This window comes from Malaclemys terrapin, chromosome 1 (genome assembly GCF_027887155.1).
Source record: "Malaclemys terrapin pileata isolate rMalTer1 chromosome 1, rMalTer1.hap1, whole genome shotgun sequence".
Lineage (NCBI taxonomy): Eukaryota > Metazoa > Chordata > Testudines > Emydidae > Malaclemys > Malaclemys terrapin.
Genome location: NC_071505.1, coordinates 87230202 through 87512935, shown reverse-complemented (window position 1 = coordinate 87512935; position 282734 = coordinate 87230202). Strand labels below are relative to the sequence as shown.

Here is a 282734-nt window from a genome sequence, read left to right as displayed (position 1 = left end):
ACTGGCTCTCAACAGAGAACTCCCATGTCACCCTTCAGTGAATTATTATGCTTATATCTGACTTAGAGGATCCCTGTAAAACACTTTTCATTGTTTTACTTGTATGAGAAGAGATAGAGGTACAACAAACAGAGATAGTGTTGTTATCTGCTTTTCATTCCCCTGTAGGGTTAGGTTGAGGGCGGGGGCATGCATGGCAGTTTACATACCTATCCCTTGTATCCTCCTGCAAGATCTCAATGGAACTTCCATGGACATACTTTGCAATCCTCTCCTGAAGCTTTTCTAGAGATGGCTGCCTTATTTCTTCCTCCATGATCAGACACTTTCCCACATCACTCTGCAATGACTTTGGCAGGCACCATTGAAGTAAATAGGCTAGTGGCATAGAGACCTGGGCTACTTCAGAACTCCAGCAGCAGCTGTGGTCTCTGTGCCTTTGTTACCCTCAAGAGTGAGATATCAGCTCAAAATCACTACCACCTGTGGAAAATAGTGCCAATACTTGGTGCCATTGCCCTGTACTCATACCCATGGAAATAGGGGTTGACATTTTATTGTTCCATGTGACAGAAAAATTCTGTCCTCATCTTTTTCCCCTTTGCTCCTTCCCCTTTATGGGCCGTTCTGACCATGGATGGGGAGAATGGTGCTGTGCAGAAGCACACCAAAGTTGAAGTGTCAATCAATCAGCATGTCTTATTTAAAACTTTTATTGGAATAAGTCTGAAACTTGACTTTCTGTTTTCATTGTGACAATAGAGCTGTCTGTTTTATCTGTTGCTGCTGCCTTTGCGTCCTTGATGGGAGCCCCCTCTTGTGGAATGCCTGGCCCTGATGAGAAGGAGAAAGAAGTGCATCAGAGGGTGAACAGAGGGCCTGGAGGGTGAATATGGAAGACAGAATGCAGAAGGAAAGAGTGGACAGGAGAAAGGCCCAGGAATCCCAGCAGGAAGAGGAGAGGGAGATTCACCAAGACATAATGGAACTTCTCAGACAGCGAACACAAATGCTGCAGATTCTTGTTGACCTACAGGCCCAACAACCACAACCTCGCCACCCTCTGCAGTCACTGGAGTATGCCAGTTTAACAGGTCCTGATACCCCTCAACATTCCACGTGGCATCATGGGCTGCATCCCTACTCCTACCACCCTATGCTAAGAGACAGACAGAACAACCACAGCGTCTCATACACTGACTTGTGAGACCTACAGCTGATGTATGTGTAGCCAAAATGGACTGAAATAGACAGGAGTGTTTCCACCTTTCTAATTTTAAAGTTCTATTCCATTAATTTGTTGTAGAAGTTGGTATTGTATTGTTTTGTTTTTAATTGCACTTTTTCTTTGCATTGTTTTTGGTATGCAATACATTTACTTTATTTATGTATTTATTTATTTAATAAATTCAACTTTATTACGTCACAACATATGCTGCAGAATGCTTAGCACTACTCCATGCACCTATTACTTGTAATCTTACAGGACCACAGAACTCATAGGTTCAGTGCAACATGCCGTATAATAATTATAAATGTACAGCAAGCACTATACAATTCCTAACAGTCCCCCAAACCTCAGGGCCAGCTGCCATAGCACATTAATGTGGCTGACCATTAAAGCGCTCTTTCAAGGCCTCCCTCAGCCACATAGCTCCATGTTGAGCTCTTGTAATGGCCCTTGTATCTGGCTATTCCAAGTCAGCAGACAGCCTCTTCACCTCCACCCTGAAGGCAACCCTTCCCCCTCTGCCTCATAGATATCATGAAGGACACAACAGGCAGTTATAATCACTGTGATATTTTTTCTCACTGCATTCCATTCTTCTGTGTAAACACTGCCAGCATCCTTTCAGACTTCCAAAAGCAGGTTCGCCTGTCATTCTGCATCTGCTGAGCTGGTAGTTGAAGCTTTCCTTGGTGCTGGTGAGATGGCCGGTGTATGGCTTCATGAGGCAGGGGAGCAAGGGGTATGCTGAAGCCTCCAGGATCACTACTGGCAGGGCAAAGTTACCAGTGATAATAATCTGCCTGTCAGGAAAGAATGTTTCAGTATTTAGCTTTCTGAACTGTCCTGCTTGCCTGAAGATGTAAGCATCATGCATCTTCCCTGACCAACCCACACTGATGTCAATGAAATGTCCCCAGTGATCCACCAACATTTGCATAACCATAAAAAGTAGCCCTTTCTATTGATGTACTCTGTGGCGAGATGGGCCAAAATAGGGATGTATGTGCCGTACATCCGGACCACAACTAGGAGACATCTGTACACACTCATGCTCTAGCCCCTTCATGTCTTCACCCTCGCCTCCCGCCCTGACACGAAGTGGTGGGACCTCCTACCACCTCTGGAGGGTGAGGAACCCCAGTGGGCCAGCCTATATTCCACCCTGGTCCCAAAACCCTCTGGGGATATTAGTTGACGGCTCCTTCACAGAGCTGTGAGCACGGGCATGTTCTTGGCATGGTTCACCCCTGTCCCGGACACCTGCCCCTTCTGCAGTGTGAGGGAGACCCTGGCACACGTGTATCTGGAGTGTGCCAGGTTTCAGCTCCTATTCCGGCTCCTCTTAGATATCCTGTTACATTTTTGGCTGCACTTTTCCCCTCACTGCCTTACCTATGCACTCCCTATCCATGGCCCCACCAAGTCACGGGACCTCCTTGTCAACCTCCTCCTAGCATTGGCCAAAATGGCCATCTACAAAACCAGGGAGAGGAGGTTGGCCGATGGGGTTTCCTGTGACTGGGGAGCCTATTTCCGATCCTCCGTCTGCTCATGCATTCGGGCAGAGTTCCTCTGGGCGGCGTCCGCTGGCTCCCTTGACACCTTCAAGGAGCAGTGGGTGCTGTCCAGGGTTCTCTGCTCGGTGTCCCCATCAGGTTCCCTTCATTTAGCCCTGTGACCTCACTCCCATTCCTATTATATCTTTAGTTGTCCCCTGTACTTAATTGAGATCCCGGACCTTGTGGATCCTCCCCTTAGGCTGGGGGAGGTCCTTCCCACCCACTCACTTCCCGGATCCCAACAGTATCACCCCACCACAAAGCTGAACACCCTTGCCCCACCCCTTTCCCACCCTTTAATGAGCCCCACCCACTGCCTCGCCCCTTCTCCAAGGCTCCACCCCCACTCACTCCATCCCCCCTCTGTCTGTCGCTTGTTCTCTCCCACCCTCACTCACTTATTTTCACCAGGCTGGAGTAGGGGTTTGGGATGCAGGAGGGGGCTTCAGTCTGGGAGGTGGGGCAGAGAAGTTCAGAGTATGGGAGAGGGCTCCGGGATGAGGCAGGAGGTTGGGTATGGCCTCTGGCCGGGGTGGGGGGGTGAGGGATCTAGGGTGGGGCCATAAATGAGGGGTTCAGTATGAGGGAGGGGAATCTGGGCTGGGGCACGGAATTGGGGCACAGGAGGGGGTTCAGGGTGCAGGCTTTGGGAGGAAGTTTGGTTGCAGGAGGGGGCTCAGGACTGGGGGTTGGAGCGTGGGAGGGGGTTCAGGGTGCGGGCTCTGGGAGGGAGTTTGGGTGCAGGAGGGGGCTCAGGGCTGGGGCAGGGGGCTGGGGCATGGGTGGGGGTGTGGAGTGCAGGCTCCGGGCAGTGCTTACCTCAGGTGGCCCCCCAGAAGCAGTGACATGTCCCTTGGCTCTTAGGCAGAGGCGTGGCCAGGCAGCTCTGCGCACTGCCTCTGCCCACAGATGCCGCTCCTGCAGCTCCCATTGGCCGCAGTTCCTGGCCAAAGCAGGGCGGGGGCAGTGCCTGGAGCCCCCGTGGCAGTTCCTTTTCCTAGGAGCCAAGGGACAAGTTGCCATTTCTGGGGAGTCACGCGGAGCCTGCCAGCCCCACGCCAACCGGACTTTTAATGGCCCGGTCAGCAGTGCCAACCGGAGCTACTGGGGTCCCTTTTCAACTGGGTGCTCTGGTCAAAAAGCAGACACCTGGCAAGCTTACCTTACATGCTTGTGTGACAACCACTCCCCCTGTGAATTTTGCAACTCCAAAATGATTTCCCACTGATCAGTAGCAATCCTGCATTTCAAGCTTCCAGAGTGTGCTCACCATTCGCATGGGCGGCAGTTATAATAGGCCAGGTGTCCCTCCTCGCCCCTCCCTGTGGGGAGTGGAGGAGGGGAGGGATGTGGCGAGCGGCAGCGGGGAGGGGTTCAAGCGAGGAGGGGACCTAGCAGGGAGGGGCCTGGGGCAGAGTGGGGCAGGGCCTGTGTTGGAGCAGGGGTAGAGTGTGGTTGGGGCTCTGGGCAGAAGAGGAGGGAGACAGGAAGCTAGCCTCCCCCAGGGAAACTTCACCCTCCATCCATGACCATTAACATCTCCACTGAAAGTGCAGCTCTCATTCTGGTTTTCCTGCACTGGAGGGTTGTGGTGAGCTCGGCAGACTGATCCAGGAATATGGCCTTTCGCATCTGCAAGTTCTATAGCCACTACTTGTCATTCTAAATCTGCATTATGATGTGATCCTAGCCATCAGTGCTTATTTCTCAGGCCCAGAAGCGGTACTCAGCAATCTGCAGCTGCTACATGAATGCCACCAACAACCTTGAAATGGTTTTCATTATGTCTCATAGCAATCTGTCCTCAAAGAAATCATCATGTCCCCTGTTACTGCAGTTCTTGCTCTGGCCCTGCAAATACTGAAGGATTGTGCTTCCTGTATTTACAATGTTCATGACAACAGTGCAGAGCTCTTCAGGCTCCATAGGTGCCAACTCTGTGGGTGCTCTGGGGCTGGAGTACCCACAGAACAGAAATAGTGTGTGCTCAGCACCCACCAGCCAACTGCTGATCAGCTGTTCAGTGGACCCCATCAATCAGTTCCTCCCACCCCCCCAGCGCCTCCCGCCCAGTGGCGCTGGAACAGAGGATACCAGGGGGCCAAGGCCCTCCCACTTTTTGAAAGCGGATAGGCCTGGCCCATCCACTTTTTGTCAGGGTGGCCCTGCCCCCTTCCTCTCCTCTTCCCCCCAAGGTCTCATCCCCTGGCCAGGTCAGCAGCTGGTGGAGCCCGGAAGGGGAGCCTGGACAGTTGTGGAACCACACGGAACATTGCCCCCTCCCCACCGCACCTGGGGTGGGGGTGGGGGGTGGCCAAAAGCAGCCCCCTACCCATGTCCCCGCCCCCTGGGCCCTCCACCCGGCCCAGGGCAGGTGAAGATGGGGGGGTCCATGACTCCATGCCGGTTCCCTACAGCTGCCCACGTGGCGGCTCTTACCCTGACCCAGCTCCAGCCAAGGGGCAAGGGCTCGGAGCCGCAGCCTGGCCATGATAAGAAGCGCCCGGGCAGCTGTGGGGAGCCGTGGCGGACCTCCAACTGCCCTGGGTGGGGGTCCTGAGAGTAGCCTCCGGCCAGTGTCCCCACCCCCTCTGGCCTTTTGCCCAGGCCAAGTGAAGGGTCCGCGCCACGGCTCCCCACAGCTGCCCGCATGGCTCTTACCATGACCGGGCTGTGGTCGGGGTAAGAGTTGCTGACCAGCCCACTCCACTCATATATATATGCAGTTTGCTCACCATAAGTCTGAGTACTTCCGTGGTGTACATGGCTTGCTTCCCACTGGCAGCTTGGAATAAAACCTCTCTTTGCTCCTTGGGAATCTCAAGAACTGTTATGTCCTCCAAAATGTGGAATGCTGGAGTTGATAGAGGAGGCTTATGCAGAACACCATGGCAACTACCATCCCCCAAAGTCCAAACTGGCTTGCAATTTTTAGGAAAAAGTGGTTTTGATTTTTGACTTACCATTTTCTGTCTGCCTCTTTCACTGCAATTAACCTGGCTATGTCCAGGGAGATTCTGTGGTCTGAAGAGTCCCTCTAACCATATATTGAAGAATTGTTCTGTGCTCAGGAATTGTTCTGTGCTCAGGCACTGAGACATTTGAGGTATTAACCTTCAGTGTCTTGTGTTGTAGGAGCACCAGTGATCTGTATGCTATCAGAAAAGCTCCCAGGTAGACACAGGTGTCTGGGACTCTAATTAGGCAGTGCTCACACACCCAATGCATGGACACTGCATGGGCAGTGCTCGAGGTGGAGTGTGACCAACCAGACGTGGCCAAGTCATCTCTAGTCGCAGGCCATGAGGAGCAGGTCCTTAAAAGGGGAAGGAGACATGTGCTCAGGAGTGCACTCACATGCTTGTACCTCCCGTGAAGGCCCTTCGCCCAGACCGCATGGCCAGTGGTTCGCCGCATTGCATTCCATTGTGTCTTGGGAAGACTTACCTTCATCGCACCATCCATCACTGTGCTGTGGGACACTTACCTTGAAGGATCCTGACATCTCCAGTGCTGTGCCTGTCTTGGGAGCATGAGTATGCAACTGTGAGTGTGACTCCTTCCCTTCTTTTGAGCTAAGCTATCAGTATAATAAACATGCTGGTTTCTGCCAAACTCTGGTGGGTCATTAGTCCTCCCTAAGCTCACTAGCTGGCCCAATTTCGGGTAACATTACTGGTGGAGATTGCAGGCAGCTTAGTGGAGGGTTTGACTCAAGAGTAGGGGTCCCCTGGTGCCCCCCGGTAGTCTCTTGAGCGGATCCGGCTCGAGCCTAAGTGTAAAAGGTGGTAGGCTAGCAACCCACCACAGGGAGAAAAGGACGCCACTGCTAAGTATGCCACTGTGGGGCAAGGGGAAGGAAAAGGCGAAGCAGCCTGAGCGAGAAGACACCCCCCCCCCTTGGGGAGCAGCGCCACCGCCCGGGCTGTTGTTAGAATGGCTCCAAAAGAAAGGGACAGACCCCTGGATGCCAAGGGCAGTTCCACCTGGGAGTACAATTCATGAGTTGGAGAAGGAACGGGATATGTGGAAGGCACAGGTTCTGACTGCGGAAGTAGAGAAAGCCGCTCTGAGCCAGGCAGTTACCTGCCTGAAGGATCTAGCCCCAGAGGGGTCCACCCGGGAGAACAGGGTCTGGGGGACTTATTCAGCCCAAGTCGCCACCATTGGGGTGAAAGCCCAGGGGAGTGCGGGACCATATGATGACTGGGACGGGGATATCTGGTATGGTCCAGATCCCCCGGATCCGGACTGCGGATGGCCAGACCCCAGACACTGTGTTGTGGTGGTCCAGAGGGTGGTCTGAAACTATGGGCCTGCACCCACAGGGGATGGGGCAGCTCCAAGTACCGGACACATTGTGGCAGAGACCGAGTTGACTCCCGCGCAAGCAATAGTTAGCAAAACCCTGGGTGGCATAGATAATACCCTGGAGGGAAAATGGGTACACCGCGGACAACTCAAATGAGCAGGGTCTGTCACGGTGAGAGCACTGTGCTAATTTGTTTGAAAGCTTCTATCTTTCAGCCTCCGAACCAGAACATCAGGAGAGCTGGTACCAGCTGAAGAGTGTTGATGACGGACAGTGTTGATGACGCTGGAATTCAAACTGATCTGTAGAAAGCATCAGCAGGACTTTAATCTATCAAATGCACATTCGAACACCATTCTACAGCCGCTGAAAGTGTAATTCAACCTTATTTTTCCAGGGCCTCTCAAATCAGGATACAGTTTCTCAAGCCAAGACAAAAGGGGGTACAAAAGACCCCCAAGTGGAACAGTAATTCCATTTATGACAATGCCATTTGGTGGGAATGGTGTCTCAGCCTGTCCTGGTGGAAAACCCAGGCATCAAGAACTTTTCAATGCAGCTGATGTCACTCATAAATTGACCTCTGTGGTCCACAAGTGCCTGCATAACAAAAGAATAGCACCCTTTGCTGTTTATGCACTCATGTGCTCCTTAAGGAGGGCAAACTATTCGCACACGAGTCCCATAAGTGGCCTCAACGCAGTCTGGAAACCCCATACTCTCAAAGTGGGCAGCTACTTAAAGAATATATTTTATGTCCATCACTTTGTGGTAAATCACCCGCCTGATTACCTCAGAAACCTCCACCACCACTTTACTCAGAGGTAACTTTCCAACACCGAGCTGGTTGGCAATGGACCTGTAGCAGTTTGGATAGCCAGCTTCCAGATGGTTATAGCATGTGCTACTGGGCCAGTATGGCCACCCTCAGTCATATCCCTTGATGCTGGAGGGTCTGGACAAGCTGCTCACAAAGTTGCTTTCTTCATGCAAAAGTTCTGGACCTGCTGTCGGTTGGATCAGTCTGTGCTTGTGCCCCTGCTCCAGAAGTGCTGATCTACATAGGGGGCATCAGTAGCTCTACTGAATGTCATGAGCAGCATCGTCCAGTGAGAGTCTGCCGTATCTGTGTCCTCCTCCTCCATCATTAGCCTTGTCTGGTGTCTATGGTGGGTCAGAAAACACTGCTGGAGTGTCCACCAGTGTTTCATTAAAGCTTTGCCTGTTTCCTTAAACAAGAGTGAAAGCACAAGCAAGATAAGATCTGGGTATAGTGACTCTTCCATCTTGCAGGGGGAGCAACTGGTCAGGGGTGACTCCGAGGCAGGGGGCAGGAGCAGTCATGGCTGCAGACTGCGGCAGAGCGGTGGGGGGAGGGGCACTCCAGCTCCAGAGGTGCCCTGCTTATAACGGCACCCCGAGCCTTTGCCCTGTTCGCCCATATCAAACGCCAGTCCTGTCTCAGCAGGGCTGTCCCTAGCCATTTGGATGCCCTATGCAGCCCTCCCACGGGGGGGGTGGGGGGGGGTGGATGGGGCCCCAGGCCTCTCCCCCCCTCCCTCCCCAGGGTCTGGGAGGCAGGAACTGTGGGGAGCCACTTTTGGGGGCCCCACAGGCCCAGAGAGGCACAGGGTATTAGCGGAGGGCCAGGAGCATCCCGCTCCACTTCCCTCGCCCCGGCCCCAGCCGTATCGCTCGGGGGAAGGGATCCCCTCCCCCACACTCACTGGCAGCGGCAGGAAGCGGAGCAGCCCGACCCCAGCCCGCTCTACTCCGCCAGCTCCCAGCCACAGCGCTCCACTTCCCGCCGCCAGTGAGAGCCGGGGGCGGTCCTTTCCCCAACCCAAGCAACATGGCTGGGGCCGGGGCCGGGGCAAGGGAAGTGGACCGGGCTGGGGCCGTGTCTCTCCGCTTCCCGCCGCCGGTGAGTGCGGGGGCCGATCCTTTCTCCGCACTCACTGGCCCCAGGAAGCAGAGTGTCGCGGCTGGGAGCTGGTGGAGTAGGGCGGGCTGGGGCCAGGTTGCTCCGTTTCCCGCCGCTGCTGGTGAGTGCGGGGTCACTGGGGGTAGAGGTGGAATGGGGGCAGGCCGGGGGCGGAGCAGGGGGAAGGGTAAGAGGCAGGGCGGGGGGAGTTGTCCGGCCCCCCCGAGACGGCCCTGCCCCTTGCAGGGGTGGGGGGGCAGCCGAGGGATAGGGCTGGTCGCCAAGGCTGATGCTGCCACGTATGCATCACACAGCTGCCTAGGGCACCATGAGATTTGGTACAATGTAGTGTCCCAAATTTCATGGTGCCCTACGCAGCTGCCGTTGCTGCGTATGCCTAAGGACGGCCTTGTGTCTCAGTCAGATGGCATGTGACCAGGATTTGTCGCTGAATTCGGTCTGCTGGTTGGATCATTCGCTTCCCAGGCCTGGGCTGGGTGCTGACAGGGAATGCAAAGTGAATGCTGATCCATTGCTGCATTGTAGCTGTGATTTTGATTTTGATTTCCAAAGTGTAGTACATTGCACTTATCTTTATTTAATGTCATCTTATTGATTTCAGGCCAATTCTCCAATTTGTCAAGGTCATTTTGAATTATAGTCCTGTCTTTCAAATCCACCCTGGCTATTCCTTATAACCCTATACTCCTCCTGGGACTTACAAATTCATTGCTTAACAATTTGTTACAGTATCTTTTCAGGAATTGAAGTCAGGCTGAGTAGTATATAATTCCTTGAGTCTTCTTTGTTCCACTTTTTAAAGACAGGAACTGTTTGCCCTTCTCCAGTCTTCTTAACCATCCTCCATAAGTTTTCTAATTGCTTACAGTTCCGAGATTGCTTCAGCTCATTCCTTAAATACCCAAAGTGAATTTCAGCAGGCCCTTCCAACTTGAATACATCTACCTTATCTAAATATTCTTTAACCTGCTCTTTCCCTATTTTGGGTTGTGTTCTTGCCCCCTTGTTGTTAATATTAATTGTGTTGAGTGTCTGGTCACCATTAACCTTTTTTAGAGATGACAGATGCAAAATAGACATTAAATATCTCAGCCTTCTTTATGTCATCAGTTATTAGCGCTCCTTCCCTGCTAAGCAGAAAACCTATACTTCCTTCATCTTCCTCTTGTTTCTAATATAAATCATTTTTCCTGTGATTTTAAACATATGAATAAATAAAAAAACAGCTACTTAGCATCTTGTTACTGTTGTTCTTCAAGATGTGTTGCTCATGTCCATTCCAATAGGTTTGTGCGCATGTGCCGAATGCACAATCGTCAGAAGATTTTACCCTAGGTTTTATCCCTGGAGTGGCACCTTCATGGCAGTGTATATAGGCCCCTGCCAATCCACCACCTGCTCAGTTCCTTCTTCTCCGACAGAGAGGAAGCAGGCAGGATTTGGAATGGACATGAGCAACTTATTTTGAAGAACAACAATTATGAGATGGTAAGTAACCGTTATTTCTTCTTCAAGTACTTGCTCATGTCCATTCCAATAGATGACTCCCAAGCCGTTTCAACGGAGGAGGGATCGGAGTTCACTGAGTTGCTGACTGAAGTACTGCCCTGCCGAAGGCCGCATCGTCTCTCGCCTGTTGAGTGATGGCATAGTGTGACATTCAGGTGTGGATGGAAGACCATGTTGCTGCCTTGCATATGTCCTGAATAGGGACTTGTGCGAGGAATGCTGCAGAAGAAGCCTGCGCTATTGTGGAGAGCGCCATCAATGCTGGGGTTGGAATCTTAGGCAGGTCGTAGCATGTTCTGATGCAGGACGTGATCCACGCCGAAATGCACTGAGATGAGATGGGAAGCCCTTTTATCCTTTCGGCGATTGCAATAAAGAGTTGTGGTGACTTACAAAACGGCTTTGTGCATTCAGTGTAGAAGGCTAGGGCATGCCTGACATCCAGAGAATGGAGTACTCGCTCTCTGTTGCTGGCATGAGGTTTAGGAAAGAATACTGGTAGAAATATGTCCTAGTTTACATGAAAGTGTGAGACTACCTTGGGTAGGAATGCTGGGTGAGGGCATAGTTGCACTTTGTATTTATAAAAACCCTTGGGGAGGGAGCTTGGAAGTCAGTACTCTGAGTTCAGAGACTCTTCTGTCTGAACCCTAAAGCTATGGCCACCAGAAAAGCCACCATCCAGGACAGGTAGGATAGAGGGTAGGTTGCTAAGGCTCAAAGGGGGGCCCCATAAGTCTGGAGAGAACTAGGTTGAGATCCCACTGGGGAATGGGCTGCCACATCTGTGGATAAAGCCTGTCCAAGCCCTTGAAAAACCGATCAACCATGGGATTTCCAAAGACTGACCTACCTGCTACACCTGAGTGGAAGGCCAAGATGGCAGCCAGGTGCACCTTAATAGACGATATCTCCAACCTCTGTTGCTTCAGATACAGAAGGTAGTCTAGCAGAAGGAGAATAGAGGCTTTCTGCAGGGAGGTACCTTTCTGTAGGGACCAAATGGAGAAACGCTTCCACTTCACCAGGTACGTTGTACAAGTGGAGAGCTTCCTGCTCCCCAATAGGACTTTCCTAACAGGGTCTGAATACTGTAGTTCAAGCGTTAAACGTTAAAGCGAATACTGTAGTTCAAGCGGGTTCAGCCATGGAGTTTCCACGCCATGAGGTGGAGGGACTCCAGGTTGAGGTGCTGTAGTTGACCGTGGTCCTGCGTGATGAGGTCCGCGAGCATAGGAAGGGCTATTGGCCTAGCCACTGATAGGTTCAGCAACAAGGTGAACCAGAGCTGGCAGTGCCACGCTGGTGCTATGAGGATCACCAAAGCCCTGAGCAGCTGGACCTTGAGGAGGATCTTGTGTATGAGAGGGAAGGGCGGGAATGCATATAGCAAGTGACCCATCCACGGGAGGTGAAAAGCGTCTCTATGGAGACGTGGCTGTGGTTCTGAAAGGAGCAGAACAGCTGACACTTTCTGTTGCTCTGCGTCGCAAACAGGTTCATGTGGGGATAGCCCCACCTCTGGAGGATGGAAAGGGTAATGTCCGCTCTGAGTGAGCACTCGTGAGTGTTGAACAAGCAGCTGAGGTGGTCCACTAGTTCGTTTTGTGCTCCCGGCAGATATGAGGCCTGCAGCTGGATGGAGTGTGCGATGCAGAAGTCCCACAGTCGGAGAGCTTCCTAGCACAGGGGAGAAGAGCGAGCACCACTCTGTTTGTTCATATAGAACATCGCTGTGGTGTTGTCCGTCATCACTGAGACACATTTGCCCTGAAGATGGGCCTGGAACGTCTGGAAAGCCAGGCAAACAGCTCTCAGCTTTCTGATATTGATATGCAGCGATAGTTCTGGTTGTGACCACAGGCCTTGAGTTCTGATACTGCCCAGGTGCGCTCCCCAGCCCATCTCTGATGTGTCCATGATCAGCGACAGTGAGGGCTGAGGTTTGGCAAAGGGCACTCCCACACAGACCATCTGAGGTTGTAGCCACCAGCTGAGGGACTCAAGAATCGGGGGCAGGAGGGTAACCAATCTGTCCTGAGGGCCCTAGCTGGGTCTGTATACCTTCGCCAACCAAGCCTGGAGGGGGCAAAGGCGCAATCTGGTTCCTGAACTCCGGAGAAAGACTGTGGAGGACCCCTCCTGTTGTTTCTGCCCCCCGTCGATTATAGTCCTGCCTAAGGGGCCCTGAATAGAAGCATGAGTGGGGATGGGGCTTGAAGGGCTTTTTCTGGGGTGCTGGCATGTGAATTCCCAGAGGCTTGAGGGTTGCTTGTGAGTCCTTCACACTGTGCAGTCTTGAGTCCATCTTGTCAGCGAACAGCCCCGCATCGTCAAATGGAAGCTCCTGTATTGTATTCTGGACCTCCGCTGGGAGTCCCAAGACGTGTAGCCATGAGCTACATCTCATTGTAATGGCCGTAGCCATAGTCTGGGACTATATAGGAGAAGGAGAAAGGGTGCAAGATGTTATCCATTATGCATGTGGCATTCTGCCATCAGGAGTGTCTACTGAAAAGTGGATCCCAACTATCTAGACTGGACAAGCACTGAAAGGATTGACCATTACGAGAGAAATACCTTATTACATTGGACATGAATTTAATAAGCAGGCTCTAGATTGTATTTTATATTTTTTATTTTATTTGTAGCTTGGTGTTTCCAATCATTTTACTTACATCTATTTTGGATAATTTTCTTAAACTGAATTAAATAAACGTATATTTAGCTTTACTATAGACACGTCCAAGTGCCTTGCACTAAAGAGAGTGTTGAACTGAAGAGAGAGTGGTGAGCTGGGACACACAGAGACAGCAGATCGGTGTACATTGTGGGTGCCAGGAGGAAAAGGGATTGGGCACTGAAGTGTAACAAGGTGGGATGTGCTAATTGCTATCCTGCAGAGGAAAAGAGCAGGGTTCATACACAGAGCCCAGGAAGTGGAGTGCTTATGCTGCCATCTCCCCATTGAGATAGCAGAGTTGGGAGGATTTTCCCCTGTTGAGCACAGACAAGGCTCTCTCACACTGTAACTGGGTGGTAGTGATTCATCCTGTACATTTCGGTTAACCCCTGAAGTGTCACAGTGCCCAAAAGCCTGCTAATGTTTTTTTTTCTAAATATATTTTCCCACTGTGAATGTGTCATTTACAAGAATATCTCTCACTCAGATGAAAACAATCAAATCTCCTAGACCAGCAGATATTCAACAGCGACGTGGGGGGAGGGGGAAGAGCGAGTGGGAACACGTTATTCATATATTCAGAAGTGACAGGACAAACTGTCAAGACAATGGAACACCAGGCAAGCACTTTTGATTTGGATTATTTTATTTTTATTTTTCAGATTAGTCCGCTCTGATTAAACTTTAGAAATGGCGACGGTAAAACACAGAATGCAGTGAAAGGAAGATGGTGTGTCAGGAAATCTGATTGGTCCGATTTTGCTGCAGAGTTCTAATTCCTGAAACAAAGGTGCATTAAAACAAAAAAAAAAAAAAAAAAAAAAAAGTAGCAACAGCTAGTGTGAAGAAAGGTCACCAAAGATTGTTACGCTAGTAGAAATTGATCCTCCTTTTGTGTGTGTATATATATTTACTCCTAGAAATCTTCCACGGCACTTTATCAATCGGTTTGAGCACAGGGTATGTGCAGTTAAGACAAGTCCTTCGCTAAAGCTAGAGTGGGTCATAATCTCAAATAGCAACACGAATAAAATAGGCCTCATTTTTAAAAAGTGTATTTTACAGAATATAGCTAATTGTTCTACTAGAGGAAGCACGAAAATATGCTGGGAATTTCAAGTCACCACCTTGTAAAATTGGGTTCTTAGATGATCAACCGGAAATGGGGGAGGGGTATGGTGGGGGTAACAGAAAATGCATCTTGAAATCCGTTCTTGTGATGAGTCATATATTTAACGCAATCTCCAAGACTAAGGGAATATGTGAGTTTCCATTGAAATTATAACGCTGGATTTGATATTGATTTTCGAATCCTAAACGGGGCATTGTTTTCTCTGAAATCTATTTTTGAGTTATTGCATGCCTTGGGAAATCTCAACCCAGTTGCGTACAGAATGGAAGCGCGGGAGGGAATTGCGCCAAAAATTACCATCTTTACCTCGGGTCAGACTTCGGGGATACGGGTAGCGTCATGAAGCGCGACCATGATTATTTTGTATTTTCACGTCTGGTGGTCTTAGGTAAAGAGTTTGGGAAAAGACCCGGCAAAGCACCACAGCAGAGTGCAGACTGAGGGATAACATCCTGGCTCACCTTGCGGGCATGAAGCGTATCTCTTGACTGATCTAGGAAGAGATCCGTGATGGTTTTCTTGGACCTACACTGAAGCTGAACTCGCCCAGCAAAAGACTGATAGACATGGATTTGGGCTGTGCTCTGACAGGGCAGGAACGGAGGACATTTCATACGGATTCGGTGGTTAAATCCACATTACGAATAACATATTTGCAACACAAATGCTCTTTCCGGAATCACTCAAACATCCACCAGAAGAGCCGATTCTCTATTTTTAACCTATACTATTTTGCAAAAGCCACAGAGTATACTGAAATTTAGAGGGAATCGCCCAAAATAAAAAAGCTGCCAATAACTAAAATATTAGGCAAAAGATTTAGATTTTATTTTTGTCTCATTCACACAGCATGGTTTCAGATAAAAAAAATAAGCCATGTTTTTGTTTGGTTTTAATAGAATATGAAATACCCGTTACATTTTACAATTCATATACTTTTCATGAGGACAGGGCCAGTGATGTATTTCTTATAAAATATACACATATGGTCTTAAAAACAAAGTGTATCAACTTTTTGTAAGTGCTAAATTCGAAAGAGATAAAAAGCTGGAAAAGACTAATCTCACATCATTAATTATATTCTGTAGATATAGAACTGGTCAGGTAAAAAACCAGTAACCAAAAAGTATTAACATTTTTAAGGTGGGTTCTAAGACATAACAGTAATTTTTGCTCTGGGTGAAAGATATTTTCTTCATTGCGGGTCAGCGTGCGTATGGGAAACGGATAAAGTGAAAAATTCACGCTTTGAAAATTAATCATGATTTCAAGAGGGGGTCTGAAGAGGGATAGATACTGCAAGCAGCAGGTCGTTAGTACCGTCATTTTGTGCTAACTCTTGGCTTTGTGGGGCTGAACTAGCTAACTGAAATGTGGAAAGTAAAAAAAAAAATGCTGTGGGTGTTTGTTTTTATGATTATTACACTTACCAACAGAGTTCTTCCACTGAAAATGTGAGTGGCCAAAGTAACCTGCAAGTTTTAACCGATTGTTCCTTATATCATGTAAAAAGTGTTAAGTCTTTCTGGTGCAACTTAAACCAAATTAAACATGAATAAAAAATAGTCGTTTAGTACTAGGCACTTCTTTCAGTAAACGAAACATGCGTCTACTTCTTCGTAGACCGCAATCTTTTTGGCACTCTTATTTTGTATAATCCATTCAAATATTAAAGCAGAAATACAGCTCCTTTCAGTGTAAACGTGGTGGCTCTTAAAAGAGCCTTTGGGTTTTTTAGTTGGTTGCATGAACGCCCTCTATTAGGAATGTTAAGCTCTCTCTCCGCGGATACGCCGGGCTAACTGGATGTCCTTGGGCATGATGGTGACTCTCTTGGCGTGAATAGCACACAGGTTAGTATCTTCAAAGAGCCCAACCAAGTAAGCCTCACTAGCCTCCTGTAGAGCCATAACGGCCGAGCTCTGGAAGCGCAAATCGGTCTTGAAGTCCTGGGCGATTTCACGGACCAGGCGCTGGAAGGGCAGCTTGCGGATGAGCAGCTCAGTAGATTTCTGGTAACGGCGAATCTCCCGCAGAGCCACGGTGCCGGGCCGGTAGCGATGAGGTTTTTTCACTCCTCCCGTCGCAGGAGCACTTTTACGGGCAGCTTTAGTAGCCAGCTGTTTACGGGGAGCTTTACCGCCAGTAGATTTGCGAGCTGTTTGCTTGGTCCTCGCCATTCTCACTAACTACGAAAACCTGCTTTCAGACAAAGGCAAACAAGACGCGCTGTAGCAAAACCCGGAATATATAACCAAAGCCTCCCCCCTGATTGGCTGGCGGAAAAAGGCAAACTGCATTGGACAATTTTAATATTTGAAAAGCCCGCGCTCTGCCGGGAGGGAAAGAATTGACCCTTCCCGCCTTCTTTCTGTCCTCTGGTAATGCCTATACCGCCTCCGGCGCCCGCGCCCTCCATCATCTGATTCCACAGAACACGCGCTCCCTCTAGCCCACATAGCCTCGATTACGTCCTCATAGTAATTTAATAAAATCCTATTTTAATGTCTGCTGATTTTTCTTTAAATCCCTCGCCCACCGTTTGAAAGCGACAGATTTGTGATATGTGATTCTGAATACCTCCATCCTCCTTACAACATTCCCACCTCACCAGACTGCGACAGCGAAGGAAAATTATACCGCATATGCCGAGTTTGGTGGGGAATTCGATACCATTTTATATTGCACTTTGGGGTTATCTAAAGGGTGACAACCTACAATCCCTTCCTCCCAACACCCACAAAATAAGCGACTTTTTTTAATTAAGGATTTAATAGAAATAATTGAAATCTTTAATATATAGTAATAGTTACTGTCCTGTTAATGTTTTACTTTCCAGAAAACCAAGATGTATGCATCTCAACAAGGGATTGGCTAAGTAAAAACCTAGCAAGGTGCTTTGACTACTAGGCATGCAAACTGGCACATTCATGTTTTATTCGAATGCCTCCAAGCATATATGTAAGAGTTGAGGCAAGAACCTTTGATCGAACGATAAAGCTTTTAGACATCGCAAAGAATTGAGATTTAAATGTCTAGTGTACATTTCCTAGGAACAGTTAAGATATAATCTAGATTTTTAAAACATGTATTTTCTGTGAGGTAACATTTTTAGAACAATCACACTTACCCCAGTCAGGGAAAACAAAGCAGTGTTTTGAGCTCTGTTATTGAAAATGTGGGTGGCTCTTAAAAGAGCCTTTGGGTTTTATGTTCTTTGATAGAATCTACTTAGAGCTGGTGTACTTGGTAACAGCCTTAGTGCCCTCAGACACCGCGTGTTTGGCTAACTCGCCCGGCAGTAGCAGTCTTACAGCGGTCTGAATCTCCCGGGAAGTGATAGTCGAGCGCTTGTTGTAATGCGCCAGACGAGACGCCTCCCCTGCGATACGCTCGAAGATGTCGTTCACAAAGGAGTTCATGATCCCCATGGCCTTAGAAGAAATACCAGTGTCTGGGTGAACTTGCTTCAGCACTTTATACACGTAGATAGAATAACTTTCCTTCCTAGTCTTTCTACGCTTCTTGTCGCCCTTCTTCTGAGTCTTAGTGACAGCTTTCTTAGACCCTTTCTTAGGCGCTGGAGCGGATTTCGCTGGCTCAGGCATATTGAGATTTGTTGCTTTCTCTAAAAGACAGAAACAACGTAAATATAATGGCGGCCACCCCTCTTATTTATAGGGACCTTATGCAAATGAGATGCTTGTAATCTTTCATTTTTTATTGGGCCTTAGCTAAAAGTCACGTCACACACGATAAACCCTACATCCAATTGGTCAAAATAAAATCCTCATCACCATTGGTTGGAAATACAATGAAAAATTTCAACCAATCATGAATCAGTGTCTGTACCACAAGGAAGGGATAAAAAGGCAGGATGCGGGCGGGGCGTTATTAATTCCAGCTTTTGTCTTTTAAAAAGTGTTTTGATTTTGTGAACTAGCGAGTCAATGTCGGGCCGAGGAAAGCAGGGTGGTAAAGTGAGGGCGAAGGCCAAGTCTCGCTCCTCGCGGGCTGGGCTGCAGTTCCCTGTAGGTCGTGTGCACCGTCTTCTCCGCAAAGGTAACTATGCTGAGCGGGTGGGTGCTGGCGCCCCGGTCTATATGGCCGCGGTGTTGGAGTATCTGACCGCTGAAATTTTGGAGCTAGCTGGCAACGCTGCGCGAGACAACAAGAAAACCAGAATCATACCCCGTCACCTGCAGCTCGCCATCCGTAACGACGAGGAGCTCAACAAACTGTTGGGAAAAGTCACCATTGCTCAAGGGGGTGTTTTGCCCAATATCCAGGCTGTGCTGCTGCCCAAGAAAACTGAGAGCCATAAGGCGAAGAGCAAGTAAAAGTGAACATATACTAAATCAACCCAAAGGCTCTTTTCAGAGCCACCCACAGTAACAGAAAAAGAGTTGAGTTCCTAATACACTAATCTATTACATGCTTTTAAAAAAACACGTTGAGTGTTGTAAACTCTGGTTTACTTTTATTAAGTGAAAATTTTTGTAGACTGATTAGGGTTAAAGCTTAAATTACCGCCTCTTTAGTTTATTAAAAACTTAATATTTCTGTTCATTCTACCGTGTTCCTATTCTGAATAAACTGGGGTCAACATGATTCGGATTTATGTATTTTCATGAGTACTACATTTCCGCCTATAATCTAACTAAAAAGCGAGAATTAAATTTAGAAAAATTGCTGTAATTTTTAAACACCAGAATATTTAATTTGTACGGTTAAATGGAGTGGATTCACTTAATTCAAACAAACCCAAGGGTGGAAGGGAAAGAGGCGCGTCATGGACCAATCGTTGTAAAACGCGGTTTTTTCAAATTATCCAATTGCTCAAAAGCGCGGACTTTTCAAATTTTCCCCAATCCCCGCAAAACAACTATTCATACTGCTTAACCGGTGATATACTCCCAACAGCTAGGCAAAATGGACCCGGGACGAGCTCTAACAGCAAAGTCTAAATAATGGCTAGAATCCCTGTTAGCATGGATTAAAAAAAAAACCTCACCCACACACCCAACATTAGATTTTTCTAAATTGTTTTTGGCTCGGAGGTATTACAGTGGTTTCTTACACTACATAGAGTTTTTGGAATGTTGTAAAGGTAAAAAAACCAGGCCCTCTACCAAAGCAACCTTTGATGCATAGGTACACTAGGTGTTTCAGCTCCTTGGGGAAGGGGTGGGTGGCTCTTAAAAGAGCCGTTGGGTTTGTTTGCACGAGATTCGAATTTTCTCTTCAAACAGCTTCACTTCTTTTTGGGCGCTGCCTTCTTAGCCTTTCCTGCTTTAGGTTTGGTTGGCTTGGGCTTGGCAGCCTTGGGCTTCACCGCCTTGGCCTTAGCTGGGCTCTTAGCTGCCTTTTTGGGCTTGGCGGGTTTGGCCTTTTTCGGGCTCTTGGCCGCTTTCTTAGCCGCGGAAGCCGCTGGTTTCTTGGCTTTCTTCGGGCTCTTTTTCACCGCCGCAGCTTTCTTAGGCTTCTTAGCGGCGCTGGCGGGTTTCTTGGCAGCTGGTTTCTTAGGCTTTGCCGCTGGCTTTTTCTTGGGTGCCTTTTCCTTGATTTCGCCAGGCTTCTTGTTGAGTTTGAAGGAACCAGAGGCACCAGTACCTTTAGTCTGCACCAAAATGCCTTTGCTCACCAGACTCTTCAGCCCCAGCTTAATACGGCTATTGTTCTTTTCTACATCGTACCCGCCAGCTGCCAAAGCTTTCTTAAGAGCAGCCAAAGAGAGCCCTTTGCGCTCCTTAGAGGCTGATACTGCCTTAGTGATCAGCTCGGTTACGCTGGGGCCTGAAGGCTTCCGGAGTTTCGAACCCCCGGCTGCCTTCTTTGCCTTTTTAGCTGGAGCCTTAGAGGCTGGAGCAGGGGCAGCTGCTGCTGCAACTACAGGCGCAGTTTCAGACATGATCACAGACACGTAACAAAATCGGAAAAAAAAAAACATAAACTGAAGTGAACTAGGCTGATGCCTGTTATTTATAGGGAGGGGTCACTGTCTGATTGGTGCGTTAAAGAGCCCGCCCAGCTGCAAACCAGAAAGGGCTCGTCTCTCCTCTCTCATTTTGTGTTTCTTCGGAGTCAATAAAGTGTATTTTTTGCACAATATTTGCCACCAAATTATCCCTTTTCTCAGCCAAATGAATTTGAAACAGGGTATTTTCATCCATTAGTGTTTCCTTCAGAAAATAATGAAATTGCATTAAAGAAAAGATTATAAATTCTGAGTACTGAAGCTGGATGGACCTCGAGAGAGAGAACGTTTTGTTTTTCTTTGTAAATTAAAAATGTCCCTTTGTCAAAAAGATCAGAGAAATAATGTAATGCTATTCCTTTGACGGTCTTCTTCTAATTAGGAAAGAAAGCGAGTGATTTGTATCAATGAGTTCATTATAAACCTATTTCAAACAGAAAGAGGTAGCACACCCTCCCACAGAATAAACTGGAGGTCGGTTGAACAATGCGTATACTTCGAAACTTAAAGAATTATTATTATTGTCGTTTTTATCATTTAAATTATGATTTCGTGACAACACCGGAGCTGCACTTTTAAATAATAAAAGGTAACCGTAACCTGATTAGCACGAGCACGAGCTGACATGAAATGCCAGGGTTGAAACGACGTTACAACCTAATTAGCCTCAGTGACTTAATTCAGAATTCATGAGAAACAACACTTGTATGAATTCTATTTAAAGCCTTGATTGGAAATTTAATTTCTCTCTCTTTCGACATAATTTAAGGAGCACTTCGTTTTTTCGGTTTGATTGGGGGGGGGAGGATTGGTTCGTTATTTTTTGTGTTGGTTTGTTTGTTTTTCCTCGACCTTGTTAATAGTGGATGGTTCTTAAGATTTCTTGGTGATTTCAAAGGGATTGGGCTGATCTGAGACAGCGCTGAGTTTGAACTCTTAATTCTGATTGGGCAGTTTGAAAAGCCCGCGCTTTGAAATGGAGGGTCTAGAATTCCGGATTTGGGTCACATGGTAAGACTTTTCCCCCACCGACAGAAGTACTGCCAGTACCCCCTTTGAGATCTGTAAATCTACATACATCTCTGATTTTCACACTCAGTTCTTCACTGAGTTCACCATCACTTGGTGAATCTTCTCTTACTAACGGATTAAATGTACTTAACATATTTTCAGAGCCACTCATCTGTTTTTAATTAAATTTATTCAACATATTTTCTTTTTTCCCCCAAATAATAAATGGAATACTTATAGACAAAAACCTGATTTTATCCAGCACAATTTACATTACAGTTTTCAGATTAGATCATTCAGTAACAATAATACTTGTTTCCAGTGAGCTAAACACTATATACAAAAAAAGGTTCCTTTTCTTTCAGAACGACTTTTAACAGTCGACAGGTTCCCTTTGTCTTTAACCGGGAGGATCATTTTTATAGTTGATTTTCCATTTATTTCTTTATATTGATTCCAATGGTCAGATTAACCAGCACTGAATAATGAATCCTTTCAGTACTAAGCAGAAATAAGTGACTGGAATGTTTTACAGCCACTATTCAAATTGATCATTTATTTTCATAATGATTAGTTGCTTGCTCATTCTTTGGATTAAAATGACGTTTTCATCTGGTTTGTCAGTTAGAGAAAATGTACTGACTACTGAACAGGCCTTTTTATATTTATACCTTTTATTTACAATAAGAAATCTGTGTTATTTCATAGACTCATAGGTTCTAAGACCTGAAGGGAACATTGTGGTCATCTAATTCACTTCCTGTAGAACACAGGTCATTGAACTTCCCCAAAATAATCCCTAGAACATGTGTTTGGGGGGGGAGTGGGGGAAATACAATCTTGATTTTAAATTTGTCACTGATGGAGAATCCACCATTACTCTTGCTAAATTGTTCTAATGATTAATTACGCTCATGGTTTAAAATGTAACCCTTATTTCCAGACTGAATTTATCTAGCTTCAACTTCCAGTCACTGGATTGTATTACACCCTTCTCTGATAGACTAAAGAGCCCATTATTAAATATTTTTCCCATGTAGGTACTTATAGACCATAATCAAGCCACCCCTTAACTTCCTCTTTGTTAAACTAAATAGATTGAGCTTCTTGAATCTCTCACTCACTCCCTGGCATATTTTCTAAACTTTAAATGTTAAAACATGCCTAACTTAACTATAATGCAAAATAAAAATGTAACTACAGACAGTTTAAATTTGTGGTATTGGTAAGATTAGAATTTTTACCCATTTTCTTTAAAACATTTTGACTTTTAAATTCAGATATATAACTTTTGGTTAAAATGAATCTCTCTGGATAGCCTTTCCATAATTATTAAATAGAACTAGATTTTATATCTGAGCATTTATGTATAACTATAACTAAACTATATATATATATATATATATATATATATATATATATATATATATATATATATATATATATATATAGGCCCTACAACACAAAAGAGCCTTTGTGTTTGTAAATGTGGTTACCAAAATGATTTTAACCTTCAAATCCATACAGTGTGTGTCCCTGGCGCTTTAAGGCAGCCATAGACCACGTGCACGGCCGTCACCGTTTTTTTGCTTGGCACACTGAATATAGGCGACTGACTGCATCCTGAATGAAAACCTTGAGCACCGCAGGGGTCTCTTCATATATCATTCGCGTAGCTGCTCTCAGCACCTTTCTGGTGAGGCATTTAGCAGCTCCTTTCCCTACTCCCGAACTACCCCACCACGACCAAACTGTGAATCAAAATACAAAGTCAGTTTTGTACAAATTATAACTATCAAAGTACACAGAAAAACTCTTAATGCGTATAGGCCTGCAATGCCTCTCTTTATATTCCTGGAATTCAGACCTCATTAAAAACTAAAGGAAACAGGCAGGTTATTGGCACTGTTCCCTTTGCTTCTCCCCCACCCTCCAACATTCCGTTGTCTCTGGGTCAGTTTAGACTCCGCCAACGTGCAATAAACTCGCAGTTCACATTTCTAGAATAGTTTCAGAGAAAATAATGTCCAATTTAGGATATTGAAACCTATGATTATTATAATTATAACTGCAATGGAAACCCATTACCGACAATACTGTATGTCTCGGTAGCTACATTAACACAATAACTGATTTCAAACAGTTTGTGTTATTGTTGTTTCTCTCTCGTTTTCTGGTGGACTGATGAAGCTGTTTACAAGCCGACCAACTGAAAGCGAACACTTTCTCGCCCCTTCTCTCTAAAACAGTTTGTTGACCCTGCTGACGTTTCCACATAGTTTAAATGGACCAATACAGGGTACAGCGCGAAGGCAGCATTTCTCCTGAAGCGAATATTGCTTGTGATCTGATTTACATAATTGTAGCAGCCTTATTCAGCTCTTTGGAGTCTGCAGCAAATTCCGACCAATCAGCTTCTGCCACATAATATTCTACCCCTGTTTTCTCGCCAGCGTTCGCCGCCATTTTCTAAAGCTGCAACATGGAGAATTAATGTAATACATATGTATTTAAAAGAGCAGGAGCATTCACGTGTTCCAGGAGGCTATATTGTTTTCATCCGCTCAAAAATAGTCAGATTCTGAATGCCTGGTATTTTTTCTGTATTAACAATACATTTTCAGTGCTGATTTTAAGTGGTTGCAGAGTGACTGCCTGCTAAAAAAACAAGGGCTTTGTTTCTCCTCTCCTTTCCTCCCGCCCCCTGCCTGGCCTCCATATACAAGCGAAACAACTATCCCTGCTGTAGCTGATGTGGGAAAGGGTGAGACGATCCGTTGATTACATTAAAATCCGGAAAAAAACAGCATGAAATTATCAGTCAGAATGCTGACCGTGACTTTGAAGAGCAACATGTATGTCCTATCATATCAAAATCAGATGATTCTACGTTTTTTGTTTGTTTTTGTCTCAATTCTGTTTCAATTCCACCCTGCCAGTTACCAGGACAAAAAGAATGGAAAGCCACAGGACACGCATTTCCAGTTAATTGTCCCTAAATAATGTTTTATATATGGATTTTTGTTTTATTGCAGCTGATCAGTTGTTTTGAGTCAAATAAAGGTGTTTGCTTGCAGTACTGTATTTCTCTCTTTGCATTATCATTGTTCCATAATTTCTCTCACCCAAAAGCATATCAATTCATAATATTACATTCAAGATGATAAAAAGAAAGTCTTTGCATGAATCAAACCAACATCAGAAACACCTACAGTATTTCAAAGCTCAGTTTCATTCATCTCTTATATCACTGGACCTAGCAAGATTGGTGTGAAATTATCTCTGATTAGGTTTGCTTGCCTGGTGCTGACAGACTTCACAATATCCAGTGACATTTCTTGTCTATCCAGCTGTGTATATTTTGCAATGAAAATCCAAACACCACATCAATCCATAGTCTGTTAAACACCTCACCCCCTTGCTTTCACAATTGCTGGGTAAAACATTAAAGGGAAACCTCCCTGATGATGCCCTAATTTCTGAATTTCCATCATTGTAGTGTTCCAGAAACCCCACTTTACTTTAAGCTTCAGTGCATGCTCTGCCTTCCTGTGTCTTCTGAGTGTATAATTCAACTGCTGCTAGTCAGAGTCTGTGTAGTTAAGATATAGTTTCATGCCTTAGGGAAACAAGGGGTATGCAGTGTCTCAGAGAATCATGATTATGGGTACCTATTAATAATTCTGTGCCATTGAAAGTTCCTTCCTTCCTACACCTGAAAAGTCCTAAAGTTTATATACACTTTGCATGCCCCCAATACCCAGGAAACAGTCACTATGATCCACTCATGCTTGGTTCATTACTGAGTGTTAGTATTTTCTATTAATTAATTCAGCAGTTGGGAGGGTACAGAATGGACATACCTGTTCAACATATAGCTCCTACACAGTTCAAGAGACCCAACAATTCAAATCACTCACATGATCTTGAGCACATTTCACACCTTGATTATGAGCCCCTGCAACCACTGACATATTGCCTTCCAATACAAGTACATGTGCCCTGGACTAACTGACAAATTGCCCCCCAACTAACTGGGAACTATTCAGTGGTAGCCGTATTAGTCTGTATCAGCAAAAACAACGAGGAGTCCTTGTGGCACCTTAGAGACTAACAAATTTATGAAAGCTTATGCCCAAATAAATTTGTTAGTCTCTAAGGTGCCACAGGGACTCCTCATTATTTTTATTCAGGGTATGCAGCTTCCACAGGATAATCAGCAATGTCTTTTGCATAATTAGCAGAATTGTCATCTTGGTGATCTGAAGCCCTAGTGTCAAAGCCACCTCTCCAGAAAGGTAGAGAAAGGTTGTCTTCCCCATTCATCAGTTCTGCAAACCTTTTATTTTATTTAAGAACCAAAATTCCAAGTGTTCTAAATTCCACTTGCATGCTTAGGTTGTTTTGAAAATCACTGTGCCTCATGACAACCAGGGATAGAAATAATGGGGTAAATTAGGGGTTACTTCGAGGGGTGCTCTTCCTCATTTAAAAAAAAAAAAAAGAGCTGCTAACATTTTCTAGTGGTTTTAACTTCCAGTGCAGAGAGGAACCACTGAGATGGATAGAACAGCTCACATATCTCAAAGCTACTGCTTCAGGCTTCATTCATAACCATGAGGTGCTCCCATTCCTCAGAGAAAAATCCCATTGAGATAAATGGACTTCTTCACATACCTCTGAATGTTCTATGATGCAGAATGGTTATAGAGCCCCTTCCCCAAGCATTACACCCAGATTTTAAGGTAGGGATTTTGGACCTCCAGCCTCCTCCCACATCCTGCTTCCAGTTAGTACATGCATTTCTCACCCCACCACCACCACCACCTTCCCTCCTACTCATGGCCCCTTGAAGCTTACTAGGGACATTGAGGGAACAGAAGAAGGTGCAACCTGGTAGCTGAGGAATGGAAAGTCATGCCCAGGTGTGCAACGGAGATCCCGGTAGTGTTTGTGTCACAAATTCAAAATCACTTGGCCCAGGGCTTTCTGAGATACAGCCCATTCCCCCCCCCCCTCCCCAAAATAGCTCATTATAAAAGTGCCCCAAAGTGCAGAACGAAGTCTGGGTCTCCTCTCCTTATTATTGGTTACCACCATCCCTCCTCTCCTTTACCTCTCCAACTCTGTAAGGGGAATGAGGGACCAGATGGAGGCCAAAACTGATAGGTGAATGGCAGTGAAGTATTCCCAAGCACAACCTCATTCTCCTCCTCCATCACAGGTGCCCCTCAGTCATGCACCCTCACTATCACCAATTCCCCAAAAGACACAAGGAAATTTACTACCCCAAAACATTGTTAATACAAAGTAAGATTGACCAGCAGTGTTTTATACCCTTCTAGAATGTCAAATGCACTGACACTTAAACCTCTGAAAACCAGTAAATAAAGATTTAACACAATGTAACATAAATGTAACACAAATTAAACATCTGAAAACCAGTCTATTCAGAATTAAGGGCCAAACAAGCCCCACCTTGTAACCTTGACTTTACCTTCTTGAAGCTGGCAATAATCACTAGGAATCTTCTTCTTTCATATGGTAATTTGAAAAGCAACATGAAAGTTCAACATCCAAGTTTGTCATCCACTCTAAGGCGTCTGCAGAGATGGAATGAATCAAGGTTGTTCCTCTGAAGAAGGATCTTAGAGGGCAGTGGTTCATTAGCAGTTCCATGGTTTGGATGTCTTCTTCACATTCACATATTGGTCTGTCTTTCAATTTCCATTTGTGTAGTAGGTAATAGCAACACCTCATAATAATGAACCCAGACCTACCTATCTAGGAAGATCTTCAACCCTTCCTCCCCTTGTCCTCTCCCTCTTTCGTCCCCGCCGCCCCCCAAGCCATCACCTTAAGTTCAGGAACCTCTTCTGTTTAATGGCCACTAGGACTGAATAGTAAGTATGGCCAGTCAGGGCTGCACCATAATGAGAAGATTTGAGGAATAACTAAGAAAATATGCATCCGAAGAAGTGGGCTGTAGTCCACGAAAGCTTATGCTCTAATAAATTTGTTAGTCTCTAAGGTGCCACAAGTACTCCTGTTCTTTTTGCGGATACAGACTAACACGGCTGCTACTCTGAAACCTAAGAAAATATTCTTTCCTTTGACCTGGTAGTAGCCAGTGGAATTAAAATGTCAGAGTGGCTCAGCAAGGGCTGGTCCACACTAAGAAGACTTGATTGACAAATGACTAACAGGTGCCATTTTTAGTGTTGTGTGGTGGTTGTTTGTCCCACAGATTTGTATTACATCCATTATCTCCATACACCAGGGATGGCTCCAGGCACCAGCGCACCAAGCGTGTGCCTGGGGCGGCAAGCCGCGGGGGCAGCCTGCCGGTCGCTGTGGGGGCGGCAGTCAGGGAGCCTTCGGCGGCATACCTACGGGAGGTCCGCCGGTCCTGCGGTTTCGGCAGCAGGTATGCCGAAGCCGCGGGACCAGCGGACCTCCTGCAGGCATGCCGCCGAATCCACATTATCAGCAGACCTCCCGCAGGCGTGCCACCGAAAGCCTCCTGACTGCCGTGCTTGGGGTGGCAAAATACATAGTCGCCCCTGCCATACACTATAACTGTCTTTCATTGTGGTAAAGCTAGCTGTATTCAGTTCGGTGGGGATTAGTTACAGGATGTTACTACAGCTGCCACTGAGCTACAAAAAGAGGTGGATGTTTGTCTAGCGGGGATCCTTCCTCTTTGTACTGAGGCCGTTCTGTAGAGGAATCTAATGGTGTATTTTTGCTGTGGGGTTGTTGGCAGTCTGGTAATATTCATGACAGTCTGATACTGGGCTCAGTCAGATATATCTGGCAACTCTGGTTATGAAGAGAAGCTAAAGTGGTCATATAGGCCTTATCCTCAATGGTATTTAGGTTCCTAACTATTTAGGCTCCTGACTTCCATCAGAATCAATGGAAATGAAAGGTATTAGACCCCTGAGGATCTAGATCCTATAGAGAAGGGATAGGTAACTTGTGTTTGGCAAGTCCAATTTAAATATGGTGTTTGGCTTAGTGAAGAGAAGCTATAATATTTTTCCCCCCACAATACTCGTAGTCTGTCCTCAGTGGTAACAGGAAGGTTCAGTGCATGGCACAGGCACAGGCACATGATACTGAGACCACGGTGGGGAGTTGGGAATAGGCAGGCTTGATCCATGGCAGAGGCACACAGAGTTGGACAGGGTGAGGAGCTGAAAAATGTTCAGGGTCGGTGCATGCAGCAGGCACAAAATTCAGTCTGGTATCAGGCACTGGAATAGACTTGTTGGATGAGTGGAACAGAACAGTCACACAGCCCTGGACAGGTTGGGGAGTTGAGAACAGGCATGCTCATTACATGGCAGTCGCTACAAGCACTGACACTGGGGTAAAGAGAATGAGAATAGCCATTGAGATAAATGGAGCAGTTCATACCTCTCAAAGATATTGTTTCAGGCTCTGTTCTTCTCCCTGAGGAGTTTGTATTCATCTAAAAACATCCCCTTGAAATGAATGGGCCACTTCAAACGACAGCCAGCCTCCTAAACTGCAGATGGTTGTGTAAAGCCACAAGTACTCCTGTTCCCCTTCCCCAGACACTTAATCCACATGTAAGGATTCTGGGGCCATGTCTACACTATGAGAACTATAGTGGCAGAGCTAAAGTGCCATAGTTATGCTGACATAACCCCATAGTGTAAACACAGACTACAGTTATGGAAGAGGTTTTTCCATCAGTTTAGGAACTCTCCCAGGGGCAACCCCCCACAAAAAAAGTAATGGTAGGTAAAGCTGATGGAAGCATTCTTCTACAACCTAGCTACCCTAGACCAGGGGTTAAGTCAGTATAGCTAGAACACTGAGCAGTTTGGATTTTTCACAGCCCTGGGAGTTGTACCTACATTGACCTATATTTCAAGTGTAGACCATGCCTGAGTCTACACTCTCCTGCCTTCAGCTGTTACATGCACTTCTCAGAGGTCCACCACCCTCCCTCTTCCCATAGCCCCTCCAGGTTTATCAGGGGCATGGAGTGTCAAGGAGGGTGGAATTGGTGGCTGAGTTTGGGGGCGGGAGTGTAGGGGCTCAGAGCAACAAGCATGTGGAGGAGATGAGAGAAATGTGGAACAAAGGGAATAAAAGAGGGAATAAATTGGAGCAGTGGGGGGGAAGTACATGGATCGGAGACCAGGTAGATAAAAGTGGGAGAGGAGTGTTGCAGAAGGTGAGGGGGTTGCAAGAGTTCAGGGTAGGAGCACTGCCCCTTTCCTAATCTTTGCCCTTTAGATCTGTGGTCTGGCTGGCACAGCTTCTGAGCTCTGAGGGGCCAGCACCGCCCTACATGACAACTCTTATTAATAATATATTTTATTGGATCAACTACTTCTGGTAAGAGAGACAAGCTTTCGAGCCACACTGATCTTCTTCAGGTCTGGGAAATGTCACAGCTAAATACAAGATAGAACAGATTGTTTAGCATAAGCAGTTAACAGATATTTCAAGGGACCATTCAAGGTGAAGTGGCCAGTTAACGCCTTTCCAGTCATGGGGGGAAACAAGGGGGGGGGAGATGAGCAGAGAGGAGTAGTGGGTTATAGATTATTATAATAAACCATAAATCCAGTGTCTCTATTCAATCCATGATTGAAAAATTGAAAAGTGTCTAGAAAAATTATGAATGTAGGCTCCCAGGCTCATCTTTTGAAAGTGTTGTGCAGATTTCTTTTGAGGATGGGGACTGAGGTGTCAGATATAGAGTGACCTCTTTGTGAAAAGTGTTCACCCACAGGTAATATTGTATTTTTGTCTTTTACCATTTTTCTGTGTGAGCTCATTCAAGAGCATAGTGATAGTTTGATTTCACCCACACAGTTCTTATTCGGGCATTTGGTGCATAGGATAAGGTACTCCACATGTTGTGGATAGGCATGCATATGACCCAAGGATCTGGAAAGGTGTGTGTGTGTGTGTGGGGGGGGGGTGTTGATCATTGTAACAGTGGAGATATGTCTGCAGGTTTTACATCTGTTGTTCTGGCAGAGTCTGGTGCTACTTTGCGTTGCTATGTCCTGGTCTATGGAGAGCTTGTTTCTGATGATGACCATGGAGATGTTAGGGGTTGTTTGAAGGCCAGAAGAGGGGGTTCAGGAAAAATTTCTTTCAGGATGTGGTCCCTATTGAGTATGGTTTGTAACTGTTTAATGATGCCCCATATGGGTTCCAGTGTGGGGTGGTAAATGACAACCAGGGGTGTGCAGTCAAAGGGGATTTTATTTCCATATTGAGGCAATTTCTCTTGGAGGTATTCAGATGGCCCATTCCATGATGCAATCTACTTCTCTGGTAGAAGGTCCTTGTTTGGTGAAGGCAGTTTTATGGGTGTTAAGATATATATCCTGGACTTTCTCCTCAGAGCATATTCTGTGGTATCTGAGTGCCTGGCTGTAGATAACATATGTCTTGGTGTGTTTGGTGTGGTTAATCAATCTGTGATGGTAAGTGTGGTGATCCATGAGTTTCTTGTATATAGTTTATTTGTAGGATTCCATTGCTGAAGCTAATTGTGGTGTCCATGAAGTTGATGCTAGTGTGGGAGTGTTCTACAGAGAGTTAAAATGGAGAGAGAACTGTTGTGGAAGTTGTGGTGGAAATTTATGAGAAAGTTAAGGCATCTGTCTGGAGGATGAAAATAACATTGATATATCTCAAATATATCATTGGTTTTGTGGTGCATTAGAGAAGGTTTGCATATTGGGGAACCATCCTAAAACCCATGGTTGTTCCCATGGTTTGGACAAAGTGTTGAATGTAAAACTGTTATAGGTAAGGATGAAATGGGTGAGTTTGGAGATGTGTTTGGGGTGGATACCTGAGCGTTATCCATTATCTTGTAGATATTTATGACAGTCAATCATGGGGTCCTTGTGAGGGATGTTGTTGTAAAGGGAGGTGACATCCATGGTGGCAAGAATAGTGTTCTGAGGTAGGTTGTTAATGTTGCAGAGTTTCTGGAAGAAGTTGGTTGTGTCCTGGATGAAGGTAGCCTTTTGTGGGGTGAGTGCTTTGAGGATGGTTTCTATGAGTCCCAATATTCCTTCAAGTATCAGAGGGTAGCCGTGTTAGTCTGTATCTACAAAAACAAAAAGGAGTCTGGTGGCACCTTAAAGACTAACAGATTTATTTGGGCATAAGCTTTCGTGGGTAAAAACCTCACTTCTTCAGATGCATAGAGTGAAAGTTACAGTTGCAGGCATTATATACTGACACATGGAGAGAAGGGAGTTACTTCGCAAGTGGAGAACCAGTGTTGACAGGGCCAATTCAATCAGGGTGGATGTAGTCCACTCCCAATAATAGATGAGGAGGTGTCAATTCCAGGAGAAAGCTGCTTCTGTAATGAGCCAGCCACTCCCAGTCCCTATTCAAGCCCAGATTAATGGTGTTAAATTTGCAAATGAATTTTAATTCTGCTGTTTCTCTTTGAAGTCTGTTTCTGAAGTTTTTTTGTTCAATGATAGTGACTTTTAAATCTGTAATAGAATGACCAGGGAGATTGAAATGTTCACTTACTGGCTTTTGTATGTTACCATTCCTGATGTCTGATTTGTGTCCATTTATTCTTTTGCGGAGGGACTGTCTGGTCTGGCCAATGTACATGGCAGAGGGGCATTGCTGGCACATGATGGCATATATAACATTAGTAGATGTGTAGGTGAATGAGCCTTCAGTATGAGTGCCATGGCCAGATATGATGGGTCTGCCTGGGTTCCTTTGTTTGTGTATCTTGGGAAACATGTAGAAGAATGGTTCTCAACCAGGGATACATGTACCCCTGGGGGTATGCAGAGGTCTTCCAGTAGGTACATCAACTCATCTAGATATCTGCCTAGTTTCATACAATTTTCATACAAACAATGACTTGTTTATACTGCTCTATACATTATACACTGAAATTTAAGTACAGTATTTATATTCCAAGTGATTTATTTTATAATTATATGGTAAAAATGAGAAAATCAGCAATTTTTCAGTAATAGTGTGCGGTGAAACTTTCATATTTTTATGTCTGATTTTGGAATCATAGAATCACAGGACTGGAAGGGACCTCGAGAGGTCATCTGGTACAGTCCCATGCACTCATGGCAGGACGAAGTATTATCTAGACCAGGGGTCTCAAACACATGCCCCGTGCACCCCCCCGGCCTACCTACAGGCCAGGGGTGGGCAAACTACACCCGTGGGATTGCCCCCCAGCTCCGCACCGCTCCCTGAAGCGGCTGGCATGACGTCCCTGCGGCTGGGGGGAGGGGCGGGAGAGCAGAGGACTCCGTGTGTTGCCCTGGTTTCCAGGCACACCCCCCCCCCCCGCAGCTCCCATTGGCCGGGAACGGGGAACCGCGGCCAATGGGAGCTTCGGGGGAGGTACCTGGAGGAGCGGCAAGCAGTGTGCAGAGCCCTGCGTCCCCCTCCCCCAGGGGCCACAGGGACATAGTTCCAGCTGCTTCGTGGAGTGGTGCGGGGCAAGGGCAGGCAGGCAGGCTGCCATGGCCCTGGTGTGCGCTGCTGCCACCCCGGAGCCCGAAGCCCTCCTGCACCCCGCCCCCCAACCGCCTGCCTTGAGCCCCCTGCCTGAACCCCAACCCTCTGCCACACCCCGCACTCCCTCCTGCACCCTGCACCCCAACTCCCTGCCTTAAGCCCCCTGCTGCACCCCTCACCCTGGGAGCAAGGAGGGGACAGAGTTGGGATGGGGACTTCAGGGAAGGGGTTGGAATGGGGGCAGGGAAGGGGTGGGAAGAGGCAGAGCAGGGGCGGGGCCTCATGGAAGGGGTGGAGTGGTGGCAGGGCCGGGGGCAACAAAGGGAGGGGTGTTAGTGATGTAGCCCTTGGGCCAATGAACTAGTCCTCATGTGGTCCCCCTGGGGTCTCAAACTCAAATGACCCTGGAGGTAGGCCGGGGGGGTGCATGGCCTGCTTGGCAGGCCGAAGGAAATAGCCCCGCGGGCCGTGTGTTTGAAACTCCTGATCTAGACCATTCCTGACAGGTGTTTGTCTAACCTGCTCTTAAAAATCTCCAACAATAGAGATTCCACAACCTCCATAGGCAATTTATCCCAGTGCTTAACCACCTTGACAGTTAGGAAGTTTTTCCTAATGTCTAACCTAAACCTTCCTTTCTGCAATTTAAGCTCATTGCTTCTTGTCCTAGCCTCAGAGGTTAAGAAGAACAATTCTTCTCCCTCCTCCTTGTAACAACCTTTTATGTACTTGAAAACTGTTATCATGTCCCCTCTCAGTCTTCTTTTTTCCAGATTAAACAAACTCAGTTTTTTCAATCTTCCATCATAGGTCATGTTTTCTAAACCTTTAATCATTTTTGTTGCTCTTTTCTGGACCACTCAGAACTGGACACAATACTCCAGTTGAGGCCTAATCAGCGCGGAGTAGAGTGGAAGAATTATTTCTCATGTCTTGCTTACAACACTCCTGCTAATACATCTGAGAATGATGTTCGCTTTTTTTGCAACAGTGTTACACCCATGACTCATATTAGCTTAAGCTCCACTATGACCCCCAAATCCCTTTCCACAGTACTCCTTCCTAGGAAGTCATTTCCCATTTTGTATGCATGCAACTGATTGAATTTTGTAAGCAAGTAGTTTTTAAGTGAAGTGAAACTTGGGGGTACACAAGTTAAGTCAGACTCCTGAACGGGGTACAGTGGTCTGAAAAGGTTGAGAGCCACTGATGTAGAAGATTGCTGAGTTGGGTTTGTGGTGGATGAGGTTGTAGAGTGTCTCTTGGAGTTGTTTGGGGAAGTATTTGATGATATCTTTTATTTCCTGGGTAAACTGTGTGGTGTAGTCTTCTTTGAGTTCTTTATAATAGGTGGTAGTTCAGAGAGTTGTCAGTTGACCTGGTTAACATAGTCATCATGGTTGAAGACTATGATAGCACCCCCTTTGTCTGCTGGTTTAATCACTATCTGCTGATTGGATTTCAGGGACTGTATAGCTGTCCTGTCAACGGTGTAGAGATTGTGGTATACGTGATTTCACAGTCCTTTTTTTTTTTTTCTGAGCAATTAATGATCAATAGTGTGGATTTATCAACCGTGGGCTGTCCACTGTCCAGTCAGATTATTCTTTTTTCTTATGACTGTTGGTGGAAATGTGATTATTGTGGGTGGTGTCATCATTGGAGTGAAAGTATTCTTTGAGGTGGAGTTGGCAGAAGAATTCTTTTAGTTCTCCACGTTAGTATGGTGACAGTTTCTGTTGTGGGGCAGAAGTCCAGTTCCTTGGAGAGTACAGATAATTCAGCTCCAGTTAGGGATGATCTTGATAAATTGATGATGTTGGAGTGTCACATAGTGTCCATGTGGTGGGTCCTGGTGCCATGGTTTCTCCAGGAGATGGTGTTCTGTGGGTTGTGGAGTTGTTGTAGTTGGTTCCACTTTTCATTTTGGTGTTGGTTTTCAGGTATTTTTGTTTTTCTTTTTATAGTTGCTTTGGGATTTTTGCATGATTTCCAGGTTGGTTCCCAGATTGTTTTTTTCTCCAGTGCATGGGAGCCTGTGATGATTTCTTGTTTAATTATGTGAGGTGCAGTAAGTGGGATGTGTTTTTTCACACCCCTGAGCAAGAAAGTTGCAGCACTGTAAAGTGGCAGCGTAGACAAGGCCTCTGTTTTTCTGAAGTCCTTCTGCCGAGCTGTTCAGCATATTTGGAGTTTTTACGTAATGGTCAGAGGGTTACAGATGATGAAACCTCTGGGGATGATGTTTTGTTTCTTGAATTTTCTCGGGAAATAGATGTTGCTGTTAAGTTTTTCTTCCTTTTGCTTCATGTTATGGCATTTCTATTTCAAATGGCAAAATTCAATATCTTCCATTGTTGCACACAATGTTGTTGTAGCCATGTTAGTCCTAGGATATTAGAGAGACGAGAGAGACCCAACAAGAGGGGAGAATCCCAGAGCCCAGGTTCAAGCCTGAGCCAAATGTCTACACTGCAATTAAACAGCCCCATATAGACCAGCCCCCGCGAGCCTGAATAAGCTGAATGGGCCAGCAGTGGGTGTTTAATTTCTGTGTAGACATACCCTCCGTGCTCCTTTTACACCTCTGTCATCTAGTGGCCCCAGTGCCTGTTTGGCAGGCTTCCTGCTTCTGATGTACTTAAAAAAGTTCTCACTGTTAATTTTTTGCATCTTTAGCAAGTTGCTTCTCAAATTCTTTCCTGGTCTATCTTATTATACTTTCACATTTAACCTACCAGAGTTTGTGCACCTTTTTTTCTATTATCCACACTAGGATTTGACTTCCAAATTTTAAAGGATGCCTTTTTGCCTCTAATGGCCTCCATTGCTCTGTTGTTTAGCTACCGTGGCATTCTTTTGATCCTCTTGTCTTTTCTGACTTGGGGTACACATTTAGTCTGAGCCTCTGTTATGGTATATTTAAATAGTCCCGATGCTGCTTTCAGGCATTTAACACTTGTGACTGCTCCATTTAATTTATGTCTAACAAGTGTCCTCATTTTTGTGTAGTTTCCTTTTTTAAAGTTAAATGTTTCTGTGGCTGAGGTTTTTTGGTATTATCCCCACTACAAGGATGTTAAATGTAACTACATTATGGTCACTGTTACTGAGCAGTTCAGCTATAGTTACCTCTTGAACCACATCCTCTGCTCTTGGGACTACATCAAAAATTGCCTTTCCCCAAGTGGGTTCCAGAACTAGCTGCTGCAAGATGCAGTCACTTATAGTGTCTAAAAATGTTATCTCTGCATCATGGTCTGAGGTTACATTTACTCCGTCAATATGAGTATAGTTGAACTCACTCATTATTATTGTGTGTTCTGCTTTTGTAACCTCTCTTTAGCCTCCCTTTGCATTTTACAATCGCTGTGACCATCCAGGACAGTTGGCCAGTGGTATATTCCTACTGCTTTACTCTTTTTATTCAAGCATGGAATTTCTATCCATAGAGATACTATAGTACAGTTTGTATCACTTAAGATTTTTACCTTATTTGACTCATCTCTTTCTTTAACATATAATTCCACTCCCCCACCAGCGCAACCTACTCTGTTGTCATTCCTATCTATTTTATATCCTGGTATTGCTATGTCCCATTGATTATCCTTTATCCACTAGGTTTCAGTGATGCCTATGATATCAATATTCTCATTCAATGCCAGGTACTCTAGTTCACCCATGGTATTAAGACTTCTAGCATTCGTACATTTTGTCAGTATTCAGTTGCTTGCCTTCATGTGTTATATTTAAATGGGCCTCTATTACATTTGACTGTCCCTCACTGCCACCTATCTGTACTTTACCAACTTCTTTCCTATCCTCTGTACTAGGATACAGTATTCCCCTTTAATAAATTCATCCCTAAGGCACATCTCCACTCAAACCGTGTGCTCCTCTGCACCTGTTGGTGTTCTCCAGCACTTCTTTTTAAATGTATGTGCCAGCTGTCTGGTGCCTTTTGGTTAAGGGGAAGCCATTCCTCTTGTATAAGCCACTCCTTCCCCATAAGGTTCCCCAGTTTCTAATAAACCTACGTCCCTCATCCCTACACCATTGCCTCATCCACACTGCCTCATCCTGCAGTTCTGCCTGTCTTACTGGCCCTGCATGTGGAAGTGGAAGCATTTCAGAGAATGCTACCATGTACATCCTGGACTTTAATCTCTTACCTAACAGACAAAATTCCGGGACTTTTCTCCTACATTTCTTTACATCATTGGTACCCACATGTACCATGATCATCAGCTCATCCCCAGCACTACCTATAAGGCTATCTAGATGTCCTGCCTGTGGCTGCCTCACCAAGCTGGGAGGGGTATCTGGCTCCCCCTCCCACCACTGGTCTCCAAACACAGGAATAACACAAAACTGCCCTCCTGCTCCATGCCGTCTCCAGCAGTAAGAGGCTCCGGGTTAATCCTACAGCCCCCCATACTGCTGCTCTTAGAGGGAAGGGGAAGTCAGAGCAATGCAGTCAATTGTGTGCACAAAGAGAGTCTAGAGAGTCGGAGGTGTGAAGTGGGTGACACAGGGAGGTTCAACTCTGCCCTTTCCAAAATACTACAGACATGCCCCCCCAATTTCTGTCCCACTTCAAAAATTGCTGCTACTGACTTCATGTCAGCCCCTTCATTGTTCCTCTATCTCCTTCTGAACAGCTCAGCCTATTTCTATGTAGGGAGGCATGCTGGGGAGGAAAGGCTGAGCTGTGCTGGACATGTGAAAAGTCCTTGAGATGATGCATAGACAATGAAGGGATTAATGTGCAACCAGTGCCATCTCTGGCTGGGGTAACTATTGCCAAGAAACGGGAAGAAGTGGAGGGAGAGTCTGTAAAGTATGAGGATGCTGAGAAATTATGTTTTAATAAAACAAGGAAATTTACTATCCAAAAATTTTGTTAATGCAGGTTGCCCAGCACTGCCTAGTGCCCTTCCACATTGTGGAAGTTTGGTAAACTTAAACCTCTGAAAGCCGAAGTTAAAAAGTCAAGGTACACAACACAATCTTTATTGTGTACTCTTTGATTGATGTCCCAAAATGCTAATAACAAACATACTAGCACTCTACACTCATATATGCTTCAGAACACAGTGGGAACAGAGCAAAATCAGCACTATATGACAAAGTCTAACAACTTCTGTTCACTGAGGCCTTGGCTACACTTGCAGATGTACAGTGCTGTGAGTTAAACCTGACTTTGTGCAGCTGAGTAGGGAAAGCGCTGCAGTCTGTCCACACTGACAGCTGCCCAGCGCACTGTCGTGACCACATTTGCGGCAATTGCAGCGCTATTGGGAGCGGTGCATTATGGGCAGCTATCCCACAGAGCACCTTTTCCCATTCTGGCGCCATGGGTTGTGGGAAGGGGGCGTGGGTGCGGGGGATTCTGGGTCCTGTCCCAATGCCCCGTGATGCATCGCTTTGCATCCCAGAAATCTCTTTCTTTCCGTCCACCTTCGGTGCCATCTTTCAACGGTTTCTGTGTAGCGTAATCTGTCTGCGGAAAATGGAGACCAAACTGCTGAGGCGTATGCTGACGAGTCTCGCCAGCACGTCACGTTTGGCTGTTGAACTATTCCTTAAGATACAAAGTGACAGTGAGAGTGAGGGTGAGGAGTCCGACGATGCTATCGAGCCACGTAACGCGTATGACACGAAATTGCTTGTGGCATTCACGGACATGCTCAGCACCATGGAACACCGCTTTTGGGCTCGGGAAACAAGCACCGAGTGGTGGGATCACATCATCATGGAAGTCTGGGATGACAAGCAGTGGCTGCAGAACTTTCAGATGAGAAAAGCCACTTTCATGGGACTGTGTGAGGAGCTCGCCCCTACCCTGCGGTGCAAGGACACGAGATTGAGAGCTGCCCTGCCAGTGGAGAAGCAGGTGGCTATTGCAATCTGGAAGCTGGCAACTCCAGACAGCTACCGGTCGGTCGCAAACCAATTTGGAGTGGGAAAGTCGACCGCTGGAATCGTGTTGATGCAAGTTTGCAAGGCCATTAATCGCATCCTACTCAGAAGAACCGTGACTCTGTGTAACGTGCAGGAAATAGTGGATGGCTTTGCACAAATGGGGTTCCCTAACTGTGGAGGGGCGATAGATGGGACGCACATTCCTATTCTGGCACCACCCCACCTAGCATCCGAGTACGTTAATCGGAAGGGGTATTTCTCTATGGTTCTCCAGGCGCTTGTGGATCACCGTGGGCGTTTCATTGACATTAACACAGGCTGCACGCATCTTTCGGAACACTTGGCTGTTCAGGAAGACGGAGGCCAGGACTTTTTTCCCAGAGCGGAAGATCACAGTAGGGGAAGTTGAAATGCCCATTTTGATCCTTGGAGATCCTGCTTACCCGTTAATGCCATGGCTCATGAAATCCTACACAGGGAGCCTTGACAGCAGCAAGGAACGGTTCAACTACAGGCTGAGCCGTTGCCGAATGACTGTGGAGTGTGCCTTTGGCCGTTTAAAGGGCCGCTGGCGATCTCTGTATGGGAAGCTGGACTTGGCCGAAAACAGCATTCCCGCGGTTATATCCGCGTGCTGTGCCCTCCATAATATTTGTGAAGGGAAGGGTGAAAGCTTCACTCAGGCATGGACCTCCGAGGTTCAACACCTGGAGGCTGAATTTGCACAGCCAGAGAGCAGGGATATTACAGGGCCAGTGCGGGGCTGCAAGGATTAGGGATGCCTTGAGGGAGCAATTTGAGGCTGAAAACCAGCAGTGATATCTGGTGCCCTGCACGGGAGTGAAGTGCAGTAGTTCCAATCTTTAGGAATCAGTGTCTGCTTAGCAGACAAGCAGACTTTCAGTGCCTGTTTATTTCCTGGGCTAAGAAGTCTTTTACTTTATGCAATAATAAAGAATGTTTTCAAAGCCAAAGAATCCATTTATTGAAAAGAAAAAAAATATTTATTGAAAAGAAACAAGGGGGTGGAGTGGGGAACAATACAATCACAGATTCGCATATGTCCTGTCTGGTGTGCTGTGCAGTGAGTGCTGCACTTCAGGACAGCTATACTGCATGGTAATAGTGGTTGAGTGCAGAGGGTAAGGGTCGTGGTTTTCATGGCTGGGTGGTGAAGATACTGGTGTTAGAGGCAGCGGGTGGCATGAAGAACATGGAAGTTGGGGAAAGTGGGTTGGAGGTGACAGTGGGGCACAACGGAAAGAGTTTTGAGACAAGGGCTGGGGGGGGTGGCGTTTGCGGTACTGCTCCTCTTTCTGCATGGCTACCAGCTCCTGGTTAGCATCTGCTTGGCGCTCCAGGATGCTTATGTGCCTATCAGTGCTTTGCTGCCGGTGCGCGGTGCTTTGCCGCCGGTGCGCTGCGTTTTCCTGGCGGATCCTGCTTTCTCTCTCCCTCCAGTTCTGTGCTTTCTCATTCTCATTAATAGATTGCCGCATCACTTCTTGCAGCATGTCTTCTTTGCTTTTTCGCGGTCTCTTCCTGAGTCTTTGCAGTCTCTGAGCAGACGATAAGAGGGATGGCTGAGGTCTCAAGGTTGATGCAGCTGTATAGGCAAAATGCAACATTTAACCGAGGCAGCATTGTTTATACCAGACAGAGTAATGATTCCCCCCGCACTTAAGGAGTAGAAAACACACAGGGTCTACACAATAGCATAATTTTCCCGTCCGAAACAGCACACATATCCCACAGGAGCCTCAAAATGGTGAGTAAGGGGGACTGATTGTTTCAGGGCTGCACTGTCCTCTGGGTTTCTGTGCCTTAGGGAGAGCCAACAGCTTCAGGGGGCATCTACACTGAACACTGCCTCAACATTTTCCACAGGAGTTCATCCTGGACAATATTCTGCTGCTGAGGGTGACCTGGGAAGCAAGGGAGGGTCTTCTACTGCAATGCGGCTTCCGCCCTGGCCCATATGCAGCTTGCCTGTGTGCAGCAACGGTCCCCCGCCCCTCGCGGCACAGTGACGCGGACGCGTTAGCCTGGCTGGGACAAGGACCACGGTGGCTCTCCCGATGAACCTGCGCAAGCGCATTGCACACGTTTTGCATGAGACATTCGAGGAGATTACCGAGGCCGATTACTGTGATGTGATAAACCACATCAATGCACTATTCCGCATATAGGCATGCATGCCTAACACTCCTCTCCCAAAGAGCCCGCACCGAAAAAATTCCTTCCCGAAAATAAAAAAACGCTTACCAGGAACCTGCTCTTCTGTTTGTCCTCCACCAAGTACTGGCCGCTGTGACTGGCTACCTTCCTCCTGGCTCGAGAAGAGCTCCTGGCTGCATGGCTCCAGGGATTCCAGGGTGTCTCCATCCGGCCCACCACCCTCCCGTTTTCCTCCTCCTCCACTTCCTCCTCCCCCCCCCACACCGGATATGAAGTGTCCATGGTGGTGCTCGGAGTGGAGGTGGGGTTAACCCCAAGTATCGCATCCAGCTCTTTGTAGAATCGGTAGGTCGTGGGGGGAGCACCCGAGCGGCCGTTTGTGTCATGGGCTTTGCGGTAGGCACTCCGCAGCGTCTTCACTTTAATCCTGCACTGCAGGGCATCCCGGTCATGACCCCTTTCCATCATGTCCTTTGATACCTTCCCGAAGGTATCGTAATTCCTACGGCTGGAGCGCAGCTGGGACGGTACAGCTTCCTCCCCCCAAACAGTGATGAGGTCCAGCAACTCGCCATTGCTCCATGCTGGGGCTCGCTTGGCGCGTGGAGGCATGGTCACCTGGAAAGATTCGCTGATAGCACTCCACGCCACACCGGGCTGAGCAAACAGGAAGGGGATTTTTTAAATTCCTGGGGAATGTAAAGGGTGGGTCACATGGTTAGTTACCTGAGGCCAGGGCAGTAGAGTTTGAACTGATGACCAGAGTGGCTAGAACAGGCATTGTGGGATACTGCCGAATAATTCTGGAGGCCATTCACAGCGCATTGGGCGGCCACACTGGAGCGGCAGCGCAATACTCGCTATTCCTCTCGAAGAGGTGGAGTACATGCAACGCTGCAACCACGGAAATACAGTGCTGCAAATGCCTTGCCAGTGTGGACAGGGAATGAGTCACAGCACTGGGGGAGCCTTTACAGCGCTGTAACTCGCAAATGTAGCCAAGGCCTGAGGCAAAACTTTGATTTAGTTCAGGCATAGTCAACAGGAGTTACCTACATGTGACCAATACTCAAAGCCTACTCCAAACGGGCCATCCCAACCCTGTAAAATGTTACCTCCCCTTCTTTCTTGCCCTAAAAATTCCTATGACCATTATCTTCACCTAACCCCCACTAAGTCCTGGAGATCACAGTTATGTATGCCACCAGACTGCTAACAATCCCCAGGATAAGAAGACCAAACATAAACACGAGCATATTCTCGTATTCATTTTTCGTGTTTACTTTTTAAGGCATCATCATTATTGAACCATTTCCAGTGGCTAATTCAAGCTTTAGGGATGCATTAGGGGAGCAATATAAACTTTAATTTATCATTTTCTGATTTTCAGAGGTTTCAGGTTGTCCACACTCCAAATTCTGGAAAAGCAGAAGGTAATGCTTGGCAACCTTAACTCTACATTACTTAAGTTTTTAGGCATTACATTAATGAATTAATAATTATTAATGTACAGTTTTGAGAGAAAAAATATATGTATACATTCAATTTGCCTGGCCAAGAGAATGACTTGAGAAAATGGAAAGGAAAGGCATTTATAGTTAGTCGTTTAAATTTCTATTTTATTTTCATTTTATGGCTGGTTGAATTGTATTTGTTTATTTTAGCAAATCCTGATAGTTGTGAGAAAAGACCTTGTTCTTAAAAATCATTATTCTGTCATCAGAATAAGATTGTAATATTAATATTGATATTTTATAAATAAGTAATTTAATATATAAAATAAAATAAAAGTTAATCTTCTATATTATATTTTAAAAGGCAAACAGGAAACAATACACAAACAACACAACCATCAGGTGTAGCTACATGCATCTCAATTTCTCCTGTGCAGTTTAATTTCATATTGTAATCTCTGCAGCTCTGAAAGAACAAATTGAAACATCCATGCAAATAGAAACAAAAGATGAGGATGGGAAAACTGCTACTGTATTTCATGTATAATTACAAGACCAAACAATCGGTAAGTAGGGTCACAGTTTTTGGTGTTTTTCACAGCACCAAAAAACCCCCAACAAAACACCTGCCAAATATGAACCAACCAGAAACAAAACTTACTCCAAGCAGAGTCAATAAGGGAGAAAAGCCAGAGGCCTTCAAGTTCATTCCTATATTTATTGATTTTACCTGGAAGCTGGAAGTGTTGGATAGCATATACAAAATATTAGAGACTACACAGCAGTGTGTGCGTAACTGGGAGAAAAAGGTGCTATATTATATGACTGATTAAACATTTAATCATTACCAACTATGATTTGCAGAGATCAACAAAGCTAAGGTAACCCATTATTGTGTAGAACTTGCACTGTTTTGTCTTGGGGCCTGGGCAATATATATATATATGGGCTAGCTTTCCAATTAGTTGGACAAATATAAGATATATACACACAGTCTATGTGTGGTTTCCCCCCCATACATTCGACCAAGTAATTCAAAATCTAGTCCTTTCACAATCACAAACATGAAACCTTTGTTTCGACTTTATACATTAAAGCAAGGATAAGGGTCTCTTCCAGCCACCCGACTCCCAGCTTTCCCTTTGTGAAATAGGAGAGAAGACTGATTTTTTGCATGCCCTTTCTGTAACCATTCATATAAGTAGTCACACCGTGGCAGCGACATCATTCACATTAGGTGAGGAGACAGAATAAAGAACGAACATACATGCCCAGCCTCGTCACTTTTGATTAGATCTGAATGTAGCAGATTTTAAACCCTCCTCTGTTCAAGCTTTGGAAAATGGCGACGGATGTCGGGGAGGCGGAGAGGGAGGCATCTGTCAGGGAACCCGATTGGTCATATTTTGCCGCAGATTCCTACTTGAAATGGGGGAGCGGGGGGGGGGGGAGAGGGGAGAGCGTTACAAAGCCACACGATAGCAGCAACCCCCACGGGAAGCCGCGTTATCGAATGATTTATCAGAAGGGAAAATATTCAAAAGACAAGTAGAAAAGATATTGTAAAGAGAGTCCTAATTTAACCTGCAGCACGCTGAGAGGCCCAGCAGTGTCAGGAAACGTGGGCTTCTAGAGCAGTTATAATGATTAGTGCTAACCCTTAGCTCTGAGTCTCCTAATCCTAAAGCTGTTTTTCATGCACTGGTCTCCTTTAGTAAACAGGCTACAAAAAATGATGCTGGAATGTTTTGCCTGCCTAGTGCTATCCCGTCCCAACCGCCGCATGCACAGACAGCGAAGAGCGTGGGAGGAAGGAAGGTGCAAATAACCCGCCCTTTTTCCTCTGCAGTTCTCAATCAGGTCGTACACCAGGCAATATACGGAGGCGTTCACCCACTCTCGCTACACAGCTCTATCTATAACTTTAGCCAGTATGTCTGGTCGTGGTAAGGGCGGTAAGGGTCTAGGAAAAGGAGGCGCTAAGCGCCATAGGAAGGTGTTGAGGGACAACATCCAGGGCATTACAAAACCCGCTATTCGTCGTTTAGCTCGTCGTGGGGGCGTGAAGCGCATTTCGGGTCTCATTTACGAGGAGACTCGGGGGGTGTTGAAGGTCTTTTTGGAGAATGTGATCAGAGATGCCGTTACTTACACTGAGCATGCGAAGCGGAAGACTGTGACTGCCATGGACGTTGTTTATGCGTTGAAGCGCCAGGGTCGTACTCTCTACGGATTTGGAGGCTAACTTGTGCCAGTAATTGTCTTAGAAAACATCTATAACCCAAAGGCTCTTTTCAGAGCCACCCAAACTTTCATGAAAAGAGCTGTTGTGCTTGCATGTTCCTTTTTCGGTAGAGAAACCTGCTAGAGTGATATTTGTGTGGATTATATATTTAATCAAACCAATAAATCTGTTATTCTAGGTGAAAGTGAAGTTTTGTAGAACTGCACTATTCTCTGTAAATAAAATGTAAGCTAGTCCTTTCACTTTCTAGCTACGGAAGTAATTAAATCACATACACCTAGACTAGATGTCCTGATTTTTATAGAGAGGAGCAAAATAATAAATCTCCTGTCCCGATTTTTCATACTTGCTGTCTGGTCACCTACTAAACACCAAACCTCAGTGAAAGTAAGGGATTTTCAATCTGGCCAGTAACGTAGGAAGCTATGTTAGCTTGTGGGAGCTCTAATGAGGAGGAACTAACCCCACCCACGAACTGCAGGGAAAGGGGGTTTCCTGATAAGAATATAAGACTATTCGTGCATTAAGCTTACCCCCGAATATCCTAGAACAGCAGGCTGTTTTATCTTCAACAATAACTGATAGTATGTACCTTTCCAAGCCAGTTAAAAGAAAGAGACAGCTCTTTTCCGTGTAAACGTGGTGGCTCTTAAAAGAGCCTTTGGGTTTTTAGGGGGTTACAAGAGAGGTTTTAAGCTCTTTCCCCACGGATGCGCCGAGCCAACTGAATGTCTTTTGGCATAATAGTGACTCTCTTGGCATGAATAGCACACAGGTTGGTATCCTCAAAAAGACCAACCAGATATGCTTCGCTGGCCTCCTGCAGGGCCATAACCGCCGAGCTCTGGAAGCGCAAATCGGTCTTGAAATCCTGGGCGATTTCACGGACCAGGCGCTGGAAGGGCAGCTTGCGGATGAGCAGCTCAGTAGATTTCTGGTAGCGGCGGATCTCTCGCAGGGCAACAGTGCCGGGGCGATAACGATGGGGCTTTTTCACTCCCCCAGTGGCAGGCGCACTTTTCCGGGCAGCCTTAGTAGCCAATTGTTTGCGAGGGGCTTTGCCACCAGTAGATTTACGGGCAGTTTGCTTGGTCCTGGCCATTCTGTATAGCCACTTCTCCTAAGTCGAAAAACAAGAGACGAATGAATGAGTCTGAGGGCACTGACTGCTCTTTATAGACAAACTCTGTATTATGATTGGGTGAGGAGGAGACGACAACTCTCATTGGACTATTCAAAAACATTTGAAAAGCCCGCGTTATTTACAGAAAGCTCCGATTCCAGCACGCTAGTAGTACTCCCAGAAGTGTTGTGGATGGCGTGGTTGTAGGGAGATATTTCTTAAGTGACTGATCGATTATAATTCTAATATAATTAATGGATCTCATAAACTCGTGGCCACTTTTTTCTGACCGCCTCCTCAATGAACATTTGGAAGGAGAGAGGAGTAAAACGTATTTTGAATAGTCCAATGAGAGTTGCCGTCTCCTCCTCATCCAATCATGATACAGAGTTTGTCTATAAAGAGCGGTCAGCGCACTCGCTTTCATTCATTTGTTTCTTGTTTCTAGCCTTAGGACTAACCATACAGAATGGCCAGGACCAAGCAGACTGCCCGTAAATCTACTGGTGGCAAAGCCCCTCGCAAACAATTGGCTACTAAAGCTGCCAGGAAGAGCGCGCCTGCTACTGGGGGAGTGAAGAAACCTCATCGTTATCGGCCCGGCACTGTAGCCCTGCGAGAGATCCGCCGCTACCAGAAATCTACTGAGTTGCTCATCCGCAAGTTGCCCTTCCAACGCCTGGTCCGTGAAATCGCCCAGGATTTCAAGACTGACTTGCGCTTCCAGAGCTCGGCCGTTATGGCTCTACAGGAGGCCAGCGAAGCATATCTGGTTGGTCTCTTCGAGGATACCAACCTGTGTGCTATTCATGCCAAGAGAGTCACTATTATGCCTAAAGACATTCAGTTGGCTCGGCGCATCCGTGGGGAAAGAGCTTAAATACCCCCTCTTTTGTAACCACTTAAACCCAAAGGCTCTTTTAAGAGCCACCACGTTCACACGGAAAAGAGCTGTATCTATGCTTTAATGTTTTAAGAGGCTTACAAACATGGTATCCCTGAGGAAGATAAAACAGCTCGCTGTTAGTCTAGGTTTTTCGTTTTTTTTTATATATATATATATATATATATATATATATATATATATATATATATATATATAAAAAAGCTTAATGTGTGGGTGGGGGTGGCTCCTTATCTTTAGAGCTCCCGTAAAATAACATACATCGCTTCCCGCGTTACTGGCCAGGTAGTAAATCCCTTGCGTTGAAAAGGCTCATGGAGATATGCACTCAATTTTAAGCCGTGTGTGTAGCTTTCACTGAGTCTTGTTGTGTATGCCCAGTTGGAAAGTAAGGAACTAACATGTTTTATCGAGAAAGAAGAGTTGTACAGAAAACCCGATAATTTAAGCAGTTTTTCTCTAAAATTTCCCTTCGTACCCTAGAGCTAAGTAGCTCCATTAAATAAAAACAGAAGCACTGATATCACTCTACTAGGTTTCTCTACCGAAAAAGGAACATGCAAGCACAACAGCTCTTTTCATGAAAGTTTGGGTGGCTCTGAAAAGAGCCTTTGGGTTATAGATGTTTTCTAAGACAATTACTGGCACAAGTTAGCCTCCAAATCCGTAGAGAGTACGACCCTGGCGCTTCAACGCATAAACAACGTCCATGGCAGTCACAGTCTTCCGCTTCGCATGCTCAGTGTAAGTAACGGCATCTCTGATCACATTCTCCAAAAAGACCTTCAACACCCCCCGAGTCTCCTCGTAAATGAGACCCGAAATGCGCTTCACGCCCCCACGACGAGCTAAACGACGAATAGCGGGTTTTGTAATGCCCTGGATGTTGTCCCTCAACACCTTCCTATGGCGCTTAGCGCCTCCTTTTCCGAGACCCTTACCGCCCTTACCACGACCAGACATACTGGCTAAAGTTATAGATAGAGCTGTGTAGCGAGAGTGGGTGAACGCCTCCGTATATTGCCTGGTGTACGACCTGATTGAGAACTGCAGAGGAAAAAGGGCGGGTTATTTGCACCTTCCTTCCTCCCACGCTCTTCGCTGTCTGTGCATGCGGCGGTTGGGACGGGATAGCACTAGGCAGGCAAAACATTCCAGCATCATTTTTTGTAGCCTGTTTACTAAAGGAGACCAGTGCATGAAAAACAGCTTTAGGATTAGGAGACTCAGAGCTAAGGGTTAGCACTAATCATTATAACTGCTCTAGAAGCCCACGTTTCCTGACACTGCTGGGCCTCTCAGCGTGCTGCAGGTTAAATTAGGACTCTCTTTACAATATCTTTTCTACTTGTCTTTTGAATATTTTCCCTTCTGATAAATCATTCGATAACGCGGCTTCCCGTGGGGGTTGCTGCTATCGTGTGGCTTTGTAACGCTCTCCCCTCTCCCCCCTCCCCCCCCCCCCGCTCCCCCATTTCAAGTAGGAATCTGCGGCAAAATATGACCAATCGGGTTCCCTGACAGATGCCTCCCTCTCCGCCTCCCCGACATCCGTCGCCATTTTCCAAAGCTTGAACAGAGGAGGGTTTAAAATCTGCTACATTCAGATCTAATCAAAAGTGACGAGGCTGGGCACGTATGTTCGTTCTTTATTCTGTCTCCTCACCTAATGTGAATGATGTCGCTGCCACGGTGTGACTACTTATATGAATGGTTACAGAAAGGGCACTCAGAAAACCCGACTCCTCTCCTGAGTGCAGGGGACTGGAGTAGATGACCGCTCGAGGTACCTTCCTGTCCTATGAGTCTATGAAATCTATTAATCTGTTTCACAAAAGGAGTTGCGGGAGTGCGTGGGAAAGATCGGTAGCGTTTCTTTTACTTATAAAGTGGGCACAAAGGGTGTATGTGTGTGATTTAGTAGGAGCTTGGGTTTTACTTACTTGGACCAACGTACAGGGAAAAATACCCAAATCTATGGAAAATTATGCAATCTATGTATATTTGCCCAGGTACACACGGTAATTAAAGAACTACATAGTAGCAGGTTGTCTTTGGTTTGCTGATCTCTACAAATCACGAGTGATAAAGGTTTTCTCACAGTCAGTCATTAAATACAGCACTGTTTTACTTTTCTTTTTCCTTTGTTTCCATCTTGGGGAGGTGCTGGTTTTGTTTGTTGGTTGGTTTTGGTTCCCCCTCTCCCCAATTCATTCATTTGGTGTGCTTCCCACAGGGAAGAAAACAAGGACATGTGTATGAGTTTTAACCAGGCAGCACCTTTATTATTCAAATTACATTCAAGGTTTCCATGGGGAAACAGATCACCACAGTCACTCCCACTCCACTGATCCTTTGCCAGTTTTTGGGCCCCCCACTGCACAGGGAGCCAATCACACTTGAAAGCTCTCTGTGCACCTCCATTCACCCACTAGCATCCCTCTCTCTTTCAGGTGTTGAGAAGAGAAGGGACCTCAAACCCCAGCTAGCACCACATCAAGTGTATTGGCAGGGTGTTTCCTATAGGATAATGCCTAATTCCTTCCCCTCCCTGTAAAGGCTGCTGTGTCCCATGCTAGGAAGAGGAATCTCTCACTTCCACAGGGTAAAAAATGAGATAGACTAAGCCCTGGTGTCCTGCACTTAAATCTTTCCACCAAGAGGAGTTAAGTATATTCCAGTTCCTGTCAGGGATGTCAGACAAGCCTCTGGTCAGAATACAATGTGCACGTCACAAGTATGGACCATTTAGGGCAAGCAGGATTCCTTCCCGGGGTGGTTCTGCCCAGCTCCCCGTTTGAGGGCACACCAGGAGTGATATGGAAGAAATTCCAAACTTGAGCTATTTTCCCCACTGTAAAGAGCGTTCCGTTCATGCAGTGAGTGACTGGTGCTCTCACAGTGGAACCAGTCTGTGGGTACATGAAACACCCATCTCCCTGGAAGAATTGTGAACTGGCACTGACCAATGTGCTTGAACAGGACTGGTATGCAAGGACAGAGATGGACACATTTAAAAACCTTTTAAAGCATAATCTAATAATCCAGACACTGGCAGGGAAGGGGGGGGAGAAGGGGTTAAACTCCCACCTTCACTAATGCTTTGTCTTGAGGACCCAGTTAGGCCATCTGGCTCAGGGGATTCTACTTTAGATTCTCCCATTTAACAGACAAGACTACAGGCCTGCAAAGCTGAAGGCTGCACCTTATCATGCTTTGGAGACATGGCTTAGTGTCTCATGAGCACAGAGAGACAGAGGATATCAGGAGCTACCGTTTATCCATATTTCCAGCATGATAGAGATGCTAATATAGAGGTGGCTCCTTACTGGAGAGCAAAGTCACTTTAGCTCTGTAAGCAAGGAGAAGTCTCTCTTGAGACATTACATCAGAGGACGTAAACTAAAAACCAGAGTTCTGCACAGCCTCACATACAAACCCCTTCCTGCATCTCTTACCTGTGTCTGCTTAGTGTACAGTTTTCACAGGGTTTTTCAAGCACCTTTCACTAGATGATCTATTCATACCCGCATTGTCTTGGCTTTCCTTGGGAAGCATGGAGTTCAGACAGGTGTGGGAATAGTCATTTGCCTTCTAGTAGCAGATTATTGTCTTCCCCTAGCTTGTATTGTACATTAGAATGTAAAAGGCTGCATTGTCATGGACAAAGACTCCTCCCCCTGTGCTCCAGTTAGGGGTTTGCCCTAATATAGCTATAAATGTGCAAACCACTATCTAAAGTTTATAAGGCCCTGAAGCAGGGCTTCAGCTCATTAAACTGCTGTAGGAAAGGACCCTGAGTGAATATTATATTTGGAGGGGGACACTCCTCAATAGATTTCTCATTATATCAGACCACATATCAGAGGGATAAAGTTACCAGCAGCATCAACACTAGACATACCACCTATTGCCAGTGATTGAAGGTTTCCATTTTCACTTCCAAAAATGTCAGTTGCTATATTGTGCATAGTCAGGCTGCAAGAATGTCTAGTATCCCAGAGGAGATGAGGGAGAGATCACAACCGTAGGGGAATAGAAGGGGACTCTGTACTAGAAGCAAGAACCAAGCTAAGGAGTGTCAGACTGAGCTCCAGATCAGGGTGATCAGTCCAGCCACCACACTGCCCTGCTGGAGCAATGATGGGCCCAGGGCATGAACCAACTAGTTTGGCACAGCAAGGCAGTCACACAAGGTAAAACCCACCCCACAGGTGAGGGGGATGGCAAACTGGGCCCACTCCCAGAGTAGCATTTGGCTGCTGATCACCATAAATCACAGATAATGATTTTCTTAAAGGTTTCAGAGTAGCAGCCGTGTTAGTCTGTATCCGCAAAAAGAAGAACAGGAGTACTTGTGGCACCTTAGAGACTAACAAATTTATTAGAGCATAAGCTTTCGTGGACTACAGCCCACTTCTTCGGATTTTCTTAAAATCAGTCATGAAATATACAGCACTTTTACTTTTCTTTATCTCTGCTTTTTTGTTGTTGTTGTTGATTCCCCCCCCTCCCCCATTTGTTCTTTTCCAGTTGCAACAATGTGACCTAGAAGAGTAATTTAAAAAAAAGTGGAGTAGAAAGAGTTGGGGAGGGGATTTATTGCCTTATTATTATATAGTATTGGTTATATAAAGAGCCCAGGGACGTTTGTTTGCTTGCTTGCTTGGTTTTCGTGTTGGTTTTCTTTGTTAAATCCCACTTGTCTTTCATCTTTGAAAATAGTGATTTCATTAAAAAATGTATTTAATATTTACAGATCATCAAAATAGTGATGGATTATTTATATAATTCCTAAGAGTTTACAGTATAAACATAGAAGTAAATATAACCAGAGGTGGAGATGGGTGTCCCATAAATTTGTTTTTTAAAATAAAATATATTTGTCATATAATTTGTTAGCATCACATTTTCTTTGTGCATTTTCTAATTTTTAATCTTGTTGTCCCGGTTTTCCTTGCATCAGCAGAAAACTTTCACAGAAGCTTTCTCAGCCCTTAATTTAAGAGGCAGAAGTTATGTTTCTCAGCATTTCTTACAATTTTGGGTGGTATCACCACATAATGTCTTTCTCAGACACATTTATGATATATCTTTAAATTCTCTTTCAAAACAAGGCACTAAACAAAAAGCTTTATGAAGTAAATGGTATTATTTATATGAAAATTAAACACAAATGTTTTCAGGATGAAGTTCTAGAAAATCCTAATAGATGTTGTAAACTATATAAATTTAAAAAAAGAAAGGTGATGGAAACAGTAACCTCAGTTTGTAAATAGATTTTTCACTCCATATTGGTTTGATAACATCACTTAAGGATTTTAGGGTGGGATTTTCCTCACAAGCACTGAGGTGTGGCCTAACTGCAGTAACTGGTAATAAAAATTCCTTTCTATTGAGTTCAGCTGGAAATGAGTTAGGCTATAGGTGAGTGATTTTGACAAACCCCTGCTTCCTTTAAATGACTGCATCATGAACATGCTTCCCGGCTCTTTGAGCTCTGGTCAAGTGAAAAATGATCTCTAGGCAATGAGCATTTACTGTGGTTAAGGAAAAAACAGTTTTCTAGGAAACTTGGGTGGAAGAAACGAAAATGTGCATAGTCCAGTAATAATGTTAGATCACTGCAGTTTCTGTTTGCTAAATGTAAACAAATGAACCAAACAGCAGTGGGTTTTATTAAGCAATTTAAGCATAATTCATAATGTAGAGAAAGTCGATAAAATAGACTAACCTATTGCTACAGCACTTGACTGAAAATTGGAATAGCTCTAACCTTTGGATTTGAAAGTGTAGGATAACAACACCCAACTATGGTTTAGAATGACTCATTAAAGAATATATATTTGTATAAAATCAACTCCCCACAATTCCATAATAAAAATATAGATGTCCTCTTTGAAGATACTTTGATTATTGTATTAAATCATTACATTTTCTTATTCATAATAATATTATTATTCAATGTTGAATTTACGTGTTATTTTTATTATCACAGCTACCCTGGTTAGATGTCAATAAATACATTTACATTTTGATTAGTAATATATAGAGGTCCTGAAATTAACTTTGTTTTATGTGACACACACAGTTCATGTAAAACAAAAGAAAATACCAAGTGTGAGCTAACTAAGCCAGTATCCTGAAAGCACATGGGATATATTTAATTTCAATCACAAGAAGTCAATAGGAAAGCATATCATTAAGCATTTTGTCTTTGCAGGATGAGAGGTGAAATTCTGGCCCCATTGAAGTCAAAGCCAAAAACTCATTGACTTCAATAGAGCCAGATATTCCCTGGCTTGTTGGTCCTGCAATGAGTTGCACACAGGCAGACCCCTGTGGTCCTCATTATGGTATCATTTTGTAATTGTAACCTTCACCTATTGTTCTTATACAGGATGTCCATATTTATTGCATCTCAAATATTTCCACATCAGATTTGTTCAATTTACAATGTTTTTAAGCCAACTGCCACTACTTTCAATTCATCATTCATTCTGAAAAACTGTTTTTATAGTTTTGTTTTTCTTCTCAACGATCATCAACAATAATGAATACTGCACAGTCCAAATTATTTCCTTAATTGCTCTTGTGCTACCTCATCTCCAAAATCTGATCACAGTTATAACTGTGTGATTTCATGAGCTTACAAGGGGGATGTGCAGCTACAACTGAAGCCACAGATTTGGCCTGTAAGAACATATAATTACTAGTGATGACAAACAAGGAAAGAATCAAGGTGAATTTTGGATCCCACTAGCAAGTATTAAGGATAGAGTGGGGGAGGAGAGATGGAAACACAATTTTAAAAAGTAATCTGTAGACTGCATTAATTTAACCTCGATAATATTGATAAATATATATGGAACTTTATAATGACTTTTCACTATTTAGGGTGCACTTATATGATTTGTACCTTTAATAGATAAAGATCCTGATTTTTTTTTTTTTTTTTAGTTTAATTACAGTTTAGGAGTAGACTCCAATGATCCTAGGGGCCTGAGAGTAGTGTCTACAGGGATTTGTGCCCCCCCCCCCTAATATAAACAGCTATAAGCCATTACTGAATTCGACTTTGGCTATAGCTTTACAGTTTTAAAAGCTATTTGGGATTGCACCTAGAGTGAAACATTTGCAAGTACTGCTTCCAACGATTGTTGGTAAATTGCTTTTTGATTGGCTGAAAAAAAACCAACAACCAATGGTGACATGGTATCTGAAGCTGACCAATGTGCCGGTGCTGACACCATTTGTTTTTTGTATCAAATAGGAAGTCAGACAGCAAAAGCTACTCATTTGCATACGCTCCCTATAAATACTAGGGCAGCTGTGCTATCAGTATGTTATTGTTCTTGAGTTATAACGAAGGTAAACTGCTACTATGCCAGAGCCGGCAAAATCTGCCCCTGCCCCTAAAAAGGGTTCTAAGAAAGCTGTGACCAAGACTCAGAAGAAAGGGGATAAGAAAAGGAGAAAGACGAGGAAGGAGAGTTACTCTATCTACGTGTACAAGGTATTGAAGCAAGTTCATCCTGACACCGGTATCTCCTCTAAAGCCATGGGGATCATGAACTCCTTTGTAAACGACATCTTCGAACGTATCGCTGGGGAAGCGTCTCGTTTGGCACATTACAACAAGCGCTCGACCATCACTTCTCGGGAGATCCAGACCGCTGTGCGCCTGCTTTTGCCGGGGGAGCTGGCCAAACATGCGGTGTCTGAGGGCACCAAGGCCGTCACCAAGTACACTAGTTCCAAGTAAACTTTCAAAACTTCTTTTTCAGCTATAACCCAAAGGCTCTTTTAAGAGCCACCCACCTTCTCAAAGAAGGAGCTGTATTACTATTTTATTTCTATCTACACAGAATAGCTAGTGTATAGAAAAAATAGGAGTTCCTTTTCAGACAAACCCTAAATAGAACTTCACTACAAACTAAAGCTTTATTTGCTCTACTTCAGTTACTAATTTTCTTTGGTGGTTAAAATAGGATGGTTTAAATGTATTGCTTTAAAGAGTACTCCAACTTCCCTTCTAAAAGTCACCCCCACCCCTCGCCAAGGAGCACGAAGTCTAGCGCTATAGGTTTGTGTTTGATCTGAGTCTCTAGTGTGTATCGTAGTGGAAATACTGTAGAGCAGGTAAGTAAGGATACGAATAAGGTATCTGAAGTCTAAACTGACTACATTTCATTTTCCTACAGTTCCTGATATGAGGAACTCCCCAGAGCCTTGTGAGCAGGTTAAAAAAAAATTCAGGATACTTTTAATCTCTATAGCTTTGATTGGAGCTCCTAATATAGATTTACTATGTATGCCCAACAAAACATTCTATTGTCCTCCGTTTCATAACTTTCTGAAAGTTATAGCTAATGCACAGAGACTGTTTTCGCCATCTTTGAGCGTTAGAAAAATTTGGGGGGAGCTGTTCTCACTACTACTGAAAAGAATATCCTTGCAAGGCACGCTGAACAGTTGTAAATCCCGACTGAGGAAACGTGTCTAGAGTATCACAGTGAAAAGCATATGCCGTGCAGTAAATGTGTACTGTTGCCGAAAGGACGCCTGCATTGCACGTACTAGGGTACGTCATCATCTGTGTGGTGGATGTGACCTTCGATTGAGTCAGTTGTGCACTGATACGTAATTTCTGTGTTGAAAACCTTGGTATTCTAAGGTTCTTTACCCGACATGTCCTCTTAATAAATAATTTAAATTAATAAATAGCAGGATGGTTCACTACATCATTATCGGTTTTGATCTTCTAATATTAACTAGACGGGCATAGGTATTGAGCGGGAGAAGGTATAGCTAACGCACTAGGGCGGTTAGTGGTAGCGAGAGCGAATAACAAAAGATAAAGGCTAACCACGCTGTATATTAGTCAACAGTGAAAACAGAACTACGGAAGACTCACATGCACCCTCCGCCCATCAAGATACGCGTTCAGATTTTAAACGTGTATGTCAGCGCAGGATGCCCGGCTTTAAACCCGGGCGGGAGACGGACCAATCCTTGCACAGCGCGGGCTTTTCAAACCCTCCACCAATTTAGTTCTGCTTCCCGCAGCCAGTCAGGTAATTGTTTCTAAGCCAAACATTTACTCTTTGTCCCCACACTAGATCTCGTTCCTCTCTGTGTGTAGGCAGAACAAAGAATGACCTGAGCACCACTTAAAGCGTACCAGCGGAGAGGGGAAAGTATTCCAAAGAGGAACTATTAGAAACAGTATCCACAAAAACAACGAGGAGGCTGGAGGCACCTTAAACACTAACAGATTTATTTGGGCATAAGCTTTCGTGGGTAAAAACCTCACTTCTTCAGATGCATCGGAAGAAGTGAGGTTTTTACCCACGAAAGCTTATGCCCAAATAAATCTGTTAGTCTTTAAGGTGCCACCAGACTCCTTGTTGTTTTTGTAGATACAGACTAACACAGCTACCCCCGATACTTAATATCCGCAAAATATTTCCTCTTAGCTTCCCCCACCAAAACGACAAAATAACTTTTAAAAAGTTACTTTGTAATCTTTCACCATTTCGTCACAAAGGGGAAAGGATTTGTTTTTGCTGTTACGGTGAATGCACGAATGTTTCAGCTCCTTTTGGAAAAGGTGGGTGGCTCTTAAAAGAGCCGTTGGGTTTGTTTGCACGAGTTAGACTCTATTTTCCTTTTCAAGCCGCTTTACTTCTTTTTGGGCGCTGCCTTCTTAGCCTTTCCTGCTTTAGGTTTGGTTGGCTTGGGCTTGGCAGCCTTGGGCTTCACCGCCTTGGCCTTAGCTGGGCTCTTAGCTGCCTTTTTGGGCTTGGCGGGCTTGGCCTTTTTCGGGCTCTTGGCCGCTTTCTTAGCCGCGGAAGCCGCTGGTTTCTTGGCTTTCTTCGGGCTCTTTTTCACGGCCGCAGCTTTTTTGGGTTTCTTGGCGGCGCTGGCGGGCTTCTTAGCAACTGGTTTCTTAGGCTTTGCCGCTGGCTTTTTCTTAGGTACCTTTTCCTTGATCTCGCCAGGCTTCTTGTTGAGTTTGAAGGAACCAGAAGCACCAGTACCTTTGGTCTGTACCAAGGTGCCCTTGCTCACCAAGCTCTTCAGTCCTAACTTGATGCGGCTGTTGTTCTTTTCCACATCGTACCCTCCGGCGGCCAGAGCCTTCTTAAGAGCGGCCAAGGAGAGCCCTTTGCGCTCCTTGGAAGCAGACACCGCCTTAGTGATCAGCTCGGTCACGCTGGGACCCGAAGCCTTGCGGGCTTTTGAGCCTCCTGCCGCCTTCTTCGGCTTTTTAGCAGAGGTTTTTGCCCCAGGAGCGGACACAGCAGGAGTGGCAACAGGCGCCGTTTCCGACATTCTAGCAGACGTTCCCTACGAATCAGAAGAAAACAATTGGGCTAGAGCAGGTCAGATGCCTGGTATTTATAGAGAACAGCTACTCTGTGATTGGTGCGTTAAAGAGCCCGCCCAGCTGCAAGCCAGAAAGTACTCTTCTTCCCGTTCAGTTTGTGTTTCTTGGAAGTCAAAAAAGTGTGTTTTTTGCAGTATATCCGCCACCGAATCACCCCCACTTTATAGCCTGTGGAAGGGGAAAGAGGGTATTTTCATTCAGTAGAGTTTCCCGTTGGAGAAACAAAAGGTGAGTTTTAAAAGAATCAATAAACCGCGAGTCCTGGACCTGGAGAGACCTCGGGAGAGAGAAACTTTTGTTTTTCCTTCTAAATAAAAACTGCACCGTGTACAATGAAATTTCCAAAGTAATGAAATGTTATTCTTTAAAGGGTCTTCTCCCAATCAAGGCTCAAAGCCAGAAATTTGAATCAATGTTTTCATAGTAAATTGGTTTCAAAGAGAAGGAAGTAACACAAACTCGTCCCTGAGCGTTGAATATGGATTAGAAATTAGCTTCTTTGACCAAAATCTTTTACCCTCCTTAAAACATGAAATGTTAAATTAACAAACCATGGAACAATGCGAGGAGCAGATTGAAGTCCCGTGAGGGACTGTTTGTGCCCCAAAAGTGGATGACTTGTTAAAGCAGAGCAGTTCGTAGTGTGCTGCCCTGTGTACAATACAGAGCTGCTAGTTCTCTTATTCCTGTGTTACAGGAACATTCATTATCCTAATAGACAAGGTCATAGTAAATTCAGGTGGAAGAATTATTGGCGAGGTTTTATTAGATTATGAAGAAAATATTAACATTCATTAACTCAACACTGCGTTTCTGAACTGATCCAATAACCAACTTTTGAAATCCTAATCCATTGTCTAAAGGGCATGGCTATTGCTAAAGTCTTTTCATTCTTGTATATTACAAACTTGGGCAAATTGTCACTGACCTTTATCTTTGCTCTAGGTCATAGGGGTTCTCAAACTGGGGGTCGGGACCCCTCAGGGGGTCACGAGATTAGTACATGGGGGGTCGCGAGCTGTCAGCCTCCACCCCAAACCCTGCTTTGCCCCCAGCATTTATAATGGTGTTAAATATATTAAAAAGTGTTTTTAATGTATAAGGGGGGGCTCGCACTCAGAGGCTGTGTGAAAGGGGTCACCAGTACAAAAGTGTAAGAACCACTGCTTTAGGACTAGAACATTGCATATTACACATTATTGTTCAATTAGTGATGGATTTATATTAGTGAGAAACAATTTAAAATAGAAATAATCACACAAATCTCTCTTACAAGATAGAAAGGCTTGATGCAAATTTTGAGAACAAAATTATAGAACAACGCTAACACACACAGGGAAAGAAACAGAAGAAAACATTCCCTTATTATTAAATCAAATGCAGAGCTCTCCCATAATTGGCAAGGGCGCATCCCTTTAATAAATCACAGGTTTTACCTTGTGTTATTACAAGTGATTCCTAATGGTACTATATATTAGGTTAGATTTTAAATCAAGAGTAGCCATTTAAAAAAGTATTTTTCCTGTTACTTTTTCCTTCCATTTATGACATTTTTGAACCGACAGACCAGTTTCATATGCAACATCTAATCATAAATGGGAACGAAATCTCTTTTGTTATATCAAATTAACCAATCAGTACCTGGCAATATCCTCAATCTCCCACAAACCTTAATGTATCCAAACTACAGAGGAAATGGGGTTAGACAGTATGTGTTATATATATATTTGAAATTAAACGTGTTAAAAACTGTTCTGTGTAACTAAGGAATTTGAAACCCCCTTTTAAAGGAATTAGGGTTTCATTATTATTTTGGGTTCAAATGGACCAATCAATATTTGGGAGACAGTTCTTTAAATATGAGCATAAAAAAACCAAGGCAGATGAGATAACTTGGGTAAAATTATTATTTGTCACAGCAACATTAAAAAAAATGATAGTCAAACAGGATGGATTCAACATAGAATTCACCATAATCACTTATTTCTATTGAATTAGTATTTATTTTTCTCGTTGGTTTACTATATAATCTGTTTTACCCCATCGATATTTATGGAACCTGGAAAAACAAAGGCTTGATGCCTGGTTTCCCCTCCCCCGAAGGGGCTTCCATTACTCATGAAAAGTAATGGAGGAGAGGGGGAGAAGAGAATCACTAATAAATGTTTAAGGGTTTTATTTTGACGACCCATACTAAATGGGGAGTTTTCTATTTAACAAACAGGGCTACTCCTTCTGTTTGATGACATGCAACTCTTTTCATGAGACAGTAGGTGGCTCTGAAAAGAGCCTTTGGTTAGTATTGAAGTTGAAGTGTTCACCTTTCTTGGTCAGTTTCATTTGCTTTTGGCTTTATGACTTTCAGTTTTCTTGGGCAACAGCACAGCCTGGATATTGGGCAAAACACCCCCTTGAGCGATCGTGACTTTCCCAAGCAGTTTGTTGAGCTCCTCGTCGTTACGGATGGCGAGCTGCAGGTGACGGGGGATGATCCTGGTTTTCTTGTTATCACGAGCAGCGTTGCCAGCTAGCTCCAGAATTTCAGCAGTCAGATACTCCAGCACCGCGGCCATATAGACTGGGGCTCCAGCCCCCACCCGCTCAGCGTAATTGCCTTTACGGAGCAGGCGGTGCACACGGCCCACCGGGAACTGCAGCCCAGCCCGCGAGGAACGAGACTTTGCCTTAGCTCGCACCTTACCGCCCTGCTTTCCTCGGCCTGACATCGTAATCTGCTCTCTAGTAACAACTACCAAACGCACAATGTTATAAAGCTACCCAGGCAACGTAATAGCGCCCCCATTTCTGTCCTTTTATCCTGTCCGTATGACTGCTAATGTAATTTGTGATTGGCTAAAAAATTAACATGGTCTGTTCAACCAATGGTGATGCGGATCTGAATCTGACCAATGGCTAGGCAGTAGTGCCTCTAGTTTCACCTTTCCTCCCTCCACGCCCCCTTCCCTTCCTGCATTTCCCAGAGGCTGTCTTGCTCGATCCACATTTCCCTCAGTAGTGACAATTGATTAACCTGTCTTTGTAAACGTGAGGATCTTCTTTTACAGCGTGTACTTTGAATATGTATCTCCTAGAATATTTTAATGCTTTTCTGGCTGCAGAAGTAATAACTGGTCCTTCCACATCGGTGTGGTGGGATATTTAGTTAATTATAAAATTGATTCAAGCATGATTAAAAGAACAGAGTAGAATGTTTTTTCTCCCCTGCATGAATCTTGCCATAAATGAGATACTTGTATTTAGTTTGTTACTTGCCCCCACGTGAATAAAAAGGGGATAATTAATGTCTTTTTAACATCTTACCAAAAGATCCAAGTATAATTTCACACTTAGCATGTATTTTATTTTATTGGCTGAAAATATCTCTATCTAAAACTTATACAGTCAAAATACCATTGCTGTGAGGAAAGCTCAGTAGCCATTCTTTGGTAGCAAAAATGTACAGCTATTTAGAAGAAGTGTAAACAATTTGTCGTCAATAGCAATCATGTATATCATTTTAGGGATGTTTTTTTAAATAAATAACCAAATAAGAGTATGTTACTCTGGAAACAAATCATCCAGGTTAAGTTTTACACTGGTCAAGGCTAGACAACATTATCCCTTTGTATGTTCTGGAACCTAATACGGTCTACAGGACCGGCTCTAGCATTTTTGCCGCCCCAAGCAGGAAGGGGGAAAAAAAAGCCATGATTGCGATCGGCAGCAATTCGGCAGCAGCTCTACCGCCACTTCGTTCTTCGGCAGCTAGTCCTTTGCTCCGAGAGGGAGTGAGGGACCTGCCGCCGAATTGCTGCGGAAGAGTTGGACGTGCCACCCCTTGCTGTTGGCCGCTCCAAGCACCTGCTTGCTGCATTGGTGCCTGGAGCCGGCCCTTATGGTCTATCTGTCCGAGGAACAGTTTGTGATACCATTAGACAAAATGAAAAATATCTAACTATACAAGTCCAATTGACTTCAGTAGGACTTGTCCAGGTGTAAGGCTATCAAAATCTGACCCTAAAAGAGAATCATTAAACAGGTTCAGCACCTCAAGTTGGAGCAAACAGAGACCCTAACCTCAGCCCAGTTGTAATGATCTGCCCATGATAAAGATGTCATCACTGTTACCCCCTGTATTCAATATTTCCAGTCCCACCATGAATATTAGCCATCAACCAAATCTGAGTCAGAAACCACCTGGGAGAGGATCTTCATTGTTATGGAAGCTACCATATGTGGTTTAAGAGCAACATATAAGAGTTAGCAGCAGCACAGATAGTGAAATTACTGAGCACAGTAATGGTCTTTGCGAAAGAGACTGTCATTTCTGATATGTTTACCACAATGGGGACATGGCCTGACTGAGGTGTTTAGATGCTACCATAAAATGCATTTTAAACAATGATTAATAATTTGCAACTTCCTCAGACCTGTAAACAACTCAATTAGATTTGATTGAAATCCTGAGGGTCAAAAGGGGATAGTATGTAATTCTTAAATTAAATTTGTCCTGGAACACTTAAAGTACTCTCAAACACCTCAATGAATCCACCTTCAGAGTGAAACACCCCTAATCCCAAGGTCTAATTCAAATAGTAAAGCCATTCCCCTTCCCTGGCCCTTCAGCAAATTAATTTGAAGTGACTATGTTGTTGGACAGAGCTATGCCAAATCACTATTTGTTTCAGCCAGCCAGATCTCAGTAACACAAACAAGGGTGAGCATCCCATCCTATATTTGAGGTGGAAACTGATGGTTTTATTAGTAACTTTCATGAATTAAACAGTACATTGACGTCACTGCCCGTTTCCCTAGATGCCCAAGAAAAGCATTGTTAGATGTCCAGCCACATTAAGATGACCAAATAGTGGCAGTGGCCAGGAAGTTTTGGTTTGAGGTGATTTTGGCTGGTTGGTTGGCTGTTCTATTTTGTTTTCCTATCTGAATCTAGTCCATGGGTTGTTACTAGAGCAGGTTGGAAATTTTCTGATCAAACATTTTTCTATCAGAAAATGCCAATTTATTAAAATTCAACCTTTTTGGGTGAGTGTGTCAATGTTGTCAAAATTCTGATGGAAAAAAAGGCAGGTTTCTGATTAACACTGCCATGGAAACCTGCCTGATTTCCTGTCTGGCTCCTTGGCAGCTCACCTGATGAGAAGCAGAGAGCCCAGAAGCACAAGTTCCCAGGGCATCAAGGCCCTGGTTCCTCAGCAGCCTATCTGGTAGACCACAGAAAAGCCCAGATGCTCTGGGAGCCATCGTGGAGGGCAGGCAGCTGAGCAGCCATTCCATGAAAAAATCCAAAATGTGTTGATGTTTCACTACAGAAATATTTCCCCCCCCCACCCCCCCACCCCAAAAAAAAATTTTTTTTTTTCATGGAACAGAAAATCCCATTCTCATACAGCTCTAGTTGTGACCTTTTACATGCAGACCTCCCTTCCATAACCTATGCTTTTGGCACCTTTTAGATGGACTTTTCCAATGCACTCTCCATAGGGCTATGCCTTAAATCCATTTGTGAACTGAAACTTGTGCAGATTGTGGTAACTCATTTGTTAAGCAGGTTAATTCACAATGCGCACATGACACCAGTGTTCCAGTTTTGCACTGGTGGCCTATACACCTTGACGTGAAGTTTCTGTTTGTTGTAATGAAGCCTTAAAAGGACAGGCACCTCCCTTTATGAGGGATCATTTCTCTCTGATGTCATGTTGCTGCAACTGAGAACAGAGGAGGCATTCAAGCTGGAGATCTGTTGGTCTAGAAGATAAGGAGTTTGGGAGGACATTCTCCATAAGTGCTCCTCAGCTTTGTAATGCATTCCTTCCCCCCTTAGATAGCTCCAAAATGCTGACTGTTTAGGAAGATAGCAAATACTTGGTATTTTTTTTAAACAGGGACTTAGGATACACTAAAGGAGATATGGGGGAGGAGGAAATGTGATGAGTGGGAGATTTTGACTTGTAATATATTAAATAACTGGTAAATAGCATAGCTGGTAGAGAAAGGAGACATGCTACTGAGGAACCTCCTTCACTGCTCCCATACCAAGGAGCGCCTGCACCTCCTGGATAAGGAGTTGCAAGTGAGAGGGGTCCCTGAAGAGAGAGGGCAGGAGCAGAACTGGAAAGAATATCCCACTGCCACCATAAGGAGGACCCAGCCGTCTGAAGTTATTTGGGACCAAGCATGGTAGAAGTGGCACAAATGATTCAAAAGGGACAGGGAAGGATGCGGAAGTGAGGCTGGTGCACCCTCCTCGGGCACCCCTTCAAAGAGCCTGTTTGGAACCCGACGATGGTTTAGTTGAGGGGGTTAGAAGGGCCAGGCCATTCCTACCACTTCTCCTATAAAAATCCTGCCTCAGCCAAGGAGGATAGGATTGCTGCTGAGGCCTGAAATGTTTGCGTTGGGTTACCGGGCTGTGCATACCCAAGGATTTCATGGTAGCTCTAGAGTCCTTTAGGCTTTGGAGCCTAGAGTCAGTCTTCTCTGCGAACAGACCTGCCCCATCAAAAGGTAGGCCTGCATTGTCTGTTGAACCTCAGGCAGGAGTCCTGAGGCTGCAGCCATGAGCTATGCCTCATGGCGATACTGGAGGACAAGGTGGGCACCACTGAGTTTGCAGCATCCAGTGAGGCCTGTAAAAGGACCTGTGCCACTGCCTTGTCCTCCTCCACTATAGCTCCAGTTGGAACCAGCACCTTAAATTCGAGCATCGAGTTCCAGGAGTTGAAGCTGTATCTACTCAGAGTTGCCTGCTGGTTGGCAATCCTGAGTTGCACCCCCCCGTAGAGTACACTTTGACCCCAAATAAGGCCAGGCGCTTGGTGTCCTTGGACGTAGGTGCTGGGGCTTGTTGCCCTTCCTTTTCTTCTCGTTCACTGCAGCCACCACCCCCGAGTAAGGCTGTGGGTGTGTGAAGAGGTATTCGTACCGCTTAGATGGGATGAAATACTTCTCTCCACGCCCTTCACAGTGGGAGGGATGGAGGCCAGGGTCTACCAAATGGTCTTAGCATTGGCCTGTATAGTCTTAATGAGGGGTAGAACCACCCTCAATTGGCTTTCCAGGGCCAGGATGTTGACCACTCCACCACCTCCTCGGCCTGCAGGCCCATGTTTTGCACCACCCTGCAAAGGAGATCCTGGGGATGTGGCTGTCTATGGGGGGCAGTCCCGAGACAGAGCTTCTGGCAACCGCCAAATCCGGGGAGGAAGACAAGGAGGCCAATGGGGGAATAGGGTCCTCCTGACCCTCTTGCTCTCTAGGGAGCTCCCATCCTGTCTTGCTGACTGGGCCAGGCAAACCTAGATCAGGCTCAGGAACTGGGGTTGGTTCTGTGGGGGGTGAGAAACAGTACCTCCTTGGCACCCCTAGGGATGGGGTGGCTGGCTAAAGCCTCCTGCACATGCTGTTCAGAGGTTGCCAACCGGGAACCTTTAGGGTCCATGGGGTCCAAAATGGCCACTGCACTGGTCTCCGCCACTGCGCCGGCCACAGCCCAGCTCCCACCTCAGGCCTTTCCTGGCCCAACCCGTGCCAGCCCCATTCTGAGTATCTAGACCTTGTTTCCAAGCCCGAAGACAGGGACCAAGACCACGATGGCCAGGGTGGTGCTAAGCAGAGCTGGCCTGGTGAGCGGTGCCATGAGGGTGGGGAGCAGTGCCACACTCTGGATCTGTGGGGGGTTACTGATCAGTGCCGGGATGACCAGTGTCGGGAGCAGGACCTGCTACACAATGGGGATCGGAGTCACGAGCGGGAGCACTGGTGCAACCTGGAGCAGTGCTGCAAGTTCGACGGGTGCCGCGATTGTGACCAGCGCCGGGACTCTGAGTGGTGCTGGGACACCATCAGCCGAGGGATGGAGCATCACCAGTTTGCCTCGAGATGGTGCCATGTGATGCGGTAACGGAGGCTTGGCCCAAAGGGTGGGCGACCTCGGTGCTGTCATGGCAATGAGGTCCCTCATGGCCTCAAAGATGTCTGGAATGGATGGCAATTCCACCTCCTTGATGACCTGGGCCATGGAGTCCAACGGCACCGGACTCAACAGTCCCCCCTGTGAGGCCAAAGTCAACAGTGCTGTCTCCAACCACTTGGGCACTGGATGCTCCTCTGTGGGACACGCCCCACTGACCGGTGGTGTGATGGGTTTGGTCACAGAGACCCCCTTAGGACTGCCACCTGATGTGCTGAAACTACCTCTGAGCCTATTTTCTCTGGTGACTTGGGACTCCAGAACCCTGTCTTGTTGAGCCAGACATGGTAGCCTGCTCCAATACAGACCCAGGGTCCGAACCACACCCCCAAAGCTACAGACTTAACTGAAAACAGCTCAGCAAGTACTTGTGTTTCTAGCACCCAAACACCTAGCTCCCAGGGGGCTCCAACCCCCCAATAAATTCATTTTACTCTGTATAAAGCTTATACAGGGTAAACTCAAATTGTCCACCCTCTACATCACTGATAGAAAGATATGCACAGCTGTTTGCTTCCCCAGGTATTAATCACTTACTCTGAGTTTATTAATAAACAAAAGTGATGTTATTAAGTATCAAAAGTAGGATTTAAGTGGTTTAAAGTAGTAACAGATAGAAAAAAGTAAGTTACCAAGCAAAATAAAACAAAGCACGCAAGTCTAAACCTAATACATTAAGAAACTGAATACACCTAAATCTCACCCTTAGAGATGTTCCAATAAGCTTCTTTCACAGGCCCAAACTAGAAAGGAGTCTGGTCTAATCCTTTCCCCTTGTTAGTTCCAGCTCAGGTGGTAACTAGGGGATTTCTCATGACTAGCAGCCCCCTTTGTCCCATTTCACCCCCTTTTTTAGCTTTGGCACAAGGCAGGAATCTTTTCATCTCTCTAGATCCCCACCCCTCCTTCTAAATGGAAAAGCACCAGGTTTAAGATGGATTCTGGTTCAGGTGACATGATCACATGTCACTGTAAGACCTCCTTCTTCATTACCTAGTAGCTTGAAGATGCACAGAGAAAGGCTTGTAGGTAAACAAACCCATTCACAGTTCATTGATTCTGAAGCACTCTTAATAGCTTCCACTTAAGATGTTTACATTAGTAATACAAGTTTATAATTTATTCTCTTAACTCCAGACATAGACATAATACATCCAAACAAATAGGATGAACACACCACGTAGATCATAAGCTTTGTAATGATACCTTACAAGAGACCTTGTGCATAAAGCATATTCCAGTTACATCATATTTACATACAAGCATATTTCCATAAAACATATGGCATGCAACATCACAGGTGGGTCTCTGGGACAGAGATCCACTCCTCCCTTGCTTCCGGTGCTGCTTCTGTGCCAAGGAATAGGAGCAGTGCTGGGTCAATCCTGCTGGCTTTGGCACTGGGGAGCGGCTGTGTCGAGGGCCTCTGCCAGCGTCCTTCCACGGTGCTGCTTCCACCACTGCCACTGGGGCGCTGTGCACCAATGAGGTCAGTCCCAGGTCTTGCCGCACCGCTGGAGGTTGTGGTCTGAATGCAGCCTCCACAAGGAGCTGCTTGAGGTGAAAATCTTGCTCCTTTTTTGTTCCGGGGCAAAACCCTTTACAAATCCTGCACTTGTCTGCTTGGTAAGTCTCCACCTGACACTTTAAACAAGCATCGGGGGTGTCGCCCATTGGCATGGGCTTGTTGCAGGATTTGCAGGGCTTAAACCCCTGGGACTTGGGCATGTAAATTCCCCCAAGGAAATGCAGTCAGGGTAAACCCCACAGTCCAAAACTAAGAACCTATCCACATTTGTGCATATTGCCATATAGAGGGGATGGCTCCTCCTTCTGTACGAAAGGAGCCTGGGGTAGAAATGGAAGGGTGGCAGCAGCATCGTTGTTGAGGCTGGAGTGTTCTGCAGCCACATCCTTTCCATTATTGCCACCCAAGAGCTCTAATGTGGGGGTAGGAGATGAAGGAATGGAAGTTGAAGACATGGGGTCACAGAAGCCATGAGAGGGAAAGCAAAGTTGGAGAGGGTCTTTGTTTTTCCCATTTTTGTTCAGACCAGGACAGAAATAGGGGTATACATCCAGAGAGGAATTCAGGGTAAAAGTGTAGATGTGAGACATTTCTGAAACATCATAGAAATTTAATCTCTGAGCCTTACCATCCAAGAGAACCCCAACTACTTCAGACTGTTTGCCAAGTCTTAGTTTAACTGGAGGATCCACGAAGGCTATATAATCAGTATTGTTAAAAAATCGTATCCCCCAGTACCCATTCTCTGGCTTCAAATCTTGCCAGCCTTTCCTATTAGCCTTCCCGTTTGTTACCCCAAGATCCCAGTCTGTCTTATTTCCCACATACACTTCCCAGTAATATTCTCTCTCAGCTCTGAGGGTTTCAGATCCTAGCACGCAGGCCCATCCATCAAATCTCTCCGGAGTATCTGTCACCTCTTGCTTCTGGTCAGTATGGTTTACACGTAGGCAATCCGATGAAATATGAAGGTTGGGATGGGCTGTTTTAGGATCCAATCTGATTTGCACTGTACAGTTAAATGGAGACACATGGGGGTTAAAAAAAAAAAAAAAAAAAAACACACACGCATGGGTGATCTTTCACTTCCTACATCACCCAATTCATAGAAGCATCCCCTACATTCACTACCTGTCTTCCTGATTCCCTGAGGTCCCTCTACAGCCTTAAATAATTTTCAGAGTAGAAACATATTATAGTAAACATTGTTTCTTCTTACTCACCAGAGCTGTGCCCTGAGTGTATCCAAAATTATATCTGCTTACTTTACTGACTAAAATACTGCTTCTTGCTCCTGTGAGTAAAGCTCTGCGCACATACAAAATTTGTATCTACATCTGTGATCCGCAAACGTGGTTGGCAGATATAAAGCGGATACCTGCAGATTTGCAGAGTTTTACCTGTGAGTGCCACACAGATAACTCTTATCTGGATTCCATTCCTTCTTGTAGTTTATTAACAGAAGTCTTCATTAAATCTCAGTTACACCTGGCCAAATGCACTGAATGGTGGTTGCACAGGTGTCAGTGATGGCTTAAATTTGGAGACACTCAGGTTGCAGGAAAGACCCTAGCTGGACTTTCAGAGCCCAGATTGTGTTTTATAACTGGTGGCTGAAAAGGTATCTTTTTATTTGTAAATTAAGCAAAATTTCCTGTGGAAATTCTTGATAGACAATAACTATGGAATCCCACTGGACTGTCTTTACAAACAATTTTCAGGGGGGGAGGGGGAGGGGAAAAAAATCACACTGATTGGCAGAGACTCCCTTTAGGTCACTCTGGAAGGTACTGTCCAATTTCACACACATTTAGAAACAAACTCTGCTCTCAGTGACACCAATGTAAATTAAAGTAACTCCAATGATTTCGCATAACTACTAACTTTCATGTGGATTTATCCCTCTGCAATGAGGTCTAGTCAGGTCCCCAAGAAACCCAATAATAAGAAAGGAATTTGACGCATGGTGACAGAGACTGGGACTGTGAGCTACAGTTTTCAGGAAGGCTCACCAGTTCCTCTCCTTTTTATAGTTCCCTCCCACCCATTCTTTGAATAATCATTCCTCTCCAGCAAGATGGCAAGACACTGGATTTAGTTTGTCCACCTCCATTACTGAGGTAAGTTCTTCAAGTACACGGAGCAGAGGACAGACCTTCAGAATGTGATGCTGGACTAAAAAGGAGGTAATTTCACTGAGATCCCGAAGTAACTTTTTTTGGTTACTCACCAGCTGAGTTTCGGGCCTTCAATAGCTCTGAAATGTGAAACAAGGGAAGTTAGGAAAGAATACCAAAGTTAACGGAGTTTGCACTATAAACCAGATTGGGACACTCCTCTTACAATCCACAGAAAAAGAACTAGCAGTCTCAAAACTGGTAAGTTAGTTGGTCACTGAGATAGAATTCTTCTGCCAGATTTGAAATGAACCAGACAAGGAGTTCATTGGTTGTGACACCTTAAAAAAAAAAAAAAAAAAAAAAAGGGGCCAACTCCAAAAGTTCATACTTACACTTAGACTCCACCTATATACACACTGAAATACCTAAAATAAATTACCTGACTTTCTAAAGTATCAGAGGGGTAGCTGTGTTAGTCTGGATCTGTAAAAAGCAGAGAGAGTCCTGTGGCACCTTTAAGGCTAACAGAAGTATTGGAGCATAAGCTTTCGTGGGTAAATACCCACTTTGTCAGATGCATGTCTGACGAAGTGGGTATTCACCCACGAAAGCTTATGCTCCAATACTTCTGTTAGCCTTAAAGGTGCCACAGGACTCTGACTTTCTAAAGTGATTTATACCCAGCAGCTTCAGTGAAATCAATGGGAGCTGCTGGGTGGTCAGTACTTTTGAAAAATTGGGCCTCTTATTTTGCTATTTAAATATGAGCTTAGAAACTTAACTTTAAATACTCACTTAAAAAAAAAGTCCATAGGTGTTTAGAGTTTAATATAGACAGAAATATCTATACCTGTGTATTATCTAGCAAGAAAACAGAACAAGGCAGGAAGATAAAACAGTTTACTGAATTCAGTTAGTTGAGATCTAGTGCACAGGACCAAAGATTAATTTGATATTTTAAATAAGTTTTCCAGAATGGAATGTTCACATCTGTCAAGCTGATAGGAAGTTCTAGAGACCAAACCAGGGAGCAGCAGGAAGCAACCAGAGAAGGAATCCTTCACTTCCCATGTCTCTTCCATGGAACTCAGGTACCAGGTTGGAAGAAATGCCTTTTTCCAGCATGCTGCCATTCCCCCTGCCCTCAAAAGTCCTCCCCCCTCCCTTTATCCAGCATGCACTTTGCCCACTATTACCGAGCACTTTGACATATGCCAGAAGGAGGCCCCCCATTTTTGAGCAACTCCTATGGAGGAGTATTTAGGAGCACGAAGAACAGAGAAGTCAAGACAGCATGGGGAGAAGTACATATCCTCCCCTTGCACACGCACCCTCCTGAGTGGGCTTTCTAAGGTCTGATAGAGGTCACTAAAAACTAGAGCATAAGAAATCTGCTGTTTCTAGATCACAGTGAGATACATAAACAGCAGTCATCACTCAAATCAAAGTCTCAGATTCCCCAAACTGCCTTCTCAGATTAATCTCAAACTTTCAAAAATATAAATAAAAAACACCTCTTCGTGCTATGAGATCACACATGCCAAATTTCAAGAAGAAAGTAAGTTTGGGTTTTGTTTGTTTTAAGGAAATTATAGACAAAGGTCAAAAATTGGCTTATAATGACAACTGTCTTAGAACCTTAACTATGGAGTCACTAAAGCAGCTCCAAAAATCTAACATCAGAAAGACAGGATCATAGAAATCCAGTCACAGCCAGCAATACCCAGGATACCTGTGTGTTACCATGTGTGGTTGGGGCGTGTGCCAGCAGGGCATGTGTAAAACATTAGTGAACTTGAACATGTTACAAGTTATAACTGTTATCCCACACTGAAAAGGAGAATCACCAACTGTCTCACTCAACAACCCAAGAGGGGGGTGCACACCCATCAGTGAAGAGACAGACAATTATCCTTCTGAATGAATCCTCAGGTTCCTGAGAGAGAAACACAGACTAACATGATAGAACAGCAGGGACTGGGAGAGACAGACAATAATGAAAAGAGGAAGATGCAGAGAGAGATCAAAGGAGTCCATTCTAGAAAAACAAATTACATACCTTTTGCAATTTGAAGCTTTCCTGAGGGAAGAAAAGAGAAGAGATGAATGTGCAAAGAGACCATCAACTGGTATTATACCTACATCAATGTGTCCATCCTGAGCCAACCTATGCAATACCTCATCCTGAGTTGATGCTACATTCCCAATGTCAAAGGGTCTCCTTCCCACAGAGATCTACTTCAGCAAAATAGGATAAAATGTTGGTAAAAATAAGAGCCTGGGAAAGCTAAATGGCCCTGAGAATTTCCTCTGTTACAAGAGGCAGAACCAATCAGTCACAGGAGCTGAAAATAGTAACATTTGTATCTTATTGATGTTTCTGTCCCATCACACATTCCCTACCTATTTCTTGCTTTTAATCTCTATCCCAGGATGCATTTGTCTATGGAGAATATTCTACCCTGAGAAAGGACCAGGAACGTACCTTTGGATTCTCTCTCTGTTTTGAATATGAAGCCTGTAATCACACCCAATATAACGAGCGATAGACATAATATTACTGTGGTGACTACATATGGATGTTTATCATATGGGAATAAATCACCTGAAATGAAAGGAGTGGGTTGTTAGTTCAGGAAGAAAATAACTTTAAAATTGGAAGGAGTCTCAGGGTGTCTCACTGATATTCTTCATGCCATGTGTCCACATTTAAGACACTCCATTCCAGAGGTGGGCAAACTACGGGCCACGAGCCACATCCGGCTCACGGGACCGTCCTGCCCGGCCCTTGAGCTCCCAGCCAGGAAGGCTAGCCCCCGGCCCCTCCCCCTCTGTCTCCCCTCACCCGCAGCCACACCACCGCGCAGGCAGAGCTCTGGGCGAGGGGTTGCACGCTCCTGCCGAGCAGAGCTGCAGAGTGTTTGGCTCCAACTGGGAGGCGAGGCTGCCAGACATGCTTATCTGAGCGTCATGGTAAGGTGGTCGGGGGGTTGGATAAGGGGCAGGGATCCCAGGGGGCAGTCAGGGGACAGGGAGCAGTTGGATGGGGCAGAGATTCTGGGGGGGCAGGCAGGGGACGGGGTGTGTGGATAGGGGTCAGGGGATGGGGAACAGTGGGGGTTGGATAGGCGTGTGGTCCCGGGGGGCCTGTCAAGGAGCAGGGGTGTGGATAGGGGTCGGGGCAGTCAGGGGAGAGGTAGCAGGGGGGCTGGATGGGGTGGGGTCCTGGGTGCGGTTAGGGGACAAGGAGCAGGGTGGGGTTAGGATGGGTCAGGGGTTCTGAGGGGGACAGTCAGGGGGCGGGAAGTGGGAGGCTTCGGATGGGGGCGAGGGCCAGGTTGTTTGGGGGAGGCACAGCCTTTCCTACCCGGCCCTCCATATACTTTTGCAACCCCAATGTGGCCCTCGGACCAAAAAGTTTGCCACCCCTGCTCCACAAGCAGCTCTAAAGCCCCCATCCTCCATGAATCCTACTGGGATCCTCCAAACTACAAGCATCTCATCTAGATTCCCTCATCCACCATAAGCCCCAGCTACAACATACGATACTATGCATTTTTAAATGCTATATAGAAAATAAAGAAGAGATGTTCAGAGGGACTAGAAGTTCCAAGAAGGCACACTGTAAAGCTCCTGCTTTCTGTGGTTCTGTCCTGCCCTAACCATTTATGTCCAACCATTTATGTCTGGCAAACCATTACCCGGTCTTCTACTGCCCAGACAAACTCTTTGGAACAGGATAGCCTTACTGGAAAGTTGCAGCGCCGACTGTCTTGTCTGGTCCCAGAAGTTGCTTTGGAGCTGACACACCAAGACCTGGTTCTTGTTATCTTTCACATCCATGTGACTGTGAATATTGTGTAGACCTTGAACATCTTTTACAGATGACATAGTTGAGTTCTGTCTTTGACCATGCCTGTTGGTCCAAAGTATTGCTGGTTCCGGATACCACCCTTCTGAACTGCAAGTGAGTGTCACTGCCTGGTCCTGGGAACGGTGCACAGAGATTGTGGGGCCTGTGCCAACAGCTGTGTCAAAGCAAACAAAGCAATATTAGCTTACTCGACATGGAAACACCATTACTTTGTTCCCATTGGGAGGGAAAGGATTCATCATGTTGGTATCATTAACATGTGCATTGATGCTCTATGATAATGTGTATCCATCAGAGGAATATCATGGCCCTCTGTAGCCACAGCCAGTCACCAAGGCCTCTCAGTAACTGCTGCCAGCTGCCATGGCATCTGGGTGACTAGAGGTGGATAGTAACTGCTTAGGTATCTGGCAGAGATTTGAAATGAAACAAAAGAATGCCAGAGGAAAATGTGTGTTTTGCGGGGGATACATGTAAGTGAAGGACATGTCACCTGCTAAAACAGAAAAGCAATTCACTGACAACAAGAGCCTACTTTACCTCCAACCTTTAACTCCACAAGGCCTTCCAAATAATTCAATTTGTTGCCAACAAAGCAGACATAGCTGCCTCCATCTGCCACCTGAACCTTCTTTAACAGTAGAGAGACATTGCCATTGGGAAGCTCCTCCTTGAACAGCTCTGTCCTTCCCCGGTAGTGTGAGTTCTGCTTCGGCGGGGCATCCTGCCCATTCACATAATGATGGGTTAGGCCAGGAATCTCACTGCTATGCCATCTCACTTCCATCTGTTTGGCATCGGTCCTAGGTGAAAGTTGGCATGGAAGGATGACATCTGTGCCAACTGTGGCAATCACTGGAGAATCTGATCCTTTCAGGGTAAAGCTTTCTGAAAGGGATATCATGAAAGGTATTAATTACACCAGCACCTTATTGTCTATTCAGTTCCAACATCACCAAACCCCACCTCCACCACATTCTGGATTATAACCATCTGCATTCCCATCACTGTAGTTCTCCTCGCTATTACTACCAACCATCTTCATCACCAAAAACCAAAACTCCAACAGAGTGACAAAGGAGACTATGACCACCATTACAAGGGGGAAATCATGCAGAGGAGCATCCTGGGCAACCCAAGCATCCAACAGGTAAAGTGGGAGCTACTCCTTTTAAATCTGATAGCACTGGGAAAGAACACGGCATAATAACCTGAAAATACTAGAATTGCTTACCACCAGCCCTACCCAGCATCACTCAGCAGCACTGTCAACAGCCCATACATCACCACTCACAACTCTCACCATCTTTGTTACCACTACCATGGTCCAGGCAGATTTCCTGCTCACTAACGTGTCTCTCCCACCCAGCCACACTAACCAGTATGCCCCAATCCTAAAATGGGGAGCCAAGAACACTGGACAATCCCCCAGCAAGTTCACATAGCACTTCTCAGGATCGAGCCCTGTATTTGCAAACATTTCCTAGAGACTCCATTCAGCACCTGTCTTGATTTAAGAGACTCACAATGACAGGTGAACAGGGAAATGTCCTCTCTGTCCCATTTAGGAGATACATGGAGTAAAATTATTGGGTGATCCTCTGTCAAATTCACTCCCACCTCCTCATCCCAATTTGGAACTAATGTCCTAGGAGTAAAAGGCTCCATAGCCCAAATCCAACAATACTATAAACCATGTGATTCCTGAGCCAGGTGTGTTTATGATCTATGTCCAGGTGCAAGATGAATGGGTGATTGGTAAAGAATTAAGGTTCTTGATAAAGATGGAGAAATATTGAGAAAATTCATTCACTACTGATTTTCAGGAATAAAAGCACAGAGTTTGGGCCATTTATATTCATGGGGTAAAATTCAGTCAATCACGAGTACTCAAACAAGTGCCAGGCATTTGCGAAAATGTTTGTGAAGCCTGAAGCGTCATGAATTTTAACATAAGTGAGCACTCATCGGAAAATTCACAGTAGAGGTGTTACTGGTTATTTACCAGCCATTTATTATTCTCCCGTGTAAAGAGTTCATTCGCAACATCAGTAGGCAATAACAATAGCACGTGAGTTAAGCGACCAATCACACAACAAATTGTCAAAAGTTTGTTTGCATGTATGTTATTTGCTTCAACCTTACTACAGAACAGGATTGATGCATGGATCTGATCAGAAAGGGACCTACATTAGGGACAAACAATTTGATCAGCTTTAGTTCTTGATATCTTACACCACCACTTGGGCCTAACATAGTACACCTCTAGCCCAATATAACGCTGTCCTCGGGAGCCAAAAAAAAAAATCTTACTGCGTTATAGGTGAAACCGCGTTATATTGAACTTGCTTTGATCCGCCGGAGCACGCAGCCCCGCCCCGCCCCCCCCACCCCCGGAGCGCTGCTTTACCACGTTATATCCAAATTCGTGTTATATCGGGTCACGTTATATCGGGGTAGAAGTGTATATTGTTTTATGTTTTTGTGGGTTTTGTTTACTTATTTGTTTCACCTAAATAAATATATGCAAGGAAAATTATCCCTTCCACTCCCATTCTGGTAGAAATACATTTTAAAAAAATCACCTCCCACCCCCCGGATCTCTTGTTTACAACCTCTCTTTCTCCTACAGCTCCTTTCTTCTTTGCTCTCCATAGCCCTAAGAAACCTTCCTTCTATTTCACCAACCAAGAAATAATGGAGATATCCCATCTCCTAGAACTGGAAGGGACCTTGAAAGGTCATCAAGTCCAGCTCCCTGCCTTCACTAGCACGACCAAGTACTGATTTTTGCCCCAGATCCCTAAGTGGCCCCCTCAAAGATTGAACTCACAACCCTGGGTTTAGCAGGCCAATGCTCAAACCACTGAGCTATCCCTACTTCATCTCCTTTTTCCCCTTTGTCTCTAAATTGCCTGAGCAAGTGGCCTTGATTTCCTATCCTCCAGCTCTCTTTAATTGCTTTAATCCCACCCCAACAAATTTCACTATTAGCCTCCTCCTTAACCCAAAGGGCTTGTGTTCTATAATTATTCACTTCCATTCTTCTACTGCCCTTCATGATGTGGATCGAATTATTTTCCTCTTTTCCTTTCTTCCCTGGACTTCTGCTCTTATGCAGTGCCGCCATTCAAACTGTACACCAGTGCAAGAGCTGTCTCATGAACAACCCCTATTTCTATGTGAATTCACTCCTCTTGTTCCCTCCCACCTGCCTTGGTGGCACTGTTGTGATTCTGTCCACATGGTTCGTGGGTAGAAGTGGCCCCTTCTCCCACCACGTGGCTAAGGTAAAGATCAGAGAGAAGTTTGTGACTTGGGATTCAGGTCAAGATCCTGCTTACCTGAGGAGACCAGGATTCCTACATGGCAGAAGAAGGCAAAGGCCCAGAGCCCACTCCTGGCAGACAGTTCCATAACCCCTAAAACACAAAACAGAAGAGTTCACACCAATGTCCAGAAAATTCTGGGGGACGGGTCTGGAGAGCATTCACAAATCAAACCACACTTTCTGCCAGGTGAAAATAATATGAGGTTCAAACTAAATTTTTCAGGCTATAGTGGGAGGATTAGGAGTTTATAGTCTAGTCCAGGGATGGGCAAACTTTCTGGCCCGAGGGCCACGTTGGAGTTGCAAAACTGTATGGAGGACCGGGTAGGGAAGGCTGTGCCTCCCCAAACAGTCTGGCCCTCACCCCCTATTTGCCCCCTCCCACTTCCCAACTGCCCCCCTCAGAACCTCTGACCCATCCAACCGCCCCATCCCAGGACTCCCCACCCCCTATCCACCCCCCAGGACATACCCCTTATCCACACCCCCACTCCCAGTCCCCTAACAGCCCTCCAACCCCTATACACACCCTCACCCCCCAACAGGCCCTGTGGGACCGCACCCCATCCAACCCCCCTGCTCCCAGTCCCATGACTGCCCCCCGACCTCTATCCACACACCCCGACAGGCTGTGGTGTTCTGTCCCATCTAGTGGCACCAAGACCACTTAGAGAAAGATGAAATGAGTTTGCACTACAGCCTTAGCTAAGAGCCACTGGCTGTTAGCTAAGGCTGTAGAGCAAACTCATTCATCTCTCTCCATGTAACTAGATGGGACAGAACACAGCCAGGAGCTGTGCGCGTTACATCAGCACCCCCACTATACAAACTGTCCCAGCACCCCTGGCTCCTGGCCCATGATGGGATTGTAACAAGTAATAGTCACCTACAAAGGGCTGGTGCTGCAGCATAGACAGGTGCTGCCCGCAGTGACGCTGAAGTGCCTTGCCACAGGCGCACAGCAGAAGGCCCAGCGGGATGGGAGGGAGCAGGGCACGCCCAGCCCTTACAGGCCTGAGCTCACCGCTGCCACGGCCAAGAAGGAGCCACCTGCCCGATGACTCCCGGTCCCGCCCCTCTTCAGCTCACCCCGCAGCGCGCTCCCCATTCCCTCCCACCCTCCGCGCTGCGCTCCCGGGGCTGCAACCCCGCCCTTCTCCGAGCCGGTCCGGTCCCGCCCCGCCCCCTTCCCTGCTGCGGTGGTGTCCGCTACAGGGAGCCGCCCCGCGAAGCCCCCTCACACCTGCAGTTCCTCTTCCAAGCCCAGCCAAGTCTGCGTGGGCCGCGGCTGCAGCGCCCCGCTTCTCCCCTCGCTCCGGGGACCGAGGCGCCCCACACCATGGAGGAGGGAAGCAGGAGTGAAAGCAAGTCAGGACACTAGGCGGGGCCTCGGGCGCAAGGGGTGGGGCTGGAGGGGATCAGCATCCCCCATCCAGCCCTTCCGAGCCGCCCAGGGCTCCCGTGTTGATATAAAGGGCCTGGGGCTCCGGACGCTGCTGCTGCGCTAGCCCTTTTAAATCACAGGTGTAGTGTATTAAACTGCTCCGCGTAGGAATGTGCTACCGATACGTAATGGATTGTAAGAAACTGCTATTGTAGTAAACTGCTACCCGATGTAGCAAAGGCCTACAGCCAGGTAGCAGTTTCTTGCACTATAATATATGTGGAATTGCTACATGTAGAAATGTGCTATATGTAGCAGTTATTTATACGTATAGATTGTAAGAAACAGCTTTTGTAAAAAGATGCTACTTCCCTCATAGGTCATGTTTTCTAGACCTTACTTTTTTTTTCTTTTCTCTGGACTCTCTCCAATTTGTCCACATCTTTCCTGGTATGTGATGCCCATAACTGGACACAATACTCCAGTTGAGGCCTAATCAGCGCAGAGTAGAGCAGATATCCCAGAGTGATGTTCTGGTTTTTTGCATAGATCCCTTTTCAGAGTACTCGTATTCAGCTTGTGGTCCAGATCCCTTTCTGCAGTACTCCTTCCTAGGCAGTCATTTCCCATTTTGTGTACGTGCAGCTTGTTATCATTCACAAACTTTATAATTGTACTCTGTATGCCATTATCTCAATCATTGATTAAGATTTGGTATAGAAACTTATCCAGAACTGATCCCTGGAGAATCCCACTCATTATGCCCTTTCAACCTGGTGAATCACTGATAACTACTGTCCGAACTGTTTTCCAACTAGTTTTGCACCCATCTTATTTTAGCTCCATCTAGGTTGTATTTCCATAGTTTGTTTATGAGAAGATCATGGGAGACAGTATCAAAAGCCTTACTAAAGGCAAGATAGACCAGTCCTACAGATAGCATTTTCACACATACACGTGTAAGAAACTGCAATCTGTAGGGATATGCTACCTGTAACTGCCATATATGTGATGAAGCTAATTCCTACAGATAGAAACTGCAATCTGTAGGGATGTGCTGTCTGTAACACTGCAATCGGATGAAGCTAATTCCGACAGATAGCAGTTTCTCACACTGTAGGTATGTGAGACTGCTATCTGCTTGAATTAGCTACATCAGATGGCCTTTTTTAGCAAAGTAGGACCTGTCGCTGCTGCAGGTAGTACAGTCCTAAAGATAGCAGTTTCTGACACATACATGTAAGAAACTGCAATTTGTAGGGATGTGCTACCTGTAACACTGCTATATATGTGATGAAGCGAATTCCTACAGATAGCATTCTCTCACACTATAGGCATGTGAGACTGCTATCTGTAGCAATTTGCAACCTGTAGCAGATAAGGTGCCACCAGACTCCTTGTTGTTTTTGTGGATACAGATTAACACGGCTACCTCCTGATACTTGACATAGTAACCGTAGTGACTCTATGCTGACATAACTTGAGTTAACCCACACTTAAAGTGTAGATATGGCCTTAGGTATATTAAATGTTTGGGAGTATGAGGGTAGACTAAGATTCATTCAGGTGTTTAGGCTCAAGGCATTGGAACTGGCCTTACTGCACCCTACAGGCTCAGGAACAAAGAGGCACATAAAACAAAGATATCATTTATTTATTAAAATTTCTTGATTCAATCAGCTGTTTGGTGCCACAAGCCTGGGAGGGGAGGAGAATTAGAGTGGGGGCGGAGTGCTCGGAGAGGAGGCAGAGCAGAGGTGAGCTGGGGTGGGGAGCTGCCGTGGGGGGGAATTGGGGGCACTGGTTTCTGGCGCCCCCAAATCTTGGCGCCCTAGGCAACCGCCTAGTTCGCCTTAATGGTAGCACCGGCCCTGGGTTCACTGAGTCATTGCCTGGTCTGATCATTCCTTTAGAAGCACCTGGCATTGGCCACTGTCACAAGACAGGATACTAGATTAGGCAGACTACTGGTCTGACCCATGATGGCAGTTTTTGTCTGGGACACCGAATTAAGACTCAGTGCTTCAATTCAGGTGGTCATTTGTATAGAAATGACTACCTGAATTGAAGCACTGAGTCTTAATTCGGTGTCCCAGACAAAAACTAAGATGTAGTTAAGTTTAAAAATGTTGTCTATTAAAAAAGTATATATGTATCCACACCAGCTGGAAAGCTCAAGGGGATAAGTAGTAGCCCTTTGAATCTGACCCAGCCAGTGTGAGTTTAAGGCCTACCTTGAGCAGAAATCTGGAAAAAATTGGGAGGTATATTTAAAAGAATAGAAAACTTGCCTTATGGTGATACTTAGTTAACTAAGCGAAGCTTAAAGGATGACTTGAACTCCTCCGTAGCCCATCCCAAGCCTGTTTGAAAAAGACAGAAGGATGGTGTCAGGGTAGCAGCTGACCCTAAAACTTTGCCAAAGTCATCCATAAAATGAGTCCTGTGAGCTAATTCCATATAGATGGGACGAAGGCAAGGAGGAGGAGAAAGGGTGATTTGATTACAATCTGTAGGTTCCTACATGGCAAACAAATATTCAATAATGGACTCTTCAACCCCTAGCAGAGAAAGGTATAACAGTCCAATAGCTGGAAGTTGAAGTTAGACAAATTCAAACTGGAATGACAAAATTTTAACATTGAAAATAATTGACCATTAAAACAATTTATCAAGGGTCATGGTGGATTCACCACCACTGAGTTTTTAAATCCAGATTGGATTTTTTTCTAAAAGATCTGCTCTGGGAATTAAGAGATTAGACTAGATGATCATAATGGTCTCTTCTGGCCTATCAACTATATCATAGTTAACACCAAATACTAGAAAGTCAAGGAAGTCAGAATTAAGTCCCAATCTCAATGCTGCCCAGGTCTCTACTCAACCTCCCCCTACTGACTAAAAGCCCACCTACTTGTCAGGTGAAATTTCAGTTTCCCCAACTAAATTATAGAATTTAGTATGGATTTTAGTTTTATGATTAGCTCACAACCTTCCTACCTATACCAGAGAGAGGGAGTCTGTCTACAGATGAGGAAAATGTAAGCACAAGTTAAGGGCAGATTTTCATAACCTCAGGATCAAAGCTTAAAAAGCCTCAGTAGAGGTCCCATGACAGCTGAGTGCTAGTGTCTTATAGATTGTGCAGCATAGAACATAGAGAATGGAAAAACAGGAAAACACTGCATTTTTCCACCTCTTCTCTTCATATTACTTGACTTGGGTATTGCCCTGAGGGAAGAGGAACAGGCAGTAACCAGCAGGAAGCATAAGGAGGTAGCCCCCCAAGCATATATACTAGCTCCCCTTTCCCTCAGTGAGTATGAGAGATATTGGTCTCTACACCAGATACTTAGAAGAGAAGGAGTCTCCAACCTATTGCTAAAGAGCAGGTGTCTGAATAATATCAGGAAGATGAGTGGGTTTAGTACACTGTGATATCCAATCCATATTAAAAGGGTGGATAAGGTGAACTGGATCCAATGCAATGGTACACTGTCTTTGGACCAAAGGTTGTGGTGGATTCTCTGTCACTGGAAATTTTTAAATCAAGATTGGACTTTTTTTTTTTTTTTTGGGGGGGGGGGGGGACTATAAAATTCACACACACTGCAGTTCGACCACAGGTATTGGATTTGAAATAGGATTTAATTCAGGCAAGTCCAATGGTCTGTGTTATGCAGGTCACCCTAGATCACTGATACTCAAACCTGTGTTTCAAGAGCCAAATTAGTGATCATTGTTACCCAAAAGAGCCACAGTAGTGTGAATTCATTGTTTCATTTACTATTTTTATATATATATTATTCTCACAGTGAAATGACTGACCAAGTATTATTTTATCAACTACAATTGGTTAATAACATAGTAAAAGCATCCTGATTAATAATTACATCACACAGTGTTTGAATATCATGTGCTGCAAAGAGCCACTTGCAGCTTATGAGCCTCAGCCTGAGTATCACTGCCCTAGATGATCACAGCTGGTCTTCTGGCCTTAAAATCGATGAGATGCTGTGGGGTTTAGTCCCCATTTGGTGCAGAGAAATTAAGGTACTGTGATCTCTTGAACACAAGCAGGTTAAAGGAGCAGGAGGTTTGTGTTCTACATGTGGTGAGAGTGTAACAATACATGTGGTTAGTATGTAGATGTGTGCTAGCGGTAGTCTGTAGTTCACACTGGAAAAGGAGATGGAGGAGTATGGTGAATGGAACTAGCAGGGTTTTATGGCGTATAGCTGGAAGGAGAGTTGGCTTATGAAGAAAGGTTAAATTTAGAATCTCAATTTGTTAAAAAGTGAGGAAACACTAATGTTTAACATTTTTTAGTGCAATATTCTCAATTTTTACGTAATTTAACAGAATTTTTGCATAGAAGTTTCCTTGTCAGTGAAACTATTATTTATAATCGTAAATTTGTAAGGGTATGTCTACACTACAAAATTAGGTTGATTTTATAGAAGTTGACTTTTAGAAATTGATTTTATACAGTCGATTGTGTATGTCCACACTAAGTGCATTAAGTTGGCGGAGTGTGTCCTCACTACCGTGGCTAGCATCAACTTACGGAGTGGTGCACAGTGGGTAGCTACCCCACAGTTCCCGCAGTCTCCGCCACCCATTTGAATTCTGGGGTAAGCTCCCAATGCCCGATGGGGCAAAAACATTGTCGAGGGTGGTTTTGGGTACATGTCGTCCGTCAACCCTCCCTCTGTGAAAGCAACATCAGACAATCATTTCGCGCCTTTTTCCCGTGCAGATGCCATACCACGACAAGCATGGAGCCCGCTCAGCTCAGCTCACCGTCACCGCTACTGTTGTGTCCTGGGTGCTGCTGTCAGCAGATGGTGCAGTAGGACTGCTAACCGTAATCATCCACAGCTTCCACTGCAACTCTGCTCTTGTAAATGAGCTGAGTCTCAATAGCAAATTTCTACAAGTTGTCAGAAATCTGTGCGGTACTAACCGTTGTCATCCACCGCTTCCGCTGCAACTCTGCTCTCCTGCAGACGCCACACCACGGCAAGCATGGAGCCCGCTCAGCTCACCGTCACTGCTGCTGTTGCAAGCATTGTAAACACCTCGCGCATTATCCTTGAGTATATGCAGAACGGGGCTAAGAAACACCAGCACGAGGAAGATTTTGATGAGGACATGGACACAGACATTCCTGAAAGCACTGGCTGTGGCAATTGGGACATCATGGTGGCACTGGGGCTGGTTGGTACAGGGGAATGCCAATTCTGGGCAAGGGAAACAAGCACAGACTGGTGGGACCACATAGTGTTGCAGGTATGGGATGATTCACAGTGGCTGCAAAACTTTCGCATGCGTAAGGCCACTTTCCTGGAACTCTGTGAGTTGCTTTCCCCCACCCTGAAGCGCCAGAATACCAAGGGGAGAGCTGCCCTGACAGTTGGGAAGCGAGTAGCAATAGCTCTGTGGAAGCTTGCAAGGCCTGACTGCTACCATATCAATTTGGAGTGGCCAAGTCTACTGTGGGGGCTGCTGTGATCCAAGTAGCCAATGCAATCGTTGACGTTCTGTTATCAAGGGTAGTGACTCTGGGAGATGTGCAGGCCATAGTGGATGGCTTTGCTGCAATGGGGTTCCCTAACTGTGGTGAGGCGATAGACTGAATACATATCCCCATCTTGGCACCGGACCACCTGCCAACCAGTACATAAACTGCAAGGGGTACTTCTCAATGGTGCTGCAAGCACTAGTGGATCACAAGGGACGTTTCACCGACATCAACGTGGGATGGCCGGGAAAGGTGCATGACGCTCGTATCTTAGGAACTCCAGGCTGTTCGAGCAGCTGCAAGAAGGGACTTACCTCCCAGACCAGAAAATTACCATTGGGGATGTTGAAATGCCAATAGTTATCCTTGGGGACCCAGCCAACCTTTGCTCCCATGGCTCATGAAATCTTACACAGGCAGCCCGGACAGTAGTAAGGAGCAGTTCAACTATAGGCTGAGCAAGTGCAGAATGGTGGTAGAATGTGCCTTTGAACATTTAAAAGCTCACTGGCGCTGTTTGCTGAGTAGGTCAGACCTCAGCACAACCAACATTCCCATTGTTATTACTGTTTGCTGTGTGCTCCATAATATCTGAGAGAGTAAGGAGGAGACGTTTATAGTGGGGTGGTAGGTTGAGGCAAATCGCCTGGCACCCGATTATAAGCAGCCAGACACCAAGGAGATTAGAAGAGCACAGCTAGGCGTGCGGTGCATCAGAGAGGCTTTGAAAACCAGTTTCATGACTGGACAGGCTTCAGGGTGACAGTTGTGTGTGTTTCTCCTGTAAGCCAACCACCCTCCCCCCTTCGAAATAAAGTAGCTACTGTTTTGAAACCATGCATTCTTTCTTTAATAATTAAAAAAAAATTAGATAACGGACAAGGTAGCCCAGGTGGGGTGGGGGAGGAGAGAAGGGCAAGGCTACATTGTAGCCACACTACAAATCCACCTGCTTGAATGACAGCCTTCTGTTACTTGGGCCATCCTCTGGAGTGGAGTGGCTGGGTGCCCGGAGCCTCCCTCCCCGCGTTTTTGGGTATCTGGGTGAGGAGGCTATGGAACATGGAGAGAAGGGTAGGTGGTTATACAGCGGATGCAGCGGGGATCTGTGCTCTTGTTGGCTTTCCTGCAGCTCCAACAGCCGCTTCAGCATGTCCATTTGCTCCCTCAACAGCCGCTTCAGCATGTCCGTTTGCTCCCCCATTAGCCTCAGCATTGCGTCCTGGCTCCGCTCTTCGCGCTCCCTCAATTCTTTCCTGGCCTCTCTGCCACTGAATGCCTCCATGCATTGAGCTGTGTCCTATCAATGCGGAAAGCTTGCATCAGCTCGAAAAACATGTCATCGCAAGTGCGTTTTGCCTTCTAATCTGCGATAACCAGAGACGGAGATTATAGGAGCATAGAAACATTTGCACCTGTGGGGAGATAATAAGGGAAAGTAAAATTGGGTTGGCTTCTTATGCCTTCATAATATATGGGAATGTTTTCAAACTGCAGCGCCCCCCCTTTTCCAGAGCAAGCAATGGGTTGGGTTTCACATTTAGGAGGGGCTGCAGTATTCAGGTAAATGTGCAGCACACACCTACCCCCACCCCACCACGTGGCTATTCTCTGGGATGATCCCTTCCCCCCTCCTCCCACGACGTGGCTATTCCCCAGGATGATCCCTTTTAGCCGAGCGCAAACAGCCCAGCATGAACAGGGTCCTTTTACTGTTCCTTTACAAAAATTCCCCTAATTCAACCAGGTGACCATGAACACTATTGCTTTTAAATTCTGTACTGTAGTTACATACGTGCACTCACCAGAGGTGCATTCTCTGGCTTCAGGGTCGGGGATCCTGCCTTGGGAGGGTATTGGCTCCAGGGTGATTAAAAGTTCTTGGCTGCCAGGGAGAACGGATTCACCGCTTGCCTGCTGTGCATTCTCCTCCTCTTCCTCATCCACAATATCCTCCTCCGTGTTCCGTGAGACTCCCCATTGCAGGTGTCCACAGACAGTGGTGGGATAGTGATAGAGTCCCCCTCTAGAATGGCATGCAGCTGTTCATAGAAGCGGCATGTGTGGGGCTCTGATCTAGAGCGACCATTTGCCTCCTTTGTCTTTTTGTAGGCTTGCCTGAGCTCCTTAACTTTCACGAGGCACCGCTGTGTGTCCCTGATGTAGCCTCTATCCAACATGCCCTGTGAGATTTTGGCAAATATATTAGCATTTCTTCTTTTGGATCAGAGTTCTGCCTGCACAGATTCTTCTCCCCATACAGCAATCAGATCCAGTGTCTCCCTTTCAGTCCATGCTGGAGCTCGTTTGCAATTCTGGGACTGCATGGTCACCTGTGCTGCTGAGCTCGCCACGCTGACCAAACAGGAAATGAAATTCAAAAGTTCCCGGGGCTTTTCCTGTGTACCTCGCTAGTGCAGCGGAGTTCAAAGTGCTGTCCAGAACGGTCACAATGGAGCACTCTGGGTCAGCTCCCAAAGGCCAATACCATCAATTTGCGTCCGCACTACCCCAAATTCGACCCAGCAAGGTCGATTTTAGCACTACTCCCCTCGAGGGGGAGGAGTACATAAGTCAATTTTAAGAGCCTTTAGGTTGACGGAACAGGGTTGGTTGTGTGGACGCGGTCATTTTTAAATCGACCTAACACTGCTAAATTCGACCCTAACCCTGTAGTGTAGACCAGGCCTAAGTTGTTTCTACTTCTAACTTGATATGCTTTCTCATCAGTCCAAGGGACATCCAGTGTAATCAAGTATTTTAGGCTTGATGTAAGTTAAAGCTTTGCCTGCATAAACAGAGGAGCTTGTTAACTGTTGCGAGCTCCACATTTCAGTTCTCAAAATGACATGGTCCACCAGCAAAAGCTGGTGGGCAAAGGGGGATTATAAATTACAAGTGAGGGTTATGAATGATACAGCAAAGTACAGGTGTTCTGACACACAGTTTCAGTAGGTTTGCTCACAACTTCATAAAGCATTTTTTAAAAGATTTTGAATTAAGTACAATCTAGCCAGGTAGTTCTTCCATGAGGTTCAGTGCAATAGTCCCTTCCCAGGAGCTACGCACAGCCTTTCCCCTAACTGTATTAATACAAATACCAGATCACAAAAAGACAGGTGTTTTACTACATCAAACATTTATTGTTTTCATGAGACACATTGAAGTTTTCCCTGTCAGCAGGAACCCAACAAGTTGACTCTGGAGGGGACAGAGTGCAAAACTCCCATAAAGTATATGCAGCAAAATACCTTTTTGATTACCCCTTTGCAGGGAATGATCGATCAATCTCACTGCAACTAAAAACACAGTATTACAAAATATTTACAAAAGACAACCAAAATGGAACATAAAAACTTAATGACCAGGTGTGTGTATGAAATGTTGCCAACGCATTTCCAGTACCTCAGGAGTTTATTCTAGCATCCGACCCAAAGCATTTGGAGGGTGAAAAGGTTCCAGTGGGAGTGCCAGACATACTCGTCTTTCAGTACCAGTGTCCCGCAAAATAGAAGAAAGACCCAAGAAAGGTTCCATCATAGTGTCACTTCTGGATTTTAGTCTCCTCCCGCAAAGGAGACAGAAGTGGCAATTCTGGCTCTGAAAGGAAGGCCCCCACCAGAACCTGTCTGCAGTGGTCTCTATTCTGAACCTGTTGGTAAGTTAACCTGTGGGTAGGTGGAATATTCCATCACGCAACCCCCCTCCCCACACACACTGAAAATGGGGCAGGGGTGGTCTCCTTCAGTGACTGGGTCTATTACAGGAAATACACCTCCCCCCCCACCCCAAAACAGTAGTCTGATTTGATCTGAGCAGGTAGGAGGGTTGACCAGGATGAGGGTACGTCACAGTAGCCCCTCCATTTCCTTCATGAAGGCTTCATACACATCATCCTTAGTCTGCACAGAGACAGGGGCAGAGGAGCCAACCTTAGGGGTTGCTTTGGTTAATTGGAGAGCTGGTTCATCATCATGTTTTCTCTGGGAGACAGCAGAAGCCCCCTTATTCTCACGTCGCACTCGCAGGGCAGTGGGTACAAAGCGGGTGATCTCTGCTTTGGGGTTGGTAATTTGCGGCTTGGCACTGATTGTGGCTGTGGCTTTCTTCTCAATGGTAGCTCCACTGGTGTCATCCGCTTTGGGGCGCTGGATCAGACTGGGTGGGGCACTCAGCACCCCTGGGTTTGGAATGGGAGCCGGCGGGAAAAGGCCTGGTGGAGGCCCCAGAGGTGGACGCAACATGCCCGGACGAGGAGGAGGGATACCTGTGGACGGGGGGACAGAAAGTCTGAGCAAGTGGAAACAGCACTTGGAAACAATCCAGAGAAAGCTCGTAAATTGGAGGCAGGGCCCCTGAGTTAGAGTAGCAGTAGGTAATCTTACAAATTGTTTTCAAGCCCCTCAGCATCAGATTGTTCTCCATCAGGAAGAACGTGCACACACATTTAGGAAATTCTAGATATTGGCCTTGTATGGAGGTTAAGGCCCCAGTGTATTCCCCTACCTTGAATTCCTATACATACATACATACATATACATATATATATCCAGTGCTAGAACACAAGGAACAACCTCCCATCATGTGTATGAGAATTTCAGAACTATCAGCAGCATTGACCAGTGGGGTGTAAATAGTCCCTGCTTCAGGAGTGGACAGCTGCAGGGACTGTCCTTTTGTTCTGTTTGTAGAGTGTCTAGCACAATGGGGTCCTGGTCTATGGCTGGAGCTCCTTGGCCCCAAGAAAATACAAATAATAATGTGAATTCTAACAGGGAAGTCAATGAAGAGGCAATCTGGACCAGTTCTATGATATAGTACAATAAAAACAAACTTTGACATAACGGGAATTCAGACCTCCAGGTACAAGTCTGCACAGAACAGCAGGGACTTAGCCATTGATATTAAATGGAAAGTAACAACTCCAAGAGACCTGCAATGGAGGGAAACTGGTTACACCGCCCAATGCCGTGCTTGTAGTAATGTAGCCTGAATGTAGGCACATAAATAGCATGGGATTGTCTGAGGCCAGAGCACTGGGAAAGAACGTTTCCCCATACCACATGTACTAACTCAGACACCAGTGGGAAGGTTTAAAATAAAATACACATAATAAGGAAGTAGAAAGATTTACCTGGTGGTGCTGGAGGTGGCAAACGAGGTGGAGGTCCACGTGGGGGAGGGCCGGGTGGCAGTCCTGGAGGTGGGCCTGGTGGAGGGCCAGGGGGCCGGCCAGGTGGAGGCCCTGGTGGTAAGAGTCGTGGTAAAGGCCCACGCAGACCTGGCAATCCTGGAGGTCTCAGGAATGGAGGAGCCCCTGAAAATATACACACACAAAACAAAAGCTACTGAACTCATGGGCATAAAAACATGGCATGTAATATCAAACAGCACCAATATCAGCCAACCCTCTACATAACTGATCTTCTAGTCTTATGGTTTCTTAACCCCTTAGACAAAGGCTATGTCTATGCTGTGTGTACAGATATTCATGCTTGCTCGCATTGAGCTAGTGAAAGTATAAACAGTAGTGCAGCCAGGGTAGCATGAGTAGGAGAGGCATGTCTGAGCCATGCTGAGTACATATCTACCAGTTTCAGGCAGGTTTATACTCAGCACAGTTCACCCCTGCCTCCACCTTTCCATAGGTACGCTATTATTTTCTACTAGCTCGATGAGCGCTAGCACAAATACGTATTTATGAGCAAGAGAATCACACCCCTATCTTGTAGCGTAGGCACAGCCCCAGACAATGTGGTGTCTTGACTGGTCAAACCAAGTCAGTTCTCTCTCTTCTCACCACAATTGTCCCTTCTGTTATCTTATAGCAGAGGCTCCAGCGCTGAGCTGTATTCCCAAGAACACAACATTCTGATGTGATCCTTCCAGTGGGCAGGTATTTGAAAGAATCACTTTGACAAGCTGGTCCCTGAACTAGAGTCATCAGAGATTTCCCATTTGAAAAATATGTCAAGATTACATTAAAGCCTATAATCCTGTCATAATGACATTACCAGATTTTACCAATGTTTTATCCATTCTGGTAGTACCTCTTTGGCAACTGTGAAAGCCAGTTACTTGTGGGGATTTTATGCTTTCTTCTTGATGTAGCTGACTGTGCAATATATTATGATGGAGGGTATTTTCTTCCTGATCCCAAGTGGTCACCAGCTTTTGGCTTGAAGCATAAGAACTAAACCTGGGCAGCCCCATGAATCTTAGGGACTGTCACTGAAGAGATCACTGCTCATATAAAATAAATAACTTTTGGGAAATTTAATGAGTTAATATACTGCAGTATCAAATTCCACAGTTGCGTAAAAAAAGTGTCCTTTCCTCTATTGTGGCAACATCACAGATTGGCAAAAGGGGAAATCCTATTTCTCCTATACAGACAGCTTTTACAGAGACATTCAAGTGCTCCATATCACACCACATTCCCAAGCCATTGTATTCTAGTACCAGCACTTCCGTTTCTTGAGGAATTGGCAGTCCCACCTAGTAGCTGTCTGGGAGACTCTCTCCCCACCATGTACTGAAGTGACTCATTAGCTGTTCTCTCAAATGTCAACAATGCCTGAATTTAAATAACTGAAGATAAGGACTTCAATGTAAGACCTTTCACTCTGGAATCTGCTTCCCCCACTGTCCTGGTAGAGTCAGACTTTGATGATTTCATGGAAACAGTAAAGGTGGAGGGCTGTTGTGGGTTTGAGGTTTTTGTTTTGTTTTAGGGAGGGTGAGAGGAGCAGAACTGAAGGACATGCCTTATGTTTACTTATTAAAATCATGTTTGTTATTCATTGTATGTGTGCACAGGAATAGCACTGGACTCATGTTATATATTGTTCTAGATGTCCTAACTCTATCAAAGCTAATATTCTATTTAATGAAATTAGATGGCTAGAGAACGGGTTACAGAGATTTTCATTTTTAGGCTAATTTCTGCAATCCAGTTCAGATAGGTAGTGACCAAATCACTCCCCACTGAGCTATGTGAAATAAGTTGCTGTCTCCCTCCAGTTCCTGTTAAAATAGGTGCTTACATTGCAAAACCACCATCAGAACAGGCACCAATTGGCCATCTGGCTCACTAGGGAGGCCCTCTACTGAATAAGAATGGTATTAAATTTCCATCACCTAAGTATGTTTCCCCTTCCTGGGAAGGGTTGAAAACACATTCACAAGACAGTTTAAGAGAAGCCTGCACTGCTACTATAGCTGGTCGGGGAATAGGACTGGGATTGGAACCTAACGCCTTTCAGCAGCAGCAAGTTAATTTAAACAAAAATAAGCTAAGTGTTCACCTGGTGGAGGTCCAGGAGGAAGACCAGTAGGTGGTCCTGGAGGCCTCAGGGGAGGGGCAGGAGGTGGTCCCAGAGGGGGAGGCCCAGGCATGGGCGGTGCCTGTATCTGAGTTGGAGGAACAGGCTGTGGTGGTGGTTGCTGCTGTTGCTGTGGCTGAGAGGGTGTAGTAGATGACCCAGTCTCTGTACGCGAATCCTCCTTGTGTTGCTGCTGTGGTGTCTCTTCAGACTCAGAATCATCTTCTTCCTCCTCTTCCTCCTCTTCTGAATATTCCTCCACTTCTCGCCCCTCCTCAGGGATTTCCTGACCTGAAGACACAGAAGAGAAGATACATTTATAAGCACTACAGAAAAACCTGAGATGGAGGATCATCTCCGCCCCCACAAAATGGTGATGGGGAGGAGGGAAGAAACTGGCCTCAGTTAGCTATTATACAAAATAGGTAACAGGAAAACAGTACAGCTCTCGCTGGTAGCACTACCATGGAGCATGGAAGGCTGTCTCATTATAACCCCATATTTTCAGGAGTTAACAATTCCTTTTGGGCTGAAATGTCTCTTGCATAACTTCACATAGCTACGGTTTGGGGATTTTTAGGGGGAAACACGTGGAAAATTGATTTAGCCCTTTGAATTATACAAAAGTAAAAAACTTTCACTTTTTTTTTTTTTTTTTTTTTTTAAAAAGGTGATTTTATATGAGCAGAGAAGTGAAACAGCTGACACTTCCAAGTGGACACAAGTGCAGTTCTGAATGAGGAAGGAAAAATGAACCAAAATTTGGAGAAAGACAGTATCGATGAAGTTATGAAGTTGCCTTTATACATCTTTTATGGGCATCTTAATCCTGAAAGGCTTTAGAATATTGAGAACATAGTAAAGTTGCCTCAAGAGATAAATTACTTAAACAGCAACTCAGTTTTAAGTTCTCCCCAGCTCTTTCCTCTTCTTAAAAACAGAAATATTAATGTTTCATTAGTCTAAATTATCTTCATTAGGGTTGAGAAATGAAACAAGCAACAGTATTTTTTTTAAAAAGCTAAATATTTTGTTCACCAGATAGGGAACCTATGTTCTCACCTGCCATTCGCAACATCATGGCCTGAAGTGGAGTCAGTTCCTTCATGTTCTTTTTCTTTTTCCGTGACTTCCCAGGCATGTCAGCAAACCGCACACTAAGCCCTGCAGAGATAAGCACAGAGAAAAGAGAGAGATTAAATATATACAAGTTATCATTTGATGTGGATAGCAAATTAAATATCTCGTGACTCTTTTCAAAATAGTAAGAATGTTAACATCGGTGTTATTTGCCTTATTACATCCTGCTGACCTAAAATTTCCATCAGTTTCAAATAAATACATTGTTCCTGACTATCACTTATATAGTTGAATAGATGGTTGATGCTCTTCTACACTGAGTGAAGTAGTCTCTGTATATGACTAGCCTGAAATTCAATTATGTATCTTGTACAGTTCTTTTGAAAAGTCTCAAGTCATTAAAGTGTGGTTCTACTCTGACATGGAACTAAAAATTGCATTGTGGAGATCCTTGTTTCTGACTCAATGCTCCAGGTCAAGTGTGTATATATTTTAACAAGACAGCTAAATTTGAATACTAATGTTGCAACCTCAGCCTGGGATCTCAAATTTCAGCTGGGTGCTTTCTGACTCATTTATCAGCAGTAATGAAAATTCTGTAATAGGAACTTAGGTAATAATTTAGTTAGTTGAGCCAGAACAGAATTCAGTTTGCTCTTCTTTCAGCCTCATGACTACAGAACAAACAGAAATAAGAGTGTCACTTTTCAGGCTATAATGCAGTTCTATTTTCAGTCACTTTTCAGACTATAATGAAGTGGAGTTCCCACCGCACAAACCTGATTTCTTGTCTTCACCCTCCCTTTCATTGTCATTATCACGATGCAGGAATTCATCGCCTTCGCTGTCTGCATCCGATCTGTCACTATCACTGTCATCACTACTGTCATCATGCCTGTCTTGATCCATGTCCTCAGGATACCCTTCATCTTCACTGGTACTGGAGGCATCATCATCATGCCCTCGCTGACCTGAGAATGAGAGAGGAGAATATCAGGAAGCAAAGCACACCAGCATGGAAGAATGAGAATATACGTCATCTTAGGTTTATTTCTATAGTTACAGAACCCCCATCTCAGATAAACTCCATTCCAGTGAGGAAAGGACATACATTGTCTAGCATTTATCCTTTCAGCTCCCTCTCCAAGTGGAGAGTTAATCAGTTCTATTTCTGATAGAAGACAGTAATTTCATTTCACTATCTAGGAATGGGGAGAGGGGAACAAAAGGAGGGTTAAAAAAAACCTCTAGGATGGAGATCTTATTTGAGGTTGTTTTGTTACTAATCCAATCAGCTATCACCATTGCTTGTTTTTTGGCTACTGAACAATATCTGCACCCTAAAATTCACCAGTTCATTTCTATTTATCCATTTCTACCTTTCTGAATTTCTCTGGTCACTCTACTTTGTGCCTTTTCTAGTTCCCCAAGTCCTAATGTTATGTCTACATAGCACTCCATTATGTGCATAAGCTGATAAACTTAGTTTCACTATGCAATATATGGAGGTCCTGCAGGAATTAAATGAAATAGGAGGGTCTAATTAGTTTCCCTTTTGGTGCTACTAATCCTACAGGTGCTAATGAGAATCGCTTTCGGTGGGAATGAAAGAATATGCACAACTTTTCTGAATGATGCCAGCTGGGGAGATTTTAAAATGCGGGATCCCACAATCTTGTAGCCATGAACCCTGGGGGGAGATTTCTCTCCCATTCAACAATGTACTAGTGTAAAACCAAGTATTTGAAAGTTATAATTTGAAGCTTTGACATTTGATAAGTAAATGTAATTAATATTAAATTAACTGACTTTAAATTACGCAGCATACCAGCACCTCCCAAGCGGTTTACGAGCGTAACTATTTAAATGAAGGACGCTATCTCCAAAACTAAAGAGGCATGCAGCTGAGACTTTTGCTCACAGAAGTCTGAAATGGAAAATTATCTGTCTCCCAGTAGGATAGTTTTTCAGATGGTTTTGTTCAATCAAATGATAGGGTTTTCTACCATTTCCCTTAGTTAAATCTCAGACTAGAGAATAATTTCCTATCAGCAGCAAAGGCTTATTGATATCCAGTCTCATTTCCCCCCTTTATTCAATTTCATTCCATTCCACTTAACTATAACCATCTAGACAGGTTCTTCATCTCAAAGGATTCAACACCCTTCAAACACTTGCAAATGTATCTTATCTTAGTTATCATTTGACCAAGCTATATAGTTATTTCAATCTTTCATATAGTAAAAAAATTCTCTGTGAACCTACAGAAACCAGTCTGCACATTCCCTCCCAGTTAAGTCATAATGGCAATGCCAGTGCACACCTCATTCACTGTAGCACTATCAGTGGAAGAGCAGACAGAAGTCAAGGTAAATCTCCAGTACAAGGAGAACATGAGGTCTGGGACAAAGGAGGATCAACTTATTACCTATGTCAGGACTGTAAGAAATCTCTTCCTCTCGCCTCCAAGGGGCCATCTCTAAAGTGAAGCCTACTTTACGGCCATACATCTGTAGGACTTGAGGTGGGGGAGGCCCTGGAGGAGGTCCAGGGGGCTTCCGACCTGGGGGTAACCGTGGAACACCAAGTCCAGGAGGTGGAAGTACAGAAATGGGCCGGACTGGAGGGCTGGAAATTAACAAAAAAATCATAAAGGGGATACACACGAAAATCTGTCCCAATTCCTCACAATAACCTTCACAGCAACCATTTAGACAATGATCCAGCTGTCCCTGTCCTAAATGCTATGAAAATACATTAGAAATGTACAAAAACAGAGTAAGGCATTATCCTTGCCCAACGAATTTATGAACTGACTCAAAAAAAAAGGTCATCAATTAAACGTGGGAGGGTTTGGAGACCCTGCTGATGGATATTAGAGATAAGAAAGCTTTATGGAAGAAACAGGCTTAAAGGAAGACAGAAGGAGAAGAGTAAGGACACATGGGAACTGGTGCAAACATAGGGAGCAAAATGAAGACACCATGAAGCTGACAGAAATAAAAGGATGCTAAGTAATCAGTAAGAGGAAAGGGAGAGCAGGAGGATGTGAGAGAGAGGCCAGATTAAGGGTATGTCTACACAACGGGATTATTCCGAATTTACAGAATTCAATTTTTGGCAACAGATTGTATAAAGTCGAGTGCATGCGGCCACACTAAGCATATTAATTCGGTGGTATGCATCCATGTACCCAGGCTAGCTTTGACTTCCTGAGTGTTGCACTCTGGCTAGCTATCCCATAGCTCCCGCAATCTCCCCCGCCCATTGGAATTCTGGGTTGAGGTCCCAATGCCTGATGGGGCAAAAAACATTGTCGCTGGTGGTTCTGGGTACAGCCTCCCCCATCCCTCCGTGAAAGCAATGGTAGACAACCGTGAAATAGAAGCTTGAATTTAACACAGCAGCAGACAAGAAGCCTATGAAAGTATTTAAGACAAAAGAAATATCACAGTGAGAACAGTGGGAGAAGAACTCTAGCAGTGGAGCTTAAGGTGGACTAATGTGCAAAACGAGATATGCAGGAAGACCAGAGACACTTATCAGAGTCAGTATGAGAGATGACCAAGGCACAAAGAAGGATTTTAACTGCAAAAACAGAGGGGAAATACATATAGAACTTAGGATTCATCACTCCCTCAGGACTTCCAATTCCCCTCTCCCAAACATCACTTCTATCAACAACCCATTACACCCACCTGCAACACATGGGTGTTCAGCATTTATTACCCCTCCATGACACTTCCCTCTTACCCATAGGCTGATGTTTTCTTGAGGATAGAAGGTGGTTGAGCCCCCGGTAGGGGGATGTCCTGTATAAGGATGTTGGAGGGGGCATGAGGCATGTCTGGCAGGGGTATACTCTCCACTTCAACATGTTGTGCATTCTGCAAGAAATACAAAAAGCAAGCAGGTTAATCTCTTAGGAGGCAAAGGGAAGAGGATCATGTGCACACTCCTCACTTTATTGAATACTGAGGGTATCGAGTCAGTTCCTTCCCTCTCATAAAAATGGTTATTCAGAAGGTTGCCTGTCCAACTGGTACATCACTCTCTGTGTTAGACCCCTGAATGAACATTTGGAGAAACAGATCACGAGCATAAAATAATTAAGGCCTCTTTGGTCAACGGTAACACACAGAGCTCAGCTAGCTGAAAACATTTCCCCATTCAAATAATCAAAACCTGATCAGGCTTATATTCCTCTTAAGATACTTAGCCCCGGTATACACAACAGTTAGGTCAACATAAGGCAGCTTATGTCGACCTATGTCAGTGTACACACTACCATCTTGCTCCATCCAATGTAAGTGCCCTACTACACAGACAACTCCACCTCCACGAGAAGCATAAGGCTTATACAGGAGCAGTTAGGGCAAGCAGTGTCCTCCTAGATACTGCCTTATTTACATCAGCTGTTGGCTGTCATTCTTGTCAATTTCTGGCGCCATGCTGGAGCCATGAAATTGACAAAATAGTCATCCCTGCTCCCAGCCCAGGAGAGGGCTCCCCGCTTGGAGCTGGGCTGCTGCCAGGGTCCGGGCTCCCCCATCCCAGCTGAGCTGCTACCCAGGCTCCCTGTCAGGCTGCTCCCGGGGTCCTGACTCTCCGCTCGGAGCCCAGGCAGCCACCCTGCTTCCAGCAGAGAGCTGATGGCTGAGAGCCAGGGGTAGCCAGGCTCCCAGCAGGGAACGTAGAGGCAGGGAGGGGAGCCTGTGGGGCAGCCAGGCACCTGGTGGGGAGCCACAAGTGGAGCTCAAAGCCCGGCTCTGCCTTAGGTTGGTGGAAGCGCTCCTGGTGAAGACGCACACCACTGACTGAAGGAGGGTACAGTGGACATGAACCACCACAGTAATTACAACCTTAATAGAGGTCGACTTAAGTTTTTAGTGTAGACATGCCCTTAGTTCCCAAACAAAGATATACTGCAGGCAAGAACACCATGTCCTTCAGAGTATCTGGGAAGCACCCATTATAGGAAGGATTTATAGTTGAGTGGGACAGAGCTTAGGGACTCAGATACTACAGCAGAACAACAGAAACACTTGTAAATAAATGCTGAGACACACTCATTACATGCATACACACTTAGGAGGGTTTTAAAACAAAATTAGCTTAATTCACGTTACAAAAGACATATCTCACAAGCCAGGGTATGCAAGATAGTTAGGGCTTCCATTGTAAAACCATTCCAAAACCATCCTTCCCTGTAACCTTCCAAGAAATAAAATACAGTACATCACAGAAACACTGAGGACATACTGATGGTTCATCATGTTGTCCCTGCTAAAGTACTATGACTGAGGAGGTGGCCAAGGTGCACGGTGCACAGCTTGGTGAAAATACTCAACGTGGCAGGGACTGAGGGCCAAGTCTGGAACAATGTTACCTTGACAGCATCGAAGTATTGGCTGAGCTGCGATCTCTTCTGCTCATACTCCACTTCCAGCTTGCGCAGTTCTTTGTAGATGTCAGGATTCTCCTTCTCGTACAGCCGCAGAATTCGCTCAAAGGTCTCACGCAGCTTCTTACGCTTGTCCTTCAGCACCTTCTCATTAAGTTGTGGCTGCTGTACTGGGTTAAACTCTGATCCGGGAGAGTAGGACCAAGGCAACAAACAATTCCAAAAAGAAAATTATAGGGGAGACTTGCAACAGAAGCCATGATTACCCAATTGCATATACTGCACACATGTTCAATATAGCAACCTCTGGAGACAATGACAGTGACTATCTGGAGACCTGATGGAAAGCTGATTCAGACCCTTAAGGGGGTTGTCTCCTTTTACACAGCCATTAGAGACAATATGCACCACTCCTATCCTTTTGTCTTCCATAGGAACGTCTAGTCATCCAAAATTCTCCAATATCCAATTACCTTGAAAAAGTTCACCATCTATTCCCATTCCACAAACCATTTACCCCCTTTTCTTCTCCAATCCTTCTAACAAGCAAAAGCCAGTACTTGGCAAAGTTTCCACAGTACAACCCACATAGTCACTCCATTAACCCCTAAACCCATCTTGTCCCATCTCTCAATTCTCACCTCCCATCTTATCTGATCCTTCCATCTCCCCTCTCATCCTAAATGCAAGTCCCTCCAGATGGTACCCACTCACCCATCTCATCCAATTTTTCCATGTCCCGAATGATCTGTTTGGGATCTTTCATCTTAAGTACAGCTGCTCGGACCATCATCCGCTGCTTCTTGTTCTGAGAAGGTCAGAGAATAAAAAATCAGGAATAGTGTTGTTGTTCTAGGATAAATAGGGGAACAGATATAATCTATGACATCACATTTCTCTTTGTAATTCAGGTTTCCGGGACTCCTAAATGTGCTCAAAGAACTCCCTCAGGAAAGAGAAATAAATTCATCCATTCTTTTCAAAGTGCTTTACGAATGTTAATCACTCCACACCACCCTGTAAGGTCCATTTTAAAAGTGACTTAAGCAGTGGCTCTGAACCTTTCCAGACTACTGTATCCCTTTCTGATTTGTTTTGCGTACCCCCAAGTTTCACCTCACTTAAAAACTACTTGCTTAGAAAATCAGACATAAAAATACAAGTATCACAGCACACTATTACTGAAAAATTGCTTACTTTCCCATTTTTACCATATAATTATAAATCAATTGGAATATAAATACTGTAATTACATTTCAATGTATAGTATACAGAGCAATATAAAGTTATTGTCTGTTATGAAATTTTAGTTTGTACTGGCTTTGCTAGTACTTTTTCTGTAGCCTGTTGTAAAACTAAGCAAATATCTAGATGAGTTGCTGTACCCCCGGAAGACCTCGGTGTACCCCCAGGGGTATGTATACCCCTGGTTGAGAACCACTGAGTTAAAGTACTTTCGGGTATTCCATATACACTGTGTCCCTGAACTGCCAACTGCTGTAATATTAGTCTTTTTCCTCCTCACATTTAAAAATGTTTCTCCCGCCCCAGTTGCTTTGGAAAAGACCCACAGAAACAACAGGGGAACACAAAGTGCTATAAAATGAACAAAGTAAACAGAGAAAAAAATCTTTTTTTTTTCCCTTCTATTTTAGGTATTACAAGTAGAATTTGTAGGTTAATAAAATTCAGACAAATGTGATTTAAGTTGACAACATTCCTTTAAATTACTTGGTCAGACAACATTTTCCACAGAAAGAAAGTGACTCCTGAGAAGCCAACCAGAAAGGCTGGATTCTACCTATTGTCTCAAGCCCATAACAGTTGGGAACGTGATGCATATTAGAATGGTGCTGGCCAGGTGTTCTTAGGGATGGTAATAGTGTCTTACCTTCTTCAGCTCCCTCTTCCGGGCCTCCTTTCCTGCAGAGGAGAGAAATGACTAATTGAAAAAGAAGCAAATATAGTCATAACTCTTCCCTTGTGACTAGTGAAGTTCTGTTTCTTAACAGCTTGTGATTTAAAAGCCAAATGTTACCCATCCCCACTTTCATAGTCTCAGATATTTTATTAGAAACAATCATATTTCATACCCATTATAGAAGAAGGAAGGCGATAGATGGCCATACTGGCAACCCCACTCCTCCAAAAGCAGAAATATTTCTATACACACCCACCTAATTAATGTAACAAGTTCTGGAGTAAGGAGTCTTTTTGAAACAAGACTATATGAATTTAATGCTAATTAAATGATTAACACCCTAGAAACTGAAATATTCTATGCTTAGAATAGAAAAAACTTTTTTTTTTAAATCTACATTTTGGACAAACTTAAAACATTGCTAATCATGACCATCTGAATTATTTGGTAGCGAGAGTTGATCTTTGTGCTTGTTTCTAGATGCTTATTTGACCGTCAGAATCTTAGTAGTTACACTAATGCAGGAGGAATAGATGTGTGTAGTCTTGTTTCCTCCTCTAAGTACACAATGCTTGTGGAATCTCACCTGACTCCCAACCATCTTTCATTCCCATTTTTATCTCAGATGAATTAACCATTCTTACAACAAGAAATTTAGTGACTACTTACGGGCCTGGTCTGTAGGGTTCATGAACTTCCCACTCTTGGTGGAGGATGTTGATCTCCGCCCCATTTTGACCAATTTTTTTACTGCTTCAATAAAATGGGGAAAAAAAAAAGACACCTGAAAAAGAAAAAGCCACGTCACATGCTGTATGTAGTAGTCAGAATACTCCAGTTCCTCCTCTTCCCCCCGCCCCCCCCCCTGCATTAGTACTTGTTTTCCCAGAAACTCAAATGTCTGTCGCCTCCCTAAATCCCAGCTCTCACGAATGTGCAGAATGCCACTGCAGACTCAGGCAAACATACAAAGCCGCACAACCACACCATTTCGTCAGCAAATGACTATTGCATCTCATTCATTTCAATAATCAAATGAAAAGTATCATGTTTGTATTTACTAGGGTTTTGCACACTTTGTTGTTTCTGTAATTAGAGTAGAGCCCTGCTACTCAACCTAAGCCCAACTACAAGTGTCGGGCCCTGGTCGGGTGTGAAAACAACCAGACCCTCTTGGGCTCATGTCGGCCTGGCGATGGGGTCAGCACCGCAACAGCTGCATGCTCTGCTCCTGGTGGCCACCACCACCTTGCTGCGCGAGCTGCAGAGTGAGCATGCTGAAGAGTTCAAGTACCTCTCACTCTACAGCTCACACAGCGCAGCAGGAGTTGCTGGACAGCAGGAGCATGGCCCACAGCTGCTGCAATTCCAACAGCAGGGGCAGGAGGAGAACAGCAGCGCTGATTCAGGTTTGGGGACAAATGTCAGGGTTGGGTTGGAAAATGACTCAATCCTCTAGGGCTGGTCAGCTGGGTTTAGGTCTGGTTCAGGCATTAGGCCTGAGCTGACTTGTAGGGCAGAGCTCATTGCAAACACCAGGGGCTCCTTGCATTCCTCCCTCTCCCCCTGCAACAACTCCCTGTATGCCATCATCTCATCCCTCTCTCTTTCTGGGACTCCCTGAAACACTCCCAACCTCATGACAGGATTTCTGAGTGCCATCCAATCCTCCCACTGCAGGGTCCTCCATTCTCCCCCTCACCTGGGGTTCAGTGTGATCTCCCATTTCACTCCCATGCCAGGGGTTGTCCCACATTCCCCCTTCCCTCATAACAGGGTTCCCCCTTCTTTCCACACTTCTCCACTAGCATACATGCCATTGCTCTGTGTCCCCCTACTCTCCCCCTTTTTATTACTTCTCTTCTTTCTGTCTGGGAGATAAACCATTCAGGATGTGAACATCACACTATTGGGAGGATAGACAGAGAAGAGACAGTATTGCTATGTTGCAAGGTGTTGGCTTCATCAACGAGTTATTTAATCTGTAAACAACTACAGAGGTACTTGAAGATGTGGGCAGCTCTACTAAATCAATGGCAGGAGCTCTGCACGTCCCCCACTTTCCCCTTCTCAACTTCCTCAAAATCAATAGTGTTCTTCTGCCCACTGATATCTAGAACATTCTTTGAAATTTTAGAATTAATCCAATGCAGTGTTCAAAAGTTAGTGTGTTCCATTAAACAACCATCCAAATGGAAACATGACATCCAGTTGAATCTGAGGCCTGGTCTACACTAGGCGTTTATGTCAAAGTTAGCGCCGTTACATCGAATTAACCCTGCACCCGTCCACACCGCGAAGGTATTTAGTTCGACATAGAGGTCTCTTTAATTCGACTTCTGTACTCCTCCCCGACGAGGGGAGTAGCGCTAAATTCGACATGGCCATGTCGAATTAGGCTAGGTGTGGATGGAAATCGACGCTAATAGCTCCGGGAGCTATCCCACAGTGCACCACTCTGTTGACGCTCTGGACAGCAGTACGAGCTCGGATGCTCTGAACTGCCACACAGGAAAAGCCCCGGGAAAATTTGAATTTGAATTCCTTTTCCTGTCTGGCCAGTTTGAATCTCATTTCCTGTCTGGACATCGTGGCGAGCTCAGCAGCACTGGCAACGATGCAGAGCTCTCCAGCAGTGATGGCCGTGCAATCTCAGAATAGAAAGAGGGCCCCAGCATGGACTGATCGGGAAGTCTTGGATCTCATCGCTGTGTGGGGCGATGAGTCCGTGCTTTCCGAGCTGCGATCCAAAAGACGGAATGCAAAGATCTACGAGAAGATCTCTAAAGACATGGCAGAGAGAGGATACAGCCGGGATGTAACGCAGTGCCGCGTGAAAATCAAGGAGCTGAGACAAGGCTACCAGAAGACCAAAGAGGCAAACGGACGCTCCGGATCCCATCCCCAGACATCCCGTTTCTACGAGGCACTGCATTCCATCCTCGGTGCGGCCGCCACCACTACCCCACCAGTGACCGTGGACTCTGAGGATGGGATAGTGTCCACGGCTGGATCCTCGGACATGTTAGCGGACGGGGAAGATGAGGAAGGAGATGAGGAGGACGAGGCAGTCGACAGCGCTCACAACGCTGATTTCCCCGACAGCCAGGATCTCTTCATCACCCTTACAGAGATCCCCTACCAACCCTCCCCAGCCGTTACCCCGGACACAGAATCTGGGGAAGGATCAGCCAGTAAGTGTTGTAAAAATCTAAACATTTATTTGTAACAGAACAGGAATATTAACAATTTAAAAAATGGGTTTCTCATGATTAGTTTGATTAGCTTAACGGTTCAGTCATGGGCAGTGCAACTATTGAAAAAAAATCTAGCAATGTCCGGTTTTGCATGATTGTCCTGCCCAAGCCGCTCTACTGGTTAGTCACTGCTACAGCAGCTACAGTAAAATGCGGTCTATATGTCCGGGGATGGAGCAGAAATCCTCCTGTGACATCTCGAGGAAGCTCTCCTGGAGGTAATTGGAAATCCGCTGCATTAGGTTCTTGGGGAGAGCGGCCTTATTGGGTCCTCCGTAGTAGGACACGTTGCCACGCCACGAGACAAGCAAGTACTCTGGAATCATTGCTCTGCACAGCATGGCGGCATACGGCCCTGGTCTTTGGAGGCTTTCCCGGAGCATTCGCTCTTTCTCGCTGTCAGAGATCCTCATGAGGGTGATGTCGCTCATGATGACCTGCTTTGAATGAGGTAGGGGAATGTTAGTGTTGGGACTGCTTTGCCCTTCCTTTACAGAACTGTAACCGCTGGTTTGCAGCCACGCGGTGGAGGCGGGAGAGGGGCAGCCGAAAGGGATCGTTCCCGGGGACAGCCGCGAGGGTGTGGGACAGGAGCAGACTTCCTGCTTGCCGAATTGCTGGCAGCAGGGACCGACATTGATTTCAATGTGAAATGAGGCCATTGCTAATATTAAAGTTTTAAGCTGCCACAAGTCTACGGCTTACCATGTCTGCCTGCAACAGAAATTCCGTTCTCCTGAGAGGCTTCTCAAATGTGCTGTAGAAGACCCCAGGCACTGAATGCGAAGGCCGAGAATTCGACCTTGTGCTGAGTGCGCATGTGATAGGTGCTGTGCATGGTCTTGTTCACAGAGAAAGACTATGTTCTTTGTTCACAACTACATTTATCTTTCTGAGGAATTCACTCCCTTTTTCCCATTCCCACAGCCCCATCTGCGACTGTCTCACAACCTAGCCTGTCATCACACTCCCAGAGGCTAGCGCGGATTAGGCATAAGAAGAAGAGGACACGGGAGGACATGTTCTCGGAGCTTATAGCCTGCTCCAGAGCCCAGGCAGCACAGCAGACCCAGTGGCGGGAGAACTTGACCCGAATGCACCAAGCCAACATGGATCGGGAGGAGAGGTGGCGTCAGGAAGACCAGCAGGCGACTCAAACCCTGCTTGGACTAATGAGGGAGCAAACGGACACGCTCCGGCGCCTTGTGGATGTTCTGCAGGAACGGAGGCAGGAGGACAGAGCCCCGCTGCAGTCCATCTCTAACCGCCCTCCCCCGCCACCAAGTCCCATACTCCCCTCACCCAAAGTGCACAGAAGGAGAGGCGGCAGAGTCCCTGCTAACTCTCACTCCACCCCTGCAGAGAGCTCGAGCAGCAGAAGGCTCTCATTCCCCAAAATTTGACAAGTTCTTTCCTTCCCGCCTGACACAAGCCCCCGTCCAAGTTTCACTTTCCCAGTTCCATGTTTGGTTGATAATAAAAAATACGTTTCTGTTAACTACTGTTTCCATCATGTTCTTTTGGAGGAGGGGGGGATAGGGGGTTGGTAATTCGACAGGACAGTCACCTTTGGCAGGGTACATAGTCGGGGGCAGGCACAGCAGCAGGGCACATACATAGTGCAGTGATGCAGTGACTAGTTACCCTGGTTAGTCTGGGAGGTTGTTTTCATGTTATGTGGTGGGGGGTGGGTTGCTCTGTGACTTTGTGGCAGGGGAGGGCAGTTACAGATCTTAAGCGGCGGTCCTTAGGCAGGATCACAGAGCCACACAGCAGGGGATCTGTAACCGTCCTCCCCCTGCCACAAAGTCACATAGACCCCCCCATACACACAGTCCCTATCAGGAGGGGTGACAGGCTCCGTTGAAACAACCATCCCACCGCAGCAGAGCCTGTCAATCCTTGAGTTTAGAAGCTGCATTCGCGCCACTACAGTACACCCGCTCCGCACCACAGTCTGCGTCCCAGTTTTAAAAAATTCCCGCGAATACAGTATTAAAGAAAACGGTGTGCTTTAACAAAGTAGAACTATTTTTATTTTGAAACGTGTGTTGGAAGTGGGGTGAAGGGGGTATGTAACTGGATAGGATAGTCAACATTAACTGGGTAAAGAAACGGGGGCAGGTTTAGCTTCTCAATACACAAACTTTAAAGTCACAGGTTACCCTGCTCACTCAGGAACTTTGCTTTCAAAGCCTTCCGGATGCACAGCGCTTCCCGCTGGTCTCTTCTAATCGCCCGGCTGTCTGGCTGTGAGTAATCAGCAGCCAGGCTATTTTCCTCAACCTCCCACCCCGCCATAAAGGTCTCCCCCTTGCTCTCACAGAGATTGTGGAGCACACAGCAAGCTGCAATAACAATGGGGATATTGGTTTCGCTGAGATCACAGCGAGTCAGTAAGCTTCTCCATCTCCCCTTGAGACGGCCAAAAGCACACTCCACCACCATTCTGCACTTGCTCAGCCGGTAGTTGAAGAGTTCTTTTTCAGTGTCCAGGGCGCCAGTATAGGGCTTCATGAGCCAGGGCATTAGCGGGTAGGCTGGGTCCCCGAGGATGACTATAGGCATCTCCACATCCCCAAGAGTTATTTTGTGGTCCGGGAAGTAAATACCTTGCTGCAGCCGTCTAAACAGACCAGAGTTCCTGAAAACACGAGCGTCATGAACCTTGCCCGGCCATCCCACGTAGATGTTGGTAAAACGTCCCCTGTGGTCCACCAGTGCTTGCAGCACCATGGAAAAGTAGCCCTTTCTGTTAATGTACTGGCTGGCCTGGTGTTCCGGTGCCAGGATAGGGATGTGAGTTCCATCTATGGCCCCACCGCAGTTTGGGAATCCCATCGCTGCGAAGCCATCTATGATGGCCTCCACGTTTCCCAGGGTCACTACCTTTGGCAGCAGTACATCAACGATTGCCTTGGCTACTTGCATCACAACAACCCCCACGGTAGATTTGCCCACCCCAAACTGGTTCGCGACTGACCGGTAGCTGTCTGGCGTTGCAAGCTTCCACAGGGCTATGGCCACTCGCTTCTGGACAGTCAGGGCTGCTCGCATCCGGGTGTCATTGCGCTTCAGGGCAGGGGACAGCAACTCACAAAGTTCCAGGAAAGTTCCCTTCCGCATGCGAAAGTTTCGCAGCCACTGGGATTCATCCCAGACCTGCAGCACTATGCGGTCCCACCACTCAGTGCTTGTTTCCCGTGCCCAGAATCTCCTTTCCACGGCATCAACATGACCCATTGCCACCGTGATGTTCTCGGCGCTGGGTCCCCTGCTTTCTGAGAGGTCTGTGCTACTCTCAGACTTCAGGCCATCACCGCGTTGACGTAGCCTCCTCGCCTGACTTTTCTGCATCTGCCTCAGGGAAAGGTGTATGATAAGTTGCGAGGCGTTGAGAGCGGCCACAACTGCAGTGATGGTTGCAGCAGGCTCCATGCTCGCAGTGCTGTGGCGTCCGCGCTGTCACTGACTAGAAAAGTGCGCGAACTGATTTCCCGCCGGCGCTTTCAGGGAGGGAGGGCGGGAGTGATGGACGGATGACGACAGTTACCCAAAAGCACCCTGGACACATTTTTTTTACCCAGAAGGCATTTGCGGCTCCACCCAGAATTCCAATGGGCAGCGGGGACTCCGGGAACTGTGGGATAGCTGACCACAGTGCACCACTTCCAATGTCGACGCTTTCCCCGTTAGTGTGGACTCACAAAGTCGAATTACTGTCCTTAGTGTGGACACACACGTTCGACTTTGCAATATCGATTCCAAAAATTCGATTTAAGTAAAATCGAACTACTCTCGTAGTGTAGACAAGGCCTAAGGCTGCACAAGATCTGTGGTCCTGCTGCAGCCTACAATGTATACCTCTCTGTACACTGTTTCCATACATCCCGTACCAATCACCTCTGTATCACAGGGATACCAGTTTATCATCTGCCCTCCTTTATGTGAAGTCTCAAAAATGTGCATTGTTGAACATCTGGATTTAGAATTTTTCTTCATAAATTGTGTCTCTAGTACAAAGTGTGAAGATCTGTCACCACACTAACCTTTCCTCTTTTTATGCAAGTGCTCTAATTTCATTACCTGTAGTTAGAAAGTTTGGATATGAAGACAGGCTAGTTTATGTGTAATTAAACTTTTAATCTTCTGCCACATAATGAGCATTATAATCACATGATTACCTTTAAGATACTGAGCATTGCACTAAGGTGGTATTAGGTGCCCTCAGTATGTGAGCAGACTGGGCCCTTACTGAAGAGATAGAAATGATTGTATTCAATATACTGTTTAATTCAGCATTTGTAAAATGCTTTTATCTGTACTGTCTGGTTATAAAGCGTCATAACAGCCATGCGTACAACTAAACCAGTCTAGCTTTTGAGTTCACCGATAAAATAAGCCATCTCTTATGGATAGTTAAGGCAACACAAGTTTGATTTCTCAGATCATTATTTCTCTAGCCAGGAATACTATGAGGTGGGGAGTTAACAGATTTATACCTCTCACATAAGGGTCCCAAACTCTGCATTTTTCGGGTATGTAATACTGAAGTCACCTCCCGCACCATCCCGCTCCGAACACCCTGAGGACACCAGACCCTCGGGTCATTAACGTGTTCGCAGCCTTAACTTCACCTTGTCTCTGTGCAGGACAGTCAGGTACAAGCCCCCTCCCTGTACAGACTCCAGGCCTGCAGGACACGAGGTCCGAGCCAACAGTGAGCCTGAGACACAGATACGGTTGGGAACAAGCCCTTGCTCTGCTGACCACAACCGGCCTGATACCGATACCTGCCCCCCGTTACCCCGCCCCCTGAGAACTGCCCCGGCATCGCGGCTCCTTCCCCGCAGAGCCGCCGGCCTGGGCGCGCCGGCAGGCGGGGGGAGAAGAGACCTGGGGAACCCCCTCCCTCTCCTGCAGTTCCGCGATACCCCCGGGGCCCTGCAGGTCCCTGGGCTCCTCCACTCCCCCTACCGGGGGGATGGGGGGTGGCGATGCCGCGCGCAGGGAAGCAGCCCAGGACGCGCAGGAGCACAGCGAGCGGTCGGTCTGTCTCCCAGCCTGCTCTGCTCCTCTCACCCCTCTGAAGGGCGGGAGCTGAGCTCCTCTGCCTCGCTGCGGGGCGGCGGTTTCTACGCTGTCCCCTCGGCTCCTCGCCTCCTCGGCCTCGCCGCCATCTTCAATGGTCGCGGGCGGGACGCGCGCGCCACTTCCGCCCTGGAACCTCCGGTTGGGCCCGAGAGCCTTAGAGGTGCCGGAAATCGGCAGCCAGAGCGTCGCCCGCCTCGGGCCGGTCTGAAACAGACCTCCTCGGGCTCTATGGTGCGGCGGCGGGAGGGAAGCGGGCTCTGCCGACCATTAGCCCAGTCACCCGAGAGGAGGTCACGTGACGCTGCAGCGGGCGGGGCGGTAACAGCGGAGAGGGGGCGTGTCCCGGCTCTGTCGACACCGCGATGCTGCGCGGGCCAAGAGGGTCCGACGGGCTGGGGGCGGGACTGCCCATGGCCCCCCCCCCTCCCGGGGTCACCAAGCTGCGTCACCCTCTCTGAGCTCCCCCCACCCTCAACCCCTTCGCCCCCTGCCCCGCCCCCTTATTACGTCACCCGCCCGGCTCCCCGCCTCGGCTCTCGCGCGGCTTCTGCCCCCGGGCTGTGCTCGGAGCCCCTGGAGCCCTGTTGGGAGCTTTGCCCTGCACCGCCCCCGTTTTCCCAGCCGGCGTTCCCGGGCTTCGCTGAGCCCCTGGTTCTTGGGCCCTTCGCCCCAGGGGAAGGGGCTTTTGGTTTGATCCATCCAGGCCCGAGGGGCAGCCATGGCAGGGCTTGTCCACACCTGAAAGGCTACAGCGTCGCTGCAGCGCGGCGGTGTAGTCACGGCCTGCGCCGATAGGAGGCGTTCTCCTGCCAGCGTAGTTAATCCACCTCCTGTCCCTAGGCGCCAGGTCTACGGAAGAATTCTTCCATCGTCCTAGCACTGTCTACACTGGGCGGTGGATTTTCACTCCCCCAAGTCACGCAGCTGGGTAAACCTAACTTTTTCGTGCAGACCAGGCCTAAATTGCAGGCACCAAATAGGCTTCCTGCACTTTCAATCCCTCTCTTCTCTGCTCTTACTGCCTAATATGTCCTGCCCATTTCAGACCAGCACTTCCAGCGTCTACATGTGCTGGTTTTCCTCTCTTGTACCTGGTCCAGGCTAAATGTAGCTACATGTAATATTACCAACTCCACACAGTCAAGAATCATGAGTCAGTTCTCCCCCACCCCCAAAAAAATCTTGAGATTGGTTTAAAATATAAAATCTTAGGTTCTTTTTATTTGCATTAAGAAGAACAGGAGTACTTGTGGCACCTTAGAGACTAACAAATTTATTAGAGCATAAGCTTTCGTGGACTACAGCCCACTTCTTCGGATGCATATAGAATGGAACATATAATGAGGAGATATATATACACACATACAGAGAGCATAAACAGGTGGGAGTTGTCTTACCAACTCTGAGAGGCCAATTAATTTTGCGGATACAGACTAACACGGCTGTTACTCTGAAACTTTATTTGCATTATAATTTTTGAACTTTATTCTGCACTTAAATAACTTTTTCATCCTTTCCTCCAAAGTCATGAGCACTAGAGCCTTCTTTGTTTTAAAGCTGAAATTCTTACATAATTATACATTTAAGGAGCAGGGACTTTAAGAAAAACACCAAATGTTACAAGTCTTGGCAGTACTGTTATATGGCAGGGTGCTTTAAATACCAGTAGCCACTTGTACCCTGATCTGCACGAGGGTTCTCATCTTTGCTGCCAAGAGGGAAGCTGAACTAGTAGTAACATGGGGAAATTTTTTACCAAAAAATAAAGTTCCTAGTGGTTACAACTGTAATCTCTATCCTTTTTTTTTTTTTTTTTAAGTCCTCCCTCAGGTACTTCTAATTTCTGCCATACGCCCTTTCACTCCTTCTTCATTCTCTCCAAATGACTTTTCCTTCCATCCTCTCCATCCAGAATTAGGTTGACCTAACTACTGTGATCAGTGCACAAATTTTTTCACAGCCCTGAGCATCATAGCTAAATTAATCTCAATTTTTAAGTGTAGACCAGGCCTAAAAGGTGACTTGATTATGGTGAATTAGAACCTTCATGGGGAGAAAATACCAGGTACCAATGCTCTTTAATCTAGCAGAGAAAAGGATAACAGGAACCAATGGCTGGAAGTTAAACCCAGAGAAATTCAAATTAGAAATAAGATGCATGTTTTAAACAATGAGGCTGATAAATTATTGGAAGAACCTACCAAGGGAACTGGTGGATTCTCCATCTCGTTATGTCTTCTGATCAAGACTGGATGCAAACACAAGCATTAGGACTCTATGCAGGTGAAACTATGTGAAATTCTATAGCCTGTGTTATACAGGAATGCAAATGATGATTTAATTGTCCCTTCTAGCCTTGAAATCTGTGAATACATTAATCAAACTTCTGGTTAAGCATCTACAAGTCCATAAACTTTTTCCAAGCTCTTTGGTCTGGGGTTGTTATGAAAACAGAAATTCTAATTTCAGTTAAGTTGGACAATAAGTATAGCATTTTCTCTCAGTTATTTTGATATTTCAGGTCTCTGGAAGTCACTTAAGTGCATAGGTAGGTGACAATTATAGATACACGGAAAATATTAATCAAGATTTCTCCACTTCTTCCCTGAACCTCAGGAAATATTTCGGAGGGATTGCGTTAATTTTGGAGTGAAGTTTCAGGTCTTTTACGTTATCAGAACCAGTCTGACCTATAACCTAATCAAATATATATTTAGCTAAAATGAAGCTGTGTGGTCAGAAGTGACAAAGTCTGATGGCTGTTTAGTTGCCTGTGTGAAATGAGGTGGTGATCACTCAGTCACATTCCTGCTGCACAGGTGCCCACGACACAAAAGTTGCCATACATTTGGGGCACTAACTGACCCTTGGCAGTTTCACCAGGCAAGCTAAGGACTAAATGAGCCCTGTGAACAAACACCTCTATAACCCTTAGAAGTGGTCCTGGTGGTCATGTGACACTTCCCCTTGGCAGATGATGACCCACTAAGTAGCCAGAAGAACACATGGTACTGGCAAGAGGACTAGGGAAAGCAGATATTCTTTCCTATTTCAAGAAACATTGTTTCACTTGCAGATGACACTTAGAAGGAGAAACAGCTAGGCTGCTTCTACTCTGCCTTCTCTTTATTGACTCTGATGATTTGCAGTGCATTTTTTTAAAATAAATAAAAACATAACTGTAAATAATATGTAAGTGGGGGATTGGTCCCACTATTGTGAGGAACTTTCCTGGCTTATACATTACCTCAGTGGCATTGGCTAGTGAAAGGCTGAGTCCTTGTTCCCACTCCCTTTACCCAGAGGCCCGCCTGACCTTGAGGACTCCCCTGCCACTCTCCTGTGTGGCAGAGTCCTCGTAACCGCAATAAGGTTGGGCCCAGGATTCCTGGGGGGCTTAACCCCCAATCTTGTCATAGTCACTTAGGACAGGGGCTAGGGTGTCCCCACTCCAGGGTGGTCTCTCTCCGCTGGATGCTTTCCCAACCCACTGATCATTACATATAGTTCAAGCAAATACAATGTATTAAACAGAAATCAATTTAAAAAATAAGGAAAAATGGGCAAGGTTAAAGGAAAACACATAACCCCGCTCTGTGGCACAGGGACATCACAAACAGCAGTCTCTAGAATATAAGGGAAGTTCACAGTCTGTTCCTCACATGTGCCGGGCCCCCTGGCTAGGTGCTGGCTGTGCTGCAGGGATGCTATGGGTCGGACACTTGTTCTGGCAGTGACCACATGCCCTCAGGCTCTAAATGGCAGGCCCTTTCTTCCCAGCATCGCCCCTCCCCCATGCCTTCGGGGTTATGATCCCCCTCCAAGTCTGGCCTGTCTCCAGCTCCCTGGGCTGCTTTTCTGGCTCCTCTGGCTCTGATTGCTGCAGCTCTCCTCCCAGCACAGGTTAGGGTTGCCAGGCATCCGGTTTTGGATCGGAACGCCCGGTCGAAAAGGGACCCTGGTGGCTCCAGTCGGTGGTGTTAAAAGTCCAGTAGGCAGCGCAGTGGGGGCCTAGGGCTAAGGGAGGCTCCCTGCCTGCCCTAGCTCCACACAGCTCTCAGAAGTGGCTGCCAGGTTCCTGCAGCCCCTAGACCAGTGGTTCTCACACTTTTTTTTCCACGGACCACTTGAAAATTGCTTAGGGTCTCAGCAGATCACTTAATGATCCTTCCAAATGTTGTTTGTACTGTTAGCTAACTATTGAAAAGCACTTTGGATAAAAACGCTATATAAAAAAAACCTTAATAATAATTAACATTTTTTTGTTCTACAAATAAAAGCACACAACTCAGATTTTAGTATCAATAGTCTTACCTTTCTAATGCGACAGCAACAGCCCCCGAGCTGAGGCTGGAAAGGAGGGGGCTCTCTCCACAGCAGCCGCAGCCCTAGAGCTGGGAAAAGTTATCTCTTTCTCTGCACCACAGCCCTGCACGTCCCAAATTCCCCCCACACCGTCTTCTAACCCCACTGCCCCCTCCCACCTACTCCCTATTTCCCCAAGACCACCACCTCACCTTACATGTGCATCTTCTCCATGGTCCAGGCACCTAATTAGTGGAGCCTCGCCTGCGCGGCTCCACTAATTAGGTGGGTGGCCCTTCATTCTCTCGTGTGCAGCCTCCCAGGCGCGCACCTTAGAACTATCTGCCGACCACAGTTTGAGAACCTCTGCCCTAGACACATGGGCGGCCAGGGAGGCTCCGTGGCGCACTGCCCCCGCCCCAAGGACAGGCTCCACAGCTCCCATTGGCTGGGAACCACGACCATTGGAAACTGCGGGGGCGGCACCTGTGGCTGCAAGGGCAGCGCGCAGAGCCTCCCCGGCCACCCATGCGTTTAGGGGCTGCAGGGAACGGGACCCTGCACCTGAACCCCCTCCCGCACCTCAACCCCCTACCCCATCCCAGAGTCCCCTCCTGCACCCCAAACCCTTCATCCTTGGTCCCACCCCAGAGACCACATCCCCAGCCACCTGCCCCAGCTCAGAGCACCCTCTTGCATCCCAAACCCCTCATCCCTGGCCCCACCCCAGAGCCTGCACCCCCAGCCGGAGTCCTCACCCCCCCACTCCCTAACCCCCTGCCTCAGCCTGGAGCCCTCTCCCACACCCTGAACCCCTCATTTCTGGCCCTACTTGGAGCCTGTTCCCCCCTGCCCCAGCCCAGTGAAAGTGAGTGAGGGTGGGGGAGAGCAAGTGGGGCCTCGGAGAAGGGGAGGAGGTGGGGCAGGGGCCTTGGGGGAGGTGTTGGGGCAGGGGTGTTCGGTTTTGTGCCATTAGAAACTTGACAACTCTAGGAAAGGTCTTCTCCCTGGGCTGCTTTTCTGGTTTTCTTTGGCTCTGGCCAGCACAGCTAGGCTCCCCAGGTCCTGCTCAGTCCTTAGCTCAGCTCCACTGTGGCCCAGGGGCAAGTCCAGCTCACACAGAGGATGGGATCCCCCTGTCTCCTGACTCCCTCATTAGCCTGCCCTTGCTGTCAATCACTCTGATCTGGAGCACTGACCTCTCCCCATTGCCCCTGAGGACTGTCAGTCTCCTGATTTCCCCATTGACCCTTCCCCTTTCTTTTGGTACTGGAAGCTAGTTAACCAAAAAAAAAAACCCACTAAGTTTTAGTAAGGAGCCAACAGTCCACTTACAAATAAAAATAACCACCCAAATTATACTTTTAGAAAGAAGAATTTGGTAAATGTCTGGGCTAATTTACAGTTGACTTTAGCCTGTTTCAAGGTAAAGCACAAGGTTCCTCCTGTCTGGTTTATCTGCATATACCTCTCTGTGAGGTAGCTGCCTCCTCTGGATCATGCAGGACTGCTGACCTGCCACAAGCCTCTGTGAGGTCACTGCCCCAATGCTCTGTATTCTGTGGGACAGCTTGCCTCTGATAGGAGCAGTTCACAGAGATGAGCACCTTCTTCTCCCTTCTCTTTCCCCAGTGGATTTGTCTTTCCTTCTTTCCCACCGTTGTCAAGGAAATGTAGAAAGGTGAATGAAAATTTTTTGTCTTTACATGTTAATAATTTTTACTGGGGATTTCCTAATGGTTTATGGTGGTTTGTCCCCTCCGGATATAGATTGCTAGGTGTGTGTCTGCAGGTCCTCCCAATGCCCTTTTGCTGAATGGATCAGACAAACTGAAGTGTACACAACTGCATTGTCTTCTAGTGCTGCAGCCTACAGAGACCTAGGAAAGGGAAGGGCAAGGGGGAAAGGGAAAGAGGAATATAAAGAGAAGGAAGGGAGATAGAAGGAGAAGAAAAGATTAAAAAATGGAAAAAGAGAATGGGAAGGGGATGAAAAGAGGAGAAGGAGCTACTCTGTTATCTCCCCAATATAGTAGTTTTTCACAGATATGAGGTAGTTATTACTATTATAGAAAACCACTGCTAAGTATTAATGAATGTTTCTGAATTGTTTAGTCACAATATCATATTTGTGGAGTATGAAAAGATGGACTTGTGTACAGCCCTGGAATCTTCTTCTTAGCATATGCACAATGTGCCTCAGGTGGCATGTGACCAGATTTCATCACCAAATTTGGTCTGCTGTTTGGATCATTAACTTCCCTGGCCCAAGCCAGGTAATGATGGGGAGCATGAGATGAACACTGATCTATGAATGATAATCTATATATGCAGAGTAATTTATATATGGCATCCTATAATAGAGTTTGTAATCTTTCTCTTAGTAAGCACTGTGAATTATATAGATCTGGTTTGATTTTTGAGATGGAAGGAACACATACATATGGACTAAATCAGCCACACACAGGGAGGAGAACTCTCAAAACCTATAATGTATATTTCTAATTCATTTTAAATTACAATTTTTCTGCAAAAAACAAAGCAGAGAATCAAATCACAGCATGTCAGAGAGAGAGAGAGAGAGAGAATACAAAACATTTTTTTTACTCTAGCCTTTTGTTTACGAAGTATGTGAGTTAAGGACATTTAATTTTGTGCTATTCCTATAATGATGTATGAAACTCAGAATTGTATTGAACAAGCCCTCTGTATGCTCACATCACTAGCACTTTAAAGGAAAATAAAATAAAATAGCATAACAAGTCCTATGATTTATAGGCCAACAATCCTGCAAACACTTTTGCATGTAGTCCCAATGACCCTAATGGGACTACATATGTACACAAGGTTAATTACATGTGTGTTTATAGGAGCAGGGCCATAATGAGGATACAAAAAGTTATTAAGAGATACTGTAAATAAAGCCCCTGAATACTAGAGACAACTTCTCTTAACTATAGTGTTTAGGGAATTTTCCAAACCACAAATCTGTCAGGATTAGAATTTATTTTAAGATGGGCACTGGATGGTTCCACCAATTTGGTACAATAGTTACAGGAAATAGCAGATCAATTCCTTGATCTTCCGCTATAAAGGTTACTGAAATAAGATGCATCTACATTAGAAAAGATTTGCCAATATAGTTACAGCAGCAAACCCTCCTACTGTAGATGCATCTTATTTCAGCAAAAACATTTATTTTATTTTATTTTATTTTATTTCATTTTATTGCCAGTATAACTACATCTCCACTAGGGTTCTTGTGGTATAGAAATGTCATTTAAAAATCATGTCCCTAACTGACATTACTAATCCAGCAAAAGTGTCTAATGTAAACCTGGCCTTCTTCCAAACTGTAGAAATTATTGATAGTTATGATGGTGATTTTTGTACTTCAAGCATTTGGAAGTGGATTGGAAATAACCAACTTGGTTCACATAAGCTACCAGACCTCTGGAACAGGTACTGTCATACACTACCTACTTGGAGTGGGCTTGAACCAATTACCTATTGGTATATTTCTGTGCTAATCTCCTGAGCCATCAAGGCCCCCATTTCCATGGCTATCTTATGTGCTGCTAAAAAAGAAGTAAGAGCACTCACTCTACCATAAAGAATCAGAAAAGTTAGTATAAGCATAATTAGTGTGGTCATTGTGACAGCCAGAGAGAACATTAAAAGCCATTCATTTAATTTTACATTTCACCATAGAAGTTACTTCAGTTATGGCATGCTGATATTTTTCTGAGGCTGCCTTAAATTCGGCCAGATGCTCCTCATAACTTTTAACAATTGCCAGAAGTTGATCCCTCTCGACTGCTCCCAGGATGGCCTGGAGGATCACGTCAATACCCAGCCCAAGAATGGCAATGCCAATACCTCCAAGAACAGAAGCACCAATCTGGGCTAGCAGAGTGACCAACTTGTTAACAGCAACAATTATAACATTTGAGCCGACTAGTTTTACAGCTACCATACCAGCAATGGAAGTAGCTTCTCCTAGAACAATCGAAAAAACTTTGTGTGCTATTGCAATTTTCTCCACCTCTGGCTCTTTGATATCATAAAGCTTTTGGTACAGCATTGGCTCCAGCATTTCCTTCATTTCTTTGTCAATCTTCCATACTTCCCGTTGGATCTCACTCATGGCTTGGATGATAATGTCACAGTTTTCCTTGATGGTGCCACCCTTTTCCATCTTAATCTGGGCAATTGTGCACCCCAAGTGTGCATTCAGTACTGCAATCAGTTCGTCTGTGGCATGGAAATTAACCAACATGCAGTCCAGCAGCTCCTGGTGCAGACGGATCACTTCTTGACGTCTCTTCGGGTTATCTGGGTAGAGGAGGTCACTCAGAGCCATTCTTCAGAGAAGAGCAGCAGAGAGAGGAAAAATAAGGTTTGTTACCCATCTTTAAAACCCAGAACACTGAAAGGGGACTGGATTGCATTGGGAACTGGGATACAGAGCCTCTAGGTCAGTGATTCACTTTAGACCCAACAAGTCAAATCCAGAGGTGTGACTCAGTATGTCTTGAAGTAGTCTTAAGACGACATCATTTGCAACTTCTGTATCTGTCCAACATATACATTACACCAGCATAGACTTCCTAAAACTTGTACCTGCTTAGCATTGTGAACTGACATCACCCTTGAATTTAGTCCAATAAATGAATCTGAGTGACTGCAAGGGAATTTGAGTAGGTGTAAATCATTCCACCAATGGTCTAGAAGAGAGGGGAGTAGCAAGAAAAGCAGCTCACAGATCAGTGTTGGCACATGTTTAAGGTAAAGTAGACTAGTCCCTCCTGTAGCATATACCTTCTTCTGGTTCTTTAGTCCATAAATTAAACTGACTTGACCCCCTTACACTTACTCACATATTAGCAAGTTGGTATAAAATAAGTCTAAGGGAATTTGAGAAAGTCAAAGTCAAAAGCATGTTCTACACACAGTTTTTGTAACAATATAATAATTTCACATTACCAAAATAGTTATGACAGTAAAACCACTAGTGTGGACACAATTATACCAGTATAGTTAGGCTTGGCAGGATTGGATAACAATGAATAGATGGGTGCTAAACATTTATTTCAGCTGACACACTGAAATCAACGAAAAAATAGCCATTGGTAACAGCACAAGTGCAGCCTTCCCTCCCCCCACCCTATGGCCCCAGGGATCAGGTGTAATTGGCTCTGTGGCAGTGAAGAGAGCCCTTTGCAGTCCCGCTGTCACAGCCCTGCTATCACACCAGCTGGAAGTGCTGGGTCTGGGGGTCTCTTCTCTGTCCCAACAGGCCTGCAGCCTTTCCTGCACCTAGCCTTTCCAGGATTCGGGTGTCACGGGTCCTGTAGCAGCAAAGGGAGCCCTCTGCAGCCCTGCTATCAGGGTTCCCTGCATGGCTTCGGGGCAGGTGTCAGTAACACCCAATCCATGCAGTCACACACTGTGAAAAAGACTGCGGTTCTGGCGGGACAGAGCAGAGAGTCCCAGCCAGACCTGCAAGGAGGAGGAGGAGGAGTTGCCCCCCAAGTTCCCATCCCATGTAGGAGCCATTCAGCAGCAGGTGGCCTCCCCCACACAGCTGAGAGCTCATCCTCCTCTTTGCAGCCCTGGCCAACGGTCTCTGCTCTGCCCTGCCAGGACTACAGCCTTCCCCGCACTTTGCGCCTACAGCGATCAGGTGTCACCGGCCTCACAGCCGGTCATAGAGGGAGCGCTCTGCAGCCCTGCTGTCATGGCCCCACTCACTCACCAGCCAGGAGTGCAGAGGTTATCCGGGCAGGAACTGTCCTGCAGCACCCTGTGGCTTGGGCCTCATCCTCCTTGCAGGGCCAGGAATCTCTGCTCTGGCTGGCCAGGACCACAGCATCCCCCACACCATATGCACAGGTGTATTGGGCCCCTCGACTGCGCAGGGAGCCCCCTGCTGTCAGCACTGCCCTAATCCCAACCCTATCCCCCCTTAATTCCTGTAACTAAGAATAAACATTTTTTGGAAAAAGAAAAGTCATTATTGTTGAAATTGAAAAAAAAAATTGAATCTTGCAGAGCCTAAGTATTCCTGTTCCCATAGGGGAATAAGTAATCCTGGAATAAGCACCTTTATACCAGTATTAGCCACAGTAGGGGGATGTATGGCTTTAACTATACCAGAATATTTAATATGGTGTGTGTAGCCAAGGCCTAATTTATACCACCTTACACATCACCTAATATATCTCACTGTATTTTTGTCCTGATATTTAACCTAAATGTTCACTTTCTTAATTTGATCTCAGTATTCCTGTTTATTTCCCTATCACCACAGAAATTTTCTCCATCCATCAAATATCTGAAGATGGTTATCTTGTCCCAAATTTATAGTTAGTGCATGCCATTTAGGTACTGTCCATATTAAAGGGTGATGCTTAACTGCACTGCCCTAGTTGGAGCACCAGGAGGCATCCTGCCTCAGAGATAAAATCTCTCTCTGAACAACCCTGGGCACACAGAGAGAACACATCCACTTCCACACCCTTTTGTGGTAGTGACCTTGTCCCTATTGTGTGTCAGTCCTGCTCCAGTGTAATTGGTGGGAATACTATAGCCCCATCTCCTCTCACACTTCTTTTGGGAATGCTGTGTGCCTGGGAAAGTAGGAACTGAGCAGACACTGCTCCCCTGACTGCAAGGTCTGCAATTCTACCTGAGTGCACAGGCTGCTTACATTGGCCTAACCACTGTAAAGGCTAGGCAGAATCTGGCTCTTAGTTATCACTTAACCAAGCTGTAATATATCATTTTAGCTCTTTCAATCTTTCCCTACAGACTCCCCCCTAATAATTTGTGTTGTTCTTGTCCAAACAGTCTCCGGTTTGTCACTATTTTTCTAGCACTGAAGCATGGAGAAGGGAGTATTATTCCCCTGCTCCAGGACATGTTGCCTTTTTATATGCAGCCTAACATTTCTTGGCCTTTTTTGCTTCTGTGTTACATTAACAAATCATCCCTAGTGTGCTATTCACCTTCATCCCTGGGTGTAGAGGTTTTCTGGTTTGTGTGTTTGTATTATCCTCCTTCTCATTGACAATCTGGGTTTGGGGTTATTTTTGTGTACTAGCCTGCCTTTTTCCAAGATAAGTCTCATTTTGTTATTGGTGCTTAGGTAATACAACGATAGGCACCTCAGAAATATCTAAGATATGGTAGATCAGATAGCTATTTCTACTACTAGGATCCTTCATATCATTTGTCTGTCCTTACTAGTTTTTGCAACACTTGCCAATTTAGAATCAGCTATCACCTACCTGGTGGTAATCCACTAGACACCACTCCCTTCCACAGCAGATGCATTGCTATATATAATTTTTTGAGTCGTCCTTCAACCAGCCTTCAATCCAAGTGACCGTGCTCAGCCACAAGCCAATTGGAATTTATATAATTAGTAACAAATTGTGTGGAAAATGTACATTGATTTATGAAAATCCAAATATATTACATCTACTGCATTTCCTTCACATGCTTCTTTTGAAGTTCTCAAAAAAAAAATAGGGCAATCACTTCAACTCATGCTTCTTTTTCCTTTCAGGATGGAGGAGGTATTGTTCATGTACACTAAGAGTTTATGATTTTGATGAAAAGCCGTGAACTGAACTGAAACAAAGCCTTGTGAAAGCAGGTATGATTCCTTATCAATTCTACCTAAGGAAAATAGAGAGCAGGCTTCTTTCTGACTCAGAGTGGTATTTGGGTCCTTTCCCTCTAATGAGTTCTTTGTTAAATGTTGTTGGTTAGTACTGTATTGTGGAAATTTAGAGAGGATGAAATGTGCTGAATGGAGTACCACTTTTCTGAATGTCATTAGTATAATAGAAATGTAAGAGATGGAAGAGGCCTATTAGTTCATATTCTTTATCGCTGGCCAATCTAGGATTATTTCAGTTTATCCTATTATACCTCCTCTGAACATCATAAGCCTCTCTCTCTTTGGCATTGACACTTTTCAGATGATGTTATATTACTTCTATAGTCAAGTAGCCAAGCTGTCCATATATATTTATTTAAATCTTTGTGCATACTGTAAGTCAGCCTCTGCAGCCCAACAGAAATATTTTTAAGGGATTCTACACAGTAAATCATAAAGGCTACCTACCTGCTTTTTAGTCAGAGCTCTGTAATCAGCTGTAGGTGTGCAGGACAGTGAATTCTCTTTTCACTGGATTTCTCTGGCTGTTTCTGATGGAATGTGATGACTTAGGTCAGCAGGGATTGTTGCTTCAGTTGGGTCCTGTTGCCTGCCTGGTTTGTAGATTATTTTAGTGTAACGCTGCTCTCTGGACTCTATACCCAGCCTCAGCTCATTGTTTCTCCATCCCCCTTTCAATTTTAAAATTGTTTAGTTTATTTCATGTTGGTAAAATAATTTGATTCACAACCCTAGAACCTGTAGCCTTCTGTTTATGGAAGGAACAGGTACAGTATAAATCCATATGCGTCTAACGCTTGTTCCATCAAAAATATTTCTAAAAATATATACTTCATAAACTTGAGTGCCCGCCAAACATAATCACAAACAGCCAAATGTTGCTATAGCTGTAAATTTGTGAATTCCAAAAGAAAAGTCATGGGCAGTCCAACACAAATAGAAGAGTATATACCACAACATATCTGCTTGGTAGTACAAGCTTCTGTCACAGCAGGGCAGTCTGTACTCCAACACTAATCCCATTTAAACTCCATGCTGGGAGTCACACAAAAAGACAGACTCAGTCCCGTGCATCACACTTGGGGTAGGAGGACCTCTGGCATGTCAGATGCAATCACCAGGGCCACACCAACTGATAGACCCTTCCTCAAATCAAGATGGATACATTCTGAGAATGACAGGAAAAGCTCTGTTCTACTGCCAGGTGGGGAAAGGTTAATCCATAATTTCCAGTTTGGTTTTCTTCTGAATGATGAGACATTGGTTCAATACAGAATCAGGGCACAACATTCCTCTTGACTTTAGACTTTTGGGTGTGCAAGAAATGGGCACAGAGAGAAAATTCTAACTACATAAGCACTAATTTTGTGCAACATTCTGATTTTTGTTTTATTTTAAAATCTCCCTTTCAAGTACTGACCAGGGTCATCTAGTTTAGATTGCAAGACCCTAGTGGATAGGAGTGCAGGAATGTGCCTTTTTGTCTTTCACTGATATGGAGATACCATCACCTAAGCTTTGTTCCCTTTAAGCATTCATTCAGTTTGTGCAGGGCTTCCTGCCAAATTCAACTCCTTGATACTACATCCATAAGGCTTCTGGTCAGTGCTAATCCTTTTGTTCTGGAGTCTTCATTTTCATAGAATCATAGGGTTGGAAGGGACCTCAGGAGGTCATCTAGTCCAACCCTCTGCTCAAAGCAGGATTAATCCCCAGACAGATTTTTGCCCTAGATCCCTAAATGACCTCCTCAAGGATTGAACTCACAACCCTGCATTTAGCAGGCCAATGCTCAAACCATTGAACTATCCTTCCCCCCTGTTATAGGTTGGAATGTGATTGGCAATCATTTAACAAGAAACGAACAGTTATTCCTCCATGTACACTAGGAAATACCATATTTGTAAATATTTTAAAATTTAATATTTAAAAATATTTTCTTTCTTATAAATCCCACATGCCAGCCACTGATGCAGTGCTTGGAATTCTTCTTGGTTTCCATTTTATTACCATTAGTTCTTTAGTCATTATTAGAACTTATATTATCTTACAGAAGTACATAACACATTTCAGGCCTGATTCTGCTCCTACTGAAGTCAAAAGGAAATTTGCAACTGATTTAAAAGGAAGCAGAGTTGAGCCCTTCTTGAGCAGGAAATACACATCCAACAATCCTTCTGGCCTTTTGAGATAGATCAAAATTAGTGCTGGAGAAACCTCATAAAATTGTCATTTCTTTTCAATTTAGATGCTTATCTGAACTGTATTAGTCTAAAAATCAGACTGGGAATGTGAAGAGAACACAGAGTTTCTTGGGAGATAACTGGTGGTTTCTACTGGGATACAGAACACACAAATTGTCTTTCTCATGGTTTTTCAGAACTTCCACTTTCAGCCCAAACCAGGAAATTCAGGGATGCCTGACTTTTTTGTTTAAAGAATGTTAATCACAACTCTTTCAGAACACTTGAGTTTGGGGGAAAGATTTAGTCTGGCTTGCCCATCACTAATCTTTTTTGTTGACATCTCAATGCACCGGGGGGGGGGGGGGGGGGTGTGATCTAGCACTTGAAAATGAGCTAACAGAGGTAGAGAAACTCTTACTCTTCACCACCCCTGTGCAAGAAGTAGGGCAGAGTTTCTCCCTAGCAGTCAAAAGAATGATAAAATGAAAGCCCAAGCAGTGAGTTTGCTTGTGCGTCAACCTACCAAGAGCTGTGGAATGCTGGCTAAGCGATGTGTATATAACCTTAGTTGGATATCAGGATTACAGCATGCAGCAACACATGCATGCTGAGAAGATGCTCACTGCTCCAGAATAAGGAAGAAATAGTGTACCTGACTCCCAGTCCTGAGTCATTCTGGCCTGTAACTGAAGAATGGCCCTTATGGACCGAGTACCCTTCTGCTTCCTCCACAGAGGACCGTGCTTTAATTTTGTGTGGCACACACAGTATATACATATGGGAAAAAATATTAGATTTAGCCAAAACAATTACATCTAGTAAGGGTGAAGACAGGTATATTAGTTCCCAAAGACTAATAGTAAATCTAACAATAAATAGCTAAGCTGTCCTTCCTCAAGAGGAATGTTCTCATTCCTACTCTTAATTCCACTTTTCTGCTTACACTGAAAGGGTCAGATTCATTCCAAGTGTAAGCATCAAAATCAGTGGCGTTGCACCTGCTTACATCAGTTCTACATTTGACCCAGAAAATAAGACACATGAACTGTAGAGGCTAATGAAGGATACACTATTTAGGAGGAGTTGCACTATAGTTCTGGTTTGGAAAAAAAAACTGTATGTTATTATTACTGGAGATTTACAGCTCAGGATACAAGTACTGTACCTCTTAGATTCCTCACCTGTGTCTTTTGATTTGTTTTTCAGTGTCAAAGCTCTTCTCTGGAAATGTTGTCCGTCTTTGGTGCAGAGAGAGATAAACAAAGGGTGCTCGCAGCCAGCCAGACTCTGTATGATTTCATATACATATATGTCTCTTCCACCAATACAATATTTCGAATCCTCAATCAGCACCTTGGCACCAGCTTCCCCATCATTACCGTGAAGGAAAACCTCAGCATTAAGGAGAACCTTCAGCTCCTGATCAGTACTCTGAAAGAGATGCAGGCTGTTGTGGAAATGAAAGACAAAGATGTGCAGCAGAGCATCAGCCAGCGTTTATATGCTAAGATTGCTGGGCCCATCACTTCTCTGCAAGAGAAGATTACTGTTGTGAAGGACCTTTATGAAAATTATAAGGGAATCCTAGGAAGTATCAGTGGTCCAATCGCTGCTGTGCTACTGAAACACAGCAATCTCCCTGAGTCTGTAGAGTCTGCTATTCATCATCTAGTGACTTCCCCTGCCCTGTCCCTCCAAGTGGCTGACCTTCTCCTGGGCCACAATGAAATTGTCAAAATATTCCCAACTGTCACTGAGAACAGCCCTTCAGGGAGTAGGATTCAAGAAGCTAGACCCCGCAGTCCATCAATTGCCTTCTCCATTTCCAATTTCTTGCAGGCTGTTCTTTGGGGACAGGCTTCTACAAACACCCTGAAAATAGCTGCAGACTATCTCGAGGAGGCTGTCAGAGTGCTGAGACCATCTTGTGAATCTTTCCAGTGCATTGTTAAACTAGCTGAGGTCTATATCTCACTGATAACAGACAAGTTGCAATGATCAATACGGCAATTGTTCGTGTGTTAGAAATATGCTTCTGTTCCTTCTTTTCTTACAACAAGGGAAGTTGCACAAAGGAACAAGAGAACAGCGGCTAATTGCTGATTCCACAATAACTTCTGCAATCACTTTTAGTGTCTAGATTTGAGCATTGCACTAAGGCGGCAAGGTGAAGTCTTCTCGCTTTGTTAATTTAAAAACTTGATAAATAAAAATCAACAGGAAACTAATGTAAACAGGAAAAAAGTCTAAGAATCAAAATGCTGAAACAGTATCTGTTTTAATAAGTGTGTTTAAACTTTCTGGGCAAGCTTTTTAGATTATTCTGATAGCAACAATTCATTTTGACAGGTCAGGTTATAGTGGCTAGCTAACAGGAATTAGCTCATTCAAAATAAGCTATGATAGTATTGGTCATTGGGAGGTTAACCATCATGGTTGGATTTTCATCTGATTGACCAACTGGGAATAGTAAATCACTGTGATTTGAGATGAGAAGTAACTAGATAATCTGTAGTAGAGTGAAAGATAATCTTGTACTCTGCCAGAGGCTTTGTGTGCAACTTTTGGGCAATTCGCTTAATCTCTCTTTGCTTCAGGTTCTCTGTGAAATTGGCATATTTTCTCCCTATCATAAAGAAATATTGTGAGGCTACATTCATGAATGAATGTTTACCACTCTGAGATTCTTGCATGGAAGGTGCTGTATAAGTGCAAGTATTATGGGGACTAAACCTTTGTGATGGGGCAAGTAAACCAGAGAAACATATTTGATGAAAGGGGGTTGTGGAAGCTCTTCCATATTTCATGCCTACGTATGACGTCAGCAACTAATTTGTTTTCTGTAACTCTTTTCTGAAGTCAAAATAAAACCTAAAAGAGACTTTGCTGCCTTTGAAGTGTGTAATGCCTGGGCTCAGGAAATACGTGGTGGCCAGGTTTAGGAAGAGTCTAGTAAAGCAGACCTTATGAGGAGTTAGTTCATTGAGCAAACTGAAGGAGGAACCTGGTGAGGTGATTTGGGGAGAGATTGAACAGGGTGAGCTAAAGAAGGGGTACAGCTGATGGTCTGGAGGAAAGGCATATTGAGCAGATTACTGGAAGAACACATCACCTGAGATGCAAAAGGAAAATTTAAAGGAAGAGAAAAGGTGATGCACAGCTGTTAAAATGGAGGAAGGGTATAGCAAGTGAGCTGAAACAGAAGTGAGTCACCTAGACAGTTTGGGGAGAATCCCAGCTGCTGTGCTGGGGAAGATCTGTGATAGGAAAGGACACTGCAGGGTAGATTGGAGGAGGGATTTGAATGCATAGTCTAGGAACAAAAATAATTAGTGGTTCAGTTGAACAGGAGATAGAGTGAGGTAGGCTGGGGGAGGATTTACTTACTGAACTGCTGAAAGACCCAACATGTTGGGCTAGAAAAGGAGCAAAGTTACTAGACTGGGCATGGGCATAGTGGTGTGGGCTGGAGAAGGCACTAGATGTGGGGGCCTGCATGAAAACTTCTAAGCTTAACTACCAGCTTAGATCTGGTCCGCTGCCACCACTCCCAATGTGCTAATTCCCTTCCCTGGGTAGCCTTGAGAGACTCTTCACCAATTCCCTGGTGAATACAGATCCAAACCCCCTGGATCTTAAAACAAGGAGAAATTAACCATCCCCCCTCCTTTCTCTCACCAACTCCTGGTGGATCAAGATCCAACCCCCTTGGATCTAAAAACAAGGAAAATCAATCAGGTTCTTAAAAAGAAGGCTTTTAATTAAATAAAAAGGTAAATATCATCTCTGTAAAATCAGGATGGAAAATAACTTTACAGGGTAATCAAACTTAAAGAGCCCAGAGGACCCCCCTCTAGCCTTAGGTTCAAAGTTACAGCAAACAGAGGTAAACACCCTAGTAAAAGGTACATTTACAAGTTGAGAAAACAAAGATAAAACTAACACGCCTTGCCTGGCTGTTTACTTAAAAGTTTGAAATATGAGAGACTTGTTCAGAAAGATTTGGAGAGCCTGGATTGATGTCTGGTCCCTCTTAGTCCCAAGAGCGAACTCCCCCCAAAAACAAAGAGCACAAACAAAAGCCTCCCCCCCCCACCAAGATTTGAAAGTATCTTGTCCCTTTATTGGTCCTTTGGATCAGGTGTCAGCCAGGTTACCTGAGCTTCTCAACTCTTTACAGGTAAAAGGATTTTGGAGTCTCTGGCCAGGAGAGACTTTATAGTATTGTACACAGGAGGGCTGTTACCCTTCCCTTTATAGTTATGACAGCCCTTTTAAGTTCAAGTCTATAATATAGACAACTAGCTCTGTGCATACTGAATAGGTCAGGGGGATGGCGCATAGAATATGGAACTTCTTGTCTTTTGATCACCAGTTCCATGCCAGCTCAGGTTGATAGTTACTGGCTGAAAATTGTTGCCACCTGATGGCTATTTGTAGCCTATCTAGAATGTGTTAGTGAATCTCAATTCAGTACTTGGTGGTCAGATGCCTACATTACAAAACTAAATTATCATAATTTATCATCTGGTTGGTAGTCTGAGCTCAGTCCAAGGACAAAATGGGACAGAAGCTAAAAAACAATCTCATCTCCAAGATGTGGTCCCTCCAGGCATATTGGAGGGAGGCAGTATGAGAGGGAAATTTGCATTAACATGCTACAGCTGTTGTGGGATTAGAGGATTTCAGAATTATTGCCTTGGTGCCTTGCAGGAATGTTAAATTAACCTTTAAAAGTTATGAAAGAACATAGTTAAACTGGGAAGGAGAATTCAGAATGGGATGTGAATTCTATCACTGATATTACAAATTAAAAAACAGAGCAATATAAATATATATGTATTTAATAACATCAACCTCTCTTTAAAATGGACACAGCCCAATAGGCTCTACAATTTCTAATTAACCTTCGTAAGAATTTGCTGGTGTTTTCTTATTGGCCACCGGAGGGTGCTATTACTACTACAAATGCTAATACAAATAGTGGTTCAAGAGTTCCTACTGTATGGTTGTATCCAAAGCCTTGCAGACTAGGTACCTAAATTGACTGGAGTCTCTGCCATGCTCTTCAGTAAGCACACAGACCCATTATCTTCCTACTTTGAATTAGGGATGTAAAAGTTTAACTGGTTAACCGGTTAACCAATAAGTACAGTCTTATTGGTTTCAGTTAACGATTAAACTCCTCTGCCCTCCATGCCTAGGGTCCCGGCTCCCGGCAATGTGCCCAAGGTCCTGGGATCCCAGGCACAGAGCCAGCAGCTGGGACCCTGGGCATGGGGAGGCAGCGGAGTATCAGGCATGGGGCAGCAGCTGGGACCCCAGGTGCTGGGCAGGCGGCAACGGCATGCTGGTCCCGAGGCCGGCATGCCGGCAGCCAGGATGCCGGGCCCAGGGAGGCGGCCAGGACCCCAAGCCTGGGGCCAGGACCCTGGGCACGGGGAGGCAGCAGAGCTCCGCGCCCAGGCCTGCAGCCAGGATCCCGGGTGCAGTCGGCAGTGGAGCCCCGCATAAAACGTGGGGGTGCTGCAGCACTCTCAACCCCACCCCTAGTTCCCTGCCTATATGAACTGCTTAACGGTTAACAGTATAACCAATAGAATTTTAATAGATTAAACTATTACTATTTTTAAACCCTATTTACATCCCTATTTTGAATGTACACCTAGGGGGCTGATTTTGCTAGGGATTAAACACCTCCTTTGAAATTCTGAGCACCCTTAACTCATTGAAGTCAGGGGGAGTTAGAGGTAAAATCACAGGAGGTGTTCAGCACCTCTGTGGCTGGTTAGCTGTAAATCCCTCGCACCCATCACTCATTCCTTTTTACGCAGCACATGAATCCTTCTGTGATCAGGGAAAGAGTCATTGCCTGGTGGAGTAGAAGAAAGCACTGATCACACAAGAAAGAAAGGCAGTGACTTGAGGACTGTGGATACAGTTCTTGCTGCTTGAAGCTGCAAAAGAATCAAAAGAGATGTTCTTTAGAAATTCAGCCTAGAACTTCAATGCACAATTTATTCCTTCCTCAGGTTTGACTGTATTGGTAGTTGGAATAATAGCACAACATAAACCTCAGCTCAGACTTGGCTGTTTCTAAGATTTCCCTGCAGAGACCTCTCTGTCCAAGATTCTAATTCTGTCCAGAGAATCTCTTCCACCTCCTTTATATCCTGGTGGAATTAAACCTCACCTGACACAATGAGTAAGTAGATTTTACTCATCAGATTTATGCAGGTTTCTAACACAGTTAATAAAAATCTGCCACCTTGTTACCGAGCCATATTAAAGTAAAAAAATCTCAAAACCCACTTAATCAGCATTTCCAGAATATATTCTAATTGACAATAAGATTTAGCCCTAAAATGTGAAAGATTTTTGGTTTTGTTGGCGTTTCAATGGGAATCAAAATCAGACTTACAATGGGCACTGTGAATGCAACTTTAACTACTGAGAAACCTTCGCCTTGCCATTCTACACTACATGTGCCTGCTGAGCTGGGACTAAAATTCTGGTCCCATACCTCCAGAAACACAGGCCTTTATCATTGCAGCTAAACAATGACTGGTTTTACATGCCAATTACAGAAGGCAACATACATACAGGGCCCAGAATATATAGAATGGAAGCTGATTGCAACTTGAACTATGAAAAGGTCACTCTCTCTGTGGATTGCTGCCTTTTTTGGTGTCTGTCCTACCACAGTCCTGAAAGGACTTAGCAAGGAATGTTTAGGTCCCTTCTTATTGACTGAGATCTGCACTGGAGCAGCAACTTGCTACTGTGCTGTCAACTTCATGAACAGAATCAGTCCATGCTTCAAGTCTACCTACTATTTTGTCTTAGTACTAGGCAGTTGCTTTCATTTTCTGAATGGTGTTCTGTGCTTAAAGGTTGCATTGACCATTATTGTCCTGGGACAAAAACTAAGAGCCCCGTGTCCGTGATGTGCAACGTACTTATTCCTTCTCTCCAATAAGGTAGGGAACCACAGCCTGCTCCAGCCAGGACTTCTGATCCACATGCAAGTTTTCTGGCTGTTTGTCAATTAAATGTCGTACAGACTGTAATTCTTACAACCCCCCCAAAACCTCTGACTGTTGCTAACTCTGTTTAATCTGCACCACTGTTAGCAACATTTGGGACCCTTGTTGTAGGTGGCTCTGCAGCTCTGGCAGCTATTTCCAGCATCATGCTGGGATTTTGCCAAGGGAATGTAGGTGGGAGTAATGGAAGCATGGAAGGAATGGCACCTGGTTAGACCCAGGTTCCTTTGCCACAGTCTGTGTTAGAACTTTAGCCTATACACAACACAATGTCTACTTTCTCCCCTGCCCTCCCCCCACACCTTTCATAGCAGCCAGAAAACACATGACAGTGCACACTCAGTCAAAGGACACTCCTGGCTTCCTCTGCCCCAGGGAAGATATTAGGCCTGAAACATGAGATGCGGTGCAGCAGGGTGAGCTCTCAGGGTGCCTGTCAAGACCACCCTGGGTCTCCATTATGAGAGTTCCTATATACAGTACCTTTCAGGAGCTGGCAGTTGTATTGGCTGTAATTTCCCACGGAGAGCAGATACAGCCAGTTACCACTTGGTGTTCGGCTGAAGTTTCTGACCTGAAATATCTCATAGGGTGGGATGAGGACCTCCCTCTCGGAGAGGTAGTGGGAGAAGCGTTGCACAACTGCCCCTAAGCAAGTCTTCAGGGTGAATATTGTTTCATTCCCAAATCTCCGGGCTTCCTTCCGGAGGAGTGAAGTGGAGGTGAAGCGGCCAAACCGCACTTTGGTGCCCAACTCAGCCTCAAAATATAGGCCTTTTACCCCCCGGTGCACCTGGTAGCACTTTTTTCTTGTGGTGCCACTCTTCCATCTCCTCACCAGTTGAATGGCTGTAGTCAGGTAGAAGTGGAGGTATTTGAAGGGGAAGCTGTGTCTGTAGTGTTCTGGGGATGTCCCAGCTCTGGACACAGCCCAGTTCAAATCAGAGTGCAGCGAGGTGTTCATGGTGTAAGCCAGGAGGGCTACAGCGTGATTCTCCTGCATCTCCCTTAGCAGAGCCACTGGCTTTTTTGACCAGACCAGCTTTGCTTTCTCCCAGATGCTGGAATAGTTCTTATTATTACCCAATTCCTTTTGGAAATAGTCTCCTCGGTCCAGTTCTTCCATTACCTGCTCACGGCAACCCTGGTACTGGTCATCAAAGGAATCTGGTGCCATATCCATGAGAATGTGGGACACGGCCTGCAACATAAAGAATGGGACCCTATTAGTTTGTGTTTATGTGTATGTCAATAAATCAGATTGTCTCTACTGTTTTTGTCCTGCTACAGAGATCCTAGAGTGCACGGTGGAGCATTAGAAGCTCACAGCACAGTGTGTGGCAGACAAATATTGCAGTCATTTTGAGCTTGTCAACAGCACATTTGTAACCTTGCACATTTTGTACCAGTTTCCCTGTGAGTTAATATTGACCAGGATTCTACCATTATTTCACTTCATGAAGCTCAGTATTGGAGCCTGAGGAGAGTTATTAGGTAGGCTGGGAATACAATAGCCAGAGGAGATGAGGTTAGGACACATTAACAGGCTGGAGAAAGGAACATTCACTTGGTCTCCTATAGATTTGGGGTCTGGGATGTGGTAGAACACTCCACCTAGGTTCTAGACAGACTCAGAAACTTGAAGTGAGGGGCTAGTCAGCTCAGAGCTATGGCTCTGAGGTTGCGTTTGACATGGTGTTCTCTGCATTGGGTGCAGTGAGGACATTACTTGTGAGGCTTTCTGCATGTTGCCAGTTCAAATGCACAAATACCCATGTGCAGCAATTCATCTCAGCTCTAACAAGTGGAAGAAGCCCCCTTAATGAATGAAAGTAGTATATCTCCAGTGTCTCCACTCCCTTTTAATGAGAAAGTAGGTAGGTGGACCGAGGTAGTCAGGTGGACCATTGGTAGCCTAATTCTGCCTGGCAAGTGCTTCAGCGGCAAGTGAAGGAACCCATAATGCAATATGTTAATTGTGCAATGCTGTGGGAGTGCACTAGAGAACAGGGCCAGCTCCAGGTTTTTTGCCGCCCCAAGCGAAAAAAAAAAAATCCAGAGTGCCGCCGCTGAAGCGAAAAACCAAAACCAAAAAGGGCCGGAGTGCCACCGCTTGACAAGTGCTGCCCCAAGCACATACTTGGGATGCTGGTGCCTAGAGCTGGCTCTGCTAGAGAAGTGAATTTCTTCCTGGTGCCCTGCTTACAGCTAGCTGCACTTTTTTTTTTTTTGGTCCAGTTGTCTATTGGAAAATGCCCTTTCACCCAAACTGACATTTTTCAAAAACTCATATTGATTTCAATGACATTTTGTTGAGGGGAAAAACTGGGGGGAAAAGTATTGAAAATATCAAAATGGAACATTTTGACATTTTCAGAATGATACGTTTTGATTTTTCATTTCAAAATGTACTTTATTTTGAATTTTAAATGTTAAAAAGGGTTGAAATGGAAACAAAATGCTTTGATTGAATTGAAATAATTTTTTTCTTTGTTTTGGAATTGCATGATGCGAAAAATGTTGAAATTTTGCCTTTTTGTCCTGATTCAGGACAAAAAAAAAGTATCAAAATTTCATGATTTTTCATAGCATGGAAAATCAATTTTTCAGCCAGCTCTAGCCCTGTTGAATCAAAGTAGATGTTCTATCTGCAGGGCTTTTTACATAATGTGGGATAAAAACAGTCCCATAGCAAATTATTAACAAAATATCTTCCAGATCTGACAAATCCTAAATCACATGAATAGTCTGTACTCATATCATTCATCCTAATGGAGCCGGTTGGACTAATCATGCAAGCTAACACTTGGCAATGGTTAGGTTGCTGGTGTGCTGAGATCACTGCCTATCATGCTGATCAATATTAGAATCATAGAATCATAGATGATTAGGGTTGGAAAAGACCTCAGGAAGTCATCTAGTCCAACCCCCTGCTCAAAGCAGGACCAACCCCCACTAAATCATTCCAGCCAGGGCTTTGTCAAGCCAGTCCTTAAAAACCTCTAAGGATGGAGATTCCACCACCTCCCTAGGTAACCCAGTCCAGTGCTTCACCACCCTCCTAGTGAAATAGTTTTTCCTAATATCCAACCGAGACTTCTCCCACGCAACTTGAGACCATTGTTCCTTGTTCTGTCATCTGCCACCACTGAGAACAGCCTAGCTCCATCCTCTTTGGAACCCCCCTTCAGGGAGTTGAAGGCTGCTGTCAAATCCCCCCTCACTCTTCTCTTCTGCAGACTCAATAAGCCCAGTTCCCTCAGCCTCTCCTCATAAGTCATGTGCCCCAGCCCCCTAATCATTTTAGTTGCCCTCTGCTGGACTCTCTCCAATTTGTCCACATCCTTTCTGTAGTGCGGGGGCCCAAAACTGGACGCAATACTCCAGATGTGGCCTCATCAGTGTTGAATAAAGAGGAATAATCACTTCCCTCAATCTGCTGGCAATACGCCTACTAATACAGCCCTATATGCCATTAGCCTTCTTGGCAAGAAGGACACACTGAAGAATCATATCCAGCTTCTTGTCCACTGTAATCCCCAGGTCCTTTTCTGCAGAACTGCCACTTAGCCAATCGGTCCCCAGCCTGTAGCAGTACATGGGATTCTTCTGTCCTAAGTGCAGGACTCTGCACTTGTCCTTGTTCAACCGCATCTGATTTCTTTTGGCCCAATCCTCCAATTTATCTAGGTCACTCTGTAGCCTATCCTTACCCTCCAGAGTATCTATCTCTCCTCCCCAGTTTAGTGTCATCCGTGAACTTGCTGAGGGTGCAATCCATCCCATCATCCAGAACATTAATGAAGAAGTTGAACAAAACAGGCCCCAGGACCAACCCCTGGGGCACAATGCTTGATACCGGCTGTCAACTAGACATTGAGCCGTTGATCACTACCCGTTGAGCCCGACGATCTAGCCAGCTTTCTATCCACCTTATAGTCCATTCATCCAGCCCATACTTCTTTAACTTGCTGGCAAGAATACTGTGGGAGACCGTATCAAAAGCTTTGCTAAAGTCAAGGAATAACACGTCCACTGCTTTCCCCTCATCCACAGCGCCAGTTATCTCATCATAGAAGGCAATTGGGTTAGTCAGGCATGACTTGCCCTTGGTGAATCCATGTTGACTGTTCCTATCACCTTCCTCTCCTCCAAGTGCTTCAAAATGGTTTCCTTGAGGACCTACTCCATTATTTTTCCAGGGCCTGAGGTGAGGCTGACTAGTCTGTAGTTCCCCAGATTCTCCTTCTTCCCTTTTTTAAAGATGGGCACTATATTTGCCTTTTTACAATCATCCAGGACCTCCTCCAATCACCACGAGTTTTCAAAGATAATGGCCAATGGCTCTGCAATCATATCAGCCAAGTCCCTCAGTACCCTTGGATGCATTGTATCTGGCCCCATGGACTTGTGCATGTGCAGTTTTTCTAAATAATCCTTAAGTCTTTCACCTCTGAGGGCTACTCATCTCCTTCCCATACTGTGCTGCCCAGTGCAGCAGTCTGGGAGCTGACCTTGTCTGTGAAGACCGAGGCAAAAAAGCATTGAGTACTTCAACTTTTTCCACATCATCTGTCACTAGGTTGCCTCCCCCATTCAGTAAGGCACCCACACTTTCTCTGACCTTCTTCTTGTTGCTAACATACCTGAAGAAACCCTTCTTGTTACCCTTCAGATCCCCTGCTAGCTTCAACTCCAATTGTGCTTTGGCCTTCATGATTACACCCTTGCATGCTCAAGCAATATTTTTATACTCCTCCCTAGTCATCTGTCCAAGTTTCCACTTCTTGTAAGCTTCCTTTTTGTGTTTAAGCTCACTGAAGATTTCTCTGTTAAGCTGGTCACCTGCCATATTTTGCTATTCTTTTTGCACATTGGGATGGTTTGTTCCTGTACCCTCAATAAGGCTTCTTTAAAATACAGCCAGCTCTCCTGGACTCCTTTCCCCCTCATATTAACCTCCCAGGGGATTCTGCCCACCAGTTCCCTGAGGGAGTCAAAGTCTGCTTTTCTGAAGTCCAGGGTCCTTATTCTGCTGCTCTCCTTTCTTTCTTTTGTCAGGATCCTGAACTTGACCATCTCATGGTTTCTGCCACCCACTTTTACTTCCCCTACCAATTCTTCCCTGCTTGTGAGCAGCAGGTCAAGAGGAGCATGGCCCCTAGTTGGTTCTTCTAGCACTTGCACTAGGAAGTTGTCCCCAACACTCTCCAAAAACTTCCTGGATTGTCTGTGAACTTCTGTATTGCTCTCCCAGCAGATGTCAGGGTGATTGAAGTTCCCCATGAGAGCCAGGGTCTGTGATCTGGAAACTTCTATTAGTTGTCTGAAGAAAGCCTCATCCACCTCATCCTTCTGGTCTGGTGGTTCATAGCAGACACCCACCCGACATCACCCTTGTTGCTCTCACCTCTAAACTTAACCCAAAGACTCTCAACAGGCTTTTCTGCAGTTTCATACTGGAGCTCAGAGCAATCATGCTGCTCTCTTACATACAGTGCAACTCCTACACGTTTTCTCCCCTGCCTGTCCTTCCTGAACAGTTTATAACCATCCATGACAGTGCTCCAGTCATGTGAGTTACCCCACCGAGTCTCTGTTATTCCAATCACATCATAATTCCTTGACTGTGCCAGGACTTCCAATTCTTCCTGCTTATTTCCCAGGCTTCTTGCGTTCATGTACAGGCACCTCAGATAACTAGTGGATTGCCCTGCTTTCTCAGTAGTAATCAGGAGGCTTCCCCTGCTGCATCCTTCTCCTTGTGTTTCCTCCTGGTATCCCACTTCCCCAGTTCAGACAGCGTCTAGCACAATGGGGTCTTGGTCTGTGGCTGGGGCGCCTAGGCTCTACGATATAAAATATACTATATACAATATAACTGGGCCCTATAACAGGAAAATAATATCTAGTGTATTCTGTTTGTGTGGTTGTGCAGCTGATTAACTGTTGATAATGTTTCTTATCCCTGAAAACCTTCTGTAATCAAACATCAATATAATGCATGTGATAATATCATTGATTGCTCTTTTCACTGTTCGGTTTTTAAGTGGGCTTTGGCCAAACACTATATCCAGTTATTTGATATTTGGCTGACTACAAGTAGACATTCAGTTCACCATGAACATTCATCCTCACCCCTCACTTGGAAAAGGGCCCCTAAGTTAATGTACTGACTGGGCCCGTGGAATTAATAGCATGGACCTCACTGTTTTGGGATACAACTTCTCTACCAATAGTATCTTAAATATTTTTTGGGAGAATCCCAAACACAGTCACATGGAATGGAGAAATTACCAAGAACATCTCTGTACCATCTAAGAAAGATTGTACTGATTGGTTTCAGAGTGGTAGCCGTGTTAGTCTGTATCAGCAAAAAGAATGAGGAGTACTTGTGGCACCTTAGAGACTAACAAATTTATTTGGGCATAAGCTTTCATGGGCTAAAACCCACTTCATCAGATGCATGGAGTAGAAAATACAGTAGGAATATATATATATATATATATATAGAGAGAGAGAGAGAGAACATGAAAAGATGGGGGTTGCCATACTAACTCTAATGAGACTAATCAATTAAGGTGGGCTATTATCAGCAGGAGAAAAAAAACTTTATTAGTGATAATCAGGATGGCCCATTTCAAACAGTTGACAAGAAGGTGTGAGTAACAGTAGGGGGAAAATTAGCATGGGGAAATAGTTTTTAGTTTGTGTAATGACCCATCCACTCTCAGTCCTTATTCAAAGCGTAATTTAATGGTGTCCAGTTTGCAAATTAATTCCAGTTCTGCAGTTTCTCGTTGGAGTCTGTTTTTGAACTTTTTTTTGTTGAAGAATTGCGACTTTTAGGTCTGTAATTGAGTGTCCAGGGAGGTTGAAGTGTTTTCCGACTGTTTTTTTAATGTTATAGTTCTTGACGTCTGATTTGTGTCCATTTATTCTTTTGTGTAGTGACAGATAATAGCCCACCTTAATTGATTAATCTAATTAGAGTTGGTATGGCAAATCCCCATCTTTTCATGTTTTCTGTATATATATATATATCTCTTCCTACTGTATTTTCTACTCCACGCATGAATAAATTTGTTAGTCTCTAAGGTGCCGCAAATACTCCTCGTTATTTGTACTGATTGGGGCATTTCCTTGATGCCCAACCACAAACATTCTCTGGGAAAACATGTGACTTGAAAATGGAGTGCATTTCTAACAATGCAATCAGAAGGGTTAGAGAAGGTGAGAAATGGAACAAAGCAAGTGAAAGCAAAGTAGTTCTCATGCTAAGCTTGATTCAAAGCCCATTGAAGAGAATGGAAATACAGCCATCATCCTCAATGGGCTTCGGAGCAGCCACACTCTGAACAACTTCACAGTTTCAAATAAAGCACAACCTTGTCACCTCTCATCAGCCTCAGCAGGGAGAGGATCAGCAACAGCAGGATGCTCAGTAGATCAGCTGTCATCCCAGAGTCCACCAGGAGATCTGCTACAGGATGTTGAACTCCCACAGAACCAGAAGATGGGGCTACCCTGTCTTTCTTATGGATGTTTTGCTCTTTTCTCTTTTAGTGTCATAAATTGAATTCCAACAAATCTGCTGTGTGAAATTTACACTCGGATATGAGTCAATATTCTTTCTTTGCCTTTCCCAGAGTTGGGATCACTCATCGGACACAGGCTGCAGTTTGGAGGACAGTAATTTAGAACCAAGGCGAGGACATATCGGAAGTAATAGCTCCGATGTCCAAAAGATGTCCAAAAGAAATGGTCTGGGTCCTTTAAATGACAGTTTCTCCTCCACTCCAGTCCCAGTTGCTATGCATTCACCTGGTCTTTATCAGTTCACTTAATGTTGAGATTTCCTATGGTCTTTTCTCTTTTCTTTCTGGGTCATGAAGGTTCCTTATGCCAGGCCCTGTTCAAATCCCGTTGTTAGTCTCAAGTGAGAGGAGACTCAGACCTTTGAGGCACCCAAGACAGCTCTCTTCTGTGGATTTACATGACAAGATGAGGTTGAGTGAAGCAAACTATCTCCAGCCAAAAGTTTAATGAACAACATTAAAGGAATGTAGGGTTCTGATAAAGGCAGAACTGAGATGCCTCTCTGGTTCAGAACCCATCTGGCACGACAGATAACACAGCTGCCTATTCCCTTCTTGCCCCACCCTGTCCTAGCCTCTTAAACAACACTGCTGCCCATCCCACTCTAATCCTTTTTATATATTTTTAAATGAATATATTGCTTGTGAAATGTGCCTGACTCAGCCACACAACCAAGCTCTGCTTGCCAGCTGCTCCTCACCAAACAAAAGACCACCATTCTTGACCTCCCTGGATGAGACTGCCAACAAAGGAGCCAAACAGTGGCCAAAGTTGCAGGTGATATGCGCATTTGTCCCATAAATGCACTACACTGAGACCCAACAGCTAGTTTTACACATCACAGAACAGGGACAGAAGGTAGCAACTTTCAGTCCCTACTGACTGGCTGTATTCCAACTAGTGCCTTGCTTGTGAGAGGCTATATGTCCCATTCCTATTTAGGGCTTCCACATGAGCTCATTTTGAGGAGCAGTCCTGGTTTGGGGGAGAGAGGCTGCCCCATGCCCTGTAAGAAGCAGCTTGCATAACACTGAAACAGACCTGAACAGGGATGGCCCTAAGTTTTTGAGAGCCCTTTGCAAAGCTGCATATGCTGGGCCCCATTCAGCAATCTACACTAATCCTCCCCATCAGCAGCTTCCCACCTCTTTGTGACCTCCCACCCATTAGGCTGTGGTGAGCCCTCCCATTCGGTTACCATGCTTTGTGGGCTTTCATGATTGCTCTACATAGAACAAGAGCCAAAGAACAGTTCTCTCTATGTGTTGCAGGAGAAGGGAGACAGGAGATTCAATCACTAGCACAGTTTGATAGCACTGGGGTCAGATGGGATTATGGATGGAAAGTCAAGGATGATGCTCTGACTAGCAGGTCAGGTTTGTGGTTTGGTTCATCTGAAAGAACAGGTCCCTATGCCACCACATAGATGACATAGGCATCATTGGTGCTGAAATATAATCAGGGGCTGGCATAAAATCCTTATATCGTGACACCACCTCAGAATGTTATAACACTGGGTCATGACATGTCAGTGATGTAAAGGCATTTGCACCCTTGTGCTGATGTCACTTTGTGCCACGGGGGCAAGGTAATAAAGGCAGCCAAACTCCTTCTAATTCTTTGAACCGTCCAGTTAAAGCATGAGGTCTCATCCTTCGGATCATGTCCCCTTTGGAGGGATCACAAGCATATGTCAAGGCCCTGGCCCTTCCCAAATTGCTAATTAGATTAGATTAACTAATCCTGACTAGATCCCAGCTAGAATGAAAAGAGTCCTGGTATAAAAACGGTTGAGAACCACTGTTGTCGGGTATTTGAATTTTGGCAGAGCTAGCCCATTTGGGGGATGTAAGCAGGAATATTTTTGCCCCCTCCCACACACAACGCATACTAAAAAAGGGAAGATCCCCCGCTCCCTCCCCCAGTTTGAGCTGCTTGGAGCCCTAAGCAATTGCTTACTCTGTTTATGCCTAGTGCAGACACCGTTTAACTAATCAAGAGATAAATCCCACATGTATCTAGGTTATAATTTCAGAGTTGGTGTCAGTTCACAAATCTGACTGTGCATATCATGCCCACTAGCCATTTATCCCTTCCCACTGAACCCTTAGGCCTTTGCTTCTATGTATATTTTAGTGTGACGATAATGGGAGATTAGCCTGCGTTTGGAGTGCAGGGTTCATGCAGAGCTCTGAAAATGTAAAATGCTTTAGTGGTGCCACATGCTCTTTCACTGAGTGAAATGAAATGTTCGTTAGGTGGCAGCAGAGGATATGGAATGATGAGACAGGGCTGCAAAACTATACGCAGCTTGTGTCACTGTGAGTCCCCTCTGTGCAGACTTTACCCTCCACACTCAACAATGCATTCCTGCCCTAAACAAAGCCCATCCCAAACCATACAAGCGCCATAAGGTTCACACTGTCTATGAGCCCGCTAGGATGCCCATATCAGCAATACGTCATTATTTCAGTTTGTTACAGGTGTATCCCACAAACACACGCTGTCCCAAAGTGGGGTGGGGCTCCACTTGTAGAGGGAACAATTGGCCTGTGTCTTTGAAGGAGCTCCAGTCACCCAGCTCAGATATATACCTATACTGTGCAGACTGAAAGGCCTAGTACCTTCTGACCCACATGGTATGGTACAAGGTAGTTATCTGGGCCTAGAAATTCCTGTAGCCCTTCTCTCCACTGCAGAGCCAAGAGGGGCAGGCGTTTCATTCAGACCCACATCTCTTTCTCTTTACAGCTGGAGTGAGACTCTCGTAGAAGGAAAAACGTTCCTTTCTCGGCCCAAAAGAGGACATTCCTCCAGGGGAGAGTTGGGATTCCCATTCGAGTCAGTGGGAACTAAGTCTATTTCTACATGACCATGGAGACTGGGTTCACCTCTTATCCCAGTACGAAGAAGGTCTCTCCAGGGGAAGGAAGAATTCAGCTGATGGTGGAGTAGGATCCACCTCTCACTTACACAGTCTTATGCAGGTATCACTTCATTGATTTCAATGTAATTACTCCTGATTAACACTGGGATAAGGGAGAGGAGAATCAGGCCAATGTTGTCGTTTCCTGTTCAGTATCCATCTTAGCGACTGAGAGAGAGAGCTTTATCTTCCAGACCTCTCTTTCACCCCAGTTGAATCCCACCACCTCTCACTCCCCACTAGATGCTGGACACATGAACAAAAAGAAGCAAAACACACACCTACTTTACATAACCAGCATTTATTATAGCCAACAGCTGGGGATGATTTCACCAGCCAACATGCAAATTTTGCTGCTGAGCAGACACCTGCCCCTCTGGAGAACCTGACATCTCCCTTACAGAACAGAATATATGATGGCACAGGTGAAATTTCAGAAAGTTGCTAATGCATAACACTCATAAAAAGATACCTGCATGAATTTGCAAAGAGGGAAGATACATATTGGGGATAGGCAAACCAATTTGGATAAACCTGGCATTGACCCAACTTCAACCCAACCCAATCCTGAACTGACCACCCTCTTTTTTTTTTTTTTGAAGATTCATAAAAGTTCAATTAACTTTTTGTTTTATTTTACAGTTGCCTCTGCATTTTTTGTTTGTTTGTTTATTTCAGCCAGGACCAGAAACATAAGTGCCAAAATAATTATGAGGAAGAGCTTTTTGTTCAGGTATTTTCAGCCTGACCAGAAACAGGGTGTATCAGAAGCATCAGAGATTTCCACCCCAATTTTGCAGGTCCAAGAAGCTCAGTGAAGTATATGAAATCAAGGTGCTTAGTTGAATGGACCCACCAAACCTTTAGGGGCTCATGCATTGTCACTAATATACACTTGGGCTGATCACCCCACACTGGAACCTGGTAGTAGCAATCTGCTGAACCTTCCCCAACAGGACCCCTCCCTTTCCAGTGCATGCATGAGGATCACTGCTCTCCACAGCACACACACACACACACACACACACACACACACACACACACTGTTGCATTTCTCATATTAGTCACCCCTCACCTTGTACTTTTTTGGGAGGGGAGGGAGCACAAAAGATCTTGCTGCCTCCCTTTGTCATATTTTGAGTTTCTTCAGAAGAATCTCTTCTTCCTATACTTGCTCTGGAACTTCCATGGCAAGCAGATAAGACGGATTCTCCTCACCTTCCTTTCTCTGAAGAAACTCAAAATACTATGGGAGGCCACAGGTGGGAATGCCTCTGGTAGAAGGATCACAACTAGTGTTCAGCTGTCTTGGACTGGAAAATGGATACATGGGGTAAATTTTACCATTGTGCTCTCATCAGTGCTGAGCAGAATTGAAGTGGGCCCAATCTACCTCTCCCTTTTCCTTCCTTCCCTTCCTCACACTACCCCAGTCTTTATGGAGGACAGACTGGACCCTAGCCAGGTGAGGGAAGGGACAGTCTCTTCCTCAGAACCTCCCAAAGTAACGCTGATATGCAGCATGAAACCCCACGTGATCGGACAGGTAGTCACAGGGGGCGTAGTTTTCACACTGTTCCTTCCTCAGCTCCATTGGGGACTTGTACATTTCATAGTACCTGCAGTAGACAAAGAGAAAGATGCCACTCATGACTCATCAGGCTCCTATGCCACCTGCTGAACTCAGGGAGAGTGATTACCAGCATTCCCTAGAGATGGACTCCCTTATAGTGAATACAATATTTACCTACAAAGGGTTAGAACCTAGCCCCTTTGATTAATGTCCAGGGGTGGGAGGGAGCTCTATCAGTTAGGGATTGAAGCCAGTTCCCCATCTCATTCACAAGGCTCTAACAGCTAAAGATAGAACCCAGGCTCCCTGGTTATTGTTCCTGGGGAGTGGGTCAGGTCTATCAGCTGGGACTTTACCCAGGAACCTTAGTTATCCTTTCAGAAGCTTTACTAACTGGGGATTAAACCCAGGCCTTTAACTACTGTCCAAGGATGCTCAACTAGAAATGTCTTATCCCTCAGGGCCTCTGTGAGATGCAGCTTGGTGACCTCTCCCAGGAGGTATGTGAAGCATGTTCTTGTGTCAATCTGTCAAAGCTGAAGTTCTCTGAGTCCCTGTCTCCAGGAGTGTTGTAAAAAAAGTTCTGCTTGCTGTAGTGTCTGGGCATAGTCAGAATGAAGAGCCTGTCTGATCTGACCTCATCCCTGCTGCAGAGCTGAGCTCAGTGCAGGAACTGAAGGCAAAGATGAAACCTCCTCACTGCACCCTGAGCAGCGGGTTGCTTCGGTCCCTGATGCAGGCTAGTGCAGCCTCTAACTTGCACCCCACTCTCCCTGGCCCCTAAGGACAGTTCAAGTAGCCAGAAGTACCAGCAAGCTAGGAATGCTGGCCAAGTACCCCCCTTCCTGAAATACTCCCAGCAATGCATCTGGCATGCCCCTGTGCTGGGGGCTCTTACAGGAGGTGATGTAAAGCTGACTATGGTCACTCTATGTCTGTCAAAGACTCCTCAGGGGATATTTATGGCCCTTTAAGGAAGAACAGGCCACTTGTCTCCAGTAAGTATCTCCGGCATCCTCTTTTTTCTACTTCTGTGTGTGAGGATGTTATCCCAGACATTAATCAAATTCCTTGCCACATCCCACTGCCTTCCTATCCCCCTCTGAAATAATCAGTACAGAGTTCAGTCCTGAGCCCAACTGGTGAAGCAGGGAAGATTTTACCTTTCATAATAGGGGTAGGACCTCTTCTGCCTCCTCACAAAGGCATTGGCCGTTTCTCTTTTTACCTTAACACCTGCCATGAGAGAATAGAAGAGTACGTTAGAGCTTTGGGGCTGCCCTCCTATAGTCCAAATACTGGAGTGTCCTCTGGAGATGGAACATCTGCTATCCCTTATCACAGTCCCTCCCCACCTTACTTCCCAATGCACATCTACCCACCCCAGCCTCCACAGTTCTGCCTCCCTATCTCCCACAGCTTCAGGGACCTATCTCCCCGTCCACTCCAACCTGCTTGGTCTCAGGGGCCAAGTACCCCCTTGGTCATGAACTCCAGGAGCATGATTCTCTTGTCACTTATCCTGATGTAAATCTGGAACAAAGCTACTGCAGTTAGTGGAGTCACAGCAGTAGGAGAAGAGACTCAAGCCCCAAATTTGCAGGGACATGATTCCCTCTCTCTCCAGTCCTGATGACCTTAGAGTCTTGCCTTCTGACCCAACCTAATATGGACTGTCGCACTGGCCATTTCACAGTGAAGCCTTGGTACCAATGTCCGCAGAGCACCCCAAGGTGACTGAAAGCAATAGAGGTTGGGTCACTGACTGTTGCCTGTTGAGACACTGGTGTCCATACAGCCAGAATACCTTTAAGGGACTGTAAGAAGGCTGTGCTTAAGAATATTGGTGCCCATGTGTGCAGTGCTAGGAAAGATTTAAAAGGGGTAGTCGTGTTAGTCTGTATCAGCAAAAACAACGAGGAGTCCTTATGGCACCTTAGAGACTAACACATTTATTTGGGCATAAACTTTCATGGGCTATAACTCACTTCATCAGATGCATGGAATGAAAAAAAGTAGGCAGGTATAAATATCACAGCACAAGAAAAGATGGGAGTTGCCTTACCAAGTGAGGGGGGTCAGTGCTAATGAAGCTAATTCAATTAGGGTGAATGTGGCCCATTCCCAATAGTTGATAAGAAGGTGTGAGTATCAACAGAGGGAAAATTATTTTTTGTAGTGACCCAGCCACTCCCAGTCTTTATTCAGACCTAATTTGATGGTGTCAAGTTTGCAAATTAATTCCAGTTCTGCAGTTTCTCATTGAAGTCTGTTTTTGAAGGTGTTTTTGTTGAAGAATGACCACTTTTAAGTCTGTTATTGAGTGTCCAGGGAGATTGAAGTGCTCTCCTACTGGTTTTTGAATGTTACAATTCTTGATGTCTGATTTGTGTGCATTTATTCTTTTGCGTAGAGACTATCCAGTTTGGTCAATGTACATGGCAGAGGGGCATTGCTGGCACACGATGGCATATATTACATTGAGAGTATTGCCAATGGGGAAATACACCGGTAATCTCTTCACAGAGAGATCCTGGTGCTCATGTGTGGAGAGTCTTGAGAGGGCAGAGGACCCTGCACCCCTTGCCCCAGCACACTGAGCACGGCATGGAGAGGTTTGGATACCTGTGTTTGTGGAATGCTATGAGAGGGCTGCCAAGCTCTTCCCCCATAGAGGTTGTACCATTCCCAGTTCATCTCATCTCCCTAACCCAGACTTTCAACTGCCAGCAAAATGTTCTTTCCAATGCCAGATTAGTTGGCCAGTGAGAGAGCCCAGCTGTTTATCTCACGGGGAGGGAAGGTGTTATCTCTGGGGACCAACTGGCAAGCTGAGCTCAGGTCATGTCTGGTATTTCAAATAAACCTTCACTGTAAGAAGTGCCAGCAATTACAACCTCCCTTGTAAAGATGTTTCTCTCTCTCTCTCTCGCTCCCCACAACCCCCTGTGTTTTGATTGGTTCTCTGGGAAAATCCAGTTTTAATGATCCCCAGCGGCAATTTATCCCTTGACCTATGGGACAAAAGAGGGGATAGAGGGGTCCAAGAGAGCCAGGGGATAGTTTTCCTAATGGATTTCTGTGAGCCAGGCTGCAGAGCCAAGTGAGAGACAGGGGAACATTTCAGACCCTAAACTCAGGTCCCACCCCAAACTGAACAGAATATGCACAGTCAGTACATAGTCCAAACTTACCCTTTTCCTGCTAGTTGAAATTGCAGTAATACAACATAAAGCTCAGCCTAAACTTTTTCCCAACACTTGGCTGTTCTTAGGTTTTCCCTGAAGGGACCTCTCTGTCCCAAACCCTAGCTCTCTTTGTCACTCCACCTCCCTTATATCCTAGTGGAGCTAATAAGCCTCTCTTGCCCCAGCAAGTCAGCAGAACTACCAACTGAGCAGCTCGGTGCAGGTTTCTAATTCCTGCTGTGATGAGCCAATAGAGGAGCCCTGACGTCCTGTGACACCCATTATGGGTATCTGTCCGTTCTGCTACTACTTCAGCTAGCTCACACCCTAATCCCCATGTAGCTCCCAGAGCAACTTGATTGTTGACCGGACCTGCCTCATGTCCTGGTTTATCTAACAATTGAAAACCTCAGCCTGCTCATGTCACTGCTGCCTGTTTCCTACTGTTTGCAGGGTTCCACCTGTTCCACCAGGTCATGTGAAAATTGGACCTTTAGTTGTCACGGGTGCTCTGCTGAGACGAGAGGACTCATGATGATACCTGCTGTAGATCTCAGTGTTGGTCAAGGAAGGAGAAACAAATTAGAGGATTCTGTAAGCATCTCACTCATTCCCTAATCCTGATAAAGGGAAAGATGGAGGCAGATGCAGGACTTGAGACATGTGCAGAGATGTGGGAAAGTCATAGCAAGATACTCACCTTCAACACCGTGTGATTCCAAGGTGTCCTTTGAATCTGGAAAACAAAGAATAGGAGTCAGGGGATACCACACAGGAACCAAGCATGTGACTCCAGTCCTTGGCCCCCGTTGGATGACTGTATCTCCCTCCCTTATTGGGCAACACCATTTCCCTTCCTGCATCAGGAATTTTTATCTCTCTGCCCCCACTAGGGCCTTGTCTGCATTAGAAGTTTGGGGCAAAAATTTCCCACCATTGCTAATAGTGGTTCAGTTCTATCAATGTCACCAGAGTCTATAGGGTATCTCTACATTAGAGCTGGAAGGTGCAAATTCCAGCTCACAATGATATACTTGAACTAACTCTGATTGAGCCAGTACACTAAAAACAGAAGTGTGGCTGCAGCAGTGTGAGCAGCTGGAGGGGCTATACATCCAAGTATGAGCCTGTCCAAGACCATAGGTACATACTCAGGATGGCTAGCCACTCCTGCCAATCAGCGTTAGCACAGGTATGTCCACCGGTGCTGGAATCATATCTCCAGCTCTAGTGTAGACATACACGTAGTGTCATTTCAGCTTGCTTGGAGCAAGATGACATAGTGATAAAAATACCAAGATGGGAAGCCTGTCTACATTAGGGCTACTATCAAAAGTGATGCAGTGGTGGTAGAAATCATGGGAAATTTTGCTCAAAATGCCTAGTGTAGACACAGCCTGGATGGCACCATCTCTCCTCCTTCTCCACTGGAAAGATGTGTTCTAACCTTCGATGGTCCCTGCAATCACCCAAGGGGAATTCCCTCTGATTTTACTGGGGGCCCATGGGACCCATACTCTGCTTGCCACTCCAAACCACCCAGGCTCTTCTCTAGTTCTTCACCTATCGCTTTTTCACCCATGGCAAATCCCATCTGCTATTGTCTTAGAAGTGTATTTAAAGGGACAAAGAAGATTTAGGAAAATAAATGTGTTGATTAATTGCTAGATTGTAAACTCTTTGAGGGAAGGGTTGTGTTTTTTTGTTGTTGTTTTTTCCAAAGCACCGTGTGCATTTACATCAGCAAGACACATTTGTTGTCTGATCAGACCCTGCAGACTATTTGTGGAGAAAGGTGCTATTCAGCATGAGTCTGGGTATCTGAGTTTGACCCTAAGTCACTTAGGTTCAGCTTGTGACCCTCAGGCTCATGTTAAATACACCTTACTTAAGTAGTACCATTGACTTCAATGGGTCTGATTTGCAGAGTAAGGTCTTACTCAGCTTGAGCAAGGGCATCAGAATCTGGCCTTTACCTAGCAGCTTCTGAGAGCTAAACGGCAGTTTTGCTGTGTCACATTCACCACAGTGAAGAGAAAGGGGAAACTGATAGATGTCTCATTCACTATGTTCCAAGTGAACTCTACCCCCAAGCAGTCCCCAGTTCCTGTTCTCGGCTATGCAAACAACCTGCCACCAGAGGCAGGAGGGGGAAGCTAGCATGGCTGATTTTCTTCTGCCCCATCCCCTTCCCTCTGCCCCTAGAGAAGATGAGCAGTCTTCACATCCACCCCGTGAACCACCACCCCAATCTTTAATCAGAGATCTCCAGGCAGCCTCTTCACTGTCATCCTGCCCCAGTACTCCCCATTCACCTGTCCCCCAGTGCTGCTGCTCATTTGAAGTTCATGTCCTCTAGAGCGCTGTCTGCCACACTGCATTGAATCCCCCAGCTCTTAGCCATAGAGAACCCAGCAGAGCAGCAACCCTCATCAGAGTCTTAGTAATAATGTAATTAATAATAGTTCCAGTGTTTTTCATCTGAGGATCTCCAGGTGATCTCCAAACACTAACTAGTTAATTCTCCCCATGACCTTGTGACTTAGGAAAGCACTATAATCCCCATATTACAGCTGGAAAAACTGAGGCACAGAGCAGTAAGTGATTTGCTTAAGGTAACACAGCAGAAAATAGACACTAGGACATTTGACCCCCAGCCTCCTGTACTGGACACTGCCAGCAGATGAGGCAGGCAGATTAAGGATTGTAGTAAGGGAGGTAAAAAGTAGCAACCAAGTTGATACCCCCTTCACCTTCTCCTCTGAGGAGAAGGCTGCAGATGAGAGGGAATGGGGAGTCTTTAACTTAATGCTTTTTAACCTTAGAAAGATTCAGTGTGCTTTGGCAAAGGCACTGGCCAGTTCCTGTTTTATCCAAACTGTGCCACCTATGCCAGGAGACAATGGCTCCTTACGAAATGTCAGAGGGCAACATGCTGTCTGCTGTAGAATGGATCCTTCTGGAAATCTCTAGACTTGAGGAGCCAATCTGCATTTTGCACTCCACATGGAAACTGATAAAGGATTAGACCAAGACTAATGAACAGACTGGAATACAATAGCTTTTAGAGCAGACTGACCAGGAATGAAGGAGAGAAGCTCTCTGAGGGGAAAACAATCAAAGATTAAAAACTGTATTGCAAAATATTAACTGATTTCTCACCAATCTGATGCCCGTGAGAGTGTATTTAATTTACAGGGTCATCTTTAACACTGAGGAATTTAACGCTGACAAGAACTGGCGTAGTACAGGCAAGTACAGGGCAAGCTTTCTACCCTTCCTGTCTCAGCATCCCTGTCCATTCTGCCAAAGCAGAGAGAGGCTGAACACCTGCTATTTCAGATCTAGATCTCCCACCCCTTTCCAGCTGTGCAGCTCACTCCTCTATGGCTATTTCTTATTTAAGAGGGCTCTGGAGCTGGCCTCCCAGCTGCAGTTTATATCCTATGACCATATTTTTTTAACAGTATCACTGCCATTTTTTCCATTGTGCCTTCAAAAACTCTCCCAGTCCAACATATTTCAATGGAATTAAAAGGTGTAGCTTTATTTTTCTCCTCAGATGTCTCCGGGTACTGTACAACTTTCCAGTGTTGGCAGATATAACATAGCCTTCCCCACAGTCCATGTAGTTTAGTTAATTCCCCTCAATTCTGACCTGCAGCGCAGTCCATTTGTCCAAAACTGGGCTTTGCTAATTCACCTAAATCCTAAACTGGATTCCTGAGATTGCCAGTCATGCCCATTTGTGCAATAATTTGTGTCCTAGTGGAGGCAAATGTCTATTAGGGATTAGGCTGGAGACCCCCAAACCCATTCTTATTTGTGACCTATATAATATAACACCTTGCCAGTGCAATAGCCCATACAGGGCCGGTTCCAGGCACCAGCCTGGCAAGCAGGTGCTTGGGGCGGCTGCTCCGGACAGGGGCGGCACATCCAGCTATTCGGCGGCAATTCGGCAGATGGTCCCTCACTCCCGCTCGGAGCGAAGGACCTCCCGCCGAATTGCCACTGCAGATCACGATCGCAGCTTTTTTTTTTTTTTTTGGCTGCTTGGGGCAGCCAAAACCCTGGAGCCGGCCCTGAGCCCATAGTATACTGCCTAGCCCCAAAGCAGGTCTTCTCCTGAGCAAGCAGTCTTCTCAGGTTTTAAGTGTTCAATAATACACCCAGTGAACACTCCAGGTGAGATTAATGCTGTGTCCCCTTACCTCTTTCACAATAGCAGGAGGCTGCCAGGGCCAGGGTCAGGAGTAGCAGCACCAGAAGTTTCCTCATCTCCTCCTTTTTGTCTAATGCAATTCTGCAGCCTCAGAGCTTCTCTAGGAGGGTTCTGGTGCTTGCCTCCCAGCTGCACTTTATATCCTGTGACCATCTGGAGAGATCAGGACTCTGGCCAGAGTCTCTCAAACTTTGACATTCCTGTGTCCCGGCTCCAACACAAAGCTTCGCATTTGGGCCAATAGATATCCGGTCCTGGCAGCCATGTGCACATCCATCTCAGTCCAAAGGCTCATGGCACTTCCAGATGACTTTCTGGAGCTCCAAATGCTACTTTTAAAGGGGGGGGAAAAAAAGCTTAATTACAAACATAGTTTAGTGTTGAGTGAGAAAGTGATTCCAGCTGCATGGAGGAGAGACAATGGGAGAGAACCATCATGTCATGATGTGGTGCAGCCGATGAAGGGGGTTTCATATGACCCATTTTTGCTAATGAAACAATCTTACACCTCTGACAATCTGAGTTTAATCAAATCCTACCTCGGCTCAAATAAGATGATCTCAGTCTAGTCTCTGGCATGCTGAGGTGCCCACAGAGGCAGTTTTCTTCGAGAGAAGTGAAAAATGGTAAAACTGGATATGGCAAGCTCAGCACATTGGCTTGCGTGGAAGGAACTCACCACATCACTCTTCACCTATTCCTCTGACCCGCTCAGGAACTCCTTCCGGACCAAATCATATGGAAGGATCCACTGTGCAATGCTGGGCAAGGGGGAGCTAAGCAGAGAAGACAGAAGGGGGAAATGAAGGTTAGTAATCTGAGCTGTTCCAATCTCAAAACTAAGCAGCACTGTGCCCAGTTGTTTCAGGATATGGTCTTGGTGACACATTAGGGGATTGCTTTCATCCAAATCAAGATTGATTTGAACTAATGCTCCAGAATGAAGCTAGGGGCACATTGCTGCAGGAGGTGGCATCATTCAGATAAGGTATAAAACCAAAGCTAAATTTCTGGGGTCAGACAGTGCAGCTAGGCCTATATATGCCACTTGAAAATCCCACAATGCTTTTTGAAAGAGAATTAGCCCCAGTATCCTTGCCAAATTGCAATTTGGGCAGTTACATTCTGTCTGCCTAAATTCCCCCTGTAGTGTCAAATAGATACGACATTTGATAGTTCCTGTCCCAAGATGTTGTTTGTACACTATTAAATGCCTGCCAAAGAGACCGCTGCATGGCAAGGGGAAGAGGAAGTGATCCCTCCAGAGCCCAGTTTTCAAAAATGGGCACTTCACTCTGTGTTTGGTGATTTTAGACGCCCCAAAGCATGCGTATACATAGGAAATGGGGAGGATGTGGCAGCAACAGGGGGCAGAAGGAACAGTGAGTTGAAGATTAGGAAGAAGGAACAAGGGGCAACTACATAGGTTTGGGCTGAAACCCAGTAGGATGAAAAAAAGAGGAGATGCACAGCATTGAAGGATGAAAGGGAAATGCACAAAAGATGAGGTAATATCTTTTATTAGACCAACAGAATCCAGTATCCTGGGTTATCTAATATCCTGGGACTGACACAGCTACAACAATACTTCATATGAAAGATGACCCTGTAAGACAAGGCGGTGAGGTAATTGGACCAACTTCCAGGAAAAGATATTACCTCACCCACCTTGTCTCTCTAACGTCCTGGGACTGACATGGCTTCAACAACACTGCAAATGACCCTGTAAGAGTCAGAAGAGTATCTAAGATGGAGTCCTGCCCCTCTAGGGAGTCTAGGTGAAACAAAAATGCTTTCAAGAGGGGTCCGGAGCTCTGGGTAGAATGACAGTTGGGTGGTCAGCTGAGCTTGGGCTGAGGTAGAAAAAGGTACTGAATGTAAGGGAGGGAAGGAAGGAGAAGGAGAAACAAAGAGAGATGAAGAGAAACAGAAGAAAGACTGAGAAACAGGTGAAGGACAGAAGCAGAAGTAATTTCACTGGAGTAGAGGAAGGCATAAGACAGGAAATAGAGTGCACAGATTTAGTTTAAGGATAGTAGTTAAATAAAACACAGAGGAAGAGAGAAGATGGAAATCTGCCTATAGGATAAACCCCGTGATTTATTGAGGTTAAATTAAGATTAAAGTTAAGTAAGGAGAATTCTAGGCAGTACAGTAATACAAATAAATAATAATAATAACCATTATTTCCTGGAAACACAGCAGCAGCCACCCATCAGCAATGAAAACTGCCATCTGGTTTCATCAGGCAGCACTGGATATGTTCAGTTTGCTTTGGGAGGTTTTTAACATTCATTCCCCTGAACTTTTGGATTTTGGACCCTCTTGTGGTAGAGAACGGCACTGTATATTATCTTGGCAGCCAGAAGGTGTGTTCAGGACCAGAGGCAAAAAAGAACAAACCAGTTTTGAATTCCTCTGGACATAAGCTGCATGGCGACATCAAATCCCAGGGCTCCCTGCAGCAAATCTAGAGGTAAGAGGATATTAACTAGTTCCTAGAAACTGACTCTGTTAGTGCTGTCAGGTGTAAATAATGGTTGTTAAGCTTTATGGAGATGGAGTCTTGTCTGGTCCTGGCCTCTCCCACCCTTAGTTAATTTTTCCCTGTGTGTTAATGGTGGGATTGGCATACATCTCTATCATTCCCCTAGCTCTTGCTGCACTATTCAAGGGTCCATTATGTATCTGTGTGTGTATGTGTGCTATACAGCTAGCTCTCTGTGTATGGGTATGAGAAAGTACAGTGCATATGTGTGGAAAACATTTATTAAATCTTAACTCTGCCAAATCAAATGTAATTTTCACAAGACCAATCAAAGACACATCTGCAACGTAGGGGCCATGTTTCTGCCAAATGTTTTAAGATTCCATCAGCTCTGAAGCTGTTCAGAGAAAGGGCATAACATTTTTCTTAGCAGAATAACTGCAGTTTTCACCCTTTCATACTTGAAAATGGCTCACTTGATTTGGAAGGACTGTTAGAAAAAATGTGTTCCTTGACTGAGAGCAAACATATCAAATTTCAGCTGAAAATAAAAAAGCATTGAAAAAACAACGGAAAAATGTCCTTTAAAATGGAAACCCTTAGGCAGCCTTAAGTATAGACCTTGCTATGATTCCTATCTATAATATCTATGTGTGTAAGTGTTTAATAATAGATTTACTTGGAGAGCATTATTCAGCCACTAGATTCCTCTGGGCTCTGTACACATTTTCAGAAAACATATGCTTCCTGGTAAATAAAGGAGACATAGTTGAAACTCAAGCTGTGTGGAAGTCTTCTTATTTGTGTCTATATTTATTTAGTTTAATAAGTGCTTCCAGCTTAAGATGGAATGTGATCCCATGTATAATGGCAATGTTTATGTATGGAATACATGAAGATGAGGGGTGCTATAAAGGATTTAAAACATGAGTTTTAGATGGCTGCATTGCTCATAATTGGTGCAGCCATGAGTAAATTATGCAGGTGCTCTCAAATGAGCACTGCTAAAACCTTTATATCATACCACATTATGCTTTATTCTCTACATGCCATGTATTGTACATGGGAAAAAGATTTTACAAACATATCAGAACTCTTTTTTTATTGCATTGTGACTGTTTCTTACATCTCTACACATGTAACTCCATGTGCCTTAATTGGCATTTGTTCATCTGTTCAGAGCTCAGACATAAAAATGTTACAACTTTAAGGTCTGATATCTTGGGATTTTCACGATCTATAAGTAAATTCTGCTTTGAGTCCCATTGGAAAGTTGGGAATTTCTCCTTTCAAGTTGTGAAGCGAACCCATTTCTAAGCTTGCTGCATAATGAGATCAGACCAAATATTGCCTGTCCTACAGTCTCAAACTTGGGTAAATTTGTGATCTGGCGTGTGGGGAAATTGCACATTTGGGGGAAAGAAGCAGGGTGTTTTTAAGCATCTGTTTAGAATGTTAGAATCAGTCTCAGAGGACATGGACTATCTGGCAGAATTCAGATGAGGGTCAATAAAACCTCAGCAACGTGCACTCCCCCTTCCCTCCCACAGATGTTACCAGAACTCCCTATGGGCTCATTTCAACGCTTCCCATTAAAAAAAAAATAAAAATCTACTATTAAAATTTTTTCAACTTCTAAAAACCTGTTTCACCTTTTGAAACTAGCTCACTTTCCCCAGGCTGCACTGCTGACTTGGCTGGAAGTCCTCCTGAGTAATGTAAATGAGAGAAGAACTAACCCAAGAAGATTAAACTAAACTGGGCCAGATTCTCAACTGATATAAATCAATTTTAGTTCATAAAGTTTGGCTGTGCCACTTCCCACCAGCTGGGAATCTGGCTGTCTCTAGGATGTTTGCTTTCTGTATGATTTTGTATGTACTTGTGGTTGATAGATGTGGTTTATATTTCTTTTGTTTGTTTCCCTGACTGCTTGAACCAGATAGTGAGAAGATTTGTTCCTTCCTTCTCTGCACATTTCCCCCTATATTATTTCCATGCTTTTCTGTGAGTTAGTAAGTTTAAGGAAACAATAGACCATTGATTAAGGCACAAAAGGCTCCTGAATTCTCAAAACAACTTTCTGCAGCTTTAAAATAACCACTCTTTGTCAGGGCCAGTGATCATCTGTTGTTTACAACATGCAATTCAGCATTTCTGATGCTAAGTATATAGTGATGTGCACCCACACACACCCCCTGCTGGAACCCTATCCCCTGATCCCTAAACCCACCAAACCTAGCTGAATCCCGCCACGTGAGGGTCACCCCATCCCCATTACCCAGCCCGCTTGCTTATACCCATGACTGTCCCTGCCTCCCGTATGGGTGGTGGACCCTCACCGTTTATCGACTGTCTCCTGACCCCGCCCACCGGTTACCCACCCCCCATTGGGGACATTACAGTGTGTATATACTATGTGTGCTGCCCAGCCCCAAAACACCAACATACCCCCATACTCTGCATGTTACCCCCAATGACCAATGACTAACGCTTCAAATTTTCTGTATCGTTTATTTCTTTAAATATTCTCTAATAAAATTTAAATCTGTTAAAAAAAAAAAAAAGAAGTGAGGCAGATTCTGCTTGCCCAGGGTTAAGTCTTTATTTTGGAGCTGTGGTAGAGTCTCCAAAGATAAGATTGAAGCCTGATTATGAACTTGACACTGTCCTGCTGAAATAAACCAACCAACCCATCTGAAATGCTTCCTGTGTGAAGTGATTGCAGAACAGACTTTTGTTGGTGAAAGTGTAAGGCAATTTATACAAGGCACTGTGGAGTGATGAATGTTTTAAAGAAATTAGATATTTTTTTGCTTCCTGGGAAGTTTCCTAATTTGTATTTATTTATTTATTTTGCTTGTTATATCTCAAAAAGACTTGAACTACAGATTCTACATTCATTTCATCCTGTTGGGCTCAATAACTATTAGTTCCTTTGGCTAGTTTAGAAGAGTTAAGAATTTAGGGTCAGTTGGTGACTAAGCCCTGACAAAGCCCTGGCTGGGATGATTTAGCTGGGAATTGGTCCTGCTTTGAGCAGGGGGTTGGACTAGATGACCTCTTGAGGTCCCTTCCAACTCTGATATTCTATGATTCTATGATAAGCAGAGGTGAAAGTAAGCCGGTACACCCCGGTATGCCTCTTGGCCACTGCTGCCACCCAGGGCCCTTTAAACTGCTGCCGGAGCCCTCAGCTACCGCTGCTACCCCAGGGCTCTGGCAGCAGGGCTCTGGGGGTTATTTAAAGGGTCCGGGGCTCTCCTGCCTCTACCCCCCCGGGGCCTTTAAATAGCCGCTGGAGCCTCGCCAGGGCCGTAGAGGCAGTGGGAGCCCCGGGCCCTTTAAACTGCTGCCGGAGCCCCCAGCTGCTGCTGCTACACTAGCAGGGGAGGGCACTTACCAGTACAGGGCGGGCCAGGGCTGGCTCTGACCCCCTCCATCCCCCCCCTTCTGCCCGAGGCCCCGCCCCTTAGGGGCCAGAGCCGGCCCCAACCCAGTCCCGTACTGGTAAGTCCCTATTTCTACTTTCACCCCTATGGCTGAGCCATATACATGTGCTGAGGGAGGGAGGGAGGGATGAAAGGAGCTATATCCCCTCTTATACAGGCCACAAGAGGCCCAGGTACAAATACAGTTTCTGTGCTCCCTTTGCATTCCCTAAAGACAGTGGCAGGGAGCTGGGGCCAGGCACATGGAGGAGAGTAGGCCTCACTCCTAGTAGAGGCGCTCTCTGTCTGCACTCCCCCAGGCAGGGGGCAGACCCACAGTACCCCCAACACTGGGTTGTTACAACTGGTTGAAAAAAACAGTTTAAAAATACAACGCTTTCTGTAAGATTTTTGAAATGTTTTCCAAGTTCAAGGAAATGTTTAGAAAGTCTAACCATCTCGGTCAGCCTCGAAAGGCACAATTGAGCCCTCAGTTATTCCATGCAGTTTTGATAATGTTTGAGCTTCCTGCGATTGCATGTCGGACACTGTAACCCTCGCCTGATGCAATGCAGATACTCCAGTGCCTGCATGGTCTTTTGTTGGCAGACCATGGTCCTCTTGATCTGCAGGCTTCATGTTTCCTAAAGCTCAGATCGGAACAGATTCTCCATATACTAGGGGAGGTTGGAGGGCACAGGCGTCCGAGAGCCACTTGTGGGAAGGAGGGGGAATCTGAGGGCAGTGGGGAGAGAAACAATTTAGGATGAAGGAAGTGGGCGCATGTGACCATTGCTGTAGAGCCTCAAAAACCTGTAAGGAGCAGGAAACAGTGCACGGGAAGTGTCTGTGCAGTAGGGGCAGCAGAATTTCCATGCGGACTTTCTATGCCTCATATAGAGGCTTGATGTGGGAATATTCACTGCCCAGGGTTTCTATCACAGATCCATTCTTAGAAACATTGACTTTTAATTTAAGAAAATAAAAATAAAAAGTCATTGAGCAAAGATTGAAAACGCATATAACTTCAGGGAAAAGTGCCGTCAAAGAACAATGATAAATAAGAAAAGATTGAAAGCATATACATGCAAAATTCAGGGCACCCGAACAACCTGAAATCAGTTCCACCCTTTGCCACCCTTTGTGATTATCATATAATCTAAGAAATAAATACTGATGTCATGTGCAGTGAGCTAAATCCAGAGTAACTCCACTGAAGTCTATGGAGCTACTCTGGATTTACACCTGTGAAACTGAGATTGGCATTTGACCAGGAGGATGCTAAATCATGCATAGCTGCACTGTGGCATAGCTGGGTAGTAATCTTGGGCTACTTCTGCACTGCAATAAAAAACCCACAGCACCAAATCTCAGAGCCCATGTCAACTGACTTGGGCTTGGGCTGCAGGGCTAAAAATTATGGTATAGGCCAGGGATCAGCAACCTCTGGCACGCGGCTCGCCAGGGTAAGCCCCCTGGCGGGCCGGGCCGGTTTTTTTACCTGCCGTGTCCGCAGGTTCAGCTGATCGCGGCTCCCACTGGCCGCAGTTCGCCGCTCCAGGCCAATGGAGGTGGCGGGAAGTAGCAGCCAGCACATCCCTCGGCCCGTGCCGCTTCCCGCAGCCCCCATTGGCCTGGAGCGGCGAACCGCGGCCAGCGGGAGCCGCGATCAGCCGAACCTGTAGATGCAGCACGTAAACAAACCAGCCTGGCCCGCCAAGGGGCTTACCCTGGCAAGCTGCATGCCAAAGGTTGCCAATCCCTGGTGTAGGCATTCAGGAAGCCTGGACTCTGACTCCCTCCCCACTCTCAGGACCTCAGATCCTGGGTTCCAGCCTGAGCCCAAACATCTACACTGCAATTTTTAGCCCTGCAGCCCAAGCCCCACGAGTCCAAGTCAGCTGAGTCGGACCAGCTGCAGCCATGCCACAGGTCTTTTATTGCAACATGGACGTGCCCTTAGAAATGTTTTGATTAGGGTTTCATATATAGAAGAATTTTAAATGTTTCTGTGGTGTGTATGTCCCAAGTTTGCCTGTTAATTTGACAAAGGCTGAAGTTTGTTTATGGGAAGATCTGTGTTTATAATATGTAAAGTAGATGAGGGTCTATGCTTAATTTCACAGTGTATCAACAAATTGGCATCTTATACCTCATAGCGCTTGGTGGTTTTCCACTTCTATATTTGGGTATTTGCATATGAATCTGAGGAAGCCTGGAGCCTTGAATACTGAAGCAAGGTATATTTAGCAGATAGAGAAGACTTTATGTGTTTTAAGATCCCCATAGCTGCAGATATCCAAACAGCTCTGGTTGCTAATGGACTGGGAGTATTTACATGCTCGTGTATGGCAGCACTGGCGTCCATTGACAACGTCAGAAGGGCTTTGCCCACCTCTTTGGTGTTGATATAAGTTACAGTGTCTCAGATGTTTGTGTTCTTCTCTTGTGACTGAGACGTGACTCCTTGGGTGGTCTGGGCATGGTGTTCAGAGATCAAGCTGCATCTTGATTTCCGATGAGGTGTGGGCAGAGATGGGGACAAAGTTAAATCTGTTTGGGTGAATTTCGCTGTGCACTTCCAAACATTGGTGGTTTTAAGTATAACCTTAACTTTGAATTTCCAGGCTTTCTAAAGATTGGGGTTATTTATTTATTTTTAGCTGCCATGCTCTTTTAAGACATTCTCCCCAGCAGTCACCAACTTTCAATCTTAACACATTATTTTAACTTAAAATTAATATACAAGCTCCTTGTCAGACTATATAATGGATTTTCAGCCAAAGATACACATAGACTCCGTGACACAAGGTGTACCAGGTACATATCTACCGTTGAAATAATTTCTGAGGACACACAGATTACAGAAAGCCCTTCCCTGCTGTCCTGTGTTCCCTCTAAGCTGTGCAGCCGCATGGCCACCCAAGAGCCAATCAAATGCCATGCACTTGATTAGCAGATCCGCACATATCCCGCGACATGTGTTCAGGTGCTTCTCCCCATGGGTGGCAGGTGAACAAGTTGTTGGGGGAAGCTAGTCCCCAACTCCTCCCCCTCTGCCCGAGGCCCCGCCCCTCCCCTTCCCCACCGGAGCCCGGAGCGCACACATGCCCCACAGCCCCACCATGCACCCCCAACCCCAGAGCACTGGGTGGGCGGCGTGGTCCTAGCACCAGGCAGGCGGATGGATGGGCAGCACGACGTGGCCCCAGCACCACCAGCCCTGGGCCTTGTGTGCACCAGCCCCAGCCTGTCTGCCCCAGCCTCTTGGTCACAGAAGAGCAGGAAGGGAACTGGAAGCAGGCAGGTCGGGGTGTGGGGGCAGAGTGTGGGCAGGGCCATGCAAGGCTGTTTGGGGAGGTACAGCCTTCCCCTGCCTATGCTACCTGCTGCCCATGCTCCTCCCCCTGCTGCTCTGCAGCTGCATTGTTCCTGCCCTCTGCCTTGGAGCCCCTGGCCAGCTGCTCCTGGGACCCTCCTGCTTGCTATGCAGAGCAGGGGGAGGGGGGGAAGTTGATGTCAGGGTGTCCCCCTCCCCCCGCCTCCCCCCGCCCATGTACCCATCTCTGCAGAGCAGGGGAGGGAGGACAGGGCTCAGGAGCAAGATGGAGATGCTGGTGGCTGCTGCTGTCTGAATGAGCCTACTGGTGAATGCCGCTGTGCTTAAAGAGACAGTGCACGGTCTCTCATAGACTTCCCCAGCAGCCAGCACACACACACTCTGTGTCTGTCTCTCTCACACAAACATATACACACACTCTGTCTGTTTCACACACATATATACAAACACTGTCCCTGTGTGTGTGTGTGTCTCTCTCTCTCTCACTCAAACACACACACACACACACACACACACACACTCTGTCTCTTTCACACTCACCTCCCAATACATACATGTGTTGTTATTGTTCTTGGTACTTCTTGGTACTTCTTGCAATGCACATATAGCCTCTGTAATTTTATTCTTTCAAAGTGCGGTTGTTTTAGTTTTTTGACTGGTCTTTGCCTTTCATAATTTTATTTCTCACTTATGCTTAAATTTAATTCTTTGAGTAGTGAGTTCTAAAACGCCTAACCTGTCCTGGCTGGAGTAATTATCCCTATGGTAACTTTTAAAAAATACAGTATACATTATATCTAGGTTTTTTGCTTCTACTGGTGGCACACATCCGCACATTACCTCGATATTGGTGCACATAACAAAATTCATTCTGCACATGGATGGAAATAATTAGAGGGACATTGCTGCTGTCCCCTAAAACAGTGGCTCTCAACCTTTCCAGACTACCGTATCCCTTTCAGGAGTCTGATTGGTTTTGCATACCCCAAATTTCACCTCATTTAAAAACTACTTGCTTACAAAATCAGATATAATAATACAAAAGTATCTCAGCACATTATTACTGGAAAATTGCTGACTTTCTCATTTTTATCATATAATTATTATTTATAATTATAAAATAAACCGACTGGAATATAAATATTGTACTTACATTTCAGTGTATAGTGTAGACCGCAGTATAAACAACTCATTGTCTGTATGAAATTTTAGTTTGTACTAGCTTCGCTAGTGCTTTTTATGGAGCCTGTTGTCAAACTAGGCAAATATCTAGATGAGTCGATGTACCCCATGGAAGACCTCTGAGTATCCCCAGGGGTATGCGTACCTCTGATTGAGAACCACTTCCCTAAAAAGTACAGTGAAGAATACAGTATGTTTACTCCTAAGCATCTACCACAATATACCTGCACATATATGCAAAATGTGTACACTGTGCCCTAAGGCTCGGGTCTTTTTCTATCCCCTGGGGCCTACAGATTCCAGAGGAGGCAGCAAGAGAAAGGAGGGATATATTATATGGGTGGTATTTTGCCCTGTGAGCTCTGTCTGATTTCCCAGCACAGCAAGAAAGAGGAGCAGAGCAAGAAAGAACAGGGTCTGTTTCATACAATAGTTTCTCATTTTATCATTTCAGAGAAAAGGTGAGATGATTAAGTACAATGGAAGTGGTGGAAGTTCCATCACTTGAGAATAAACTTTGGGCTGTAGATCGCTTCTCGGCTCTCTGTGAGCTGAGGGGTGAAAACATTATTCTGTAGCATACAGAACAGACCTTCATCATCACAAATGGGGAAGTTGTATGGACATGGTGTTATTCAGCAGGTCTTTTTCATCATTAACTTCTCTGCCTACATTTTCACAAGTGATTAGTAACTTTGGGTCCCACTTGAGACATCTTGAAGGGGCTTGATTTTCAGAAAGTATTGAGAACCCATTCACTGAAAATCAGGCCTCTTAAAGATGTCTCAAGTTAGGCACCCCAAATCACTAGTCACTTGTGAAAATTTAAGCCGATTTCAGATCCCAGAGCAGTGGTGGACAACCTGTGGCCCGTGGGCTGCACATAGCCCTTCAGGGTAATCCGCTGGCGGGCTGCCAGACAGTTTGTTTACATTTGCATGACTGCCTGCAGCTCCCAGTGGTCGCGGTTCGCCATTCCCAGCCAATGTTCATTGCGGGCAGCCATGCAAATGTAAACAAACTGTCTGGCGGCCCACCAGCGGATTACCCTGACGGGCCACAGGTTGCCCACCACTGCCCCAGAGAATAGAGGTCAGAGTCCTGATTGTGTTACAGCCTTTAAAACACATCTGATTCATAGATGTTCAAATTTACCACAATACTGTTGTTGAGTATAGAGAGAAAAACTAACCTTCCCCTGTAGAAGATCCCCAAAGAAAAACACAAGGAAATACAGAGTCATAAAGAAATAGTATCAAACCAGCAGTTTATTTTCTAATAAACACCCACATCCTGGCTCCTGTCCAACCTCCTCTATAGCGGCATTGGGCTAATTAACACAAAATCTAGGAATCCCTGGTTACCGGGGAGTGAAGCAGAGGGCAGGCAGGATAACATACAGTTAACAAGCAACTTAATAGATTTCAGAGACGTCGCTCTTTCTAGGTACAGAACCCAGGCTCCAGGCACCGGGGATGAGAACTTGTTACTCGAACTTGCCCCTCTGCTGCCCAAAGTAGCGCTTATAGGCAGCGATGTAGCCATGGCGCATGGCATAGCGCTCACAGGGGTTGTAGTCCTCGCAGATCTCTCGCTGGCGTTCCTGGGGGGTCTTATTGCGTTCTCTGATCCTGCATATGCAAGGAAGGGGAAGGGGAGGAGAGAGCAAGTTGTCATTTTAAACTTTGCTGTTTGTGGCCAGGTCCTCCTGCCCCACCTTCCCACACATGCCTCTACAGTTCTTTCAGCTCTCCTTGGCTCTGCCAATGCAACAACCTTGCACTGAGCCCTTTCCCAAGTGCCATTCACAGCAGATGGGGCCTGTAGAGGCTTATATTGGCGGAGGAGTGGGTCTCACTTCCCCAGTAGCTCAAACCTGCTGCCATAAGCTCCTAGGATCTTTCATGTTGCCAGGATAGGGAAGGGAGCTGGAACATCCCATGAAGGGACCATCTAGCCCTCTCATAGGGGGTCAGGTGAACTCATCACCTTCTTTAGAAGAGTACGTTCACAGGGCTAACGTAATTACAGTGAACTTTCTTTCTCTTATTCATTTGACATAGCCACATGGAAATCTCATAACAAGGGTGCCTTCTTCCTGTCCGATACAGGGGCAGATACACCCAGAGTCAGGGAGGCCATTCCCTTTCTGGTGCCAACACAAACTATTAGAGAAGAGTTTTGTCTTGGGAAAATGCTGTACGTAGAACCTGGACCTGATTCTGATCTCTGTTCACCTCTGTGTTCCAGAGTACCTACACTGAAATCAGTGGAGTTATTCTAGGTTGACAGCAGTGTAAGAGATCAGCAGTGTAAGAGATCGGAGCTGCCTTTGAGTCCCTCTTACAAAGAACTGTGCATTTCAGCTCTGGTTCCTCTCTTCTTCTCTTTCAGGCCTCATCCCCAATCCCTGTTTCTGTCTATTTTAGGGATTCGTATGGCCCCCAGCACAGCACTGTAGTATCTGAGCACCTCCTAATCTGTAAAGTGTTTATTCTCTCCACACTCCTGAGAGGTAGGGCAGTTCTGTTATGGGGAACTGAAGCACACAGAGACTAATTGACTTGACCCAAAGGAAGTCTGTGGTAGAGCAGGAAACTAACTCGGGTCTCCCCAAGGCCTAGACTGGTGTCTAACTGTTGGACCATCCTTCCTTTCAGGATTTATACCAGTGATTTCCCCACCCTCCTCTAGCGCTTTCTTCAGACTGATTAGTTAATGCCCTGTGGGCACTGAGAAGAGTTCTCATACTCAATAACACTCCAAGTTAATCTTCCTCTATCTTCAATCAGTTTTAGGTTCCCCAGTGGGACCCCCAGGCTGAGTGGGAAATTCTGTCTCCAAGCTAATAGCACTGACCTTCCTCAATGGCAACAACTTAAACTTGCTTAGGAGAGATCTTCATCTCTCCAAGCCCCCTCTATCCATGTCCTAAGACCCTATGAAAACATACCTCTCCTGCACTATGAAGTTTCGTCTCGGCTGAGCTCTCATGAAGTCGTTGGCATTTCGTCTGTTAATGAAGGGATCTGATGAGGTGAAAGAATATTTATTTTTAATCAATGTATAGTTGAAGTGAAGATCATCAGCTACTTACAACAAATCCTGCTCCGACAACGTCCCATTCTCACCTGTCCTCCCATTCACAATGGATTCCTGGACCCCATCAACCTTCTATTTTCATTAGCCTCTGGTACTCCAAAGTCCTGTAAACTACCAGCCTCTCATTGTCATGGGCACCCCATGTTCCTCTAGCCTGCCATTCTCACCAGCCTCCTATTCTTCATGACTTCATGTTCGCTACCAACCTGCTAATCTTGTTCCATAAATTAATGATGGAAAGAGTCCACTGGATCACCCTGTTCATCCAGCCTCAGCTGCTTGTTTCTTAGAGTGCATTCTCCAGATCAATTTTAAATACCCAATCAATGGGTCTTCCCTCATTTCTCTAGGGAGATTATTCCACACTCTAATAGATCACATAACTTGATCTTTTTCCTTAAAATTCAGCCTAAATTGTCTATTGTCTAGTATCATCTCTTTGAACCACACTAAACAGGTTCTTCTCATCTCCCTTTATGGGGTTTACATTTGTCAAATACTTATCCATGATTATCCTGTTTCCCTTGGCTGTCATTTGGCCAAGGTACCCAGATCTAGTTCTGGTAGGGAACTCACCCCCCACTGCCTCCCCCTTGTTACTACAAGCAGCAGCTAAGATTGGCAGGCATGAGAGCATGGAGCTATTACTCATCTGGAAAAAGGAGTAAGCAGCATGTTGATTCAATTTGAAGAGGATGATAAATTTGGGGAAGGACCAATAATAGAGAGCAACCTAAGCAGGTTTAGAATATAGATGGGTTGATGCCTCTATAGATACAGCCCAAAGTCATAGTGGCGCTCTCTTTTTTTTTTGCTGCCACTTCATATTACAGGATTATGCCCAGTTTTTGGATCACTGTGAACCTAAGATCTCCTTTGTAATTTACTGCCTTCCACGCGTCCCCTTGCCACTGAAGATCTATAATTTGAATTATTTTTCCCCAAATGTACTAACTTGCATTTGTCCAAGTTAAATCCCTTACAAAAATAAAAAATAAAAATTCTACTCATCTATATTCTAAACTTGCTTAGGTTGCTCTCTATTATTGGTCCTTCCCCAAATTTATCATCCTCCTCAAATTGAATCAACATGCTGCTTACTCCTTTTTCCAGATGAGTAATAGCTCCATGCTCTCATGCCTGCCAATCTTAGCTGTTCCTTGTAGTGACAAGGGGAAGGCAGTGAGGGTGAGTTCCCTTACCGCATCTAATTAATGGTTTAATATCAGATGTGGCATTGATCTCTGCTGCACCTCTTAGGCAGCTCTTCCCAAACTCAGTACATTGCTATTTAGCAATAGCATTTTTTAAGACCCTTTTCAGGGAATATGTCAGTGGTCAAAGCTAATTCCAGTTCGTTTTCAGGTAAGATTTTGTAAGACATTATGTCACATGCTTTCCTGGAGTCAACATGTATTTTATCTTTTTTGTTCCCCCTTCCACTCATCCGGAAATTCTGTCACCAAAGAAATCCAATTTGTCTGGAGTGGTTTATTCTCCCCTTTCTAATTTCCACCAGTCCCCCACTCTCATGCCTGCCAGGCTCAGCTGAACTCCTAGCAGAGTGGTGAAGACAGTGGAGTACGGGAGCCCCTTAGTTCCCCTCTAGTTTAAACAAAGTAGTAAAATTGTCTCTTACTGACAAACTCATGGGATTCCATACTCTCATGGGACTCTGGAGAAAGAAGAGAAAAACATTCAGTGAGGCACTGTAGTTATGGAACACAGAATTTTTCACTCACCATTAATAAACCGAAGGGAAGAGAGACTGAGAAGTCTCATTCACTGATTAAAAGGAAAAGCAAGGAAAGGAATAAGGCAACCTAGTGGTCAGAACAGAGGACTGAACCACTGGGTTCTATCCATGGCTGTGCCACTGATTTACTATGTTATCCTTGGGAGCATCACTGACCCTCTGTTCCTTTATGTATCCCTCTATATAACAGGTATGACACCTATTTACTTCACAGTGGGGGCAGGCTGCTTAATTAATTAATTCATATTTGTAAAGCCCTTTGAGATCTTTAGATGGAAAATGCTATAGAAATACAAATCACCACTAAATATGCATATTTCAGTGCAAGGTCAGATCGGTCCATTAATATGCAAGTGTATGCATTTTAGAGAAAATGGGAGAGACATTCAAAAGGAGAAAGGGAAGGTGGGTGGAAAAATCTCGCTCGCCATTAACAAAGGAAAGGCAAGCAGCTGAGGATGCAACAGAATGGCAAACCAGGGACAGTTCAGAGAGTCACCTTCTTATAGGAAATAGGGCCTGGGATCTATATAAGGAATTTCCCTTACCAGACCCTGCATCACTTTGATATGTAAACAGCACCTGGGATCTCCCCTCCAGTGCATCCACAAGTTGTGTTGACTAAGGAAGGACTAATTTAGGTTTCTTCCATCTCCTCTTTCTATGATCCACACAGATTGGGATTGTCGAGGATGTGGGGATAGTTTGCAGTGGTCACAGAATGGTCTGTGGTAAAGAGGAAGGGTCTGAAGTGCAGGCAGCTCTAGACTGGAGGCAAAAGCATCTAGGTGATTGAGCTCTGGAGTAGAGGCAGAGTGGTCTGACACAGTGGTTACGGGAGTGGATGGGCAAGAGGACAGCAACAGATAAGGGGAGATAAACATCAAAGCAAAACATCTGAACAGACCAAGAGGTGTCTGTGACTGTCTGCCACTCCAAACAAGTTCTAATAAAAGAGGTCACCTACCATAGCAGAAAGCTGCCACCATCAAAACAGCCAGGAGCGTGAGGAGGATGAGGGTCCGCATTGTGTGGGAGTCACTCTCTCTTGCACTCTGTCACTCTCTGTCTTGCTCTCTTTCCACTGAAGGCAGCGGGAAATTCTGGACAGGCTGCAAAGTTAGCAGTGGAGTGTTTATTATGAAAGCAGCAGCTGGGAGGGGAGGAATCAGATGAAGGAGCCAGCGGAAGGTAGGGCCTGGCTGGCACTCACCTTCTATGGGACTGTTACAAAATACCCTCTATAAACAGGTCTAATCAGGCTTTGGTGGTGGGGTAGGCACACTCCCTTCCCTGCCCTTGCTGCAGGGGGAGGGTGCCAGAGTTCAAAAGGAGGTGAGCTGTTAACACTGCATGTCCAGAAATGTTGAACTATATGAGTGTAATTCCAGACACCGAGGAGGACCACACGCTTGCTTCCCTAATTCCTTCTCTGATCTCCCCTCCTTGCCGTTACCACCCTTGGTCCAGACTCACAGAGCCCGCACTGTCTGTCAGCTCCACGGCTGGAAGGAATGGGACCAACCCCCTGCTTCCTGGAGAGATGGGGAAATTTGATCTCAAATGTTCCATCCTTGGTTTCCCCTCAGACTGGTCCCTAATGTACCCCAGTACTGCTCTGATTGAACTCCATCTACCAGGGGAAAGATAGAAGTTCAATCCTGTTGTTTTCCCCCATACACACCCTACTGTGCCCTTCATGGTACTCAAACCCTGATGGGATCCCCGTCGTCTGCTGGGATTATTGTTAGTTCACATGTATATTGCAGTAGCCCCTAGAAACCTATCTCTACATTTATTCTCTGGGGTCCCACACAAACACTGCTCCCTTAGTAGAATGGGGCCACCTCTTCTTTGGGTGAAGGATGGATCCTTCGCTCTGAGCTGCTGACTCTTGGAACATGATTTGGTGCTAACACCCTTCCCTGCCATACAGGGGACCCAAGTTCAAACCAAATCTATTGCTCTGCAGGCTAGCAGGAGCCAGAGGTACTTCACAGTCTGCTCCAGTGGTTCAGGAAACGAACTCTGACTTGCTATGTGGGAAACTCTAGTCCAGTTTCCAGCACCAGGTTAGCTGGCCCTGGAGGGGAATGTGCGCTGCCGTCTGTAGCCTCATGGCTGCCAACTCAAAGAGAAGAGAGATGGGATCAGTGGTTTCACTTAAACCACATGTGAAGCCACGGCCAGAGCAGCGTGTGTGAGGACAGGGTGCACTGGGCAATGGCTGCAGCTGAGCTGGGCAGTGGTAAGAGGCCACTGCAACTAAATGAAGCTCACTGAGGAGCTCTGACGTAGCTCCCCTTGCACCAGGCCAGCCTGTGGGATTGCATGCAGTTTTCCAGGAGTCTGGAGCTGTCACACAGCCTGGGCAGTGGGCACAAATCCAGCTCAGTTCATTCCCCGAGGCCACTGAGACAGTTGCTCAGTTGTCGCTGTTACTCCTTGCCATTGGGGTTACGTGTCCAGTCCTTTCCTGGAGGATTCACACTCTGCATGTGCCTGCATGGAACAGGGACCCTATAATGCACCAGAATTTTGCCAGGAACCAAATGATTCCCTACTGGGCTGAGCCTTGGACCTGTGAAAGGACCAGATTACTCTGGGCTTTGCCAATCACCCTACCAATGCCAAGAAACAGTTAACTCCAAACTCACAACTCTTGTCCAGATCCTCTGATCCTCAGTGGGAGAAAAAGACCTGAAATCAGTAGCGCTTGTAACCAGGGGCCCCCAGTGTGAATAAGGTGCTTTTCTTCCTCCTTTTGCCCAACACAGGAGAGGGTGACCACACATCGCACCTTCCCCCTTTCTACCACCAGCTCCATTCCAGCTCACACCCATGCACCGATTCCTCATATACAGTGTTCAGCCTGGGATGATGAGGAGCCCCCAGTTACTCTGTGGTAAAGAGCAGAAATGGGGTCTGATATGCCCTGCTCCTGTTTCCCTCTGATCCCTTTTCCCCAGCTCCCTTTCCTCTCCCTGAACCCCAGCACCTCCTGGATTTGAGAGCAGTGGTCGCTCCTTTTTAAGGGAGCCTCTGGGCCTGGGTAAGGATTTGTTGCATTCCATGTGGTTCAGAGGTTTTTACAGAGTGTGGGCTTAAATCATGGCCCATCCTGCAGCCTGTGGGAAGGCTGAAGTGAAAGGGATAAGGAGTGAGCCTGGAGAGACAGTGACTGGCACACAGAGAGGGAGATGCTGGAAGGACATGCAGAGAGAGGTGATGGTGATGAGGTCGCACAGTGATAAATGCCATAACCAACCTCACCCCATGTACCTGTCCTGTCCTTCAGTGCTGAGTCCAGGGTCACTGCCCCAGCCTCTGCTTTCTTCCCGAGTCACTCAGCGCTCCCAGAATGCCTGTGGCATCACACACACCGCCACCACAGAAGTGAGGGCATGTCATAAACGGGCGTTAGCCCAAACACTTTGCTTTTATCCACAAACAGACCTTATTGGAAGTCAAATTAACCACCCTTCTGCGCTGTCCCAGGGTGAGCGCCTCCGTTGTTGCTGTGGGAACTGCATTCACTTGGCTCCTTACACACACAGATCCCTCCCCAGGGGCTACACCTCCTATCTCACCAGGTGAAGCCACAAATGCTCACACCCCATGGTGGAACACACCCAGCCCAACATCCGACTCCTAGCCCTTGCTATCTAACAGCATCCTCTGGTGTGCAGTAGTCACAGAACAGGAACTAATATTAACTGCCTGCAAACTTTGTGGAAATTTCTGCAGTCCCTTGGTAAGGGGTAGCGCTGCAAAGGCAGCCCTGGGGCCCTTGTCATGGTGGATGAGATAATAATACATTCCATAGCATCTCTCTAACATTTTCCTGCTGCAAAGCACTGCACAGACATTAATAACTAACTAACTACAGGGAGGTCTCTGCATACTCACTCTGGACTTGCTTCCTCTTCAGTCTGCAGCTCTTGTCTAAGGGGGAGTTCTCCCAGCGTCCTGTAGCATTAACTGGAGAAGAGGGGGCCTTTTTATTTATCAGTGATCAGTGACTCCTCCTCTTCTGTCTCCCCCGCTGGATCCACCCTCCACCCCCAGGCTCCCACCTTCTCTGCCAAAAACACCTTCTGCCCTCACTCAGGAAACCAGAAACCTCAGGAAATTGAGCAGGAGAGAGGGGGGAGTCAGAGCGGATGCCAGTGGCTAATGGGGTCGAGGCCGCGTCTAGAGCAAGCTATCTGGGTCCAAGCCATTAACCAGCAGTGTGGGCAGAGGCTCCCTAAATGGAGGTCTAGTCTCTTTCCTTGATGACTGAATTTACCTCCTCCTCACTAACTCTTCCAATAATCATGCACTGAGTCAGAACCACTCTCGGCAGAGCTGGTCAGCAGGAACACCTGCAATACACTGTGGGATAAGGTCAGAGGCTGCCCCCTCCCTCATCCCGTCCCCTCACACCTCCCTCACTGTTGGTTGGAGTCCCTTCTTAGTGGCACAGTAAAGTAGGAGAGAAAAGCCTAGGTGATGTGAGCTCTCTGCCTTGGAGGGGCCTCCAACAATGATTTTCTTTTCCCTCCATTAACAAATAGATGCCTCAGATGAAGTGAGAAGTACCACACTGACAGAGTGAGTTCAGAGAAGTTGGAACCGGGTGGGAGCTTGTCAGGGTGGCAGCTTCTAAATGAGCTGTTAGTGAGATTAAAGTAAAGAAAATCTATTACACGCACTAAGCAAACAACTAAAAATCTTAGCTTCCCATTTACAAAGAAAGATCAAACTTAGTCCAATTTAGTCACAGAATAAAAACTGCAGGGTAACTATTGACTTAGAGGACCAGCAATAGATTAATTTATATGGGGGCGCTCCAGTTTATTGTAGAACCTATGACTACTTGCTGGCTTGCCAAGTGGCATGACCCATTGCTCAGTGTGTGTTCCATGTCTCCCCTGCCCAGTACACAGAGGAGGTGAGACAGTTACAACCCATACAAAGACTGGCTCGTTAGCTCAAGATGTAGTGAGTGACTCGTGCTTTTAGCTTGGGAGGCCTCCGGTGTGTTGGCCAAGATAGCAGCTGTCGCACATGTTCCTGGTGCAAGCACCTTCATGGCCCTCACAGCCCAGGCACAGCATCTTGAGGCCAGAATTTCCAAGCTGGAGAATGAGGGGATGATGCAGTTATTCACAGAGCCAGCTTGGGGCTGGAGCAAGGACCCAGGATCTGGCCCACTTATTCTTCTAGGGCTGTTCCTTGCATAATAGAGCTGAATGATGTGCTCCCCTCCCCCCACCCCAGTGCACTGTGACTGGCCCCATTCCACAGGCCAGCGCAGAAGGAAGGAGGGCATGGCCTCACCTGCTCCCTGGGGTCGGGATCGAGGGGCAGAGCCTCACCTTCTCCAATGCCATTTATCAGATAGTAATTTTCTGTGTTATTCTGAGGCTTTAGAACAGGGCACAGTTCATAGACTCCACTTTTTGTGCTAGTGGATGGTGGAGGACTTCCTCCTGTCCATAGACAAGAGAAACACATCCATAGTCATCCTGCTGGGTGCCTCTTTGAGGCATAGATCGTGAAACACGCCTGTTCCAACTCCAAGAGGCTGCGAAGGTGAAATGAAACATCCTGAGATGGCTCAACTTTTCCTCTTTGACCAAACCTAGTGGATGGTTATGGGCAACTGTTCCTCCAGGTGCAGAGTCTCCTGCCATGTTCAGTCCACTCCCCATGTTAGTCAACATCAAAAAGAAACGAGGGACAGCTAGTGGGATGACCGAACTACCCGGACAGCTCCCAGCTCAGCATCTCCTCTACATGAAACATAAACAGCGCCATCTCTCTTGAAGTCAAACTGAAATCAGCACCTGGGTGAAGAACAACTGGCTAAAGCTGAAACCAGGGTAAGACCAAGTGATGCTGGTAGGATGAGGGAAGTGCTCTGAGGAACTGCCTTCAGTTCATTAAGTTGTTCTGCAGCCATGGGATTCGTTTGGACTACTTCCTGCTGTTGGATGCCCAAATAGCATGTGGTTGGTACCAAACACAGCAGTCCTTTTGTTTAGTAATACAGGTCATCAGGAACACATTACCCCATTGTTTCGTTCCTGCACCATCTCTCCATTGAATACAGAGGCCAGTTTATGCTTTTTATCCTAATATTAAAAGCTCTCCATGAGATTGGCCCTAGCTACATGATAGATCAACTCTCTGTCTATGACCATGACTTCCCACAACAGCTTCCTTAAATTGAAACAATAAAGCTGTTACCAATGGGGAGGGGAGAGGGTCGTGAGCAGAGGAAACAGACCTTTCACAAGAGCTGGACCTAGGTTGGGGAGCTCACTCCATAAACTGATATGAATGCCCATGGGCCTCACCATATTCAGAACTAAGTGCAAACTTCATCTCTGTACTTGGCTTTCCCTCAATGAGCTCTTCACCACACACACCCAGGCAAACTGATCAAGCTATTTCTCCTTCAGCTTGGGAAGGAGGGAAGGAAGAGAAGATTGCTAATGTTATTTTTGTTTTACTAATTGGCTGGAGCTCACACACTATGGCATAGGCATCCCTATGAGTAACTAGACTGAACTTGTACATCAAGCAACACATAAAAATTAGGTTAAAAAAAACAAAATCAAGACTCTCACTGTAAAAACACAGGATGCTGCTGAGCTGAGCTCCTGTGGAATGGCAAAACAGAATTCCTCCCTCCTCTGCACTTTCCTTCCCACCTCCTGCCCCTCAAGTTGCGCAATGTCATGATCTGACTCATTCTCTGGAGCCAGATGAGTTTAATCCAACCTCGTTTCCTGTCCAGACTTGCAGAGAGATAAGAAAGTGATTGTGACCTCACTCTGTTCAAAGCCAGCATCTTTCACTCATCTGCTGGATAAAGAGAATCATACTGGTTGTTTTGGACCAAAGAACCTAGATAGGTTTTTAGATCCAAAATTTGCAGTTGTTTTGAGATGCAAAATTGGATTGAATCTATTATTATAAGAAACACCCTATTTTGTCCATCTGGAATGGAAATACCAGAGCCTATACATGCTTTTTACCCTCAAGGTCTGAGGTGCAGGACCGACTCAGGTCTATGCTACCTCTGAAAAGCCCTCACCCTAGATTTCCTCTTTCATAAGGAAATGAAATTTGCTGTATCAGATCAGACCAAGTCTGTTTTTTATCTGTTTGCAGCCAGTGCCTTCAGGGGAAGCTGTGGGCGAAGAGGGGAGGCATAATATACCCAGCCTATTGTGCAATGCTCTGGGGGGAGTAGGAAAAAAAATCCCTATGTCCTGAAGCATGAGATTGGATTACTCTTATCTTCATATGCATAACTAGACATGGTATTAATGCCCATAACATTAAGTTCCAGCAAAAGTATTTGACCTGATGACCTCCGATGATAGTGAATTCCACAGGCTAACTACATGCTCTTTGAAGAAGTATTTTCATTATTATTATTATTATTATTATTTGTAGTAAATTTACCAGCTGTTAATTTTTATCAAGAGATTCCTTGTTCTCGTAAAATGGGAGAGGATGAAAAAAGATGAGGGTCTGATCAGTTTTCCCTATACTGCTATTTCTCCCTCCTGCCTTGGGACTGGGGCCCAGCGCTAAATATGCCACAGTCCTGATTTTGTTTGAATAGGAAACAGAAAGGCTGCCAATGGTTTAATTTTACTCCAAGCCCCTGGTGTATAATAATTCTCATCCCAAAACTAGCTCACACAGTTCTGCAGAGTTTGTAGTTGCTCATGTAGTGGGAAAATGCTTTAATCTTGGAGACCAAGCTCTGTCCGGCTTTAGCTTGGAGTCCATTGGTAGGACATGGAGAGAAAACCCATGAGAGAATAAGCATGGAGAGTGGAGGAATGGGTGCTGCTCTATGTGCAGAGATTGGTGACACTCTCAGGACTCTCTGGTTTTGGGGTACATGGATGACTGGTAGGGTTGCCATACGTCCGGATTTTCCTGGACATGTCCGGCTTTTTGGTCCTCAAATCCCCGTCCGGGAGGAATTTCCAAAAAGCAGGACATGTCCAGGAAAATAGGGAGACATGGTAAGGGGACCGCCTCCTCCCCGGGCTCCAACTTTCCTGGCTCCCACCGCTCTCCACTGCATCGGGGGCCAAAGCAACGTCCCCACAGGGGCCAGGCGGTGACTGTTTGTTCTCCCCACCTGGGCAGCTGGACTCGGGAGCAGCCGCTGCTGCAGCTCCCACTGCCGCGGGGGGAAGCGGCCAAGCATGTGGCGCTCGGCGGCTGCGGTTCTGGCGCCCGGGGCATGAACCCCCTGAGCCCAGGCCTGCTGCGGGGACCCAGCTGGTGCAATCCTGCGGGCGGCCCCAGAGTGGGGTCAGCAGGCCCCAGCCCCCCCGTCCCACTCGGGTCCCGCAGGGGAACGAACGGGGCTGCCGAGTCCTCCGCCCCAGGGCCGCCCGCGGGATTGCACCAGTTGGGCAGCGAGCCCAGACCCGACTGGCCAGGGGCTGGGCACAGCGTGTGCACTGCTGGGTCCCCGCAGCAGGCCCAGGCTCGGAGGGTTCGGGCCCAGGCACCAGAGCCACAGCCGCCGAGCGCCACGTGCTTGGCCGCTTCCTCCCCCCGCGGCAGTGGGAGCTGCAGCAGCGGCTGCTCCCGAGTTCGGCTGCCCAGGTGGAGAGAACAGCCGCCGCCTGGCACCGCGGGCCCCCCCCACTCTCCCTCCAGGTACCGCGCCCAAGTCCTGCCTGCGCTTGGGGCCAGGCCGGACTTACTCATCCTGGCCCCGTGCTCCCCCTGCGTCTCCTGGGCCTCCCTCCAGCGCTTGTGGAGGGAGGAGGAATGTGGGGGGGGGGTTGTTGGTTTTTTTGGGCTCTGCCACTGTTTTTTTTTTTTTTCTCTGCCCCCCCACGTCCCGATATTTGACCTGGGTGATCTGGTCACCCTAGGGGGCGGAGTTGGGGCAGGGACTGTGGGGAAGGGGTGGAATTGGGGCGGGGCCGGGCGGGAAGGGGCGGAGTTGGGGCAGGGCTGGGGTCCCGTGGAGTGTCTCTTTTTGCAGTATTGAAATATGGTAACCCTACTGTCTGGAATCCATAAGGCTGCAATACTTATCTTCTCATTCTCATATATACTTATCAACCACCTAAGGCCATGTCTACACTGGGAAAGTGTGCTGGATTAGAAAAATGTGTTAGCTAACTCGCTACTAAACAGGATTAGCACCTAGAGCACACAAGCACAAATTGAATTTACAAATGTGTTAGCTGGTCATTGTTAACCCAAGGTTAATTAACACATTTTCTAGTACAGTGCATTTTCCCAGTACAGACAAGGCCTTAGAAATCAGTGCATTATATTTATAGCATTTTTCTACTCTTTTTAAAGCACATCTATACCCCCCAGAGTCTTTTATCTTCTGCTTGTTGCCTGGAGTATTTTCTGTCTCACTTAGACTGTAAACTCCTTGAGACAGCTGTCATTTGAGGCATTCTGTGTGGTGTTCATTGTTGAACCTGCTCAAGGCATTCCGTAAATAATAAATAAGTCATATTTATTAGATTTTTAAAAGGCACCCATCAGGCAGTCACTGAGCATGTCTACCTTGGATACAGTCCCTATAGATCCCACACTTACCCTGCTCATGGGAAGAGCTGCCTAAAACATCCACAGACTCTGTTGGTCCAACAGGAGAACATGTTCCAGAGTCAAGGGACCTCCAATGAGGTATCTGAGTTGTATACGTAATGATGTCTGAACTCTCTGAATCTTTAGGATGGAGTCTGTGGATCTTTAGGGCTAGAGTCTGTGACTGACACTGTCTGGAAGCCTAGAGGCTCTGGGTTCAAGTTATTGTATAGGTGACACTTGGAATCTCTGAGACCTTTTCAAAGCACTGACACTATTCTGAGTTAAGGCCCCAAGCCTAGTGAAGGCTTTATTTTGGTGGCTCCTGGGATGGGAGAACAGGACAGGCCCGGTCCTATGAAATTTCCAGACCCCACAGGACCGACTTCCGTGGTAGGCTTGAGGTCTCACAAGATTTGGCCTGAAATTTGGAGCTATAAGACCCATATGCTCAGAGCCACTTCCTGTTTGTTGGTTTCCAGTAGTAAACCTCCCCCACCCCTCCCTTATCTTGGTCACTGCGGGCTGTGCTAGTTGCTACTTTGGGGCTGGGAAGGAATTTTTTCCTATGCCACCAAATTGGCCAAGGCTGGTTGTTTTTTTTCACCTTCTTCATGGTGAAACATAGGGGTTGGATTTTGGGCGACCAGAGGACTGGAATTCTCCCCCTCCCAGAGGTGACAGTTTGGACCTACATGTGAGTCATTTAGTTGCCACAACTTTTGGCTGGTGCCCAGTGCAGGAACTTGCTGATATCGACTCCAGATCCAAAAAGGTAAAATAATGGGCAACCCAAGGGCATCTCCTTACAAGGTGGGGGCATCGTGTCTAACCCCATAGGGGCAAATGCAAAGCTGGGGCTGGGGCACTACCCCAGAGGGACCACCAGACTAATGCACTTGATGGCAGTGCTGGCTGGGGGTCAAGGTCCCCTCTCATCTCAACCCCCAAAAGGGTGAGGGATGCTAGTGTGTGAGTGGAGGAGCTCAGAGACTCTCCTAATGTCATGACTGGATTCCTCTGCAGTGGGAGCCCCTAAGAATTGGCAAAGAATCCACAGGCACCGACTTTTCAAACAGCCTCAGTAAATAGTCTGCACTAGTGTTGCACCCACTGGGAGCTGCACCCATACTATAGCAACAATGGGAGATTTTACAAAAGGCTCAGAGAAGACACAGCAAAATTAGAAGAGAGAAGGGAGTGACTCACACAGACAGAGAAACAGCTAGGAGGTCTACTTCAGCTCCTTCTCACCTAACTGAAAATAAACATCAGTGTTTTTGTTATTGCCTTTATCACTCTTCTGTCTCCTCCTTGGCACATTGAAATTGACTTTAAACCACTCCTGACATACATGTCCCAGCTGGCCGTGGGATTGATGCCATTTCCCATCTCGTACTGCCTGGCTGATTGCACACCCTCATACCTGGACCCTCCTGTGATTGTTGGTGCCTCTGAGAATGCCCCAGGGCTGAGCCAGCATTCCTCCTGTACTGCCTAATAGAGGCGTTGGCTGCTTCTCTTGAGACATGCAACAACAACATATGGGGCTGTTCTCATTGATCCCAGCAGAGATAAGAGGCTTTATGCTGCTCAGGGCTAGGAGGGAAGAGAATTCAACAGGCTCTCAAGACAGGCTGGCAGCTTGGGGCAATCAAAAGAAGAGATCTAATTTCCTAGGTAGCTAAGAAAAGGGATCCATTCCAGCTAGCTTCAAACCCCTACAGGGCCGCCCAGAGGACTCAGGGGGCCTGGGGCAAAGCAGGGGAGCTGCGGCGCTTGTACTCACCTGGTGGCGGTCTGGGTCTTTGGTGGCATTTTGGCGGTGGGGGGCCCTTCAGTCGCTCCGCATCTTCGGCAGCACTGAAGGACCCGCCGCCAAAGACCCGGAGTGACTGAAGGGCCCCCCCGCCACCGAAATGCCGCCAAAGACCCGGACTGCCACCAGGCCAGGGCTCACGGGGCCCCTGCGGGGCCCAGGGCAAATTGCCCCACTTGCCCCCCCCTCTGGGCGGCCCTGAACCCTATATTAAAGGTCCCAACTAAGGCTGTGTCTACACTGCCACTTTCAGCGCTAAAACTTCATTCATTCACACACACACCCCCCCCCCCAAACAACAAAAGTTTTAGCGCTGAAAAGCGTCAGTATAGACAGCGCTTTATCGCCGGGAACCAGGCTCCCAGCGATAAAGCTTACCACCCCTCGTTCTGGGTGCATTTTTTTTAATCGCTGGGAGAGCTCTTCACTGCCTATGTCTATACTGCCCATGTCACAGCGCTGCCGCAGTCACGCTGTAAGGTGGGCAGTGTAGACATACCCTAAGGCTATGTCTACACAACAGCTTATGTCGACATAACTGATATCACTCAGGCGGGTACATAAACCACCTCCTGAGGGCTAATCTACACTACCCGCCTGGATCGGCGGGTAGAAATCGATCTCTCAGGGATCAATTTATCGCATCTCATCTAGATGGATAAATCGATCCCCGAATTGACGCGCGTACTCCCACCTCGTCAGGAGGAGTAAGCACCGTCGACGGGGGAGCCGTGGCGGTCGATTTGCCGCCGTCCTCACAACGGGGTAAGTCGAACAGGGTACGTCAAATTCAGCTACGCTATTCACCTAGCTGAATTTGCGTATCTTAAATCAATCTCCCCCCTCCCCCAGTGTAGACCTAGCCTGAGTGACATATGTTACACTGACATAAGCACCAGGGTGGACAGCGCTCTGTTGGTGGGAAACCTTCTCCCACTCACATAGCTACTGCGTCTGGTGGAGGTGGTTTTATGATGCCGGCAGGAGAGCTCTCTCCCATTGGCACAGACTGAGCGTCTTCACCACACGCGCTGCATCGGTGCAGCTGTGCTGCTGTATGTGTAGACAAGCCCTTAGGGGGAAAGACACTGAAGTAAAAGTCCTGTTGCTGTGCGTCTGCTCTGCTATATGACTATCCCAGGCAGAGGTGTCGACTCCTGTTTCCTATTCAAATGTTGCCATTAATCCTTATTTTGTCTCATTGCTATTGTTTGAACATTCCCGACAGGGCTGGTGCTACCATTTAGGCAAACTAGGCGGTTGCCTAGGGCACCAAGATTTGGGGGCGCCAAAAAGCGGTGCCCCCAATTTTTTTTTACAGCGTTCCTACACCCCCGCCCTGACAATGCAGTCACCACTCCAATTCTCCCGCCTCCCAGGCTTGCAGTGCCAATCAGCTGTTTGGTGCCGCAAACTTGGGAGGGGAGGAGAATTAGACCAGGGGCGGCGTGCTCGGGGAGGAGGCAGAGCAGAGGTGAGCTGGGGTGGGGAGCTGCTGCACGGCTCCTGGGGCAGGGAGCTGCTGCGGGGGGGGGGGCGCCTCAGGGCAGGGGGGGGAGCGGGGAGCTGCCACAGGGCGGGGGAGAGAGGCGCAAGGTGGAAGTTCGCCTAGGGCGTGAAACTTCCTTGCAGCAGCCCTGATTCCCGATCGACTAAATGTTAGAGTCTTTCATTACTGCATGTCCCATTCATCAACGACCCACTGCCTCTTGTGAGCTGGGCAGGGGGTTGAGTGGGACTCACTCCCTCCTAAGCAGCTAAGAGCAGGGGAATGAGGGATGTATACCTGGAAGCAGCTGGGGCCCATTCTCCATGATAATGTTAATCTAGCTGTGTACTCTTTGGAGGGAGGCGAAGGCTGGCAGCCAGTTCATGTTTACATGGAATAAAAAACAAGTTGAATGTCTGGTTTGGCAGCACCCTGGACGACAGCAGGAACACTAATATCAGTCACGGGGAGAAGTGGCTCAAAAACCCAATCTGTCCCATCTGACATGTGTATTTTGGATGGCAGGTCTTGGCTTGCCGTCAGACAGAAGAGAGACAAGGACCCTTCCCCTCCTCATTGCTTTCCCTGCCTCCTCCACCTCTTTCCACTCACAAATGCAATCTGTTTTGGTACACAGCTAAACAAATCTTTCCAGCTTGCCTTAGTGACTATATTTTATTTTGATGGTTAGTTTCCTTTAGCCACTGTGCCCCTCCCCCTTACCCCCTGCCACATCCCTCTTAACACACCACTCCCCTCTTCCTGCCAGTCTGGGGTTAGATTGAGTGGCTACTTGGTGATAGGCCATACCAGCACTCTTCTGGAGCCCTCATCCATTTCTGCAGACTGAACATTTCACTTGACAAAGCTGGCATATCTCAACATAACCCCACTGAAGTCAAGGCAGCTATGCTGATTTACACTAGCTGAGGCTCTAGCCCAGGGATCGGCAACCTTTGGCACGCGGCTCGCCAGGGTAAGCACCCTGGTGGGCCGGGCTGGTTTGCTTACCTGCCGCTTCTGCAGGTTTCGTCAATGCTGCTCCCATTGGCCTGGAGCAGCGAATCGCGGCCAGTGGGAGCTGTGTTGGCCGAACCTGCGGACGCGGCGGGTAAACAAACGGGCCCGGCCCGCCAGGGGGCTTACCCTGGTGAGCCGTGTGCCAAAGGTTGCCAATCTCTGCTCTAGCCTCAAGTTCCTAGCCCTTTCAGTTGTGGAGAAGCCCTGCTGAATTTGACTCGATGCAGCAATGTCTGCAAACAGCCTGAAACAATAGCTCTATGAGCGGTATGAAGCTCTCAGGTGTTGACGCTGAGCCCCAACGATGACCATTCACATGTCACTAACAGTTTCACCACTGATCATTTTAGCAAAATCATCTAATTTAAGATGGGTGTCTGTTCTTGAGCAAAGTACCATCATATTTGCCTCTTAATCTGACCTTTCCTAACCCATCCCTCCCTTCCAATCCCCTCAAACTGCCCTTCAGACACTAAAGCAGACAGATTAGGGCTCCTTTGCCCACAACAGGAGTGGATTAAAGGTTAAACGTGTTCTAGATCGATCAAAAATGCAGGATCCAATGTTCTCTGGACAGCAGGGAGCAAAACAAAATTCACAAGCAGGGAAGAGGGATCACCGAGAAGAAATAGTTTGTAGATGGCAGCTCCCTGCAGCAAGGAAAGGTTGGAGCATGAGAGAGGCGGCAGGACACTACATTGTCAAAAATAACAGTGCAGATGTGGGAGGCACTGCCTGGGCATGTAAAAAGCCATGTGGGGGCACATTCCCATAGGTTCTGGTATGTCTTTACTCGCCTAAGCAGTGCCTCACCATCTACACCACTATTTATACCCGTGCTGGAGGTGGGGGTGGGAGTGCATTAGTATACTTGACACCTGGATGAAAGTGTAGACGTAGCCCCAGAGTTTTTCCCCACTGCAGGGAAAGACTCCAGCAGCAGAGAAAGGTTCTGGTGGGGGGAGGCAATGGGGAAAGGCTCCGGCAGCACCTTTCCCCACTGCCTCTCCCTGCCAGAGCCTTTCACTGCTGCATGTAGCTGCACACCACAGCGTGGACACAGCCTGCTTTTCATTGTGGAGTATAGCTACATCTATCCTACATGCCACTGCAAGTGTATGCAAAGCCTTAGCGTGTGAGTCCTGAATGTGATCAGTCATCAGTCCACTGCTGCTCCTCCCCCCGCTGGTTCACTGGGAAGAGTTTCCATATTATGTCATCCCCTTGTTTTCCGCATCTAACTACCAAAAAATACCCACTTTGTAAAAAACCCCATGTTAGTTTCTTCCTGTCCCTTAATCTGCTGTGGTTTCCTCTTCCATCCCAGCCTCCCTTGGCTTCCTCACATTCCCTATGTCCCTTGTTTTCAAGATTGCCAACTCTCACGATTTCATCACGAGAAACATGATTCTGGCGCCTGCTGGAGCCAGTCTCACAATGCTGCGGGGAGCTTCAGCTGGCAGGCATGTAATTTCTAAGCCCAGCCTTCACGCCTCCTGGGAAAGATTCAGCTAAGCAGGGCTGCAGCAGAAGCCAGCAGAGAATTGAGATGGAGGCTTGGGGGCGCATAATTAATTACTAAGGTGGGGTACGGGCCCATGTGGGGCAGAGAAGGGCACAGAATTAATTAATTAGAATTTGGGGTTTGGGGAAAGCTGGAAGCTCCATGCTATCAGGCAGCCAGAGAGAGCTCCAGCAGTGGGGCCAGAATCACCTTCTTCTTCGAGAGATGTCCCTGTGGGTGCTCCACTCCAGGTGTTGGTGCGTCCCTGCACCTTCGCTCGGAGATTTTTGTAGCAGTACTCGTACCGGCCACGCATGCGCAGAGGCTCCTCCCCCCACCCCCCGCTGTGAGTCTAGATTAATAGTACGCATGCGTGGCCGGTCTCCTCAGTTCCTTCTCTACCGTCCCCGGCCTGAGACAGAGCACAGCAGACTCGTTAGGAAATTCCTTTCTCATGTTACAATTACCCTTCTAGTTAGTTAGTTTGTTGTTAGTTATAGTTAGTTACCATTTTTATCTAAAAAAAAAAAAAAAAAAAAAAAAAAGATCCTGTCAGTTGCAGCCTCTTCAGACATGCCTGGCTCCACAGGCTTTAAACGCTGCTCAAACTGCAAGGAAGCCATCCCGCTGTCAGATGGCCACTCACACTGTATAAAATGTCTGGGGGAGACCCACATTCCTCAAAAATGTGCCCACTGCAGAAAACTCAGCTCCAGGGCACGGAAGGACAGGGAGCTTAGACTGAAACTGCTCCTCCTCCAGAAATCCCTAGGAGCGGCTACAGACCCAGGTGCTGATTCCGACTCCGCTGCCCACCACAGCCCCCCCCCCCCCCCCCCCGCCTCAAACAAACACAAGAAAGCGGCTAAGAAAGGGCACCTTTTGTCATCTTCAAAGGAAACCCTGAGACACAAGCCCTCCCCGGGCAGATCTACCGCTTCCCTGCCTGTGCTCCCCCGCTTGAGTACATTTGACAAGCCGGGCTCCTCCGGCACCGCGCAAAAACCGCGTGAGGCTGCGGCGGCGGCGCGAAGCTCCGGTGCCGAGGCTTCAGGCTTTCAGCTGCCTGCCTCTCTTCTGGCACCATTCGGCACCGCGACGGACGCGGTGCCGACATTCCGCACCCTGCAGGCTGATGCTGCCCTCCTGGCACCAACCACGGCACTGGCACCCGTGGAACTGATTGGCAGTGAGCCAAGAAACAAAACCCCGGCTCAGAGGCATGTTCCCTCATTGCAACTCCCTCCTGCGCAGCCTTCACCTCATGCAGGAGCCTCACCACTTCAATTTACTTAGGCAAGAGATCTGCTGGTGTCACCTATCCTGCAGTCTCCCCTGCTGAATGCCTGTTTCTCTTCCATGGCAGAGTCAGGGTCTGAACAGCCTTCCTCCAGTGAGGAGGAAACTGGAACACAGGAGGACCTTGAGGTTAATGGCAAATGCGATAAATTACAGCATGGTTTTACGAAGGGCAGATCATGCCAAACGAATCTGATCTCCTTCTTTGAGAAAGTAACGGACTTATTAGATAAGGGAAATGCGGTGGACCTAATATACCTGGATTTCAGTAAAGCGTTTGATACAGTACCCCATGAGGAATTATTGGTTAAAATGAAAAACATGGGGATCGATATGAAAATCCAGAGGTGGATAAGGAATTGGTTAATGGGGAGAATGCAGCGGGTCGTATTAAAGGGTGAATTGTCGGGTTGGAGGGAGGTTACTAGTGGAGTGCCTCAAGGTTCGGTTTTGGGACCCATTTTATTTAATCTATTTATAACTGACCTCGGGACCGATTGCAAGAGTGGGCTGATAAAGTTTGCGGATGATACGAAGGTGGGAGGAGTTGCAAACTCGGAGGAGGATAGGGATATTCTGCAGGGAGACTTGAATGAGCTTGTGAATTGGAGTATCAGAAATAGGATGAAATTTAATAGTGAAAAGTGTAAGGTGATGCACTTGGGGATGAATAATAACAATTTTAGTTACAAGATGGGGACGCATTGGTTAGAAGTAACGGAAGAGGAGAAGGACCTAGGGGTCCTTGTGGACCGCAGGATGACTATGAGTCGACAATGTGACGTGGCGGTGAAAAAAGCCAATGCGGTCTTGGGATGTATTAGGCGAGGTATATCTAGTAGGGATAGGGAGGTCCTGCTTCCATTGTATAAGGCGCTGGTGAGACCTCATTTGGAGTACTGTGTGCAGTTCTGGTCTCCCATGTTTAAAAAAGATGAACTCAAACTGGAACGGGTGCAGAGAAGGGCGACTAAGATGATCAGAGGAATGGAAAACCTGTCGTATGAAAAGAGATTAGAGGAGCTTGGGTTGTTTAGTCTGACAAAGCGAAGGCTGAGGGGGGATATGATTGCTATCTTCAAATATATCAGAGGGGTTAATACAAGGGAGGGAGAGGAATTATTCCAGCTTAGTACTAATGTGGACACGAGAACGAATGGATATAAACTGGCCGGGGGGAAGTTCAGGCTTGAAATTAGACGAAGGTTTCTGACCGTCAGAGGGGTGAAATATTGGAACGGCCTTCCGAGGGAAACGGTGGGGGCGACGGACCTGTCTGGTTTTAAGATTAAGTTGGATAAGTTTATGGAGGGAATGGTTTAATGGTAAAACATAGTAGCCAAGGAAAACCAAGCAATGGTACATGAATAGCATAATGGCCAATAAGGGTCAGGCTAGAGACTCTTGCCTATATGCTCGGGGTATTACTGATCGCCATATTTGGGGTCGGGAAGGAATTTTCCTCCAGGGTAGATTGGCTCAGCCTCTGGAGGTTTTTCGCCTTCCTCCGCAGCATGGGGCAGGGATCACTAGCAGGAGGGTCTCAGCCGATTGAAGTCACTAAAACACAGGATTGGGGACTTCAACGGAGAGTCCAGGGAAGGGTCTTGCGGCCTGCAGCATGCAGGGGGTCAGACCAGATGATCATAATGGTCCCTTCTGACCTTAAAGTCTATGAGTCTATGAATCCCCAGAGCCCTGTCAACAGAGGTTTTAGGAAAATTACCTCAGCCTATTCTCAGGATCCTGCCCCCTGGGGGGTGAACCCCTGGATGGCACCACCTATGCCCTACCCACCACCATGGCAATATTGGGCACTGTGGGCATCGTACCCTCGAGAACACACGCGCTACGCCACCTCAACCAGGCGCAACACCGGTCTAGCACCACCACCTGACGAATCTGCCAATGACACCAGACAGCACCATCACACTTGCAGGATCCACCAAGTCCTGATCCTATTCCAGTAGAGCCGGAAGTAATGCCTGAAGAAGCCTTACTTCCCCCTACTCCAACACCGTCGGATGACTACGCAAAATTCCAAGACCTCTTTAAAAGAGTTGCCAGTGATTTGAGAATTAACTTGGAGGAAGTCCCTGAACAACAACATGAGTTAACGGACATCAGCCCTCTTCTTCCTCTAGGGTTGCATTACCAATCAACGTAGCCCTTTTAGAACCTGCTAAGTCCATCTGGCAGACTCCAGCTACATGCCTACCGACCTGTAAATAAGCGGACCGGAAGTACTTCATCCCTTCTAAAGGCTCTGAATTTCTTTTTACCCATCCGGCACCAAACTCCTTAGTAGTAGATGCAGCGAACCAAAGGGCCAAACAACAGTATTCCCGCTCCATCCCAGCTAACAAGGAAAGTAAACGCTTGGACCTCTTTGGTCGTAAAGTATATGCATCCTCCACGCTACAATTTCGTATAGCTAATTATACTGCAGTTCTTGCAAAATATGACCACAGAAACTATAATAAGTTCATGGACTTTATTGATGACATCCCAGAACAGAAAAAACAACAATTCACAGCTCTGGTTTCCGAGGGACAAATCATATCACATACTGCTCTTCAAGCGGCCCTCGATGTAGCCAACACTGCAGCACGATTGACCGTCACAGCAGTGGTCATGCGCCGAGGTTCATGGTTCTCATCCTCTTTATTTTCTCGAGAGGTCCAGGGCACCATTGAAGATCTTCCCTTTGATGGTGAAAAACTTTTTGCTTCCGCCACGAACGACGTGCTTCACTCAATGAAGGACTCAAGGGCAACCCTCCAGTCCTTAGGTCTCCAGAAACCTATGACCAGAAGACGGCAATATAGATACCAACCTTACCAACGTCAATGCTATCCCACATTTACACAACACTCCCATAGACCACAGGAGCAACAACAACAACGCCAGAGACCAAGATTCCAGCGTCGCCGTCCCAACTCTGCGGGGGCGCCTCAACCCCCTCCAACTAATAGGCAGATTTGAAGCCTTTGTCGAGGGTTTCGAAAACAGCATTCCCACTTCAGTCAGCACACATATCTTTGGACACCGCCTACGACCATTCTCCCACCAATGGCAGAACATTACCTCCGACAAGTGGGTTATAGAGGTGGTTACAATTGGATATGGCATCCCCTTCCTCTCCTTGCTTCCCACCCACCCACCCTTCCCGTCCCTCTTCAGGGACCCTTCTCACAAGCGACTACTCCTCCAAGAAGTGCAACATCTCCTTCAACCGGAAGCAATAGAAATTGTGCCAGAACAACACAAAGGGAAGGGGTTTTACTCCCATTATTTCTTAACAGAAAAGAAAACTGGGGGATGGCGACCAATCCTCGACCTCAGGTGGCTCAACAAATTTGTCAAAAAGCAAAAGTTTAAGATGGTTACTCTCACCACCATAATCCCAGTGCTGGAGCAGGGCGATTGGTTTTCAGCCCTCGACCTACAGGATGCCTATTTTCATGTGATTATACACCCAGCCCACAGACGCTTCCTACATTTTACTCTTGGCTCAACACATTTTCAATACAGGGTTCTTCCCTTCGGACTGTCCACGGCCCCCCGTGTTTTTTCCAAGATCCTAACTGTAGTTACTGCCTACCTCAGAAAACAAGGGGTCGTAATATTTCCTTACCTCGACGATTGCCTCCTCAAAGCCTCAACGTTCGACGAAGCTCTCCTATCCATGTGGCTTACCGTCGATTGTTTCCTATCTCTAGGCCTGCAAATAAACAAAAACAAATCCACATTATGCCCCACCCAACATCTGGAGTTCATAGGGGCATACCTCGACTCCCGGACGGGATTGGCATCTCTTCCACTCGACCGCTTCAACTCCATAAGCCGACTGGTCACAAAAATTCACAACAATCCCCAGGTGACTGTCCGAGACTGTCTACAAATACTAGGTCACATGGCCTCGTGCACTTTCATCGTCCGAAATGCACGCCTCTACATGAGGTGTTTCCAAGCGTGGTTGGCCACGGTTTACAGACCAAATGTGCACTCTCTAAACAAGACTCTTTCCATACCTTTCCAAGTCAAAGATTCTCTACTGTGGTGGACAGTTCACTCCAACCTCTGTTCTGGAGTACCCTTTCTTCAGGAGGCTCCATCCCTCATACTGACTACCGATGCATCTCTGACAGGCTGGGGGCACACATGTCTCACCACACAGTCCAGGGGCTATGGTCTTCAACCAAGACCTCTCTGCACATAAATGTCCTAGAACTTCGAGTCATGCGCAATGCGTGCCGTCACTTTCTGCCATAATCAGGAATTACCATGTACGCATAATGACAGATAACATTGCATACATGTTCTATGTAAACAGGCAGGGAGGAGCTCGATCCCACTCGCTTTGCACAGAGGCTATGAAGCTCTGGAACTGGTGCATTGCGAACAACATCCGGGTATCAGTTGCCTATCTTCCTGGAGTGATGAACACCACAGCGGACGAACTAAGCAGACGCTTTCCCTGAGATCATGAATGGGAGATAGACGAGAAAACCATTCACAACATATTCCGCATTTGGGGTCACCCAACCATAGACCTTTTTGCAACTGCACAAAGCAAAAAATGTTCCGACTTTTGCTCCAGAGTGGGCCTGGGCAAACATTCCCTGGGAGATGCACTCATGATCCCATGGCACCGAAACTTACTCTATGCATTTCCTCCGATACCGGTTCTCAACAGGGTCCTGATAAAAATACGAACAGACTGTGCCAAGGTGATCCTAATTGCCCCGTCGTGGCCCAGACAACCATGGTTTCTGTTCCTCACCAGAATGTCAATTCGACCACCAATCTCGTTGCCTCTCCTCCCAAACCTCCTATCACAACAACACGGCCGATTTCTCCACCCCAACCTGTCCATGCTTCACCTCAAAGCCTGGTTCCTACATGGTTCTCCCAAAGCGAACTAGATTGCTCTGAACAAGTTCAAAGAGTGCTCCTACATAGCAGAACACAATCTACTCGCACCACCTATCTACGAAAGTGGAAACGATTCACACATTGGTGTTCAGCTAAACAACTTTGTCCCACGTCGGTATCTCTCTCGCTCATACTTGATTATCTATTGGACCTTAAGCGATCCGGCCGTTCTTTCAGCTCCATCAGAGTCCACTTAGCTGCTATTACAACTTTTCATGACAAAATTGATGATATCTCTGTTTTTGCTCATCCAATCACCAAGCGTTTCCTCAAGGGACTCCAAGCCCTATACCCAGACATTAAACCACCTACCACCCCGTGGGACCTTCATTTAGTACTATCTTGCCTAACTCAACAACCATTTGAACCTCTAGCCACGTGCTCCCTTTTACACCTTTCGATGAAAACAGCATTTTTAGTGGCAATTACTTCCGCCAGATGGGTAGGAGAAATAGCAGCTCTTATGGCAGACCCACCATATACGCTATTTTTCAAAGACAAGGTTACCCTCAGATTTCACCCCAAATTTCTTCCTAAGGTGCATTCGCCATTCCACATTAATGAGCCGATACACCTACCAACCCTTTTTCCGAAACCACATGCGAACTCGTTCGAAGCTACAATGCATACCTTGGATGTACGCAGGGCCCTGTCCTTCTATTTGGATAGAACCAAACCTTTTAGAAACTCTTCTAGACTTTTTGTCTCCATGGCGGAACGTTCCAAAGGTTCTCCTATTTCTACCCAGAGACTTTCAAACTGGATTTCTCAGTGCATCCGGTTGTGCTATCAGATGAAGAAGGTTACACCTCCAGACGGCATTAGAACGCACTCCACTAGATCTCTGGCTGCCTCTGTAGCATTCTTACGCAAAGTTCCCCTGGCTGATATATGTAAAGCAGCCACTTGGTCCTCTGAACACACATTTGTTAAACACTATGCCCTTACTCAAGGCCCCCTTTCTGATATACGTTTGGGCAGGGCTGTACTATCTAGGGCATTCCTATCAGATCCGAAGTCCCTACCTCCTTGAGACACACTGCTTTTAAGTCACCTGGAGTGGAGCACCCACAGGGACATCTCTCTCGAAGAAGAGGAGGTTACTCACCCTGTGCAGTAACTGATGTTCTTCGAGATGAGTGTCCCTGTGGGTGCTCCACTACCCACCCTCCTCCCCTCTACTTCGGAGTTGGGGTAGCCTCCGTTGTAGAGAAGGAACTGAGGAGACTGGCCACACGCATGCGTACTATTAAGCTAGACTTACAGCGGGGGGAAGAGGGGGGCAGCCTCTGCACATGCGTGGCTGGTACGAGTACTGCTACAAAAATCTCCGAGCGAAGGCGCAGGGACGCACCAACACCTGGAGTGGAGCACCCACAGGGACACTCATCTCGAAGAACGTCAGTTACTGCACAGGGTGAGTAACCTCCTCTTCCTCTCTCCATCTGGGAGAGTTGGCAATACTGTAAACTGCCCCCCCTCCCCCCTCCCCCATGCACTGCAAATGGGTTCCAAAATCAAAAGGCAGACTAAAAACACAATCTAATCTTTTTAAAAAATCATGATTTGAGGATCAATTTCATGATTTTGGGAGAGGGTCTGATTTGTGATTTTTTGGGGGTTGGCAATGCTGTGGTTTCTCTTCTTACCTCCTCCCCCAACCCCCTTTGCTGCTTCAAAGCGACTGCTTGCACCTTGTGTCAGTAACCAGGCTCCTTTGGGGTTTTTTAGGAAGGGAGTGGGGGTGGGTGTTTATCATGAAATAAACCCTCTTCCCCCACACACACACCTTCCCAAACATAATATAAATGGTCTGGAACTTGTTTGCCAGTTGCAGACAAATTCTTACAGACAAATTTAATTTATTAAACAAAAATAAACTGGAGGCTGAGTCAACTAGAAATAGAACGAGCCACTTCAGGGGTTGGATTTTGGATGCCCTGATTTGTCATGCAGGGATGGACTGAAGCCAAGTTAAGTTAAACACCCACTCATATATGTCCAGGGAAGCGTTGCAAAAGAGGGGGACTCCTTCAGTGCACAGGTCTTGAAACAACTGGTTCATTTGCTCTGGGTTTTATTTTCTTTCAAAGTTTGCCTTAGAGTATTTTCTGGGTAAAGGGTTCTAATGAGGAGTAGTGAGTGTACTGAACAGGAACACAGTATCCATGGCAATAGACCATCCAGACATCATGTGCAACTGCTCACCCTGTATAGATCCAACCTCTGAAACAGCCCCAGATGTCTGTCTAGTCTTTCTTTTTATGCCTCAGTTTCCCCCGCTGCTGAATGAGAATAATACTTCACTACAACAAAGGTTGTGTCATGTGTCTTTAGTTAATGTTGGCAAAGTGATCTTTAAGTGCCAATTAGTATGATTATTTTTTATTATTAAAAGAGTAGTCAAGCATCTAGGTTTCTCTGCTTCCTGGGGCTCACAGGACAGGGCCCACTGACAATAGCCCTACTCAAATATCAGAGCCACGTGTCAGTAGATTTTGCAGATTTTGCTTAAATCTATTTACCTTCCTGTTCTTCCTTTGGTGACCCCTAGCGAGAATGTTTGGCCCTTGTCCTCTCTATAACATCCCTTCCTATAGACACACAGAATTATCATGCCTCCCCCAACTCTCTGCCACAGTTGACTCAACATACCCAGTTCTTTCAAGTTTTCTTTTTTGGTCCTATTCTCCAGAACTTTTCTGCTTTTCATTGCCCTCCTCTCAACTCTTTCCCTGTCTTTTCTGAAATGTGATCTCCAGAACTAAACTCAATCCTGCAGAACCAAGTAGAATGGAATAGTTACCTCACTTGTTTTGAAGATGATACATAAAATTATAGAAGTGCAGGACTGGAAGGGGCCTCAATAGGTCATCTAGTCCAGACCCTGGCACTCAAGGCAGGACTAAATAATAAGTAGACTATTCCTGACAGGTGTTTGTCTAACGTTCTCTTAAAACCTCCAGTGATGGAGTTTCGACAACCTCCCTAGACAATTTGTATCAGTGCTTTACGACCCTGACAGTTAGGAAGTTTTTCCTAATGTCCAACCTAAACCTCCCTTGCTGCAATTTAAACCCATTACTTCTTGTCCTATAATAGGTTAACGAGAACAATTTTTTATCCTCCTCTTTATAACAACCTTTTATGTACTTGAAAACTGTTATCACTTCCCTGCTCAGTCTCTTATTCTCCAGACTAAACAAACCCAGTTTTTCCAGTCTTTCCTCTTATGTCATGTTTTCTAAACATTTAATCCTTTTTGTTTCTCCTGTGGACTTTCTCCAATTTGTTCACATCTTTCCTGAAATGCAGGGCCCAGAATGGAACACAATACTCCAGCTGAAACCTATCAGAACAATTACTTCTCTTGTCTTGCTTACAACACTGCTAATACATCCCAGAATGATAGTTGCTTTTTTGCAACAGTGTTACACTGTTCACTCATCTTTAACTTGTGATCCACTATAACTCCCAATCACTTTGAACAGTACTCCTTCCTAGGCAGTCATTTCCCATGTTGTATGTGTGCCATTGACTCTTCCTCCTAAGTGCAGTACTTTGCATTTGTCCATGTTTACTTTCATCCAATTTACTTCTGACCATTTCTCCAGTTTGTCCAGATCATTTTGAATTTTAATCCTATCCTCCAAAGGACTTGCAACCCCCTACCACCAGCTGGGTATTGTCCACAAACTTTATAAGAATACTCCCTATGCCATTATCTAAATTGTTTTTTGAAAATATTGAACAGAACTGGACCAAGAATTGATCCCCGTGGCACCCCGCTCAATATACCCTTCCAGCTTGTGAACTACTACTTGCTGGGAATAGTTTTCCAACCAAGTTATGCAACTACCATATAGTAGCTTCATATAGGCCAGTGGTTCTCAAACTTTTTGTATTGGTGACACCTTTCACACAGCAAGCCTCTGAGTGCAACCCCTCTATAATTTACAAACATTTTAAAATATTTAACACTATTTTAAATGCTGGAGGCAAAGTGGGGTTGGGAGAGGAGCTGGGCTCTCAGCCCAAGCCCCAGCCGCTCAGAGCTCACAGCCCAAGCCCTGCCATGCACGGGGCTGGCAGCTCACAACTCCCATGTAATAACCTCACAACCCCCAGTTTGAGAAGACCTGATCTAGGCTATATTTCCCTAGTTTGTTTATGAGAAAGTCATGCAAGACAGTATCAAAAGCCTTACTAAAGTCAAGATATACCACATCTACTGCTTGCCCCCTATCCCCAAGGCTTGTTACCTTTCAAAGAAAGATATGGGGTTGGTTTGACATGATTTGTTCTTGACAAATCCATGTTGACTGTTACTTATCACCTTATTATCTTCTAGGTGTTTGCAAATTGATTGCTTGATTATTTGCTCCATTATTTTTCTGGGTTCTGAAGTTAAGCTGACTGGTCTGTAATTCTCAGGGTTGACCTTATTTACCTTTTTATAGATTGGCACTATATTTGGCCTCTTCCCGTCCTCTGGAATCTCTCCCTCTTCCGTGAGTTTTCAAAGATAATTGCTAATGGCTCAGATATCTTCTCAGTCGGCTCCTTGAGTATTCCAGAATGTATTTCATCTGGTCCTGCTGTATTGAAAACATCTAACTTGTCTAAATATTTTGTAATTTGATCTTTCTCTATTTTAGCTTCAGATCCTGCCTCATTTTTCACTGGTGTTTGCTATGTCAGACATGTGATCGCTACTAACCTTTTTGGTAAAAACTGAAACAAAAAAGTCATTTAGCACTTCTGCCATTTCCACATTTTCTGTCATTGTCTCTCCTTCCTCACTGAGTAATGGGTCTACCCTGTCCTTGGTCTTCCTCTTGCTTCTAATGTATTTGTGGAATATTTTCTTTTTACCCTTTTTGTTTCTCGCTAGTTTAATCTCATTTTGTGAATTGGCCTTTCTAATTTTGTCCCTACTTCCTTGTGCTGTTTGTTTATATTAATCCTTCATAATTTGACCTAGTTTCCACTTTTTGTAGGACTCTTTTTTGAGTTTCAGATAATTGAAGATCTCCGGGTTAAGCCAGGGTGGTCTCTTGCCATACTTCCTATCTTTCTTATGCAGTGGGATAGTTTGCTCTTGTGCCCTTAATATGTCTCCTTGCCAACTCTCAAACTGTTTTTCCCCTTAGACTTGCTTCCCATGGGATCTTACCTACCAACTTCCTGAGTTCGCTAAAGTCTGCCTTCTTGAAATCTATTGTCTTTGTTCTGCTGTTTTCCCTCGACCTCTCCTTAGAATCATGAGCTCTACCATTTCATGATCACTTTCACCCAAGCTGCCTTCCACTTTCAAATTCTCAAACAGTTCCTCCTTATTTGTCAAAATCAAATCTGGAACAGCCTTTCCCCTAGTTGCTTTCTCCACCTTTTGAAATAAAAAATAGTCTCCAAAGCATTCCAAGAACTTGATGGATAATTTGTGCCTTGCGGTACTAACATCTGTTAGTACAACCCAACATGTCATTGACATGGCTTTTTTGCAACAGCATTGCATTGTTGATTCAATTGGGCAGGGCCAGCTTTTATATTCTGAGGGCATCCCTGACAAGGTTAGTCTTAGGGAGTCCAGATCCAGACAACAGCTATATGGGATGTTTGTGTCTTTGCACCATGCCCTTGCATCACTGCATGACCAGGTTGCACCATCACGTTGTGATTAACTCAGCTTGAACACGTTAGTTCAGTACCACCATACCTCAAGGCCTGAAATGAATTTGAGACTCGTCAGATGTGATATTACCAAGGATTACAAACGACAGGATGCACCTGTGAAAATAAGATTGTCACATTCATTTCAAAATGGTCGAATCACTGTCCTATTAAATCACTCTTTCTGTCATTGCCCTAAAACTTTAAACCCAAAATTTTGGTCCATCTAGCTATATTGTTCAGTGGTGAAAAATTCACACTCCGGACAGATGTAGTTAAGCCAACCTGAGGACCAGTATAGATACTGCTAGGTCGATGGAAGAATTCTTCTGTCAACCTAGCTACTGCCTCTCCAGGGAGTAGGTTTAGTACAGCGAGGGGAAAAAGCCCTGCCGCTGCTGTAACAAGTGTGTACACTACAGCGATGTCGCTGCAGTGCCACAGCTGTGCCGCTGTAGTGTGGACATACCTTTTGTATATTTATCAACCACTTTGGTGCTCTCCAAATTTCTTTGCTGTACTGCTTCCTCAACAAAGGCTTTACTGTATCAATCCATGGCTGATTTATGTGTTCCTTTGACTTCTCATAGATTTTATCTCCTAACTTGCAATCGACATATTTTCTCTCTTGCCAAAATCTCTGATTAGAGAAGGACTGAGTAATTGCCACAAGGCAGGTTGGAAATCCGAGCTTCCCAGAAACCCGGGAGAGCACTACAGTTATTACCTGAGAAACCCTAAATGGGAAAGTAATATGATGGAGGCATATGTTCCCCTCCAGGACTCAAGAGAACAAAATTGTTACTTGTAAAGGAATGTTCCCATTGGCAGGGGAGCAGCGAAGTCCAGTGAGGCTAGCCTGGTTAACTTGATTGTCTCCAAACCCAATCTATTAGGCAGGCATCCCTTTTGCAGATTTGATCCAGGGCAAAATTTTGCAAATGGCTTGTGGCAGCACAATGAAGGGCAGAGATTTTGCAGGTTAAAGAGGAAGGATGGTCATGTGGCTAAGGTCCTGACCTAGCACTCAGGAGATCTGGCTTCCATTCACAGCTTTGCCCCAGACTTCCTGTGTAGCCTGGGACAAATCAATTAACCTCTCTATGCCTCAGGCCACCAGCTGTAAAATGATGGCTGAGCAGAGCACCGTCCTACACTCAACTTGATGGTGTTTCTGTGTTTGGATGTAATGCAATAATATTTGAATGCCACACCCAAGCAATTCCAAAATTTCAGGGAATGTTCTAGGCTTCAGTGGACAGGAAACCCTTTTGATCTTGGTGAAAATTGGAAAAGCTGGAAGGGATAAATGGGGGACACATGGAGCTCCTGGAATCTGGCTATATCTGTAATTGGCTATAGATCAAAGAACTGGTTGATGACAGCCATTTACACCTTCCAGTATAACAATACCCCACCCCCCATCTCAGCTCTGTCCAATAAAGTTTAACATGTTGACACCCCGAAAGACTTATATCCCAAACAAAAAGAAAAGAAATAATGGTGGGGAGAATGGGGGGGCACATAGAACCCCTGGCAAAGGGAACAACATACAGAGGTACTGGCATGGCAAGGAAGGGTGGGGGGTGACACATAGAGCTTCTGGCATGGGGAGAGAAAATGGGGGACAGTGATATGGGAGTAGTGAGACATGAGGGGAGAATAGCGGACCCTGGTATGGGGGGAGGGCAAATGAGGGCACATAGAATCCCTAGGATGGGAAGAAGGCGGACTGGGGCAACCAGAGCCCCTGGCATGGGACAAAGGGGAAATATAGGTCAAAAAGTATCTCTGGCATGGGGGAAAGAATGAGAGACCCTAGTTTGGGGGTAGGGAGACATGGGGGACACACAGACCTTGCTATGTGGGGGACAATGAAGGATCCTAGTATGGGGGATGGAGGAATGGGGGCCACACAGACTCTGGCATGCAGGTAAAAATAGGGGGGCATAGAAGGAAGGGAGGAATGGGGAGGCAAACAGACCCCTCTGGCATGGGGGGCGGGGGAGATTGTGAGCCACTGGTATAGGGGAAATGGGGGACACACAGAACTCTGGCATAAGGGTGTGGGTGAGGGAGTTGCAAAAAGAGGGGGATGGGAGGGTGGTATACAGGTAGCTTCTGGGGGGGAGAATAGAAGAATGCAAGGAACCCCTGGTGAGAGCAGCATTCAGAAGCAACAAAGTGAGCACTCCTCCAGTGTTACTTCCTGTCTCCAGTGAGTCCTTTCTTGTCTTGGCTGGTTAGATTGTAAGCCCATCGGGATAGGGATTGCCATTTACTATGAGCTAAGTACTGCACAAGAAGAACTGATCTCTGTTGGGGCCTTTAGGTGCTATTACAATATTAGTTCTGGTGCCCACATTCCAGAAGGATGTTGATAAATTTGAGAGGGTTCAGAGAAGACCCCATGAGAATGATTAAAGGGTTAGAAAACCTGTACCATGGTGATCAGCTCAAGGAACTCAATTTATTTAGGTTAACAAAGAAAAGGTTATGGGGTGACTTGATTACAGTCTGTATGGGGTGAGCAAATATTTGGTAATATGACCTTCAGTCTAGCAGAGAAAAAGTAAAACATGATCCAATGGCCAGAAGCTGAGGCTGGGCAAATTCAGACTGGAAATAAGGGGTAAATTTTTAACAGTGAGAGTTATTAACAATTGGCTGGCGGAGGTGGGGGGGCGGGAAGCAAGGGATCACTGTTCACATTGTGTTCCCAGTCAGTACCCACCCTGGGCCAGGGAAGCTAATGATCCAACCAGAGGACCAAATTTGGCAATGAATCCTGGTCACATGCCATCTGACTGCGACTCTAATGTATTGCCATCCTTCTACTTTTGAGCCATTGGACCGGCATTTTGAATTCTTCAGCTTAATGTTGAGGGTCTGTCAGCAGCCAAGCACGGTGTCATTATGCCTTAGCCACTCGTCACAGTATCCAGTGGTGAGCTGGAGCCGGTTCGCGCTGGTTCGCACCGGTTTGCGGGAACTGGGTGTTAAATTTAGAAGCTGGTTTAGAACCGGTTGTAAAGGGTGAGCAAACTGTGGCCTGCGGGACCGTCCTGTGCGGCCCGCCTGAGCTCCCGGCTGGGGAGGCTCCCCGGCCCCTCCCCCGCCTTCCCCCATCTCGCAGAGCCTCAGCCTGCCTCCTGCCACTTTGAGTGGCATGGTAAGGGGGTGGGGCTGCGAGCTCCAGTGGGCCGCGCGGCATCTATACACGCTGCCCTGAGCAGCATGGTAAGGGGGCCGGGCCGGGGCTGGGAGGAGGGGTTGGATAAGGGGCAGGGAGCGGTTGGAGGGGGCAGATGTTCTGGGGGGGGGGCGTTCAGGGGACGGGGAACGGGGGGGGTTGGGTAGGTGTGGGAGTTCCGGGGGTCTGTCGGGGTGGTGGTGGATGGGGTCGGGGCAGTCAGGGGACAGGGAGCAGGGCAAGTTGGGTAGGGGTTGGGGCAGTCAGGGGCAGGACATGGGTGGGGGTCAGATGCGGGGGGAGAGGCATGTGGGGCTTGTACTCACCGGACAGTTCCCTACCGGGTCTTTCAGTGGCAGGTCCTTCACTCTGGGTCTGAAGGACCTGCTGCCGAAGTGCCGCTGAAAACCCGGAGCGAAGACAAACACACACACCCTGCCGCTGCCGAAGTGCAGCTGCGGACCCGGTAGGGAACTGGCTATTAGGATTTGGGGAGCTCATCACTGATAGTATCAACGTAATCTATGTGCAAGAAACTCATGTTGCTATCACCGTAGCAGGACATTATGGTATTGATGGCTTTGACCTCATCTCACACTCCCCAGATGTTAAACATGGCCCTGCCACATACATGCGTTCCAACATATCTGATGCTGTTCCACTCTCTTCCTTTTTTTACGATGTGATCCAGGTTGGCGGCTTTAGGATTTCCAATGTATATAAGCCGGCAAGTGTGCACTGGGATCAGAATATCCTCCCAACACTTGATCATCCAGCAATCTTTGTTGGAGATTCCAACAGCCATCACTTTGAGTGGGGGATTCGGATGATGATGGTGAGTGGTTGATGGACTGGGCAATTAAAAACAACTTTGTGTTGATTCACAATGCAAAACAACGTGGCACATTTCTCTCAGCTAGATGATCGAAAGAGTATTCACCCGATCTGTGTTGGGTGAGTTCACTAAATGGCCATCCACAACCAGTGAGTTGTAGAGTACTACTTAACTTCTCTCAAAGACAACATAGACCATTACTCATCCACATTGGGCTCCAGCTATCCATCATTCAAAGTTCAATCAAGCGTCAGTGGAATTTTCATAAGGCAGATTGGGAAAAGTTCTGCAATGCTCTGGAACGTAGTGTCGTTACCATCCTGTCTCATTGTATCCCAGTCAATGAAGCCTACTGCTGATTTCTAGGAGCCACTTACAAAGCTGCATGTTCAGCTATACCACAGGGATGTCGACCAGTTTACACTCCCTGCCTGAGTGCTGATTACCAAGTCTTGCTCCAGACATTTGAATTATCTGGCAACTCGGACATTTCAGACCATCTGATTGAGTCTCTGGATGCTGCTAGATTCACTCAGTGAAAGGAATTTATGGAGAAACTTGACTTCATTTATTCCAGCCAGAAATGCAGGAATCTGATCCGCCGGCTGTTGCTGCCCAACGACCTCAAGGCCAAAATCTCCCACTGGTTAAGCCCAGTGAGGTTGCACGCCATCAACTGAGGGTAGCCAAGGTTCAGCTGGAGAAGCAATGTAAAGCAAAGTATATTATGAATGGTGTCATCTTCAACATCAGAATGTGGGCAGGAGTCAACCAGAGTCATTCACGGTCAGTGAGCTAGATAAGGCCTTTACCTCCATCAAAACAGGCACAGCAGCAGGGTATGATAACATCTTGCCAGAATTCCTTAAGCACCTTTGACCAAAGGTGTCACAGTGCCTCACTAATTTCTACATACAGGTCATTAATGAGAAGCTACCATATTTTTGACGTCAAGCAAAGATTATTGCCATTCTAAAGCTGGGCAAGGACACCCGCAACATGGTTACTGTCCAATATTCTTGTTGTCAGTGTGTTTTAAGGTGTTTGAGTGCTTGATCCTCCAGTGAATCTCTCCAGAGGTGGATGATATCTTGCAGGTTGAACAGGCAGGATTCAGGAAAGGACGTAGCACCTGTGATCAAGTCTTGGCCTTGACCACCTTTATTGTAAATGGTTTTCAACAAAATCTAAAGACAGAAGCCAACTTCCTGGATGTGACAGCTGCTTATGACACAGTTCGGCACAGAGACCTTCTGTGTAAACTCTCTCGAGTTGCTGTGCATTGGGTGGTCGACGTAATAGAGTTCTTCCTCCAAAATAAGTGGTTCAGAGTATACATGAGTGACCGTTGCAGTTCCTGGATGTGTCAGATTAACGGTCTTCCTCAAGGTTCTGTTCTTTCACCAATACAGTTCAATGTGTACATCAACGACTTGCCAGCAACACTCTTGTACAAGTTTATTTACGCCGATGACATCTGCTGCAGCTATCAATCTCAGTCCTTCTCAGAAATTGACAAGGTCCTGTATGATATGAAGCTCATGGCAGACTACTGTAGTCAATGGCGCTTGCAATGAGCTTTTCCAAGACAGTTTCTAGTGTATTTCATCTGCATAAGGCAAGCACAAGCCACAAGTTAAATATTTTCTTAAATGGCCAATGCCTGCAGAACGACCCAAAGCTGGTTTACCTTCTTGTGACATTGGATAGGTGATTGACATACCGCAACCACTTGAAGAAGACAGCAGCCAAAGTTAGCACTATTTCATTTACCCAGATTATTGATATTGTGCCAAGTACCATAGTATCTAGGCTCCATATACAGGTTTTTTTAAAGCTTCCATATTGTCCTGGTTGGGCCTATGTCTCTGCTCTACCTTTGGGGGTTGTAGATTCATTATAGGTGCGGCAGGTAACACTCCCTATTATTAAGATTGTCCAGAAGCTTAGTACTGTTAAGCTAGCGAACAGGAGCAGCAAATAGGGGAGTTTTGTGGGAGAGTTCTCCAGTTACTCATACAAAATGATGGGGGTCTAAATTAGCTGTTACCACTTAAGACATAGATCTTGGGAGTCAGGGGATGGATCATTCAATAATTGCCCTGTTCTGTTTATTCCCTCTGAAGCATCTGGCACCAGCCACTGTCAGAAGACAGGATACTGGGCTAGATGGACCATTGGTCTGATACAGTATGGATGTTCTTATGTTCTTAACATTTCCCATTATAATAAGGGATTTTTTATGTTTGTACGTGTGTCCGTCCAATTCTACTGAGAAAAAGAGTAATCCAGAGGCAACGCTTACTTTATATTTTTGAACAGAGCTAGAAATCCAGCCTTGAAAGTCCAATTGTTTATATGCAGTATTTATGAGGACCTGACATGGCTTATCCAAGACCTCACGTGACACTGAAAATATGGGCATGAAGAAGGCACAAGCTTTTGCTTAGTGCTCCCGCTGCAGCTACATGAATCAAACCCAGATCTCTTGACTCCCAGGCCAATGACTTAATCACAAGACCTTCCTTCCTCTCTAGTACACACTCTGGTATATGTACAGTGGGACTCTTCACATCTTCCAATTGGTCTGAGGAACAATTGTCAATGATTTGAAGTGTTCTATCACTTTGTTTACTGATTTACAGCCTATAGTCTATCTATTTAGATTGCAGGATCCTGGGGGAAGGGACTGTGACTTCCTTTTTGTCCATACAGGACTGAGAATACAGTTGGCACTTATAATATATAATACATAATAATGATATTCCCACGGTGAATTCTTTATGCACTCCCAGATGAGTTTCCTCTGCCTTGGCTACCTGAACTAAGAAGTGAATTGAGGCTGGTTGGGTCCTTATTCAGCAAGGTACTGTAACACTTGGCTAACTTTAAGAACAGGAATAGTCCTTCTGAAGTCAGTGGTTCTACTCAGTTACTTAAAGTTAGGTATGTGCTTACTTGTTTTGCTGACTCAGGCACAATGCTCCAGAAATGTCCTACTGCCCATTCTCTTCTGTATTTCAACTCTCATAATGGTACTTACCCTCTCAACTGCCCATCACCTTCCACTACTGTTCCAATGTTACTGACTGATTGAGCCCAAACCCTCTAGCTACAGCCCAGAGATTGGGAGCAGGGTATTAAACGCTAACTGAAGTTATTGTTCAGGTATTATAGCTCCTGAGAAGTGAGTCTGCCTCTCTCCTGTTCATGTCTATGAGGTCACAATCACAGTAGCTAGAAGCCTTGGGCCCATACCTCAAAGCTGCATGTCAAAGGCTTTTGAGGAAAAGGATCGAAGACAGACCCCTTCGTTCAGCAGCACCACCACAACCCAATGCCCCTAGTCCAGGGTCTGTTGCGGGCAGCACACTGTGGCTTTCTGTATTGTCACAGTATTGGACTAGGGCAAGGTCGGGGAGGAATGGGAAGCAGCCTTGCCTGCATTGTGGTTCAAGGATTTGTAAGTTTACATTTAGCCCTCCGGAAGACACAGAAGGAATTAAACTCACCAGTGTACATAACAAGACTCTTTAAAAATTGTCCCTATAATTAGCTGTGTACACTGATGGGACAGTCACTGGGGTGGCTTCTTCTGCTCAGGAACATGTTTCCATAAACACAGCTCCATCTCACTTCCTGTTTTGTTTTTCTCCAGCCAGTGTGGCTGAGGAGTAGTCACGTTACACTGTGAAAGGCACAGCAGTGCAGCTGCTCTCCCCCCACTAACAGCAGTGGTCTAGCCTCCTCTGCAGTGTTCTTGCTGGGCCACTTCCCCATTTATTATTATTTATGCAGTACCACAGGTGTGTGTGACATTTATAGCATATACCAAGACAAGGCCCCTGCCATGAAGAGTTTACAATCTAAGGCCCTGATCTTGCCATGGGCTCTGCCCTGCAATGAGCCCCTGCAATGAACAGAATCTTGCACCCATGTGGAGCTCAATCGAAGTAAACGAGTCCCCGCACATGGGACAAGCTGCAGAATCAGAGTCTAGAGTGTTAGATAGCACATAATTAAAATAGCACCTCATGTAAAGAGAGGGAATAGAGAGAAGAGAGGTTCAGTGGATCTCTCTGCTTGCTGTGAGTTACTCTGCCTTTCCTTGCACCATGACTTTCACAGTGTTCTTACAAGATGCTGGCTTCGGTCTCTGAGCTGGGGAACTGTGTTTACCGCACGAAGGAGAACAAACCATGCTTTCTATTCCAGTTCTTCCCTCTGGGCCAATCTCTGAGGAGGGTCTGTGGTTTCTCAGCTCTGCAGTACTTAGGCACTTCTCTTCAAAGCCACGTCCCATCTTGAGAAATAATGTAGCGACTGTTTGATGGGAGCAGGAGCATTTCAGGCCAAGAATGCTGAGCCAATTGCAAGGCAAGCTTGCTGCGTAGATGTGAAGGAGCAAAGCAATGAGAAGGATTATAGAATCACAGAAATGTAGGGCTGGAACGGATCTCAAAAGGTCATCAAGTCCAGCCCTGTGCAGAGGCAGGACCAAGTAAACCTAGACCATTCCTGACGGGTGTTTGTCCAACTTGTTCTTAAAAACCTCCAGTGATGGTAATTCCACAGCCTCCCTTGGAAGCCTATTCCAGAGCTTAACTACCCTTATAGTCAGAAAGCTTTTCCTAATACCTACCCTCAATTTCCCTTGCTGCAGACTAAGTCCATTACTTCTTGACTTACCTTCAGTGGACATGGAGAAGAATCGATCACAGTCCTCTTTATAACAGCTCTTAATTTGATTTGAAGGCTGTTGTTAGGGCCCCCGATCACTCTTCTTTTCTCAAGACTAAAGATGCCCATTTTTTTTAACCTGACCTTATAGGTCATCGATTTCACCTGCAGAATCCCCTACTATTCTAGTCTTGGGACTCAGCACACTTTAAGAACATAAAAATGGCCATACCTGGTCAGACCAATGGTCCATCTAGCCCAGTATCCTGTCCTCCCACAGTGGCCAGTGCCAGATTCTTCAAAGGCAATGAACAGAACAGGGCAATTATTGAATGATCCATCTCCTATCCTCCAGTCCCAGCTCCTGGCAATCAGTGGTTCAGGGACACCCAGAGCGTAGGGTTGCATCCCTGACCATCTTGGCTAATAGCCATTGATGACCTATCTTCACAAAAGAGGGTCCTGTGGCACCTTTGAGACTAACAGAAGTACTGGGAGCATAAGCTTTCGTGGGTAAGAACCTCACTTCTTGCATCTGAAGAAGTGAGGTTCTTACCCACGAAAGCTTATGCTCCCAGTACTTCTGTTAGTCTCAAAGGTGCCACAGGACCCTCTGTTGCTTTTTACAGATTCAGACTAACACGGCTACCCCTCTGATACTTGATATCTTCACAAAGTTATATAATTCTTTTTTTAACCCAGTTATACTTTTAGCCTTCACAACATCCCCTGGCAACAAGTTCCACAGGTTGACTGGGCATAGTGTGAAGAAGTACTTCCTTATGCTAGTATTAAATCTACTGCCTATTAATTTAATGGGGTGACCCCTGGCTCCTGTGTCAAATGAAGGGGTAAATAAACACTTCCTTATTCACTTTCTCGAAATCACTCATGATTTTATAGACCTCTATCAGATTCCCCCCCCCCCCCAGTCATCTCTTTTCTAAGCTGAACAGTCCCAGTCTTTAAACTCGTCTCATATGGAAGCTGTTCCATGCCTTTAATCAGTTTTGTTACCCTTCTCTGTACCTTTTCCAATTCTAATATAACTTTTTTGAGATGGGGCAACCAGAACTGTATTCAAGATGTGGGCATACCATGTATTTATATGGTGGCATTATATTTTCTGTCTTATTATGTATCCCTTTCTTAATGGTTCCTAACATTCTGTTAGCTTTTTTGACTACTGCTACATATTGAGCAGATATTTTCAGAGAACTACCCATGATGACTAACTTTTTGTCTACATTGCCATTAAAAACCTGCAGCTGGCCCATGCCAGCTGACTTGAGCTTGCAGGGCTCAGACTAAAGGGCTGTTTAATTGTGGTGCAGACATTCAGGCTCGGGCTGGAGTCTGGGCTCTAGGCTTGTGAGGATCCCAGAAGTGGGGCTTCATCCCAAGCCTGAACATCTAAACCACAATTAAACAGAACTGCAATAGGTGGCTTAGAGGGCTGGGCTGCCTAGTGGTTAGCGCACATGGCTCTCAGCCCCCCGCTCCTCCTCCCTCTTCATCTGGCCCCAGCCCAGGGCCATTTGTACGTCAACCCCTGAATGGGGCAGGGGGTCTCCCAGCAAGGAGTCAAAATCTAGTGCCCCTGGCTACTTCCCACCAATCTATTCAGTTTGGGATGTGGCCCCTTTAGTCCAATTTGCTGGGCAATTTGCCTCCTGTAGGGTCCTCTCTTGGGTGGCGTCTTGACAGGGTCCTAGGCTCCTTCAGGTGAGGCAGCTGCAGTTTAGTGAGTGCGAATCCCACAATGTTTCTGCAATTCGCTCACTCAGTTACCTAAGGTGCTAGAGGCTCCTAGGTCCCCTTTGCAGTCTCCCCAAGCTGGGAAGACAGTGCTTCCTCCCTATTGGCTGCCTTGGCTGGCAGGCTAGCACTCCTTCCCCTCAGGGAGGGAGACAGCTAGCTCCTGCCTCTTTTCCAGTCAGCCCCAAACTGAGCCAGGCTCTCTCCTTTTCTCCCCCCTCCAGGCCTGGCATTGGCTGCAGGTATAAGGAGGCTGGGCTAGCTGGGCCCAAAGGCTCCCTTTACCCTCTGCCATGCTGGCTAGCAGTTCCTCTGCTTCATCATAAAAAAAACTTAGCCCAAGCTCTGAGAACCTGAGTCAGCTGGCAAGGACAAGCCATGCTTGTCTAATCTGCAGTGTAGGCATATCCTGTGATCTCTTTCTTGAGTGGTAACAGCTAATTCAGACCCTATCATTGTGTATGTATAGTTTGGATCATGTTTTCCACTGTGCCTTACTTCGCATTTATCAACATTTAATTTCACCTGCCATTTTGTTGCCCAGCCACCCAACTTGGAGTGATCCCTTTGTAAATTTTTGCAGTAAGCTTTGGACTTAACTATATCGAGTACCGTAATTTTGTATCACCTGCAAATTTTACCACCTCATTGTTCACCTCCTTTTCCAGATCATTTATGAATATGTTGAACAGCACTGGTCCCAGTACAGATTCCTGGGGAAAGAATTATTCCTGTTCTTAACGTTAGCTGTGTGCTTCAGTACCTTGCTGAATCAGGACTCAACCAGACTCAATTCATTTCTTAGTTCAGGTAGCCAGGGCAGAGGAAACTCCTCTGGGAGTGCATAAAGAATTCACTGTGGGAACACCATTATTATTTATTATATATTATAAGTGCCAACTGTATTCTCGGTCCTGTACGGACAGAAAGGAAGTCACAGTCCCTTCCCCCAGGATCCTGCAATCTAAATAGATAGACAACAGGCTGTAAATCAGTAAGCAGAGCAATAGAACACTTCAAATCATTAACAATTCTGTGACACATCTCCTTCATATAGGTGCACATAACAAAATTCATGTGGTGGTGGTGGAGCTGAGGGGTTCGGAGTGTGGGGCTCGGGGCTGGGGCAGAGGGTTGAGGTGTATAGGTGTGAGGGCTCTGGCTGGGGGTGGAAGCTCTGGGGTAGGGCTAGGGATGAGGGGCTTAGGGTTGGGGCATGGGGTGGGAAAGGGTTCTGGCTGGGGGTGCAGGCTCTGGGGTGGGGCCAAGGATGAGGGGTTTGCGGTGCAGGAGGGTGCTCCGGGTCTACGGCGGAGAGAGAAGACTCCCCCCAGCTCTCTCTCCCTGCATCAGCACCTGGGCTGGTGGGGAGAGGCAGCTCTCCCCACCACTGTAGGTCCAGGGCTGGGTTCGAGCTGGGGGAGGAGCACCCCGGCCGCAGCAAGTCTGGCCCGGGGGAAGGGCGCCCCAGCCACAGCAGGTTCGGGGCTGAGTTGGGGCTGGAGGAGGGGCCCCACCATGGCCACAGCAGATCCAGGCCAGGGCTGGGTCTGGGCCACCCCTCCCCCAGCTGCGGCAGGTCCGGGCTGGGTTTGGGCCACCTCTCCCCAAGCCATGGCTGGTCCGGGCCTGGGTTCAGGCTGGGGGAGGAGGGCCTTGGCCACGGCAGGTCCGGGGTTGAGTTGGGGCCGGAGGAGGGGAGCCCCTCTCCCGGTCCCAACTCAACCCTGGACCTGCCGTGGCCGAGGCGCCCCTCACTGTTAGAACCCCGCTATTTACCTCTCTCTACTGTGAAAACTGAGCATTTATTCCTACCCTTTGTTTCCTGTCAGTTCCTGTCAGGTTTTGATCCATGAGAAATTTATCTTTTCCCACGGCTGCTTATTTTGCTTAAGAGTCTTTGGTGAGGGTCCTTGTCAAAGGTTTCTGAAAGCCCAAATACACAAAATCCTTGTTGACTTTTCCCCAACATATCGTGTTCATCTATGTGTCTGATAATTTTGTTCTTTACTATAATTTTAATCGGTTTGCCAGATACTGAAGTTAGGCTTGCTGGCCTATAATTGCCAAGTTTGCCTCTGGAGCCTTTTTAAAAAATCAGCATTACATAAGATATCCTCCAGTCATCTAGTACAGAGGATGATTTAAGCAATAGGTTACATATGGCACAGTTAGTAGTTCTGGAATTTCATATTTGATTTCCTTCAGAACTCTTGGGTGAATACCCATCTGGTCCTGGTGACTTGTTACTGTTTAATTTGCCAATTTGTTCCGAAACCTCCTCTACTGACAACTCAGTCTTCTCAGTCCTGACTAGAGGTAGGAAGGAAATGATTTTCCATCCTTTGGAAATATTTGGGATATCAAAACAATCTTCTGTCCCAAACTAGGATGAAGTTTAAAAATGGTTCAGCTCAATTTAGACCATTTTAATTTTTTTTATTTTACTATAATCAGTTTAAATTTCAAAACCAAAAGTCATTTCAAACCAGAGAAACAAAACTTTTCATTTAAAAAATTGTCAAAACAAAACATTTTGCCAGTTTTTTCCCCAACATTTTTTCAAGTAAAAAATGTAGCTAAAGCTGACCCTTGCCCAGAAAAAGTTTAGGTTTTGATAATTCAGCATTTCCCAGTGATAAGAAGTTTCACTCAGAAATTTCCAACTAGTTGTATACTTGACCCACTGCACTTCTTACTATTCCATTCCTCAGAAACCCACCACCCGGCAGCACTTCATTCCATTATAGTCTTTGGTTCCCACACAGTTCTGCCTATGTACCTTAATCCAAACTAGCAGCACTTCTTGCTTTTCCAATTCTGCACCCCCTGGCAGCTGTGCCAACATACGTCAATCCCACTGCTGTAGTACCAAGTGCAATTCCAGCCCTAGACCTCCATATAGAAGCCCTCAGTCTAACAGTAAAACAGAAATATCTAAGTCAAACATAGGGCACTCCCAATATAGGTTGTGGAACATTATTTACTGAGTAATCTGACTAGTTAGATGCAGCAAGATTATTTAAATTCAGCCAAAAGAGACTTGGACCTACTCTTTTAGAGATATTTAGGCTTATTACTTAAATTAAGAAAAAATAGTCACACAAATTCAGGGAATTCACTTTCTGCTTTATTTATTAAAACGTAATGTTATAGGTCATGTGACCTCAGGCAACAAATAAGCTCCTAGACCCAGAGAGATGTGTAAGGGAATCCCAACACAGTACCGGTGCCAGATGGGGGGTGGGAGGGAACCACGTATTAAGGGGGCAGAGACAGAGTCATCAGGGAAACAGACCTGCCAATCTCTGCATAAACTTTCTGCAAGGCACGTTTTTGACACTGCAGTTTCATCATATTGCCTCTTGCTCTCATATATGGCAACAGGCAGTGGGAGCTCCGAAGGACCAGTGCAGTACAGGGCCATGGCTCCTGGAGCATTAAGATGAGAGGGGGATGGAACTGGCAAGTGAGAAGGAGAGAGAGAGATACCTAGAGAGGAGAAAGAACATATATGTATATGTATGTGGAATGGAGAAGGGTTGATCATGGTTGACTTGGCCTCATATTTCTATTGTCTCAGGGTCTCCAGAGATGTTGGACACAGTGAACTCTTCTTATACAGAGTGCAGGTGGCACTGGGCAGAGCCACAGTGTTTTATCTGGTGATTGAGATGGGAGTCAAAGCTCTGTCTTCTCCTCTGGGCTGGGATCTTCTTTCTAAAATACAGTAGGGGCAGGAAAGCTGGGTTGATACCATCATGGTTTTCATGGTTTTCCGCACGGAGATTAAGGGGGAAGAATATTTAAATTCCAGCTTCAACAGCCCGTGTTGCCTAATTTCCCCATCCCATTTCAGTAGCCCCTGAGTTACTTTCAGGGGGCATCACAGGCCATGGGGCCTCTGGCACACAAGGGCTCTTAGTACAGCAAGCTAAGCCATTATAAAAGCAATAGAAGCTCAGGACTGAATGAAAATGGAGGTTAATTTTCCCCTCCCTCTGCAAAGGGGTGGTGATTAATCTCAGGTAGATTTGGCCCAACTTTGAGTCCTCTGAGCTGAAAGGTTCTTGGTGAATTTTCATTCTAAAACCACCCTCTGTCTCCCTGATCCCCTTATAGCTATATTCAGCGTCCAAACACATTCACCTCTGCTCCTAATCCCTGCATCTTGATGCAGCCCTACTCTCCATCTCCCCAGGCACTGCTCTGAGGAAGGGAAATGGCTTCCTTAAATGAGACTCTCACACCAGTCCTGAAGTCAGGGAACAGGACACCTTATTGCTCTAGGCGAAAAGGTAAAAGTTGGGTCAGACAGGGGCTCTTCAAACCCAGTCAGCTGTACTATCGCTGAGATCTGATGCCCAAGAGCAGTGGAAGAAATTACACAGGTGAGGTTGCAGAGAGCTAAGATTGTCCTGCTCAGAAGTATGTAAGCAGCAATGCTCTCCCACGTACTGTATACTCACCCTTTGCTTTCTCTCTAAGAAGCCATTGCAGAAGTCTTGCACACGCTCCACTGTGACCTCACCCAGGGGCAGCACATCCTTCTCCTCATCTGGCGTGTGGAATATAGCTAGAGATGGCAACTGGGACTTCTTCAGGTTGAAGAATGACATCACACGTTCATTGCCCTTCACATTGCTGTCCACCAGGACAAAAAGAATCTGCATTGGAGAGAGAGCAAACTAGAGACCCTGAGGGACAGCAGACACACATGATCACACAAAGACTTAGTGGGATACCATTGTAATGAACTGTAGATGCTAGACCTCTACAGCCACATTCCTGCCCCTCCAGGGCTTGAGAGTGCTACTACAATCCTGCCTGTGTCTCAGAGAATGTAGCTTTTCCTCCAGTTGCCACAGAAACAACAACCATCTTGCCTCTTTATACAGCCCTGCATGGAGCAGACTGATGGCAGCACTACAACTTCAAGACAAACCTGGAGCTAGCATCAGGGCCGGCTCCGGGCACCAGCCCACCAAGCTTGTGCTTGGGGCGGCACCTGGAGGGGGGCGGCGCGGCGTGGCGCTCTGGCCCCTGGGGAGAGCGGGGCCACGGCTGGGCTCGCCGCCCTCCCCCCTGGCGCCCTCCCCCCGGCTGCTGGGGGGAGAGCGGAGCCCCCGCCGGGGCTCGCCGCCCTCCCCCCAGGGCTCCGGCCGCCCTCCCCCCCCCCCGTGGGGGGGAGGGGGGCGGCCGGCGGCTTTTTTGCCTGGGGCGGCAAAAAAGCCAGAGCCGGCCCTGGCTAGCGTAGTCTGTTCTGTACACCAGATTTATGGCACTTAGACCCGTCACAATGTCTATTATACTGCATGTAATAAATCCTCTTTGTCCTTGGTGTTTTCATATTTGCTTTCTGTAAACGTTTGAGCATTCAAGCTTTACTAGCCTGACTACTCTTGAAAAGTGCGTTTTTAGCTCAAATAGGCACTCAAAAGCTAATTTCAAATTGTGGGCCAAACCTTCAGCTGGTATAAATTAGCACAGCTCCATTGAAATCAATACCAGTTTATACCAGCTGTATAGTCAATTATAAAACTCAAAAATAATGCTCTGCTGGTTAGTTAGAGTATATAACTCGTGTATTGTTATGCTTCCATTCCCTGAACACCTCTCAACTTTCAAACCTGCCTATGTGTGAGACAAGATATCACTATTGACACAAATGGCCAAAATATATAATGGCTGTGTTTTGTTGAGTGCTGCAACAGAGCTGACACATCATATTTATTATTAATTATTATTATCATCATAAAATGTGTTTTTAAGATTGTTTTCTCACTGTGTGAATCAAAGGAAGCAGTTTTGCAATCGCGTCCAGTATGTTTCCACACACCAGACATGCCAAACCCGCGAAAAAAAAGCAGAAATTGGGCTTGTTTTTGGCTTAATTGGCTTGTGAGTTGCTTATTGGCTAGTTTTTGGCTTGTAACTTGTTGCTTGTTGTAGATTGTTGCTTCTTTTTTTTTGATCGGCTCCAGGCAACCAGGGGCAAGGGGCGGGGGAGAGAGTCAGGGGTGCAAAGTGGGCCCACCACAGTCCCAGACTGCACGCTGGGGGGATCTAGTCTCATAGCATGTTGGGGCTCTTAGGGATTGGCTTGTTTTGACCTTGTTTTGAAATGGGATTAGCTTGATTTTTGCCTTATTGTGAAAGTCGGGGTGCTTATTTACCATGCGAAAATTGGCAACTGTGCCACCCTCTTGTGCAATAACTACAGAAATATGTGTTCAAATGAGACCAACTTATGTTGCATGGGAAGAACTTGTCTTTTACACTTAACTCCTTACACCTCGATCTTTGTGGAATGGCAAAGCTGAGTTTTCACTATTCTAACCATACTGAAACCGCTTTCAGGGTCAGCATTTGAATGGAGGAGGCAAAGTAAAATGATGAGATGTCTTTTGAAATGAGGCAGTCTTTCAGATGCACATAGCTACTTCAGCAGTTCCCTCCAGTATTTTGACATACAGGAAAATGATCCACTCACTGGTCCAGTGAATTTGTCAATAACCTCAAACTGATATGCTGTTAAATCATCCAATAATTGGTCACAACCTTTTCAGAAATTACAGACACCCAGGCATCAGGCCAAATCTGTTACCAGGGCCCCTAGATCTGAAACTGCCCTTGCATTTTTCAACAAGTGATCCTCAGGGAAAACATTCCTCAGCATCTGCACAAGGCAGCCATTTAAAACATCAGTCTGTGTCCATAAAAATCCATCTCCTCACTCTCTTTCAAGTGCTTTTTCACATGATGTCCAACTTTGAAGTCACTGCTGGGAAAATATGTTGTTAGAGTCATCCAAAACTGAAAGATCATTCTCCTATAGAGCATTATGCTGTCGAGTAGCCGCACGTTTCAGTTTCCCAGCATACTGCTGAAGAAGCCTGTGGATATCCCCATGCAGTGTCACCGGTTAGGTTGGGTATCTGTACTTGGAGGTCTGGTATTAAATGCAGAGGTGGATCCAGTGCATAGTTGAGGAAGATGAAAATTAGTTGTATATGGTCCTGTAAGGGTAGAAATCAACTCCACTTTTGCTGGTCTTTTCTCTAAGGAAAGAAAATAGGAAAAGAGGGCAGGCCTTTTATGCAATGTTTGACTGAATACTTTGTGGAATTTCAGCTCCCTGATGGGAACATGTTTTATGATTCTGAGTGGGATTTCATTGGCAAAGAGGGCAAATTCTTTCAGCTTGTGTTGGCTCTGGTAATTTGGAGCAAAATGACAAGACCAAAATCAGTCATCAGCTCTTCAACAGACAGTGAAAAAGCTTTGCTGCAGCTATCTGCCAAGTGAAGTATCTGCAGCCCATATTTACAATATTTGTGTTTGCTTCTTTTAGCCATGAATAACACAGAGTTGTGTTTCCCAGTCATAGAGCCATAGATTCTGATGAGAAAGATAAAGGGGTTATAGATGGGTATGCTAAACTTCTGAAGTGTTCCCATTAGATAGTCAGATGTTCCTGTTCATGTTCCTGACTTACAGTGTATCATGTCTAGGAAATAAAGGACATTGAAGCCTTTGTTTTCATACAAGACTCCCACAAGGATAACCAGCAGGGTCTCATGTCCCAGGTCTGTATTCTGATCCATACACACACCAAAAGAGACATTGTGACCAACAGCCACCACATCACTTTGGTACCACACTCCAATCTTATCCCTTGCAGTGGGGATATCCTTTGTTGCTCCATGTGTCATCTTCTTGAGAACATCTGCATCCACGCAGTATTTCTTTATGAACTTCACCAGTCGTTCTCCAGCTGTAAATGGCATATTCTATTCACCTAACATGGAAACAAAACCATTCTGCCTCCAAGACATTTATGTTCACTTGGTTTGGTGATGAAAAATCTGACACTGTCACCTGCTTGACATTTTGACAGTGCTTCTGCGAATTGACATGGAGTTGACACCTTATGGCTTTCTCCATGATTAATGGTAAAATCACCATTAAATCTCATATAGAAAGTATATCCTTGCCCTGTCTGCTCTCTGTCACTACTCAAAAGTGCATTTCCAGGTTTGTGGATAAGTAACACACCTCCTCTCTTTTCTCTGGTGACTTATCACTGGTTGAAAATCTGGGCTTCCTCTTCCAGCATTTTACAATCTTCAGATTCCACTCTAAAGCAAAAAGAAATATGTACTGGAACAATAACCCAGCAGCTGTATCAGGTATCCGCCCAAAGCAATTCAAGGTACTGCCTCAGACTGTCTCCATTGGGTGGGGGGCACTTCAGGCCCTCTCCACTGGGGGATCCCAGCCAACCCCCAAATGGGTTCCCCAGATGAGGCTTGAGTTTCCTCTCAATTGAACAAGAAAGGAGCTCACATTGGAGATGACAGGAATGTTTCTCACATGCTAGCAGTGATGGCTGAGTGGATCCTTCTCTTCCAGTCAGTGGTGTCCTCTTCAGCCTCTGGTAGGTCCAGTCAGCACCAGGGTCTTGTTCTCTTCCTTCTCCAGCCGTTCTGGCTGATGGCAGGATCTTCTTCCTGGACTGTCTGGGCATCAGCAATGGAATGCAGGATCTCCTTTCTTCCTTAGCTGGCAGGCTCAGTTGGCAGCGGTGGATGACAACAGGTGTTGATGCAGTGCTATAGAGGGACTGAAATCTGATACTCTTAACAGCGATGGTTCTCTGACTGAATTACTAATGTGACTCACCACCACAGTGCAAAATATGAATATTTACAACAAATGCTTTGCCACCAATCACAGACCAAGATTTATTCACTAATAATTGTGAATAAAAAATAAATCCAAGAATTTTGCAATCTAGTCACAGACAATTTATGAGGTGAATAAAATACAACATTAATTTAACATATTCCTAGTTGTAAGAAGAAGGAGGGTCCAGTTGTTAGGGTACTGACTTAGGACTTTGAACACCCACGTTCACTTCCCTGCTCTGACACAGGTGTCCTCTGTGCTCTTGGCCAAGTCACCAGATCCTCAAAGATAGTAGAAGTTAGGTGCCGATGTACTTTTGAGGATTTGGGCTTTAGCCTCTTTGTGCCTCATCTCCCCATCTGTAAAATGGGGATAATAGCACTGTTGTACCTCACTTGATCTCATGTTTGTACATTACAAACATTTGTATGCTGTCATCATGAATGTGTATTCCTCCCCTACCTTTGTTGTCTCTGAGCTGACTTACACATAGCCCTCTTAATCTTTCCTCATTGATAATTTCCTCCGGATCCCTGATTTTTGTTACTCGTCTCTGAATTCCCTTCAGTGTCTCTCTCCTTCTGGTAATGTGGCGCCCAGAAATAAACAGCAAATTCCAGGTGTGGTGGCACCAGTCATATAAAGCCCAGTTCTGCCACCCTTATAGTCAGAAGAACCTTACTCCACAAAGGGTCCCATTGGCTTCAATGGGCAGAGAGACTATGGCTTCCCTGCTTCATTATATGATGTCTTTGCATGTGCAGCAAGGTTCCTACTGGCCATTTTGGAAAATCATGTCCAATTTGCTGTCAGCTAGCACCTCTACTTCTCATTCAGCGTTATTGCTTTCCAAAATTCTCCCTCCCGTTGTCCACAAATGCTACTATGGATTACTTTTCTCCAGATGCACTAGGATCAAATCCTTTATTATTTTCTGCCCATGTTTCCTGCCCATCTGTCCTGACTAGTGTTTGCAACTTCTTCCAATTTAGTATCCTTCAGAAACCTCATTATATGTTGTTTATTTCTGCTTTCAGATCATGAATGAAGATGCTAATCTGGCCAGAGTTAACACAGTATCCCACTAGAAATCTCCACTCCCACCGTGGCGTTGTATATCTTCACACTTCCAAATATTCCATTACCTGTTCTCTATCAAAAGTTATTTTTACTGGGTCTTCTTTCCATATTCATTGTTCAAACTTCTAGCTATATGATTTTCATTTAAGACAGATTTTCAAAAGAAAGTTCAGTATCTCAGCAATTTCTGAGTCATGATTAACTTCATCCCTCTCTTCAGGAAGGTTGCTCAGTTCAGTAAAGCTCTTAAATGCAGGCTGGACTTTAAGCATGTGTTTAAGTCACACAAAAGTCAATAGGATTTAAGCAGGCGATTAAAGGTAAACATTTGCTTAAGTGCATTGCTGAATAAGGATGCTTGGTCAAATTAGGGCCTAATGAGCCTACTTTCTCCCTAGTACTTTTCCCTAATACATTTGTAGAACCCGTTCCTTCTTACTCTTAACCCTTCTGACTAGCATTAACTCCTTTTGATTTTTTGCTGCCCTTTCCTCCCCAGTACCCTTACATGACTGTGTATTCTTTTTTGATTTGCTCCCTCTTTTTCCATTTCCAGCCATACTAATCTAACCCCAGGCTTTTGAGCAGTCATTCATGAAGCCACATTGGCCACTCCTTATCTATCATACTCTGACATTGCACAGGCATAAATAACTACACCAGGTGCAAGGTAACGGAGATCATCTGTCCTCCCTCCCAAGCTTTCTCTTCCATCTCTCTTCTTTAATACTGTTGACATCAGCAGCAGCCTTCCCATTATCAAGGCTTACAGCCTTGGAGCCATCTTCATTCCCCATCAGCAGTCCAGTATCATAGTGATGGGACATGTTAGAAAGTGGTAGATAAATGAGATCAGATAGACCGGACAGACTCTTCTCTCTCCTCTGAGCCAGGATCTCATCAAAACCTGCCATGACTTCTTGTACACCCAGCTAAAATTCCTCCCTTCCTCTTTCCCAAATGATAAGACAATCACCTATGCCCTAGTTAGTGCTCTCATGGATTACTGCAACCTCCTTCTGTCTGACCTCCCATCTCTTCCTGCTTTAATCCATTCAAAATGCTGCCAGCGGAACAAGTTTTTTCAGCCATTTTTTATCATATCTCTCTTCTTGATACCCTTTCTTGGGTTCCTGTTTACTTCCACATCAAAGTTATGCTTTTCCTCTTCCTCTTCAGCCCCTGCCTATATTACCCCCACCCCTTCTTCCTCCCTCTCTTCCTCCTGAGCTTCATTTAAAATTGTTAGAAGGTTCCCATTTTCTGCCATTTTTTGTCCCACCCATATGTCTGGAACAGCTTCCCAGCTAACATAGCCAAAGCTCCCACACCCTTGAGGGAGCCAGTCACTGCTCTGCTTAAATTGGGTTTGGTCAATGTTCTGCTGAGGTCTGTTTTATTTCTCTGGGATTGTTCTGTTTGTTTTGTTCCAGTTTGCGTTCTTAGGGGTCCATTGTGACTTCAGATACCCCTCCAAGTCACAGTTCTTTCCCTACTTCCTGCTTGCGACTCAGGGCTTGTAATTTACTGCTGGTCTGTAGCAATAATAAATAACTTACACTCCCCCCACCACCACCCAATGCTGGCTCAGCTTCTCTGGCAAACAGGTAAGGGGTGGAACCTAGGCTCCACTCATGCTCCCATCCAATCCACCACCACTCCTTGTTCATCTGCTCTCCTTACTCCTTTGTGCCCAGACCCAAAGCCCAGGTAGCCCCAGTAGGGATGTAAGCAGCGGTTCTTACTCGCTCTCAGGCCTTTTTGTGGGCATGTCAGCCAAGTCACCATCTAGCCTTTTGGGGCAGGGAACTTGGTATTGGTCTGGCACAGTTCTAGTGTTATGCAGAATTACGTACATCTCTGGCGCTACATACATAAAATAAAATAACAATAACAACAATAAATAATGGGTCAGCTCCTGAAATCTTCCCTCTCTTTTCACTCAGGTAAACTCCCATTGAGTCCTGCTTGAGTCAAAACTAACTAAAAACTGAGTGAGGATGTCAGGACTTGGCTGGCTAATAATTTATAAATTATCTGGATCTCAGAACACCATTTGGAAAAGTGCCGTGTGAAGTCTTTCTTGGAAAGTGAATTCATATTAGTTTGGAGCTGGGCATGTCACATGAATGGAAAACTGGCTGTGAGACCCTATTCCAAGGCTAATGATGGTAAAGAGCAGTGCACTGAATTAGAAGAGATGTGCTGCAGGGATCAGTGTTAGGGCCATGCAGTTTGGAGCTGCATATAAAGAGACATCATATAATTGAGGAAAGAGGTAACAGTCTCTCGTTATACAGGACACTGGTGAGACCACACCTACTGCACAGTAGTATTCACTGAGTGTCTCACTGCTAAACAAATATAGACATACAGGAGGGGATTCAATGGAAAACAAGTTGGGGAAGGGGGTTGTTTGAGATCTATGTAAAGTAACTTTATGACTAGAGCTTAACCTTTAAAACATTGACGATTAGTATATTTGCTCTTCAACCCACCCTCTCCCCCACTAATAGGTGCTTCAGCCCTCTGCCAGCAGCTGATCCATCCCTGTGCTCTAACGCAACAGCCCCAATTCTTTCCAGCTTCCAGACCCTCCCACAAAAACGCCTTCCAAAGGGCTTCAGCTCAACCCCCTTCCCCACTGCTGGTTTCTTCCCGCAACTTGTGTGCCACACCCAGGACTCCCTACTGCTGCCAGGTCTGCCTCCCAACTAGTTCCGTCCCCATGCACTCGTGTCCAGCCCAACTGCAAGCTGAGAACCAACCCTGGGTGGGTGGGTATTTGAGAAGTGCTTGTCTGCAGTCAGGGAGGGCAGTTGGCAGTGGGGCAGCGGGGAAAATCTGTCGGTGGAGTCCCCACCGTGGGAAATCTGTTCTGCACCTCCAGGGGACCCACCTGTAAATCCCTTCAAACAGCAAATTCACAGGTCTTTTTTACCTGGGAACTAATGAGGGCTAAAGAATCGTGGCATTCATGCTATCTGGCCATTTCAATAGCACTTTTCAGCATCCAACAGGGAGTTCCAGCTGTATAGCCAGAGATTACTTGGCCACCAGTGGAATGTAACCATTGCTGGGATGAAAGGCAACAGCTGTTTGTTGTCTCACAACAAAACATGCCAGCTATTTAGGACAAGTCGCAAAGAAGAGCACAATATCCAGCTTAAACCACAGGGCAGATTTTAGAGAGGCAGCGTGTACTGGGCACCTTCCCTGTTAGATCATGAACCGGAGAGGGGTGAGCAGATCAGCTCCTTTTCTCTTGGACTATCACCTATCTTCACTTGCTTCTCCTCTTCCCCACTCACCTGGCTTCTGTTCTACCTGGGCATGTGGAGTGTCTTCCTCCATCCCCCTGGGGAAGTCACTGTTCTTCCCTCTCAAATAATCCTCTCTTATGGCTTCTCCTCCCCTCCTTTTGGCCTCACCTTTCCTCGGAAGAGTTCCGCTGCTTCCCGGTACCTGTGCACTCGCTCCGTATGCTCCTTGGAGGTCTTGTCTGTGAAGAGGAGGAGGTGGGTCTGGACTGTACTGTTGAACAGACCTATTGCTGTCTGCCAAAGACAAACATGACACCAACAAACAGACACGGCGATTAGGAATAATAAATCTGCTGCATTATTGGAGTCCTAAATCCCAATGGCACAGCTGAATTCTCTACAAATCACAGCTCAGGCCATGTTCTCAGATTGAAGTCAAACTCTGGAGGAACTGAAGCTGGGTCCCTGAAGGCTCCTAAAGTCATGGTTTGGGGGACACCCGAGCCAGGGGTCTGAAGGTACTGGGGCTGAGGCTTTGAGGGAAGACAGGATGTTCAGGGAGAAGGCAGGGAGACAGAGTCTGGGGTCAGCAAGCTGAAGCCCAGAGGGGCAAGACTCTGGAATTGGGAGCTCTTGAGGTGCCTGGGTAACAGGGACCACAGGGAACTAGAGGTTGCAGGGGACTCGGGACTGGGATCTGGAGGGGATGGGAGCAAGGATCTTGGGGAGTTCATGGAGTTAACCAGGAAGGCTTCTCCAGCACCTCGTTTCCTTTCTTTAACATTAGCTGTGAGTGGTGGGGATGCGTCTTAAAATAGAAACTGTTGACTAAGCAACGTGTGAGCTGGGCAGGTGGGAGTGCAGAGGGTTAAGTCTCCATCTGCAGCTCTTCAGGAAGAAATGGGTTGGACACAACCCACCCCCCGGGGAAGGGGGAAAGCAGGCAGCACACACTGGCCCTCTGTGAAGACACTCTGGGCTGGCGCTGCCAATGGTGTTTTTGCACAGTCTCTGGTTGGTGGGCAAATTGTCATCTGACTTTTCCCCCCACCCACTTCCTGAAGTGCCGCAGCCGCTCCCTCAAACCAAACAGAAGTCTGGCCAGGCTGCCTCTGACCCGCTGCCTCCCCATGTGCCACTCCAGACCACAGAGGCAGCCTGTGGAAATGCCTGCCAGCATTTCTATGAAGGAGAGGAAAGAGTGAGCCAACTAACAGGGATGGGGTCAGGGAGTGCATTTCTGTAACAGCCTTCCATCAGGGAGCACCAGCTCTCAGGTAGTGTGGGAGGGCCTAAGTACCAGGAGTTTCACCTTAGCCTAATTGCTAGTGGACTTTCATCCACCCCTGTAACACCCCTGCATAATGTGGCTTGGGGGTGGGAGCAGTCAGGACTGGAATGGCAGGGGGCTGTAAGTCAAGAGTGAGGAGTGCTGGAAGACCCTGTGGGAATGGACAGGCCTGGAGAAGCAGGAAGTGAGGTGAGTCAGGACTGAGGTGCATTGGAAGTGCTGCTTGAGAGGGCACAGGCCTGGGAAAGCAGGAGGTGTTGCAGCAAGCCAGGGTTCAGGCATCTGGGGGAAGCTGTGAGGGTCCAAAGAATGGAAGGTAGGGAGTTCTGCAGGGCTTGCTTTGACCCACATGGCCTAATATTGCTGGGGCCTATAATATATTTAAAAGAAACTAGTTTATTTAAACATTTGTGAGCCTTTCTTTATTAAACTAAAGAAAGGCAGGTATATTAGCAGAGCTGGGTGGGTCCCAGGACTGGGCCAGCAGGAGGCCGGCCAGGTCAGGACTGTGGTGCACAGCTAGAGCTGTGCTGTGGCCTAATGAATGAAACAACATGGGTGCTCCAAGTCAGACTTGAGATGGGTGAGCTAAGTAGTTTGAGAGGGGAAGGCAGGAAGAGGGGCTGGGGATTGAATTGAAGGAATAATGCTGCCAGTCAGGACTGAAGTGCTTTTGCAGAGCTGTGAGATGGAGGGCAGGACTCAAATAATAGATAATTAGCTGGCAGAACTCACCGCCACAGGATACCTTTGAGGCCAAGAGCTTAGTAGGATTCAAAAAAGGGCTCGACATTTATATGGATAATGAGAATATCCACAGCTACATTAGATTGTATGTGGATGTTTGACAAGGGATAAAAGCCTTCATGCTTCAGGGCTTAAGCCAGTGGGTCTCAGACTTTTGTACTGCTGACCTCTTTCACATAGCAAGTCTCTGAGTGCGACCCCCCTGATACATTAAAAACACTTTTTTATATATTTAACACCATTATAAATGCTGGAGGTAAAGCGGGGTTTGGGGTGGAGATTGACAGCTCGCAACCCCCCATGTAATAACCTCACAACCCCCTGAGGGGTCCCGACCCCCAGTTTGAGAACCCCTGGCTTAAGCCAACTACTAATAGATCGGGGTTAGAAAGAAATTTCCCCCAGGGGAAATCCTCTGCAGGGTTTCTTGAGACTTCTCTGAAGCAACTGTTACTGTCCACTTTTGGAGACAGCATACTGGTTTAGATGGACCACAGGTCTGATTCAGTCTGGTGATCCCTTTGCTCCTGTGAACAGAAGGGGGCATTGCCCATCAGGAATGAGAGGCAGTGGTAGAGGTGTGTGCACAGACACCTGCATGGCTTCTTGCTGCTCTTTGCCCACCAACAGTCGCTGCCAGGCAGGATCCTATCATCCCCCAAAATGAAAAACCAGCCAACTAGACAGAGCCTAAGAGAAGGCAGGGGTGGGGGAGAGGGTTATGGGGATCCTTAGTTACCACAGGGTTGTACTCTGTCACCATTCGCAGCTCATTGATCTGAATGAAACGGCTCATCTTGGTGGCATCAATTTTTTTGCCATCGGTGAGTTCCAAATCTTGACGTTTGTTGTCCACCTACGATGTTGCAAAGAAGCCTTAAATCACTGCTGTTCTCCATTCAGTACCCCTTCCCTGCCCTCTGTCCAGAGACATGGGCAGACACACACAAATGGTCCAGTGCACATAGACACCTGTGGATGCCTTCACACACACACCTTTCACCACCTGAAACTCTCTTGGGGACCATTGGGCCTACAAATCTGCCATCTTGCTCTTTCTCCCAGTCTCTTCCTCAAGCTCCCCACGACAGGACAAACTCATGAAATAGCAGAAAACACTAAGGGTGCCAGACATCCCTGTATTGTCAACTCAAACTCCACTGGAGCCAGGGGGGATTAGCTGACAATCCTGGGCCTTCTGGGGAGACAGCATTAAACAAACCCAACTCCCTCCACCGCTCTCGCCCTCTCCTTTAAAAAAAGTTCATCTGCTTATTTCAGTCTTTCTAAAAGTAATAAACACTGGCACAGGCCTGTGTGGATTTCCTGGAAACATTGTGCAAGCAGGAAATCTCTCCAATAAAGAGAGGAATTTTTCCAGTACAGCTGAGATAAAATCAGGCCTTGCAAGGACCATCTTTAGGGAACAATCCCATCCCATCCCTCCTTTCCTCCCCCTCATCAGTATCTGGAAGTGGTTTTATTGAGAGTCTCTTCTGCTCTCTTCCCCATAAACAGGGAGAAAGGGAAAACATCAAACAACAGCTAACCCCCAAAGTATAACAGCTACACGTGCAGTTACATTACAGGAGATGGCTAGATCAAGGGATTGGGCTGTTGAGCTATAGAACAGTAAAGTACAGCTGATTCCTTTGGGATTTAATTGCCTTTTCCAAACATGCTGTGCTAGGCTCATGGAACTTGTATCCACACAGATGTCCTATATTTTATTAAATATGTCTGCCCACCCTCTGAATGTATGTTAGCTTTTCCAGAGGTGCGCAGGCATGCAACCCTTTTTTCCATCCCATGGTCACTGTCACTGTGTCTTTGATCCAATGTGTCTCTACGCTGCTTTAAGCCACTGAACTAGTTGCTCCTGAAATCATAGGGGATGATTCTTCTCTCACTTACACTGATGTAAATCAAGGGTAATGCCACTGAAATCAGTGGAGTCCTACTAGTGCAATGCAAAACCAGTGCAAGGAAAATCAAACAGGCCCTTGGGGCTGATCCAAGGTCTATCACCACCAAAGGCAAAGGCTCCCATTTACTTCAATGGGCTTTGGATTGCAACCCATTGATTCCCATTCCTGAGAAATCATATTCAGACATACTCTTGGATTATGCAAAGGCTGCATCTCAAAAAAAAAAAAGGGTTGCATTTAACAGTTTAGCTCAGACCCAAATGGCTCTGTCACACCCTACCTCGATTAATTATGTCCTTTTTCCGTTGATCAAGCCAGATCCTCAGCTGGCAAAGATCAGCATAGCTCTACTGACTTCAACAAAGCAACACCAATTTATACCAGCTGAAGATCTGGCCCAAGAGTATAGTCACTGTGGTTTAAGTTTAGTACCCTTTATGGTGTTTCCGTGCTATGCAAAAATAAAGGAACATTATTTTATGTCTTTGATTAATTGCTGTCCTTTTGATTTGTCTGCCTGCCTTTCCATTCCTTCCTCCCATGAATATTTTATTCCAAGTTCCTTTTCCAATTGCTTTTTTAGGAAAGATCTGATCCTACTCCTACACACTTATTCAGAAAAAAAAAATCTAATTTAAACTTATTTTTGTGAGGGGAAATTTTACAAGCAAATTGCCAGTCAAAATTAATTCTGGCTTGGGGATTCGATCTGTTGGGGTTTTTCTTCTTCTTCCATTAAATGATGTTTCAGTTGCAAAAGTGGAAGAAGCATGAATTGGGAAGATTGTATTTAATGTGAATTGTTTCAAATGTCATGCAATTTCCTCTATCCTCCCACCTTAATTATCCTTAATCTCTCCCACATTGCAAAAACAAAAGATCCTTAAATATCTTTGGAAGAAAATGATTATGACTAAGAGCCCATAGTAGAAATAAGTGTTGTTTTAAGTTTGTAGCACCTGCTGACAGTAAATCTAGTGTCAACTGCTAGGTTTTATGTGATATTAACTCATTCTCTTTTACACAGAAGGGAGAGAGATCTAGCTACATTATATGAACTAGACTATCCATAAAATGCCTGAGCTTAGCTCAGGAAGTGATTAGAGCAGGCAGAGAAGACAAAGGTGGCTTACACCATCTTTGCACCTCCTGAATTCTGAGGCCAGATGGGGACAGGAATAGTCCCTGGGGCATCTCTAATTTATGCTCTTCTTAAAGACCCCTCTGTGGGCCATTAAAGCAGCCCAGATTAGCCAGAGCAAACTGTACTCTGGCCACTCTCCTGCCTGCCCCAAATATACCTTGCTTTTCCCCCCAGCCACTTCGCTGTCATGCCCCTACATCAGGGACTTCAAGGGGATGGGCACCACAGGGAACTCCCATATGCCACAGGCATTCCTGAGTGAGAAAATCTGCCAGCCCTGAGGCCCCTATATACTGGCAGAGCTAGTGTACAGGGACAGCAGGGAACCCCAGAATCAGGGCCTTTCTAAAGATGCCTCAGATCAGGACATTCTTTACTAGTGAACATGAACAATGTTTATACAATAACACTATCCATCTTAGATATTTATAGGACACCAAGGCAACATTTAGGCACAACACTAATAAACTTATATGTTCAAAGCACTGTACAAACATTCACTAATTTATCATCACAGCATACCTGGCCTTGTCTCCACTAGCCTTTTCTCCTAATTTTTTCCACCACTGCTAACCCCGGTGGAGCTCCACCAGTGGTAGAAACAGCGGGAGCTCTAGGGAACAGAAGGCACCAGTGGCTGCCACTGTTGCATTTTTACTACCATGTCATCTACTAGACTTGTTCTGACCAGGGCTAGATAATACAATAGTAAAAATGCTGGTGCCATATCCTTACTGGATCTCCTACCATTGCTATCTCCAATGAAACTGCATCGGAATTAGTAATAGTGGGAAATAGGCAAGTGTAGACACAGTCTATTGTGAGGCAGGTAGCTAGATAACTCTTATTATCTCCACTTTATACATAGGGAAACAGCAGCACAGAGAGGTGTGTGATTTGCCCACTACCTCACAGTGAGTTAGGGAAGGAGCTGGGATTCAAACCCAAATTTCCCGGCTGTGTCTACAGTCCAACTGTTCCCCAACTAAAGTGGCTCAACACTACCACTAACCTTTGAAGGTTTTTCCACCACTGTTTTAATTCATCCTTTGAACAGTTAGGATCCTACTCAACATGCAAAAATGAATTGTTCTCCAGGAGCCCCCATCCCTCCTCCTTTGGTCTGGCCTTCTCCATGCTAACAGAAACCTTCGTCCATATCGCCCTAAACATGTTCTCTGATACCCAGGCAGGGATGAAGGGGGAACAGTTCTAGATCTCACCATTACAGGACTATTTTCAGTGCCCTGAGCAACGCGGGAAGAAGGGGCAGAAGCATGAGGCAGACATACCATGCGAAAGATGGAGATGGTATTGCTCGTGATGTTATAATGAGACAGGACCTCAGGGTTGGTACTGAGTCCAAACGGCACCTCCTGGATTTTTCCTACAACAATGTGGAAGTTCGAAACTTCTGGCCTCTCTAATTCCTGAAGGAGTGGGAGAGAGAGTGGAAAAGGAGAAGGAAGACGGAGACATGGAGGGAAGGAGAAATGGACAAGAAGAGAGAGAAAGGGCATGGTAAAAGGAGAGAGAAGGAGAAAGAGAAGAGAGGCAGTAGGTGGGGGGAAAGGAGGAGAGGTAAAGAAAGAGAAAATAATATTAGAAGCAGCTGAAGTTACTCACCCAGGTTTTCTTCTCCCTCTTGACATTGGCCAGACAGCTGCTTTGGCAGCAGCTGAGATTTGGAGGGGCTAACAGTGACATCTGGTGGCTGCTCAGAGTAGACCGGGTGTAAGCACTCTTTTCAGAGTAGCAGCCGTGTTAGTCTGTATCCGCAAAAAGAACAGGAGTACTTGTGGCACCTTAGAGACTAACAAATTTATTAGAGCATAAGCTTTCGTGGACTACAGCCCACTTCTTCGGATGCATAACACTTCGGATGCATCCGAAGAAGTGGGCTGTAGTCCACGAAAGCTTATGCTCTAATAAATTTGTTAGTCTCTAAGGTGCCACAAGTACTCCTGTTCTTTTTGTAAGCACTCTGCCACTCTAACCTCCAAGTCTAAGGCGAAGAGGGGCTTCCTTACCAGGCATAGCTCAAGTCTCCCCACCAGAACATGTGTTCCCAATCCACTTCCCCGCATCCCACTCACATCCTGCCTGGGTATTTCCAGCTGTGTGCACATCAGTGTGGGGAAGGCGAAAGCTTGAGGGTTAAGAAGTGACTGAGGGTCAGGGGCAGGGAATTGGGGAGAAGTCAGGGAACCTGTACTGAACGTCAGGGAGGGGCAGGTGAGCTGATGTGGTTCAGGGAGAGAGAAGTGGGAGTCAGGGAGACTGTTGGGTATCAGAGGGAGCTGAAGGGTGAAGGGACTGCAGAGGGCTTGAAAGTGTGTTGTATCTGAATCTAAAATCTGACTGTCTGAGGAGTGGGCACTGGGAGAAAATTGGCGGGGGCCGGATCTTTTAGCACCATCCATTTCCTCCTCCTTAGTAATCAGCATAATCATTCTCCTTCATGTTTATTCTCTGTTCACCCCCTGCACAGCTGTATGACTGTGTGTGTATGAGTGTAAAAACAGGTCCTGCAACCTAATCCCCTTTACCCCATACTCTTCCTCCTCATCAGCTTCTTCCTTCCCTTGTTTCCACGACATTGTAGGGAAAGTCTCCCTCTTTCCCTACCTCAAGCTTCCTGGGCAACAACTCAAAAGGATTGGAAGGAAACAAATCACAGAGTCTGTGTGGCCAACTCTCGCAGTTTTTTCACAAGTCTAGCAATATTTGGTGTTTTTCTCAAAACACCAGCTCCTGGAGTCCTGTGATGATATGAGAATCTCAGCTTCCTTTAAAAAAAAAAAACATTTCTAGCCCTCATGGTTGCAAAGAAAATCTTGAAACGTGAACCCTAAAGGCTCAAAAACTGCAAAGTAGATTAAAAGAACCTTAATGTATTTTTTTAATTTTGTGATTTTTTAAGCTGATCTCATGATTTTTGAGGCCTGACTCACGATTTTTGAATACTTGGGGGTGGCAATACTTAATATCTTTATTTTTTCCCCTAATGGAAATATTTCACATACTTCCACTAAAAAGTGACCAATAAGTGTGGGTTAAAATACCCAAACTTTGAAGAAGTCCGGACATGTGCAACTTCTGAGCAATGTTGGATTAATCAAATTTCCGTTTCTTCTTCTTACAGCTGAGCAGTAGGGACAGTCATAGCCTCAACTTAAGCTTGTACAGCCATTTCCATTCCAACCCCGCCTTTTGAGTGCCTGACATCTAATACCTTTCACTGATGATTGGACAGAAATTCTCAAGGCCTGGTCTCTGCCTGAAGGTGATTCTGTTCTTTCTTTAATTAAGAAAAATTTTGAGCAAAGTTGGTTCATTTGTTTGGGATTCTGAGGAGAACAGGAAAAAAAATCCTTCCCACATTTAAAGAAAAACTATTCTTATGACCTGTTTTGGAACAGATATAGTCAGAACCATCCCTTGGGTAGGGCGAATCGGGGCAACTGCCCTGGACCCTGTGCTTTGGGGGCCCCGTGCTTCGATAAAATTGTCCTGATATTTAGCCCTTTGTCCTGCGTCCCAACAGATGTACGAGTGGGACACCATTTGTCCTGATATTCAGGTGAGGAGGCAGGGGGGAGGTGAGGCGGGAGGTGGGCGGGTGAGAGGGGTGAGGGGAAGGCGAGCGGCAGTCAGGTGAACGGGAGGACGCCGGGCGGATGGTGAGGAGACTAGCGGGGAAGTGAGCGGTGGGGCAGGTGGGAGGACAGTTAGGAGGAGAGCGGCAGCCATGCACGCTGGGCAGACAGTGAGGAGACTAGCAGGGAGGCTGATTTGTCTGAGGTCCCGCAGTCCCCTAGGGACGGCCCTGGATATAGGATCGAAATGGCTAGCTAAAACAAGGCATGGAACTAGCCTCACTGAGAGAGAGTTTGGGAGGATTCCGGTGAAAAATTGGGTTTGATTTGGGTCTGTGGCCATCACATTTCTCACACCTCCTGGGCATGTGCAGTGATAGTACTCTTTTCCCCAAGGACAGCATAATGTTCTGAGAGAAGGCAGGGTGTGTGCTGCATTTGTGTGATGCTAGTTCAGCTGCAAGCTCAAAACCAGACTGAAGGTTTGTAGAGAAGAAATATGTCTTACTGTGTGCAGTGAAGCCCAGCCTCACTCAGGGTGAAATTAACCTCTGTGTGCAGCTGGTCAATGCAAGCCCTAGGCCCCACTTAAGAACTAGTCTGAGAGCTGAGCCAGGACGTAAGTGGTGCTTAGGCCTCCCGCTGGCCCTCCGCACAGGAATCACTTTCACCGTGTGTGCACCCCTTGTACTAGGAGTGCCGAAAGAGAAGACCCCAAGAAAATTCTGCGACACTATAGTCTGAGAAGGTAGCGCTTGTGTGGTAGACACTCAAACAGCAGAAATCATCAGTTCCGTTTACACACCCAACCGTAACTCTGCCCCCTTGTGAATCACCTTTCGTTACATGGGCATGTATTATTTCTGAAATTAGTGAGTCTTCCCAATGAACCAGTCATGGGGAGTCCTTTCTAGCCCCCCACCTCCTCCAACCAGAGGAACATGTGGGCTAGAGGAGGTAGAAGCTCCTGGGAAGCAGCCTGTTTGGAGAGCACAACGCTTCTCTCCCTGACAAAAGCCATGAGCCAAGGAAGCAACAGCAAATTAGTGGGGCTGGCAGGAGGAACCTTTGGAACCTTAGACACCAGTGATATCATTGGGTTCTACTTCCTTCTGTTCTTACTCTGGGTGTTTTGTTGTCCTTCTTGCTCATTGGTTGCTTGCTTAAGTCTCCTCCCTCACTGTCATAGAATCGTAGATATGTAGGGCTGAAAGGAACTTCGAGAAGTCATCAAGTCCAGCCTCCTGCATTGTGGCAGGACCAAGTAAACCTAGACCATCCCTGACAGGTGTTTGTCCAACTTGTTTTTAAACACTCCAGTAATGGGGACTCCATGACCTCCCTTGGAAGCCTATTTCAGAGCTTAACTATCCTTATAGTTAGAAAGTTTTTCCTAATATCAAACCTAAATCTCCCCTGCTGCAGATTAAGCCTATTACTTCTTCTCCTACCGCCTGTGGGCATGGAGAACAATTGATCACCATCCTCTTTATAACAGCTCTTAACATATTGGAAGACTGTTATCAGATTGGCACTCGGTCTTCTTTTCTCAAAACTATACAAGCCCAGTTTTTTCACCCTTTCCTCATAGGTCAGGTTTTCTAAACCTTTGATCATTTTTGTTGCTCTCCTCGGGACTCTTTCCAATTTTTCCACATCCTTCCGAAATTGTGGTGCCAAGAACTAGACACAGAACTCCAGCTGGGGTCTCACCAGTGCCAAGTAGAGCGGGACAATTACCTCCTGTGTCTTACATACAACACTCCTGTTAATACACCCAAGAATCATATTAGCCTTTTTTGCAGCTGCATCACATCGATGACTCATATTCATTTTGTGGTCCACTATAACCCCGAGCTCCTTCTCAGCGGTACTACCACCTAGACAGTTAGTCCCCATTTTATAGTCATGCATTTGACTTTTTCTTCTTAAGTGAAGTACTTTCCACTTGTCTTTATTGAATTTCATCAGTGCAGTGAGGGTCCTGCAGAGGGTCCCTCCACTGCAGTCTTGATCCCCCTGCCTGCCATTCTCCATTATTCTCCTGCCTTCCATTCTCCATTATTCCCCTGCCTTCCATTCTCCATTAAGGTCCTTTCTGGCCTTAAATTCTGTGACCTATGCTCCCCTCCATCCTTCCCTCCATTCCACCTCAATATTTCCCTTCTTCCACTTCATACTCCTGTACTCCTTAGCTCACCCCTCCATGTCCCCCCCTTACTACATCCCCCACTATGGAGTTCACAGGATGTTTACCCCTTCGCCCTGATCACTCTGCTTGTTTGTTATGTCCCCTCCCATTCTGCCCAGGTCTGTCTTTTCTATTTAGATTGTAAGCAGTTTGAGTTGAGAACTATCTTTACTCTGTGTTTGTACAGCACCCAGCACAATGGGACACCAACCCCGGTGGAATACAAGTAATCAATAGCAACGTAACCAGGGAATTGAGAGATTATCTGAACAGACCTGGAAGAATCCAATGACGGCCACCTCAGCAGCACTGATGAAGGCTGTTGTGGCTGCAATATCTCTCAAAAGCACAGGTTTCTTTGCGTCTCCAGTGACGTCTGGAGAGAGCATGAGGAGGAAATGTCAGAATCATATCAGACATGGAGAGCAGCCCAGAGCTAAGAACCCCACCACCACCACTACCACACACATGCACACCCCACCTTCCTTCCTCTGTGCATGCTGATCTTGGCAGATCTCTTCCCCCTCTGGATACTGATAGACCTCTGTGAGAGGATTTGCAGCTCTCATCCCTTCATCCACTGTACACGCTGACCCCAGTGGTTCTCTCACCCTTAGAGAGCCTTGGATTTCTCTCACCCACCCCATTCGTTTTCTGGCCTGACCACAGTGTCATTTTCTTACCATGGGGCGCAGGGCTCTCCTCAGCACATCCTGATGGGCAGCCCCAAGTGAGGAGGGAAAAAAAGAGACACCACAGGGCAGAGATAGCCATTGACCTGACGTCTCCTCTCCTTGCCATGGGCTCTGCGTTGGACTCTGCCTGGAAAGGTGACACGTCAGTGGTTTCTTGGTCAGGTGTGGTTCTCCCAACAGTGTGGGAACTGAGCACCTGGCACTGGTGAAACCTTCAACTTCAGTGATAAAAGTCTGGCAGAAAGACAGAGTCCCAGTGCCTCACTGTTCTGCACAGGTCATGGGGCTGATACCGAACAATCTGTCCCTGACACCTTGGCACTGAGAGACCACCTGGAGACAGCAGCGACCCCTGCTCGTCCCACAGAGACATTTCCATGCTGCACACTCTGGAGGGGCACAGGCTGGTGAGAGTACCCCAGGCTGGCACCAGGGAGCAGCTCCAGATGCCCCTTTCCTTTCTTTTCGTCCTGGGCACTCCTCCTCAGTACTCTGCACCTCAACCTAATGAGACTGCCCCCTGCTTATACCAGGGAAGCTGTTTCCCTTTTCTGTGCACTAAGTCCCAGGGGGTCTCCTCCTCCCACTGCACCAGGGCCAATCAGACAGTCTGGCCCCAGCATGGACCACTCCTGGGACAGCTGGTTGTATGGGTGGCATGAGAGACCCATGTCTCTGCTATGGGAGATGAGGAGCTGATGCCTAAAAATTCCATGGAGGCCACATTAAAACAGACTAGCCACATAACATAGGAACACACAAATTCTAGACTGGATCAGACCAGTGGGCCACCTAGTCTGGTATCTTCTCTAATAGTGGCCAATACAAGAGGCTTTGAAGGAAGCTGCATAAGGGAGCTATGATATAATTTGCCCACAGGAAAAATTTCTCCCTAAACCCCATTAGGGTGAGGCTGGTTTATGCGCTGATGTATGAGCGTTATAGCCCTTATGAGACACTTGGGATTTTTTCAGTCCTTTCTCTAACCCTGGATACTGTTTAGCCACATACGATATTGCAATACTATACATGTGTGAAAGACGGAGTGAGGAGACATGTTCCACAAAAGAATGAGAGCCTCACTCAGAAGGGAAGAAAGAAACTGACTTTATTCTTGGGACACTGACGTCTTTACATATCATGGCAGCTAACTGAATCTCCTTGACTGGTTTTGTCTTTAAAGGCAGGACTATGATTTGGGCACCAGACAAGGATAAGAGGACCATAATGGGATCAGCCTTTTACAGTGAGCACAAGGCAGAAATAACACCGTGGAGGACCATTTAGGGGGGCAATTCGTCCTGCCATGAGAGTTGTAGAGCTGGCAAGATGATTGCGTTCCCTCAAAAAGGCACTTCAGAGACCTGATTTGGAGCAAAAGAGGGACCAGCAGGGAGAGGGATTTTTCCCAATTTAACCCCTCATGTGTCACGACAGCTCTGGGTGGGTTATTTTCAGTGTAGCAGCGGGAAATGCAGAGGCTGTCCGTGGGCCTGTGCAAAGACCTGCTTTTAACAGAATCTCCTGTGGCAGGAAGGAACAAGGGTTAGGAGGGTTCTGGAATCCCTTTGTGGCAGTAGGGGGCAGCATGGTGTGCGGGTCCAGGGCATGGCACTCCTGGTGACTAGTGCGGTAGGCAGGGGAAGGAGGGAGAAGGCAGCTTGCGTGACCTCACTCTGTCCACTCCTTCTTAATGGACAGATTCCACTCCCAGGTGAGATGGTCATGCTTGTCATCATCAGTGAAGAAGGACTTGTTGTGATAGGTGCCCCGAGCCAGCATGCCCTTGGGTGCTTCCTCAATAGGTGTCAGGAATTCGTACTCCTCCGGCCGTGGCCCATAGCTGCCAACCATGAACGTAGCTTTATCCACTAGGAGTAAACAATCCACAGGGGAAGAGCCCATGAGGAGGGAAGTACACAAGAAGAGGAAAAGCTGGGTTCATGAGTACGGATCACACAAGAACTGAGGCAGGCATGAGGGGGAGAGGGCAGAGGCAGGGAGCAGACAGACTCACTGAATGAAACGATGCGAGATTTTGTGCAGAGGTCTATATATAGAATCTATGTGTGGAATGAGGATCTCCCCTGGGACAGCCTGAGCAGGGCTGTGTGTGTACAAAAGAAAGAGGGCTCTTTATACGATTGGAAGCTCTGTGGGGTAGCGCAGAAAAAGGCTGGTTTTGTCTGTGTCCGTTGAATGCTCTGTATAGAATGGGAAATTCTGAGAGGGTGGGGAGGGCAGGCTATGTATATAATGGAAACCTGTGTGATGAGTGGTGTACCCATGACTGTTTCTGTATCTGTGGAAGGCTCAGTGTGGGATGAGAGCCTTTGGAAGGGGCTCTTTGATCTGGGGGAATCTCTCTATAGGATGGGAGAATCTGTGTGCAGGGTTGGGAGTGCATGTGAGGGATGGTGTGTTTGGGAGGAGAGGGGGTTCTCTCTTACTCACCCTTCACCCCTGTCCGGTAGGTATGCTGCACATATTTCAATCCAGACACAATGTCCCTATTTACCTGCAAGAGGAAGTGATCATGGATGAGTCTAATAAGGAGGGTCTCAGTGCAATCTCTGCTGCTCTCCTCCTCTCAACCACACACAGACATTCTTGTCCCAGCTCCTCCATGCCACTACTCTCCTCCTTCCCTGTGCTGGACAGGGCGGGACAGGCCTCAGGGCCCAACATGGAGCAGACTTTGCTGAGGGAAGCCCTGGCATTTCTCAATAGCCAGAGATGAGTTTTCACGCAACCTGGATACTTCTGTTTCTCTAATGTGCATCAGAACTCCTCTTCTCCTTGCCCAAGCCCCACAGGTTAATCAGTCTCTCAGGAGGCACTGCAGAGAGGATTGGGGGAAGGCTGAATGCAGGAGAAGTGCAAGGTTCACAGTTGAACATTCCCATGTTAAACCCCAGAGCCAGCTGACTGGAGTCATGCATTCTGCACAAAGAGATGGGGAAAGTCTAGGGTAAGACTAACTGAGCTCACTCCTTCACCTCTAGGGCTGAAGGAGACTGGGATCACTGAAGGGGTGGCAAGCTCATTCCCAGGATATGGAGGGAGATGGTTGGACTAGTTAGTTAGCTAGTGTAGACACAGCCTCAGTAATCTCAATATTCCCCAGTAGAGTCACAGCCTGGCTCCATCCCTTGCTTCTCACAGTCTGGACACACTGTGCATTATTAAATCTGAAAACAACACAGCATGCTCCTTCACATCCCAGGGTTCAGTTTGCTGTGCCTACAGTGATCCCAATCCTGGCCAGCCCTGGGAGCCGGAGAGAGAGTTAAGATAACTAGTCTGGCCCTATCCCATCAGCAAGGGTGGGAAATTTAAGGAAACATTTCCTAGCATAAAGAAGGCTTGGGTGTCACTCTGGGGGTGCCTTTATCTCTAGGCCTGTGTGCAATAAAGCTGCGTGAAAATGGTGGAAAATTTGTCCACATTAACATTTTCACTCTTTCAGTTCAGGTGATTGAACATCTCTCAAATTTTGCTTTTCTGCAAAATGCAGCTAATTTTGTAACAAAAACTTGTAAAGATTAATGTGTCTGCTTTGCATGCCACCTTGCTCTTTGAACGCACCCCACTTTCAACAGGAAACAGGTGAAAATGGCATGAAATGCTGTTGACATTTTTGGCAATGTGAAGCCATTTGGGAGGGCATAACACAATGCAGAAAATCTCAGATTCTGTGTAGTTTTGTCTTTTGCTGCAACTATTTTACCCACCGCTAGGTGTTTGGGAAGTCCAGCAACACTCAGCAGATCAGCTTCACAGGGCTTCATGGGAAGCTTTTTTTTCCAGCTTTGGTTTGTGTGGAATCAAATTTTGCTTTGAGTCCCAAAAACTGAAAGCAAAACTCAATCACGGCTACTGAGTTTCACATAATGACACGTATGAACCATTTCCAAGCATGAATTTTGACTGGTTTCCATGCAACCTCCAGTTCACCACCTGCTTCATAGGTTCACACAACAGGCTTACAAAGGTTAGTAAACCTTTAGGTGCACCTTTAGGTGGTTTGTAACAATACCCAAAAACAGTTAAGTTTTACATGGTTCAGAGCATCATTTCCAACATTTTGCTCAGCTCTAGTTATCTGTGATGACTGGCTGGTAACTGGAGTGAGCACTGAGCAACCTATGGGAAGCGACCAGAGGGGAAGTGACTCACTTTGAAGTGGATCTTAACTCTGTATTCAACTCCTTCCTTTAGTACAAATGTCTCTTTCTTCAGCGCCGCAACGTCCCCTGTAGAGAGAGAATCAGACTGCCACAAAGAGAAGAAACCAGACTCTCTTCCAGGGAATGGATGTGCCCTCCCATCATCTTTTTCTATAGCACACCTGTGAAATGTGTATGCAGGTGTGTATATGCAAGCTTCTTTATGAGTGTGTGTAATACATACAGGTGTGTGTATATGCAAGCTTCTTTATGAGTGTGCGTAATACATACAGGTGCGTGCATATCCGTGTGTGTACGCAGGTATGTGCATGCATACACATACATGCTCCTCTTCTTACACAAAAACAGAGCATGCTTGTGTATATACATTCATGTGCACGCTTGTGTGTGTGTGCACATGCATTCTCAAGAGGCATGTGTGTGTGTGCAGATACACTAATGAGAGGCACACATGTGTGTGCAGTTGTGTTTTGCCCTTCTGTTACTCCAGTGAGCCAGGTGCATAGCATGGCCCCCTATGCACGTTAGCTGTTTCACTCATGTGGAGTCCCTGGTTCCAGTGAGAGGGAGTGGAGGCTGGGCATGTCTCAGCTGGAAACTCAGTTGGACTGCACAGTGTGTGAAGATGAATGGCTTTGCAATGCTGTACGTGCGTGCTGGGGATTTCAGTTGAACAGGAAGTATCAATGCCTTGCCAGTCCTGACTTCCTCTCTCTGATTAGAAGCCCATATAAGGTGAAGCATGACTCTCTCACCATGTCCCCTGAAGCCGGAAGAGCAAGGTTGCTTGACACTGCAGTTTCAACATGGCCTGTTACTCTAACATGTACCTATATCTTGTGCTGGTAGGAGCTAGCTAGGTAGAAATCAGAGCACGTGCCTTTCCCTTTGTACAGGGAACTCTAAGACCTGCAATTCTTAGAGATTTCCAAGATCTTCTGCAGAGGAGTTGAAGATGGAGACCACAGACATATGTTTTTATTACTTCTAACCTTCTTTTTACTATAATTATACTTTAAATAAGAAACTAGGCCCAAGATCTCCATAGCGAATATTCCCCTAGGGTTTACCTCACTTTACACAGCACCAACTTCAAATAGGAAACAGGGCTCTGGAATTATCCCTAGACTTGAAATTTGGGCTGGACCACTGATCATTCCCATATGTGACAAAGGAAGGAGTCTTCACCTACCAGTAAGGTCCATGGTGATTGGTCCTGGAGCAGTATCACATACCAGGGTGAGCCGTGTGACTACCACGTTGGGAGCTGTTGGGTCTGTAGGATTGGAAAGAGGAGGTCAATTGGCTTGCAAAATCAAAGTGGAGGGAGGGAGAGGCATCTCCCTCCTCATCTCCCTGTTTAAAGATTGCTCTGTCATCTAACGTGGAATAATGACTGGGTCCTCTTAGGAAGACAGAACCATGCACCCCGCCCAATGGGAAACATTCCATAAGCCACATCCCACTACCCCTCTAGAAGAGACCATCAGGAACATACCTTCCACCACATGACGCTGCCCTAGCAAGAACTAACCCAGGCATAGCTGCCACCTTGGGTCCCTCCAAGCAGGATTCCCGCTTGGGCACATACCTGAGACCACAAACCTCTTTCTCAGTAGGAACTCTCTCAGGCATGCATGCATGCCTCCCCAAGCCTTGGCCCCATCCCAGACACCCCTAACCACAGACCTGACACTATAGACCCTATCTCCATTTGAGTCCACCCACCCCAGTCAGGCATATATCTGGTAGCTTGCTCCTATACCGCAGCAAGACCAATGCATATATCTACTGGACCCTCCCCATTGGGGACAACTTCAATCCTTCCCCACAATGTATGCCACCATAGTGTCCTCCCACAACCAGGATTGGACACACACTGTATTTCTCTATAAGCCTTTTCCATCAGAGATCCATACCTGCCACCACAGGCCCATCCCCCAGCAGGGATTTCTTGTACTTAGCAAGGCTTTCATCATCCTTGTCCAGCTCCTGCAGCTCCTGAAGCGATTTCTGGGGTGGGGGCTTGTAGTTGAGTTTGCCGTCCACTTCATCGTCCTCTTCCTCTACATGTAGGTCTGGGGTTTTCTCAGTCATGGTCTCTTGGCCTGAAGAGGGCAATACAGCCAGTCAGTGGCAGGACAAAGCAGGTGAGTACAGCCTGGCTGGTATTTGTTCTCTGGAGAAAGCAACTTAGTCTCCAGGTTTGTCAGTCAGACACCTGGCACCATAGGTGCTGGAACTAGGGGTGCTCACGGTGCTGCAGCTCCCACTGGCTTGCAGTGGTTTCTATCATATACAGGGTTTACAGTTTGGTTCCATGGCTCTCAGCACCCCCACTATACAAATTGTCCCAGCACTGCTGCCTTGCACCTAGGGTGACCAGACCACAAGTGTGAAAAATCAGGACAGGGGGTGGGGGGTAAGAGGAGCCTATATAAGAAAAAGACCCAAAAATCGGGACTGCCCCTATAAAATCGGGACATCTGGTCACCCTACTTGCACCAGCACTACATTCAATGTAGTAACCTAATGCCAAAGCAAAATGCTCAGAAATCTGTTGCTTGAGGGTTGAATTAGTCTGTTGCTGTGTTTCTGTATTTTCAGTTAGATATGCTTCCCCCCTTGTCTTTCTCTCTTGTCCCACACCTTTTGTGGGGCCTCCGGGAGTGAGAAAACAACTTAGACGTAAACTATGACATTTTGCAACAAGCCACCTTGTGCAATCCCAGCACAGCCCTACAATAACTAGGGCAAGCAGCCCCAGCACTGATCAATGATTTCACATTAAAAGCCACTGTCACATATAGAAGCATGGAGGGAAATAAGGAAAAGGTTTAATTTTCCTGCTTCTAATGGGTTATAAATAACACTTAGAAACACAGAATGTACAAGGAGATAAAATACCTGATAATGACTCTCTTAACTGAACAGATTAAATAAACCTTCTTTCCTCAAGAAAATGAATCCTACTAAATCCAGCCGCACATGCCCCAGGCTTTCTCTGCTGCACACCCTTGAAAATAGCTCACTTCATGCAATGACGGGGTCTACTTCCTGTGCAGGAAGGAAATGTGTGGTCTGTTCCTATGACAACACTTGTCCCAGCTGCAGATCTGCTCTGAGCAGTAGCATTTCAACCATAAGACATCGCAGAGGCAAGAGGAAGTGAGAACTAAAGTCAATGAGCAGTTGTCTCAGCACGGGCTTAGACAGGAGCTGCTCACTGGATTTCCTCTTCCATGAGGACAATGGCAGGTTCTTTCCCCATGGAATCCTGGGATTATCACAGATTTCCAGAGCCACTTCTTCAGTTGGTATAAATCAGTGCAGCTGCACTGAAGTCACCTGTTGGAAGAATGAACCTGCTCTGGTGGCTGCACAGAAAGAAGTAAAGAGAGAGAAAAAGTGGATGGAGGATGAGGAGATAGGTGGATGGATGGAGAATGGATGGCCAAAAGGAGAGAATGAGGTAGAGAAGGGGATGAATGGCCGGAATAAGGAAGGAAAGGTTGAACGGTTGAGTAGATAGGACTGTAGGTTCTGCCTTAATGAATCAGATGACTGGTCCATCTAGTCTGGTATATGGTAGTGGTCAATTTTTGATGCTTCTGAGAAAGGTTTAAAAAAACCAGCCACAATCCCATTGGCAATGGTGGATACTGCACATCGACCCAATCATTCTTTGCTGTGTGACGATTTTGTTTGATTTGTTCTATGTATAGTGGTCATTCATTTTAGTGACTGACCATTTATTCTTGTGTCATGGGATAATATGAAAGGCGGAATTGATACACTTCCACTTTACCCTTAGTTATTTTAAATTTCTCTATCAATTTCCCTCTAATTCTTCTCTCTAGGTAGGTAACCCTAGTGTTTGCCCACTCACTCAATGGATATGTTGATGATAATGACATATTTCACTCATTAAATTAAAATGACTCTCCCGGGATGAGTTTGTGAGTAGAACTGCGCAAGGCTGAATCACACCCAGCTTGGCAGCTTCAGACATTATCCCAGTCCTGGTGAGACTGATGGAAAAACTCCAGGAGGAGCATGTTGGCAGATGCCTTTGGTGGCATAAAGGTGATAGATACATAGACTGACTAAAGAGCCCAGGAACAGACAGATTTGGTCATGCCTTCCAATGGATAATACATATTCTATGATACTGCATTACAATTAAACCTTTGCGTGAGTCTGGAACTAATGTGGAGAAGCCAGTGGGGAGAAAAGGAAATCTGAGACAGCTCTACAGATGAGGAGAGAGGTCAAATCTTCCCATTGGTGCCTTCATTGCAACTGTCCTGATTTACACCAACTGAAAAATTGGTTCTGGGAGTCTGCATTCCATGGTGAAAGAACCTGAGATTGTCCTCATAGAAGAGGAAAACCAGGCCTGTTCCAGGATCCTATGGGAAAAAATCTGATTGATCCCCCAGCTTCAGCATGAAGAATGCATGATGAAGCCCTGAAACTTTTGATCATTCCCCCACCATCTTGTCCGCTTGACCTCTCCACTCCTCACTCCCTCCATGAGGGTCTTTATGGTCTATCAGAGAGGGAGAAGGAGAAGAAGACACTGATATCGGGAAAGGGAGGGAGGTGGAGAACAGAGATTTTGTCCTGGAATGTCTGGTTACTTCCCTGGTTACTCCCTCAGATCTTCCTCCTGCTTTGCCCAGGACTGAGGCACTTTCCATCAGAACTAGTGCAGAGGGCTCCCCTTCTCAGGAATTCTTCTGGGTGCCCTAAACCTCCCAGAGATCTTAGCAACCCATTGGGCAAGCTGGAATGGCAGACTACCCAATTACCTAGTGAACCAAAGGGATAGGGCTCTGGCTAGTCCCCCCTGGTATGGATACCGTCCTGGCTCATTCGTATGCCTACGCTGCTGCTCCCTACTATGTGGAGTAGGTTAGACCCATGCCTGAGTTTTACTTCTAGGGTTCAAGGTCCCAGTCCTGCTCTCTGCAAAACTCCCATTAATTTCAGTAGGAAAGGAAGGGCCTTCTATGCACGTGCGTGCTCACTCACTACAGTCATCTACAAAATGGAATACATCAGAGCTTCTCCTGGACACCTCAGCTTCCTCCACCTTGTTTGTTAGTGCATACGGATGTGGTTTGCCTCACTGGCCCAGCAGGAAGGGTAATGCTCCTGTGGCTCTTCAGATATATTGTCTATACACTGAATGGCCACTTTTACAATGAAAAAATAAAATTAACCCTTAAAACACTTTTGGAAAGAAATTAAAGATTTGTTTCCTACCATGAACGCTTTCTCTGGCCCTACCCACTCGCATAGATTCTTAGGCCGTCCCTGTGCCCCTGCCCTGCCCCTTGACACCTCCCTCTTCTCACGCACTAGATTTCAAATTGTGTCTTTGAGGACCGGGGTCTTGTCTCTGGCCATGGGGGAGAAACAACGAGCCAGGGAGCCCCTGCCAGAAAGTGAAAGCTTCAAAAGGCAAAGAGCAAAAACACCATAATCATTGGTACCAGCCACCCACTTTGGCAGAGTCCCAGGGCTGAACGGGCAGGGGAGGTTGAAGCTTCAGAAGCGCTCGCTGTAGGTCAGAGGGAGCCATGCTGACAGGAGGCAGCAGGCAGAGAAAGACCTTACTGCCGCTCCCTGTGCTGTATGGTATCTGTCCTGGGCATAAATGGGGGACATCAGCCATTTAACAAGTGCTTCTTAAGAGCATCAAACTCACATAAAACGTAACCCCCAAATATAGGGCTTATCTACGCAAGAACGAGGATCTGGCAGAGGGAATGCATTGGAATTTTCCATGATGCAGGGTAAACTACTTCCTCTCCCAGCCCCACCCCCTAGGGATGAAAGGTAAAATACCCCATTGCCTGAGCAGGCCTCTTGGGAAAGCAAAGCAAAGCATTGTTTACCAAGGAGCCTGGGCAGGAGACAACTCCCACCCCCCCTCCAATCCTTCACAAGCATTTCCCAGGCTCACTGACAGCGCAGTGCACAAGCATCTCCCCTTTCTCCTCCTCACAGCTGTCTAACTTCCCTTTCTGGTGCAGCCAGGACCATCCTCTTTGCATTTCAGACCCTTTCCTATTGTAAAGCTGTGCAAATCAATCCCCCCTGCGCCGCAGGGAACAGCTCAAATTGTGGTCGCACAGTGAGAAGGCTCTTTTCCATCTCCCCCTCCCCCGAGTTATCTGCATTTATACTCACTGGCTGGCGTCTGCGTCCGGGGTCCCTCTCTGCTCTCTGCGCTCAGTTTTGAGTTTTGGCAGTTAGAGCAGGAAGGAAGTTGAAGAAAAAAAAAAAAAAAAAGCGCCCACACTTCAAGAGGAAGCCCTGAGCTAGCTGCAGAGTCACTGCTCATGCTGCAGTGCTCACTTTATCTGGATCCTCCTACATCTTGATCAACTGGGTCTGAGCAGCATCCTTTCCCACAAACAGCCTGTATGTGTGTGTGTGTGTGTGCGCGCGTGCATGTCACTGTGTGCTTGTATGTGTTCGAAGATGGGTGTTTTGTATATTACTGTGTACCTCCGGGTAAATCTGTTGGATATGGGAATATATTTTTGCATGCATTTGTGTTCATATGTGGGAGCATGTACTCCAGTCCTGATTCTTATCTCACGTTAGTTTTCCGCCGGTGTAGCTCCATTGATTTCAACAGGGTTATTTCTGGTGTGTGTGTGTGTGGGGGGGGGGTAGATATGGGTGTGCATTACAGAGGCACCCCCATCTTCCCCAAACTTAAGGATGTGTTTAGTTTTCCACTTAAAGCAGGGTGTGAATCCCTAAATTAAGCATGGTCTCTCACAGGAATCAATTATCCTCAAACATGAACAACCTCAAGAAGGAGAAACTGATTTTCTAGGTGCTTTTCACACTCTTTAGAGCCTGCTTTTCAGACATATAGCAGTTTTTAAACCATTTCCTCTTTGAAACGTCAATAGAGATTCTGTCTTTCTATTCCAACCCAGAACATCCTCACCAAGTGCACATTTAATGACTCACACGTAAAACTTTCCTCTGACCTCATACTTTTCCAGATACAAATACAGTAACACATTAAAGACTTAACCCCTCCAGGTATATTTCCAGGTACACACCTTAGAATGCTCAAGAACCGATGGGGGAGGGATGGGTGTGTGGGCACCGCTAGGTAGGTTTTATAGTCCATTAAGATAAGATTAGAGTTATTGTTTCTGTCTGAGTGTGATTGTGAAGAATTGGATGTGTGCGTTGGGTGATTCTGTGTGTTGGAACTGAAAGCATGTTTTTGTATAACCACTATCTGAGGGCCAAATTCTTCTCTCAGTTACACTGGTGCAAATCTGGAGTAAATCCTCTGATTTTGATGGATTTACTCCAGATTGACCTGGGAGCAGCAAAACAGAATTAGGACTTGTGAGAAGGAGATCATGCAAAAACATGTGAGTTGAGGCTGTTGTGAAAGCAAATGTCACAGGTGGAGATTTCCTTGATTTTTAATGATTGTGTGGATAGGAGATGTACCTGAGCAACTTTAAGTGAATGGAGTTTTGTTGTTGCTTTTTGGGGGGGGGGGGGGGGGAGGCATACAAATCTGTGTGTGTATGCATGTTTGTGTATTTAAGTATGTGAATGTGTGTAGATATCAAGATGTACATATGTGTGTGTATATAGCTATAGAAGTGTGCACGGGTGCATGTAGGAAGGGATGTGTGTAGCTGTGTGTTTTATAGGTATGTGTGTTTAATGTAGGTATGATATTGTATGTGAAAGAATGTGTTTGTGTATAGCCATAGATGTAGGAGTATGTATGATGTGGCCTATTGGATAGAATACTGAAATGGGATTCAGACGACCTGTAGAGGCACAGAGAGGTGAAGTGACCTGTGACTTCGGGACAGTCACGTCACCTCTCTGTGCCTCAGTTTCCCCAAATGTAAAATGGGAGATGATAAATCTTAGCTCCTTTGTAGATCCTTTAGGATGCAGCAGCCATGTGCAGCTCAGACAATGGAACCTACCTAGCAGTGCCCACACACCCACCCTTCCCCCATCTGTTCTTGAACATTCTAGAGTGTGCCACACCCAGATCACCTCAGTTCTGACAGAAATTGTGATGGGGATGGTCATGCCTACTGGTCAGAGTCAGAATCAAGAGTCCAGGGTAGAGTTAGAGTGAGAGCATGGTTGGAGCAAGAGCAGGCTAAGGCTTGCGGAGTCTTGCCACTGTCAGTCAAGAATGAGTTCCAAGCCCTACCGTGACACTGAGCAGATGGAGTGGCTATTTCTCTTTGTGAGGCTTATATACCTGGTCTGGGAATCACATGGCCAGTTCCTAGCTTGTGGATTGGCTGGAGCCTAGCACAGGAGTGACTCATCACCTTACAAGTTCCTTCCAACCGCCAGCTGCGACAGACCAGGAACAGATCTGGACAGAAGATCCCGAAGCTCTTTAGACAGAGCCTCTAGTTGTTGGTTTAGTAGTTTAGCTAGTCAGTTTAGGTATCGTAATTTAGGTTTGTTACTTGACTTAAAAAGTTAAAGGTTTTCATGCTAGTTAGCTTTGGCCCAGGGCCAAGAGCCAAGAGACCAGGTTTGAAAAGAGGCGTGTCATGTCTGACGGTATTCCCGGCATTGAATGCACACAATCACTGCCTCACTTGTCATGACTATAAAGAAGCACTGAAATATTAAGCACATCAACAGGAGGGGGTGGTCAAACTTCAACATGTCAGCATCTGAGTTTGGTTCAGAGAAGTATCCAGAAGTTTGACGGTTTCTTACTAGTTTAGCCAAATCTTTAAAGGCACCTCCCTAAACCACACGACCTTTGCTCCCTAAGGCCAGCCTCAAGTCTTCTAAAATCATGAGTCAAGCAGCAAAAATCATGAGATTGGGCTAAAAATCATAAGAGTTTTTTTTAAAAAATCATAAATGTGGGGTTCTTTCTAGTTGCCATCTGGTACTGGAGCCTTTAGAGTTCATATTTTCAAACTAGAAACTTAGCAATTAAGAAAAATGCTGAGGTTCTCACATCGTCACAGGAATCCAGGAGCTTTAAGGGGGGGGAATAAAACCCTAATATTGTGATAAAAGCAGGAGAGTCAGCAACGCTGCTCTTCCAAACCTCTTACAGTCCTGGGCTTCCCCCTCTTTGAGGGGGTTTTTTCAAGAGGGTCAGGGTGAACTTCTGAGCATTTCACACACTTTTAACATCTTCAGGAGGCTCTCATGATGTTTGGAAGAGCTGGGAAGTAAACGCATGCACTCCTTCTAACATCATCCTGCTTTATCTTTCTGGGGGAGGCAGCCTTCCTACCCACCCCTTTAGTTAGCTGCAGGATTGGAAACACTCATTTGAATCTCACTGAAGTTGCACATTAGCCTTTCAGTGCATGCAAAGCTGTCTCATCCCCAAAGTACACACAGGATGCAACAATCCCTGTTCTCTAAAATTGTGGAGGAGGGCAGGAGGGGTAAAAGGTCAATCAAACTCTCCCCAGTACACCACCCATCATATTAAGAGAGAACCTAGAACATAATTAAGGATTGACTAGCCCTCTTTGGAGGAAGAGATTTCTGTGACTGTAATGGAGGGTGTAGGGTCCTATGATGGTTAGATCTACCAGCGACCACTGGGTTATTTCTCCCACTGCAACCAGGAAGGCTAAACCCTTATCAATACATTTCAGAATCTCACAAGGAAAAAAAAAGAGAGAGAGAGAGAGAGAATCCAGGTGGTGTGGTGGTTTATATTCAGGGTTTGTCTCTGGAGTTCTTAATTTTCTGAATCAATGTATTCACTTCTAATCAACAGGCAATTGACAACATATTGTAGGTAACTACATTCTGCTGTCCTGAGTTCAGTTGGATATAGTCTCTTCATTTTGTGTCTCAAATTTTGCAGAATGTTGCTGTATGCTGTTTAATGCCTTCGGTATGTTCCACCCCAGAGGTAGCTGCATTACAGCAAGGGCTGAAGTGATCTTTATATTCTGCCAGTTGCAACTAGTGACCATCAGAAGTAGTTGACACTGTAAACCAATTTCTGTCATAACCTTTTGTTTTCACATGCTCGTAAGTTTCCAAAACATTCATCTTTGAGGCTGAAATTTTCCAGTTATGGGCTCTGACACAAGGTGATTGAAGTTTGAGCAGAGATTCCAGCATTTTTTAATGATGAGAAGATATAAAGCCTATGTTTTTCCTAGTGCAAACAATGGTTCATGTAGAGATGTTTTGGTGAGGGGTATAAATGTGCACTTGATAGAACTTTATAAGTATTATTATTTTTATTCGACTTCACACTACTCTGTATAATTTCCTCTGGTCCTGCACCTATATCATTAGCTGTGCCAGCCGTACAAGTTACTGATCTTTTCTGGGAGGAATTCACAGTTGTGTTGCAGCAACCTTACGCCAGTAGAGCTGATGCAAAGTGGTTGTAAGTCTCACCCCGAGGCTTCCCCAGAAAGATAAGACAGTTGTCATTTATTCATACTATAGAAACTTAATTTCAATGGTGTCACGCTCTGCAGTGTGGCGGGGGGGACTCACTGCCTCCCTCCCCAGGCACCCAGCTCGAGGTCCTCTGGTTGGTGGAAATTTTGATAATACAGTGTCGTCAAAAATGGGCATCATTCAAAGGCCCTTTCTCCCACAAACGCAATGGTACCAAACATGACAAACCTAGAACACTTACATAGAGAACTATTCAAGAAAATGTTGAAAAATCAACTTTTTAAAATTATACTTTAACACAGGCATGTCAAACATGCAGCCCTCACCAAGTTACATTGTAGCCCTCAGTTGACAGTGCTGTGTTACCGGCTAATGCTCAGAACATGATACCTGGTTACATAGGCACTGACTCCGTGGTTGCTCATCTCCTGGTCATGCCCCGATCTCAGCATGATGTTGATCTACATGAGACTTTGGGAAAGTCCTAGTTCTCCAAGGTATCATGATTGATGTTCGACTGCTATGGAATGGTATGACTCAGATACAAGTTCTCGGCAAACCAGAACCTTTTAACACCTGCTGAGATTGGGCCGAATACTTCATTATGAGGTCACAGAGAAAATACTGGACCTATGATGAAGTCCACCTAGTGTTTGACATGTATGCAGAAAAATCAATTAAAAATATTACCAGAAAGAAGAGCCTCCATGCTATTGCACCTGTCTAATACAAATTCATTAACTCCATGAACATCTCCAGTGTCACAATGAAGTAGCTACTATCTCATACTCACACAAAGGATGAGTTAAATGCATACCTTGCAGGAAAAATACTCCAGCATGTGAAGAATTGCTTGAAGAATTTAGTTGTCACATGGCATAATCAAGCTGCTGTCTCACACTATTCAGGGGAGTTTTTTTGTAGTTCCTATGAGGAGGCTGACTCTAATATTATTTTGCATGCCATCAGTTCCACAAATGCTACTAAACTTTGGATATTTGCACAAGACGCAGATGTTCTAGTGCTCTCTGTGAGACGCTACGCAAGACTTCAGCAAAATTTTGTTTTTGTACCTCCTGCTGGGGAACAGAATTGCTCTATATCTATCAGAGATGTGTTCCTATCATTTGAACCATTAAAAGACGCCATCCTGAAAGATTTCCATGCCGTTTCCGAATGTGACACTACTGGACAGTTGTCTGGAAACATCAAATTATCTTACTGGAAGGCATTTGATTCAGTCACCAAAGACTCCTTCCTCGCTCTGAAGATGCTCGGAACAGCTGGAGGCATTCATATGCCAAGTTTAGTATTTGAAGACCATAATTGGGACACTTGCTGAGCTACATTGGTGGATGTTTTCCAAGAAGCAGACAAAAATTGCCACTGACAAAGGATGCATTTACATCTGCTATCACGAAGGCAAATTACCAGGCAATGGAATGGCCTCAGATTGATTAAATGCATCCAAAACTACTCTCCCCTATTGGGCATAGATGGATCTTGGAGGATGGACTGATCACACCAGTTATGTTTGAAATACCACGCGCTCTGGAATCAATCCTTCAGCTAATCGAATGGTTATGTACAAAGACCAGATGCTCACCGCCCTGCAAATGTTTGGCCAGCAGCCTGCCATGTATGGAGATGTGTGAGTGTGGAACAGATGACGATTAGTGTGACAATGCATCTAGCCGTGGTGCCCTAGACAGAGACAACACTGATGACTTGGATGAATGAATGTTTTAAGTCTTTTTTTATGTAAGCAATGCATCCCGGTGTTAAAGTGTAATTACCACAACATTGACTTTTAAACATTTTCTCTAATATATATCTACATAATTGTTCTAGGTTTGCCATGTTTGGTACCACTGAGTTTGGGGGGTGGGGGGAAGGGCTTTCGAATGATACCCAACTCACCCCATTTCCAATGACATTATATTATCAAAATTTCCACCAACCAGAGGCACGGGAGTTGGGAGCCAAGGACAGTGAGTCCCTCCTGTGACGCTACCAAGGGTGACACCACTGAAATGATGATTCTGTAGATTTTTATGAATCAGATGACACCTCCCTGGCTTTTCCATCACTGACTTGCCCTCACAATGATTTTTGACTATATTAGGCTCCCAGGCTAGAGTAGGAAGCCTCCTGTGACGTTGTGCAGTCTATATGGTTTTATAAAAACTTGATAATAAGTTAATATAATATAACTGAGATAGTTTTAGAGAAAATACGGTAATAAGTGAATGTAACGTAACTGGGATATGCTTCATGCAAAAGGTCTCTTGTAAGGTATCATTACAAAGCTTATAATCTACTGAGTATGATCATCTGATTTGTATAAATGTACCACTCTTGTATCTAAAACTAGAAATATAAAATGCAACTCTGAGGGCCTATTGTAATTGTGTAAAGTGTGGACCATTAATGATGGTTTGGAATCTTGATGACTCCCATTGTCTGCAGATGGCTGTATTTACCTGTGAGTCTTCCTGTATATGTGTGTGCTGGCAAGTGAGTAATGAAGTCTTGCAGTGACATGTGATCATGTCACCTGAACTGGAATCCATCTTTAACCTGGTGCTTTTCCAGTGAGGGGGGGGGGTGGAAACCCAGAGGGACAAAGAGTTCCTGCCTTATGCAAAAGATATATAAAGGGGGAAAGAGAACAGAGAGAGGGAGGAGCCATCATGAAGAATCCCCTAGCTACCACCTGAGCTGCAACAAGAGCTGTACCAGGGGAAAGAATTGTGCCCAGGCTTGGAAGGTGTCCAGTCTGAGAAAAAACGTACTGAAGCATCTCTGAGTGTGAGATTATCTGTATTCAGTTTGATTAGGCATAGATTTGCGCATTTTATTTTATTTTGCTTGGTGACTCACTTTGTTCTGTCTGTTACTACTTTGAACCACTTAAATCCTACTGTCTGTATTTAATAAAAATCACTTTCTATTTAGTAATTCACTCAGAGTATGTATTAATACCTGGGGGAGCAAACAACTGTGCATATCTCTCTATCAGTGTTACAGAGGGCGAACAATTTATGAGTTTGCCCTGCATAAGCTTTATGCAGGGTAAAACGGATTTATCTGGGTTTAGACCCCATTGGGAGTTGGGCATCTGAGTGCTAAAGACAAGCACACTACTGTGAACTGTTTTCAGGTAAACTTGCAGCTTTGGGACAAGTGATTCAGACCCTGGGTCTGTGTTGGAGCAGATGAGTGTCTGGCTCAGCAAGACAGGGTGCTGGAGTCCTGAGCTGGCAGGGAAAACAGGAGCAGGGGTAGTCTTGGCACATCGGGTGGCAGCTCCCAAGGGGGTTTCTGTGATCCAACCCATCATACCTCCCTTCTAAATGCAGAAATCCCCCCTGCCCCAATGAAATATACTGTATCTCTTGGACAGTGTTTCTATGGTAAGCCTCTATATGCATCCGAAGAAGTGGGCTGTAGTCCACGAAAGCTTATGCTCTAATAAATTTGTTAGTCTCTAAGGTGCCACAAGTACTCCTGTTCTTTTTGCGGATACAGACTAACACGGCTGCTACTCTGAAACCTATGGTAAGCTAGTGACATACTTTGGAATTCTGTGGGAAGAAAGTTGCAAAATAAATGTAGAGCAACTTCAGTGGGATTGAAAGGAGAATTTGGCCCAGTAAGTGAAATTATATAAATGCATATATGCTCTACAAGTACAAGTCCCCAGCCTGTCTGAGGAATCATTTTAGAAGTATAAATCCTGTTGAAGTTATTGCTACTCACAGGAACTTACCATATATTTTCCCCATTGTAACAATACTTCATTCTTCTAGTACACTAGTTTATGTGGCAAGTGAAAGTGACAGAGATGTGAATACATACCTTGATATGGGCGCAGATGTGCACAGTGTGAGGACCTTGTGTATAGATAGGAATGGGTGTGTGTTTAACATGCCTCAGCACTGCATGTGGTAGGCTGAAGTTCACACAGAGCATGTGTTTAGCAAAGATGGGAGGGGACACACATGGAATGGTTCAGACACACAGCACACAGTAGGGGCCTTCATGGGTTACTGTAATTCCTGACCCATATCACTGTAGAAGGTTTCCTGTGGAAGTAGGTTCCTGAAATTCATTCAGAGGGCTGAGGCTTCTGGTGTTTTCCAGGTTGGGTGCCACGGAGTCGGTCAGGTGGGAACCTGAACCAGGGGAACGGAACGTGATGAAGTGCTCCATCTCTCCTTCATGTTCCCAGGCATTTCAAGGAGAGATTTGCCGGAGGCACGGGGAGAAGATTGGAGACTTAACGTCTAATTAAGCAGCTTTTAGGCCAGCTAAAGCGCTAATCCCATAACTCCAGTCCCCAGCTCAAAGGTGAGGAAGGAAGACACAGGAACCCTGGGCAACTGCTGCTGCCTCTCCCACCCATCAAACACACAGAGGGGGCCAAGCTGGGGGAGAGGGTGTTGGTGAAATGAGAGGGTGGTTCAGGCAAGGAGAAAGAGACTGGAAGGTAGAAAGTCGGGGGAGGGGGCAGCTGGAAGAAAGGGAAAAATAGGGAGCTGGGTGGGGACACAGAGGGGGCAGAGTGGAGTGAGCCAGAAGGAGAGAAAGACAGTCTGGTAAAGGAAAGAGGGGTCAAAGACTGCAGGTATATTTACACTGCAAAAAGGGTGTGCTCTTAATGCAGGTTAGCTAACTCAGGTTCAAATGGCAGTGAAGACACAGCAGCTCAGCTTTTAGTACAGGTTAGCAGCTGGAGCTCAAGCCTATAAGGGTACAGCTGGGAGCAAACCCCCCAGTCCAGAGAGATAGACTTGTGCTAGTGGGGCTGGAGCTAGAAATAGCCAGGGCTGGCTCCAGGCACCAGCCCACCAAGCTTGTGCTTGGGGCGGCACCTGGAGGGGAGCGGCGCGGTGCGGTGCTCCGGCTCCCGCCTCCGGGGAGAGCGGAGCCCCAGCCGGGCACTCCGCCCTCCTCCCAGGGCTCCGGCCGCCCTCCCCCTCCGGCACCCTGCCCCCGGCCGCCGGGGAGAGCGGAGCTCCGGCCGGGACTCGCCGCCCTCCCCCCAGCGCTCTGGCCGCCGGGGAGAGCGGAGCCCTGGCCGGGCACTCCGCCCTCCTCCCAGGACTCCGGCTGCCCTCCCCCCCCCACGCCCTCCCCTGCCACGCTGGGGCGGGGGGGCGGGGGGGGGGGGCGCGGCCGGAGGCTTTTTTGCCTGGGGCAGCAAAAAAGCCAGAGCCGGCCCTGGAAATAGCAGTATGGATGTTCCAGCACAGGCAGAAGTTCAGGCTCTCAAACCGACCCAACCCCCTATGCTTCCAGCCCGAGCCTGGACATCTACACTGCTGTTGTTAGCATGCAGGCACAAGCCCCACAAGACACATCTGTCTACCTGGGCTGAGAGGCTCACTCCCAGTTGCAGTGTAGACATACTTTAGGGGAGCCTGGGCTTGTCATGAGCTGCTAACCTGAGTTATGCCGACTTGGCATGTCGTCACTACTACTTTAACCTGAGTTTGCTAACATGGGTTAGCTGACCAGAGTTAAGAACGCACCTCTTTTTGCAATGTAGACATACCCTGAAAGAGAGATCCAGGAAGGGAGAGGGCACTTGAACTCGCAGATGGGGCTAGGAAAGTAGGGTTGCCACTAGTCTGGTTTTCACCTGGACAATCTGGGTTTTGGCTTGTGTGTCTGGGTGCCATTTGGCAAGCTCTGATGTCCGTTTTTTTTATCTGGGGGGAAGAGGCAGAGCAGGCACAGGGCCTGTGGAAGAGGGGGAGAACGGGGAATGGCCTCAAGAGAAGAGGTGGAGCAGGGGCAGGGCCTTCTGGGTCCAGTTATCAGCCATTAGAAAGGTGGCAACCCTAAGGAAGAGAGTGAATACAGGAAAGGAGATAGGTTTCTGGATAGGGAGAGAAGGATTCTACAGGTCCCCCTAGGTGCAAAGTAGAGAACAGCAAGTGAATTTCTCAGGCCTGGTCTACACTAGAGTTAGATCAACGCAAGGCAGCTTACGTCGAACTAACTCTGTAAGTGTCTACACTAAAATGTTGCTCTTGCGGATGTAACTCGCCTGCTATGCTGACTTAATAGCACCACCTCCATGAGAGGCATAGCACTTAGCTCAATGTAGTTAGTGTCAGTGTAGACACTGCATTACTTACATCAACTTTAGTGGCCGTAAATGCCCCAGCATGACTGCTTTGGTCACCGTTTTGAACTCCACTGCCTGGTGGCCAGGTACACAGGTACACGCCTCTCCCCTGACTCCATTTCCTGTTTGCTCCGTGTGGAGAGCTCACCCAGCTACTGCCTAGCTAACCATGCCAACTCCACGCTGCAGACACACTCCTGCCTGGAGCACACAGGAGGTGGAGGATCTCCTGCGTTTGTGGGGAGAAGAGGCTACAAAAAGGATCCGGAGCAGTGCCATGTGAAAGCTGTACCAGAAGGCAAGGGAGGCTAACAGTTACTCTGGTGCAGAGCCGCAGACATGCTGCTATTAAAAAGAGCTGCATGCCATCGTCAGCAGAGACCTCTCCCCCCAAGAGTCCCCTGGATACTTCGGAGGAGCTGGAGTCATAGGCCCCCAGAGTGAACTCTGAGGAGGAGGTGTTGGGCGAAGAAGAGGAGGAGGCGGCGTATGGGAGGAGTGTTGTACGTTCGACACAGGAGGTAACTGTCCCACTCTACTGGGCACTGGTGAGGCCTCAGCTGGAGTACTGTGTCCAATTCCAGGTGTCACACTTTAGGAAAGATGTGGACAAACTGGAGAGAGTCCTGAGCAACAAAAATGATAAAAGGTTTAGAAAACCTGACCTATGAGGAAAGGTTGACACAACTGGGCATCTTTAGTCTTGAGAAGAGAAGATTGTGAGGAGACCTGACAAAATCTTCAAATCTGTTAAGGACTGTTATAAAGAGGACAGTGATCGACTGTTGTCCATGTCCCCTGAAGGGAGGACAAGAAGTAATGGGCTTAATCTGCTGCAAGAGACATTCAGGTTAGACATTAGGAAAAACTTTCTAACTCTAAGGGTGGTTAAATACTGGAATAGATTACAAAGGGAGATTGTGGAATCCCCATCACTGGAGGTTTTAAAGAACAGATTAGACAAACATCTGTCAGGGATGGTCTAGGTTTACTTTGACTTGATAACTTTTTGAGGAGTCCCTTCCAGCCCTGCATTTCTATGACTCTAGAATATAAGTGAGATCAGAATCAGGGTGTAAGTATTTTTATTATTTGTTGCAGTTCATTTCTGGCCTAGGTGGGATTTAGAAGGACAGAGGGTTTTGTGGAAAGGACAGTGACAAGTTAGTCCAAATAACAAATACTGTACATGTTTTATATCAGCTGTTTTAGATCCTCAGCTGGTGTAAATTAATGAGTACAGATCCATTGATTCCAGTAGAACCACCAATCAAGGATCCGGCCCACTATATTTCAGCCTCAGGTCAGATATATTTTCACAGCAAGACAAACTCATCCATGGAATTGTGAGTGTATTTTAAATTGTGTGTTTCCTGTATCATTAAAGTTTGCCAAATTAGTTGTTATTTCTGGTATAGTTATGGTTGCCATAGTTACCATAGAAAGAACAGGAGTACTTGTGGCATCTTAGAGACATATATATGATATATGCATCCGAAGAAGTGGGCTGTAGTCCACGAAAGCTTATGCTCTAATAAATTTGTTAGTCTCTAAGGTGCCACAAGTACTCCTGTTCTTTCTGCGGATACAGACTAACACGGCTGCTACTCTGAAACCTATAGTTACCATAGGGTTTGAGATCTTGCGGGAGGGGTTGCAAAAGATTTCTTAGAATGGAAGTGGGGAAAAATCTGGCCTACAGCAGCATTGAGAGTGTTGGTTCTCCCTTCCTGGGCCATAGAGACAGGATTACTGTTATTGTTTGACCCCAGTTTCTGGCCCTGTTCTGGTCTAAATTGTGTCACACAGGAGCTGAAAAAAAGCAGGAAACTCAATTTCTCACTGTGTTAGTCAATCACAAGAGGGGATGGAAGCCAGAGCGTGAAGCAGCAATGTGGGAGGCCATAGCCATGGACACACAGGGGGAACTGATCAAACTTGACTCCTGGTCAAGACCCAGCAAATCCCATCATCCAGCTGGGATGCACCTTAAAATTACAACTGAGTCACTCCTGCATGTCTGTTAGTGCCATGCAAAGGGAGCATCTAAGTGCATGCTTGCGCGCGTGTGCGCACACACACACACACACACACTGCAAAGCAGAGTCCAGCACCTTCAGGAGGGAAAGAGAAGCGAAAGGGCAGGGTGAGAGAATAGATGGAATGAGAGAGGTAGAAAAGGGGAAGGCAACAGTGGGAAAGAGTGAGAAATGGATGAAAAAGAGCCAAGAGAAGAACATAAATGGAGCTGATTGAGTATTTTCTGTCAAAATGTCTTTTTCACTGGAAAATGGCTTTCTGAACAAAATGGAAATGTTCATAAAAGTGTCAAATTTTGTCAAACATTTTCAGGTTTTTCTCGGGGAAAAAAATTGACTTTTTTTAAACTGCAAAACAGGGAATTTTGTTTGCTGAAAACCTACATAATTTAGTTTTTCATAACAAAAGCCTGAAAAAGTTTCAAAGAAAAATTTCGACCAAAAAAAAAAAAGTTTCATTTTCATCAACATTTTTCACAGGGGAAGACAAAACAGTTGTTTCCCAGCACGCTCTCAATATAAGAGAAAGGAACAAGGAGAGAAAACAGACGTCTGGGCCAGTTGGAGGCAGACAGAGAACTGGGAATGAGCAGTGGGTGTGGGAGGAGAGTCTGGTGCCAACATACTGCAGCTGCTTATATCCCCCCAAGCCTGCAGGAAGCTGCTGACCATGTTTAACCTCAGAGCGCTTGTGTGCAGGAGCCAGTCCCTGCAGGGAGGAGGAGATGCCAACCCAAATATTCAAAAATCATTAGTCCAGTCTCAAAAAAATCATGAGATTGGCTTAAAAATCATGAGGATATTAAAAAAATATATTTCAGCTTCTTTTTCTTTGTCTTCTGGTTTCAGATCCTTTAGGTTACACCCAGGTCACATTTTCAAGCTTTTCTCCACAACCGTGAGAGTAGGGACTTCCTGACATTTTTTAAAGTACGCTGAGATTCTCACATAGAGTATGTCTACACTGCAATTAGACACCTGCAGCTGGCTCATGCTGACTGACACAGGTTCACAGGGCTCAGACCAAGGTAGCGTGACCAGACAGCAAGTGTGAAAAATCTGGACGGGGGTGGGGGGTAATAGGAGCCTATATAAGAAAAAGACCCAAAAATCAGGATAGTTCCTATAAAATCAGGACATCTGGTCACCATAGGCCAAGGGGCAGTTTAATTGCAGTGTAAATATTCTGGTTTGGGCTGCAGCTTGAGCTCTGGGATCCTCCCAGCTTGCAGGGTCCTAGAACCCAGGCTGCAGCCCGATCCCAGACATCTACCCAGCAGCCCCTTAGCCCGAGCCCCACAAGCTCAAGTCAGCTGTTGCAGGCTTTTTAATTGCAGTGTAGACATGCCCGTAATGGCCAACCTGCAAAATGTGATGTTTCAAGGAAAACACCAAGGCACAGATCTTCAGAGTATTTAAGTCAATCTTTGTGAATCTGGGCTTAGTTATGGTGAGACCTGTGACACTTGCTAGAGTTGGCAATACTGCAATATTTAATGCACCTCTGACATTGCATTCAGGCCAGGCAGAGGGGGTCTCAGCCCAACACCGCACTCCCTGAATGGTATTTGACATAATGCAGTATGACCGAGCAATGCAGTCATACATGAGGTGGCCACAGGCCTGAACTAAGTGATAGTTGCCTAGGCTGCCACACTTAATAGGGCACTGGAATCGCACTGTGCTACTATGGTAACTCATCAACAGTCCAGCCTTGAACTGTTCTTCTGCACCAGGAGTTTCTGCTCAGTTGCTCTATCCTCTCAGAGAAGTCCCTGTTCTTGTTCAGCCGGCCGCCATTTAGGTCCCAGATGTGCCCCAGAATCCTTTCTATCAATAGCTGCAGCATCACCTTTTAAACACCACTGTAGCTACTTCAAAGGATACTGGGTAAGTTTGGAAGGTAGAGATACCTGCTACAGAAATACGACATCCTCTCTTCCACTCTTCTCTCTCTAATGTTGTGTTTGTGTCCTTCTCCTCTTGCAATTTCTGTGTCTCTTTTCATCCCACTCCCAGGTCTCAGAACAATATCCCCCTTCCTCTGCGCCTTGACCTCATTCCCTGGGCCAGATCCTTAGGTGGTGTAAATAAGCATAGTCCCACTGAAGTCAATGGAGTTACATCAGCTGAAGATCTGGCCTTCTTCAAAATCATCTTCAGAATCACTGCTTTCATCTAGGTCTCTGTCACTGCTCTCCTCTCAGGCTCCTGCACCTGATCATTAAAAGACATCACAAATAAAAAACAAAGGTCTTTAAAACAAAAGTGTGTTACAATCAGTGGAGTTATTCCAGAGATTAATTTGGACCAATGTATGTTGTACTTAAAGTACTGCAGAGGATCTTTTCAGGGGGAATAAGGCAAAGCGCCACATTTATTGGTAATACATGTATCAATCAACGCTGTATCATATGCATATGATATATATTACACTCATGCACTCACATACAAACCCACAAGCACACTCCGTCTTGTTGTTACCAATTAGTTGCTCCCCTTAACTTCACTGGCCAGGGGAGTTAGATGGGGGGGGGGGTGGAGCCGATCTGGATCGATGCTCCCATGTTGACAAGACGAGACCCAGGATCATCTGCAAGACACCTCACATTTATAGCAGCTTCCCTATCATGCAAAGCTATACCAGATGCAAAATCTGTGTCTGGGCTGGTCTACACTGAGGGGGGGGATCAATCCAAGATACACAACTTCATCTACGTGAGTAGCATAGCTGAAGTCAAAGTATCTTGGATCGAATTACCTGGGGTCCACACGGCGCGGGATCGACGGCCGCTGCTCCCCCGTCAACTGCGCTACCGCTGCTCACTCTGGTGGAGTTCCGGAGTCGACGGTGAGCGCGTTCGGGGATCAATATATCGCGTCTTAACGAGACGCAATATATCGATCCCAGATAAATCGATTGCTACCCGCCGATACGGCGGGTAGTGAAGACGTACCCTGTGTCCGTTGGTCCTTTGTGCTGCTTCTTTCTGGGTGTTGTCCCAATGCTGTTCAAAGAGGGTGTCTTCAAAAGAAGGTGCTCTTTTCTAACCCCCAAGGCTGTCAATATGTCTGCTCTTCTTTAGTGAGCCCACTTGACAAGTTTTAATGTTCTTGGGTCTGGCTTCCATCCCCTCTCCAACTGTTGCAGCTGTCTGGAGATGCTTGCCTTCCACGCCTGACTCATTCACACCTCGCTCATTCAACAGGGCAACTGATTAAAAAGCGGGGGGGCGGGGGGGTAGGAGGGGGAGAGATCTTATTCTACTTCTAGCAAAAAGACATTTTTTTTAACATTATACCAAGGCTCAGTACAAAGTTTTCTATATAAGTATCTGATACAAAGTTGTATGAAAATAGAGGCATAATACAAAGTCATATGAAAGTTATGTGAAGATGCTTAATACAGAGATTTATCTACATGTATGATCTGCTTCCCTTGTAAAATGTCCTCACAAAATGTTGTATTCCCCTTGTCTTCTCTATCACACCCCTACCTGCCACTTCTGTCACTGCATTCATCCACAGGCCTAACCTCTCTACTCCAGTGCAGGGGCACCTAGCTGTTACCTTAGCCCATGAGCTGTAATAGTGGCAGTGGGCTACTCAACTACTTTGCCCCAAGCTGCTAGATTGTTGGAGATGGGGGAGGCGTCCTTTTCCCCACCTCCCCTTCCCAACTCAGAAAATGGACTTGGGCCTTCTCTTAGGAGCATGTCATGCTTATGACATTTCTTTAATCCTTCCCCTAGATGCACCCTCAGTAAAGCCAGGATCAGAGGTCTTGGAGACACGGTTGCCCTCCTCCAAGGATGAATGCCTCATGATTGGTGCCTTGAGTCTGTGACATCACCTGCGGGCAGACTATTTCTGGACAATGAGTTGCGTCTTTGAGAGATTTTTCTAATCAGGCTGGAGGAAGGTAATTTAATGATTTCCAAGAGGAGCTCTCAGCACTGTAAGTATTCCCTACAACTTCTGTGTATCCCAGACTGATACTGGGGAGAGAGAGTGGGAAGAAAGAGAGAAACTGAGCTGAGAAAAGTCCAATGAAAACCCTGGGGAATTGTTTGGCGTTTGTGTCTGGAAGAGACAGATTTTCATTTCTTAGGTAACGTTTTGCTCTGTCTCTTACCTTAGTGTAGGGATCCATTGACTGAAGTAAATGGGAATCTTTCATGAATAGTCAGCCTACCTATAAGAGGCTGGTTAGTTTGGAAGCAGCTTCTTCCTTAGTGTTTTTCTTGGTGACCATTTGGTTTGGACCGTTGCTTGGCTGTTGTGGAATTCATCTGAGTCTTTGTATGGCTGGCACTGGCAGGGCATTGCTGTAAAATGTGTACAGGGCACTATGGTAAAGACACTACTGGAGTCCAGGACTCAGCTGCTGTTTACAAGGTACTGCTGAAACCCCAGGAGGTATTTGAAGGGTTCTGCTCACACAGCTAGATACCCTCTTCCCCAGTCTGATAATAAACCCTTTCTCTCTGTAACAGTCTGTCTTCCAAGCTCACCATTTCACCTTAGCAGAATGGGATGGAATTTCCTAGGATTCCCATCAAGGAGTGGGCTGCAGGACTTCAGTTCTACTTAAAACTAGCTTAAAAACTGACTCTCTTTTTAAGTGTATCCTTTTTTGTTTCTGTTTGGTCTTGAAACCATTGCTAGAGAAAAGAGTCTGAGAGCTCAGAGCAGTAGGATACAGGCATCAGCAGTGGCCGAGGCTAGAGATATTCATTACATCCCCAGTTCAAACAGCTGGCCCTGAAGCTATGGGACTTCTTTCCATTCAGCAGCAGTTATGTCTGATACTGGATACAAAGTTCTCTAGCTAGAGCACTACTGCAAGGAAGATCACTGCTGCAGTACACAAGGCCCATAGCTGAGATGGTGAGGATATCACCACGTGGAATAAAATAGCTGAGAGCATTTCTACCTGGAGACAATATGTATTTTCAGAGCATTGTTGCGAGGAAGATCCCAACCCACCTGGGCCTTGTGTCTCAGATTTTTGGGGCCGCACTGCAGATCCCAGCACTCATGCAGTAGTGCGTGTCTGACCTTCCCAGGGCACGGACCCAAGGAAGGTCACAGCCCACGTGGGGAATCTGATGCTGCTATAAAGAAGATCATGTCAGATGTCTATTTCGCTTGTCAGGGAAATTTTCCATAGAGGATCAGAGACTAAAGCTGTGAAGGGGGTGGATTAAAGAGCAGCTATTTGTCACTAGTACTCAAGCCTCCTTAAGTGCATTGGAATCAGAAGGTAGCGGGGAAGGAGATTAACCTGGAAGCCAACCCAGAGGTGGGATGTCATCTGCCAGCACTGGGATAAGAACATCACCGTGGACAGATTGTATTAGGTAAAATTAGTGTTCAGACGCAAGCAAGGCCATTACGCAAATGGATTAAATCCTGGGCCAAGTAAAGAGCCTGTCAGAGCTAATTAGATAACACTGTGTGAGTGAGAGCAGAGGATGTGAAGGAACATTCAGTTGTCCAGCAACCTTCATTGGGAAAGGACAAGAATCCACAGCTACTGGCTCTGTCAGTTCTCTCACCCTGGGACTATCTTTCACCGTCTTCCAGTGACATTAGTGGCAGGGGAGCTGTGGCAAAGACTCTGGAACGTATTCAGAGGTAAGGCGCCAGAGAACTCAAAGAGGTGCCATAGAAAAAGATCAAATCTAGGTGAAGTAGGAGATTGTCAGGCACCTAAGTATTGGGGTGACAGGGACCATCCGAGTACCTAGATAAATGGATAGACAGGGTTGCAGAACACAAATGGAAGGCTGTGCTGTGTGTTTCTCCTACTTCTGTGAGTCCTGGACTGCAGCCCCCACTCAGTGGTCCTGCATGGTTCCGGAGGAACTGATCACAGAGACACAAGAATTGGTGCAGCTCTTGTGTCAATGAGAATTGGCCTCCACTGCAAGAACAAAGACATCTTTGCCTGTGTGTGAATGGAAATTAACTCTCACTGGCCTGTCAGTGTAATAGCAGCACAGTGACTTTGTGCTGTCTGGTGCTGAGCTTGAGATGAAGGAAGTATGAACTCTCCCAGCGCTTCCTACCCAAAAGCTCTGTGCTCCTTCCCAAGGTGCCGTCAAGCTGTGGAGATGGGTAGGGAGAACAGGAGTAATGAAGGTGCTGCGGGGAAGAGAGAACTGTAATTCTTTAACCCTGTTGATTCCCATTTCTTTCCCTCTCTCTTACATTAGTGCAGATGAGAAATAGGATGTAGTATGGTTTGGTCTGAAGCTTTCTCCCACCATATACCAGGTGGAAGTGGCTGAAACCTCACATGGTGGTGGGGTGGAGGAAAGGCTCTGAATCCCACAGACGGAGCCCTCCTATTATCTGCTTCTCTTCCTGAGTAAAGCTCGGGGCCAAGGGGGCTTTGAGGGATGGGAGGCAGCTGCCTCTCAAAGGCATTATGATCTGGATGGAGTGTTGTGCTAGCACCAGCCTGGTGTCTGCTAAAACAGGGAGCGATCTCACTGACAGATGTTAGCCCAGCTGCCTCTCCGGTTTCTTGATGTCAGTATCCAGGGTTAAAAATCTCAGTCAGCCATTTTTACTATTATGTCACATTTCATTCTCTCATGGGTGGCCAGGATAATATCTGGGTCTGTCCAAGTGGATCAAAGCTGGTTAGAGATGTTCTTTGGATACTGATTACACATTTCTATCACCCTGTGCCTCTAGTACTCCAGGAGAGTGTCTACCTCATTGTAACTGTGTACCCCATTGATTATTATTGTTCTTGAGACTAGTGCACAATGCTTTAACCACAAGTGTAGGCAGGTATAGCCCACGCACACCACGATGCTTAATTGTTATGCTTAAAGCTCTACATTTCTTAGAGCAAAGCAGCAGGGTTTTAAATTTTTTTGTCAATTCTTTAAATAACACATCCTCAGGAAGGAAAGATGGTCTTGTGGCTAAGAAAATAGGGACCAAACTCCCTGCTAGTGTAAATTAGCACAATTCCATTTACTTTATCAGAGAATTTGGCCCTAAACTGAGATTCAGGAGATCTAGGTATAATTCTTGGTTCTGACACAGATTTACTCTGTGACCTTGGACAAATCACTTAATCTCTATATTGCAGTTTCTCTTCTATAAAATATAGTTTCCCCACTCTGCAAGGTTGTTGTGAGGATAAATCCATAAAATCCTGGGAGATGCTGAGATACTATGGTGACAGGGACCATATAGGTAACAAGACAGATACATAATTGGGGGAGGGATAGCTCAGTGGTTTGAGCATTGGCCTCCTAAACCCAGGGTTGTGAGTTCAATCCTTGAGGGGGCCACTTAGGAATCTGGGGCAAAATCAGTACTTGGTCCTGCTAGTGAAGTCAGGAGGGGGCTGGACTCAATGACCTTTCAAGGTCCCTTCCAGTTCTAGGAGATAGGATATCTCCATTAATTTAATTTATATAACTAGATTTACTATGACTAGGTTTGTGATCAAATTGAGTGTATAGCAAGTGTGCCTTGGAAGACTGTGGATATACTGTGAGCAGCAGGGCTAGTGTATATACATTTCAAACTATTCCTGGCTGTCACTGCAAACTCTACTGTCTGTTATTTCACTTAGGATGGCTTTAACCATCCAGTCTCTAGTGTATTAGATATGAAAAGATGCAGCTATTGAGGTATTTATAGAGTGTTGATCACTTTGGTATCTGAGCACCTTGTATGGAACACCCTTATTTCAAAGTAGGTGGCCTATCAACACGCATGTACACGTTAAAATGGAATTGCTAAGAATATATTCTTTGCTCCTCAGGCTGTCCCCCCGACCTTTCTAGATTTTGTTTAAAGGAAAGAATTACAGCAATTGCAGGCACTGATGGGGGGCAAGAAGCCCTCTCATTCCGTGGTTGTCAATGATCTAAAAATACTCTCAGCTCTTTGGTGGCTTTTATAGGCTGGTGATTAGAAAGATCTCATCTCTGCAGTCTGTAGCATGGTAACAGAGGGGTGGGGGAGGGAAAGAGGATATTTGGAGGATTATACTAAAGTTACTGTGGTGACATAAAGGGATTTGACGTCAGTACTGAGATTGTGAAGCTAATTCCAACACTTGTTAGCATGAACATTCAGTAAGTGAACCAACAGAAATGCTTTAGGACAGGACTTACATGATGAATGCAGAGAAGGGAAGCATGTGACTTCAGGAAGGGAGAAAGATGGAAACCCCCCCTTTCCATAGGTGCACACAGGAGTGGAGTTGAGGGTAAAATGAGTAAACAAATTTTACTCACGTCTCCTTTGGAGAATATGGAATGTATTGTAGGCTAGTTTATCCACTTTTCTTTTTTTTACCACTATACCACTGGGTGCTCTTGAACAGTGTGCACTGAGCTGCATCCGACTTAATGAAGGGATGGATGACCCCATGGGACACAGGTGTCAGGGATGTATGTCCTGTGGGGTGTAGAACCACAGGACCCTCAGATACCAATGCAGCAGCTCTACCACCTGAGACAAAAGAAAATGTATGTCCTCTATGTGCCAGCAATTGAATTTATGTCCACTAGGGGATGACAGTGACCAAATGGTTCCTTGGCCACTTTTACAATCTGCTGAGCAGATGTACAGATTTGGGAACCACACGTATTAATTAGTTAGCCTTGTTCCTTGATTTCCTTTTTACATATGGAATTATGGCATGATCCATATGCAGCAATGGAGTATGCAAAGTTATTGTTCATGACACTTAAAATCGTCAAAAATGGAGATGGACAATGTCTATTGGGTCATCTCACCCATTCACACTCTCCCACATCCTAGTCAATGTTTAGAACATCTTGGGGAAAACTATTTCCATAGGAGGCTAATATTCCGTATTGCCCAGATATTCTGTAATGATTATAAACATTTTCTTATGGTGATGTGGCACCAAGTAGGTATATACTAAATCTGCAAATAAAAATATAGGCCTTACCAGACTAGGACAAACTGGTTATCTAGCTCCATTGGTACTAGTCCTCCTGCTCCACCAGAACAGATTACTGGGCCATCTGGTCTAGCAACCTGTCTCCAACATTAACCTTCAGAAGCAGGTGTAACCATCTGTCTGCAGCTCGCTGTGCAATATCCTGCTAAGGGGATAAAAGTCTCCCTGCCCCCAGCTGGTGTCCCCATGGCTTGGAGACTGAGAACTTGCCATTTTTATCCTAGCAAGTGTGACTGCAGATGCTGTTCTGATTCTTATACTGTACATAAGAACGACCATACTGGCTCAGTCTAAAAGTCCATCTAACCCAGTATCCTGTCTTCTGACAGTGGCCAATGCCAGGTGCCCCAGAGGGAATGAACAGAACAAGTAATCATCAAGTGATCCATCTCCTGTCGTCCATTCCCCAGCTTCTGGTAAACAGGGGGTAGGGACACCATCCCTGCCCATCCTGGCTGTTGAATCCCCATCCCTAGGCTCTGGTCAAAGTTATAGTCCTTTCTCCCTCCTCTGGCTGATGGCATCTAGAAGTCATAAGTTCAGCACCCTCCTTCCATTTCATTATCTGCATTTGTCTTACAGACAGGAAGATTTGAAAGAGGAGTACCTCGTGTATACAGCAATTCAAAAATGAGCGACGCCAATACCCTCAACACCACAGAAGTGGCAACTGGTCCCACCACACCACGCAAGGGACCTCCCAAGTTCAAGCAAAGGCAGACAAGACAGTTCAAAAGCAAGCCCCCAAAGAAAGGAGTAAAAGGGTAAGAGCACTAATGAGAGCTCCAGGGAGTGGTACTTCCCTTCACATACATTAGGTGAGGCAGTGAGGTGATCTGATACACCTTCTCATATCTGGGATCTTTCAGATGAACTCTGCATGAATAGAACATGAGAAGGCAGGATACATTCTCATAGGGAGGATATCATGCCAGAAGTAACACTTCCCCCTTATGAGTCCAACAAGAGAGTTGCACCAAATTCTCTATGGAACCCATTAGGCCAAACCAGGAAACACTTGTATTATACTCTTGTGTCACTCCCTTTTAGGGTTGCCAATCCAGTAATTAAAGATTAATCTTTAATTAAAGATTATATCATGTGATGAAATCTACAGGAATTCATCCAACCAAAACTGGCAACCCTACGTCCCCTTGGCAGTGAGGAACTCCTTGTGAACTGTTCCCCTCCTCTGCTGCTGATCTTATGTCCTTTGTCCCTGTAATTTAGCAAAATCCTTGAACTATTCCCTTTTCTCGGGTGCTGATCCAATCTTCCTTCAGTTAGGAAAGACCCTGTGGGAGGTAATCCTTCTCTTTTGGTTCTGTTCCAGTCTCACCTTCCTCTGTTGTCCTTTCTCACAGGTTTGGAGATGACATTCCAGGTATGGAGGGACTTGGAACAGGTAAGTCATATGTAATATTGCTCTTCAGATGCCTTTAAAGTATTTCTGTTACAAAAACATAGAATCATGGGGCTAGAAGGGACAGCAAGGGTCATCTAGTCTAACCCCCTGCCAAGATGCAGGATTTGTTGTGTCTAAACCATACAAGACCGATGGACAATCAGCCTTCATGCTTCAGGGCTTAAGATGATTGCCTGCTATGGTCAGGTATAAATTTCGTTTTTGCCCCTCCATAATGTAGCACTGCACAAGTGGCCAAGGTACCTTGTGGGTGCTCTAACCTCCCTCCGTGTAATCTTCTATCAGATGTGGAATTAGGCAAATACTATGAAAAATTCATGTCTGTTTGAATTTTTAAATGGATTCACTTGGCTGTGAATGGGCTCACTTGTGTTTGTTTGCTTTCTGCAAATATTCTAGCAAATGACTTCATCAGCAGGAAAGTTCACAGAAACGGTTACTTTAAGACCAATAATGCAAGAAAAATCACAGAAAATGAATTTTAAATTGCTAATTGTCAGCATTCTCACCAGAATCCTGATTCCAAGCGTTACACTCGTCCAACCAGTGACCAGAAATGTGTCATATGATCTGTGTCCAATCAAAAGAGCTCAGATTTCAAACATCAGACACACCCCAATAACCTACACACTAAGAACTTTGTTCCAAGATTATTCAGCAAATAATGTCAGATAACAAAAGTATTCAAGAAAATCACAATCTGGTTATAAAAACAAACTAATGGGGAAGCAAAATTAATCAAAAGATTTTAAGTGAGCTGTTCACATAGCTCTAGATATCAGTTGCTGGAGATGAGGTACAAGACTACATGGACTATGTTTTTTTTCTAGTGCAGCAAATGGTGAGATGCCACATGAGAACCATTGATCTAGTTCAGTGTAGCAGGAGGCAGGAGGCTGCCCACTCTTACACTGATGGGGTGGGGAAATATTGTCCCTCATCTCTGCCTAGTCTTTGAATAGAGGCCCATTTTCCTTTCTCTTTCACCTAGCACTATTTCTTTAATAAATCAGCCTGCCCATCTCTCTAGGATAGAAGAAACAATGGGGAATACTGAGCTTGTACTGAACTTATCCAGTTTCTCTCTCTATCTTGCAGATATTACTGTGATCTGTCCCTGGGAGGCTTTCAGCCATCTGGAACTGCATGAGCTGGCACAATTTGGTATCATCTAAGTCACCAGAATCACTGCTGGTGTCTTCCAAGGTTCCAGAATGGTCTTCTTCACCATTGACACTTATTTTCGGCCCTTCCATCCACCTGCTGACATTCTGTTGAGCACATGCAGGGTGGCTTCATGAGATTCACCTAGTTCTAAACAATTCCTTCTCAGATTAACTCGGCAAGAAGTTATCAGGGACCCTGAATATTCACCAGGCCTCATCTGATGAAACTATTGGAAATGTTTAAACATCTCTGTAAAATATCCTGTCTTCCCCCTGGAGTGTTCATGTGTGTGAAGTCTCACCTGTATCCCCTGACTCCTGGGATGCTGTATGTATGAATTTTCACCATATATCCCCCGCTCTGAGTTACCTGAGATACTGTCTGTATGTGCCTATTTGATGTCTTATCCTATCCACCCTTGACCCTATAAAATCTAACTCTGAATTAAACCCATCGCCCACTCTCAGGCTTTCCATGTATATGTGAAGTCCAACAGATGTGGATGAGATTCCCATGATATCTGAGCCAGCAATCAATTGCTCGGTGTATATTCATAGGGAACAGAGTCCTGAGAGTCACCTATCCACCTTTCATTAGGAAGGAGAACCTGGAGTCTCTCACATGAGCTCCCTGTAGGGAATCTGCCACTAAAATTCACCTCTCAGCCATAGAACAGAAGGGCTTGGGAATACTACATCTTCCCTATATTATCCACAGGTTAGTGGAGTAGTTATTAGATTTCTATTGCTGCAATAAGGACAGCTGACAGCCTGAATGTTCAAGTTCACTAGCTAAATCTATCACAGCACTCACCCCTTTGCTATCCTGAGGGTTTGCCAGTCTAATCAAGTGACTCTCAGGGTGATATAAACTTTCATATCCTATAAGTAGAAATCCCTTCCTGTTCCTGGTACCATATTTACATGAGGAATAGCTTGTATCTGCCAGTTGTTGGTTAAGAAAATGGAGAAGCATTGCAATTGTCACTTGACAGTGACATATAGCACATTAAGAGTATGTCTACACTGTAATGTAGGCCTGTGTGTGAGCCTTGGCTCAAGCCTAACCCCCCCTTGCATGTACACTGCAATTGCGCTGACCTAGGGCTCGGACCCAGGGTTCCAGGACCCTGCAGGGCTGGAGGAGTTAAGCTGGTACCCAGGGTGCAAGCCCTATTACTTTGCAATGTAGACGGAGCCCCGATTGACTCGGGTCCTGGGAGTCAGCTGGAAGTATCCCACAATTCCATGGGACAACTTCCTTGGTCTTCTCTATCCCAAGAATCTGCAATCTACTCTAGTGAAAATGGCAAATAGCAGCAGCTCAGGTCAGTGTTAACCCATTCTCTTCTGATCACTGATCTGCAAGCACGCTGTCAGAGACCCTCCTGGGCTTGCAATGGAAAACAAACTGATCAAGCCTTTTGCAAAGTGACCGGCTTCCTGGTAACATGCAGGGTAGACAGTAAAGTTCTCCCAAAGTGCACCATGGTCCTTGGGCTAGAGCAGCCACATTTCAGAGGGTGGAGGTGCTAGGGATTCTGGGATATGGTTACTAAGACTTCGGTCTGCGCGCTGCAGTGTGGATGCCAGAGCCCTACGCTCGAGCCTGGGTTAGAAAAGTCTTAATAGAAGGTAAAAATACAGTGTAGCCACTCAAGCCCAGGGTTCCCTAGCACAGGCAACTGACTCAAGTCCCACTGACGCTGGGCTTACATTGCAGTGTAGACATATCCTAAAGCATGGGCTGCGTACCAGCCAGATTTAGATGAGTCTTCTAGCACACTGCAGGTTTAGCACAAGCTGGAGTCCTACCTACCTTCTTCTCCCTCACATTTAGCAAACAGTAGCCCTCCCCCCCCCCCGCCCACATCACTCCCCATCCCTATCAACCATGGAATGTGAAGCATTTTCCTTTCATGCCCTTCCCCAGTTCCAGATTTGCAGATTGCATGTGTTGAAGTTGAGCACCTGACCTCAGAGGTTGGTGCAGCAAGGTGGGGTATAGGTGAAAGAGAACAACTGGGAGTAGGCAGAAGGAGAATAGTTCCACTGAACCTTATGGATCTATCTCTTGGTCTCTGGCAGCCTTAGTCCTTGTTGGGCTGGTGAATGGTGATTCATTTAGCAACACTCGAAATTGTGCAGAGAAGGGGCAAGAATATTCCCTTCCTCTCTTGCATTAAGAAAGGATTTTAATTTTTTCAGAATCAAGGGGCAAATGGTTTTTATTATCTGATACTCATAGAAGAGGATGTCATTCTTCTAATCATTGTGGTGAGCTTCATTCAAATTTACCTTTCCCTGGTTTACACTGCATGTGTCAAACTAATAATTTATATATATATCTCCATTTTTACTTGAAATTTTTTAGCAAATATGTGTAAGCCAAAAGTTTAAAATCAATTTACGCAAAGAATTGTTACAAATACATGGCTGCATCATGATCACCACCTATTCCAGTGTGAGGGCCTTTAATCCAAAAAAACAAGACTCACCACTTAAAGATAAAGGGATATGCTCATTAGCTGTCAGTAATACTGCTTTTATTTTCAATAGGCCAGTCACTAGAAGGCAGTAGTACACAAACAAGAAACACATTACAGCAATGTAACCATTACAAGTACAAATTGTGTGTCAACTGGCGAACTACATCACAGGACTACTTCATAGTGGGTTCTGGGAAGTCGGCGGATGCAAGCCTGCCCACTGCTAAAGCACCCTCCCGCAGCCTGTGGGAAGGATCCACTGGGCCCGGGACTCAAATAATTACATGGGACAACAGAAAAATAACAGGGATAAGTGTGAGGGTCAAAGGGTCAAATGTAGGAAACCTGTAGGGGACACCGAGCAGAGAACCCTGGACAGCGCCCACTGCTCCTCAAAGGTGTCAAGGGAGCCAGTGGACGCCACCCGAGGAACTCTGCCCAGGTGTGTGAATGGAGGGAAGATTGGAAGTAGGCTCCACAGTCACAGGAAACCCCCTCAGCCAATCACAGGACTACTTGTTAGGCAGATACCATCTATAACCTTTGTTTTTCATGCATTGTTGCTTCTCATTTCTTGCACCCTTCTCTCATTTTACAGCTCTTCCTCTTCCTCAACATCTTCTCTGTGCAGGTGTGATTTTTATTTAGTTTTTAAATATGAGTGACTTATTTCATTTATCTTCAGTTTTACTTAATAGCCTTTGGTTTTTTGATTAAATAAGGATGTCAGTTTTCTTGTGCTTTCTCTCACCTTAAATTGCTCTATTTATATGACCCTTATCTCTCCCCCTCAGATTCTGACCCTCTTATAATTTGTCTGGAAAAAAGGCTTATTGGTTCCAGTTTCTGGATCACACAAAGAAGTGTGGTCATTGCCTCTCTCATTAGTGTGCTTAATTAGGAACATAACACGAGGACTGAACATTAGAGTAGCCCTTGAGCTCCCATTTTTGTCCCAGGTTGAGACATGGCCTTCTGGCATTGGGACTGTTCTCTGCCACAAAGTTCCCTCTTTCTAAAGGCGTCCAGAGATTGGGACATTCTAGTGAACATCAAGGTATTGATAAAGTTTCTCCTCTGAACCCTGTGTTAGTACATTCCCTTCCACCACAAGAGTATTGCTAGGTTTCCCCTTCAAAGGAGTCCAAAATCAATACATTCCCTGCTAGCTCCCATACCTGGCTGAAGACCTGTTTTGCAGGGGTTTGGGGGCAGCTGCTGTTGGTCTTAGGTTTTGGGGGATTCTTTTAAGATGATAGTTATTTCTTTCATTTTAAGGAGTTTTAAGATTTATGAAAGGAATTTTAAAACAAGTTCTCTTTTGGTCTTTAAAAAAAGAGAGAATGAGAGAGCCCCTGGAATCTTAATTTTCAGAGGAAGCTGTGAGAGTTGGCAATGTTGCAAGGAAAAAATATATTTAAAAAAACCTTATGAAATACTGCAGCATGTTCACATTGTACCAGGTTATTCTTTGTTCTTTTACTATTAAAAATTGTTTTTAAAATCCTGAAGAGATGGTCTGAAATTACTTTTAACAAATAATGTGTTCACTCAAAGCATTTCATGCTATTTCCTTCACCTCTGGCGAGAGTGGACTGGGACAGAAGGAGCCTTTTAGAACCACTCCATCACCGTCCCGCCTTGAAAGAAGGCTAGTTATTTTCTGAGCTATTGCTGCCATGTGGCCAATAAGCGACAGAGTTCAGTTATGACATCATTTGAGAAGCAAATCTACATTCTCCTCTGTTCGTGCTGCTACCAGGGAGATAATACTTACTCACTGATTCCTGTGACAGGCCACTGTCAGTGGAATGGATAACAAGCAGGGGCGGAATTTAGCCCACATTTTCTGGAACTTCATAGCCTACATTTTCTGTAACTTATGGGCCAGGACCTCAGGTGGAGTAGCTCCAGCATAACTCCATGGATACAGCCTTGAAGCTGTTCACAAACTCTATATGTTTCCCAACTCACTAACCCAAAATGTATTTAAATAGCCCTTTTACTTCCAAATTCAAGAACTCTAGAAGCTCAACACTAAATAGCCCCATGATAACAAAGCAACGTGTGAACAACCTAGTGCATAAGAGTCACCCTATAAGAACAACCCAGTCTGGATAGGCCATCTCTCATGAATCACCCTATAATAATACACTAGGGTACATACATGTGATGGGGGAGAACATGTTGAATAAATGAGCAGATTTCCATATTATCAACACAAGTATTCATAAATCATGAGCCAGACCCTCCCCCCCAAAAAAATCATGAGATGGGCTTAAAAATCCAAATATTTTTTAAAATAATAAATGTTGGGCTCTTTTTCTTTGCCTTCTGCTTTCTGAGCCTTTAGGGTGCCTTTGCTAAAACACTTTACACTTTTTCGCCCCAACCTTCAAGGCTGGAAACTTACACACACACACACACACACACACACACACATACAAATTAAATGAAACTGAGATTGTCTAGTAATCACCTGACTCCAGCAGCTGGGACTTTAAGAAAATCACCAAATGTCACAAGAGTTGGCAACACTAACAAACTTTCAATCATTCATCTTATGTAATAGTAAAAAAAAAAAAGGGTTTAGAAAATATGAAATGTAATACCCTCTTTCTGAAGACTGCCTCCTTTCCCAGCTTCTTACCTGCAAGTAGGTTCCTGATACACTGATTACATGCACCGCCCTCTCGGAACATGATCTCCTCTCCCGACTGTGCCCCTGCTCTAAGCAGTAATAGAAGCTTTCCTTTCTAATGGTTCTGATCACAGAGTTGAGGTACTTATTGCCAAGCTTCCCCCTTCAGGGTAAATTAGGTGTTTGGTTCTTTGTGTAGGTTACGTGATAAGGCCTACAGTGAATCCCAGGTAAACCAGAATAAATCAATTAAGTTATATCTCAAAGGGTCATACACATCTCACTATAATCTCTCTCAATAACAAAGGTGTGTTCACAGGAAACAATTAGAAGAAATATGGAAAATGAAGTGAGAGGATTTAGTGATAAGTCTGAAGCATTACTCCCTTGGTTAAAAATACCCAATTGTATAGCTTTTTTGGTATTATTTTATTATGGTAGCAGCTGTGCTGTAGTTGGGGTGGATCACGCCTGAACAGCATACTGGCACTTTTGCTGAATGGAGGGATGCCATTTTGTTCTCAAAATGGCGTCTCTGCATAGCATGACCTTGCATGCACTGTACGTGGGTGAGATCACACCACATGGAGGACACTATTTTATACAGAAACAAAATGGTGTCCTCATGCAGCTGCATGGAGGCATCCATTGTAAAGAACAAAACAGCATCCTCCATACAGCGTGAGCTCACACACCTTGTACATGCCTTGCCATGCTGGCAAGGGTAGAGTATCTATCATTTAAATAGCAGGATTGCACCACTGAGTAGCAGCTAGTGGTCCCAACTGAGATGGGGATCTATTGAATGTCTAGGTGCTGTACGAACACATAGTGAGACAGACAAAAGGTAGGAGGGGAAACAGATTCAGTAACTTGGAAATTAACCTCATTCCAAAACCAATTCTCCCCTTGTTGTGTGAAAGGATCTCTTCTTTCAGAAAGAATGGGAAATATTACTAAAGATAGGCAGGCTCCATATAGTAAGAGGAAGTAGAGATTAAGAGATGTATAGACAAAGAGATTAAGAGATGAATAGACAAAGATATTTTCAGACAAGATTTAAAGGAAGTGGAAAGTGAACAAAGCCAAAAGATACCCAAAGCCTGCTTCATTGGCAGCAGCTGCAGAGGAGAAGGCTCCTGGATTACCTGTGGGAGGAATGTTATGAGAAGGGACACAGAAAAGGCTGCTGATAGGCACCAAGCAAGTGAAAAGTTCAGCATACCACCACTTTACTTTTATAGCCTCTTTCTTTTAAACTGTACCCCAAAATGCTTCAGAGAGTCAAGCAATACAGTGACCAGGTTATAGAAAGGAAGGAATAATAGTGGAACTGAAAGAACCTAAAGTCAAAGAGATGGAAATAACAGGAAGGCAGTTCTGCCTGGGCAATGTGCCACAGGAGAAGGCCCTCATACCAACAGCTACTAGATTGTGTGAAGGACGAAGAGGAGGCCTCTGCTAGATATGCAAAGAGAGTTGGGGGGTGGGAGGAGCAGAGAGAGGATATGTCTATGAGAATATTTCATTTGTGGCAAGCTGTGGTGCTCTAGTGCCTCACTCTAATAATTATCTGTGTGGACCCCACTGCTGAGCACTAAAAGTTCCCTAGTGCACGCTGATGTACTGCGATTTGAAACAGAGATACAAGGATTCTGAGGTATGAGGAGGAGATTTTAGTGGACATTCACTGTCCTCATTTCCTTGGAGTCACATTTTTCTCCCAGTATTTTTCTCACTGCTCCTTTCTCCTCCACGTTCCTGAGGCTGTAAATGGGCATGAGTGTCACTGCCATATATAGCACAGACACCAGCCTGTCCGGCCTGCTAAACAAGCTGGAGGTGGGGCGCGTGTATATGAAGCTCACCCTCCCATAGAAGATAGCAATCACAGTCAGATGGGAGGAGCAGGTGGAGAAGGCCTTTACTCTCCTGTGGCACACAGAGTGCTTTGTCAAGATGATGGGGAGGATGTAAACATAGGAGATGCAAGTCAGGATGAAAGCACTCACCAGACTCAGCCTGCTCCGACGGCAAAGATCAGGACATCATTCAGGAAGGTGTCAGCACAAGGCAGCTCCAAGAGCGTCTGGATGTCACAGTGAAATGGTGAATGACAATGGAGCCTCAGAAAGGCAACCAGGACATAGGGAGAATGTGTAACAAGGATGTTGTGAAGCCACCTGTCCATGAGCTGGCCATGAAGGCAACGCACACTGCTCTGCTCATAACAGTGTAGTGTGGGGGTGGCAGATTGCCACCTAACAGTCATATGCCATGGCAGAGCTCTGTGCCCACTATGGTGATGAAAAATAACCACAGCTGCATAATGCAGCCACTGAAGGAAATGCACTTCTTCTCCAACAAGAGATTTACCAGCAGCTTGGGGGTGGTGATGAAGGAAAAACAGCTGTCTAAAAAGGAAAGGTGGCTGAACAAGAAGTACATGGGGTGTGGAGGTGATGGTCCAACCAAATCACCATCATTATGATCACATTCCCCAAAGGGGTGACAACTGGGAAGATAATTAGGAATATCCCAAACAGTAACATCTGTAGCTCACAGAGGCCAGAAAAGCCCAAAAAGTGGAACTCAGGGACCTGAGTTTGGTTTCCATTCCTCAAGACATTGAAAATAGCAAAGGATAAAGCTGGAAATCCCCATGTTTGTTAATACAAGATCAAACACATGCAGTTATTACAAGCATTCATACAACACTGTTATTTATAGAGCACCCTGGAGATGCTAATGGCTTACAGACAGCAAAGAGACATAGGGCCACTACAGCTGCTTTGCAGACCTCCTGCATAATATGTTACCAAATACCGTATTATTCAAAACTGATTCAAATTGCTTTGATAGCTTCACATTTTGAGAATTGTTAACAAAGGAGAATGATTAACATCAAGGTATCAGGATGGAACAAGGTGACTAGTGGGGTCCCCCAAGGATCAGTATCAGGTCTGGGCTTATTTAACAAGTATCCCCGGAGGCCCTAGGCACGACTGGGGCCTATTGTGCTAAGCACTGTGTCTATAGAAAGGTAAACAGCAGTGGCCCGATTTTCAGAAGTGCTCATCACCCACCAACTCCCATTTTTCTCACTGGGAGGTGTTGAGCTAGGAACACTTATGAAGATCAGGCCATTTGTTAATTAAATTTTTGGGTGATGTTAAACCAGGAAGTTTTGTGAAAACCACTGAAAACAGTGATGTAACACGCTGGGGTCTGGAGATGTCAGATAGATGGACAGGATATCCACTGATATTCAGCATGGAAAAAAATGCAAGCTAAAACACCCAAGAATGCCCCACTGGGAACAATTTTGAATGGGTCGGAGAAGAGAGGAGAGGAGTGGAAACTAGATGACCATGCTAAGTCTTTTCCATCTCTACTTTTCTATGTATCTATGAAATAGTAAAGTACATAAAATGAAAAGCTTGTAAAATTCAGAATCACTCATTACAACAGCAACTTTAAACAGAAATCAATTCAGTTCTTTGGGGGTCTGCAAACTTTAAATTCAATAGCAAGACAGAAAAGGTGGTAAAAAATTAAGATGTTTTAAGCAATAGAAACAGCAGCCTGTGAAATGATAACTCTTCATTTGCCATCCTTTTCATAACTGAAGCAAAACCTTTTAAGTCAAGATTTCATTCATCTCCCTCCCTGTTATCTGCCAGGATCAGTTATCTCTCAAGATTTCCAAAAAAGCAAGCGTAGAGAATGAGTGTGGACACAGCTGATGAGGGATTGTTCCTTGTGGGCTTCTAATATCACATGGATAGTTGCTAAGTACCTTTAATTCCTAGACCTAGAGCATTGCCTGGTGCCCTAAGGAAGGTGTTGGATAAGGGTTAGCTAGCAGGAAGGTACCAGCAACTAGGAAGCAGGTTAGTTCCCATGGAGTTTTTTGGAGAATGGGGGCAAGTTAGGCAGCTGCATCATTTATACTTTCTCAGCCAGCTCGCTAGCTTTATTCCCTCCCTTGTTCCCTCCATTCTCACTCCCACTCTCTTCCTCCTTTTTGCCCTCCTTTCCCTCCCTTTCTATCATCTGTTCTGTACATAAGAACATAAGAACGGCCATACTGGGTGTAACCGTGCCTCTGTGGGTCACAAATGAGAATACCAAATTCAGGACAAACTGCTGAGAAATAAGGCAGATACACCTCAAAACTGGAGGTTATTCTCCCATGAGATATACCAAACCAGCAAGAAAAATAAACTTCTGTTTCACCACACTGGCTAACAAGAAGTCGGAACAGCAGTTTCCTTAGGCATTCCAGTCCTTGTATCGCCACCAAAAACACTAGACTTAGAGATGAGTGGTTCTTTAAAACCAATCTCCTCAAATAAAAGGTTCTTCTGATCCCAAAGGACCAGCCACACACCCAGGTCAATATACAAATCAGATCTTACCCAAAAATCACGCTGTTGCCAAACCTTTAGTATCTAAAATCTAAAGGTTTATTCTAAAAAGAAAGAAAGGTGAGAGTTAAAATTGGTTAAAGGAATCAAATACATACAGTAATTGCAAAGTTCTTGGTTCAGGTTTGTAGCAGTGATGGAATAAACTGCTGGCTTGATAAGTCTCTGGTTGCACCCAAATCATTGGAAGGACCTCAGTCTCTTGGTTAGAATGCTCCCATTAGTATAAGTCCATAGTCCAGAGGCTGGAACAGGAAAGAGGCAAAAATGGAGGTGTTTCTAGTGCCTTTTATAGCTTCTGTCATGTGGAGGGAAAACCATTGTTTCAAACAAAGCCCTCAGCACAGCTAGTGGAAAATCACAGGTGACAAGATAGTGTTTGGAGTCACATGGGCGAGTCACATGTCCATGCATGATTCCGCTTAGACATAGTAAGAAATCATTACCTATACCTCAAACAGCACGTTTACAGGAAAGTCCCTTCAGGGTAGGTAGGCGTCTTCCTTTGTGAGTTAAATGTTCTTTTGATGGGCCACTCAATTTGAATAGTTCCTCCAAGATGTGCTGGCTAGCTACCTTGTGGGAGTTACCCCAGAAGCAAACATTTGAAATCCAGCTATAGAGCCAATACTCATAACTTCAATTACAAAAATGATACAAGCATACAAATAGCAGAATTATATTCAGCGAGTCATAAACTTTCCATAGACACCTTACTTGACAACCTTTGTATAAGATTTGTTGCAAATATATAACAGTGGTTGCAACAATGATCTATATAGTCATATTTTAATCAGATAACATCACACTGGGTCAGACCAAAGGTCCATCTAGCCCAATATCCTGTCTTCCAACAGTGGCCAGTGCCAGATGCTTCAGAGGGAATGAACAGAACAGGTAATCCTTAAGTTATCCATCCCCTGTCACCCATTCCCAGCTTCCGGCAAACAGAGGCGAGGGACAATGTACCTCTTTCTATCCTCCCATCTAAGCTCTGCTTTTTGCTTCTTCTTCTTCTTCTTTTTTTTTTTTTTTTACCATCTCCCCATTTTCAACTCATCTCTGCTTCCTCCTGGCACTAACAACTGTCCTAGTTCTGGCACACCCCATCTACCCACCTCTTTTCCTCTCTCTCCTTTCCCAGAGTGTTTTCCACTCATTTTGCACAAGTATAAGTAACTACACAAGACAGTGGACAATCAGGACCAAAATTTCTACCAAAACAAGCTTCAAAGGAAACAGTCCTGGGAAAGGTGAAATATTTCCAATTTTCTGACCAATAAGAACATTTTCTTAGCAACATAAGAATTGGAGTAAATTAATGATCCTTCTAGCGCAGTGTCCTCTCTCCAATGAGAGCCAGTGCCAGATTTTTCAGCTTCAGAGGAATACATACTGCACCTGATTGTGCAATGCTATGCTATGGGAGGCAATTTCTTCCTCACCTCCAGCCTGTGATCAATTTATGCCTGAAACATTCATTCATATTAAAGTCTAATCCCATTTTTAATCTTACTGAGCGATTTAGGTCAATAATATGATGTGGCAGCCAAGGTCTACAGTTCAATTATAAGGGACCTGATCCAACAGCAGCTGAAGTTCAAAGGAACCCTTCCTTCAACTCCGGTGGGCTCTGGAACAGGCCCATGCTGCATAAGAACTACTTCCTTTTATCCACTTTAAATGATCTGCCTTTCAAATTCAAGATACCCTTGTCCTTAGATTACTAACAGGCACACTCAAAAGGCCTTCTCAATGCCATCCCTTCTTTTATATACCTTGATCTTATTTCCTCTTGCTCCTCTCTGCCCTGAAGCTCTGAACTGCCTGAAGAATGAGGTGCTTTGACGTTACATCCTTCTGACATAGACTTTGTCTGCTGTTCCTATATATTCAAAAACATTTACAGCTATTTCATGCATTGTTTAGCTTGAATAACTCTGGCTGCACTAAACCCCAACATGGTCTAACTTACCTTTGCAACAAGCAATGATTTCCTTGTGATATTATGCCGCCCACTGACTAAGGTGCTGGTCCAACATAAGTGTTTAAGTTAAGTTCTTCTTGGAGCTGGTCCATGAAGAACCTTATCTCACAGTCATTGATTAAAAATAAGACTTCTAACATTGTACACCAGGATATAATGGAGCCGAAGTGTAATTTATAGCACTGGCAATTTTGTTCATGTTGCTGCCAGATACAGAAGTTTATTTTCATAATATTTTTTCCTTCTTTCAAAGAAGTGTGAGTGAACTGAGCACTGGTGAAACGTTTCAGACAGTTGCTAGAGAATGAAATCTTCTATTTTTCTACCAAACTGATACAGCAACTAGTGATTACAGTGCAAACATCACCATACTGCCCCCTCATTGATGTGTCTTAACCTTGACCTCATCTAGAGAGGAGAAAGGGAGGTCAATCTCCATGGCCCATTCAGTCCTTTACCTCTCTGATGAGACTGCCAGATGTGTTTTTGTGATGTGTTTAGCTGTTCACTACTGTCCAGGACCCCAGACCAGATATTACTATGATCATTACTGGAATTATATGTTTAGTTCTGGTGTCCACTCCTTAACAAAAGATGTTGACAAATTGGAAAGGGTTCAGAAGAGAGCTACAAGAATGATTCAAGGTCTGGACAGAGACTCAGTGAACTCAGTCTATTTATCTTATCAAAGAAAAGGCTAAGTGATTTTATCATGGACTAAAGTACCTACATGGGGATAGATTTCTAATAGTAGAGTGGTCTTTAATCTAGCAAACAAAGGCAAAACAAGGTCCAATCGTTGGAAACTAAAGCTAGACAAATTCAGGTTTTTAATGGTGAGGGATAATTAACCACTGGAACAACTTATCTAGGATTGTGGTGGATTCTCTGTCACCTGAAATCAAGATTGGAACATCTGCATAGGTGGCGGATATAATAGTCCAGGGGAGGCTAAGCCGCCACTAAGGAAACAATGTCACTTCTTTCTGACAGAGGTGCAGTTAGGTATATTCAGAAGACAACTTCATGGACAAATGGGCAAAATCACAGCTTTTGAAACCTGAAGGCATCCTCTACTACTGGTCATGTATCTGGTACCATGAAGGCACATTCCATGGCACCATTTGTATGAGGCCCCACTTGTTTATGCTGTGCAGACTCCAAGTGTTACTTACCCTTGTTGAAAGCCTGAGCTGGAGGGGGCCTTTTGGAGGCTCCATTACAACATTAACTCTCTTAAAGTATTGACTCCGAGATCTCTACAATTATAAACAAACAACAGGGTGATGCACGGGGTACGTTTTGGTCCTGTTCAGGTCAGTGACATCTCAGTAATGGGTTTGTTTACAGCCCACACACAGCGCAGAGATACAAATAGCTTCTTTTTCGTTATTTTGCTTTATAATCTATATAAAAAGCACCTATCCAAGGCTCTCGGTGCCTTTGCCAAAAGTTAAAAATACAGTCAAATCAAAAGTAGAGCCAGGAGCTGCTCCTAACCTCAAATCAAAAAATAACCAACCACAATAGAAAAAACCCAACCAGCATGTTCCCCCACCTGCCCTAAACAAGAACCCTTATACTGACGCTTATGCTTCTCTTCACCCCACACCAACCTCCTGAAAAAGAATGTCTCAAATACCAAAGAATATTTCCATGCCATAGCTTCCTAGTGTTATTCATTATATTTGTTCTATAACATGTTCTTCCATGCGCGCTCTCCCAATATCTTGACCTCCCAAATGTTTCTTGCAAACTTTGCTTCATATAATGTGCAATTGTTTAATTGGATGTGCAATCAGTCCACACTGACACCACCACTGAATTATATTCAGTGTCACTGTAGCTGGCAGATGCCAGGAAAAAAGCAGCTATTAAGTTCATAGGTTGGAGGTGGGCCATGGAAACCCTGTACCTATGCAAAGAGCAGCAGCCTGCTTCAAACATCTCATAGAATAATAGAACTGGAAGGGACCTCGAGAGGTCACCTAGTCCAGTCCCCTGCATTCAAGGCAGGATTAAGTATTATCTAGACCGGGGTGGGCAAACTTTTTGGCCCGAGGGCCACATCTGGGTATGGAAATTGTATGGCGCGCCATGAATGCTCATGAAATTGGGGGGTTGGGTGTGGGAGGGTTTGAGAGCTCTGGCTGGGGGTGCAGGCTCTGGGGTGGGGCTCGTGATGCAGGGTGGAGGTGCAGGAGGGTACTCTGGGCTGGGACCAAGGGGTTCAGAGGGCAGAAGGGGGATCAGGGCACAGGCAGGGGGTTGGGGCACGGGAAGGGGTTAAGGTTACAGTCTCCAAGTGGCGCTTACCTCAAGCAGTTCCCGGAAGCAGCGGCATGTCCCCCTCTCCGGCTCCTACACAGAGGCGCAACCAGGCGGCTTGCCGCACTGCACTGTACGCAGGCGCCACCCCTGCAACTCCCATTGGCCATGGTTCGCAACCAATGGAAACTGCGGAGCCCCTTGGCTGACCCCAGGCATAGGAGCCAGAGGGAGGACATGCCACTGCTTCCGGGAGCTGCACAGAGTCACAGCATGCACGGAGCGGGGCAAGCCCGCAGCTCGAGTGCCGGAGCAGGGCAAGCCCCAGACCCCGCTCACCAGCAGGAGCTTGAGGGCTGGATTAAAACATCTGAAGGGCCGGATGTGGCTCCTGGGCCGTAGTTTGTCCACCCCGATCTAGACCATCCCTGACAGGTGTTTGTCCAACCTGCTCTTAAAAATCCCCAATGATGGAGATTCCACAATCTCCCCTCATAGAATACAAATGCTCTATATGTAGGGTACATTCAGGCAGGGCCGGCTCCAGGCACCAGCCCACCAAGCTTGTGCTTGGGGCGGCACCTGGAGGGGGGTGGCGCGGCGCTCCGGCCCCCGGGAGAGCGGGGCCACGGCAGGGCTCGCCGCCCTCCCTCCGGCGCTCTGGCCGCCCTCCCCCCTGGCGCCCTCCCCCCGGCTGCCGGGGGGAGAGCGGCGAGCCATGGCTGGGGCTCGCCGCCCTCTCGCCGCCCTGCCCCCTGCGCTCTGGCCGCCGGGGGGAGAGCGGAGCCCCGGCCGGGGCTCGCCGCCCTCCTCCCAGGGCTCCGGCCGCCCTCCCCCCAGCCCCCCCCCATGGGGGGGGGGGGCGGCCGGCGGCTTTTTTGCCTGGGGCAGCAAAAAAGCCAGAGCCGGCCCTGCATTCAGGCACTGGGTAGCTGGGGTAGAATATCTCTTCTGCTGTTTGTGATAGCTGTGTGCAGCAGGAAATGCTATGGTCACATGTTTTAGAGAAGATAGTGAATTCAAATGAAAAAATGCTGGGTATTTAGTCATTGCCACCTTTGTTTCATGGGCTCAGTGGTTGTCATTTCCAAGTAGCAGACACAGAACTTCTCTCATTTAACCACTTATTTTAAATTTTTCTGCAACACAGATTTGTTTTGTAGAGGAACTGGGTATCAGTTCGTAATATTCACTTTCTCTTTAGGCATCGCATTATCCATTCTGTAGCATTCCCCCCAAGCTAGATGCAGGTCCCTTCGAACTGGAAAAAAAATGAGGGTACAGCTCAGTTGCCTGATATCCTTTCTGTTTACAAGTATCTTAAAGCGCTGCTCCAAAAACTAGCAAACCAAGTACAGCAAGTATGTTATACAAACCACATCACTTCTACAATGTTTGCTCATCGAAATAAGGTACCTTACCGCACATATTCCATATGCTATAGTGCCATAGCACAACTCAGTCCATGTTAATGACAGAAGTGACAGACTGTGTTTCAAAAGATTTGCTGGTTAGCTGTCAAGCTATTTGCAGAGGCAGCTGAGGAAATGCTTGCATGAACAAAAAACCCCCAAAAAACCAACTCACGCGCCCCGCCCATACACAAAGGAAATTAGATAAAGAGGGAGACAGAGAGATCACAGTTTGCTCTGAAATTGGTTCTTCAACCCTGTCTATATTACAGCTGTGATTGAGTAGGTTACAACAGGTTTGTAGTGTAGTGTAGCGTCCCTATAATCGGGCTCAAGCCTTGGGCTGTTGGTCCAGGGTTCTAACTCTTTTATGAAGGCATGGTTAGGCCTCAATAACATTGCAACTTTTAACCCCTGATTTGATTATCGCTATAGCATCGAGTTTTAAAAAATGAGCTAATTGCAGAAATCAGTTCACAGCAATATTGTCATGGCAATGACAAGGATAACCATCAGGACCGGCTCCAGGGTTTTTGCTGCCCCAAGCTGCAGGTGGGGGGGGGGGAGGAAGCAGCGATCGCGATCTGCTTTCTTCTTTGGCGGCAGGTCCTTCCCTCCGAGAGGGACCGAGGGACCCACCGCTGAATTGCCACCGAAGAGCCAGACATGCCACCCCTTCCCCTTGGCCGCCCCAAGAACCTGCTTGCTGTGCTGGTGCCTGGAGCCGGCCCTGACAACCACTGATAGAAGCAGTTAGATACTGAGTATGAAAGCAAACCTTGTGGATACATATCACATTTCAAGAAGAGTTATAGCAGCCATTGGTTAAATAACACAATTATTATTTGTATTCCAGCAGCACTCAGGGGCACCAATCAGGGATCAAAGCCCCATTGTGCTAGGTGCTGTACAAACACAGAACAAAAAGATGGTCTCTGCCCCCAGTTAATTTATAAACCAAATGGCAATGGAATCAGCTAGAGCTGTACAAAACTGTAAGTTTGCATAGATTTCTTCCTTCCATTTCATTTCACGTTGGTCCACTCCACCTCTCATTCCCCCTCCTAGTTTTGTGCTGGAACAAATCCAACATCATGGGTTTGGAAAGAAACCATGAAACGCCAGGGTTCAGCTCAAAACTGGAACAATATTTATGAACCTTTTGACAAACCAGGGCCAAGTTTATAATACTAAAAAACAATTTCCCCTTTATGTCATTTCAAGTTGTTGCTAAAATGTCACAAAGCTGTAGCCAAGACTTTAAAATGGAAGGAGACAGAAAAGAAAGAAGCCAAGAATACGGAAAATTCCTTGAGGTGCTGGGGGAGATATTTTTTTTTTTGTACAAAAGTCAAAGAGTTAGTCGGAAAATATGAACAAAGTACATTCCCATCCCACTAATGATAATATTTATAGAATTCCTTATCCCACAATAAATATGGGAAGGGGTTTAGACATTTAGACGATTTCCGAAAGAATGATTTTTTAATGACGGTAGAGATCTTTAAACATTCACTTATTTTGTTCCAGGGCTATAAAAATTATCTCAGGCCTTTCTAGGCACTCATCACCATACAGTCTGAGAATCTCATTGTTAAACCCTTAAAATAAAACTGAAAAATGTCTCACTAAATTCTTGATCCAAATAGTAACATAAAATATAAATATTTTTCCTTTAGACTTACCTTTCAAATAAAGATCAAGAGACCTAATAAAACTGCACAAGGACAAGAAAAACAAATGTAGAAACACAATTAATACTGGTTGTTAGGGATGTGAATCTTGCTAGACTAGCTGAGGAAAGAAAAGTGGCTGAAAAGATCAGGAGTGGCAAACAAAGAAGAAATATTTCAAAGAATATGCTTGATCAAGAACTTCACAAATACTGTAACGATCCAAAGAAATCTGCAGAACTCTTTCAGTGAGATGGTCCTAACAGCATCTAGGAAAATCACTGATTTTAAGGGCAAGGTTAACAAATTAGTGAAAAATGATTAGCTGGAATATATATGTTTAAACAGTTAATTAGTAGGTTAAGTGAAATAATGTATCTTTGAAAGGTTTGGGGTAAGAGGATAAGTTTTATATTTTGATATCTGTTTTATAATATATATAAATTAAGTCTCATGGGACTAGAAAAAAATTATTGGGAGATGAGCATAGGGCATAATATCTAGACAGCTGTCTTCATTTTCGTGTCTTACCTCCAAGAGGTATCGGATTATCCCCAAATCATTAATGGGAGGAGAGGGAGTAGGAGTAAAGAGATTTAAGTTAATTTGGGGCATGCTGAAGTGATCTTTTAATTTAGGTCCACATCCTGAAAACATTTGTACTCATGCTTAGCTTTACTACTATCAGTTCTGTTGAAATCAATGGTAAAGATAAGCATGTGCTAAAGTGTTTGCAGGTTTGGAGACTTAATGAGCAACGAACCAGTTTTAAAATAATTCAACATTAAAGGAAGAATTATATATGAAAAATAAAAATGGACTATATGAAGGGAGCAAGAGTGGAACTAGTTTATGGACCCAATTCAGCAAAGCACTTAACCACATGTGTAGATCCTACTGAATTCAAGTACTTAATGCTTTGCTGAACTCATAGACTCATAGACTTTAAGGTCAGAAGGGACCATTATGATCATCTGGTCTGACCCCCTGCATGCTGCAGGCCACATGACCCTTCCCTGGACTCTGCCATTGAAGTCCCCAATCCTGTGTTTTAGTGACCTCAATCGGCAGAGACCCTCCTGCTAGTGATCCCTGCCCCATGCTGCGGGGGAAGGTGAAAAACCTCCAGAGGCTCAGCCAATCTACCCTGGAGGAAAATTCCTTCCCGACCCCAAATATGGCGATCAGTAATACCCCGAGCATGTAGGCAAGAGTCTCTAGCCTGGCCCTTGTTGGCCATTATGCTATTTACGTACCATTGCTTGGTTTTCCTTGGCTACTATGTTTTACCGTTAAACCATTCCCTCCATAAACTTATCTAACTTAATCTTAAAACCAGACAGGTCCGTCGCCCCCACCGTTTCCCTCGGGGCCTATATTAGCACCAAACCTCCTTGTTTCCTTCACAGAGGTTTAAGATAGAGAGGCATTTCTTAAGTTGTATGAGCATGGTGTGAAATAACCCAATAAAACGTTGCTGCTGTTCCCAAGAGGGTTAGCACCTGCAGCTACAAAGTGGCAAGACTCTGCCTTCTGGCAGCCTAGGGCTTGTCTTCACTGCAAAGTAAACTCCAGTTATAACTCAGATTGCCCCTAACTTTAGTCTCATCCACACACAAAAAGGCTTATAGTGAGTGCAATGGTGCTTTTACCTCTAGCTAGCTGGCCCATCAAGTGAAACAGGCAAAAGCCCAAAGGCTGTTAACACTCAATGCTAACATGACCTCTCTTTAGCGTGGATGCAGGCTAGCGCCACTCAAGTACCACCATTACTCAGATACCTTCCCACGGTTCCCCCCATGTGCCCAGAAAGAATAGATCCATTCTCTCAAATTCACTGGGAAAGAATTTAGAGAGCAGCTCAACTTATGACAGTGCTAAGAACCTCGGAATGTGCCCCCAGAAGTCTGACTGTGACACAAAGTGAGTGCAGTGCCAGCGTGGAGGCAGCAACTTAAGTGTTCCTTTGCAGCGTGGGTCCCCTCACTCAAGCTAACTCAGGAGGAGTAACTCAAGTGTAGTTAACTCTGCAGTGAAGACATACCTATAGACAGCTTGAATACTGCATAGTTTCCCCATGTGCTCCTATATTGTAGTCCAAAGCCTGTATCTGACTCCATGGCTTAGTGAAAAGCAAAGCGCTGAGCTGTTACTCTACATTCCTTATCAGCTACCACCATCATGTGGCCATGCTGCTTCAAAATTTATAACTACCAATACTCTTTTTAAAAAGAACAGGAGTACTTGTGGCACCTTAGAGACTAACAAATTTATTTGAGCATAAGCTTTCGTGGGCTACAGCCCACTTCATCAGATGCATAGAATGGAACCTATTGTAAGAAGATATTTATACATACAGAGAACATGAAAAAGTGGAAGTAGCCATACCAACTGTAAGAGGCTAATTAATTAAGATGAGCTATTATCCGCAGGAGAAAAAAAACTTTTGTAGCGATAATCAAGATGGCCCATTTTAGAAAGTTGACAAGAAGGTGTAAGGATACTTAACATGGGGAAATAGATTCAATATGTGTAATGACCCAGCCACTTCCAGTCTCTAAAATGGGCCATCTTCATTATCACTATAAAAGTTTTTTTTTCTCTTGCTGATAATAGCTCATCTTAATTAATTAGCCTCTTACAGTTGGTATGGCTACTTCCACTTTGAACGCCACCCCTTAAATTCCTTGGGAATTTTGAAAGTCCCCTTCCTGTTTGCTCGGTGACGCGTGTAGTGGTCTCAGCACATCTTTCCAGGTGACCTTGCCTGCTCCATGCACCAGGCGATCCCCCACTTGGAGCAATGCCGAGCTGCTGGACCTCATCAGCATTTGGGGAGGGGAGGCTGTCCAGTCCCAGCTGCACTCCAGCGGTAGGAATTATGATACCTATGGAAGAGATTTTACGATGCATGACAGAAGGGGGCTATGACCGGGACACACTTCAGTGCAGGGTCAAAGTGAAGGAGCTGCAGAATGCTTACCACAAGGCACGGGAGGCAAACCGCTGCTCTAGTACTGCGCCCACGAGCTGCCGGTTCTATAAAGAGCTGGACGTGATACTCAGTGGCGACCTCACCTCCACTGCGAAGGCCACTGTGGATACTTCGGTGGCTCTCGTGCCAGTTGAGAGTGGAACGAACCCGGAGGCGGAAACCTTGGACGAGAATGTGGAGGGGGACCCAGAGGCAAAGGATGACTCGGAGGTCAGAGATGCATGCAGCCAGGAGCTCTTCTCTACCCTGAAGGAGGCTTGCCAGTCACAACAGTCAGAGCTTGGTGAAGCACAAACAGGAGAGGAGGGCCCTGATTAGTGGCTTTGATTTTGGGAATCACTGAAGCGAGTTGTCGGGGGCAGGAGGGTTGCAGAAAGCAGGCTTGAGCGTATGATGCGCATACCACCACATGCCTAGTTTGAGCGACGGAACAGGACGTTGACTCCCTCACTTCACGGGAATTTGCCTCAGCGATTTCCACGAAACTCTCACAGAGATACTGGGCAATCCTCTGCCGCAGGTTCTTTGGCAGAGCTGCTTTGTTTCTTGCCCCATTAAGGGTAACTTTCCCACGCCACTCTGCCGTCACTTGGGGGGAGACCATTGCTGTACACAGGCAAGCCGCATAAGGACCAGGGCGGAAGCCGCAGTCTTGGAGAAGATCCTCCCTTGATTCCCTGCTCACCCTCAGCAGTGAGATATCTTCCATAATGAACACAGCCCGTGGAAAATGTGGGGACAGGAATGATTATAAGGCCTCCCCTATTGTGCTGGCTCTCCCCAAGAGCCATGTGCCCAGTGTACAGTACGGTCCTGGAACACTGATTTCCCCTGCCCCTGTGGTTACTCACCATTTTGGGGGTCTTGTGGCTCATGTCTGCTTGCCTGGAGTCAGCCAGTTAGTGATAGGTATGTGAATAGTGGCTGTGTTTTAAATCACTGCATCAGAGGTCTGTGTGTTGCAAACAATACTGCTTCTGTAAAACGTTGCATTTTGGCTTCACAGTTATGACCTTGGGAGCCAAGCCTCCCTCTTTGTTATCACCAGCTGAATGGATGCGCAGAATTAGAAAGCGGCCACAAAAAACTAAAGAGGGCATGATGCACTCCGCGGATGAAAAACAAGAATTGAAGGAGTGGTGGGACAGCGAGAAGAGGGACCAAAAGGAGAATGCGGCGCTGTAACGATGCTGGTTCTGGCGGGACCCAACTGAGAGTGCCAATTCAGGACAAATTGCTTAAACAGGGCAGTTACAGCCCAAGGCTGGGGTTTTTCCACCTTTAAGGCAAACCAAACCAGCCAGACTAAGAGGACTTTGGTCTCACCCCACTGGCTAACCACAAGTCACACAAGCAATTCCCTTAGACACTCCAGTTTCCCAGTATCACCACCAGTGCCACTCGTTATGGGGGCAAATGGTTATGAAAACCAATACCCCAGTAAAAGAAAAAAAAGGTTCTCTTGATCCCAAAGGACCAAGCCCCAGACCCAGGTCAATATACAAATCAGATCTTACCCACAAATCACGCTGTTGCCAGTCCTTTAGAATCTAAAATCTAAAGGTTTATTCATAAAAGGAAAAAGATATAGATGAGAGCTAGAAATGGTTAAATGGAATCAATTACATACAGTAACGGCAAAGTTCTTGGTTCAGGCTTGTAGCAGTGATGAGATAAACTGCAGGTTCAAAATCAAGTCTCTGGAGTACATCCCCAGCTGGGATGGGTCCTCAATCCTTTGTTCAGAGCTTCAGTTTGTAGCAAAATCCCTCCAGAGGTAAGAAGCAGGATTGAAGACAAAATGTAGATGAGGCATCAGCCTTTTATAGTCTTTTCCAGGTGTAAGAACACCTCTTTGTTCTTACTGTGAAAATTACAGCAAAATGGAGTCTGCAGTCACATGGGCAAGTCCCTGAATACTTTGCTGAGTTGCAAGGCGTATCTGCCTTCTCTCAATGGGTCAATTGTATAGCTGATGGTCCTTAATGGGCCATCAAGCAGGCTAGGCAGAGCTAACACCAACTTGTCTGGGATGTTTCCCAGAAGCATAGCATAAGTTTGAAATACAGACAGTATAGAGCCAATATTTATAACTTATAACTATTTATAACTTCAACTACAAAATCGATACACAAATATAGACATCATAATTATAACCAGCAAACCATAACCTTGTCTTAAACACCTCATTTGACCTCCTTTATACAAGATTTGGTGCCACTACAGGACCAACCATGTTCTATATGGTCCCAGATTATGTCAATAACATCACAGGTGCGCCAGAATGAAGCCACAGAACGGCTCTTAAACGTTATGGAGTGCCAAGCAGACATGCCTCAGGCGCTACTAGCACTGCAAACCGAGCAGCTCTGCACCCACCCTCCCCTGCGCGCTGTCGCAAAACTTTTCTCATGCTTCCCCCCCGCCCCCCAGACACTGCTAATACACTCTTATCAATCTCCTGGCTCCAGTCTGTACCCGCTGCAGTCCACTCCTGCCCCGTCACAGTCCAGCCCTGCAGACTCCCAGTACCCACTGCACTCAACACCCGTCCCTCTGCAGTTTAGCCCTGCTGAAGAACATTACCTGCTGCACTGTACTCCAAAGGACAAGGCTGCATATGATACCTGGACATACACAAATCTTCAACCATCCTGGGACCCCACCTCCTCCTTGGACCCTCCCTTCCTCCACAGTGCTGATGTGTTTTTTTGTTTGTCTCTCTCCTCCGGTTGTGGTTTTTTAATAAAATAATTGTTTTGGTTTGAAAGCAATCTTTATTCCATTAATTGAAAGCAAACAGAGCCCTGCAAAGCAACAGGCAATTTCCTTAAACCTTCACAGTGCATCGTCTGCACCAGTCACAATCACCTCCTAGCATTACAAGCACTGCACTCCTGAGCATAGCAACAAATATTAGTGGCTTTCAGCTTCAAACTGCTGCCTCAAGGCATCCCTGATCCTTATGGCCCCATGCTGAGCCCCTCTAATAGCCCTGGTCTCTGGCTGTTCCAATTCAGCCTCCAGGCACTGAGCCTCAGCAGTCCAGCCCTGAGGCCTTGGCTACACT

The 282734-nt window shown here is 45.9% G+C and overlaps 21 protein-coding genes across 26 annotated transcripts; 5 read left to right on the top strand and 16 right to left on the bottom strand.

Moving 5' to 3' along the window:
- Positions 1–14082: 14082 nt before the first annotated feature.
- Positions 14083–17590, bottom strand: LOC128837836 (histone H3). The gene is made up of 2 exons (XM_054029434.1): positions 17502–17590; positions 14083–16570 (listed from the first exon to the last, which is right to left on the bottom strand). Exon 2 carries the CDS (start codon positions 16549–16551, stop codon positions 16141–16143), a length of 411 nt encoding a protein of 136 aa, XP_053885409.1. The 5' UTR covers positions 16552–16570; positions 17502–17590; the 3' UTR covers positions 14083–16140.
- On the bottom strand, positions 17508–17987 carry LOC128837892 (histone H2B 8). Its single transcript, XM_054029549.1, has one exon. The coding sequence runs from the start codon at positions 17977–17979 to the stop codon at positions 17599–17601; it is 381 nt and encodes a 126-aa protein (XP_053885524.1). The 5' UTR covers positions 17980–17987; the 3' UTR covers positions 17508–17598.
- Positions 17988–18300: 313 nt separating this feature from the next.
- Positions 18301–18943, top strand: LOC128837862 (histone H2A.J). Its single transcript, XM_054029501.1, has one exon. The coding sequence runs from the start codon at positions 18322–18324 to the stop codon at positions 18709–18711; it is 390 nt and encodes a 129-aa protein (XP_053885476.1). The 5' UTR covers positions 18301–18321; the 3' UTR covers positions 18712–18943.
- Positions 18944–19599: 656 nt separating this feature from the next.
- Positions 19600–20285, bottom strand: LOC128837950 (histone H1-like). The gene has a single exon (XM_054029659.1). It carries the CDS (start codon positions 20280–20282, stop codon positions 19626–19628), a length of 657 nt encoding a protein of 218 aa, XP_053885634.1. The 5' UTR covers positions 20283–20285; the 3' UTR covers positions 19600–19625.
- A 19502-nt stretch (positions 20286–39787) lies between these two features.
- On the bottom strand, positions 39788–43813 carry LOC128837821 (zinc finger and SCAN domain-containing protein 20-like). The gene is made up of 3 exons (XM_054029409.1): positions 43710–43813; positions 41076–41677; positions 39788–40416 (listed from the first exon to the last, which is right to left on the bottom strand). The coding sequence occupies exons 2-3, from the start codon at positions 41598–41600 to the stop codon at positions 40402–40404; spliced, it is 540 nt and encodes a 179-aa protein (XP_053885384.1). The 5' UTR covers positions 41601–41677; positions 43710–43813; the 3' UTR covers positions 39788–40401.
- Positions 43814–44371: 558 nt separating this feature from the next.
- Positions 44372–44721, top strand: LOC128837931 (histone H4). The gene has a single exon (XM_054029634.1). The coding sequence runs from the start codon at positions 44376–44378 to the stop codon at positions 44685–44687; it is 312 nt and encodes a 103-aa protein (XP_053885609.1). The 5' UTR covers positions 44372–44375; the 3' UTR covers positions 44688–44721.
- A 657-nt stretch (positions 44722–45378) lies between these two features.
- On the bottom strand, positions 45379–45792 carry LOC128837967 (histone H3). Its single transcript, XM_054029674.1, has one exon. It carries the CDS (start codon positions 45787–45789, stop codon positions 45379–45381), a length of 411 nt encoding a protein of 136 aa, XP_053885649.1. The 5' UTR covers positions 45790–45792.
- A 487-nt stretch (positions 45793–46279) lies between these two features.
- LOC128837848 (histone H3) lies at positions 46280–46690 on the top strand. The gene has a single exon (XM_054029460.1). The coding sequence runs from the start codon at positions 46280–46282 to the stop codon at positions 46688–46690; it is 411 nt and encodes a 136-aa protein (XP_053885435.1).
- A 643-nt stretch (positions 46691–47333) lies between these two features.
- On the bottom strand, positions 47334–47681 carry LOC128837908 (histone H4). Its single transcript, XM_054029584.1, has one exon. It carries the CDS (start codon positions 47675–47677, stop codon positions 47366–47368), a length of 312 nt encoding a protein of 103 aa, XP_053885559.1. The 5' UTR covers positions 47678–47681; the 3' UTR covers positions 47334–47365.
- Positions 47682–52699: 5018 nt separating this feature from the next.
- On the top strand, positions 52700–55961 carry LOC128837796 (histone H2B 8). The gene has a single exon (XM_054029342.1). It carries the CDS (start codon positions 54099–54101, stop codon positions 54477–54479), a length of 381 nt encoding a protein of 126 aa, XP_053885317.1. The 5' UTR covers positions 52700–54098; the 3' UTR covers positions 54480–55961.
- A 168-nt stretch (positions 55962–56129) lies between these two features.
- On the bottom strand, positions 56130–57329 carry LOC128837782 (histone H1). The gene has a single exon (XM_054029315.1). The coding sequence runs from the start codon at positions 57050–57052 to the stop codon at positions 56399–56401; it is 654 nt and encodes a 217-aa protein (XP_053885290.1). The 5' UTR covers positions 57053–57329; the 3' UTR covers positions 56130–56398.
- A 1714-nt stretch (positions 57330–59043) lies between these two features.
- LOC128837788 (histone H2A.J) lies at positions 59044–60663 on the bottom strand. The gene has a single exon (XM_054029328.1). The coding sequence runs from the start codon at positions 59831–59833 to the stop codon at positions 59444–59446; it is 390 nt and encodes a 129-aa protein (XP_053885303.1). The 5' UTR covers positions 59834–60663; the 3' UTR covers positions 59044–59443.
- Positions 60664–66181: 5518 nt separating this feature from the next.
- On the bottom strand, positions 66182–77319 carry LOC128837776 (butyrophilin subfamily 1 member A1-like). 2 transcript variants are annotated; one of them, XM_054029292.1, is made up of 8 exons: positions 77194–77319; positions 75964–76041; positions 73160–73507; positions 72495–72773; positions 71231–71350; positions 70805–70825; positions 68856–68882; positions 66182–67634 (listed from the first exon to the last, which is right to left on the bottom strand). In XM_054029292.1, the coding sequence occupies exons 2-8, from the start codon at positions 76034–76036 to the stop codon at positions 66883–66885; spliced, it is 1620 nt and encodes a 539-aa protein (XP_053885267.1). In that variant the 5' UTR covers positions 76037–76041; positions 77194–77319; the 3' UTR covers positions 66182–66882. The 2 variants fall into 2 exon arrangements, with proteins under 2 accessions (XP_053885267.1, XP_053885278.1); XM_054029303.1 differs by lacking the exon at positions 77194–77319 and adding an exon at positions 76841–76916.
- Positions 77320–85978: 8659 nt separating this feature from the next.
- On the bottom strand, positions 85979–107151 carry WBP11 (WW domain binding protein 11). Its single transcript, XM_054029277.1, has 12 exons — positions 106928–107151; positions 99258–99372; positions 98559–98590; positions 97382–97475; positions 96653–96849; positions 95017–95150; positions 93692–93891; positions 92043–92234; positions 91246–91347; positions 90166–90474; positions 87993–88175; positions 85979–87125 (listed from the first exon to the last, which is right to left on the bottom strand). Exons 2-12 carry the CDS (start codon positions 99319–99321, stop codon positions 86707–86709), a joined length of 1926 nt encoding a protein of 641 aa, XP_053885252.1. The 5' UTR covers positions 99322–99372; positions 106928–107151; the 3' UTR covers positions 85979–86706.
- A 7778-nt stretch (positions 107152–114929) lies between these two features.
- SMCO3 (single-pass membrane protein with coiled-coil domains 3) lies at positions 114930–115607 on the bottom strand. The gene has a single exon (XM_054027605.1). The coding sequence runs from the start codon at positions 115605–115607 to the stop codon at positions 114930–114932; it is 678 nt and encodes a 225-aa protein (XP_053883580.1).
- An 11237-nt stretch (positions 115608–126844) lies between these two features.
- Positions 126845–135626, bottom strand: ART4 (ADP-ribosyltransferase 4 (inactive) (Dombrock blood group)). The gene is made up of 3 exons (XM_054016366.1): positions 135555–135626; positions 128650–129367; positions 126845–127077 (listed from the first exon to the last, which is right to left on the bottom strand). Exons 1-3 carry the CDS (start codon positions 135624–135626, stop codon positions 126986–126988), a joined length of 882 nt encoding a protein of 293 aa, XP_053872341.1. The 3' UTR covers positions 126845–126985.
- Positions 135627–138975: 3349 nt separating this feature from the next.
- Positions 138976–147802, bottom strand: LOC128837764 (osteocalcin-like). The gene is made up of 4 exons (XM_054029214.1): positions 147667–147802; positions 144153–144188; positions 141428–141500; positions 138976–140310 (listed from the first exon to the last, which is right to left on the bottom strand). Exons 1-4 carry the CDS (start codon positions 147731–147733, stop codon positions 140181–140183), a joined length of 306 nt encoding a protein of 101 aa, XP_053885189.1. The 5' UTR covers positions 147734–147802; the 3' UTR covers positions 138976–140180.
- Positions 147803–149368: 1566 nt separating this feature from the next.
- Positions 149369–263769, top strand: PDE6H (phosphodiesterase 6H). 4 transcript variants are annotated; one of them, XM_054029229.1, is made up of 5 exons: positions 149369–150153; positions 251959–252164; positions 257760–257941; positions 258542–258582; positions 259702–263769. In XM_054029229.1, the coding sequence occupies exons 3-5, from the start codon at positions 257808–257810 to the stop codon at positions 259776–259778; spliced, it is 252 nt and encodes an 83-aa protein (XP_053885204.1). In that variant the 5' UTR covers positions 149369–150153; positions 251959–252164; positions 257760–257807; the 3' UTR covers positions 259779–263769. The 4 variants fall into 4 exon arrangements, with proteins under 4 accessions (XP_053885204.1, XP_053885226.1, XP_053885237.1 ...); XM_054029251.1 differs by lacking the exon at positions 251959–252164; XM_054029262.1 differs by lacking the exons at positions 149369–150153; positions 251959–252164 and adding an exon at positions 253484–253569.
- Positions 159369–166989, bottom strand: MGP (matrix Gla protein). Its single transcript, XM_054029200.1, has 5 exons — positions 166886–166989; positions 163944–164088; positions 162860–162895; positions 161072–161147; positions 159369–159749 (listed from the first exon to the last, which is right to left on the bottom strand). The coding sequence occupies exons 2-5, from the start codon at positions 164002–164004 to the stop codon at positions 159605–159607; spliced, it is 318 nt and encodes a 105-aa protein (XP_053885175.1). The 5' UTR covers positions 164005–164088; positions 166886–166989; the 3' UTR covers positions 159369–159604.
- Positions 203881–225545, bottom strand: ERP27 (endoplasmic reticulum protein 27). The gene is made up of 7 exons (XM_054029166.1): positions 225390–225545; positions 224982–225082; positions 220209–220346; positions 216584–216700; positions 213975–214100; positions 205242–205439; positions 203881–204492 (listed from the first exon to the last, which is right to left on the bottom strand). The coding sequence occupies exons 1-7, from the start codon at positions 225505–225507 to the stop codon at positions 204454–204456; spliced, it is 837 nt and encodes a 278-aa protein (XP_053885141.1). The 5' UTR covers positions 225508–225545; the 3' UTR covers positions 203881–204453.
- ARHGDIB (Rho GDP dissociation inhibitor beta) lies at positions 226492–235901 on the bottom strand. 2 transcript variants are annotated; one of them, XM_054029176.1, is made up of 6 exons: positions 235793–235901; positions 231511–231699; positions 230784–230867; positions 229581–229657; positions 227856–227919; positions 226492–227272 (listed from the first exon to the last, which is right to left on the bottom strand). In XM_054029176.1, exons 2-6 carry the CDS (start codon positions 231686–231688, stop codon positions 227073–227075), a joined length of 603 nt encoding a protein of 200 aa, XP_053885151.1. In that variant the 5' UTR covers positions 231689–231699; positions 235793–235901; the 3' UTR covers positions 226492–227072. The 2 variants fall into 2 exon arrangements, with proteins under 2 accessions (XP_053885151.1, XP_053885159.1); XM_054029184.1 differs by lacking the exon at positions 235793–235901 and adding an exon at positions 232499–232600.
- Positions 263770–282734: the final 18965 nt, after the last annotated feature.

Excerpts from the sequence above, each read along its gene's own strand:
- LOC128837836 (XM_054029434.1), bottom strand. The coding sequence starts at position 16,551 with ATGGCGAGGACCAAGCAAACAGCTCGCAAATCTACTGGCGGTAAAGCT.
- LOC128837892 (XM_054029549.1), bottom strand. The coding sequence starts at position 17,979 with ATGCCTGAGCCAGCGAAATCCGCTCCAGCGCCTAAGAAAGGGTCTAAG.
- LOC128837862 (XM_054029501.1), top strand. The coding sequence starts at position 18,322 with ATGTCGGGCCGAGGAAAGCAGGGTGGTAAAGTGAGGGCGAAGGCCAAG.
- LOC128837950 (XM_054029659.1), bottom strand. The coding sequence starts at position 20,282 with ATGTCTGAAACTGCGCCTGTAGTTGCAGCAGCAGCTGCCCCTGCTCCA.
- LOC128837821 (XM_054029409.1), bottom strand. The coding sequence starts at position 41,600 with ATGCCTCCACGCGCCAAGCGAGCCCCAGCATGGAGCAATGGCGAGTTG.
- LOC128837931 (XM_054029634.1), top strand. The coding sequence starts at position 44,376 with ATGTCTGGTCGTGGTAAGGGCGGTAAGGGTCTAGGAAAAGGAGGCGCT.
- LOC128837967 (XM_054029674.1), bottom strand. The coding sequence starts at position 45,789 with ATGGCCAGGACCAAGCAAACTGCCCGTAAATCTACTGGTGGCAAAGCC.
- LOC128837848 (XM_054029460.1), top strand. The coding sequence starts at position 46,280 with ATGGCCAGGACCAAGCAGACTGCCCGTAAATCTACTGGTGGCAAAGCC.
- LOC128837908 (XM_054029584.1), bottom strand. The coding sequence starts at position 47,677 with ATGTCTGGTCGTGGTAAGGGCGGTAAGGGTCTCGGAAAAGGAGGCGCT.
- LOC128837796 (XM_054029342.1), top strand. The coding sequence starts at position 54,099 with ATGCCAGAGCCGGCAAAATCTGCCCCTGCCCCTAAAAAGGGTTCTAAG.
- LOC128837782 (XM_054029315.1), bottom strand. The coding sequence starts at position 57,052 with ATGTCGGAAACGGCGCCTGTTGCCACTCCTGCTGTGTCCGCTCCTGGG.
- LOC128837788 (XM_054029328.1), bottom strand. The coding sequence starts at position 59,833 with ATGTCAGGCCGAGGAAAGCAGGGCGGTAAGGTGCGAGCTAAGGCAAAG.
- LOC128837776 (XM_054029292.1), bottom strand. The coding sequence starts at position 76,036 with ATGGAACTGTCTGCCAGGAGTGGGCTCTGGGCCTTTGCCTTCTTCTGC. Across the intron at positions 70,826-71,230 it reads AACAGAGAGAGAATCCAAAG|GAAAGCTTCAAATTGCAAAA; the intron begins GTACGTTCCTGG and ends TTCTTCCCTCAG. Across the intron at positions 67,635-68,855 it reads GAAGGCCCGAAACTCAGCTG|TGCAAATCAGATTGGATCCT; the intron begins GTGAGTAACCAA and ends TTAACTGTACAG.
- WBP11 (XM_054029277.1), bottom strand. The coding sequence starts at position 99,321 with ATGGGGCGGAGATCAACATCCTCCACCAAGAGTGGGAAGTTCATGAAC. Across the intron at positions 92,235-93,691 it reads TTCTTACAGTCCTGACATAG|GTCAGCGAGGGCATGATGAT; the intron begins GTAATAAGTTGA and ends TCTCATTCTCAG. Across the intron at positions 91,348-92,042 it reads GGGTGAAGACAAGAAATCAG|GGCTTAGTGTGCGGTTTGCT; the intron begins GTTTGTGCGGTG and ends TTATCTCTGCAG.
- SMCO3 (XM_054027605.1), bottom strand. The coding sequence starts at position 115,607 with ATGGCTCTGAGTGACCTCCTCTACCCAGATAACCCGAAGAGACGTCAA.
- ART4 (XM_054016366.1), bottom strand. The coding sequence starts at position 135,626 with ATGACAGCTGATCTACTGAGCATCCTGCTGTTGCTGATCCTCTCCCTG. Across the intron at positions 129,368-135,554 it reads GGCTGATGAGAGGTGACAAG|GCCGTGTCCCACATTCTCAT; the intron begins GTTGTGCTTTAT and ends TTTATGTTGCAG. Across the intron at positions 127,078-128,649 it reads CAACTGCCAGCTCCTGAAAG|CTTCAAGCAGCAAGAACTGT; the intron begins GTACTGTATATA and ends ATTCTTTTGCAG.
- LOC128837764 (XM_054029214.1), bottom strand. The coding sequence starts at position 147,733 with ATGAGGAAACTTCTGGTGCTGCTACTCCTGACCCTGGCCCTGGCAGCC. Across the intron at positions 144,189-147,666 it reads CTCCTGCTATTGTGAAAGAG|ATTCAAAGGACACCTTGGAA; the intron begins GTAAGGGGACAC and ends TTTGTTTTCCAG. Across the intron at positions 140,311-141,427 it reads TCCTACCCCTATTATGAAAG|GTACTATGAAATGTACAAGT; the intron begins GTAAAATCTTCC and ends TGTCTACTGCAG.
- MGP (XM_054029200.1), bottom strand. The coding sequence starts at position 164,004 with ATGCGGACCCTCATCCTCCTCACGCTCCTGGCTGTTTTGATGGTGGCA. Across the intron at positions 162,896-163,943 it reads GGTGGCAGCTTTCTGCTATG|AGTCCCATGAGAGTATGGAA; the intron begins GTAGGTGACCTC and ends TTCTTTCTCCAG. Across the intron at positions 161,148-162,859 it reads GGAATCCCATGAGTTTGTCA|ATCCCTTCATTAACAGACGA; the intron begins GTAAGAGACAAT and ends TCACCTCATCAG.
- ERP27 (XM_054029166.1), bottom strand. The coding sequence starts at position 225,507 with ATGGCAAGGAGAGGAGACGTCAGGTCAATGGCTATCTCTGCCCTGTGG. Across the intron at positions 225,083-225,389 it reads GGAGAGCCCTGCGCCCCATG|ACGTCACTGGAGACGCAAAG; the intron begins GTAAGAAAATGA and ends TGCTCTCTCCAG. Across the intron at positions 220,347-224,981 it reads CCGTCATTGGATTCTTCCAG|GAATTAGAGAGGCCAGAAGT; the intron begins GTCTGTTCAGAT and ends CCACTCCTTCAG.
- ARHGDIB (XM_054029176.1), bottom strand. The coding sequence starts at position 231,688 with ATGACTGAGAAAACCCCAGACCTACATGTAGAGGAAGAGGACGATGAA. Across the intron at positions 229,658-230,783 it reads AATCACCATGGACCTTACTG|GGGACGTTGCGGCGCTGAAG; the intron begins GTAGGTGAAGAC and ends CTCTCTCTACAG. Across the intron at positions 227,273-227,855 it reads CTACCGGACAGGGGTGAAGG|TGGATAAAGCTACGTTCATG; the intron begins GTGAGTAAGAGA and ends GTTTACTCCTAG.
- PDE6H (XM_054029251.1), top strand. The coding sequence starts at position 257,808 with ATGAGCGACGCCAATACCCTCAACACCACAGAAGTGGCAACTGGTCCC. Across the intron at positions 257,942-258,541 it reads CCAAAGAAAGGAGTAAAAGG|GTTTGGAGATGACATTCCAG; the intron begins GTAAGAGCACTA and ends CCTTTCTCACAG. Across the intron at positions 258,583-259,701 it reads TATGGAGGGACTTGGAACAG|ATATTACTGTGATCTGTCCC; the intron begins GTAAGTCATATG and ends TCTATCTTGCAG.